General features: G+C 35.3%; 7 protein-coding genes across 9 annotated transcripts in view; 3 read left to right on the plus strand and 4 right to left on the minus strand.

The window, feature by feature from the left end:
- Positions 1-6,685, plus strand: part of LOC123533924 (NACHT and WD repeat domain-containing protein 2-like) — a 15,796-nt gene extending 9,111 nt beyond the window's left edge. The window contains exons 7-8 of the mRNA XM_045315903.2: positions 1-2,793; positions 3,074-6,685. The exon at positions 1-2,793 is cut by the window's left edge and continues 631 nt beyond it. Of these exons, the coding sequence (XP_045171838.2) occupies positions 1-2,793; positions 3,074-4,229 (3,949 nt within the window). The 3' untranslated portion in view covers positions 4,230-6,685. The remainder of the gene's footprint in view (positions 2,794-3,073) is intronic.
- Positions 6,686-11,358: 4,673 nt separating this feature from the next.
- On the plus strand, positions 11,359-58,779 carry LOC123534017 (nucleoredoxin-like). The gene is made up of 7 exons (XM_045316048.2): positions 11,359-11,743; positions 19,289-19,540; positions 32,119-32,323; positions 34,397-34,485; positions 54,973-55,063; positions 56,080-56,189; positions 56,476-58,779. Exons 1-7 carry the CDS (start codon positions 11,441-11,443, stop codon positions 56,671-56,673), a joined length of 1,248 nt encoding a protein of 415 aa, XP_045171983.1. The 5' UTR covers positions 11,359-11,440; the 3' UTR covers positions 56,674-58,779.
- A 999-nt stretch (positions 58,780-59,778) lies between these two features.
- On the minus strand, positions 59,779-88,288 carry LOC123533766 (tectonic-2-like). 2 transcript variants are annotated; one of them, XM_053520273.1, is made up of 9 exons: positions 88,127-88,288; positions 80,934-81,076; positions 76,430-76,680; positions 74,890-75,803; positions 74,510-74,627; positions 69,472-69,576; positions 68,071-68,250; positions 66,266-66,406; positions 59,779-64,789 (listed from the first exon to the last, which is right to left on the minus strand). In XM_053520273.1, the coding sequence occupies exons 1-9, from the start codon at positions 88,188-88,190 to the stop codon at positions 64,606-64,608; spliced, it is 2,100 nt and encodes a 699-aa protein (XP_053376248.1). In that variant the 5' UTR covers positions 88,191-88,288; the 3' UTR covers positions 59,779-64,605. The 2 variants fall into 2 exon arrangements, with proteins under 2 accessions (XP_053376248.1, XP_045171552.1); XM_045315617.2 differs by having other exon boundaries at positions 80,934-81,037; positions 88,127-88,286.
- A 242-nt stretch (positions 88,289-88,530) lies between these two features.
- On the plus strand, positions 88,531-149,236 carry LOC123534228 (poly(A)-specific ribonuclease PNLDC1-like). Of its 2 annotated transcripts, none has more exons than XM_045316374.2 (20): positions 88,531-88,695; positions 92,718-92,769; positions 94,933-95,006; positions 97,380-97,416; positions 99,185-99,260; positions 115,073-115,120; positions 119,193-119,287; positions 120,078-120,175; positions 123,095-123,186; positions 128,037-128,180; positions 128,574-128,729; positions 130,808-130,872; positions 133,289-133,356; positions 133,908-133,961; positions 135,138-135,180; positions 136,231-136,330; positions 137,909-138,004; positions 138,554-138,642; positions 146,149-146,247; positions 148,606-149,236. In XM_045316374.2, exons 1-20 carry the CDS (start codon positions 88,617-88,619, stop codon positions 148,670-148,672), a joined length of 1,632 nt encoding a protein of 543 aa, XP_045172309.2. In that variant the 5' UTR covers positions 88,531-88,616; the 3' UTR covers positions 148,673-149,236. The 2 variants fall into 2 exon arrangements, with proteins under 2 accessions (XP_045172309.2, XP_045172310.2); XM_045316375.2 differs by having other exon boundaries at positions 137,909-137,998.
- Positions 100,825-103,638, minus strand: LOC123534229 (carbohydrate sulfotransferase 1-like). Its single transcript, XM_045316376.2, has 2 exons — positions 102,826-103,638; positions 100,825-101,764 (listed from the first exon to the last, which is right to left on the minus strand). Exons 1-2 carry the CDS (start codon positions 103,029-103,031, stop codon positions 101,041-101,043), a joined length of 930 nt encoding a protein of 309 aa, XP_045172311.2. The 5' UTR covers positions 103,032-103,638; the 3' UTR covers positions 100,825-101,040.
- Positions 149,237-153,290: 4,054 nt separating the features above from the next.
- Positions 153,291-155,760, minus strand: LOC123533841 (uncharacterized). Its single transcript, XM_045315756.2, has 3 exons — positions 155,545-155,760; positions 153,750-153,925; positions 153,291-153,425 (listed from the first exon to the last, which is right to left on the minus strand). The coding sequence occupies exons 1-3, from the start codon at positions 155,650-155,652 to the stop codon at positions 153,371-153,373; spliced, it is 339 nt and encodes a 112-aa protein (XP_045171691.2). The 5' UTR covers positions 155,653-155,760; the 3' UTR covers positions 153,291-153,370.
- Positions 155,761-175,945: 20,185 nt separating this feature from the next.
- Positions 175,946-182,135, minus strand: LOC128547433 (LHFPL tetraspan subfamily member 7 protein-like). Its single transcript, XM_053520276.1, has 3 exons — positions 182,065-182,135; positions 180,397-181,334; positions 175,946-176,693 (listed from the first exon to the last, which is right to left on the minus strand). Exons 2-3 carry the CDS (start codon positions 180,755-180,757, stop codon positions 176,464-176,466), a joined length of 591 nt encoding a protein of 196 aa, XP_053376251.1. The 5' UTR covers positions 180,758-181,334; positions 182,065-182,135; the 3' UTR covers positions 175,946-176,463.
- Between the last annotated feature and the right edge of the window lie 80,908 nt (positions 182,136-263,043).

Genomic DNA, 263,043 nt, shown 5'->3' on the forward strand with positions numbered 1-263,043 from the left:
CGAGACGGGTCATTGTGAAGACGTGCAGCCATTATTGTACCACCTGTGTCACCAGCTTGCATTCATTACGGGGAGATACAGACAGGACATTCCATCGGATTATCTTGCACTGAAAAATTATTTCATTGACTTAATACAGAGAGGAGAGTATGGAGGAATGATCGTGATTTTGATAGACGCATTAAACAAACTATCAACCACTGATAATGGACATAAACTGGACTGGTTGCCTTCCAGAATTGCTAGTAATGTCAAAATCATTGTCACAGTTGATTCAGATGACGAAGAAATTATGAAAAGGCTTGAAAATAAAGTAGACGAAGGTATTATTGCAATGCCTGAATTCTCACCAAATGAATGTGAAAATACTTTAAAAGCTTTGATGAGTGGCAATAAACAATCAGTGAATTACAATCAATGGAAACGGATACAATTGTCGTTCAGTTCGTGTTCAACACCTCTCTTCTCTAGACTAGTCTATGCTGAAATTTCTCAGTGGAGCTCATTTGACGACATTTCAACAAACATGATTGAACATTCTACTGACGATTTCATCAAGAGAATATTCGTATCCCTAGAACAAAAACATGGGAGCAACCTTGTTCGCAGAATACTTGGATACCTGACAGCGGCTAAGAATGGACTCAGTGAACTTGAGATGGAAGACATATTGTCACTTGATGATAAACTTTTAAACAGCATTTTTGTCAACAACAATGAATATCCGCATATTCGTAGAATACCACATATACACTGGTCATGTTTGAGACAAGAACTACAGCCGTATTTGTGTTGTAACCAGAGCGACGGAATTGCCACATTTAGATGGAGGTATCGAAGATTTGCGCAACTAGCAGAAGAACGCTACTGTCAGGAGAGTATCTCGACCTTGTATTCCAATATGGCGGACTACTACATAGGCACGTGGAGTGGTACAATACGGAAACCATTCAAGCATCCGACTGTTCTTATGGCAAAATACAAGCTTGTTGAGCGAGACGGCGAGTGCTGCCGGTTTGTGCCAACTCAGCCACTGTCTTTCGGTGAGAACATGGTATGTAATTCGCGGAAGTTGTCACAGCTTCCTTATCTTCTAGTCCAAAGTGAGCGTTTTGATGATCTGAAATCAGATGTTTTGTGTAACTACGAATGGATAGCCTCAAAACTACGCATTACATCCATACAACAAGTTATCGCCGACTTTGAGATGTACGAAGACCGAGAAATAAAACTCGTAGGGGACGCACTACGCATGTCAAAATCAGCCATTTCCGTCGATCGGAATGCTTTGGGCATGGAACTTACAGGCAGACTTCTTCCGCATATTTACAAGTATCCGAGTATTAAGGAGCTGATACGCCAATGCGATCTCGATGCACAACGTTGCTGCCCATTGGTAGCAAACTGTCAGATTTACAGCGCCCCTGGTGGCCCTCTCCAGTATGAATGTGACATAGGAGCTAACGTTAATTGCTCAGTAGATATTGATGTGTTCACCAGTCCTGATGGGATACTCCTAACTGCCAAACCTTTCTATAGCACCCGGCTTCGTGTCTGGGAACTTGCAAACGGTGATGAAAGACCAGATATAATGTTACCGCTTGGTGACGTCAAACCTACCAAAGATGGCCGCTACATCAACATTTTTGTTGATGATAGATCAATTAAAACTTATAGGTCTAACTGTGGTGTTCTTCACGGAGAAGTTGAATTCGGTCACGGTAAAATCTCACAGGTTAAAGTGTCAAATAAATACATAGCCTTTACTCAGTATAAAGGTGCCGGGCCGTGCGTTGTCGACATAGAAAGAAGTGAGATTTTACACAAGTTCAAATACCACACGCACGCCGTTGCAATAACTGAAGACGAAAAGTATGTTGCATTTAATGCTGAAAGAAACATTTTATTGTATGAATTGCCAGTTATGCAAAGAAAATGTGTCGCTACGGCATCTGATGTTGCTCATGAGATCCTGTTTGTAAATGACATACCAAAATGTTTCGTTCTGACGAAAACAAAGATAGTTGAGTCGATATCTTTCGATGTTATCAACAGAAAATTTAAGTGCAAAGGAATTTTAACTGACATGAATGCAAAGAAATGTGTTTTGTCAAATTTGCGGCAACTTCTGATTGTACAGTGCGATAAAATCTTGCATGTAATTGACACTGTCACTGACAAAGTTAGGACTAGATTCCAGAAACTACCTGCAGGAGTGTTCGTTGATAGTAATTCAACATTCAGTGGTGCGGGTTTCACACCAGACGATAGTATGATTGTGGCAACGCGTTACACATACCTTATCGTCTGGGACGCTGAAACATGTGCGCCAATACGTGTTCTACAAACCGCAGTTTCTCCAATGGTACAACTGTTTACATCGGACTCTGTTAACAAAGTTGTGACCCTTCTGAAGAACAACAGTTTCCAAGTGTGGGATTTAGAGAATCTTGATCGCGACACGGAACATTCCGCTGAAGTCCACCAGGGGGCAGTGCAAACGTTAGCTGTGTCGTCTGCTGCGGACTATATAATGTCAACTGATGACAAAACACCAGATGCGAAACTCGTCTGTCTATCGACCGGTGATGTCATGGACACACTCCAACACAGTGAAAACTCTGGCGATCGCCTCACGGAGGTTCTCATGTCACCAGACGGTCTTTATGCAGCAACAAGAGCCAAACTTGAACATACAAATTCTTTGTCGTACATGACATTTGAACCATTGACAGATGACGTCATGTGGGAGCTGGAAACCGCATCCAAAGTGTTCCATGCAATTTCAAACAGGCAAGCTTTATATTACGCTAGTTTTGTCTTATTCTCTTGATATATATATTTCTTAACTTCTCTTTATATATATGTTTTCTTAACTTCATTTGTTTTCTATAATACATAGTAAGTAACCTAAGCGTGTCAAGTAGACACCGTCGTTTATATGACTGAAAAATTGTTAAAAAAGACGTTAAACCCGAACACACACACACTTACATTTATTAAACAATCTTCAAAAATACATTGTACGTTTGTACATAAATTTTCGTTTATAAATAATATTTTAATTTTGTAGGTATATTGTATTTAGCCCACAATCAGGAACAGCAGCTTTTGTCACGTGTGCGTTCTATAACAGCTGCGACTGGAGCGAGAATATCTACAACGTGTTTATTGTCTACCCAGAAACCTCCACCAATTACACAATAGACTTCCCGTACCACACTGAGTTTGTCGCTCCACCGAAGATCGTCTACAAGGGTGGTAACAACTACTTTGCGGCTATCGTACAAACCTGTAAGAAAACCTTTGATAACAACACCAAAAAGGAGCAGTCGAGGTGGACAGAAGTGCGGCTGCTTGTTCAGAAGATCACACCAAACCAGAATCCATCTGATCAGGTTCTTCTACGTGTGCAAAATTTGGTTGACGATGTTGATGATACTGATGAATTTCTGGACTTGATCCCAGTATTTGATGGTAACGTTATCGCTGTGTACGCGAAAGATATTGATATGTACGAGTTTGTCACAGACAAAGGTATCATACCACCAAAATGTACAAGAAAGGGTGCCATATTGTTCGACGTTGAAGGACAGACTGCTCTAAGGCACATTCCTCTTTTCCTGGAAACGAAATCTAAACTTGAGGGCTTGCAGATATCTAGTCAGAACTGCTTCATCCTTGACAGTGATTTGCGGGTGTTTAAATATGACAATTTTAGTTTCTACCAACACATTCAGTGCTGCAAATTTGCTCCAAATTGCACTAAATTTGCACTAAATGGTCGATACATTATAGGCATATCGGAAAACCAACGGGACATTTTAGTTGTAAGAACCTCAGATGATAAGAAAGTTGGCTCGATGTTTGTGCATGGTAAAGCTACATGTCTGAGGGTTGCCGATGACGACAGGACTGTTATCGTCGGATGTGAAGACGGGAGGATCATGATTCTAAGCTTAATTCTTGAAATGGCAGATCCTTTACGGGAACACATTGAGAAATTGCCAAGTCGAAGCGAAGAACCAGTCCAAAATAATTTGATTATAAATGATGTCCATCGGCTGTCGTTGTCAACGCCAGATCAACAGCGTCTTTCCGCTCGGCTAAGAAAAGCATCGATTGCAGAAGAAAGAAGGCCTCCATCTTACACGACATTGCATCGCGCTGTCACAATATCCAGAATGTCGAGTAGAGAACGCAGCCCTAACGCATGCGCACAACAGTAGTAAACGCTCGTACATTCCAAGAAATTGGTAAAATAGAAATAAATGTATATTTTGACTAATAGTATAGTTCAGGACGCAATGCGACATCAAGTGCCAAAGTAGGCCTATATCCACAGTTTGTTAAACGTATCAGACATATGCCTTAATTGTATGCAGATATCTTGGCCATTCATTTATGGTGCATCGAAGTGGATCCATTATTTAGCTACTGACATTTACAGACGTAGAACATAGATTTTATGCAAAGACCATTTCTTTACAAAGTTTTATTGTTTCAAAAATCTCCGCACCTAATCAAAAATATAATAATGTCTGTTGTAAGACTGTATACAGTAGAATAATCCGTAGTTCGGCTTAAAGGTCCAATACTAAGGAAAGTGAACATTTTAATTTCTTTTAAAAAGCACAGAAACTATTTCATTTTATTGGAAAATGAAAGTTGGTATGTAGAAATTCGAAATAAATCGCAGTATATGTACAATTATTTTTCTATGAAGTATGAAGAAAGTTAAAAAGACCTGGGGGGGTCATTCTGTCGATTCATTGAAATTTCAACATAATACACATACATTTCTTTGAGTTCCAAAGACCTTCTGTAAATTTTGACCTGCCAATCTTCATTATTTAGTGTCTTGCAGAAGTCTATGCACTGGCTATGAAAAAAATTGCCAACTCACTTTCCCTTAGTAATGGACCTTTAATGTCGTATGTCGTGTTCAAAATTACGTATAAAATTTACTTTATATTATGCTACCTGCTTTCCGTTTTTGACATCAAAAACTTAGCACAACATTTGTCTTAATTAATAGATCTTGGCTTGTTTCTTCAAAGCCTCTTTTCGAAATATTCTTCCCATATGTTTTGTCACTTATGTAATTTTAAAATTGTCATTTTATACGGCTGGAATAAGACTGTGTTAACCGGCAATGTTTTCTCTAAACAATGTTTTCCCTATTTGGATGTCTTTCGTTTATGAAATCAAATCTTTCTACTGTAACAGTCTACAGAATTCATTTTGTAATTTGCAGCATATGCAGCATTTATAACTATTTTGTTCATATATTGTTCATTAAATATGACACTGCTAAGTGATATGTTTCATATTTTACATTGTATGTGACTATAAGGTACGTTTAAGTTTAGTGACCAGTGGACCAGTCATTTATTATATAATCTGAAACATATTTTTCAATAAGTGGTTGCAAATTTGGTTACAAATATCCTTCAGTAACTTCGCCAGTTAGAAAGACATGAAACCGACTGAAACATGTACACTAAACATGCACTGCATGTATTCGTAGAATCTTCCTGTTCCTCAAGAGAAGGAACACTTATGGTGAACATGTCACACTTGACTGAGCAGGTAATGGATACAAGGGTATCATCAAAGGCATCCGAATTCCAGTAGGGCGCCGCCATCTTGGACTCATGCATATTCATTATAAATAGCCTCTTTGCCAATGTGTGTTCACGCATCTTTAAGTCAATCTTTAGACTGAAGTTTAGTGAAATACAACTACTTAATAACAGACCTTCAAGAAACAAAAACATAGTTTAAATCATATAACTCCTAAATCTAACTTGTCATAATGAAGAATCGAGATTATTTAAATGAATATGCAACATCTTAAAATAGACTCTCGCCCAAAATTATCGTCTGCTATTATTCTGCTTGGTTTCATTCTCTTGTAGCTTAACTTTTACGGACCCAGGCGGTCATATTTCGTTTTAGAGCTTGAAGTATCAATCATGCGATGCAGTTAAGGGCGTTTGACAGCACTTTTCTGTCCATGTATTGCTATGTGAAACTTTCAATTTACAAAGAGGCTAACATATGGCCGAATTCCGATCTGTGCCACAAGGGAAGGTTCCGACAGAGGATTCCCGAAATTTTGATAGAATGATGGTCTTTATTATTTATTATCCGCTGACAGAGCTATAATATTTAGGTAGAAGGTGTTTGATTATTATTATAAGTTAAATAAATGTTTGTGTGAAATAACTTAAATGTTTTTAAATAGATAAGATCCTTTAAAAAGAATATCTAATATAATAATGCACTAGAAGGAACCTTTTGGTAAGTTAAATCTTGTACAACAAAGAACAGCTGGTGAGGTTTTTTAATCCAATGTCCGCCATTTTGTCAGATTTATAACCATTTCGCCCACTTGAACTAAGTTTGCAACTATTCATGTTCTGTGTTTTGTTTTTATATTATATGTGTTATTTAGAATAATCAAAGCATATATTTAGTTTTGAGCTGCCAAGCAATTCTGTGATATTGTACAGTATTTATTCAAACTTATTGTTTGATTTTTAATGATTTTTATGTACATGTATATAAAGAATAATCTATATTTGAAGATCATATATCTTATGAAGCTGTTTTTGTCTTCAGATTCTAATTGTTACTGACTGAATAGATAAAGACTGAATAAAAAAAATTGATAAAGAGAGTATGTCTTAATAATATATGTACTAGAAAGTTGTCAAATCACTTATAGCAGTGATGTTATTTTTTCTGGTATGATAGAATTTCTGCGGTGTTTGTCCGGAAATTGGATACAATGCGGACAAAACACTCGCCCGTGGGAAATTTTACCTCCGTACACACGTACTAGTGGTCAGAGCGAGCAGCCCATTCAGTGGTAAATACGGTCTATTCATGTAGTAAATTTGTAAAGTCACTGACGGTTACAAGCGCTCCATCACATTTAATTAAGCAACATTTTACGATTTTCCGTATATTCTTTAAGAGATTTATTGAAGGAACAAAATGGCCCATTGCATAGTGCATGATCCCTCTTACGATGTATGTCTAAATGATTTCCATAAAACTTTAAAATGAAATTATTTAAAATGTAATTTAGGTATACTTCCCAGTTTCACATTTGTCTTTGATAGATAGAGCGGGATATTTCAGCATGTTGAACCAAAAGGCAACTTTTAAAGCTGTATTTATTTATTTTCAACTTGTACCATGATAGTTAAGGTGAGGTAATGCCGATTAATTTTTCAAATTTGCATTTCTAACGAATTTCAGTTAAATGTATAATTGTTTATGCTCATTTTTAACACTGAATGAAATACAAAAGATCGTATACTCATAATTATCATTCTATTATGCAGTAAATTTCCCAGTTTTAAAATCCATATTAAGATGCAAATATGACAAATAAAATGCCATCTAGCTATATGTTTGATCCCTTTCTTAAGACATCACAACTGAACATAATTTCCCAGCTTTAAAAACTGCCTATATACACACAAAAATTCTGTATAATAGTTCCTTAGGCAAAGTATGCTTACCGAATTTGACTTACGTTAAGATAACTCTATCTTGGTTGGGCAACCAGAATTCAAAGAGTTTTACTTGTATTAAGCATGAAGTGAACACAAATAAGTGTAACTGATCAGATTAAATCCTTTTAGGTCAAGTATTACTTGACCAAAAACTCAATAGCCATCTTTAAGCCGGTTCTATGGGAAGGAGAGGTGATGCACATATACATTTTATTTCCCCATATTACAGGCCATATGTTTATAGTTTCATTGAAATATACATTGTAGAAAATCAGGATTGTGATTTTCCCATAGACTCCCATTATGAAAACTTGCGTGAGGTCATTTCAGTCTAGAAAAATTCGAGCACATGACCTATCTTTTATTGCCGAATTTTCTAAGTATATTCTGAAGTTTTGAGTAATCATGGTTTAATCAAATTCTACATTGTAGATTTTTTTTTTGTTACTGGGACTTGCAGAATTACTTAACTACTTTAATCACGCACAACTTATTCAAACAGTGTAGAATCTAAGACGTACGCAATGTGAAATAGAGCACATACCAAATACTTTACGGATCGCCGTAGCTCAATTTCGACTCGGATAAAAACATTACACGACATATAAATTCAAGGGTCGTTAACTCTAGTGGGACAAAACAGTAATCTTAACCAAGAAATGCCTTGACGCGATGATACATGTAATATATTAATATTGCATTCATGAGAGAGTGATATGAAAAAATGTTCACCTCGAGATATATGATAATCAACCGAGGTGTCAGCCGACGTGTATATTTATAGTTCGAGGGGTGAACATTTTTCATATCATCCTCTCAAAAAAGCAATATTCATTTTATTATGCCGATAATATATAAAGACCAAAACAAATACTGGAAAATGAACATAATGAGTTAAATGATTTATTGAAATAATCACTAAAAGTATATCATTACTGCCCAATAAAATAAAGACTCGGTAGAAGTTTTTACTAGACAGCACTCCGAAATTGTGGCGAATTAGCTGTGTAAAACAGGACCTTTTTTCAAGCAATATGATAGGTTTAGCCGAGACATTCACATATCGTTGACCCCAGTATTTATGCGTTGTGTCAATGCCGAAACCGATAACAGTAACATTCGAAGAAACGGCGACAACTTTTTTTTTTAAACGAAACTTGTAAGTGTTAGCACTAATTTTCTTTGTTAAATCATTTCCTATGAAGGACTGTGCGCCATGCTAATTGCCAAATGCCAAACAGTTTGTGCAAAATGCTATTTGCCAAATGCTTAATGTCATATATTGACCGTCAAATAATTGCCACACGATAAATGCAAATTGTTAATTGCGAAATGCGAAACAATTATTACCAAATGCGTATTGCAAAGTGCTTATTAGAATTAAGAGCTCAAAATATCAGTGTATGAATGCATCCTTTAGTCATTGGCCTTTGTTACATAACTGTGTTTCTAAAATAAACTGTTTTGAAAAATATTTCAGAGTAAACAGATTCGGTCCCATGTTCCAGATACCGGTAGAACATGGTATTGCTTCAAATCAGACTGGTACAACTAGAATCTACCATTTGGCAATAAGCATTATAGCTATTTGACATTTAGCATTCGGCATGTAGCATAAAGTATATGGCATATATGCATACAACATTGGTATATAGCATTTAGCATCAGGTATTTAACATTTAGCATTAAGTAATTGGCATTTAGCATTAAATATTTTTCATTTAGCAATTAGCATGGTGCACAGACCTTCCATAATATCCTGTTTCCATTCGAAATTTGATAAAAGTTTTGTTCGAAAGTTTTGGAACAGAGAGCAAGTCATTAAAAAATCGGCAGGGTGCACACATGCATGGATACTAGTAAAAAATAATCCTAGAGTAGTTAATAATAAATATAAGCGTCTCGTCAGCATTGACTGTTGCAGTCTTTTGATCAATGCGAAAGTATCACTCACCCAACGGGAGATAAATAAAACATGTATCATATGCGCAGAAATAAAAAAAAATATGTTGCGCAAGTGATATTAAATTACGGATCATATCACATTTGCAGAAAAGAAAATAAAGATTTTGAGTATGAGATATCAAATCACTTAGGATTACGATATACCATTCAAATTAAACTAACGGGAAATTTGCATTGGGCATTGTGAGATGTAATAATGCGAAATATACCATTTTACCAGTTTAATACAAGGGCGCGCGCGTGTGTGTGTGGTGCATATCCGTGTTTTATGGTGTAGAGAGACTGCATTTCTGGAGCGTGGCTTTCCCTGTTGGATATTCATTCTTGCTGTTTCACTTCCCTAAACACATACCTCTTTCTCTACCCCTTACCCATTTTTTTGCATTTTGCATATAATTAAACGTACTTGTTGTTGGATGTTTGAAACAACACGTCTGCTATATCATTCTACTACAGTTTCTTCTTATTCCGGACCTATTTTGTGATGCATGGCTCTCTGATTGTATTTGGAATACTCTGTGGAAATCTACCTTTACCTTTATCTTTTGTTGTGACATTAATTACCTCTCAGTCCCCTTCCGATTGATTTCTAGATGTATGTAAGTTTAAACAAGAAAACGATCCGACCATTTTTTGAATGAGAGGTTTATTACACATAGTTGGATATGATTAAAACGTCCCATGCCAACTAAAGGCTCTTAAATTAGCACATAATTTACCTTATCAACTGTTTCATCTTTTTTAAAACATTTAAATGACTAGAGCTCACATTGCTACTAGATGGGCTAATGTATAAATAACACTAACAGCCTTTCATTGCCTTCAAGTTGCAATTAAACCAGAAGCACTCTTTAAACTAAAATAATTGAAAAGTGTAGAAGCTGCATAGTTTATACTAATTAAAGCTTCAGAAAATTTACTACAACATGATTTCTTCAGAAACGTAACAAGTAACCAGTTCATATTCCTTAATCTGGATTTCATTTAGAATATATCTAAAGAACTTACATTCTGTTACAACATTTAATTCAATATGCCTATTGTAAATGTCAGGATCATATATATAACGTTGCACTTCAATAGATTGTCATAAACACTGTCACAACTGATGTAAAATACAGAGAAATGCCTCACTTTATCGTCAGAAATATTATCATTCAAAGAGGTTGTCAATGATGATACAATTGAAACTGTTCCACGTGGAAATGCCAGTACTGTCGGCTGCTCAACCCGGGGGTCGCGAGGTCACGACCACGTCTACTCATACCGGTACGACACCTGCAATGATTTTTCAAGGATACACACATGGTATTGGAACAAGTAAGCTTGAAGCTTTCCTTATCACAATCGGCGAGCTAAATATATTTATATGTGCATGTATTGGGCGACCTGTGGCTTTCCACTTTTTTATATTAAGTGCCTATGACTCTGGTAAGGGGTTAGACAGTAAAGGAAGAGAGATACAAAATGTAGATAGATAGATATTAGCAAAAACTAAATGTTAGTACTATGATAAACATCTAATGTATACTTCTCACTAAATATATCGGTATAATGTTGTCATGAGAAACGTCTATTTATTAATAAATTTCACACGAAATATTAGTACTATGGGAGATAGTATCCGTTAATGTATTTTCACTAAGATATCAGTATTTTGAGAAACATTTCATCTCCTAAATTAAGACAAGATAATAATGGGAAATCTCATAGTTGTATGTATTGAAAATATGTTAGAGATACTGCATGCCCATTCCGGGACATATTAAAGGTTTATTTCGTGAAATAAAGTTCATTTCGCATCATAGCTCCTACTTTACTCAGGATGACGTCATTATTTCTAAAATTAAATTCGGCGGAATTCCCATACTGCAGGTGTTGCTGTCTGTGTCGTGTTGCGCGGATATTATTTGCAAAATTATCCAACAAGGATTAGGTTGAACATGGCAAGAACGCTGGAAAATTTACTTGGTGATCATGTTATTCGAACAAATTGTGAGAAAGTGGCTGTTAATACTTTATGCGGGAAAGATCGAGTGATAGGAATTTATTTTTCTGCCGAGTGGTGTCCCCCTTGCAAAGGATTTACACCAAAATTAGTGGAGTTTTACAAAAAAGTGCATCAAAAGGAAGAGGGATCTAAATTTGAAATCGTGTTTGTTAGCTGGGATAAAGATGACACTACATTTACAGAATATTTTAAAACAATGCCATGGTTGGCTTTGCCTTTTGGAAATGAAAAAAAGGTAATTTTAAGCAGTTAAATTAACTTTGTCCTACAATAGGCTAAACAGCAAGCTTTTATACTATTAATTGGGAAAAAAATTGGTATAATTGTACACTCCAGTTTAACACGTATTTATGTTATAGCTGTCTGTACTAAAGTAAACCTGGATAATGAAGAAAACAACACCAAATTCCCTACCTGGAATCCAACCCTGGACCTTGTGATCTGTAGGGTATTACAAAGTCACTATTATAGAAGATGGACAAACTGACACAAGAATTTGTTCTTTTTACAAATTGTTAGCCTTACTCATTTGGCTTATCGGGATGACTTTTTTTATGATCTGATATTTTATAGTTGTCATCCTGCTGTGACAGTCTGTCAAAAGTTATCACGCTGTCCTGAAACGGCCTATTATTTGGACTAACAAATTGTTAATTGCTTAATTTGAGTCTTATTGCCATCATACCTTGATCACCCCATAGGTGTTATGCATCCTGATCAAGATTGCTTCAACCAGGGCCTCTGCTACCACAGTCCCAAGATAGGCTAGATGACTTCTGGCAGGCCCTGCACTACAAGTACAACAGTCCCTAGGTGGCTGCAGGCAGGTCCTGCCCTAGATAACTGAACTAGTGTTTTAACTATATCTGTATGATGTGGTGTTGTCTAAACTTCAACTCTTGACAATTATTAGCTCATCTGATTTTTTGAAAAAAAATGATGAGTTATTGTCATCACTTGAGCGGTTGTCGGCGTCGGCGTCTGCGTCGGCGTTGCCTGGTTAAGTTTTATGTTTAGGTCAGCTTTTCTCCTAAACTATCAAAGCTATTGCTTTGAAACTTGGAATACTTGTTCACCATCATAAGCTGACCCTGTATAGCAAGAAACATAACTCCATCTTGCTTTTTGCAAGATTTATGGCCCCTTTTGTACTTAGAAAATATCAGATTTCTTGGTTAAGTTTTATGTTTAGGTCAACTTTTATCCTAAACTATCAAAGCTTTTGCTTTGAAACTTGGAATACTTGTTCACCATCATAAGCTGACCCTGTACAGCAAGCAACATAACTCCATCCTGCTTTTTGCAATAATTATTGCCCCTTTTGGACTTTGGTTGAATATTATGTTTAAGTCAACTTTTCTCATAAACTATCAAAGCTATTGCTTTAAAACTTGCAACAGTTTTTCACCATCATAAGTGGACACTGTACATCAAGAAACATAACTCTATCCTGCTTTTGCAAGAGTGATGGCCCTTTTTAGACTTAGAAAATCATGGGTAGGACAATATTTCTATTATACAAAAAAAATCAGATGAGCGTCAGCACCCGCAAGGCGGTACTCTTGTTTTTACTTTTTCTGTCACTGATGCACATTTGGATGAAAGTTATGCAGGATCTGTTGATAGATAAATAAAGATTAATATGAAGGTAGATATACATAAACATTGTTGCTGGATTTATGCTAGCTCTGTCCTGGACTCGCTAAGTGAGTTGTATATTTAGTGTTATTGTCAACAAAACAAATAGCTGAATGCTTATGGTGAAAAGTAGTAAAAATAAAGTAAAAAATCTGGATCAGGTACGGTTTAGTTTCCAGAAGTTACCTTTCCCCAAATTAAATTAAATATAAGTTTGTTCCGAAAACCTTTTTCACCACAGATAGCCTACATTTTTATCTACATGGTAAGGTAATTCTGTCATTCGTGACAATTTCATCATATTAAAGTGCGAAAAAATGCATAATATGGAAGTGAAAGGAAATATGAAAGTTAGACATTTTTAATGCTGCAAATTATTCATAATTTATATATAAAGTTGAAAACTGCTTTGCAGGTAATTTTATGACCTGTACCCATAGAGTGATGCAAATCTGTTAGTGTTAACCTATTTTGAAGCTTTACAAGAAGAAATTTAGTACCCAACCAGTCATTTTTTTGTTTGATTTTTCAAAACAACCTGTGGCTTTCTGAAGGAGAAAATAGAGCGTGATAAACCCCAAAAAGGGGAAATCCAAATTATTTGATTTTCATGATAACAGGCACAAAACCTATTTGCAAGAACTGATGCCGATTTTGTCCTTATGAATTTTGGCACCTGATGAGAAGTAAACATTGTTAGTGTGACATAATTATCAGTCCATAACAGCTGGAGGAGTTGTAACTTCGAAGCAACATGGAAGTAATTAGGGTTGAAAAATTTATAAATGCCGACTTTTTTGTAAAAGTATTCACTATGCATATTACGGAACATTTTCTTTTATTTCCAAGGGGAAAATATGACCTTCATTTTGGAAAATATAATAATTTTAGGGGAAAATATGGCTAATTTTGGCTAGGGGAAACAGCCTGTATTCGGCTGTAAAAAATAGCCAAAAAAATCACTGCCACCAAGAAATAATGCTTCATTTAAACAATATTTTATTCAACAAATAGCATGTGATTATCCTTGTTTACCAGTCAGTTGAAATGCCCTGTAACAAGATCAGAAGATAAATGCGGAATGTTAACTAAGCATGTAGTTATGTCTTCAGCAAAACTGCATTTACATATTATTCAAGTGCAGGTACCTCCATTCAGCCAGTAGGTGCATTTCATATTGCCACACTAACAATAAAAAAGACTGTCTAACATTATGCAATAATGTTCTTTTTAAAGAGAAGTAGGTAGCAGTTATTGCAATGTTAAAATGATCCTGCCCTGTTCTTCATGTAAATGTTTCAAAGTTTTTAGTTATAACATACATGTAACATGAAGAAAAGAGAATGTAAGATTTCAGCATTATCTTCCATTGAACACAGAATAATTTAGAGGGAAAAAGACCAAAAACATAACATTAAGACAGTAGAGAAACCTATCTTGATATATATTTATCTCTAGACATTTACTATCACTGTAGAACATTAATCAGATAGCGTACATACAAATAGAACTTTCCCCAAAGGAACATATCAGTTTCTTCTATCAGGAAAAGTTTATTAATACATACATTATACTTTATCTGGAGAGATTTCAATTATTAAATTCGTAATTTGTATTGAAATGAAAGATATGGAGTTTACCTCCCTCCAGTGGTGGATTCAGGGATAGCAGGACCATTAAGACATGTCAGGCATACATTTCGTCTATGCAGTGAAAAGCTAAAGACCAGAAAAAATCTTTGTTATTAACACCATGGAGCTCCTTCATTTAGTATTATTTGTATACAGCAGTGAACAGAGTTGACACCTCTTTTTAGATCACATGAAAATAAACTTTAAAAGTATACATAGTTTACCCTTAAATCTATTTAGAAAAAGCTAAATATCTACACCAGGGTTCAAATTTAGACAAGCATACAAACTAAATGGTAGTGGAATTTGAGAATAGCTAGTGGGCTTGGAATGTATTAGCTAATTTCAGCTAGTCAATAATATACCAAGCAAATGTCTTCAAAGGTTTTAATAAAATTTGTTCCGCAGGTATACATTTTTCTGCATGTTTATAAATGATATTTCATTGTTCAACAAAACTCTGATATATTAAATGCATGATTGCAGCTTGCATCAAGTTATTAAACATGGAAGGCTTTGACTTTAGCTTGTAAGTGGGTAAAAATGGCACTAGCTATTTTAAGCTAATAGATCTTTTTTTTTTTGTGACTGGCTACTTACAGAGATTATTCAGTAGGTTTTGGCCAGTAAAATATTAATAGAGTTATTAAATATTATTAACATTAGCCGGTATCTTTTCATTTTAGCTAGTGAACAAAAAGGGCACTAGCTACTTTTAGCTAGTAGAAAATGTTGCTAAATTTGACCCCTGTACACCGAGTTTGGTATAAAATGTATGTTGGTGACATTTAAAAATCAAATGGGAATTGAAAACAGGAATCAAATTTTGAATGAATGAAGTGATTCCTTCTGAAAATTCAACTTTTACAGATTTTATTGTTCCATCTCTTGAGATGGAACACTTAGAATGAGTAAGTCACACTTGACTGAGTATTGACCTTGAAAGCTGTTGTCATTACAAGCTGGCCAATCATACTCCGTGACCTTAGAAATAACCTCTGACGTTTGAATTATTCTTTCCTAATTGAGGCGACTGTCTGGCTGAACGCGCTCTGCAGATTACACATTACTAAACCCGGGGATGGAAAAGTGGAGTTGTTGAAACAGGCCAAACATCTCATTTGTCACAAAGGTTAACATACGTTGTTACCTTCGAATGCATGTTTAATAATGTGAAAACAAACCCCATTGTGACCCTCTCATTGTGCACAATAAATTCATGAATCGAATGCCCGGATGTTTAGGACAGATACTACTAAATTACAGCCATGAATTACTTGATTAATGACCGCTAAATTTGTTGTGTGTGAGGTTGAAGACTGTTAGCTCATCAAATCACTGCGGCCCAAATCACTAGTAAATTAGGATCCTATCACCAGCTATTGAAGGGATGAACATTTTTCAAAAAGTAACTGATTAAAACCAAACACTTGCATATAAAATCCATTTTACATGTTAGAAAAAAAACAGCAAGTTCCGTAAAATATTCACTATTCACTTTTAATTATCCGCTATATCATCTCTATAAACTTCTCAAAAAATCTACACGCGTGTACGGTTTTCCAATAACACGTGGACATTACAAGTTTAAATCGGGCCAACGTGTACAGCCAGTGTTTCTTAATTGCCATTTTACTCAACTAAAAGTGGTAACGGATTTAGTTTGTTGTTGGATTTAACAACTTATTTTAGCGTAATTACTGTGGAAATAGCGGACTTGACATTTTTTCAGGCAGTAGAAAACAACATAGACCTTTTTTTCAAAATTTTAGTTTTTTTTTTTTTGTATTTTGGTGCAGATATAAACACCCCCTTGGTGCAAATGTAACGCCCCTGGGGTGCTTAAACGGGGGTTATGGAATGCTAATAAGGTAGAATGGTCTTGTCATTGCGTCCAGTCCTAGTGTTCCACACACTGATGACCAATATTTAAAGAAGAAATTGCAACCAAAATTTACAAAATGATCATTATATATTTATATAGATGTGACCTAGAAGGAACTTTTGCTATGCTTTAAAGGTGGTCAGTCACATTTAATCAACATTTAATGACATTTTTTACACTTTGTATATTCTGGTAGAGAATTATTTAAGGAACAAAAAGACCGATTACATAGAGTTAGATTCCTATTTGAAATGTATATTTTATTATTTTTATAAAATTTTGTAATTACTCCCCTTTAATATGAAAGTATATAAAAAGCTGGGTATTTCTTTTTATTTCGATACAGTGTCTAGTTTTACATTTGCATTTGATAGACATATCAACTATTGAACAATCTGAACCAAAATACAAGTTTTAAAGCTGAGTGTAGCTTCTGAATTCATTTATTTCCAATCTATCTTGGTTGCGCAACCAAGATAGGCAAAGGGAGGTAATAATAATTTTTCAAACTTGCGTTTCTAATGAATTCCATCTAAATACATAATTTTTAATGCAAATATTTTACAAATATATTACAGTATGTCTAATATTTATACATTTCCTTAGGCAAAGTATGTTTATCAAATTTATACTTATGATAAAATAACTCTATCTTGGTTGGGCAACCAGGATAGGAAAATGAAATTTTAAAAATACCTCCAGTGAAAATCTAATTTGTATTAAGTGTTAAGTGAACATAAATGAGTATAAATGATCAGATGCTAAAGTTTCGAACAAATCCGTTACATGGCCAAAATCTGATTATCCACCTTTAACTTGTTCCTATGTAATAAAGTTACTTTTTCCCCCCAAAGTTAAAATTAAAAATCCCAGTTTTACCCTGCAAAATGTTGTGGTCAAACCTGCAAAAGGTACAGCAAAATTTGATAAGGAAGATGATCAAAAATGCAAATAATTGTAAAGACACAGACTTCTGTTGAACAACCTTATCCAGCTTTTATTTGTGTTCGGTGAATAACAAAAAAAAATTTAATTCTCAAGGGTGTGGTTATGGGTCATCTTTCCAAATTACTGAAAAACAAACCTTTTTTTGTAGGTTCCTGTTCTTGAATGGAGACAGTCTGTATGATCTTTCTTGTCAGATTTACATTAATTTCACAGCAGTTGAATGGAACTGTCATGTTGGATTGACAAATGTATAGATGAATCGCAGATTAATCAGTGAAGAAACAAGAGAATGGAATTGTTGTCTATCTGTTTTACAAGTTAAACTATTTAAGTGATGAATGGTTAGGATTCAAGAAAAAAAGTTTAAATGCCTGCAGTTCAAGAAATATATATGATTATATCTTTTAAATGAAATTACATTTTTTTCTTTAAAATTTAACAGAGTGTGAAAGATAAGGCTACTACTTTTTGCCAAATTTCAATTTTATTTCTTCACATGTCTGTATCAGATCTCTGAGATGAGAGAACATTTTGTGTTGCAAATCACAAATTAAGCCAGACAGCACTTCATGGCAGTAAAACACTTTTATTGGAGTAGATGAAATTACTTGATGTATGAGGAAGGCAGTTGATAGATATTCAATATGTCCTAACAATTAATTCTCAAATTATCTACTTAATATAACTTGTTGCCATGGCAATGCATATATGATTCTGAAGATATGTCAGCTGGAGTGTAATTTTTTTTCAATCCTTAAGTGATACTTCTCCCCACACCAGCACTCATCTCTGCAGCTTTATAGTGATTGCCGTGCTGAGAAAATTAAGTTTTTTTTAAAGATTTATTATTTGCTGTAATAGAAATAGTGGCAATAATTTGGTGACGTTCATCCTGGAGAAGAAGAAACAACGCTTATTTATTTGATACTCCCAGTATAATTGTGATGTCAGAGATAAACAGAAGTGAAAAAGTAGAAATTGTTTCTTATTGAGCTGTGAGGTCCTAACATATAAAAGCGCCTGCCCTGCAAATCTAGGTTAAAGGTTTGAGTCATGTGAGAGGCAGTTGTTGTTACTGTTCAAGAGAGACCGGTTGGTGGGTTCCCAGCTAGTTACATAATAGTTGCCGATTGCCTACATGTATCTGCTGATGCCTGGCATTAAGAAAAAGTAATCTGGAATTAATGCTGTTCATTGTCTGAACTTTTGCCATGTGAGGATTTTGGAAGGTTGGTGGTTCTACCCAGGTGCCCAAATCTAAAAAAATGTCTGGAGAGGCATCTTGAACTGTTTAGGTAGATGACCTGTAATATATTCTGTAATTTTCTTATGATTTCTTATTCTTGTAAGGCAATTTGGCATTCTTTGGATGTAAATATAGCTCATCGCACGTATGATTGTCTGTGTAAGTCAGAAAATGCCAAAATTGCTAATGGAGAATACATAATTTGCCGTTAACCATTACAGGTCCACTACCTTGTCACCAGGAATCTGCTGTATGACCTGAAATATGTCAACAGCTCTAATAATAAATTGTAGATCTATTGTATGAAAAAAAGAGTATAATATACAGCTTGTTTTGTGTTGTAAAATGCTTCTACATTGCTTACAGAACCAGAAAATGCAAAATTACTCAACGATACATAGAATTAGAGTACTGTTAATGTTGTTGTTCCAGGGCAAGCTGTGTAAGAAATTCCGAGTACAAGGCATACCCAAATTAGTTCTCATAGACGGAGAGACAGGGCAGACCATAACACGCGATGGATACTGTCACTTAATGGAGGATGAAAATGGTGCCGAGTTTCCATGGCGACGGAAGAAGTTTGGTGACATCATCAAAGGCAAACTATTAAAAGAGGGAACAGAAGTTGATGCTTTAGAAGAACTGAAGGGAAAGATTGTTGGTCTTTATTTCTCTGCTCATTGGGTAAGTTGAAGGTATGACTAATAGTTAAGAAAAAGTTAAAGATTTGTCTCGAAACTTTAAGAATATGCATTCTCTTGCTGCGTCCTTTTACAATAAACATGTTAAGGAGATACCATTTTTAGCTTGAAAGGTTCAGGGTGAGCTATTAGTTATGGTGGATGGTCCTGATTGGTCCTTCATCTATCATCCATTATTCCTCATTACAGTAACGGATTTATATGATACCTAGCCAGAATGTCTTTATGAAATCTTATTTTGTACCTGACAGACATCAGAACCAAGACCGCCTAGTGGTAGAGCACTCGCTTCAAGTGCGGGCGGTTGTGGGTTCGATCCCTTGCCGCGCCATACCAAAGACGTAAAAAATGGTACTAATAGCTTCCTTGCTCAAGGCACTCAGCATTAAGAGGATAGTGCTAGGACTGGTCAGCTCGGTTTCAGTATAATGTGACTTGGTGGGGTATCATGTCATGTGTCTACGGCGTGATATTCCAGTGAAGCAGCACTATAAGCAGTCAGCAAACACACTTTCAATTTCACCTGCCGAGACAGTGGGTGGAGACCAGAAAACACGGGTTTGTGTGGTCTATCTGGGTTTTCATGAAGGGACATGAAGTACTAGGTCATTAATCATTAGACTGGATGTTTTTCTTGTCTGCAGATACAGAAACATAGCTTAAAATTGTTCATTGTTGATCAAAATGACGTTTTTGCGGGAAAATCTTCTATTTGGATACAGAAGAGAAAAAGGAATGATTCTTACTCAGTTCTGGTCGTCCCATACGCACATTCATCCTCAAAAGTTTTGTAACGCAACAACTGACGCTTCTAGGCCAATATTAGTGCGGCACTCCTTATTTTTACAAGATTCCTGTGATATCACAGCCTTGGCAGAACCCTGGGCCCTTTTGTTTCAGTGCCAAGTATCCATCTTTGTCTTCTTAGCTTTGAAATTCTTTGATAATTTCACAAATATTAACATCATCTTTTTTTCCTGCAAATAACATTATGTTTGAAATATAACCCAGATACTTTACTCCATGAACAGTAATTAAAAGATACTAGGCAGGCATGGAACAACCAAATTTTTGTGAGCATTCCAGGGTATGTGGATAGCTTTCAAATCATTGAAACTAATGTTGAACAGAAATAAAGTATAAACATAACAGTTGCAGTCTCCACCTCTAGCATCAGGTTGGATTAATAGGTAATAATTCTGACAATAAATTGGGAAAAAATAAGTTAGTTATTGCTGGTTAATGATCTTTACACTGTCACAGTGCCATAATTGCCTCAAATCAAGAGTAAAAATGTACTACTAGTAATTTCCCCCCACCCCACTCTCTACTCTGCATCTATCTCTGTTTATCCCTCAGAGGTGAGCTATTGTGATTTTGGTGTATCCCTGTTGTCTGTATGAAGTCTTTACTATTTTACTTTTAAAAATAAGTTCTTCTAATGAACCACATGATGGATGTTTACCAAGTTGGGTTAGAAGCTCTATTGCATTTAGGAGCATTCGGAGCGAAAAACAGTAAAAATTGTCTTAATCCGCTCGATAGATCTTCACCAAACTTTTTCTGTAACATCCTTGACCCTTTTTTGAGTCTTTCAAATGGTTCTGCTTGACCGCACTTGGAGGCTGAGAGTTAAAGACCTGCTCCAGTCCTACCTTTTCACCTTAAATTGTCACTGAAAAAGTATGAAAATCCAGACTATGAACTATGTAATAAAGTGTGATGCATGGCCGTTAACTGTTACCTATTGTAATCATGGGTTGCATACACACAATAGAATTTGAATAGCCGCGGAGCAGGGCTTTAAGAATAGAAAAGAAAACCTTAAAGTCACTTCTTCTAATGAATCACTGGATTGAACATGTTCATCAAAATTGGTCAGCAGTGTCCTTGGATGGACCTTTCCAGGGATGTAAATTTCTTTTACTTAGAACTAGTAGCAAGTATAATCAACTCGCCGGTAGTGAACTTTGACTCACCCAATAATTTTTTTTCAACAGTTCACCTGCTGGGTCTCTATAGATATCATTTGTGACAAAGTATGAGATATAAAAACGATGAATATAATAACATCAATGCTGGTAAAATATCTTCATGGCCATACTGGCTTAAGTGTATGAGGGTTGTCCCAGAAAATCATGAACTTTTTTTATTATTTCGAAAATAAGTGATGCATCAAATAATTATTTTAACTGATGTTATTTCAATGTATACTTGACAGGACTATAGAGTTTAAAATTAAACATCTGCCATATTATTTGAGGATTTTTTAAATAATGGACGGCAGTCATTGCTGGTCGGCGCATGCTCAGTTTTCCTCCTACAAAAGAAGCGGCTTCCTTTTAAATTCATGTTACTTACCTAGTATACATCTTACAGGATTAAAATTTATTTCGGCGTTAACGGCAACATGTGGAGCGTTATTATATTGTGTTTCAAGTCTTTGAAGTCACTTACATTAAAATAGTGACATAATTTTGAAAGTAACAGTCGCACGCACTTTCAGAAATGGCGACGTCAGATAAGTTTGCGGCACAGAAAGTATAATTAAAATATTGTGTAGATCGCGGTATGACTCCTTCCAAAACAAAATGAGAAATGGAAAATTCTGGAAGTCAGGTAAATGTTAGCAGGACACTTGTTTTTACGTGGCACAAATGTTTTAAGGAAGGTTTGGTGAATGATTCAAAGAGAGGGCAACATGATACTTTAATACTTTCTGCACTGCAAACTTATCTGACAGCCAGAGATAAAACTATGATGAACCTTAAAACATCTTCTTATGAAACTTCCAATGGCTGTTCACCAAACTTTGGTCAGAAGCAGTATGGAAATGTTAAAGTCCTGCACAGGTGAGGCATTAATCTCATTAAGGCCTCTTGTTCATGATAAGGTATTTGCTTCTACTGCACTTAAAGTTAAAATTTACTTTTTTATGTTTGAATGAACTCATGCCACTTTCAGTTGTCTGCATTCTGAGATGTTGAGAAATTTGTTTTATCATCTTCACCACTCTCTGTTGTTTTTATAAGTTACTGTTGTTCAGTTGTGTTCAACTTCTCTTATTTTTCAATTTATATTATCATAAATATTTATCAACATGTTCAAAGCCTTGCTGCGTTCTGACAGTATCGTCTATATTGAGATTGCAGAAAAAATGGCTTCAGGCAATCAGAAGTGATCAGGCGGCAATATTAGAGTGTAAGTGCTTCAGAATGAGCCGTATTATTTTATTATAGTCGGCAATTGCTTCTTGATCCAATATATTACATGAATTATATGTTGTAAGTGCCTGGAATGTACAGCTGCTTATTGCAATTGTATCTTGGGAAAACTCAAATTTTGGATCCCAGGCAAAGCAAAATGTTCTGTCTTAGGATTTGACAGAAAGTTACATTCATCTTTAGGGACTAAACTAGATTTTTACATTTTTAGCTCGACTATTCGAAGAATAAGTAGAGCTTTCCTACTCACCACGGCGTTGGCATCACACCTTGGTTAAGTTTTTCGTACCAGTCCACATTTTGACAAAGTCTTTTGAGATAAAGCTTTGAAACTTTCAACACTTGTTTACCATCATCATGGCCAGTTATAGGCAAGAGCACATAACTCCATCAAGGATTTTGGCTGAATTATGGCCCCTTTTGACTTAGAAATCATGGTTAAGTTTTTCGTACCAGTTCATATTTTGACAAAGTCTTTTAAGATAAAGCTTTGAAACTTTCACTTGTTTACCATCACCATGGCCAGTTATAGGCAAGAATACATAACTCCATCAGGGATTTTGGCTGAATTATGGCCCTTTTCGACTTAGAAATCTTGGTCAAGTTTTTCGTACCAGTTCATATTTAGACAAAGTCTTTTGAGATAAAGCTCTGAAACTTTTAACACTTGTTTACCATTACCATGGCCAGTTATAGGCAAGAGCACATCACTCCATCAAGGATTTTGGCTGAATTATGGCCCTTTTTGACTTAGAAATCTGGGTTAATATTTCGTACCAGTTCATATTTTGACAAAGTCTTTTGAGATAAAGCTTTGAAACTTTCAACACCTGTTTACCATCACCATGTCCAGTTATAGGCAAGAGTACATAACTGAATCAAGGATTTTGGTTAAATTATGGCCCCTTTTGACTTAGAAATCTTGGTTAAGTTTTTCATACCATTTCATATTTTTTGTAAGGTGTTTGACATATGGCTTTGAAACTTTTATCACTTGTTTAGTATAATAGTCTCTAACTGTAGGAAAGAGAACATAACTCTGTCATCTATTTTGGCTGAATTATGGCCCTTTTTGGACTTTGAAATTGGTTCTGTTTTCGTACAAGTCCATGTTTTGTCAAAACTATTTGACAAATGGCTTTTAAACTTTGAACACATGTTTATCATTATGATTTCCATCTGTAGGCAAGAGTACATAACTATTTTGACTGAATTATGGCCCTTGAAAACCTGAGTTATTAGATTGGGGTAGATGTCGGTTGGCGGGCAGGCGGCGGCGGTGGTGTCAAACTGGTGTTTCCGGTCAATAACTTTTGTTTCGGTAAAGATATTTGAATAAAACTTGGTATGTATGTAGCTTATATCAAGACAAAGGCTGGGATTGATTTTGGGGTTTCTGGGGTCAAGGTCACTATTACTTTAAATAGAAAAAGGGTTTCCGGTCAATAACTTTTGTTTCAGTAAAGGTATTTGAATAAAACTTGGTATGTATGTAGCTTATATCAAGACAAAGGCTGGGATCGATTTTGGGGTTTCTGGGATCAAGGTCAAGGTCACTGTTACTTAAAATAGAAAAAGGGTTTCCGGTCAATAACTTAACTTAGGAATGAGCTATCATGATGAAACTTGGTGTATAGAAAACTTATATAAAGTTGTAGCTTGGGATTGATTTTGGGGTTTCTGGGATCAAGGTCAAGGGCATTGTTACTAAAAATAGGGTTGGGGTTAGGTTAGGGTTGGGGTTAGCATATCTTCTACATGCATGGAGGGATTTTGATGAAAGTTGGCACAATTGTTCACCATCATGAGACGGATGTCATGCGCAAGAACCAGGTCCCTAGGTCTAAGGTCAAGGCCACACTTAGAGGTCAAAGGAAACAAGAATGAAAACTTTGTCCAGAGCATATCCTCTTCATGCATAGAGGGATTTTGATGTAACTTGGCACAATTATACACTATCATGAGATGAAGTGTCTTGCGCAGTTCCCTTCTTTAGAATTACTTCCCTTTGTTGTTACTATAAATAGCTTATATTGTAACTTTTTCATTACTAGACGTAGGGAAAAATCGAGACCACTTTTCTGTAGTACAACATGCATGTTACATCCAATTTTGAGGTGTATTTTGACCAATCTCTACCTGGTAAGGATTTCGGTGTGGACTTAAAAAAATTTTTTTTTTTTTTTTTTTTTTTTTTTCAAGATTAACTTCCCTTAGTTGTTACTATAAATAACTTATATTGTAACTTTTTTATAATTGACCGTAGGGAAAAACCAAGACCACTTTTCTGTGGTACAACATAGTTGTTACTTTCTAATTTTAGGTGTATTTTAAGGTATCTCTACCTGGTAAGGAGTTTTTTTGTGGACTTTGAAAAACAAAAGAATTACAATGATTATATAACAACCACAAAATTAAAATTACATCTGCAAATACAGGTGCTAGAGTAAAGAAATTTGCTGTGACGGGCGTATATTGTGACATTCTGACACTCTTGTTTATTCTTATGAAAAGTGTTGAAAACCTGGTTTCGTGGCATTGCCGCGTTTCTTGTTGGACTTTGAAATTGGCTCATATATTGCCATTTAGTGCAAGACTTATTGAAATCAAAGTAATACAGGAACATTGTTTGTCTTATCTATTTATTTCTTTTGTCTGAATATCTGTGGAAATAATTTGACCCCATTCTTCAATCAATTCTTCGAATAGTCGAGCGCGCTGTCATCAGACAGCTCTTGTTATGATTGAATGTAGTGAACTAAGCCATTCTGTATCATAATGTCCAATATCATAGTCTGATAATTTTAACATCATTCCTCAGTGAAAATCTCTAAAATAGACTAGCTTTTGTCTCTATGAAATGGAATAAGACAGAAAAGGGGAAAAATGTAGAAATATATTTATTATCAGTCTAGTGGTTAGTCTGATTAGGGACATGAAGAGAACTGGGTGATCATTGGGAAATGAATAGAAAATAATGTCAAAAATGATGTCAAATTTGCAAAATCTATCAAGCAAGGAACAAAATATAAAAACTTCCAGCATATTTATCAAATTGATCATTAACAAACTTTTAAGTCAGCTGAGTTTTAAAATTAAAAATAAAGTTGAACTTTAGGTCACATGAAATAAATATTAAGCTTTTTCTGCCTACATTTGAAGGAATGAGTGTATGTAGACCTTGTGTATCCGTTCAACAACTGGAAAATGCTTAGGCCTTTGGATGCTTGCTTATGGTCAATAGATGATCCCTATCATTTTGAGAGTCAGTATGTCAAAGGTCAAGGTCACAGTGCCATTTAGGCTGAAAACAGTTTCTTATCAGTGTTTGGAAAATGCCTGCGACCACAGACATGAACTTTGTTGGATATTAGCTTATGATTACTAGAACACCTATATTACTTCAGGGGTCAGTATACCAAAGGTCAGGGTCATTGCGCCCATGAAAATATAACATGATTTTGATCTGTTATTGGAGAAGCTGTCAATTTTCATAGGAAAGTTGCCTGTCAACAGAGATGCCATTTATTGTTATGCCTCCCTTTGAAGAAGGAGGAGTATATTGTTTTGCAGATGTTGGTCGGTCGGTAAGTCAGTCAGTCTGTTTGTCCGTAGACCAATCGGTTTCCGGATCATAACTGACAAGAATGCTTGGGCCTAGGATCATGAAAGTTGATAGGGAGATAGGTCATGACCAGCAGATGACCCCTTTTGATTTTGAGATTAGTTGGACAAAGGCCAAGGTCAGAGTGACCTGGAACAGTTAAACAGTTTCCAGACGATAACTTGAAAACGCTTAGGCCTAGGATTACGAAAGTTCATAGAGAGGTTAGTCATGACCAGCAGATGACCCCTATTGATTTTGAGATTAGTAGGTCAAAGGTCAAGGTCACAGTGACCTGGAACTTTTAAACGGTTTCCAGACGGTAACTTGAGAACACTTGGGCCTAGGATAACGAAAGTTGATAAAGGTTGATCATGACCAGCTGATGACCCCTTTACATTTTGAGATCAATAGGTCAAAGGTCAAGGTCACAGTGACCAGGAACAGTTGATCACGAAACTTGAAAGGGAAGTTGATTCCGGACGATACCTTGAGAACGCTTGGGCCTAGGATCATGAAAGTTTATACAGGGAGGTTAGTCATGACTAGCAGATGACCCCTATTGATTTTGAGATTAGTAGGTCAAAGGTCAAAGTTACAGTGACCCGGAACAGTTAAACGGTTTCCAGAGGATAACTTGAGACCGCTTGGGCCTAGGATCACGAAAGTTGTTAGAAAGGCAGATGACCCCTATACATTTTGAGATCAGTAGGCCAAAGGTCAAGGTCACAGTGACCCGGAACAGTAATACAGTTTCCAGACAATAACTTGAGAACGCTTGGGCCTAAGATCACGGAACTTAATAGGAAGGCTGATCATGACCAGTAGATGACCGGTATTGATTTTTTTGGTCATTTGGTCAACGGTCAAGGTTACAAGGTGCTAATTTGTTAAATCCATTTCTGGTTATTATTTTGAGAACTAATCGACCATTGAACATTCATACTTTATTGAATATTTAGTCTCCTTATAATTTCCAGGTCATGAGGTCAAAGGTCAAGGTCAGTTGGGGTCAAATCCATTTTAAAGCAGTATCTTAAGATCAGTTTGGCCGACATACTGTAAATTTCCTAGGTTGATTGACCTGTAGCAGATGACCTTTTTTTAATTTAGGGTCACTGGATCAAAGCTCAGTCCTTTATAGATCAATATCAGCAAAACTGATTTACCCATTCTCCTTAAGAAGATGACCCATAATAATTTCCAGGTCACAGGGTCAAAGGTCAAGGTCACTATGGTGAAATCCATTTTAATTCAATACCTTAAGGTCTGTTTGACCTACATACTTCAAATTTTATAGGATGGTTGGTCTCTTTTAGTAGATGACCCTTATCACTCTTAAACCTGGGTCATAGGTCAAGGTCATTAAATATCTAAGGCTATCAGGGGGCATATGTGGGGTATTATGTCCAAGGGCATGGTCAAAGCAAACATGAGACTTAAAATTTAACTGTTACTTCCCAAATTGCATTCAGGAGCAGGCATATGTGTTTTTCAAATAGGTGTTTTTACTACTTTGAGAATTATGAACATTTATTATTCACCAGTTTTTAAAGACAAGTTCTCCTCTCCAAGATCTTATCAAGTTATTTATGTTCTAATAGAGAAAGCGTTTTATCTAGGTTGTTATCTTGATGGACCAAAGATTCATAAATTTCCATCACTGTGTACAGAACTGTCACTTGGTTGTAGAGAAAATGGATTGATTTTTTCAGAGTGAATATCATTAACAGCAAGAGGCCATTACATGCAGTAAAACACTTATGAAAATTTCAAGTCCTTGCAGGATGGTTTGTGTATTTTTTGTTCTGTCTAGGCAATTTACATATTCCATTAATTTTGTTGTATGGTAAGTAGTTTAGTCAGACTATTTTGCGTAGTAGCACTCATTGCATTTTGACATTTAAAAATGATAGTTTTGGGACTCAAACTTTGGACATGTCATTGGGTACATTGCTGATTTATTCATCATGTTAATTCAGTGTTAATGTTTTATTCTTTAGAGCATGCTAATCACATGCTAATTACATAGCCTAATGCCATGATGACACTTTTTCATGAACTGTGTTTAGTTGAATTAAGTGTGCAAGGTTGATGACCCATGAACTGGGTTTGTTTGAATTAAGTGTGCAAGGTTGAAGACCCTTGAACTGGGTTTGTTTGAATTAAATGTGAGGTTGACGACCCATGTACTGGGTTTGGTTGAATTAAGTGTGCGAGGTTGACGACGCATGAACTGGGTTTGTTTGAATTAAGTGTGCAAGGTTGAAGACCCTTGAACTGGGTTTGTTTGAATTAAATGTGAGGTTGACGACCCATGTACTGGGTTTGTTTGAATCAAGTTTGTGAGGTTGACGACCCATGATATGGGTTGTGAATGAAGTGTGTGAGATTGACGACCCATGAACTGGGTTTGGTTGAATTAAGTGTGTGAGGTTGACAACCAATGAACTGGGTTAGATTTAATTAAGTGTGCAGTTGACTAGCTGTGAAAAGGTTTAAGTTGAATTTTAAAAGTGTTTAGGTTTGATGAGCCATAAACTGTGTTAAGTTGTATTTAAGTGCATTAGGATGACTAGCCAGGGACTTGTTTAGACTGAATTGTGTGTGGTTGACTAGCAAGGGACTTGTTTAGACTGAATTGTGTGTGGTTGACTAGCCAGGGACTTGTTTAGACTGAATTGTGTGTGGTTGACTAGCAAGGGACTGGTTTAGACTGAATTTTGTGTGGTTGACTAGCAAGGGACTGGTTTAGATTGAATTCAGTGTCTGTTTGACAAGGCTAGCCACCATTTTTCCAAAACTGAAAAAAGCCCGCTGGTGTGGAAATTGACTGCAGTCTCCATAGTCTAGTTCTGGTCCACTATTTAAAGGAGCATAGCGAACTGCCAAAATGTATGGATTTTCTATTTTCTGCAAGAAATACATAGAAACAGTTTCAGACTGAATACTTGATTAATCTTGCACAATTCAGGCTGCTTGCCAGGATTCCTGGATATATCGCATTTAAACGGAGTGTAATTAGTACAGTAAAATTAATCCATTGGTACCTATTTCATTAGCATCTTGGGTAGCAGAAATAATTGATTCTTCTGATTAATATATTGATTTCAAATTAGAGTAATACAGATGGGAATATGGGATATGAATATATGCTGTAATTGATTGATTCTTCAGGTAGTTGTTTTAAAACAACTTCTTAAGTTGTCTTGTAGTCATCTCAGAATTTGTTGTGATCACTCTGTGTCCGTCATTATACATCTTGCAATGTGTTTTATCAACAGTTTTACTGTTAACACCCCCAGGCTCAAAGCTAAAAATTTAAACCCAGTCTAAATTAAACTTGATCAGAATGTTTTCCTCTATGAAATTTTGAACAAGTTTGTTACTGGGTCATTTGCATTAGAAAAACCTAGGTGACATTGCCATTATATGCTAGAGATGTCTTGTTGAACTCTGGGTCAAGTTTAAAACTGGTCAACCTGAATATAAAAATACCGGTAGGCCATGAGGCCAAACCATGGAAGAAACTTGCAAACACTCTAAAGCCATATTTTCTGCTTGATCTTCATTAAATTTTGTCATAAAATATGTCTGTATAACAGCTAGGTTAAGTTTTTACCTATGTCGCTAGGTCAAAGCAATGAACAGCTTTATCAATGGTCCTGAGGCCACAGTTTCTGCATGATCTTCATGAAACCTGGTCAAAATGTTTGCCTTGGAAGCTATGTATGATACTTGGCCATTTAAGGTAAAAAAACTAAGCAGTTTTACAACATGCTGTTTTTAGAGGGCACCCATACACATTTCTACATTTCACAAGTGATTCTGCAGCTCAGTCCTCTTCTGGTAACATGCGAGACAGATGTAATAAAAACAATTATTCTTACATGTTTTCTAACTAGAGAGCGCTGTTTTGTCCTTTTATTGTGCATGCAATTTGTTTCTGTCCTCATAAATTTCATTCAGAGAGCTGATATTGAATTAATTATCAAGTTATTGGTCTGGTTCCTAGATTTACAGAAATTAAACCAGCCTTTTTTTTCAGTTCAAGAGAAAAAAAAATGCCTATTCAAAATTTGTGACCTAGTATCAGATTTATATTTTGTCGGAAGGCATAACAACAGTAAAATCAGAAGTTGGCCAGTCCTCTGAGTGTGTGCAGTGGTAGGCTGTTCTACAGTCTAAGAATTGTTCCTGCTGAATGGAACCAAGACCTCTTTTAACTGCTGGACATGATTGATTCTGCCTATGCGACCAGTGTAGATTATGATCAGCCTTCACATCTGTGCAGTCTGATCATTATCTACACTGTTCAGTATTCAGTCAGTATCTTTTTGGTAAGCACACATGGTGCTGTCCAAATTGAAAGATGGACAAGTTCATTATAGAAATTTAACAGGGTAAGGGTTAATTTAACAGGGTAAGGGTTAACTTGAGGTTTGTAAGACAGGCGAAATGTGGAAGAGTCCATGTGTTGTCATGGTAAACTATCATCAGCTTGGCAATGATGTGGCGCTGTTGCAGTGGGAATTTTTTTCAGCCAGGAATCTGAATTGTACTGATATTTGTTTTGTAGTTGTCTTTGATGAATCTGTTGTTCTGTTCTTTGGTTGTTGTTGGTGGTGGCATAAGGATACCAACCTGTACTAACTCATTTGTAGCTCTGTATCGTAATGTCCTGGGTACAGCTGGACAAAGTCTTAATCTGAGAGATGCCAGTGATTTGTTGGCTTATTTTGCTGTCACTGTTACAAGGGTGTTCCTATAGGTTGGCATTGACCATTTAATTGTTAATTGACCTCTGTGTTTCTCTTCCTTGTGACTCTGATCACCTTGCACATGCTAGGGTTGAATGATGTTATTTCCATGTAGGGATTTTATGTAGAGTGACAAGAAACTGTTATTGTGATTTTTCTAAAAACATGGCTGCAAGGGGCTGGGCTAATTTTCTAATAAGTAGCTATATGGAAATGGCTGATTTCAGAGTAATCTCGTGGCAATGTTCCATGGGTGACCCTCTGCTAAAAATGCCAAGTCTTACTCTTAAACTCTGCTGAGCAGTCCAGGGCCATCATGGCCGTCTTGTTTATTCTTTGTTGCAAACTTATTTACTGTGATGGCACATTCATGTATGCTTGATAACTTGAGAGGATCAATTTTAAAATGATCTTACCTTCCGCAGTATTTCATTGAAATGCAGTTGATTACTAAAAACCATACTGAGTCATTATTTGTTCCTGAATAGCTGATCAAACATGGTTAAAATCAGTCAATAATCTCTTTGATGTGAACTGTCATTGTGTCCTTTAATTTGTTGTCTAATGTTTGATTAAATATTGATGTTACGTTAACCAGAATCAGAAAATTAAACAAATACTAAAATTACAATCATTTCTCTCCTGTTTTGTTTGTTAGAAACTATAATTTTTTGGATCAACCATATTAAATTTCATTTTTAGCACCAGTTCGAGCATCATTAATGTTTTTAATAACACTAACATTAGTTTTTTCCTTACCAGTTAGTTTACTATTGATCCGCATAAGATCTTGTGCTTTGTGTAGGTTTGAGGTTGTTGTAACTAAAGCAGCAGCAGAGCATGTTCAGTTTTCAGCTGATTTGAAAAACTAAAATCTTCCATCCAGTTTCCGATTTCTTGGTTTCTTTACAGAAGAGAAAGACATGAATCTGTATATAATATATTAGTAACAATAGCATCTCATCTTTTACAGTGTCCGCCATGTAGAGTGTTCACACCTGAGTTGGTTCGTACTTACGAGAAGTTGAAAGCAGACGGGAAGAAATTTGAAGTGATATTTGTGTCATCTGACAGATCTGAAGACTCCTTTACAAGCTTTGCAAACTCTATGCCCTGGCTGGCCTTGCCGTTTGGAGATCCAAGATCCCAGATGCTGAAAAATCTATACGAGGTTGAAGGTAAATACAATAGTACTTTATTGTATCAATGTACTCCTGGCATGGAAAGTCAATGATGTACTGGCTCAGTATCATTGGTCAGTTTGTAAATATGGCATTGCAGTGCTGGGAACAGCCGTCATTATAAAATGACCTATGTAATAAATTATTATAACTGAGTTAAATCTAACATATATAACTGAAGTAAAATTGATATGTCTGTGAAATATATAGTATGACCATTTGCTATGGAAGAGCAAACGGCATTTACAAAAGTTGTTGTCCGCTCTCTTACTTGAACAGTTTTTGTAAATATTAACTAAACTTGGTTAGAATCTTTATAAGGATAATATTGTAACTAAGTTTGGTAACTAGCACTAGCCATGTTGCTGTTTGAGTTATAGCCCTTTATTTACTCAAAATATCAGTAATTGACAGTGTCCACTCAGTAACTGACAGTGTCCACTCAGTAACTGACAGTGTCCACTCAGTAACTTGAGCATTTCTTATTATATGTTTACCAAACTAGGTCAGAATGTTTATGGGCAGAATATCTTGGTTAAGTGTTGTAGCTATCTGTATAATCCCAGTAACTCTGGAGTTATGTCCCGTGAATTACTTAGAATTGCAAAAGCTGACAGTGTCTGCTCAATTGCTAGAGTAGTTTTTCTTAAAACGAACTAACCCAGATGTAATAAATACAGAATGTATATTATCAATAAAATCAGGTAAAGTTTGATAACCAGTCAGATCTGATTAGTGTCTCCAGAGTTATGGCTGTTGAATTTATCAAAATTTCAAAAATTGACGTATTCCCTCTATCTCTAGAGTATTGTACATGTAATTATACAGAATGTATATCTGTATAAAATCAAGGTCAAGCTTGATAGCTAGCGAGTTTGGATAAGTATTTCCAGAATTATGGCCCTTGAATAAGTCAAATTGTGAAAATTTTATAGTGTCCATGTAGTAGGTAGAGTACTTTAAAATTCAAAATTAATTTGTTGTGATGGGCATATTGGATGTTTAATACTGGAATATTACAGATGCCACAAGATTAATAAGGTGGTATATATTTACCTTTATGTCAAGTTTATCTTGATTGAGTAGTGTCTTTTGGATTAAACTAATGGTAAAGATTATTATATAGGGGAGGAATAACTGTAGGGGGTACTTTTATGTTGGATTATAGTGTGATTATCTTTTCATAAAAAAAAAAATAAGATAAGATACCTTGAAGTACATGTATAAACAAATTGTTGGTAAAATAATGTCTAAACCATCCTAAGGGATATCTTGGTTTAAATATAATTTATTGTTGAAGTGCTGAAAAACTAAAGAGATTTTTAATAACATCTGATTCATGTGGGGAAGTTAGCAGTTACTTGCTGAGAACAGGTTTTTACTGTTTCGGAACTCAGGAACACTGGGTAGGTTAACAGCCCACCATTGCATAACTGAAATGCTGTTGAAAAATGGTGTGAATCAAAACAAACAAACAAGCATTGTAAAATACGTGTCCTTAAACATTTTGTTCAAAGGATGTCTCTATTAGAAGTTGATGAAATTTGGCATGGATAGTCATCCTTCAGTGATGTTAAAACTGTTCTGTTCAGCTGCACACGGGCTGCTTAAGCTGAAAATAGTAAGATCTTCAAATGACAACTACTAAACCATATCTGATTTTGAAATAATTAAGAAATAATAAGTTCCCAAACGTGGTTTATCGTAGAATAACCCGAGTTTTGAGTTCTTATGCGTAAGAATATATCATGAAGGCCGTAGGCCTGAGTGATATATTGTTTCGCATAAGAACAAAAAACTCTGGTTATTCTACGATAAATCACACTTGGGAACTTATTATTTTGATTCTAACATGACATACCATTATCAACAGTGTTAGAAATTTTTTTTTATGACCGTGCCACGCACCTGGATCGGATGACGTCATTGCACACGAGTGGTTTATTGCAGAATAACCCGAGATAGATTTTGCTCTACATGTATGTAGGTTATTTGCTGGTCGTGTTAGAATTTCACATAAATGACATCCTGGCACTATTGGTTCATGTGTTAAACTGATATGCTTTACAGGTATACCAATGTTGGTGATGATAGACGAACAAGGAGGAGTGATAACTATGGATGGCCGTCTTGCTCTCAATGAGGATGTTGATGGACAGGTTAGTTGTACCTGTATCTTATATCAGAAAGTACAGGGACACAGTGGTGTTCAGGTAGTGTGAAGGGTCCGAGGTTTATAAACCTGAATGGTTTTTAAGAATTCAACAATATAATTGGTCAATTTCAACTTTGTATTCTGAAGCAACCTGAGATAGGTGCTTGTGATGTCCAAACCTAGTGTGATAACCTTGACCTTTAGGCTACTGATTACAATGTCGGGTAACTTATTTCAGTTAAGAGTAGAATTTGACTTTTATCTCTACAAGTCCAGTACTTAAAAATTCAGTACTCAGCATAATAAGCATTTATGATACATGATGTTTTCACTGGGGAAATTTGAGTATCTAGCCCCGCTGTGCAGCAGTATTCATGCAACAGTACATGAGTACTGAACGCTATTACCATGTTATAGAATATGCCATATATTGTCCTACAGCCAGCTTTTATCAAGTATAAATAGAAGGTTTATAAAATTTAAGTAGGATATGCACAAAAGAAAATGAGACAGAGTGTTCTTTTGTCAGCAGAGAAGACCTGTAAGATTTATTTCCTTCTATGAATGGATTTAGTTATTATTACTGACAAAAATTCAAGCATGCGTAGGGCATAAAACCTAATACATCTTATAAGTGGTATAATTATATATATCGGTAGATTTGCACATGCTGGTCTCTTTTTAGCTCACCTGAGCACAAAGTGCTAAAGGTGAGCTTTTGTGATCGCCCTGTGTCCGGCGTCCGTTGTCGTCCATCCGTTGTCGTCAACAATTTGACTTTTAACACTCTAGAGGTCACAATTTTGGCCCAATCTTAATGAAATAAAATCTAAAATCTTGGACGAGTTCGATATTAGGTCATCTAGGGTCAAAAACTAGGTCACCAGGTCAAATCAGAGGAAAAGTTTGTTAACACTAGAGGTCACAATTTTGGCCCAATCTTCATGAAACTTGGTCAGAATGTTACCCTCCATAAAATCTTGGATGAGTTTGATATTGGGTCATCTGGAGTCAAAAACTAGGTCACCAGTTCAAATCAAAGGAAAAGTTTGTTAACACTCTAGAGGTCTCAATTTTGGCCCAATCTTAATGAAACTTGGTCAGAATATTACCCTCAATAAAATCTTGGACGATATCAATATTGGGTCATCTGGGTTCAAAAACTAGGTCACCAGGTCAGATCAAAGGAAAAGCTTGTTAACACTGTAGATGCCACATTTATGATTGAATCTTCATGAAATTTGGTGATAATTTTAATCTTGATGATCTCAAGGTCCGTTTTGAATCTGGGTCATGTAGGCTCAAAAACTAGGTCACCAGGTCAAATCAAAGGAAAAGCTAGTTAACACTCCAGAGGCCACATTTATGACTGTATCTTAATGAAACTTGGTCAGAATGTTAATCTTGATGATTTATAGGTCAAGTTTTAATCTGGGTCAGATGAAATCAAAAAGTAGGTCACTAGGTCAAATCAAAGGAAAAGCTAGTTAACACTCTAGAGGTCACAATTTTGGCCCAATCTTAATGAAACTTGGTCAGAATGTTACCCTCAATAAAATCTTGGACAAGTTTGATATTGGGTCATCTGGAGTCAAAAACTAGGTCACCAGGTCAAATTGAAGGAAAAGCTTGTTAACACTAGAGGCCACATTTATGACTGTTTCTTCATAAAACTTTCTCAGAATTTTAATCTTGATGGCCTCAAGGTCAAGTTTGAATCTGGGTCATGTAGGATCAAAAACTAGGTCACCAGGTCAATTCAAAGAAAAAGCTAGTTAACACTCTAGAGGCCACATTTATGACCATATCTTAATGAAATTTGGTCAGAATGTTAATCTTGATGATTCCTAGGTCAGGTGAGCGATACAGGGCCTTCATGGCCCTCTTGTTTGGCAAAGAACATGGATTCTTTTCAATATATTGAGAATCCTGCGACTTCATTCCATGCTCTACAAGGTGACTATCTATGGTTAAACCTACCTTGTTTTATTTTAGGGTCTGTAAATCAAAGAATGAAAAACATTTCTGAAGTATGACTGGAGATAGCTTGGTCATTAGTGCAACAAAATTAAGATTTTCCATGGTCAGTAGATGACCGCTATGAATTCTTGAGATGTCACATATTAAGGTCAATTAGAGCCTTTACTTAGAAACTGGGTGCCAGTCAATATCTGGAGAACCCAGGGCATGGGCTCATCACACTTTATAGGAAATTTTACTCTGCAGTGATAGGGTTAAAGTTTACTTAAAATTGAAATGCAAAATCTTCTGCATTTTATTTTGCCATAGGCCGTAACATAATACGATACACATACTATACATTTTTCATGTAGCAACTTTTCAAAACCACATTTTCACAGGAATTCGTGGATTTTTGCAGTGCTGTCTGGTATTTGTTTTGAGAAGTTTATGAGGCTGTTATGAGTGCATATGTTATGCAGTATATATCTGGAATATATCTCTCAGCGCTATCGTGCTTGTGATGTGATGAACATACATCTAATCTTTTACATTGCCGTCACTTCACAGTCTGGGTGATAGTTCAAGTTTATCTGATAGTATTTTAATATCAGGCTAATCTGCAGCACTTACTTCCTTAGATCTGCTTGGAAGTTTTTCACAAGTTGCCTTAATTAACCATCATTTCTTTAAGACATACCTGGTAATAGAGAACTTTCGTAATATACATCTGTGGAGGTCCAGTTTTTAGAATGGTTGAATCTGAATATTGTTGTTCTTATTTGCCCAGATGTTGTCATATATATTATGTTATATACATATATGTTACAAGTTTGATATTGTGTATTTAACATCGTTTTTAAATGTAACATTGATCGGGGTATTATCGGACAAACCAATGAACATCGGTTATTCAAAAGATATAATCATAAAAATGCATTATTACAATGGTCACCTGTTTTTAAAAGTTTTTTGCCGCCTGATTTCAAACTAATACAGAAGCAGCATCGATAAAAGGTAACAAAAAATGCAAACAAAAATATTCACCTATGCTGAATAAATCCACTTCCTGTTACAAATACTTACATTCCGATGTAACATTTGTTGGAATATTTCTTTGAAAACATGTACAATTATGTACTCAAATGGCGATTGGCACCAGTGTGCACAGTCAGTTTGATAAACAAACAAGGCAAGGTACAAATGTACTCTGTATGACAGAAACACCTTGCTCTCATGAAGGTCGGTTAGGATACTTTGGCACATTTTGAAAAAGGGAGATTTACATGTAACACATCTATCAATAATAAATTTTACAAAAGTCAAATATTTCGTGCTTGTTGCTTGCAAATTTTTATATTATATAATGCTGAAGGGCTTGGGAGGACTCAGACCAAAAGAAACCCTTCCTGCACCTACCCCTATTCGTCTGTATTCTACCATTCAGTAAATCCTTGCTACGCTATCATACTATTACAGTGTAAGGCTAAAATGAACAGAGTGTAGTGTAGAATCATATTTCATGCAATATAGGATTTATATTGACCTAGAAAATGCATTACTCAACAAAATATTTCCTATTGATTTGCCAAATCAAATTGATTTTATGGCTAGTGTCATAAACGTGTCCTAATACCCTGTTGACATAATACCATTTGAACACCTCAAATTGATTTTATAGTAACAAGTCATATGATGTATTACCAACCAATAACTTTTTGGAATAGAGAATCAATGTAGCTGTAAAGTAGGGAATTCTGAGTCTGTTATGGTAGTTGTGGACTTATTTAAACAAGTTTTGTTGATAAAAACCACATAAACGTTACCTCCTATATAACATTATAAGAATTTCATTGTCCTGTGTGCATTTCTACCTTAAACTTACTATCAGGATATTCTCACATAGTAAAAGTGAGAATGGATGACTAAAGATTGTCAAATTAATCATGTCCTTGGCCTTGGTACCTCTAGCTTTCTGTTTTTTGACCCACGAACACTGTGAATGGTTCAAGACTTCAAGCAGGCAATCTGATTTGGAAACAGACAAAAGTATGCACGTAAGAATCATTTCCAAAATTGTGTTAAAAAACATCTGTCCTTGGTCAGTTTATTTTCTGGCTCATAAGTTTCTTGATTTTTTTCGCAAAATGATAAAATTTGATATTCCGAAATTAATTAGCACAGTACATCCAGTAAAACTAGAAATGGTCCATGGACACAGATGCCCACTAACCATGCATTAGTCCGGAGGCCAGAAATCCTACATACTGAATGAATCCGGATGCGAAAACCCCAGGTCACAACTACAATGTGCCCAAAATCCTGTAAACTTTGGTGATTCATCAAATACTTTGGGGCTATGTGCGACAAAACAAAAATGACAATTTTTTACTGTCGCCATACTCCTAATTGTCTGATGAATCCCGACCGAAACCCCAGTGCACAACTACACATGCTGACCAACATCCTGTAAAGTTTTGTGACTCTATGGTCATATACTTTGACTATGGCCTGAACAACATCAACAAAATATTCCAATTTTTACAAATTCAGGGGCATGCATTCTACTAACTGCATGAATCCGGACGTGAAACACCCAATGCAATACTAACACAATGCTGACCAACATTCTGTAAACTTTGTGATTCTAGGTCAAATACTTGGAGCTTGCGCGACAAACATTAAAATAGCAATTTTTATTAAGTCGGGCATAACTCCTACATGTCTGATGAATACCGACGGAACCCCAGTTGCACACTACACATGCTGACCATACATGCTTAAAGTTTTGTGTGCATCTAGCATATACTTTTGAGCTAGTCACACACAACATTAAAATGACAATTTTTACAAAGTCAGGGCCTACTTCTACATGACTGAATGAATCGACGCGAAACCCCAGTGACACAACTAACATGCTAGCCTAACATTCCTGTAAAGTTTTGTGACTCTACGTCAATATTCCAGACTACGTGGTACAACAACATTTTCAGAAGGCGGACGGACGACAGACGACTAGCGGAAGGAGACGACAAGATCAAATCTAATATGCCTCCCAAAGTGGCATAAAAATGAACGATATATACAGAAGTCTGTTTCTTCTTAGAGAAATGAATAAAAAGAGGAAATATGTTAAATACAGTATTATATGATTGTATTGCTGTCTTCTCCCTTTTTATTATCTGGAACACTAACCTCTTTAATTGACAATAAATCTCCTAATACACCTCTCTCACCCACCCCCTATTATTATGTTGAGAAATATGATGAGACTGCAGTTCAGAAGACCTGCAATGATGTCTGTAATCAAAAGTGAATTTGGCAAGGTGTGGAAAGTTGTTCATCATATGCTGACTGCCAGGTAACTATCTTGGAATGGAACAGAAAACCACTTTCATGCTTCATTAACAACAGTCCATGAAAGACATAGTATTTAAGGCTGGAAATAATATTGCTGGTATGAGAAAAAATAGGGTTGTTCTTGTATAATGGAACCATTTATCTGTCAGTTATAAAGTTTGGATGAAACCTGCCTTGTTAAGTATCTGTAGATACATAATATAGGTCTGAAGTGTATGCAGTTGCTTAGAGTTTGTAAAAATGTGGATGAAAGCAGAAAGGAGGTATGGTGGTGGCTACTAGGAGCTCAAGCTTAGGACTTAAAGGGTTATGTGTCCAGCACTGTATACTATACTATACTCAGGTGCTAGGTTGTTTATCATGCTGCCATTGCTTGTATGAAACAGTAGACAATTGCCCTAAAAATGTTGATGAAAGCAAGGAAGGAGTAATGTGGGGCTTGCTAGGAGCTCAAGCTTAGACTTAAAGGGTTATTGTCCCGTAATACTATACTATAACACAGGTGCTAGGTTGTTTATCATGCTGCCATTGCTTGTATGAAACAGTAGACAATTGCCCTAAACACACAAGATATTGCCCTGAACACACAAGATACTGCCCTTAACACACTTGATATTACATTGCGGCCATTGCCCTAAACATGCAAGATATTGCCCTGAACACACTTGATATTGCCCTGAACACACAGGATATTGCCCTGAATACACATGACAATGGATATTATCCCAAGCACATAGATGTTGAGGGCTGGGTAGCGCCTTGAAAAAAATACCGCGGTATACCACGGATTTTTTCCTAATTACCGCGGTAATAATACCACGGTAACACCATATTTATCGTAAGAACTTACAGCTATGGTAGTGGCTCATAAAAATATTGAAAAACTCTCAGAAATACTTCATTTATTATGAGCACAACGAAACTAGTATACTTGACTAGAATTAAAGAAAAAAAAATACATTGGAATATTAATCTTGACTAATGACTATTAAATTAATGACCCTTAGTATTTTTTATAGCGTGTATTCGTCGAAGACGCCATAATAGTTCTTAATTTATCATTTTTGTTTGAAAAACGACTGATGAAGACTTCAAAAACGTTATGTTGTTATCAAACGGTGTCACGAATCGAACTTCAAAAACAAGCAGCGACCTATATATATGACCCAGTGCATCCCTTTAAAATCAGTATTCCCGATGGACCGGGTATGTTACACAGAAATATGTACCATGGTACCGGTTATACCGTAATACTGCGACCATCATACGTGATATTACCCTGAACTGCAAATATTGCCTTGAATAGATGAGTATTGCTCTACACATATAATATTGCTCTTACTGTGCAGAATATTGCCCTGAACACACACTGGATACAAATATAGCTCTGTGCACTTGAATATTGCCCTGAACACAGTATATTGCCCTGAACACACTCGATATTGCCCTAAACACACAGGATATTGCCCTGAACACAGATGACACTGATATTATCCAAGCACATATATTGCTCTACACATATAATATTGCTCTTACTGCGCAGGATATTGCCCTAAACATATGCTAGATACAAATATAGCACTGAACACTTGAATATTGCCCTGAAGAAACAGCATGTTGCCCTGATATGTTATTAACTTGAAACAGTCAGTGACATATTTTCTCAAAAAGTGCAGTCATAGCATTAAATTTTTTATATTTTAGCTTAGATAAGGTGTAAAATGGCATTGACATTCATCAGGGCTTTTTTCAAGACATTATTTTGTACTGACATCTCTCATATTGTATTTTGATAAATTCCAGCATTTATAGAGTGGTAGCTTGTAATGTTACCACAGAAAGATAGAGAGATTTTTATCTTTCCCCTAGAATCTGGCAGAAAAAAAAGCAGCTGTGATAGATCAAACAACAGAGTATTGTTGCTCTAACAGTAGACTGGTGTTCACTGGTACCATCTCCTCAGTGTTAAACTATTTTAAATATATGTAAAGTAAAGAGGCACATAACAGACTATGATATACAGGAGCTGGTGCCATCCAAGATGTTAAACAATTCCAGTTTCTATACAATATACTCTTCAATAATGCTGTGTATTATATACAAATTATTCGGGTGATCCATAACACTTTAATCATTGAACTGTGGAATTTCAAACATTTCCATAATGTCTTTAATTGGTTGTTTATCAGGCTTGAATTAGTTTTATGATGTGAATGTGCAGATTTCTATGCAGCTCATTCCCATAACTGCAGTTTCCAAGGCCATAACATTAAAAAATGATTTTATTTTCACTGCTGCTGTGATTCGTATCTTCATTATGATTTGCATCTTTAAATGAGCCGAGCCATGAGAAAACCAACATAGTGGGTTTGCGACCAGCATGGATCCAGACCAGCCTGCGCATCCGCGCAGTCTGGTCAGGATCCATGCTGTTCGCTAACAGTTTCTCCAATTCCAATAGGCTTTAAAAGCGAACAGCATGGATCCTGACCAGACTGCGCGGATGCGCAGGCTGGTCTGGATCCATGCTGGTCGCAAACCCACTATGTTGGTTTTCTCATGGCACGGCTCAAATCCTTTTTACTGCCTATTATCTTTACTGATGGTTTTACCTTGATTGAGGCAACAAATGCTATGTATATTTTTCTTACTTTTCTTAACACATACAGGATTCTTCTCTCCTTTTCCAAAATTCAAATGGGTACATTTTAATATTTATCCACATTTAGTGTAGTAGTGACCTCCTTGACAGAGTGGTTAAGGTCATTGACTTCAAATCGCTTGCCCGTCACCAGTGTTACGTTGAAACATTGCTTTGTGGTGTAGAATTCTTCATTTGAGGAAGCCATCTAGCTGGCTTATGGAAAGTCCGTTCTACCCAGGTGCTTGCCAGTGGATCTTCACCAAACTTGGTTTGTAGTATCCTTGGACAGGCCTTTCATGGTTCTACCTGAGTGCCAGAGGTAAAAATAGAAAAACCTTCAAACAACATCTAATAAATATATTGCCTGATTATGTTCAACGAACTAGGCCTGAGGTAAGTTAGGGTCAAGGTCATAAGGTGAGCAACTTCTTTTTTTTTTCGTAAGTATGTATTAAACATTATGTTGTGTCCAGGTGAGTGATAAAAGACCATGATGGCCCTCTTGATTTATATATAATTTGAATTTCAGTCATTATGTACGAAAATATGTAAACATAATTTGTACAGAAGTTAGATGCATTTCAATCTTTTTTGAAAGTAAAATTCAGACAAATGAAATAGTGCAGGCATAAGAATTGTTGATAAAATGCAGATTCATTTCATCTGTTTATTTGGATGTTGCAAATAATCTATGTATCATCAATGGTTTGCAAACTGCATCAAAATCATACTAGATAATGCTTTTTTGCCTAACAGCTGTTAGAGACATTATATTTTGAATGAAAATGTTTAATGGTGTGTATACTTCACTGCTGTAGAAAACTTTGAGAATATTATTGCGAAAGATTTTGAAGAATTATGATTTTATTATTTAATTTTAAAGACGCTCAAATATGTTTAATGGCCTGTGAAAATTCACTGGTATTTCAAAATGCAGGTATCGGTTTTACTTATTCTTGATGCAGTTATAAAAAGCATCAGGTGTGCTGCATTTATTGTCAGTAACAACTGTACTTTTTGAAATTAGAATTAATTGACTTTTCAACTTTACTGTTTCACATGCAGTCTCAAGCCTGCCAGCTTAGCTCAGTAATAAGAGAGCAGGTTTTCTGATTGCAGGGTCATGAGTTTGATTTCCGGGCAAGGCATATGTTCTTTGTGGCGATTTGATAAACATTTTGTCTGAAATCATTCGTCCTCCAACTCTGATTTATGTGGGGAAGTTGGTAGTTACTGGCGGAGAACAGGTTTGTACAGGTACAGAATGCAGGAACACTGGTTAACTGCCTGCTGTTACATAACTGAAATTCTGTTGAAAAATGGTGTTAAACTCAAAACAAAACAAACAAAACATGCAGTCTTATGGTATTTCCTGAGGTCTTGCTGTTCTTCACATAGTCTGACTGTCCTTAATACCATCTCACAGTGTTTCATACGATCTCATGGCTCTTTGTGCAGTCTTCAGATTCTACGTGCCGTTCTTGCATTTCTTCATTAGTTTAAGTCGTACAATTCTACATAAAGTCTCAGGATTCGTTCAGCAGACTTGCAGTTCAATTATTCATACCATCTCACAACTGTTAGGTAATATTATGTCCCATGGTTCTTCACAAAGTCTCCAAAGTATTTCATGCCGCACTCTCATGGTTCACAGTTCTTTATATAGTGTCATCGTATGTCATGCAATCTCCTTATTCTTCATTCAATCTTATGGTTCTTATTGTAGTCTACACCTCCTCATACAGTCCAGTGTTTGTGTGCATTCAGAGATTTTTAGCTTATCTGATTTTTTGAAAAAAAATGATGAGTTACTGTCATCACTTGATCGGCATCAGCGTCGGCGTTGCCTGGTTAAGTTTTATGTTTAGGTCAGCTTTTCTCCTAAACTATCACAGGTATTGCTTTGAAACTTGCAACACTTGTTCACCATCAATAGCTGACCCTGTACAGCAAGAAACATTACTCCATCCTGCTTTTTGCAAGAATTATGGCCCCTTTTGGACTTAGAAAATATCAGATTTATTGGTTAAGTTTTATGTTCAGGTCAACTTTTCTCCTAAACTGTCAAGCTATTGCTTTGAAACTTGAAACAGTTGTTCACCATCATAAGCTGACCCTGTACATTAAGGAACATAACTCTGTCCTGCTTTTTGCAAGAATTATGGCCCCTTTTGGACTTAGAAAATATCAGATTTATTGGTTAAGTTTTATGTTTAGGTCAACTTTTCTTCTAAACTATCAAAGCTATTGCTTTGAAACTTGCAACTGTTGTTCACCATCATAAGCTGACTCTGTTCATCAAGAAACATAACTCCACCCTGCTTTTTGCAAGAATAATGGCCCTTTTTGGACTTAGAAAATCATGGGTAGGACAATTTTTCTATTATACAAAAAAATCACAGATGAGCGTCAGCACCCGCAAGGCGGTGCTCATGTTATTAAACTTGTGAATAATCTACAATGTCTGCTGTAAAAAAGGCACTACTTTAGATCCTGCTTATAGCCCGATTCTCTTACACATAAAAGATAATCTTCTTTGACAGAAATTTGACATCATTGTCTTTGATGTTATGACATGGTCTTAGGGAATGTATTTTCATCATGAAATAGAAAACAATAACAAGAAGGCAAGTGCTTGCTTTGATAGCCGTGTGATAGGCAGTATGTAGTGACATGCTCTGTTACTGGAGGTACCTTGCTTCTATCACATTATGTCATATTGAAGTAACATCACTGTGATTAATCATAGAAACAGATGCTGTCTACTTACAGTCACATTTAATTATTTATTACACTTTCAAGTGCAGCTTTTATTATGTTTTGTATTTCTGAGACATACAAGCACAGAAGGTTATGTCATTCACATGATTTTTTTCAGACTTAGGAATTTTTTTGGCCTACTTGGTAGCAGAGATAGATAAAATCAGGCTTTGCTATCTGTTTAGTTTAGGTGCCAACATATTACTGGATGACTGCTTTTTGTGCAGATTGTTTTTGAAGAACTTTTTACTTCACTATATTGTCTCTAATTTGGTATTTTAACCCAGATAATGACAAAGTTAAAGGTGATGAGGAAGTCCCAGTATTTGATAATCTGTGTCCTGGCTTAAAAAGATACTGTAAAATCATTTAATTTCGTTGGCATGAAATTTCGTGGTTTTGGTCAAAACAGCAATTTCGTGGGGATATGAATTCGTGGAATTTCAACTTTTGAACATAAAATGAATGGGAATTTTACTTGTTCATTGGGATTAAATTTCGTGGATTGACTCAACCACGAAATCCACGAAAATTAGCCCCCCACGAATATTAATGATTCCACAGTATACTGAAGTTTAAGTAAATAAATATTTGTAAAAAGAAAGTTAGGTTATGTTGTCCTATTAACCAGATTGAATAAAAAAATTAGTTCCATGATTTTATTTTGATTTAATATGCAAGTAAATGGCCCCTTTTGCAAAATTTATCACTGGTATGAACCCACCATTTAATGTTACATCTTTTTTACATGATGTCATTTCTGTTTTACTTCTTTTAAATGTTGAAAAAGGCATAGCCCCGAATCATCAACAAAATAAACACTGAAATTATTGTTAAATTTTCTGTTGTCACTCCAGTGCCAAATCTAGTTGAGGTTTGCGCAAAAGGTTTTTGTCGAGCCTGCTTGCGGTGACCTCGATATATTTGCCACTTTAGGTGTATGTGCTTACTTGCGTCCATCCAATTTTGTCCGAATCATAACTTTGACATGCATGGACCAGTCTTGTTTATATTTGGCATGAATGTTTACCTCAATGAGAAGGCGTGTCATTGCAAACCGCATTTTCCTATCTCAAAGGTCAAGGTCACAGTTGGAGGTCAAAGGTCAAATTGAAGTTTGTCCAGAGCATTTCTTCTTCATACATGGTGGGATTTTGATGTAACTTGGCATGAATGCTCACCATTATGAGACAGAGTGTCATGCACAAGAACCAGGTCCCTAGATCCAAGGTCAAGGTCACACTTGACAGCTGGCAGGCTCAACATTCTGCCCGTGGGCATACTTGTTTTTTAATGAAATGTGAGGAAGCAATCCAGCTGGCTTATGGAGTGTCAGTGGTTCAGCCTCGATGTCTGTCCTTAGGCAATAATGCCTTGAGGGGTACCTGGTGCTTCCTCCACAATTTAAAGCAGGAAAATCACTGTACCACCTATTATTGTCAGTTTGAAAAACTTCATCGAATTTGTTTTTGTTTTTTTCTTCTTTCTTTTCAAGACTGATAAACAGTTGAATTAAGTTTTCTGTTGCAGTGTATTTCAATGCTTTGCAAGTTTGTGAAAACTTGTATTTTTTATTCTTACATGAATTTCTGCTTGAACCTTAAAATCGACTTTTCTTGAAATGCTGTTAATTACAGCATGTCTGAAATTGTAGGAGTTTTTAGCAATTAGTTTTAGTTGGTCACAGGTGCAGGCCATATGATAAAGCTGACTGATTGAAATACAAGATATGAGCACAGAGAATTTTTGCCAAAGATGAAATTTGAAGTTTATACGCTGTTAAAAAATATGTCAAAAATTAAGTTAATGCTTATGTGTTCTTGTACCTCTAGTACTTAATGGTACTTCTTGGAGTGAAGCTGAGCTGGGAACCATTTAAAGGGGAAGCATATAGTCGCCACCTTGTTGGGAGTATTTCTCTGCCACTGATTGGAATTTAGCAAAACGTCATTAAGGAGATGTGCATTAATTGTCTACATGTTCCAGTCAGATGATTTTTCACCAAGTAACTGCCCTTCGATTACCGGTATTCAACATTAGTATACCATAGTACATTGATTATATATGTTAGATGTTCAAACCTGATTCAGTTTTTAATGGATTGTCAATGAACTGAGGCAGTGATATTTTATACCCCCAACACCAGCCCCATTTATAATTGAAATACAGACATACTCCTGTCTGTATGTGTACATGTATGTATATGTTTATGTGTTAAGAAAGTTAAAATTGAGAACTTTGTGGTTTGTTATGGGATTTTGAAATAACATAGCAAAATGGTGGGCATAACAAGACGATGTGTCACATCTAGACCAAGATCACAATCTCATTGGTCAATGTAGTGCAAGGGTCAAAGGTTGAAGGTTCAAGGCAACATGTCATTTGGAACACCTCTAGCTCAAACGTCAAGATCAGACTTCTATGTTCAAAGATTTTACCTTAATTTTTTGTCTGATCGGTTAGTTTTTGATGCTCTAACACCTGCAGAGGCGTAATGTTACCAAACATGCGTGTTTGAGTTATGTGCATATCGTAATATGTCTATTGTGATTTGAAGTCCTATAGGCCCAATTCAGCATACATGATGTTCGTAATTGCTTGCCAGACTTCCTACATGTGTCTTTACATTAATACTTTGTGGGGGTATCTCTTGCCTAAAAATGGACACATCTATAATTCTAAAGCAGGGAACTTTCTGTTATTAAAAAGTAGAAAAATCTAAAATTTTAGGAATAAACAGATGTGTAACAAAATGAAACTTGGAATTTTGTTTACTTTGCTATGGTGTTTCTACAACTCTTTGATTGATACAGCGTTAACCTGGTTTGTTCAGTTGCCAATGTTATTGAAACATTGAGAGAAGAGTTCTCAGGAAAAGTTTACACAAGAATTCCTGTTGTTTTTTTTACCCTTGAGTTTAATATTTAACTGCAGAAGGAAAATTCCAACAAACAGTTGCTATGTGCATTTTCATTATAAACAGAAACATATGCTGCAAATTGTGCAGCTAAGAGTCTGATTATACGAGTCCCTCGGGGGTAAAATACATCGTGCTTCTAAATTATTTTGGTTTTCTTTATAATACTTTCTGCTAAAGCTATGACATCTTTACCTTCACCAGTTTAAACTACTGTGTAATTGATTTTTACCAAACTTGGATCTTTTTCTTCTTGTCAGACTGTTGCTTTACTTTTATGCCCCTAAAATATAAAGTATATGAGGGCTATGCTAGTCACTCATTTTTGCATCCGTTCTTCTGTAATTTGTGTCCACTGCATAATTATCTTCTTAACTGGTGGGAAGATTTTGATAAAACTTGCATCATCAATTAACCTCATCAAGACCTAGGTCTCTTGGTCCAATGTTAAGGTCACACAAGGGGCCAATTGTCAAATAGCTTAACTTCGTACCTGCTCCATATCTTCTTATGTGCTTGGAAGATTTTCGTAAAACTAGCATCAGATATTTACTTCTTTCAGATGATGTGCAAAGCACACAACCCAGACCACTAGGTCTAAGGTCAAAGTTAAAGGTGATGATCTGGGTCACACTAAGAGGGTCAAAGATCAAATAGCTTAAACTTGTGTCCACTTCCTATCTTCTAAACCACAATAATGAATTTTGTAAAATATGCAGAGTGCACAACCCAGGTCACTAGGTTCAAGATCAACATCAGCCTTGAAGTACAAAAAGTCATTGTAACATTTTATTTTCTCTGTATCAAAGTGGCATCTGGGTTATAATCACCTAAGCTCTAGATAAAGTTTTACATACTTCTTTGGTCTAAACTTACACTATTATGTGATTGCAAGATCATAATTACAACCCAAGCTGAAAGGTCAAGGTCACATTTGGAGATCGAATGTCAACAGGGTTTTTTCCTTTTCTGCTCCATAACCCATTTAAGAATGGATTTTTAGCTCGACTATTCAAAGAATAGTCTAGCTATTCTACTCACCCTGGCGTCGTTGTCGGCGTCGGCGTCAGCGTCACACCTTGGTTAAGTTTTTGCATGCAAGTACATACAGCCATCAATTAAAGGCATATAGCTTTGAAACCTATTTTTTTCTTTTTCTAGGTCAATTACCAACCTCTCTGGGTCAAGTCCCATAACTCTGACATGTATTTTGAGCAAATTATGCCCCCTTTTGGACTTAGAAAATTTTGGTTAAAGTTTTACATGCAAGTTACTATCTCCAAAACTAATGCAGATATTGAATTGAAACTTCATATGTGTCTTCGGGGTTATAAAACTAGTTGATAACAGCAAGTCCTATAACTGATATGCATTTTGGTGAAATTATGCCCCCTTTTGAACTTAAAACTCTTTTGATATTTAACCTTTTTGGGTAATATTTTCCTGCTTCTGGGACAATATTTCGAATAGTCGAGCTTGGCTGTCTTATGGACAGCTCTTGGCACAGATATTTTCCATTATACGATGAAATATCATTGCAACTCCTAGACCGCTAGTGCAGAATTGAGTCAAGGTTTCATTTGGAAGTCAAATGTTAACGTGGTATTTACAGGGTCTGTTTCATGACCACTTTATAACTCTCTATGGATCACGGAGTCGCAAGTTTGATCCCCGGGTGGGGCGTATGTTCTCCGTGATGATTTGATGAAAGACATTGTGTCTGAAATCATTTGTCCTCCACCTCTGATTCATGTGGGGAAGTTGGCAGTTACTTGCAGAGAAAAGGTTTGTACTGGTAGAGAATCCAGGAACATGGGTTAGGTTAACTGCCCGCCGTTACATGACTGAAATACTGTTGAAATATGGCGTTAAACCCAAAACAAACAAACTCATCAGTAAACAGATTTGATATTACTTGGCTCAAAAGTTTCCTTATAATAAGTTGGTATATTTTCTTCAGAGTAACTTCCCTTTGAAATGAGGAAGTATTTTTTCACACCTATTCAATGAATTTTTTACTAAAATGTTGTTTTTATGTTGATAGATGTTTAAAAACAGGTAACAATCATGCAAAATTCAGACCCAAACATTTTGCATTATAACATATTACAACATAATTATATAGCATAGTAATTATTATGGTATATATACATCAATAACAAATGTCAGAGCATTAGATGTATTTGTTTAAAAACAATTAACAATCATGAATTTTCAGACATGCAAAACTCAAACCTACACATTTGCATTATAACATATTACATAATTATATAGCATAGAAATTATTACTGCAAATACATCATTAACAAATAATCAGTTGAGATATAATTCTAGTTGACTCCATTACTGTATGGAAATACTGTGTTCACTTGTTACTGCTATTACTGTATTGGGTGTATTTATCATCCCTGCATTCTGTTCCTGTGGAAATGTTAGTGTTTTACTGTCAGTTAATTTATTCAATAATAAAACTCTCATTTACCTGTCTGCTGTCTGTTATATCAATTATTGGTAGAATGGAGGAGCTTTCTGCTGGTGAAATGCTGTAGATGGCCATACTTCTAGCTTAACCCTTATCATGCTGGATACGATTGATTCTGCCTTTGCAGGCTTATCAGGATCTGCACTGTTCGCTATTCAGCCACTATCGTTTTGGTAAGCACCCCTTTAAATAGTTAATGGTACGGTCCAGATTGATTCATGGACAAGTTTATTATAGAAATCTGGCCGGGGTTAATGTAAGCTTTATATAATTACACTGGAAGCATTCCTGCTACTGTGCCAGAAATAAACTACCTCGCCCCATTGCATGTGAGGAAAGGGATATATTATTTGCTAATGACAACCAGTTAGCCATGAAGAATTTGTTTCAGTAGACCTTCTGGTTTTCAATGAACAACAGATTACTTGGACTTCTGGCAGTCAAATAATTGCCAGTGGTCAGTAGGTGACTTCTGATCAGATGATCATTTGACCCAAGTTTCATGAAAACCCTTCAAGGGGTTTAGGAGATACAGAGCTTAGAAAATTAGCAGGGTAAAGGTTAAGGAGAATTTACTAATGGAAGGCACATGAAAGCATGGACAGGACATGCAGATTTATATCTGGATGAAATATGTAAGGTCAGGATGGAAGATGCATATTTATAAAGGCAAAGATAGAGCATGCAGATTTGTTGTGAGTGAAACATTGATATGAAGCTTCAATAAATCTGTACTGACAGATAATAGGTACAGACTATAGTTGGACTTGTGGTTGAGCTTCTGGTAGTTTGTAATTGACTGACATGAATGGGTAAAATGCTTTGAACTGTGTTACAGGGGATAAGGGAAAATATCATCTGGCATTTGGCTAACAAGGCTGGCTTTACAAGTTCTGGCTTTTAATGGGGTAATATAATATATAGTCTGTAATAAATGCCAGTATCATTTGTATACTACACCACAATTATAGGATTAAGTTTACCCTGAAAAAACCTACAAATAACTGACTTCAAAAACAAATTTGGAAAAGATGTTAGGTCTAATAAGAGGTAAAACAACAGTAATTTGTTTTAATTGGGATAATTTGCATAGAAATGTAGTTCAAATATTCTGGAAGTTTTATACACCCAATCAAGCAAATGTAGCGAAGCCTGCATTCTTTCCTCATCCTTTTAGACTTTGTATCAAAAAAGTAAATTTTTCCTTTCATTTTATGAGTACAAATTTCACTGTAATTTAGCTGAAAATTTAATTGATACAAGACTTAGACTAAGTGTACATTTAATTGATACAAGACTTAGTGTACATTGTATTTTCTTTCGGATGTATTTGCTTTTGGAAAGATATATGAGCCGTGCCATGGGAAAACCAACATAGTGGCTTTGCGACCAGCATGGATCCAGACCAGCCTGCGCATCCGCACAGTCTGGTCAGGATCCATGCTGTTCGCTTTCAAAGCCTGTTGGAATTAGAGAAACTGTTAGCGAACAGCATGGATCCTGACCAGACTGCGCGGATGCGCAGGCTGGTCTGGATCCATGTTGGTCGCAAAGCCACTATGTTGGTTTTCCCATGGCACGGCTCATATAATAGAAAAGGTTACTCTTGATTTTAAGTATTTATTTACTTTTTATGTTGAATAAATAAACCACTCTGGAGTGGCTACCTGCTAGATTGGAGCAGTGTTGTAGATACAGAACCTCTGACCCTGAGCATCGGGCTTACAGGTTAGAGTCTTGGTTGGCATAGCAATGACTTGGACCTTCTTGGACCTTCTTGACCCTTGTCAGTCCCATTAAGGCTAAAGTTTAGAGAATTCAGGGAAGTGTTTGTTGTGTTATTGAAATATAATAGTGAGATAATATTTGGGAATTTCTCCATGAAAAATGTCATATTTGTGAAAAATACAAAATTCGGTTAAAACACTGAAATATATGTAATAAAAAGAAAATGTGTTAAACTTTGTTTTGTATGAAAGATCAAATATCTTTTGAACACCAGACCTTGAATATCTGGTGGGTTTGTAAAGGATATTTCGATCTTACACTGAAACAGACAAATGAGCCGTGCCATGAGAAAACCAACATAGTGGGTGTGCGACCAGCATGGATCCAGACCAGCCTGCGCATCCACGCAGTCTGGTCAGGATCCATGCTGTTCGCTTTCAAAGCCTATTGGGATTAGAGAAACTGTTAGCGAACAGCATAGATCCTGACCAGACTGCGCGGATGCGCAGGCTGGTCTGGATCCATGCTGGTCGCACACCCACTATGTTGGTTTTCTCATGGCACGGCTCGAATGTACTTTATTTGTTACATGTTTTTCCATGAACTATTGACATATAACTGTGAAATATATCTGGTAATTTCACAGGGAAAACTGGTACTGAACTGCAAAATGTGTAAAATTGGATTAAAATCAATGAAAAGACATGAAATAGAAAGAAAATCTACAATAAGAGTTACAATATCTTTGACTTATGATCACCAGATCTCAGACTCTGCATCTGGTTATCATTCTGTGATAGATATTTTGATCTTACATTGAAACAAACAAATGTTCTCAATGTATACAAGGCACGGGTTTAGTAAAACAAGGTTTCCTATTCTTCAAACATAAATTACAATCACTTTCATCTCAGAGAAACAGCTAGGTAGTGGAAGGCTGTCTGGTTACTCATACCTACTTTGATTCTTATCATCTCACACAATTGTTTATTTCTCAAGAGTTTATTGACTGCCTCAAGAATTTATTTTGTAATCAGGATCTTATGAAATGCACCTTGATTACTAGTCTTTGTGTTGCAAGAATTGCATGTTTTGATATCGTGTTTTGTAGGGTGTTTCAAAGTGATTTGATACATCTTAATATGTTTTAGTTTGTAATACAGATATTGGCTGATGCTTTTGCGATATGATACGGATCAGTAAACTGTTGTTAGGTATCAGTTGTTGCTGCTGCTGTTGGTTTTTGTGGTCAGACTGTTAACAGTGCCAGCATCAGTGCAAAACTACAAAGCAGCAGCACATCAAACAGTTAAATAACCTTTAGTCTGCTGGCAGCAAGTGATTCTGCCTTTGTGACCAGTGCAGACCAAGATCAGCCTGCACAAACTTGCAGGCTGATCATGGTCTACACTGTTCGCTATTCAGTCAGTAATATTTCAGTGAACACCCCTTTGAGTAATAAGTGGTACTGCTGAAATTGAATGATGGACCAGTCCATTTTAGAAATTTAACAGGGTAAAAGTTGAATTCGTCAGGATCAAAGTGTATAAAATTGAGATTGGAGACCAGTCTCAAAACTTGAGTGTCTGATTGGTTGCTTTTGAGTACAGTGTTGAAATTGACCAACGGCTGAGTTGTATATAATTATGTATATTTTGATTGGTCAGTTTTATACCTTTACTTAGATATCTACATTAAGACATTCACAGCTCATTGAAACAACTGTCTTATTATTGTAATTATTGTTATTATTACTATTATAATTATTATTATTATTATTATTACAACCCCCTTCAAAAAAGAGGGGTATATTGTTTTGCTTATTGTTAGCCAGTCTATCTGTCTGTCTGTGGGTACACCATTTGGCTTTGGATCAGTTACTAGAAAATGTTTATTCTTAGATTGGTCAAATTTCATAGGATGATTGCTTGTGGTAAGTAGATGACCCCTGAAGCTTTGGGGATAAGTAGGTCAAAGGTCAAGATTACAGCGACCTCAAGATTGGAAATTGTTTCTGCTCAGTAACTAATGAAGACTTTGGCCTACAGTTATCAAACTTCATAGGATGATTGTATATGGTTAGTAGATGACCTATTGTTTTGGGTGGTGGTAGGTCCAAGGTCAAGGTCACAGTGACCTTAAGACAGAATATGGTTTCTGCTCAGTAACTATAGAACACTTCTGCTTACAGTTTTCAAACTTCATGGATCATTGCCTTTGGTCAGTAGATGACTCCTATTGTTTTGGGGATCAGCAGGTCAAAGTCATAGTGACCAGGAAACTGAAAACCGTTTCTGCTCAGTAACTAAAAACACTGTTTGGCCTGCAATCAAGTTTCAAGTCTTCAAACATCATAGAATGTCTGCCTGTGATCAGTAGATGACCCTGTTGTATTATTTGTTGGTGGGTCAAAAGTCAAGGTTACGGTAACATCATTCTGTACTGAAAATAGTTTCTGCTCAATAATGGAAGAAAACTTTGGCTAGCAATCTTATAAGATGGTTTGTTGTGGTCATTACATGAATCCTCTTGTTTTTTTAGGTTGTTTGGTCAAAGTTGAAGGCCACAGTTTACAAAATTACCAACCTATTGGCCTATTGGTGTTTAAATACTGATTTGTTATATACTTATGTATTTGTAGGAATTTCCATGGTACCCAAAGCCAATCAATGAGTTGACAGAAGGTGGAGCCATACAGCTAAATGAATCTGCATGTCTTGTACTCTTTGTCGGTAAGTAACATCTCCAAGGTCTGCTGTTAAAGCTATTAAACCATGGTTTCTTAAACGGTTAAGTTAATGAGTAATGAATTTCAATTTGAAATGGCTCATTTACATTTTTGGTGTAAAAATGGAGTGCTTATATAAATAGTTGTGAGATGTATTTTGTAAAAGTGGCCTTTTCTGTTATGTTAATGAATGAAAGTGAATTTTGCTAAATGCTTCAAATTCTGTAAAGAGCTGTGTTTCAAAAGTAAAGCATTTAAAAATAAATTTATTGCTAAGTGTCACTAGTTTTCGCTTCCTTTGTTTTTATATGCCCATTTTGGAAAAACAGATGTATTATGTGAAGACGTGTCTGTCTGTCTGTCTGTTTGAGCAAACATTCAGGGTTAAGGAGCTACTAGTACAAAAAACAATAGAAAACAATTGGTTCATTCCGTGAACAAAAGGTTTAGAGGCTAGTAGCCTGTATTACAAAGCAACAAAAGAAATGGAGCTCAAAGGTCAAAATTGTCCTTAAAATTTCGTGCCTGGAGCAAAACTTAGAACAATTCAAGATATTGACTTCAATCTTGGCATATAGGTAGGTGGTGCATGAACTTGGTCTGTAGGGCAAAGGTCAAGGTCACAAATTCAGTTCAGATCTGTCCTTTGTATTTTGTGTCTGGAGCACAACAGGTATTTACTTTGAACTTGAAATAAAGGTGGATGTCGATGAAGTGATTTGAGGAGTGCAACAATCCACATTACTCAACCCATCGCTTCTCGCACACACGCACAGGACACCCCCGACCCCCCCCAAAAAAATTCATGAAATTCTTGAAATTCTCCTTCCTCCTACTCTGATCTAGAACTTTTGGTGTATATTGCCCCACTCTGGAACTCTTGTTTTTATATCTGGAACCAGATAACAACCACAATTTATTTTGCAAATTAACCTAGAAAGACCAATCTTCCGTCTTATCTTCTATTACCAATATAAATGTCAGTGTCATGTCTGTATATATAGGTTTGTTTGTTTGCAGAACCAGAGGATGAGGAAGTGGATAGAGCCCGAGATCTTCTCCTCCAACCAGCTACTGAAGAGTACAACAAGGGAGAGCATCGGGATCTTTTCTTCTTTATAAGTGCAGATGTAAGTTAAAATGACATAGTATTTGAATATATACAAAATGTTCCTCATTACTGTATATCATTTCAAGCAAATATTGTATCTTTTTTGGTATGCACCCCTTTTAACAATTAATGGTACAAATTGAAAGATGGACCATTCCATTTAAGAAACTTAGATGATTTCTCTGCAGGTAATTTTCGGCTATATCTCTAACTGTGAGGATGCGGTGTTCAGTTTTATAAAAAAAGATTAATTAAGGCCATTTAGTATTTCTTTTACTGTCACAATAATTTTCTGTTATTTTCAGGATGATATTTGCGATTCTGTGCGTCATTTTGCTAACCTTCCAGACCAGACCCCACTGCTGACCATTCTTGATTTCCCCGAACAAAAAGTCTACATTAGCGAGGAGAAAAATATTACAACAGAACTTGTGTGTTCATTTGTTAAAGACTACCTACTAGGGACATTGCCAGCTAAATCATGTAGGCATAATAATCATTGAAAATCAAAGCACTTCGTCAAGAGCTTCAAATGTTAGGTTGAAAAACTTGTCAAGTAGTGCGAGTGTGCACAAAATTTGTGCTAGTTTGTGACACTCCAGATTTGATGAAAAGATGACAAACTGTAAGAAGAAGATAGAGAAGAAATGTAACAGATATATAAGGGTCAATATATTATGCAAGTATTGGTCTGTTGCCATAAACTCTTTACAGTCTTTGATAAATCTATGATTAATTAATGCACATGCATTTATTATCCGCAGATTGTTCAAGTTGCATGACAGCTTCTTAAACAACATCGGTGGTTTTCTATTGCGTAGCAACAAAAGATTGCTTGTAATTTAGGTGTCTAGCAACAAAAGAGAACTTGTAAATCTTGTTTGGCCACATTACATTTTCACAGGTCTTGTGGAAATCACATAATATTTTTTCAAAAAGATACTTAAAACCATTTTATATGTGAATTGTTTATAACGTCAAAGAGATGTTGTGATTTAATATGTGTGCAGATACGTGTACTTTTCAGACTTTCTTCTTTATTTTGAGGTTTCAGAATGAAAAACTTTGTTAGCTGTTAGCAAAATTTGGCTTTACACTTAACATATTCCAAACATGCAGATTTACCTGTTAAAAAGTTACTGGACAATTTTAACAGACACATATATTTTCAGTCTCTATAAATGAAATGAATGACAAAATATGATCGGTAAAGTTACCAAGAATCGCTAGCACAATCCATGGATTTGCCAATTATATTCTTTCCTTCATTTTGCAGAAATTTGTTAAAATATTTATCCACTTCACGTAATATTATAGAGATTTACTACAAATACATGTACACATATACATGTGAAATCACAACCTCTTCGGAGTGTAAAGATGAATTATAAGAATTTCTTTTGAATGTTTATATCAGCTTTGAAAAAATGGACATGTTTAAGGCCAAAATAATGCTTGCATTAAGCAAATAAGTAAACAGCAAAAACAATATTGTGAGGTATTTCTGCAGTAACCCTCATTCATTAGAAATTTTCAGGAAAGTATGCTTTCACAAGACAACAGCTGTGAAATTAGTTGTCTCTTAGCAACAGAACAATTTTGCAAAAAAATTAAATTTCATATATTTTCAAAACAAGCAGCATGAAAAAAAAAATTCACAATTTTGAATCTGTTACTATGTTTTATTGTAAGTTAACACCGTGCTATCATACAAACAAAAATATGGAAATCTACATTTCAATTCTAAATTCTCAATAGGGAGAGTGTAGATCTACGGATCACGGGGGTCACAAGTTTGATCCCCAGGCAGGCCGTATGTTCTCTGTGACGATTTGATAAAAGACATCGTGTCTGAAATCATTTGTCCTCCACCTTCAATTCATGTGGGGAAGTTGGCAGTTACTTGCGGAGAACAGGTTTGTACTGGTACAGAATCCAGGAACACTGGTTAGGTTAACTGCCTTTTGTTACACAACTGAAATGCTGTTGAAAAATGGTGTTAAACCCAAAACAAACAAACAAAAAGCTATTACCAAAAATTGTGCAGTTTTGGTCATTCTTGGTTTTTCAATAAATAAGAGAAGATCCTGTCCACTGACCTAGAGTCTTTGTTACTCCAAATCCATGTGGAGTGCTGATCTATGAAATTTGTTCCTACCAGTTCCATGACTCATTACATTGCAATGTAACACATTATATTAAGATCTTCTTTATAAATTGTTAAAGATATTTAGGCTGTTGCATTATTTATTGAATGACCTTTATACGTATTTTTACATGTAAGGTACTGGCTTATTACAAGGTCATATGTATGACGCATGACAGGATCAGGTCCTCCTCTCATTAATTCAGTTTGAATTTTCTGATGAGTTGCTGATCAAACATAAAGATGTCGGTGCAATTCAGCCAACAAAATTTGGTATTAAGTTGAAAAACAGCAACAACAAAAACATGATCTGATGTTAGGTAAAGTATCTTCAACAAGTGAATGTCTTGAAATAATTGTTGTTTAATGTTGCATATTGAAACTTCTGTTATCAGCAGTTGTATATGTATAAATGGAATGATTTTATGTTGCTTTGAAACATTAAACTACGCAAGAAAATTAACTGTATGAAATTTTTTGTATGTACTTTAATTTCTTTAATTTTCCAGTAAAACCATTTACCCATTTGTATATGTCTCATACACCAATCTAGTGTAGTAAAAGAAAACTGTGTACATTTACTTAGGCAGTGTGTTTGATGATATCGGCTTAGAGGAAAATCCCAAGAACTCATTTTTGTCAGATTGTTTCCACTTGTTACATTTGGCATTGGGTCATTCCATCACAAGGGTTCTTTCCAGTTGTACATACCGGTAGGCTATGACAGACCCCATGTTGAATGTTTTTGGTGTGAAAAATACATGTATAGAGATGTCAGCCTTGCTTGAGAGACCATGTCTATTAAGAGACCACTTGTATTAAGAGACCACTTTTTCAGTTACTTTTTATGTTGTTAAAGAACAAATTTTGTTGTAGTAAGAAAACATTTTTGTTAAGAGACCACTTTTTGATCTTGCCTTTGGTTGTCTCTTTATGCAGTTGTACTATATAAAGTGAATTGTGTTTTCTAAATATTTTGGAGTTTGTGTTTATAACTACAGTAGATTGTGTATTTCTCACATTATGTGATTGACAGTGGCAGAGTTGGGCTGTTTAGAATTCCGTCTATTCAGGCTGGTTGTACTTTTGGCTGTTATGCAGGCTTATATGTACTATATGACTTTTTAGAATTTGCAAATTGTTTTTGCAAATATTGGCGAATAATAAATCTAAGCAAATTTTATCTTCCTGTTTTTAGAAGCATATTTTTCAGACAGAATTATGCAATTATGCAAATCGTGTACAGCCAAGGCATTTTTTGAGGTTCTGGAAGAATTTAAGTTTTGCCGACTAAGTACAATATAATTATATTTCCCAGAATGTATGCAGTGCTAATTTTGGGTATAGTGTTCATCAAAATGCCTTAATAACTATTTATATTTTTTGGTCATTTTAAGAGTATGTATGCAGTGCTTTTTGTACTATGTTGATCTGAATTTTGTTTTCATCATTTATTTCTGAAGTTGCTTTTTTAGCTCTCCGGAACCAAAGTTGCATAAATTGAGTTATTGCAACCACTCACCATCTGGGTTCTGGCCATCCATATTTTCTTCAAACAACATTTTATGTAAAACCATTTAACCAAATTTTCATAGGAACGTTCCTTAGGTGGCCCCCTTTCAGAGGTGCTGAACAATTTTCATTTCATGCAGAACTATGGTTGCTATAACAATGGAAAGGACCCACTAAAAATCTTCTTGCTGAACCATTGGTCACCTTTCCAAATAATTTACAGAAATGTTCCAAAAGTGATGCTCTACCAAGACAGTTCAGATTATTCAGAATTGTCAAGAACATGGCTGCTATGGTCACTTTTCTTTATATATAATATAGTTTGGGCTTTGAAAGATTTCTTGTAAGAAACTGCTGGCCCAATTTTGAGGTGTACCATGGGTGACCCTGTTTTGATTGTTTTGCACCAGTAATATATGAATATAGGGAAACATCTTCGCCTCTGTCTGTTAGAAATGTTTCTTATATGACTCAGCCAGCTGTTGCCTTCACAAATGAAAGGTATCTGTATTATTGAAGAGTGAGAGGCCTCCATCGCCAAATGCCCATTTAGGGACATATGTTCATTTTAGCTACTTAGTGTGTTGTCTGCTGTATTTTAGTGTGTTCACTTTTGTAAGTGTTGTACATTTTTTATGCGTTATGTAATAACATTTTACATATACTGTTTGTCTACACAACGTGCTGGGGCTTCTAAAGTAAAGCAATAATAAAATATTCATGACTCATTCATCTGTTTCTTCTTGTATCTCTACAAATTACTTTTGATTCATTAATCTTTACCCTGCTAAACTTCTAAAACTGACAGGTCCATCAGTCAATTTGGGCAGTACATGATCAGCCTTGGTCTGCTCTGGTCGCAAAGGCAAAATCACTTGCCATCAGCATGCTAAAGGTTAAAACACCACCGTCTGATGTCTTTTGACATACTTATTTTTAAATTGTTGCGCGACTGTGTCACCTTAAATGTATTAATAAATGTTTGAATTTCGCATATCAGGCGCCTGATGCCATTTGAATGCACTGCCGGCTTTGCTATGGAATAAATGGTTATTTTTTGTTAGTGAAATTATGTAACATGAATCAGGGTATAATCAGACTTCAGGTATCCAATCAAATACCGGTAGATAACATTTCAATGCCTGGTGACCCCCATGTTATTTTTTATCATTTTAAAGAGGTGTATTTGCTGAACAAGAATTAGTAAATAAGATGACCATAATAATATGCATGAATCACTACAGCCATGCTTTTAACTGTGAAATGATAAATCTTACACTTTATTAACTGGATTTCTGTTGAAGTATCATTGAAAACTAGAAAGTAAAAAAAATATATGGTTTTTCGCAAGCCAAATGAAATATTGGACATCTGAAGGGTTATTATTAGTCATGTCTTGGTATTATCAGACAATACAAATATTCTTGGTCAAACACCACCAAATTAAGTTGTGCATTATCAGCTAGTTACTTATTTTGTTGGGTTTAACATTGCACCGACACAAGTATAGGTCATATGGCAACTTTCCATCTTTTGATGGTAGAGGAAGACCCCAGGTACCCCTCCATGCATTATTTCATCATGAGCGGGCACCTGGGTAGAACTGTCGACTTTCCATAAGCCAGATGGATGGCCTGCTCACATGAAGAATTCAACACCCTGAGTACCATCTCTCTATGTGTTCAGTTTTAAAGCATTTCAAGAGATTGTTCTTACCTTTCCACACAAAAGTAATAGGCTGCATATTAAATATAAGACTTATTAAAGGACTTGTTCAATAACCATCATTATTAAAAATGTTAGAATATGCTTCCAATATATCCAAAAACTGGAATAATGAAGTCTGTTTACACTAATGACTTTGTCAGTAATTTAGTGTTTGTTATCCTTTAAATGTTCCCAGACGTAGTAAAAGTCAAATCTCTTAGTCTTCATCCAAGATATTGGGTATCGGACCTGTAGAATGATCGTCTGATTATCTAGTTCTATATTTGTAGCTACTTCCCTCGTAGAAATCCTGTCCTTTATACCCCATATTCAGCCAGTCTCCACAATCACATAATGCAACTAGAGCTGCTTTTGAGAAAAGCGCATGTCTCCCTCAACTGCCTAATTATCTATATAGTAAGTCGGTCTTTATATACTGTTTACACTACTAATATACCTTTGAAGTGTAAAATGGCTGATTTGGGGTAATTCAAGGACCATAATTCTGACGTGCCTCAGGCAGTTTGGCTAGTTAATGAACTTGTCCGAGGAGTTATGGTCATAAACAATTTGTTCAAGTTTGGTGAAGATCAGATGAGAAATGTTTGACTTAGAGCGCGGACAAGAGAAAAAAGGCCGATTTTCGGTAATTCAAGGGCCATAATTCCGAAGTGCCTGGGCTGATTTGGCTAGTTATCGCACTTGGCCAGGGACTTATGGGCAAACACATTTTGTTCAAGTTTGGTGAAGATCGGATGAGAAATGTTTGACTTGGAGTGCGGACAAGATTTGTGACGGACACACAGGAGTAAATCAATATGTCTCCCACCACAGTGGTGCGGGAGACATAATTATTCTGAGGTGACTATCATGCTAATTTTTAGGTTTACAAATCAAAATGTTAACACGTGACAACAAACTTCTCAAGCACATCATTGTTTTTGGTTTCATTTCTAAATATTTTTGTGCCCCCACTTTTAGAGTTGCCCTTGTCCGTCAGTCCAAATTTGTCGTTCACATCTCAAGAAAGTATTTTATCCATTCATCAAACCTTGCAGGATTATTATTTAGCACAGGAAGATCTACAGGTACCTTCATTATCATAGATCTACATGTACCTTTTCTATCAAATATTCTACCCATTTGTACTGGCATACATTTAAAATAGTTATAAAATTATCATTGGCAAATGTCATTTTAGGCTTATTTTAAGAAAAACTTGCAAACCTTTACCTGGGGTATAGTAAAGAAATGATTGTTAACTTTGGTTATGGTACAACAGTAAGACATACTATAATAAATAATTTATTTCTTTTGTAAAGTTATACAATAAATAAATCAGTAATATTAAATTTACTAGAGATGCATGATTCAATCAGTATTAAAACATGACACATACTATCACTTCAACTAAGCTTTAAAATGCAATTCTGTTATTAAAACCCTGGACGGAATACTGGTAACAAAATTATACTTAGCAAAATGTACATTCATACTAAACCATCAAGAGTAACTAAACTACATTTCAACTTTATTGGCAAATTATTAAACTTTGCCTCATGAGCAAGGGAAAGGTTTGGTCATTTATCTGGAGAACGAAGAATAAAGTCAGACTCTGTATATGGAAATGAAAATTGTTTTTATGAATTAATGGCAAACTGTGAGTAAATCTATTAAAACGGCAATGTTACTATCTTTCTAAAATAAAATATAATATTAAACTTTTGACACATTATATGAAACATTAAATAACATTATTGTCTTAAAATGTGCATGTAATGTGCTGATCTCTTTAAATATGGATAAATATCTCAAAACAAGCATGGACCTATACATCTTATTTCACCATATTATAGCCCATACATTTTGTTACAACTGTGAGAAATTTCATTAAAATCTACATAGCAGAAAAAATTCTTTTCACAAAAATTGTGATTTTCCCTGAGACTCCATTATGAAAACTTGTGTGAGGTCAAATTTTTTATGACCATATCTTTTTTATTTGCAGAATTTTCTAAATATACTCTGCAGCTTTAGAAAATCAGGGTTTAATCAAATTTTGAATTGTAGAAATAAAATTGTTCCAGATGTGCAGTACTATCTTAAAGCAGTAAGTTAACCAACCTGTCCCTAGAGTATGCACATGCAACTACCTTGTTCTCTATGTGCAACTGACAGCTCTACTCAATATGTATTCAAGCTTACTAGTGAATGACCGTAACAAATTCAAGCCTTTGTAATATCTTCTGTTAGTCTGTATCTCTGACCAAACAAACTGTTCCAGAAGGCAGAGGTATAACTCCGGTATGGTGCAATATTTCCCATACAGTTAAACTCAAGTACACTTAAGCTAAAATAAATACAAATATGTTTACTGCCATCTACACTTTTTACAGAAGCTGCCTTGTGTTACAACACGTAAGTTGATCACTAACTATGTGATATTAAAAATCTACACAAAAACTGGTATCTTACAGATGGACATTTCTCCTTCCACAAGCAACACCCACAGACCATTGGCTTCAATTAATAAATTTGACCAATACTGTGATATTGCATTTAGGGGACTAATCTTCATGTTTTTACCAATCCACAAATAAAAATCCCAACAAACATTTAAATTGTTCATTATCTCCATAAGCTGATATCTAGGAGTAACATGATAATGATTGTACAGTATTTTATGCTCTAAGTATATATAAACACTGCCTTTACTTATCCCGAGAATTTCTGTTTATCATAAAATAAAATAATTTTTCTGTGAGCATATCTTTTCATGGTTTTTGTCAGAATGGCTATTTCGTGGGATCTTAATTTGCTGACCTCACCTTTTGAAGATGTAATCAATGGGAACTTCATTTGATCATTGGGACTTTATTTCAAGAACTGATGCAACTATGAAATACACAGAATTTAGTCCCTCATAAATATTTCACGGTAACACACAGTAGTACCACCTTTGTATTCTCTATACAGTGTATATCCTCTAAGTTTTCACAAATGTAGCACTAAAAAGCATTATTTTCCCATGTTTCTCAACTTTCCATGCATAATATCACAGACGAGTGTATCACCAGAATGGTCTGGATACAAGAAGATAGCCGACAAAGAAGATAATGGATAAGGAGACCATTCCAAACACGTATTCTCGACTGTCTGAATTGTATCTACGTGTGAATGGGTAGAATAAATTGTCCCAGCAAATGTCACCTGGACACAGCTGTTTGTCTTCTTCTCTTGGTGTCTCATAGTATCTGGAAAAAATAAAAAATAAACCATACAATTAAGTCTTATGATAGAAAAAGGTACTTCCATTTATTAAATGTAGAATAAACAGATCTGAAAATAAGTAAAGACAATCGGGCCACAATGGCCCCAAATTGCTCATCCGACCCAACATTACCCCTAATTCTGACCAGCAGTAGAAGGTAAGAAGATGTTTAAGTCAAAACGTTCCTGCAGGACAATAGATGCCAGACAATACTAACAGTTCACCCTGAAAATATTCTGGTGAACAAAAAATCAATAAATCCATTCAAATCATCTTAAGGTAGTTCTGCATGTTTGATAAACCGGAAGATATGGCGTAACATCATTTATCCGGAAAACGTAAAATAAAGCCTGGATTTGGCGTACGGAAATGAAAATCAGTTTATGAATTAAAGGCAACCTGTGAATAAATTTATTAAATTGTAACAGTCTCTATCTTTCTAAAGTTAAAATATGATATTAAAACATCTGACACTTTAAATAATTCAAAATAATGTCTTAAAAGCAGCTTCAAATAGGTGGTTCACTTTAATCACGGCCAAATATCTCAGAAATAAGCACACGGACCTATACATTTTATTTCACTATATTATAGGCCATATGTTTATTTACGACTGTGAGAAGTTTCATTAAAATCTACACTGTGGAAAATTTTCTATTCGCGAAAATGTTATATGAAAGTTGCTATTTTCCCATAGACTCACATTATGAAAACTTGCGCGAGGTCCGAAATTTTCAAATCGGTCTAGCAAAAATTCAAGCACACGACCCTATCCTTTTTATCTGCTGAATTTTCTAGGTATATTCTGAAGTTTTGAAAAATCAGAGTTTAATCAAATTCTACATTGTAGAAAAAATTTCGATCCAAACGTGCAGAACTACCTTAATCACTTAAATTTTGTGGTCATGTAAATGACTATATATATTATATGTATCTATGGGAGATACACTTGGCTTGTAGAAGAGTTTGCTTGTTTTAGTCCGTTTAAAGTCACATCCACAACAGTTTAGGTCAAACAACAAGCTTTAATGGTTGATGACAACTTCAGGTAGGACAATCAAGGCATTACAAACGACCTTCAACAAGCCAACAAGTGCTTACCCACTGGATGACACAAGCCGGGCACAAACCAAGAGGTAAGAGGTAAGTGATTTCAAGTCAACAACCTTAAACCACTTAACCATGGAGGCCCCAAATAAAAGAGGAAGGAAGTGTGGTGGTGAGTAATAAACATTTTTAGAGACTGATTTACTTAGCAGAAAGATTTCAGGACAGTGAGGTAAATCTGTAAAATGAAATTTATCAGGCCCTTTGATTTTTTACGACTGGTCCTGTATTTAATTTTTGATTGTAAAAGTTATCCAGTATAACTCTGTTATAAAAAGATGTTTTCCATACTTAGAAAATAGGATTTGGAGGCCTCTGATTCAAAACTTCATATTCAGAAAAATAATTCTACCTTGAAACCGGCTCTGGGGTCTGAGGTGGTATCTCTATGAATCGTACTGAACTTGTCAAGTAGAATGGTTGCGAGTTAGTTCCCTGACAAACACCACCTGCAGGTCCGCTACATCTTACCTGCCATGTTGTGTTAGAATAACTGAAAAAATATTAGTTTTGTTGTTAATATTACATACATATTTTCAACTGAAATCTTTAAGACCTTTGAGTTTAGTGTAATTATTCTATGGAGCAACACCTGTTTAATCACCTGTAAATTAGCTTGATTACAAACAACTAAGTTGCAATATGTTTCAATGTGTTTTTCACTTTTCTTCTAACAATCAATTTTCAGTGTTTAGTAAGCAAATCAGCAAGTTATTTTCCTTAAGCCATAAACAAAATCAAGATAAATATGGCAAGTACATAGCATAATACAAGAAATTTGAAAAGATACATAGAGGCAAGTACATAGCATAATACAAGAAATTTCAATAGATACATTCTAAACAAAAAGAGGGCATAATTCATAAAATATTGGTGCAGGAGTTATGCACATTGTGTCATATGATGAGGGTGACGATGTGGAACAAGTACTTCAAGTTTGAATCAAATGCATTTCGTAATAACTGAGATATAGTGAAAATACATTAAAATTAACCTTAAATTCTAAGTAAAAGGGGGCATAATTCATGAAACATTGGTGCCAGAGTTATGCACCTTGTGTTATATGATGAGGGTGATGATGTGGAACAAGTACTTCAAGTTTGAATCAAATGCATTTCGTAAGAACTGAGATATAGTGAAAATGCATCAAAATTAATCTTAAATTCTAAGTAAAAGGGGGCATAATTCATGAAACATTGGTCCCAGAGTTATGCATCTTGTGTTATATGATGTGGGTGATGATGTTGAAAACTACTTTAAGTATAAATCAAATCCATTAAGAAATAATAGAGATAGAGTAAAGGTGCATCCAAACTTTAACCTGAAATTCTAGATAAAAAGGGGGAATAATTCATGAAAAATTTGTGCCAGAATTATGCACCTTGTGTCATATGATGTGGGTGATGATGTTGAACAATTCTTTTAAGTATGAATCAAACCCATTCAGCAATAACAGAGATAGAGTGAAAGTGCATCAAAACTTTAACCCGAAATTCTAAGTAAAAAGGGGGAATAATTCATTAAAAATTTGTGCCAGAGTTATGCACCTTGTGTCATATGATGTGGGTGATGATGTTGAACAATTATTTTAAGTTTGAATCAAATCCATTAAGTCAAAGCAGAGATAGAGTGAAAGTGCAATAAAACTTTAACCTGAAAATCTAAGTGAAAAGGGGGGATAAATCATGAAATATTGGTGCAGGAGTTATGGCCCTTATGTCAGATGATGTGGGTGATAATGAGGAATACCTATTTTAAGTCTGAATCAATTCCATCAAGTAATTACAGAGATATGTTGAGGCAAGTACATCATAGCATAATACAAGAAATTTCAATAGATACATAGAGATACTAGTAGACAGCAATGTGAGAAACTGCATATAAAACAGTATTTTCTTAAGAAGCAGTTAACCCGACACAGGTTTCTTTTCCTAGCTTGAAAGCTACGTTTCAATTTTTGCTACATTTAATACTGTTTTCTTGTTTCTAGATGACAAAACAGCAATGTACAAGTCATATGAGTATCGAAATGTGAACTCTAACAAAATACAATGTCTAGTTCTACATGTAATCATTGCAAACCAACAATCAATTAACATCATTATAACTTGGTAGATTAAAATGTTGTTATCGGGCAGAAATGAACAGGAGTCTTACCTGACTTTACTACCAAGAATTTCATAAATGGGAAAACTGTTGGACTTTCCTGTGACACCATAGAAGATCTCCAGGTGGATACCGCTAGTTATATTGTAACATATCCCAGTACGGTTGTCTACTGGGCTCAAGCCAAGGGGGAAATACTCACTTAATATACACTGAGGTGTCAAGTCATCCCTGCAAGGTAAGTGTACACATTTATATTTCACATTGAGATATACATCAATAACAAAACAAATTCAATATATTCAGGATTCACAGGATTAAACAAGAGCTGTCTCCATAGGATGACATATGCCCCCGATGGCACTTTGAATGAGTAGTTATGGCCGATGTTAGAGTTTAGGACCTTTGACCTACGGAGCTGGGTCTTGCGCGCTACACGTCGTCTTACTGTGCCACACATTCATGTGTAGTTATTTTAAAATCCATGTATGAATGACAAAGATATGGACCGGACACGCCCATCAATGCACTATCATGAAAAATTACCTTTAACGTCTAAGTGTGACCTTGACCTTTGAGCTACGGACCTGGGTCTTGCGCGCGACACGTCGTCTTACTGTGGTACACATTCATGCCAAGTTATTTGAAAATCCATCCATGGTTGACAAAGATATGGACCGGACACGCCCATCAATGCACTATCCTTTAATGTCTAAGTGTGACCTTGACCTTTGAGCTACGGACCTGGGTCTTGCGCGCGACACGTCGTCTTACTGTGGTACACATTCATGCCAAGTTATTTGAAAATCCATCCATCGATGACAACGATATGGACCGGACACGCCCATCAATGCACTATCCTTTAATGTCTAAGTGTGACCTTGACCTTTGAGCTACGGACCTGGGTCTTGCGCGCGACACGTCGTCTTACTGTGGTACACATTCATGCCAAGTTATTTGAAAATCCATCCATCGATGACAAAGATATGGACCGGACACGAAAATTGCGGACAGACCGACAGACTGACAGACCGACAGACGGACAGACGGTTCAAAAACTATATGCCTCCCTTCGGGGGCATAAAAATTAACATAATCTAAAACATGCTCTAAGAGAAAAAGCTGAATTTCAACTTATGCACTTACAAGTCCATTCATGAAATCTTTTAAGTTTTGCCACAAAGATATTTTCACATAAACACTGTGAAATATGAAAACAGTCTAAAAAATTTACGATTCAATCTTTGCATATGCTGTTGTTTTTTTATTGTCTATAAAAGAAATAAAAATTCCTCATCTTTTGCTAAGAAAATTTTTCGCACAATAACAAAAACTGCGTAATTAGCAAAAAAAAAAAAAAAAAAAACTCTCATAAGCATGCGTACTTCTGACTTTCCAATTGGGTAAATAGATATTGTGATGAATTGCCCTTTTTTGTGTATGAGACAATACCTGAGAACTGGAAGCCAGTACCCTCTGTTAGCCTGATCATTGTAACCACGGCGACCAATCAGATCTGATGGCATCAGGTTGTTCAGCCGATTTATAATCAACTTCCTGTAAGTAATTTTGAATTTATCTTTTATAACATATATTGTAGGAGCAAATGTAATTAAGGTATGATAACCATCTATTTGTTTTATGAAGTTTTCTTAGGTCAAAGTGTGATAATCATATCATTTAAATACTGAAGGATTAAATAAATCATGCTCCTTAAAGAACTACAGTTTAAACATCTCTTGCAAGATAGCACAATTTTACTACCGTCATTCTACGAATATAAGACGCACATTTTTTTACGAGATTCTCATCTCAAAGGACCGATGCGTCCTATATATGGGGATAGAAAAAGACCAAACATTTCCCCCAACTCAAAAATTAAGAAAATCGATCTTTGTTTACTCGCGTACCTCTATATTGAAGAGAATTCAAGGGGAGTAAATACCAATGACTCGGGCATAGCTAATAGCCGGTATCGGGACCTGGCGTCTTAAATTACTTTTGTTTAAAATGTAAAATTTAGAGCTCGCATAAAAATATAAATAAATGCTGTTTTTCATTTAAATATATTTTACTACGCATTTCTGTAACTGATCATTAAGTTTTTAACAAGACCTGTGTAAAACTTTCCCGGCATGTTTTCACACATTTTGCATTAAAATACTTGAAACTACATATCAGGTAGCCCGGAAATCGATTATCTAATCTTCAAACAGACGGTAATTTTGATAGTTGTCTATAACCCTCTTGTTCATCGAGAAATTCACGCCCGAGGCATTACTTATCTTACACCTACTGTCATAATCTGCAAACAATTAACCATTTAATCATACCCGGAGGCAATTGTAAACATGTGCATGCGAGATTTTAGACTGATCCAATATGATCATAGTCGCTGATCCGTAATGTTTAAAACAATTTGCAAACCAGTCTTAAAATTATGTCATTTTACCGCCACGTGCCAAAGTGTACTTTCGTTTTCACTGGCGTCAATATTCATGGAGTGGTCAGAGGATGCGGCAGTTTAGTGCTTACACAGAGTTTATGCTTTTTCAATTTAAATACTTGCCACAACATCCAAACAAGAGGGCCATGATGGCCCTATATCGCTCACCTGTTATCATTGCACTTGAGGACAAGGTCCTTAGAAAAAATATCTAAGTCCAAAGGACAGTAACAATAAAGGGAAGAAATTTAAGTAAAAAGAAAAAAAAAATTCTTACAAGGTACAGATATGTCAAAATACACCTAAAAACTGGAGGTACCATCCATGCTGTACCACAGAAAAGTGGTCTCGGTTTTTCCCTACAGCCAATAATAAAAAAGTTACTCAAAATAGGCTATTTATAGTGACGTAAAAGGGAAGTAATTCAAAAGAAAATTATTGTAAGTCAACAAAAGAAGGATCTGCCAAATAAATCTGTTAACATAAATGAAATTTCAGATCAGTATCTTCATTAGTTACGGAGATATACCCATTTCAATTTCAAAAATAAAGGGAGGTAATTTTACATAAAATCTGTCCATAGTTATCTACCCTGATTGGCTCGGTCCAACTAATAACAATAATGAAATTTCAAATAAGTCCTGTAAGTACTTACTGATATAAATCCATTTTGACTACGATCAGGGGAGGTAATCAGATATAAAATAACTGTGGAAACTTCGAATGGACCTGATTTGTCATGGAATCCAAGATTTATTGTTGTTGAAGATATCTTGGAAGTTTGTATCAAATAAAACCATAAATGAAGTCTCTATATGGCTGCAAAAGCCAAAATAGCCAATTTTGGACATTTAAGGGGCCATAACTCTGGAACCCATGATGGAATCTGTCCAGTTTAAGAAAGGAACCAAGATCTTGTGGTGATACAAGTTGTGTGCAAGTTTGGTTAAAATCAAATCATAAATGAAGATGCTATTGTGCAGACAAGGTCAAAACAGCTAATTTTGGCCCTTTCAGGGGCCATAACTCTGGAACCCATTAGGGGATCTGGCCAGTTAAAGAAAGGAACTGAGATCTTATGGCAACACAAGTTTTGTGCAAGTTTGATTAAATTCAAATCATAAATGAAGCTGCTATTGTGCAGACAAGGGCAAAATAGCTAATTCTGGTCCTTTCAGGGGCCATAACTCTGGAACCCATAATGGAATCTGGCCAGTTCAAGAAAGGAACCAAGATCTTATGGTGCTACAAGTTGTGTGCCAGTTTGGTAAAAATCAAATCATAAATAAAGCTGCTATTATGCAGACAAGGTCAAAATAGCTGATTTTGGCCCTTTCAGGGGCCATAACTCTGGAACCCATAATGGGATCTGGCCAGTTCAAGAAAGGAACCGAGATCTTATGGTGATACAAGTTGTGTGTAAGTTTGGTTAAAATAAAATCATAAATGAAACCACTATCGTGCAGACAAGAAATTGTTGACGGACGCACAGACGCACACACGACGGACGAAGGGTGATCACAAAAGCTCACCTTGTCACTATGTGACAGGTGAATTAAAAAGTTACTAAATATAAGCTATTTATAGTAACGTAAAAGGAAAGTAATTAAAAAAAAAAAATTATTGTAAGTGAACAAAAGAAGGATCTGCCAAATAAATCTGTTGACATAAATGAAATTTCAGATCAGTATCTTCATTAGTTACGGAGATATACCCATTTTAATTTGAAACAAGAAATGCGGCAATGCCACGAAACCAGGTTTTCAACACTTTTTGTAAGAATAAAAAAGTATACTGAATCACAGTGCACCACTTTAAAGCAAAACCTTAACCCTAACCCTAACCTAACCATAACCCTATTTTTAGTAACAATGACCTTGACCTTGATCCCAGAAACCCCAAAATCAATCCCAAGCTACAACTTTATATAAGTTTTCTATACACAAAGTTTCATCATGATAGCTCATTCCTAAGTTAAGTTATTGACCGGAAAACCTTTTTCTATTTTAAGTAACAGTGACCTTGACCTTGACCCCAGAAACCCCAAAATCAATCCCAGCCTTTGTCTTGATATAAGCTAAATACATACCAAGTTTTATTCAAATATCTTTACCGAAACAAAAGTTATTGACCAGAAACCCTTTTTCTATTTTAAGTAACAGTGACCTTGACCCCAGAAACCCCAAAATCAATCCCATCCTTTGCCTTGATATAAGCTACATACATACCAAGTTTTATTCAAATATCTTTACCGAAACAAAAGTTATTGACTGGAAACACCAGTTTGACGCCGCCATCCGCCCGCCCGCCCGACCAACGACATACCCCAATCTAATAACTCAGGTTTTTTTTTCGTTGAAAACCTTGTTAATAAAGGGAGGTAATTTGACATAAAATCAGTCCATAGTTATCTACCCTGATTGGCTCAGTCCAACTAATGACAATAATGAAATTTCAAATAAGTCCTATAAGTACTTACTGATATAAATCCATTTTGATACAATCAGAGGAGGTAATCAGATATAAAATAACTCTGAACCTACGCTTGGATCTGATTTGTCATGAAATCCAAGAATTATTGTTGTTGAAGTTATTTTGGAAGTTTGTATCAAATAAAACCATAAATGAAGTCTCTATATGGCTGCAAAAGCCAAAATAGCCAATTTTGGACCTTTAACGGGCCATAACTCTGGAACTCATGATGAAATCTGGCCAGTTCAAGAAAGGAACTAAGATCTTGTGGTGATACAAGTTGTGTGCAAGTTTGGTTAAAATCGAATCATAAATGAAGCTGCTATTGTGCAGACAAGGTCAAAATAGCTAATTTTGGCCCTTTCAGGGGCCACAACTCTGGAACCCATTAGGGGATCTGGCCAGTTCAACTAAGGAATCAACATCTTATAGTGACACAAGTTTTGTGCAAGTTTGATTAAATTCAAATCATAAATGAAGCTGCTATTGTGCAGACAAGGTCAAAATAGCTAATTCTGGCCCTTTCAGGGGCCATAACTCTGGAACCCATGATGGAATCTTGCCAGTTCAAGAAAGGAACCAAGATCTTGTGGTGATACAAGTTGTGTGCAAGTTTGCTTAAAATCAAATCATAAATGAAGCTGCTATTGTGCAGACAAGGTCAAAATAGCTAATTCTGGCCCTTTCAGCGGCCATAACTCTGGAACCCATGATGGAATCTCGCCAGTTCAAGAAAAGAACCAAGATCTTGTGGTGATACAAGTTGTGTGCCAGTTTGGTAAAAGTCAAATAATAAATAAAGCTGCTATTGTGCAGACAAGGTCAAAACAGCTAATTTTGGCCCTTTCAGGGGCCGTAACCCTGGAACCCATAATGGGATCTGGCCAGTTCAAGAAAGGAACTGAGATCATATGGTGATACAAGTTGTGTGTAAGTTTGGTTAAAATAAAATCATAAATGAAACCACTATCGTGCAGACAAGAAATTGTTGATGGACGACGGACGAAGGGTGATCACAAAAGCTCACCTTGTCACTATGTGACAGGTGAGCTAAAAACATCGACAATGATTTAGCAAAAACCGGAGAGTTCGTAGAGACTATAGCGAATTTCGGACAAACATAAATTCGGATAAGTGGGTATAAGCATTTTTCCAGATATCTGCTGATATTTTTTCACTGCGTCCTATACACGAGTGCGACCTATATTCGGCCGATTATGGTAAATAGGATTATACAGTAATCAATTTTTTATCTAATACTTCAATTATGTTCAAAAACAAGAATTACTGTGAAATCTTTGACTTGCTAACATGAACATGTATGACTGGCCAACATGAATGTGTAAGACTTGCCAACATGAACATGTATGACTTGCTAATGTGAATGTGTAAGACTTGCCAACATGAACATGTATGACTTGCTAACATGAATGTGTATGACTTGCCAACATGTATGTATATGACTTGCCTAAATTACTGTGTATTGTGCTAACATGAATCTGTATGACCTGCTCAAATGAACTTGTACGACTTACTAACTTTAATGTGTACGACTAGCTAACATGAACCTACCTCAATCCTAAGCAGTCAGAAAACTCTGCATGATTCAACATAAGTTTACACTGTGTGGTAATGTCCTCACGAAACTTTATACTTCTTCTTCCAGCATTCAAACATAACCCATCTGCAACTACAATATGATTAGAGATAGTTTACAATTTAAACACTTAAATATTTCATCTAAGAAGCATTTATCAAATTCATTTTCTAACCAGAATTGAACTGAACACAACTGTCCTCAAATGAAATATTTTATCTTTTTCACATAATATTTTTTCATCGGAAGTACTAAAAGTAAACAAATCAATTATGTCTTTGCTTTGGCTGCATTACACTGAAGCTGCCAAATTATTTGATATTTGATGATATAAATCTTTAATGTAGACACTTACTTGTATCAAATACAGCCATCTGTCGTGTAGTGTTTGTATTAACATACATGAATTCAGGTGGTGATAATGTTGTATTCTTAACCTCAGAACCAGTAAATATTGGATTCCCAGCATCATACCCAACTCTTCCAGATCTCTCATATGGAGAATCAGTGATGTTATTGAAATTGTCGGTGGAGCCGTTACCGACTGAAGTCACATTGTGGACAAATGTAGTTTTATATTTCTGTGAGAGGACATTGTTTGTTCCAGCAGCGTTCTGTATTGGAAAATCTGCTAATATAACAACTGCATCCAGTCTAGCAACTTTATTACCAGTCCATTTAATTGTGTATTCAACATCAATCACAGCATCTGAGCAAATACCATTTGCCAGGGTGGGTGCGGCTGGGGTCTGCGACGGACAGTCTGTTAGTGTTGTAGGCGGAGTTATCGGATCTGGATTTGTTAAGTTGTTCAAATCAATACATTTATCATTAAGAGATCCACATTCATCAACACAATTTGGGTCTGTTGGTAAATTATAATTAAATTTATACACTTGCGTATTATCAATAATGTCACTTATAGTTTGTGTCGACTTAAGATAAGACTGTAAATTAGTGGCACATTTGTAAACAACATTTGTTGATGCAATAACTACACTTGACTCCTCCTCCAGTATGCTATTATTATTTGATGACTGTATATAGGAAAGAGCACTCAGCACTGAAGATGGACTACATAGACTGTCAGATATAGTGTATGAGCAGGAATGCTCCAAGTCTTTCAAGTACCTCACAGGGGCTGTGTACATGCACTGGCCATTCAATGTTGGCTGTGGGAGTGTAAGTATACCCTTACTGGTCTTTACACTAACACCATATCTATAAACATTATCTGTGGAGTCTGACAGAATCCTTGCTTCCTCTTCTCTGAAATAAAATTTAAAAAACTATTTTGAAAAAAAAAAAAAAAACAACAAAAAAAAACCCAACAAAAACCCAGACATTTAAAACACTTCAAATAAGAGATTCACCAACATTACAAAAGGCAAATTGAATGTAATATGTACAATTTTTAAAATTAGTGCTATAATATGATAAAATATCTAACTCGCATCTTTTTTTTGTATGCTACAATTATGTGTTCTCAATATCAATTGATCTTCATATGAGCTTGTAAAGTTTTTAATTGATCTCTTGTTTAGCATCAGCTATAGTTCTTAAATACAGTTACACTAGTATATATATTACTTCTTATGTCCAACAAGTTCACAGATTCATACATATTCAGCATTGATGATCAATAAATGTTATAACTGGTAAAGATATTTTTTTTTTGTCCAAGATGAGATTTACTAAGTCCAGCAGTCCTGAAACTTTGTGCATGAAAACTTTCATTTAAATTTTGATTTTCTCTTTGATAACTGTAAGAAAAACATTCTTGAGCGCTAAATTCTTACTGTCTTGAGTGCAACATTCTTACTGTCTTGAGTGCAACATTTTTAATGTAAAAGCATGAAAAAGCTTGCTGATACATTTCCAAACACGCTACACACCTGTACCAGTAGAAAGTTCTGGTAAAGAGTCGTCTGAGTATGGCTTGAACATTCTCTGCTAGTTTATACTGCCATTCATAGTAGTAACCTAGGAATGCATTGTACTCAAACACCACACATAAGAATGGGAACCAGTCGGCTTTATGATGGTGGTCTGATGCACATTTATACTGCTGAGTCTCAGCATCCTGTCCTCCGGGGAGGAACGGAATGCAGCCATCAAATGTTTTCTTCTCATCACTGCTACAGCTCTGACAAATGGAGAAATGTAACACATGTATGTTATAATTTCTAAATAACTACATGAATGATGAGCAAACAGTAATATTTAAATTTTGAAATAAAATGTTATAACATGTAATTAGATATTGAACAGAAGTTGTTCATATTCCTGCAAGCTCAACTATTCGACAATTTTTGTTTTAAAGCAAAACAAAAGTCATAACTATCATTACAGCCCAGTTTCTTAACAGTGATTTTATTACCTTAAAATGATACTACATACTAAATTTGATGAAGATCAATCAAGCGATTTATGAGAACAAGTCATTTAAAGGTTATTCTACTTTTAGCTCTGATAGCCCCTAGATTGATCCATCTAGCAGTTCATGAGAAGATGTTGTTTAAAGGTTTTTCTATGTTAATCTATAGAGACCCCTAAAAGTGGCCAAATACCACCATTTTAAAAGATTTGAGAGAGGACCTTACAATGAAGCAACAGGCCAAATTTGATGAGATCCATCACATGGTTCATAAGAAGTTTTTATTTAAAGATTTTCTATTTTTAGCTCTAGCGGCCCATAAAAGAGGGCCAAGTGCCCCATTTGTTAATAACTGAGAGAGGACCTTACCAGGATGCTACAGACCAAGTTTCATGTTATTCTGACAAGTAGTTTCAGAGGAGATGTTACGTAAAAATGTTGACAACAAATGCAGGATGCCGGCTCGACTATTTCGATGCTGGATAGTGGAACTGGGCACATTTGAGGAAGCTGGAGCTGTCACTGGAGTGGAGATAAGGATCAAGTGTATCAAAACATTAAATATCAAGTATAATTCTTAACAAAAAGGGGGCATAATTCATGAAATATTGGTGCAACAGTGATAGACCTTGTGCCATTTTGAATCATATCCGTTTTGTAATAACTTCAGATATAGTGAAAATGCATCAAAATTAACCTTCAATTCTAAGTAAAAGGGGCATAATTCATCAAAAATAGGTGCCAGAGTTATGGACCTTGTGTCACATGATGTGGGTGATAAGGTGGAACAACTATTTTAAGATTGAATCAAATCCATTCAGTAATAACTGAGTTAGAGTGAAAGTGCATCAAAACTTTAACCTGAAATTATAAGCAAAAAGGGGAATAATTCATGAAATAATGGTGTAAGAGTGATGGCCCTTGTGTCATATGATGTGAGTGATAATGTCGAAGAACTATTTTAAGTTTGAATCAAATCCATTTAGTAATAACTGAGATAAGAGTGAAAGTGCACCAAAACTTTAACCTGAAAATATAAGTAAAAATTCAAGAAATAATGGTGCAAGAGTTATGGCCCTTGTGTCATATGATATGAGTGATGATGTTGAACCACTGTTTTAAGTCTGAATCAAATTCATTTAGTAATACCTGAGATAGAGTGAAAGTGCACCAAAACATTAACCTGAAATTCTAAGTAAAAAGGGGGGATAATTCATGAAATAATGGTGCAAAAGTTATGGCCCTTGTGTCAAATGATGTGAGTGATGATGTTGAACAACTATTTTAAGTTTGAATCAAATCCAATCAGTAATAATTGAGATAAAGTGAAAGTGCACCAAAACTTTAACCTGAAATTCTTAGTAAAAAGGGGGGATAATTCATGAAATATTGGCGCCAGAGTTATGACCCTTGCGCCATATGATGTGGGTGATGATGCTGAACAACTAATTTAAGTTTGAATCAAATCCATTTCATAATAACTGAGACAGAGTGGAAGTGCACCAAAACTTTAACCTGAAATTCTAAGAAAAAAGGGGGGATAATTCATGAAATATTGGAGTCAGAGTTATGGACCTTGTGCCATACGATGCGGGTGATGATGAGGAACAACTATTTTAAGTTTGAAGTAAACCCATCAAGTAATAACAAAGATAAAGAGAAAGTGCATCAAAACTTTAACCAAAGTGCGGACGCAGAAGGACGCCGACGCTGACGCAAATAGGATAGTTGAGCTAAACAAGAGGGCCATGATGGCCCTATATCGCTCACCTGTTATCATTGCACTTGAGGACAAGAAGGTCCTCAGAAAAAATATCTAAATCCAAAGGACAGGAACAACAAAGGGAAGAAATTTTACCAAAAAGAAGAAAAAAATTCTTACAAGGTATAGATATGTCAAAAAACACCTAAAAATTGGAAGTACCATCCATGTTGTACCACAGAAATGTGGTCTCGGCTTTTCCCTATGGCCAATAATAAAAAAGTTACTAAAAATAAGCTATTTATAGTAACGTAAAAGGGAAGTAATTAAAAAAACAATATTGTAAGTGAACAAAAGAAGGATCTGCCAAATAAATATGTTGGCATAAATGAAATTTCAGATCAGTATCTTCATTAGTTATGGAGATATACCCATTTTAATTTGAAATAAAGGGAGGTAATTTGAAATAAAATCAGTCCATAGTTATCTACCCTGATTGTCTCAGTCCAACTTATAACAATAATGAAATTTCAAATACGTCCTATAAGTACTTACTGATCAATATAAATCCATTTTGATTACAATCAGGGGAGGTAATCAGATATAAAATAACCCTGGAACCTACGACTGGATCTGATTTGTCATGGAATCCAAGATTTATTGTTGTTGAAGATATTTGGGAAGTTTGTATCAAATAAAACCATAAAAGAAGTCTCTATATGGTTGCAAAGGCCAAAATAGCCAATTTTGGACCTTTAAGGGGCCATAACTCTTGAACCCAAGAAGGAATCTGGCCAGTTCAAGAAAAGAACCAAGATCTTGTGGTGATACAAGTTGTGTGCAAGTTTGGTTAAAATCAAATCATAAATGAATCTGCTATTGTACAGACAAGGTCAAAATAGCTAATTTTGGCCCATTCAGGGGCCTAACTCTGGACCCCATTAAGGGATCTGGCCGGTTCAAGAAAGGAACCGAGATCTAATGGTGACACAAGTTTTGTGCAAGTTTGAATAAATTCAAATCATGAAGCTGCTATCGTGCAGACAAGGTCAAAATAGCTAATTCAAGCCCTTTCAGGGGCCATAACTCTGGAACTCATATTGGAATCTTGCCAGTTCAAGAAAGGAACCAAGATCTTATGGTGATACAAGTTGTGTGCAAGTTTGGTTAAAATAAAATCATAAATGAAGCTGCTATTGTGCAGACAAGGTCAAAATAGCTAATTCTGGCCCTTTCAGCGGCCATAACTCTGAAACCCATTAAGGGATGTGGCTAGTTCAAGAAAGTAACTAAGATCATATGGTGACACAAGTTTTGTGCAAGTTTGGTTAAAATCAAATCATAAATGAAGCTGCTTTTGTGCTGACAAGGTCAAAATAGCTATTTTTGGCCCTTTCAGGGGCCATAACTCTGGAACCCATAATGGGATCTGGCCAGTTCAAGAAAGGAACCGACATCATATGGTGATACAAGTTGTATGCAAGTTTGGTTAAAATAAAACCCATAATGAAACCACTATCGTGCAGATAAGAAATTGTTGACAGACGCACAGACGACGGACAAGGGTGATCACAAAAGCTCACCTTGTCACTATGTGACAGGTGAGCTACAAAGGGGCATTATTCATGAACACTGGTGTCAGAGTTATGGACCTTGTGTCTTATGATGTGAGTGATGATGTGGAACAACTATTTTAAGTTTGAATCAAATCCATTTTGTAACAATAGGGGTAGAGCGTAAGTGCATCAAAACTTTAACCCAAAATTCTCAGTAAAAAGTGGGGGATAATGCACGAAATATTGGTGCAGAGTTATTGCCCTTGTGTCATATGATGTGGCAGAGGATGAGGTATAAGTATTTTAAGTTTGGAACAAATCAATCAAGCAATAACAGAGATAAAGTGAAAGTGCATCAAAACTTTAACAAAGGTGTATGGACTCAGAATGGACGCACAAGCAGACACCGATGCCAGGTCAAGTTGGATTGCTCTCCATATACTTTGTATTTATAAAAAATAATTATTTTTCTAGATTGTAAACTTTAATGCAGTTAAAAAATCTAAGACTTAAGTTTGCACTTTTTAGTAACAGTGCCTATAATAAGCCACTTGGTAAGGTTAACCTTTAGCCTGCTGGCGGCAAGTGATTTTGCCCTTGGGACCAGTGCAGCCTGAGTGATCATGATCTGCACTGTTCTCTATTCAGTCAGAAATTTTTCAGTGAACACTCTTTAATAAACTGGGATGCAGGAATTGAATGACAGACCAGTTCAGTTTAGAAATTTAGCAGGTTAAAGGTTAAAGAGCTATGTGCAAACTTACCCCATCACAGCAGCAGTTTATATCACAGGAACCCTGGGTTAGATCACAAGGGCATGGAGCAACATCTTCAAACGCAGCATTAGCTACTACAGTCTGAGCAGTATCTACAATACAATAGTATGCTACAACAGTCTGAGCAGTATCTACAATACAATAGTATGAACATTATCAATACTGTTGCTGCTACTCCCTGTTCTGTCCTTTGTCTTGGAATGAGTAGGTTTCGGTCTTTAGTGAAAATGTGCTACAACACTGTTTATAAAAATGATGCTGAATTTAAATAGTACAAATGATCAGACTAGTAAACATTTTGTTAAATCCTTCACATACCAGTACAAGTCTACTGAAAACAAGTGAATGAAGTATTGCCATGCATACAATTGCAGGGCCGTCTATCAAGAAATTAATGAATCAGCTCTTCTACCACAGTTAAAGGCTGACTTTTCATTTCAAAATGTTTAGATGTTGGAAATAAATCTGAAAAGTCTGTCATTTAATATTCCTTTTAAAAGGTAAAAACTCATTTTTTAGATTTCTTAAAGTATTACTGATCAGAGCAATTTTTAAGCTTTTCTGTACTATTTACAGCATGTAAAGGACACTCGCTGACAAGAGACAAACTTGATTGTATTTCAAAATCAGAGCTCACATAATCCTAAATTTGCTAGTACATTTGCATACAATATGTATTAACAAGAAATCAGCTTACATTTCTGTGATATTTTAATAAATTATCATATTTTTATTATAAAGTGTAAAAAAATATCACACTGACTGACACCAGTTTTTCACTTAATTGGACTGGAAACAAATCAAAATTCAAGAATGCACAGGAAACTTACACTGCATATCTTAATTCAATAGTATCCCTGAACTGTGTGTTTAAAGCTCTTCACATTATGTTTGTAAATATCAATATATCATATACAAGTTAATTAAAGGCACGAATACTAATTGCATGCTGTCGATCAAAAGGGGACATGCTATAAATTGTCAAATAATCGGTAAAATTCTGATAACAGATAAAAGCTTAATTAAGAAACAAGAGGGTCATTGACCCTAAAGCGCTCACCTGTGTATAAGGCTTTGTGTTTGTATAACGTAATGGTACAAGTATTGATAGGTTTCTTCTATGTTAGCCGTCACACACATTCTTTAACCTAGGGCATTAGTTAGACAGTACAACTCTGATATCATACGCCAAAAATCAAGGCTCTAGCTATTACTGATTCAGAGAAGAAGATGCCAAATATCAAAACTCAAGAGAAAAAGATTTTTAAAGTGTGATAGCTGAAAACCTATTTTTAACCAAAAAGACCCATATGTTCAATGAACCGGAACCATTTGAACAAATTTGAAAGAGGGGTACCCAGAGATCGTTTGTGTAATGTTTTATCAAAATCCATTCAGTGGTTTTGGACGAGATGTTGTTTAAAGAAATTGTTGATGAAAAGTGACCACGCCCTCTGGCTGCCATGTTTTTTAACGAATCGGAATAATTTGAACAATATTGGTAGAGGGCCACACAAGGAGTGAAGGACCAATTGTGCAAAATTATTTTAAAATCGGGCCAGCAGTTTCACACAAGAAGATTTTTAAAGTTTCAACTATATACATATGAAAAGTGGCCACGCCCTCTGGCAGCCATATTTTTTGACGAATCAAAATAATTTTAACATTCTTGGTAGAGGGTCACACAAGGACCATTTGCGTGAAATTATTTTAAAATTGGGCTAGCAGTTTCACACAAGAAGATTTTTTTAATTTCCACTATATACGTATAGGGAAAAATGACCACGCCCCCTGGCAGCTGTGTTTTTTGACGAATCAGTATAATTTGAACAATCTTGGTAGAGGGTGACAGAAGGACCATTTGTGTAAGATTATTTCAAAATCGGACCATTGGTTTAGTAGGAGATTCGTTTGAAGATTTTTCTATTTTTAGCTATGGCGGCCCCTATGTGCAACAAAGCAGAACCATTTGAACAACTTTGGAAGAGGACCACTCAAGGAACATCCAGGCCAAGTTTCATCAATATCCATTCAGTGGTTTTGGAGGAGATGTTGTTTAAACATAATTGTTGACGATGGACGATTTGACGGACGACATACACAGCATGATCACAATACCTCACCATGAGCACTTTGTGCTCAGGTGAGCTAAAAATTAATGTAATTTTACATAAATATGTATACAGTACTGTACCGTGTTTAGATTATGGATAACAAAAACAATCGGCACCACTTTCCAGGCATGTTTGTCTTGTGAAAGAAGAAAATAATCAGCAAGACCGTCATGCAAGTAACAAAAATAATTAGTGCGACAGTCTTGCATATAGCTGCAGCCAAACTGATAAATGTATTTTACAGATAAAATTCTTAAAGGAAATGGAACAAAATTTCCTCTATTCCTAGAGGCTGGTTAAATAATGTCAAGTTATGCATGATGTTACTGTAGCCAAATCAGAATTTTTTTTATAACACAACTAAAGAAGTTATCAATTAAGGTATCTTTTAGAAGATTTTCATTATTCCTAAATTTTATGAGTGCGATGCCAGCCAGGAGGATCAACAGACATCACACTTATGATACATATTGGAAAGATCAACTTATGCTGAGAGACAACAAGAGCACCGCCTATGGGTGCCATCGCTTGTCTGCAAGTGCTGGTCAGTATGTAAGAAAAGTGTTATAGCTCAGAATTTCTAAGTGCAAAAAGGGCCATAATTCTGACAAAAATTAATGCATATCAGAGTTATGGTTCTTGGCCTACTAAGTCACATATTGATGACAAACAAGTGTACAAAGTTTCAAAGCTGTAGCTCTTATGGTTTTTGAGAAAAGGTGGATCTAAACAAAAATTATAATCAACGCCGACGTCGATGATCAAGTGACGACAATACCTCGAAGATTTTTTCAAAATTCAGACAAACTGAAAATCACTGTTCACCACAGGGTTTTCAGGTTAAATAGGCAGTGGCTAATTTCATATTATTTTCCACATGAATTGGTCACTTTTACAATAAACAGGTCCAAGAAATGTTACAAATTAGCTATTAAGCTGTATCTAACTATATATTGCTAGAATTATTTCAATTAGCTATAAAACCAATAACAATAATACAAACTATGTCAAAATCAAATGTAAAATAGTCATTATTGCATCGCAATGGTTTATGAGAGACAATTACACTAAACTAAGCAATAAATGCAGTATTTTTTTTTGCTATAAATCATTAAAGAATATGTGAGGATCACTGCACTTACAATTTAGTAATGATTCGCAACATGTATTGAAAATGAGACATACTAGATCTCAGTTCTGTGTGATTGTCTTTTGTCTCAAACTATTTGGATGGGATAAGGACTGTTTTCTATTTCATATTGCTATATTTGTAAATTGGGTTTATATGGGAAACCTGAAGAGTTTTCTGTCTATAGTTAATGTGTATTTGTATATGTCAAAGTAAAACCTATACTGTTGGACTTGTGAATATTTCCTTTTTTGTTGTTGTTGTTGTTTGTGACATTACTACCCACCACTCAAGTCTTGCTTCCATATAACTGATAAACGATGGACGTATTTTACAGATGCATTTTTGAAAAGGTAACAGAATGAAATTACCTTTATTCCCTACCCCTCATCCCCCCGAGGATGGAATCAAATGAAATCATTTGATGTGCATGTGCTGATGTCATTATGTTACATTAAAACCATTGCAAAAACATGAAATAACAAGAGCTGTCCGTAAGACAGCCAAGCTCGACTATTCGAAATATTGTCCCAGAAGCAGGAAAATATTACCCAAAAAGGTTAAATATCAAAAGATTTTTAAGTTCAAAAGGGGGAATAATTTGACCAAAATGCATATCAGTTATGGGACTTGCTGCTATCAACTAGTTTTATAACCCCGAAGGCACATGTGAAGTTTCAATTCAATATCTGCATTAGTTTTGGAGATAGAAACTTGCATGTAAAACTTTAACCAGAATTTTCAAAGTCCAAAAGGGGGCATAATTTGCCCAAAATACATGCCAGAGTTAAGGGACTTGATCCAGTGAGGTTAGTAATTGATCTAGAAAAAGAAAAAATAAGTTTCAAATCTATATGCCTTTTAGTAATAGCTGTATGTACTTGCACGCAAAACTTTAACCAGAATTTGCTAAGTCCAAAAGGGGAAATAATTTGGCCAAAATGAAGGTCAGAGTTATGGGACTTGCTGCTATCAACTAGTTTTATAACCCCGAAGACACATGTGAAGTTTCAAATAAATATCTGCATTAGTTTTGGAGATAATAACTTGCATGTAAAACTTTAACCAAAATTTTCTAAGTCTAAAAGGGGGCATAATTTGCTCAAAAAACTTGTCAGAGTTATGGGACTTGACCCAGTGAGGTTGGTAATTGATCTAAAAAAAGAAAAAATAAGTTTCAAATCTATATGCCTTTTATAAATAGCTGTATGTACTTGCACGCAAAACTTTAACCAGAATTTTCTAAGTCCAAAAGGGGGCATAATTTGGCCAAAATGAAGGTCAGAGTTATGGGACTTGCTGCTATCAACTAGATTTATAACCCCGAAGACACATGTGAAGTTTCAAATCAATATCTGCATTAGTTTTGGAGATAATAACTTGCATGTAAAACTTTAACCAAAATTTTCTAAGTCTAAAAGGGGCCATAATTTGCTCAAAATACATGTCAGAGTTATGGGTCTTGACCCAGTGAGGTTGGTAATTGATCTAGAAAAAGAAAAAATAAGTTTCAAATCTATATGCCTTTTAGAAATAGCTGTATGTACTTGCACGCAAAACTTTAACCAGAATTTTCTAAGTCCAAAAGGGGGCATAATTTGGCCAAAATGAAAGTCAGAGTTATGGGACTTGCTGCTATCAACTAGTTTTATAACCCCGAAGACACATATGAAGTTTCAAAACAATATCTGCATTAGTTTTGGAGATAGTAACTTGCATGTAAAACTTTAACCAAAATTTTCTAAGTTCAAAAGGGGGCATAATTTGCTCAAAATACATGTCAGAGTTATGGGACTTGACCCAGAGAGGTTGGTAATTGACCTAGAAAAAGAAAAAATAAGTTTCAAAGCTATATGCCTTTAATTGATGGCTGTATGTACTTGCATGCAAAAACTTAACCAAGGTGTGACGCCGACGCCGACGCCAGGGTGAGTAGAATCAGCATGCCCACTCATTTTTAAAGTTGAGGGTACATGTACCCCCTGCTTTTGCAAAATAGGGGTACACTTCAAAATTTGGGGGTACACTACATGGCAGATCTGAAAATTTTCTATTTAACTACTGAAATTTGTATATTACATGTTTTTTGGTTTGTTTGTTTTTTGTTTTTTTTTTTTATACAGAACTCTCGTGGGTGGGGTATAACAGATTAGATAATTTTAGAAAATGTAAAATGTTTTTCCAAAGTTAAGATAGGAAATTCTGAATCAAAAGACCCCTCCCTATATTATACTAAATATAAATAAGTTTTCAGCAAGGTTCATATATTCCCAATTTCGTGAACGGAACACGATTCGTCCGAAATAACATACAGTCAACTGAAGACTGGTAAAATTCGTCCATCAATAATAAATGCCCAAACTATTACAGATATGCAATGTGTATCAAAATTGCAGTTAAATATCGAAAAATAAAATACTGTTAACCTTTTGCTGAGTTTATTAAAGCTAAAATGCCTTTCTGCGTTTCGTATCCATTCTTTTTTTGCACACGACCCGTGTGACGTCCGACTAAAACATTTACCAAACCCCTCTATACAGCTGACAATTACGCCGAGAATTCGGTGATGGAAACGAAATTATAACGTTCGTGGACCGGATCTGCGTTTTAGACCATACCAAACAATTGGCAAGTGCGCGATGAAATAAACAGCGATTTTGCAGCTGAACTGAAGTTCCGAATCTCTGCGTGCATGTACCCCCAACAAGTGATTTTTATGCGTGCATTTGATATTTTGTACGTGATTCACGTACTGCAGTGCGTGAATGGGCATGCTGAGAATAGCTAGACTATTCTTCGAATAGTCAAGCTAAAAACACGCAAGATCAAATTATCTTCAATTCCTGCACAAGAGTTTACATAAATCAGGTTTTCCCATTAAATGGGCAGTGACTGATTTCATATTAACTATTCCTAGTCATCATAAATAGCTATTCATAACTTTATCATGACATCACAGTACATTAGGGGTTCTAACCGACCAATCAGACAGCTGCATTTTCGAGTACCTGCCAGTTTCCACTTGGGTATAACGAAGTATATTTACAATGAACATATAGTGACTTTAGAAATATATATCACTCTATTTTAGAAATCAAATTAAGATTTTTTACTGCACATGCCCCATTTCATGCTAAAACAACAAAACTTTAAAGTTTCATTGAAATATTATATTGATTTATTTTAGTTAAAAGTTTTAGATTTTACACAGGGAGTCTATGATGGAGTCTATGATAAAGTCCAACTAAAATGTAATCATTACCCAAGTGAAACTAGTAGGGGATGAAAATCCCTGAGATGGTAACGTTCGTATATAGTTATTCGTCTTTGTTGTCTGCATATACTGAGACAATTTTTTTGATGTTTTCCGGTTCCGGATTATGTACACACTGCAGACTGGTTGTTTGCATGAACATCTGAGCATCCCGAATCAGTCACAGAAATTCATAAACCATGCCAACATGATTCTTTTACTTCTTTTTCGTAATGAAAACTGTATATTCAACCGAAAAGCACTTTTTAAACAGCAAGGAAGTGTAAAGGCCGTCAAGTTTCTGGGTGGAGTGCAAACAAACAAAAAAATCCTAAAGCCAGTGCGAGAAAGCGGAGAATGACATCATCGTCACACCGGCTTCCCATAAATTTTGCAATGTATGATATTCACTGTAACAGGTATGATGACACTAAATGTAAACTTCATTGTTTAGAGCGAAGTTACACTTTCTTTCAAGTGGTGAATTGTTTCTATGTAAGCGGATATATAAAACATAAATCCCCATTCTAGGCGCTGCCTTAATTCATATTATCATTCTGCAATGTCTTGGACATGTTCAAATTATGAATTTTGTGACTTTTCTGGGACCTGATAAAATTTTGAAACAAGGACAGAGAACATAAAAATGACACAAATATTCTTTTACCGCCATACACAGACTTACTTTGGGACAGTATGGGTGTAAATGCAAGCAAGAAGCTAAATAAAGAAAGCCGGTGAAGTGTCATCTTTGAGCAGGCATGCCAATGTTTCGACAATTTAACATCAAACGAACAAGAACCTGCAAATCTTTCCTATTCCCACCATTTGTTTATGCGTCACTACGACATTAGTAACGCGTAATCTGACTGGTTTACAAGTATGTCGTAAAGTCACGGAAAAATCATATTTCGAAAATATTTACTTTTGAAACATATTTTCTGTTCTTATTCGCTTCTGTCTACATTAAGGTCAGTTTTGTCAATATCAAAAAATTCAATTATTGCAATATCGCAATCGCGAATTAATTAAGTCGTAAAAATTAAGCCAATCAAAATTTCCGTTATATTACAAACCAAGAACGGTTACTCGTGTTGGTAAACAAAGTTTGCACATGTGAAGCTGTCAAATGTTTGGTACTATGATATAGCTCAAAATAAGAGATAACAGCCAAAATGGTTGAAGTTGTGAGGTCTTCATTTAAAGAACAATACCCTTTAATTGCTGAAAATATCAGAAAGTGTGATTTTATTGGTAAGGTCACAGTTAGACTCTTTGGGGTCATGTAAACTGAGCTTAGCCTTAGGTCCATTCTCGCATACCAGAGGTCTACCGTGGTTCCCCGGATGAACCTCTGGCACATTTCGCCGATATTTATGGTTTGGTTACATTACAGGTAAATCGTTTCAGCCAATCAGCGTCGTTTCGCGACAAATCGTAGCGAACCAATCAAAATCGTCCGTGAAAGCGTGTCCGCGTCCTTTCCATATTATCGAGGGAATACGATGTCCATTTACGACGAATATTATTATTTCTTGATGTAAATCTCTTAAAGTCGAATTACAGGAATAAATCTTTATTTATCGCAATCATGGAATACAGCCTTTATCCATCGTAAGCAAGTATCTTGTTTACATATTTTTTTGAAGTTTCAATTCGGAGTTCCAAATAATGGCGAACAATGATTGGCTGAAACCACTCCCAATAGTAATTACGAGTGCGCATGCTCACCAAGTAAACGATGGAAATAAATCAGAGGTTTGTCTCGGGATTTTGATGAACCTCTGATGGATGAGAATGCCTTAGGTCAGGCTGGTAACATTGCCCGATCGGGCTTACGACACAAAAAGTAGTATTTCTTGAAAATTAATGAAGATATTTCTTTCAAACTTGGTCCATTTATTAAGCATAACAAATAATACAAATTAGAATAAAAATAACTTGGTTACTTTCAGGTTTGGTAGAATTATTTCCCCTTTTCAGATATTTATGACGCGTAATCTTTGAAGTCCAAAAAAAATATGTTCTAATCTTAAGTTTAAAACAAAAAAGGGTTCAATGGGTTTCTAATGCTCTAAATTATTGCGCTAGTAAATGAATGTATACATTTTACTCTGCTTTCACTTACAACATTATTGAGAAATGTTAGTTCTAAAAACATTGCTCATACATCTGCACTAGGAACAAAGTATTTACTCTAAATACATAGAATAAAGGTATTGGCGCACAAGTTTGGAGCAATAGAAAGCCACTGAACCTTTTCTGTTTTAAACATTGCATTAAAACATATATTGTTTGGACTTCAAAAATTATGCCTCATAAAATACTGAAAAAGGGAAGTAATTCTAACAAAACTGAAGGCAACAAAGTTATTTCTATCTTGTTAAGCATTATATGGTATGCTTAATAAATGGACCAAGTTTGAAAGAAATAGCTTCATTATTTTTCAAGAAATACTACTTTTTGTGTCATAAGCCCGATCGGGCAATGTTACCAGCCTGTTAGGTCTCCCATGTTTACAGGTTTTTGTAAACGTTTACACAATCTTTCAAACACGAAACAATACCATGTAAACAGCAATCAATTATTGTTTTCAGTCATGACCTTGGCTTGCTTTTTCCTTCCCATAACTCCTAAATTTATGGATTTTCTCAGGAAAAAATATCATACATTCACAGTAATTTTTCGTAACAGGCTGTTTTGACGTTTCCGCGCTATTTTTGGCACTGTTTGATGCGATTCAATTGCGAAATGGAACAATTTATTTTAATCGAATCAAATTTAGCTCTGTATACAGCCTTCTTACATGGTATGTTTCCATCCTGATAACGGAATTTATCACTTATCAAAAAAGTAGGCAAAATGGGGGCTTACTGTTTACTGAAAAAGAGACATATAATATTGTTAACAGGCAGAAAACACTTGTTCCGTTCACTTTTATAAACAGAGAAAGACTTTGTTGGTTGGAAGGGTGATAGTTTGGTTTAACCGGGTAGATTTTTTGAAAACGTTTACTAGTCAAATGCAACACGGACTTGTTTAAATGTGGGAGCCTTACTCAGGACACGATGAAAATTTCAACACTTTAACATCTTCCATAAATTTACCATCAATGTTCTTACATAGAATGACCTGCTGTTTTGTTTGGCAGAAAAAAACAACAACAGTCTATGCGGGGTATGATTGGTTGTTCCTCTGACACAGTGGGAATGCTTATAATTTCAGTTGTTTCTGTAAAAAAGGGTCTTTAGTTAACTGAAAATGCCTTGGTCTATGACTGTCAAACTTCATAGGGTGATTGCCTGTGGTCACTAATGCTGATCATTGTTTTTTGTGGAGATTAATAAATCAAAGGAGAAGATAGCGTTTTAATGTATGACCATTATCAGGGTTCGGTACTAATGGGATCCAGGGTGCTCAAGGATCCTCAATATTTGGGAGGAACCTTTCTTTCCGACAGCTAGTGATTCTGTTGGGATCTCCTGTCTCAGCATAAGTCTTCCATCGAAAATTCTATTTTGTTGTTCGTTTAGTGTAAAAGATGTAGTCATTTTTCCTAAAAAACAATTACAACTTATTAAAACTTCATAATTCCACATGGAAGTAGCAGGCTGTCTAGCGTCCCTAAAATTCCTACTTTTTCCTATTTTTTTTCAATTTGGCTAAAATTCCTATTTTTTTTTAAAAATCAAAGGAAATTCCTAAAAAGGCCCTATTTTTTCACAAAAATTCCTAATTTTTTAACTTTTTTGCAATGATCAAAAAGAGAAAATGTTTTAAATGTTGTTTAAAAGTTCTTCTAATTCAGAAAAAAACAGTTTAGCACAGTTCAAAGCAGTTTACCAGTGGTAGACTTCTTTTCTGTAAATAAAGCACTATTTGTGAGTTACTTTTATGTCAGTCACATAAAGGTAAGCACATTACATGGTCTTTAAAGTCCATATTTTAATTTGAAAATTCCTGAATTTAGCCTTAAAATTTCCTTAAAATTGTACCAAATTCCTAATTTTAGCCCTATTTTTTTGTACAAATTGCCCTAAAATTAGCCCTAATTTTTTGTCAGGGTATGCTAGACAGCCTGAAGTAGCAACAATTTACATTGGGTTTATATGGGAAACCTGAAGAGTTTTCCGTCTAAAGTTAATCTGTATTTGTATATGTCAAAGTAAAACCTATTCCACTGGACTTGTGCATCCCTAATCTATTCGACCTATCAGTTTGTACCCACACTTTTAGCGGCCAGTGACCTAGATGCATTATCAGTTTTTATGACATAGAATCGTGATCAGATGTTGTTACTGAATAACACATAAGAGTCATAAGCTGACTGGATAAAAATCATAAACTATGTGTCAAAATCAGGCAATGCAATTCTGTCTGTAAAATTCGGAATATTTTACAAGTGTCTGGCTGAATGCATGACTGTTTAGTTTTCTCTGTAGAATAAAAAGTGTCAGTGGGCATTTTGCTTCTACTTTTCCTACTTAATAAAATAACATGGAAAGCTGCAGAGTTTGTCCTTTATTTGGAGGACTCCCTCAAAATCAGGAGGGCCCCCTTTGGTATCCTTGGAAAAACATGTTAGTGTCGAGCCCTGACTATATGGCCCAATCTGTGTGTCCATTTGTAACCTACTCTATACTTTTGCTTAATTAGATTAGCTTACTATAAGTCTATATTATGTCTCTTGTTACTCAAATTTCCAAATTCAATATCTTTTAACAATTTACTTTTAGCTACAAACAGCTGTGTCCATTTGTTATTCTCTCTATTTGATTTATAGATTACTTACTATCTATGTATGACTGTCAACCTCATAGGATGATTGACTGTGGTCAGAGGATTACCTTCCTTTTCAGATCAAGGTCACAGTGACATGGAGACTAAAAATTGTTTCTGATCTGTTGCTGGAGAATTTTTGGGCCTGATTATCAGAATTCTTATCTGTGGTCAGTAGAAAACCTTTAATATCTATAGTCAAAGGTCATGGTCACAGTTATCTTGAAACTAAAAGATTGCTGGTCTTCTCTTTCTGCCTATAGATGTACAGGGCTTAAGCCTAAGACTATTAAAATTGATACCATATTTATTTATGGTCAGTAGATACATTATACCTCTATTGTTATTGGGATCACTAGGTCATAGGTCAAGTTCATAGCCTACTTAAGACTGATAACTACACCCATTTACCTCAGACATCATGGGTGGCATACATGCTTTACAAATAGCTCTTTTTTACTGCTTATCTGTTAAGGAATTTTTTTTTTGTATTTCAGCTTTGGACACTGAATTTACAGGATTAAAAATAAATGAACAGATCAAGTCAAGGTGAGGTATTCTAAATGAATTACACTTTTCTTGTTGTTTTTTCTAAAGACTCAGGGGTTTTATACAAGTATTACTTAATTACTTAAGAAAGATTTGAAACTTAATTACTGACAGACTATATGTTATAGAAACACATGAGAATTAGTTGTTTTTATATGCCCGTTTGAAAAACGGGACGTATTATGGGAACGCCACTGGCGGGCAGGCGGGCGGCGTCCACAGAGTTTGTCCGGAGCATATCTTCTACATGCATGAGGGGATTTTGATGAAACTTGGCACAGTTGTTCACCATCATGAGACGGAGTGTCATGCGCAAGAACCAGGTCCCTAGGTCTAAGGTCAAGGTCACACTTAGAGGTTAAAGGTCAAATTCAAGAATGACTGTCTGGAGCATATCTTCTACATGCATGGGGGGATTTTGATGAAACTTGGCACAGTTGTTCACCATCATAAGACGGAGTGTCATGTGCAAGAACCAGGTCCTAGGTTTAAGGTCAAGGTCACACTTAGAGGTCAAAGGATACAAGAATGAAAACTTTGTCCGGAGCATTCCTTCTTCATGCATAGAGGGATTTTGATATAACTTGTCACAAATGTTCACCACCATCAGGGGGAGTGTCATGCGCAAGAACCAGGTCCCTAGGTCTAAGGTCAAGGTCACACTTAGAGGTCAAAGGATACAAGAATGAAAACTTTGTCCGGAGCATTCTTTCTTCGTGCATAGAGGGATTTTGATATAACTTGTCACAAATGTTCACCACTATGAGGCGGAGTGTCATGCACAAGAACCAGGTCCCTAGGTCTAAGGTCAAGGTCACACTTAGAGGTCAAAGGATACAAGAATGAAAACCTTGTCTGGAGCATTTCTTCTTCATGCATAGAGGGATTTTGATATTACTTGGCACAAATGTTCACCACCACGAGACGAAGTGTCATGCGCAAGAACAGGTCCCTTGGTCTAAGGTCAAGGTCACATTTAGAGGCCAAAGGTCAGATACAAGAATTACTTTGTCCGAAGCATTTCTTCTTCATGCACGGAGGGATTTTGATGTAACTTGGCACAATTATACACCATCATGAGAGGATGTGTCATGCACAGTTTCTTTCTTTAGAATTACTTCCCTTTGTTGTTACTATAAATAGCTTATATTGTAACTTCTTCATTACTAGTCATAGGGAAAAATCGAGACCACTTTTCTGTAGTACAACATGCGTGCTACATCCAATTTTGAGGTGTATTTTGACCAATCTCTACCTGGTAAAGATTTTTGTGTGGACTTACAATTTTTCTTGGGATCTTTTTTTCTTTTTTTTTTTTTTTAAGATTAACTTCCCTTAGTTGTTACTATAAATAACTTATATTTTAACTTTTTTATAATTGACCGTAGGGAAAAACCAAGACCACTTTTCTGTGGTACAACATAGATGTTACTTTCAAATTTTAGGTGTATTTTAAGGTCTCTCTACCTGGTAAGGAATTTTTTTGTGGACTTAGGAAAACAAAAGACTTACAATGATTACTAAACAACCGCAAAATTAAAATTCATTTGCAATACAGCGGCTAGAGTAAAGAAATTTGCTGTGACGGGCGTATATTGTGACATTCTGGCACTCTTGTTACTTATTTCTACATTGAAAAGTGTTTGTAATGCTTTACTCTAGGTAAACTGCCTTTTTGATAAATATTTATGTTTAACGAAAATTATGCAATCTACAGTAGCTCCATTGGCAAACGTTTTTAGTCTGTGATTAACCAGTTGTAAACAAAAAACCAAGGCGTGATATTTACTGAAACTTCCAGTCCAGCATTATGTGTCCTTGTCTTCAAGGTACAAAATATACACTGCTTTAACCTTTACCCTGCTTCTAAAATGAACTGGTCCATCATTCAGTTTGGGCAGTACCACTTACTATTCAAAGGGGTATTCACTGAAAATTTATGGACTAAATACGGAACAGTGCAGACCATGATCAGCCTACACAGATGTGCAGGCTGGTCTTGGTCTGCACTGGTTGCAAAGGCAAAATTCACTTGCTATAAGCAGGCTAAATGTTAATGATAGTTATTAATGAAATTAGCGGTACATTCTTCAGTCTTTCAAAGTCAGTAGCAAAGTTCAGTACTGCAATGCTTTTAACTGTGTTTTTTTTTAACTGTTACAGTTTGTTTGATGATGGTGCTGAAAGATACAAAAAGTTGAGGAAGACAATAACACAGATAACCATTTGTCAGTTAGGTATGTAAAATGTTTGCAAATATGGTAAGAAAATAGTTGCATGTTATATGTAGTACAGTAAGATACAGAGAACTTGACAGCTATGGCACGCCAATTGTCCAATAATTATGTGAACCCAGGTTCATGGTCGAAAAACTAGGACTAACGATCTATAAACTTGGTTTTTCGAACTTAAAATCAGGCTTTTCAAATACTAACCTATATTTTAGAGCAAAAACATAAGATAATGGGCGTTAACCATAGTTTATGCTCATGAACCCAGGTTTACGTTTGATAAACGGTTTCTCGATTGAACTATGAATTTCGGTCGTTATCTTAATTTCACGAGCGTGAACTTATGTTTATGGGCGTTAACGTAGGTATACGTTTGTAAACCATAAACCATAGTTTACGAACGTGAACCTATGTTAACGCCTGTGAACTTGGGTTTACGACCGTGAACATGGGTTTATGACCGTAAACATAGGTTCACACTCGTGAACATAGGATAAGGACTGTAAATCATAGTTTTGTTCGAGAAACCCAGTTTATGGATAGTTTATTGAACATAAACCTAGGTTCACGTTTGTAAATTATGGTTCATGCTCATAAACCCAAGTTCACGGTAGTAAACATAGGTTCACGTCCATAAACTATGGTTCACGGCAAGTCAATTTTCCAATAATTACATTCTTGGTAAAAAAGCTAGGATTATCGAATACTAATCTATTTTTCTCGATTGAACTTAACGTTTTGGTCGTTATCCTAAGTTTATGAGCGTGAATCTATGTTTACGGGCGTGATCCTTGGTTCACCAGTATGAACCATAGTTTACAAACGTGAACCTATGTGTACGACCAAAAATCATAGTTTTTGTCGAGCCCGCTTGCGGTGAGCCCAATAGAGTCATCACTTTTGGCAGGTCGGTGTATGTGCATGTTCCTATCTAAAAGGTCAAGGTCACAGTTGGAGGTCAAAGGTCAAATTGAACTTTGTCCAGAGCATTTCTTCTTCATGCATAGTGGGATTTTGATGTAGCTTGGCATGAATGTTCACCATTATAGGACGGAGTGTCATGCACAAGAACCAGGTCAAAGGTCAAGGTCACACTTAGAGGCCATAGGTGCTGGTGGCCTTGACATTCTGCCAATGGGCATGCAGAATGTATTTCTAGTTTTTTTAGAAACCTAGTTTATCGAACGTAAACCTAGGTTCACTCTTTGATAATCCTAGTATATCAACCGTAAACCATGGTTTACATTTGATAAAGTAAATGTCTCGATTGAGCTATGAATTTCAGTCTTTATCTTATGTTTATGACTGTGACCGGGGTTCACGAGCGTGAATCATAGTTTACGAACATGAACCTATGTTTTCGACCGTAAACTTGGGGTAACAGACGTGAGCCTACTTCTACAAGCGTGAACTATGATTTACGACATGGTTAACATGCTTTTACATGCAAAAAACCTAGTTTATCGATTGTTAATCCTAGTTTTTTGACAGTGAACCTAGGTTCACATGACTATTGGACAATTGCCATACATGTCACGTCCGTAAACTATGCTTCACGGTCATAAACCTAGGCTCGTAAACATGGGTTCATGTTCGTAAACATAGGTTCATGTTCATAAACATACGGCCATAAACCCGTCCATGCTTGAAATTTATAGTTGATTTTATTGTCATAATATATCGACCATAAACCAAGGTTTACGTTTGATAAACTAGGTTTCTAGATTGAAGTACGAATATGGGTCGTTATCCTATGTTTACGGCCATTATCCTATGTTTATGCTTGTGAACCCTGGTTCACGCTCGTAAACCATAGTTTATGAATGTGAATCTATGTTTACAACCGTGAACTTGGGTTTACAAGCGTGAACCTACGTTTACGAGCGTGAACTATGATTTACGGCGTTATCCTATGTTTTCACTCGAAAATATTGGTTACTATTCGAAAAACCTGGTTTTACATTCGAAAAATCTAGTCTGTGAACCTGGGTTCATGAAATTATTGGACAATTGGCGTGCCATAGACAGCAGGCTGTGTAAGGAATGTTGTCTTTGCTAAATTTCTGTAATTGAGATACAGATCAATTTTTACGTGGCTGAAATTTCACAAAAGTTAATAACATTTAACTTATAAATGGAGGTTTAAGCTTTAGTGAGTTATAATTTTTTCTCAGAAACTTAATTAAGGTCAAAGCAATCTCAAGGACTGAGTTTTGCTAAAAAATTAAGAGTGCAAAGTTTACAAAAACCCTGACAAGTATGTGTGATTTATAGTATATATAGACACACATTTAAATATGAACTGTAATGATATTTGAAGTAAGTTACTCTAAGGTACTCAAATACAGAATTCATATTTTTGATGTATTTTGTTTTCAGGTTTGTCGATTTTTACAAAAGATCAAAAAGAGAACAGGTAAGAAATGAAAAGAGTTTAAATTGATAGTTCTTAATTCAACTGGGTTTTAGGCTATATAGCCTTCACATACAGTTACTTAATTTCACAGTTCAATGAACAAAAGCAATATACTGCTTTACTGTTAGGAATTAGGCTAGACGTTTTTAGCTCCACTATTCGGAGAATAACGGGGCTGTTCTACTCGCCCCGGCGTCGGCATCAGCGTGAGCTTTCTTGGTTGAAATTTTTAGGCAACCTTTGTTTTTCTGTCATATCTTTGTTACTATTGCTTATATCTTACTGTAACTTCACATAAACATTGTCCAGCATACAAAGTATGTGTAGGGGCTGGGCTCATTATACCCAAGGTCAAGGTCACCAAGTTGTTATACTTTGGTTATTTTTAAGGTTAAAGTTTTTCAGCAACCTTTGTTTTTCTGTCATATCTTTGTTACTATTGCTTATGTCTTACTGTAAGTTCACATAAACATTGTCCAGCATACAGACAAAATACATGCAGGGGCTGGGTCCATTATATCCAAGGTCAAGGTCACAAAGTAGTTAAACTTGGAATTATTTTCGTGTTATATTTTTTTGAAAGCTTCATTTATAGACATATCTTTGGTACTTTAAAAGATAATGACTTGAAATTAAAAATATTTCTTTATAATCATCATCTGCATGTGTGGTTACAATCCTCATAACTTGTAATTGTATTTTTGACAGAATTATGCCCCTTTCATACTTGAAGTTTTTTGGCAATCTTCGCTTTCTGGATATAACTTTAGTACAATATAAGATAATGACTTGAAACTTAAAATGTATCTTTATCATCATCATTTGCATGTGTTGTAACAATCCCCTTAACTCTGATTTGTATTTTTGACCAGATTACGCCCCTTTCATAATTAAATTTTTTGAAAACTTTGTTTTCTGGACATAACTTTGGTACTATATAAGATAATGACTTGAAACTCAAAATATATCTTTACCATCATCATCTGCATGTGTGGTAACAATCCCAATAACTCTAATTTGTGTTCATTCTTATTACAACATATATTCATTTTACTGTCAAATTGCCAAATAGTAGAGCGCATTGTCTTACGGACATCTCTTGTTAATTCAGTTGTGGCTCTGATGGCGGGTATGAGAGAAAATAAAACTATAGCACATATTACCTGATCTACAATATATTGTAGTGTAAGTACATGTAAAGATTGAAGCATATTGCAGAACAGTTTATCCTTTTTAAAAAGTGTTTTATGGCAGGGCTCTGTTCAACCTTGCCGGTTTGTCAGTTTTGGACTGATTTTTAACTTTTTAGACCAATTTATGAAATAAAAAAAATGAAAAAAATCGGTCTGGTAAAAATGGAGAAAAAGTGTAAAATTCGGTCTAAAATATCAATACATGACTACCTGCCAAGCAGGAAATTCTTGATCACACTATCAGATAATCAATAAACGTGTCAAAACTGCGGATTGTCACATTGGTAATCAGTTTGTAATTAGCATGTGATGCTTCAGTGCTCATGTGGCACATCTTTTGATGTTTGCAGCCAGCCAACTACAATGTTTTAAACACTTTTGACTGGGTCCAAATGTTTTTGACTTGAACTTGCTTATTTCGATTTAGACCATTAGCCGACTTTTGAAAAAATGAAATGTTTTAATTACTTTGACCTTGCAGCAGCTCTTATAAATATACTTAGACACCAATCATAGAAATGTCAGCATTATTTGGTTGCTACACATATCAGTTAGTTTATGAAATCCTGTTTCAGATATGGAGCTAAGACCTACAACTTCTACCTTTACCCACAGTCTTTTGGACCAGTAGATGAACGCTTCTTTTGCCAGGTAATTGTTATTCTCTCCTCAGTGATTACCTCCCCTTGCTGTGGATTATTCACAGAAGAATAAATTATACATGCATACAGCACCAAAAACTGTATTTTTTAATCTATTAAAAGATGTTGATTCCTTTAATTTCTGCTAAAACGTGGTGGCAGAAGTAGGAAAGACTGCTGCATATGGGATTGTACTGGTATATTGCACTCACTTTTTCTTGTGTAAAACTGCTGTTACTGTTGTTTTGGGAGGATGTTTTAACAGAATAGTAAAAGGGTGTTAACATAGATTCTCTCACATATGCATTGTTTACACACCTTTTTATGTCCCCTTTTGAAGAAGGAGGGGGATATTGTTTTGCAGATGCCGGTCAGTCAGTCCATAGACCAACCGGTTTCCGGATGATAACTCAAGGACACTTGGGCCTACGATCATGAAAGTTGGTGGGGAGGTTGGTCATATTTGAAGGAGCATTGATGGTAGAAATGCATTTTTAAAACACATTGAAATTGTTACAAAATGCGTTTTATAATAGTCACCTATGCTCAATACATGTTAAAATGCTAAAAAATATTCGCTAAACTTATCCAGGGGCGGAGGAGAGTGGGGTGGGTGGGGGTTTCCTGGCCCCAAGTGTCTGTGCTTTAGAGTAAAGTTCTAACAATAATGTATGAATACACTGTATATAATAATATCTATGAAATAAGCAAAAACTTAAACACAGATTATTGTAAGCAAGAAATATCTTTAAATATGGTCAGCGTATTGTAATAAGACAAGATGTTTTTGATGTTTTCATATCATTTGTGTTATTCTATCATCTATCTTACATTTTGCAAATAGCAATACTAAACAAGACACTTCAACAATTTAATTGGTTCTCTTTCAATTATTCAAATCATTTCTGTTGATCTTTCACAAAAATGAATTCTTGTAAACACTTTAAATTCCATTGTTTATATCTTTAAATACTCAATGTTTTAGCGATGCTTATCCTGTGATATATGGCATAAAGTCAAGGTAAAATCCAATCATTCATTCCTTGAATATTTGTTGTAACATAACATTTTTCACTCATAGAATAAAAAAAAACATGTACACAAACCAACTCAAATTTTAATCACACCTCTATTTACATAAAATATTATCTTCGTCTGTATTTCTTGCAAAGCACTAATATTGACTAACAGACTTTCTCAATATATGATTGACATGTGTACTTTTTGTTTATCAGACTGTTCAGCAGCATACATATAGGCACTGTTGACTTATTCTTTTTTCTCTTTGACAGTTCTACATATAATCCACCTGATAAATACAAAATAACATGACTAAAGCATTTATGAAGTTTCCACTTTAAAGCCTTACCCTCATATTCTGTCATATACATTAGCCAAGTAAATGTACATTGCTTTCACTCCAGCTTGATTTTTCTTGACAGAATTGTTTGGTCTCTAAGCATTTGAACAGAATCTAAAGGAAGATAACCTAAAACAGAATTACTTGTTTTGCATGTCTTGTAAATATATCGCGCCATTACTGGGTCAATCTGTGACTGCCATTTACTAAGCCCGCCCGCTTAGCTCAGTAGGTAAGAGCCTTGGTCTACGGATCGCGGGGTCGCGAGTTCGATCCTCGGGCGGGGCGTATGTTCTCCGTGACTATTTGATAAACGACATTGTGTCTGAAATCATTAGTCCTCCACCTCAGATAATTCATGTGGGGAAGTTGGCAGTTACTTGCGGAGAACAGGTTTGTACTGGTACAGAATCCAGGAACACTGGTTAGGTTAACTGCCCGCCGTTACATGACTGAAATACTGTTGAAAAACGGCGTTAAACCCAAAACAAAAAAAAAAAACCAAAAAAAAAGACCGCCATTTACTGGCTGTTTTAGTAGAATTTTTCCTTTTAGTATTAAATGCACCTGCATCATGCGATGCATTTGTCTGTTGCTCGATGTGATTTTGCACAGATTTTACAAACTTGAGACCTACAAATTCAATTAAAGATCGTGCAGTTTCTAATGGACACTCAGCTAGGTCCTCGTAGTGTAAAATCTTCACCTTATCTGGATATGTTTGTTGTATATTTTTCGAAGACTTAACATCTTCCGTTATATTAATGCAGACTAATTGTACACTCGTTTGATAATTGTTTGCAGTTATGGCCTTGCTATTCATTCTAGAGTTGAAAATTCCTCTTGGATCATGAACAAGATGAACTATTTTCATATTTGGATAGAAATGTAACAACTTTGCAATCTCCTTCATTCTCAGTCGTATAAACTTAAGCGCCACAAGAGGTGTTTTATGACAAGATCGTATTGCCATTTGCAGACAGCTTTTACATATGTATTTTTTACTACAATGGTGAAACATACTCTTATACTTCATGAAATGTCTGTTAAGGCCGGTTTTAAGACTTAGTGTACTTATAGATTCAAGCTTGCAGTTTAACCAACCATTAATTTCGTTCGCAATTACTGCCTCTTTCTCCGAAGCTGAGTACTTCCTGCAAAGAAAAAATACAATATGTGTAAATAATATTCTGTTCCTATTCTTTACAAAAACAAAAACAAACATACAATGCAGATTTTAAATATTGTATTTGTCAATGTTATCTTGCTGGATATCACTCGTTGTGTAAACTGATCATGTTGTTATTGCAAAAATTCAACATTTTAAAACTCAAAATATAAATACATTCAACTTTATTTGGAAATAGTCACACATTATAAACAGTTCACATTTGTGTCAAGTAATAGTAAAATCCCATAATTGATGACAGAATTATGGACCAGAAGGAAAAATCCTATTGACTTTTGATCCCTGACAGTGACCTTGACCTTTGAGTTAGAGATAAGGGGTTGCGTAAAACAAGTTTTCTCATTATGGAAAACATTTGTGCTAAGCTATATTAAAATCCCTTTACTGATAACAGAGTTATTGATAGAGGGAAAAAAACAACAATATATCAACATTTGACCTCCAACTGTGACATTGACCTTTGAGCTAGGGGTCTGAAAGTTGTGCATGACACATCATCTTATTATGGGGTACATTTGTGCCAAGTAATATTAAAATCCCTTGATGGATGGCAGAGTTATGGACAGAACAGGAAAAAAGCCCTTTTGACCTTTGACCTCCAATTGTGACCTTGACCTTTGAACTAGGGGTCCAAGTTTTGCATATCATGGGGAATATTTCTGCAGAGTAAATATGAAAATCCCTTGATGAATAACAGAGTTATGGACTGGACACGAAATTGCTGGCAGACAGAATGACAGAAAGAGGGATGGAAAAATGTAATCCTATAGTCCCCGAAACTCCAACCAGTAGGGGACTAAAGAGGTATTTTAAGGTCTACAAATCTGAATAGCTCTATCCCACATTATATATATACAATGAAGTACTAATGTATAAAAAGAGCATAACCATACAAAATTTATTAAGATATGCATAGCTACCACACCATTACAGCAAAATTGACAACTTTGCAAATCTAAAATTTTACCCATGAGGGTCAACATACAAAACCATGTTTCCAAAGTAATAAATCTAAACTATACAAACCTCTTTGTTCCATTTATGTATTTCAGTTCCACGTGTGTCTTAATAGTGTTTAATTCGTCAAAGGCCTTTGGTAGAAATCTGAGTGGCTCGAAAGAATAGAATGTGTCAGGATATGCTTGAAATACAGATCCCGTTAGCGTCGAACCTGATCTCATATAAGCTACAATCTGAACAATTTTTTTGCGGCTTAGAACTGTGTTATGCATTTCGCTTTTATCACGCTTGTTTATTGTTGTATCTTCTTTTTTCAATTTGTCTGTATCAGTTTTGTTCTTATTGATAATGTGTTTACTTGTATCAGTGTTTGAAAGATTTCTGCTAATGTTGTCGTGGAGCGTTGTTGAGACTCTATCACTTGGCTTTGTCTGTGTATCTTCTAAACGAGTGGGGAAAATATATTGAGCTGTAAATGTAAAATAGTTTCTCGTAATAATTTACTGTAATATGTATGTATTTACTTTTAAAAGGAAAATAGAAACAGTTACGTCATAGATATGAAGTTGGTTATAACACTTTATGAAATTTTTATCGATAGAACCTTCATTTACATTAATTTTACTGTATCTAGAAACTATGTACAATTTTGGAAAGGTCTTTGAAATTTCTAAACAGATAAAACAAAATGATATAATTCTTTTGATGACAAGAAGATTAAGCTCACAAAAGGAAACGAAATAACTGTCTTATTGACCAGTGCTTACAGGTAAAAGTTATCCCATGTGCACAAAGCGGTTTTGTACAGTTCCCTCAAGCTTGAAAAGGAGTTAGGGAATTACCCCAAATTGTAAGCTGTGGTAAATATTGTTGACAGGCAGGTCATTTTATGCCCTATATTGTTTTGCAGGCTATGAGGTGTGTTTATCTGATTAAAGGCTTACCAAAAACTGAGGTTTATATATTTTTATAATATCATGAAACGATACCAACCTTTTAAAAGTTTGAAGAAAAAGCTTAAAGCATTATATGACACCTAACTGTAGTTCAAAAATTAAATGAACATAAAGTCATCACTTAATCTTAGGTTTAGGAGTATACCATCAAAACACAGAAATACTTCATAAATGGACAGCATCTGCACTATCACTCTAACTGACCATTACATGTTCTGCCGTACTGTCCCATATGATGGATAGTTAAAATATTCTGAAAAAGTTGCCCCCCTTTAAAAATGAATGCCATTTGTAAACAAATAAAAATGAACATTTGCTGAAAACTAACTTCCACCTAGTTATGTGAAATTTCAGACTGGGACATTATTGCAAACATATCAAAATTAAAGTAAGTAACAGTTCTTTGATAATGGTGTTTTTAAAGTCATTGAATTGTCCGAAAGTGTGGCCCCTTTTTGCAGTCCTTTTCCGGAATTCAATGTTACTATGTAGAATGATATACATCTTTTATATTCTGTTCAGTTTTCATGTGAAACAACCCTTTCTTTCTATGAACTGATTTTGTGTGGAATTTTTTCTCAGAATGTAAGGCTAAGCATTACCTCTTAGGCAGATCCAGATAGTTGCCAGAAGGCAAACTACAAGAATTACACCAGCAGCGCGATATGTCTTTCTGGCGATTATAACACTGACTGTTGAGGCACTGGTGTCTATATTCTTCATGATAAGTTTTCTGTAAAAATTAGATAAAATTCATGTGTAAAATTTCATGGAATATTGCTTTAATATGACAGTTAGAAGCAGCCAAGTGTTCACAATAAACTTACACTAAGTTATACCCACTATGGAAGCTTTTAAAACAAAACAAAAGTCCGTTGACAGTCAGTTGTTGTTTTTTATCAGTAAATATATGAAAAAAAAAGCCTTCAGAACATAATTATGAACTCTGTAGAGAAATCAGTATGTAAGGTATATGTTGTACATCATGTTGTTTAAAGGTGATTATGTATTATGTGCTTTTGTGCGTATAAACTTGCTAAATAGGTAGACTTACATTTTAACTTATAATATATTTTAATAACATAATTCAGTGATACTAATAGTACTTGCATATTATACATACCAAATTTTATGCATATCATTATTCTCTTGTTTTGTTCGTTATTAAAAGAGGGATGAAATGTCTTAATTTATATGTCGCATTTTGTTATTTCACTTTCGGACAAAGAGTGACATTGTGTGGACTTTGTTATGATTGCAATCAATCTGTACTTTATATACTTTTCCTTTTAGGCTCTATAGATCAGATCTTACTATTGCAAATTTTTGGTTCAAGATCAGTACATAAAATGGGGCTTTCTTTTATAACGTCTACAAATAACATTACAAAAGAAAATGAACAGTTTAATTAAGATACAAAATAAAGATCAATCAATTGTTTAAATATTGCATATTTTATTTTATACAGTATTTAAACAATTGATTGATCTTTATTTTGTATAATAGTATATGGAAGTATTATGGTAATCATTGCACATTTTTTGTATTTCATTACTGGTGCGTAAAGAAAAATGGACAAAGTTGTCATTAGTTTTCCTCCATGGACCAACATCACTCAGTTACAAAAATATGGAAAACACTAGGTTATTAACAAATGGATTTAGTAATTAAGGTACTTTCACCATCTTGAATTTAGAATGACCTTCATTTGCAGTGTGAAAATATAGTGAACCAAAACTTTCAAATGCAGCAGCACAATTTGCAAGACCTCAACTAAAAGTAACTGTATAAAAAAGTAAAACTGAAATTTTGAAATAAACAAAGTAGATTTTACCTGTAATTTTCCAAATTTCCAGTAGCATTTATAGGTCCTTTTCAATTACTTTATTAACCAGGTTTTCAACGAAAACCTGAGTTATTAGATTGGGGTAGATGTCGGTCGGGCGGGCGGGCGGCGGCGTCAAACTGGTGTTTCCGGTCAATAACTTTTGTTTCGGTAAAGATTTTTGAATAAAACTTGGTATGTATGTAGCTTATATCAAGAAAAAGGCTGGGATTGATTTTGGGGTTTCTGGGGTCAAGGTCAAGGTCACTGTTACTTAAAATAGAAAAAGGGTTTCCGGTCAATAACTTTTGTTTCGGTAAAGATATTTGAATAAAACTTGGTACGTCTGTAGCTTATATCAAGACAAAGGCTGGGATTGATTTTGGGGTTTCTGGGGTCAAGGTCAAGGTCACTGTTACTTAAAATAGAAAAAGGGTTTCCGGTCAATAACTTTTGTTTCGGTAAAGATATTTGAATAAAACTTGGTATGTATGTAGCTTATATCAAGACAAAGGCTGGGATTGATTTTGGGGTTTCTGGGGTCAAGGTCAAGGTCACTGTTACTTAAAATAGAAAAAGGGTTTCCGGTCAATAACTTTTGTTTCGGTAAAGATATTTGAATAAAACTTGGTATGTATGTAGCTTATATCAAGACAAAGGCTGGGATTGATTTTGGGGTTTCTGGGGTCAAGGTCAAGGTCACTGTTACTTAAAATAGAAAAAAGGTTTCCGGTCAATAACTTAACTTAGGAATGAGCTATCATGATGAAACTTGGTGTATAGAAAACTTATATAAAGTTGTAGCTTGGGATTGATTTTGGGGTTTCTGGGATCAAGGTCAAGGTCATTGTTACTAAAAATAGGGTTAGGGTTAGGTTAGGGTTAGGGTTAGCATATCTTCTACATGCATGGAGGGATTTTGATGAAAGTTGGCACAATTGTTCACCATCATGAGACGGAGTGTCATGCGCAAGAACCAGGTCCCTAGGTCTAAGGTCAAGGTCACACTTAGAGGTCAAAGGATACAAGAATGAAAAGTTTGTCCGGAGCATATCTTCTTCATGCATAGAGGGATTTTGATGTAACTTGGCACAATTATACACCATCATGAGACGAAGTGTCTTGCGCAGTTCCATTCTTTAGAATTACTTCCCTTTGTTGTTACTATAAATAGCTTATATTGTAACTTTTTCATTACTAGACGTAGGGAAAAATCGAGACCACTTTTCTGTAGTACAACATGCATGTTACATCCAATTTTGAGGTGTATTTTGACCAATCTCTACCTGGTAAGGATTTCTGTGTGGACTTACAATTTTTTTTTTTGTATTTTTTTTTTTTTTTTTTTTTTTTTTTAAGATTAACTTCCCTTAGTTTTTACTATAAATAACTTATATTGTAACTTTTTTTATAATTGACCGTAGGGAAAAACCAAGACCACTTTTCTGTGGTACAACATAGTTGTTACTTTCTAATTTTAGGTGTATTTTAAGGTATCTCTACCTGGTAAGGAGTTTTTTTGTGGACTTAGAAAAACAAAAGAATTACAATGATTACTAAACAACCACAAAATTAAAATTACATCTGCAAATACAGGTGCTAGAGTAAAGAAATTTGCTGTGACGGGCATATATTGTGACATTCTGGCACTCTTGTTTATTCTTATGAAAAGTGTTGAAAACCTGGTTTCGTGGCATTGCCGCGTTTCTTGTTAAAAATTCATGAATGGCAAAAGTTAGTTCAATGTTTCAATCAATGAATAGGAGAATTATCTTACTGAATAGAACAAAACTTATTTCAAGATCTGTTTTCAGATCTGACCACTCTGCATTTATTATGCCCCCCTTCCAAGAAGGAGGGGTATATTGTTTTGCAGATGTTGGTCGGTATGTCGGTTGGTGATTAGACCAATCGATTTCCAGATGATAACTCAAGAACGCTTGGGCCTAAAATCGTGAAAGTTAATAGGAAGGTTGGTAATGACCAGCAGATGACCCCTTATGATTTTGAGATAAGTAGATTAAAGGTCGACCCCTTATGATTTTGAGATTAGTAGGTCAAAGGTCAAGGTCACACTGACCCGAAACGTTAAACGGTTTCCGGATGATAACTTAAGAATGCTTAAGCCTAGGACCATGAAAGTTAGTAGGGAGGTTTGCAGTGACTAGCAAATGACCCCAATTGATTTTGAGGTCAATAGGTCAAAGGTCAAGGTCACAGTGACCCAGAGCAGTTAAACCGTTTCCAGACGATAACTTAAGAACGCTTGGACCTAGGATTTGAAACTTAATAAGTAGGTTAATCATGACCAGCATATGACCTCTATTGATTTTGAGGTCAGTAGGTCAAAGGTCAAGGTCACAATGACCCGGAACAGTTCAACTGTTTCTGGAGGATGAGAACGATTGGGTCTAGGATCACAAAACTAAATGGTTAGGTTGATTATGACAAGCAGATGACCCATATTGAGATCAGTAGGTCAAAGGTCAAGGTCACATTGACCCAGAACAGGTATACGGATTCAGGTTGATAACTCAAGAATGCTTGGGCCTAGGATCATGGAAGTTTATAGGGAAGTTGGTCATGACCAGCAGATGAATCCTATTGATTTTGACATCAGTAGGTCAAAGGTCAAGGACAGGTAAACATGTCTGAATGAAAACTTGAGAACGCTTGGGCCTAAAATCATAAAATTTAATAAGGAGGATAATCATGACCAGCTGATGATTCCTGTTGATTTTGAGATCAGTAGGTCAAAGGTCAAGGTCATATTGACCCAGAACAGTTAAACCATTTCTGAATGATAACTTGAGAACGCCTGGGACTAGGATCACAAAACTTTAATGAGGATGTTGATCATGACCAGCAGATGACTCCTATTGATTTTGAGGTCATTAAGTCAGGGTCAAGGTCATTGTGACCCGGAACAGTTAAAAATGTCCAGATGATAACTTGAGAATGCTTGGGCCTAGGATCATGAAATTTAATAAGGAGGATAATCATGACCACACTTGATACAGAGGTCACTTATGACCGGTAAAAGACCCATAATTATTGATTTGAGGTCAGTAGGTCAAACGTTCAGTGCACAGTGACCAAATAATTTCTGTTTCTTGTGCAGTTACTGATTGCATCAAGGGGGGCATTTCATGTTCTACGAGCTCTTGTTCCATATACATGATGGCAAAGTGTAAATGTATTAAGGCTGTAATAGATAATTAAAAAGGAAATGATGTCATTGTGGTCAAGGCTGACAGGAGAGAGATTTACAAAAGTCTTTTGACTAACTTCTTTCAGGTGGAACTGGAGTATATAAGCCACAAGATGGAGCTGAGGCAGACTTTTCTATAATTTGTTGCATGCTTAACATCATTAAAAATGTATAAAAACAGCAGAAGGAAATTTTCTGAAAATTAGCAAATTTGTGCATTGTGACCTTTTACAACAGTTAATCCAAAAATTTGATTCTATAATTTTTTTGCAATTTTTTTTGACACCTGTCAGGAGAAATTTTGAATTTGAATTTCACTGGGAGTTGTGGCCAGCCAATACTGTCACTGTTTGTAAACCAAGCCATATGAATGGGATTATAAATGTAGTAATGTGCTACCTATGACCAGACCACTAAGTTATTGAACAGTATGTAGAATACAGTATATATACAGTTGAAACTCTATATCTAAAATACGTATATTTTAATTTTTATGCTCAGCCCCCACCCCACCCCATGAGTGGCGGGGCCATATAGATTTGGTCTTGTCTGTGTGTGCCTCCATCTGTCCGTCCTAAGTTCGTGACGCGCCTAGCTCAAAAAGTACTTGATATACATTGACAGGGTTGCCAGCAGTCTTGAAAAGTCAGGGAAATTGGTTTCTTTTTCATAGTCAGGGAATTGTCAGGGAATTTTAAAATTTGGTCAAGAAAAATGAAAATCCTGGAAAGTCAGGGAAAAGTCAGGGAAAAATGATTTCAAAGCTCGAAGAAGTTAATCATTTTAAACTTTTGTGGCTATGGCAGTCTTAAACATTAAACTTAAGTAATTAAAAACAAAGTTTAATGATTAATACTGTAACATGCATTTAATTTGTTTAAATCCCCCATTTTTCTTTAAACACTGATTTTGTTTGAAGACTGAAAGGCTTTGCAACCCTTGCCTCCAGAGCTAACTAACATTTTTTTGTTATTTTGTAGGAAAGTGACACATGAAGAGAGCCTACAACTAACATTATTCTAATACACATTTTTTGTTGTAGGTACTGCAGGTGTTTTCTGGACACTGTATATTAAGAGATCTGGGATTTTGAGAGTGATGCTTTGTCAATATGATTCCAATGGTCGTGCTATTAGTCATGGTGTTTTATTGTTTTTGCCTCTAGGAAACTGTATAATAACAGATCTTGGATTTTTTAGAATGATATTTTGCTAATACTAGCAGGGTTCCAATGGTCTTGTTATTAACCATACTTTATTGTTTTTACCATGAGGAAAGTGTACCTTAAAAGATGTTAGATTTTTGATAGTTACATGTCTTGCAAAGATGCTTTTGATATGTATCTCTTAATAATTAGGTTTCATTGACCAATAGTCACAATTATGTTTCATTGACTTGACCACCAAACAGTCATACAAGAAAGAAAACCATGTTTATTATCATTGTGTTTGATGTTTATGTTTAATATATTGGAAAATAAATACAAAACATTTGGAAAAAAAATAATGGGAGGATTAGACGGCTATAGGGAAGGTCAGGAGGCCGTTTAAATGTTTGGCAGTTTTGGTCAGTGAAAAACATGAATTGGTCAGGGAAAAGTCAGGGAATTTTATTCACCCAGAGTGCTGGCAACCCTGATTGATGAAACCTTGCACGAGTCTTTATCATGATATGAATTTGTGTACCTCCTATTTTTTGTCTGGCTCCACCGCCTATTTCCAGAGTTAAGGCCCCTGAAATAGTCAAAATACACAATTTTACCTTGTGATGCGCTTAGCTCAAAAAGTATTTTATATGAATTGATTAAACCTTGCATGAGTCTTTATCATGATATAAACTTGCGCACCTCCTATTTGTCATCTGAGTGCACCCCCTATTTCCAGAGTTATGGCCCCTGAAATAGTCAAAAATGCACATTTACATCTTGTGACATGCCTAACTCAAAAAGTATTTCATATAAAAAGATTAAACCATGCATGAGTCTTTATCATGATATGAACTTGCGCAACTCCAATTATTTGTCTGCCTGCGCCCCCTATTTCCAGAGTTATTGCCCCTGAAATAGTCAAAAATGCACATTTTCACCTTGTGATCACGCACCTAGCTCAAAAAGTATATGATATAAATAGATGAAAACTTGCATGAATCTCATAATATAAACTTGCGCACCTCTTATTTTTTGGCTGGCTCCACCCCCCTATTTTAAAGTTATGGCCCTTGAAATAGTCAAAAATGCACATTTTCACCTAATACTGTGCATAGCTCAGAAAGTAGTTGATGTAAATTCATGAAGCCTTGTTTGAGTCTTTATCATGATGTGACCTTGCACACTTGGCATTTTTCTTGAGAATCTTAGCGCTTATTACAGAATTATAACCCTTGAAATAGCCAAAATAGTGCATTTTTTGTTTGTGATGCCCATAGCTCAAAAAGTATATAGCCTAGAATAATGAATTCTTTTCATAAAATGTTTGTTGAGGCCATACCCCCTTATGACTGCAAACATTTGAATTATTGCCACTTATTTGTGACAAATGTACCAGTGGGGGCACACCCTGTGTCCTACAGACACATTCTAGTTAATTAGCTCGACTATTCGAAGAATAGAGGAGCTATCCTACTCGCCCCGGCGTCGGCGTGAGCATGAGCATCACACAAATGTTAAAGTTTGCGTACCACCCAAAATATAAAGTCCATTGAGATATTGCTTTGATATTTTGCATACTTGTTAACCATCATAACCCCAGTCTGTAAAAAGGAGGAGGCAGCTCTATCAAGCATTTTGACTGAATTATGGCCCCTTTTCGACTTAGAATATGCTTATTGTAAAGTTAAAGTTTGCGTATCACCCCAAATATTTTCAAAGTCCATTGAGATACTGCTTTGATATTTTGCATACTTGTTAACCATCATAACCCCAGTCTGTAAAAAGGAGGAGGCAGCTCTATCAAGCATTTTGACTGAATTATGGCCCCTTTTCGACTTAGAATATGCTTATTGTAAAGTTAAAGTTTGCGTACCACCCCAAATATTTTCAAAGTCCATTGAGATACTGCTTTGATATTTTGCATACTTGTTAACCATCATAACCCCAGTCTGTAAAAGGAGGAGGCAGCTCTATCAAGCATTTTGACTGAATTATGGCCCCTTTTCGACTTAGAATATGCTTATTGTAAAGTTAAAGTTTGCGTACCACCCCAAATATTTTCAAAGTCCATTGAGATACTGCTTTGATATTTTGCATACTTGTTAACCATCATAACCCCAGTCTGTAAAAAGGAGGAGGCAGCTCTATCAAGCATTTTGACTGAATTATGGCCCCTTTTCGACTTAGAATATGCTTATTGTAAAGTTAAAGTTTGCGTACCACCCCAAATATTTTCAAAGTCCATTGAGATACTGCTTTGATATTTTGCATACTTGTTAACCATCATAACCCCAGTCTGTAAAAAGGAGGAGGCAGCTCTATCAAGCATTTTGACTGAATTATGGCCCCTTTTCGACTTAGAATATGCTTATTGTAAAGTTAAAGTTTGCGTACCACCCCAAATATTTTCAAAGTCCATTGAGATACTGCTTTGATATTTTGCATACTTGTTAACCATCATAACCCCAGTCTGTAAAAAGGAGGAGGCAGCTCTATCAAGCATTTTGACTGAATTATGGCCCCTTTTCGACTTAGAATATGCTTATTGTAAAGTTAAAGTTTGCGTACCACCCCAAATATTTTCAAAGTCCATTGAGATACTGCTTTGATATTTTTTATACTTGTTAACCATCATAACCCCAGTCTGTAAAAAGGAGGAGGCAGCTCTATCAAGCATTTTGACTGAATTATGGCCCCTTTTCTACTTAGAATATGCTTATTGTAAAGTTAAAGTTTGCGTACCACCCCAAATATTTTCAAAGTCCATTGAGATACTGCTTTGATATTTTGCATACTTGTTAACCATCATGACCCCAGTCTGTAAAAAGGAGGAGGCAACTCTATCAAGCATTTTGACTGAATTATGGCCCCTTTTCGACTTAGAATATGCTTATTGTAAAGTTAAAGTTTGCGTACCACCCCAAATATTTTCAAAGTCCATTGAGATACTGCTTTGATATTTTGCATACTTGTTAACCATCATAACCCCAGTCTGTAAAAAGGAGGAGGCAGCTCTATCAAGCATTTTGACTGAATTATGGCCCCTTTTCGACTTAGAATATGCTTATTGTAAAGTTAAAGTTTGCGTACCACCCCAAATATTTTCAAAGTCCATTGAGATACTGCTTTGATATTTTGCATACTTGTTAACCATCATGACCCCAGTCTGTAAAAAGGAGGAGGCAGCTCTATCAAGCATTTTGACTGAATTATGGCCCCTTTTCGACTTAGAATATGCTTATTGTAAAGTTAAAGTTTGCGTACCACCCCAAATATTTTCAAAGTCCATTGAGATACTGCTTTGATATTTTGCATACTTGTTAACCATCATGACCCCAGTCTGTAAAAAGGAGGAGGCAACTCTATCAAGCATTTTGACTGAATTATGGCCCCTTTTTGACTTAGAATTAATGTTAAAGTTTGTGTACCATCCCAAATATTTTCAGAGTCCATTGAGATACTGCTTTGATATTTTGCATACTTGTTTACCATCATGACCCCAGTCTGTAAAAAGAAGGAGGCAAATCTATCAAGCATTTTGACTGAATTATGGCCCCTTTTCGACTTAGAATATGCTTATTGTAATGTTATAGTTTTACTCATAGCTTATATTATACTATCAAGCACTGAGAATAGTCAAGCGCGCTGTCCACTGACAGCTCTTGTTTTTATTTTAATTTTAGCTTTTTGCATATATTATTAAAGAAGAGGGTTAATGCCAGAGGGTTAATGCCTGTTTGTTTCCTGTTTTAACATCTGTAGAATTCTTTGGGATATGCTGATACCCTTATCTTAATAGGTTCTAGCATCAACTAGTCCCTACAGAATTCTACAGATGTTATAAACACAAGAAAAACACTGGTTATCCCTACTAGTACAGTAAAATGGTGTAAAAATAGGAACAAATTTAAATGACATTGGCATTCTCTGAATTGCCATCTATTCATGTACCATGTATCATGAAAAATTCTGCTGTAGTTTCAAAGTTATTGCAGTATCCCACTCTGCATGGCTGACGTATTGACATGCATACAGGGGCAACCCATAAGCCCCATCTGTCTAAATACTGGTAAGGGAATAACAACAATGTTTCAATATGCTGCTGTGGAGGGAATTCAAATGAAATAATATAAATTACATATATTAAAACAAAATATTCTTTAAAATATGAAAACTACACAATGATAATATTAAACTAAGTTTTAAAGGTTAGATTTTTGCCGTTACCATGGAAACAGAAAGAAACTAACATCATTTGAATTGTTATTTTTGCATCTTATGCAAATTTAGGATTTATTATATTATATACATTTATATTTAGTGCATTTTGGGGGTGAATGTAAATATAATGACCTTTCATTAGAATCTTCTAAGGTAAATATTGAGTTTTGGCGGCCATTTTGGAAAATGGCCGCCATATCGGCCATCTTGACAGATATCAAATGGGTCCCATGAAAAAAATGTTTTTAATGCTTTAATAAATAGCTGTGCCAATTTTGATGCTTTTCCCATTTTCTGAAGTATTTTGGCATTTTCTGTTACGAATTGATCGCACTATACAGAATCATAACCTGAATTTCAGTTGTAAATTTCCCATGAAAAGCCTCTTATTGGTTGGTATGTGTGCAGCTAACTAAGAATATGGAGACTATTTGAATGGTTGAAACAAAAGTTCAATGAATATTAAAAAAAAAAACTGTCATTGTTAGTTATTTGTGCCACTGTACTTCTCTTGGTTGTAATTAGAGATAAGTTGGGCATGGAAAGTCATTTATTGACATACATTACTAGTGTAAAGTCTGTGTTTGACAAAGTCTGTAAAATGGTTGTGGAACAACTTGTGGATGGAAAGAATTGGAGCTACTATTTTATCCTTGGATGCTTGTTTAATTGGGAATAAACAAGTATTGTTGTTGATGTATCTTAAATTGTGTTTGCATGTTTTTATTTCCATGTAAATGAGATGTGAACCCAAAGATTTTACTCCTGTTTGGCGTTATATAACCTGTAATAAATGACTTACTGTGTATGTGTGCTAAAAACCCAAATCAACAGATCAGATCAGCATGTTTGACAAGAGTTGTAGTATCCATATTATTTTAGTACAATGAAGCATCTAAATTTAAAAGTGAACAAAGCTTTAAACTTCTTTTTTGTTCCTTTTACGTTTTCAGGCTTCAAGTTTGCAGTTTCTATGTAAATATGACTTTGACTTTAACAAGGTAAGTTTTTTTTGATACACTGGTAATTCATTACTTTCCTGTCCATTGGTATAGCTGGTACATGTACATATAGTTACTTAATGATTCAGTATTCTTAACTTCTTACAACTTCATAATGCCCAAATGTTAATGCATAATAAACTTTCATAGACAAATCACATAGTAGATATAGAAAGAATTTTTATTTGAAGTACCTTGATGCAAACAGTTGTTGCTTTCTTCTCAAATAATTATTTTACATTACCTGCTGTCAATGTACATCTTGTAGTTAGTGCTGTCAATGTACATCTTGTAGTTAGTGCTGTCAATGTACATCTTGTAGATAGTGCTGTCAATGTACATTTTGTAGTTAGTGCTGTCACATTGTACATCTGTCATAATAGTCGTTGTAGTTAGTGCTGTCAATGTACATCTTGTAGTTAGTGCTGTCAATGTACATCTTGTAGATAGTGCTGTCAATGTACATCTTGTAGTAAGTGCTGTCACATTTAGTTGTTACATAGAACTGTCATAATAGTCGTTGTAGATAGTGCTGTCAATGTACATTTTGTAGATAGTGCTGTCACAGTAATCTGTTGATAGTACTGTCACATTTAGTTGTTACATTGAACTGTCATAATAGTCCTTGTAGATAGTGCTGTCAATGTACATTTTGTAGATAGTGCTGTCAATGTACATTTTGTAGATGGTGCTGGCTCATTACATCTTGTAGATACTGCTGGCACAGTACATCTTTTATTTAGTGCAGGCACAGTACAACTTGTAGATAGTGCTGACACATAGCATCATGTAAATAGTGCTGGCACAGTACATCTTGTAGATAGTACAGTTCAACACATCATGTAGATAGTGCTGGCACAATACATATTGTAGATAGTGCTGCCACAGTACATGATGTCAATAGTGCTGGCACAGTACATCATATAAACAGTGCAATGTACATTTCGTAGATGGTGCTGGCTCATTACATCTTGTAGATAGTGCTGTCAGTGTACATCTTGTAGATAGCGCTGTCAATGTTCATCTTGTAGACAGTGCTGTTGTTGTACATCTTGCTGATAGTGCTGTTACTGTATATCTTGTAGACAATGCTGCTGCTGTACATCTTGTAGATAGAGCTGTTGTTGTACATCTTGAAGATAGTGCTGGCTCATTACATCTTGTAGACAATGCTGTTGTTGTACATCTTGTAGATAGAGCTGTTGTTGTACATCTTGTAGATAGAGCTGTTGTTGTACATCTTGTAGATAGTGCTGTTGTTGTACATCTTGTAGATAGTGCTGTTGTTGTACATCTTGTAGATAGTGCTGTTGTTGTACGTTGTACATCTTGAAGATAGTGCTGGCTCATTACATCTTGTAGACAATGCTGTTGCTGTACATCTTGTAGATAGTGCTGTTGTTGTACATCTTGTAGATAGTGCTGTTGTTGTACATCTTTTAGATAGTGCAGTTGTTGTACATCTTGTAGATAGAGCTGTTGTTGTACATCTTTTAGATAGTGCTGTTGTTGTACATCTTTTAGATAGTGCAGTTGTTGTACATCTTGTAGATAGAGCTGTTGTTGTACATCTTGTAGATAGTGCTGTTGTTGTACATCTTGAAGATAGTGCTGGCTCATTACATCTTGTAGACAGTGCTGTTGTTGTACATCTTGTAGATAGAGCTGTTGTTGTACATCTTGTAGATAGTGCTGTTACTATTCATTTGCTAATAGTGCTGGCACTCTACATCTTGTAGATAGTGCTGTTGTTGTACATCTTGTAGATAGAGCAGTTGTGGTACATCTTAGTCCTGTTACTGTTCATTTTGCTAATAGTGCTGGCACTCTACATCTTGTAGATAGTGCTGGCACTCTACATCTTGTAGATAGTGCTGGCATAGTACAACTTGTAGATAGTGCTGGCACAGGACATAATGTAGATATCGCTGGCACAGTACATCTTGTAGAAAGTGCTGTTACTGTACATCTTTTAGATAGTGCTGGCATAGTACATTTAGTAGATAGTACTGTAACTGTACATCTTGTAGTGGAAAGTACTGGCACAGTACATCTTGCAGATAGTGTTGGCACAGTATATCATGTTAATAGTGCTGGCACAGTACATCTTGTAGATAATGCTGGCACAATGCATCATGTACATAGTGCTGGCAAAGTACATCTTGTAGATATTGCTGGCACGGTACATGTTATAGGTAGTGCTGGCAAAGTACAACTTGTAGATAGTGTTGACACAGTACATTATATCAATAGTGCTGGTAGACAGTGCTGTTGCTGCACATCTTGTAGATAGTGCTGTTACTGTACATCTTGTAGATTATGCTGTTACTTTACATCTTGTAGATTGTGCTGGCACAGAACATAATGTAGATAGTGCTGGCACAGTTCATCTTGTAGAAAGTGCTGTTACTGTACATCTTTTAGATAGTGCTGGCATAGTACATTTAGTAGATAGTACTGTAACTGTACATCTTGTAGTGATAGTACTGGCAAAGTACATCTTGTAGATAGTGATGGCACAGTATATCATGTTAATAGTGCTGGCACAGTACATCTTGTAGATAATGCTGGCACAACACATCATGTACATACTGCTGGCAAAGTACATCTTGTAGATATTGCTGGCATGGTACATGTTGTAGATAGTGCTATTGCTGTACATTTTGTAGATAATACTGTTACCATTCATCTTGCTGATAGTGCTGGCACAGTACAACTTGTAGATAGTGCTGGCACATTACATCATGTAAATAGTGCTGGCACAGTACATCTTGTAGAAAGTGCTGGTACAACACATCAGGTAGATAGTGCTAGCACAGTACAACTTGTAGATAGTGCTGGCACAGTACATATTGTAGATAGTGCTGGCACAGTACAACTTGTAGATAGTGTTGACACAGTACATCATGTCAATAGTGCTGGCATGGTACATCATGTAAATAGTCCTGGCACAGTACATCTTGTAGATAGTGCTGTTACTCTACGTCTAGTAGATGGTGGTGGCACAGTATGTCATGTAGATAGTGTTGGCACAGTACATCTGTAAAAAGTGCTGGCATAGTACATCTTATAAATAGTGCTGGCACAGTACATATTGTAGATAGTGCTGTTACTATTCATCTTGCTGATAATGCTTTCACTGTACATCTTGTACATAGTGCTGGTACAGTACATCATGTAGATAGTGCTGGCATTGTACATCTTGTAGAAAGTGCTGGCATAGTACCATTTGTAGATAATGCTGTTACTATTCATCTTGCTGATAGTGCTGGCACTGTACATCTTGTAGATGGTGCTGGCATAGTACACATTGTAGATAGTGCTGGCATAGTACATTCTGTAGAAAGTGCTGGCAAGGTACATGTTGTAGATAGTTCTGTCTCAAGGCATCATGTAGATAGTGCTATTGCAAGACATCATGTAGATAGTGCCGTTGCAAGGCATCATGTAGGTAGTTTTGTCACAAGGCATCATGTAGATAGTGCTATTGCAAGCAACATGTAGATAGTGCTGTCGCAAGGCATCATGTAGATAGTGCTATCACAAGGCATCATGTAGGTAGTTCTGTCACAAGGCATTATGTAGATAGTGCTGATGCAATACATGTCTGAATACAACTTGCAGATGGTGCTGGAGCAATGCATGCTGTAGATAGTGATTTCAGTGTGTAAAAGTGATGTAAATGTAGTTACTTCACACTTTGCAAGTTGCTTTTGTCAATGTCTTATTCAAATATTAGCCATAAATGTTAGAATGTTTACATATTCTAACAAAATAATATTTTGTTTCCTTTGCATCAGATGTTGAAAAAATATTACAGAATAAGCCATTTTAATGTTGAAGACCTAGCCATTCACTGTAGTATCAGACCTCAGCTCTGATAACAGTTGACAGTGCAATGCTGATGTGACAAAAAATATGTGCAGTTTTAGCATTTTATTAGAATGGTACAGTTTTATTATGGACAATGTTTAATTTCACTGTGTTTAATGTAAATGGAGGCATAGTTTGCATGACAATAGTTGTCTTTCCAGGTAAGCTAAATTATATTCAGTGTTTGTTTTCTTTACAGTTTATTTATGAGGGAATTCCCCACTTGAATGATCACCAGGAGCAAATGATTAGAGACCATATTGCAAGCAAAGCCATGTTTACTGGCTTAGAAAGGTAAATATAACATACCATTGCTAGCAATGTCATGTTTACTGGATTATTGCAACATAAGTTATGTTTACTGGGCTAGAGAGGTACACATGACACCATATTGTCAGTAAATACATTTTTTACTGGTTTAGGGAGGTATATATCAGAAAAGATTGTCAACAAGGTCATGTTTACTCATTTAAAGAGGTAAATATCTTACCAGATTGCCAGAAAGATAAGTCCTGGCTCGGAGAGTTATGTATGTCATCATTTTTCTAATAAAGCCATATAAAGAACAGGCCAACATAGCCATGTTTACTGGCTTAGAGAGGTAACTATCAGACTCTGTTGCCAGCACTGCCATGTTTACTGGCTTAGAGAGGTAACTATCAGACTCTGTTGCCAGCATAGCCATGTTTACTGGCTTAGAGAGGTAACTATCACTCTGTTGCCAGCACAGCCATGTTTACTGGCTAAGAGAGGTAACTATCAGACTCTGTTGCCAGCACAGCCATAAGTACTGGCGTAATGGAGGTAACTGTCAGACTGTAGCCAACAAAGCCATGTTTACTGGCTTAGAGAGGTAACTGGCTGACTCTCTTGCCAACAAAGCCGTGTTTACTGGCTTAGATGTAATTTGTTTTGTATTGTATTGATTTATGCACTTCCTTTGCAGAACATTTTCAGCAGATCATGCTATTTTGTGTTACTTGTCCAAATTGGCCTAACTGATCAAGATGGAGGCACCCTGCAGACTTTACACTACTTCTTTATGTTATATTTGTTTTCTTTATCTAAATTGTTATTCTTTCAGAGATTTAGATGAGAATGCTATACAAAAGATCTGTTCAAAGGTTGCTGACTGGTTGGTTAATACAGATGAAGATAATAAGATGGTATTGACAAAAAATGGTAAATATGCTTGTAGTTTAGGGCATGGGGAGGGAGCCAGGAGGGGTCAGGAATGGGCAGTAATCAAATTTCTTCTGTAAAACCAGTTGAAATAAAGACACATGTAAGGCTGTAGTGAGTTCTGTATATTTCAGAATGTGTTATTTGATTGTATTGTTTTTAGCTCACCTGAGCACAAAGTGCTCAAAGGTGAGCTTTTGTGATTACCCTGTGTCCATCGTCCTTCGTCCGTCCGTCCGTCTGTCGTCCATCATCAACAATTTGACTGTTAACACTCTAGAGGTCACAATTTTGGCCCAGTCTTAATGAAACTTTGTCAGAATGTTACTCTCAATAAAATCTTGGACGAGTTCGATATTGGATCATCTGGGGTCAAAAACTAGGTCACCAGGTCAAATCAAAGGAAAAGCTTGTTAACACTCTAGAGATCACATTTTTGGCTTAATCTTAATGAAACTTGGTCAGAATGTTACCCTTAATAAAATCTTGGACGAGTTTGATATTGGGTCATCTGGGGTCAAAAACTAGGTCACCAGGTCAAATGAAAGGAAAACCTTGAAAATGTGACCCCAATCTTAATGAAACTTGGTCAGAATGTTACCCTTAATAAAATCTTCGACGAGTTCAATACTGGGTCATCTGGGATAAAAAACTAGGTCACCAGGTCAAATCAAAGGAAAAGCTTGTTAACACTCTAGACGTCACAATTTTGACCCAATCTTAATGAAACTTGGTCAGAGTGTTATCCTCAATAAAGTCTTGGACGAGTTCGATATTGGGTCATCTGGGTTCAAAAACTAGGTCACCAGGTCAAATCAAAGGAAAAGCTTGTTAACACTGTAGAGGCCACATTTATGACTGTATCTTCATGAAACTTGGTCAGAATGTTAATATTGATGATCTTAAGGTCCCAGTTTGAATCTGGGTCATGTAGGCCCAAAAACTAGGTCACCCAGTCAAATCAAAGGAAATGCTGGTTTACACCGTAGAGGCCACATTTATGACCATATTTTAATGAAACTTGGTCGAAATGTTAAACTTGATGATCTATAGGTTAAGGTAAAGTCTGGGTCAGGTGGGGTCAAATCAAAGGAAAAAGTAGTTAACACTTTAGAGGCCACATTTATGACCATATCTTAATGAAACTTGGTCAGAATCTTGATGATCTTTAGGTCAAGTTTAACTCTGGGTCAGGTGGGGTCAAAAACTAGGTCACTAGGTCAAATCAAAGGAAAAGCTTGTTAACACTCTAGAGGCCACATTTATGACTGTATCTTCATGAAACTTAGTCAGAATGTTAAACTTGATGATCTTTAGGTCAAGTTCAAATCTGGGTCATGTCGGGTCAAAAACTAGGTCATGGGGTCAAATCAAAAGAATAGCTAGTTAACACTTTAGAGGCCACATTTATGACCATATCTTAATGAAACTTGGTCAGAATGTAAATCTTGTTGATCTTTAGGTTAATAGGTCAGGTGAGCGATACAGGGCCTTCATGACCCTCTTGTTTTAGGTTACACTTGTTTGTTCCCCTGGTGAGCTTTTGTGACTGCTCAATGTCCGTTGTCAGTCGTGCGTCGTCCGTCTGTCAACATTTTCTTGAAAAATCTTCTTGAAAACCAAGAGGCAGAACTACACCTAACTTCACAGGAATGATCTTTGGGTGGCCCCCTTTCAAAATTTTTCAAAGAATTGAATTCCATGCAGAACGCTGGTTGCCATGGCAACCGAAAGGAAAAACTTAAAAAATCTTCTTGTCCAAAACCGCAAGGCATAGAGCCTTGATATTTGGCATGTGACATCTATAATGGACCTCTATGAAGATTGTTCAAATTGTGCCCCTGGGGTGAAAAGAGGCCTCGCCCTGGGAGTCACAAGTTTTACATAGACTTATATTGGAAAAAACTTTAAAAATCTTCTTGTCTAAAACTACAAGACCTAGGCCTATGATATTTGGTATGTAGCATTGCCTTGTGGTCCTCTACCAAAATTGTTCAAATTTTAACCCTGGGATGAAAAGAGGCCCTGCCCCGGGGTGTCTCAAGTTTTACATATACTTATATAGGAAAAAACCTTCTGGTCTGAAACTGCAAGGCCTAGGCTTTTGATATTTAGTATGTTGCATTGCCTTGTGGTCCTCTACCAAAATTTTTCAAATTATGCCCCTGGGGTGAAAAAAAGGCCCTGCCCAGAGGGGTCTCAAGTTTTACATAGACTTAATATATAGGAAAAAAATTAAAAAATCTTCTTGCCTGAAACTGCAAGGCATAGGCTTTTGATATTTGGTTTGTTGCCTTGCCTAGTGTTCCTCTACCAAAATTGTTTAAATTATGCCCCTGGGGTGAAAAGAGGCCCTGCCCTTGGGGTCCCAGATTTAACATAGACATATCTATAGGGAAAAAAATCTTCTTGTCTGAAAGTTCAAGGCTTAGGCCTTTGATATTTGGAATGTAGCATTGCCTAGTGGATCTCTAACAAGATTGCTCAAATTATGCCCCTGGGGTTAAAAGAGGCCCCGCCCTTGGGGTCACTTGTTATATGAGTTATATAGGAATAAATACTTAAAACATTATCAGGTCATATTTCCTAGACTGCTTAATTAAAATTACCTGATGACCCCAAGTGATTAGGGGTCACTTGACTGTGACCTTTACCTACTGACCTACTTGTTTTTTAAGATACAGCCTTGAAATTTGGATGACATGTACATTTTTACACACCGATTTTAGTACTGACTTTCAGTGACCACGAATGTGACCTACTGACCTACTTTCTAATATTTTAGCATCTGTTTGCCATTTTAAACATGTGGCTCATATTACTCAGGTGAGTGATTCAGGGTCATCATGACCCTCTTGTTTATGAACATTTTCTAACATACCAACTTTAAACTGCATTTGGTCTGTCATATATTTTCAGAAATGGAGAGGATACCTATGTATGTATTGAGCACAGAACTGAGAGGCAGATTCCCTGGTATTTGGACTATAATAAATAAGGAACAGAAATGTGTTAGTTTTCAGCTAGACTATACTAAGTATATGGAGAGCTATCATACTCAACTCGGCATTGAGGTCCCTCTGCATACACACTTTGGTTAAAGTTTTGATGCACTTTCTCTTTATCTCTATAACTACATGATAAATTTGCTATAAACTTAAAATAGGTATACCACATCATCACCCAAATCATATGGCTCAAGGGTGGTCATAACTATTGCACCAGTATCTCATCAATTATCCCCACTTTTTACTAAGAATTTCAAATTAATGTTTTGATGCACAGTTACTCTGTCTCAGTTATTACTTAATGGATTTGATTCAAAATTAAAAAATTTGTTCCACATCATCAGCCACATTATATGACACAAGGTCCATAACTCTGGCACTAATTTTAATGAATTATGTGCCTTTTTCACTAATTTTGATGCATTTTCACTATATCTCTATCATTACAGAAGGGATTTGATTCAAACTTAAAATAATTCTTCCACATCTTCATCCACATCATTTGACAAAAGGGCCAGAATGCTGGCACCAATATTTTATGAATTATCCCCCTTCTCACTTGATATTTCAGGCTAAAGTTTTGATGCACTTTCACACTCTGTTATTACCAAACAATATGTCATGTGCAACACACAAACCCCTAGCTCAGAGGTCAAGGTCACACTTTGAGGTCAAACATCAGTAGTGTTTTATTCCTGTCCTGTCCATAACTCTATCATCCATCAAGGGATTTTAATTTTTTTTGCACAAATGTTTCCCATAACGAGATGATGTGTCATGCACAACACCCTGATCCCTAGCTCAAAGGTCAAGGTGACACTTAGAGGTCAAGGTCCAAACATTTCCCAGATCATCTATACTACATATCATTTACCATTTTCATTCAAACGGTGGGCATTCACTTTTTATACGCCCGTTTGAAAAACGGGACGTATTATGGGAACGCCCCTGGCGGGCGGGCGGGCGGGCGGGCGGCGTCCACAGACCTTGTCCGGAGCATATCTTCTACATGCATGAAGGGATTTTGATGAAACTTGGCACAGTTGTTCACCATCATGAGACGGAGTGTCATGCGCAAGAACCAGGTCCCTAGGTCTAAGGTCAAGGTCACACTTGGAGGTCAAAGGTCAAATTCAAGAATGACTTTGTCCGGAGCATATCTTCTTCATGCATAGAGGGATTTTGATGAAAGTTGGCACAATTGTTCATCATCATGAGAAGGAGTGTCATGCGCAAGAACCAGGTCCCTAGGTCTAAGGTCAAGGTCACACTTAGAGGTCAAAGGATACAAGAATGAAAACTTTGTCCGGAGCATTTCTTCTTCATGCATAGAGGGATTTTGATATAACTTGGCACAAATGTTCACCACCATGAGGCGGAGTGTCATGCGCAAGAAGCAGGTCTCTAGGTCTAAGGTCAAGGTCACACTTAGAGGCCAAAGGTCAGATACAAGAATGACTTTGTCCGAAGCATTTCTTCTTCATGCATGGAGGGATTTTGATGTAACTTGACACAATTATACACCATCATGAGACGAAGTGTCATGCGCAGTTCCCTTCTTTAGAATTACTTCCCTTTGTTGTTACTATAAATAGCTTATATTGTAACTTTTTCATTACTAGTCGTAGGGAAAAATCGAGACCACTTTTCTGTAGTACAACATGCATGCTACATCCAATTTTGAGGTGTATTTTGACCAGTCTCTACCTGGTAAAGATTTTTGTGTGGACTTACAATTTTCTTTTTGATTTTTTTTTTTTTTTTTTTTTTTTTTTTTTTTTTAAGATTAACTTCCCTTAGTTGTTGCTATAAATAACTTATATTGTAACTTTTTTATAATTGACCGTAGGGAAAAACCAAGACCACTTTTCTGTGGTACAACATAGATGTTACTTTCCAATTTTAGGTGTATTTTAAGGTATCTCTACCTGGTAAGGAGTTTTTTTGTTGACTTAGAAAAACAAAACACTTAGTTATTACTAAACAACCACAAAATTAAAATTCCATTTGCAAATACAGGTGCTAGAGTAAAGAAATTTGCTGTGACGGGCGTATATTGTGACATTCTTGCACTCTTGTTCCAAAATAGTCTCTTGTTTTATTTAGTCCCCTACTGGTTGAAAACCAGTTTCGGGGACTATAGGAATGCACTTTTCCGTCATTCCATCTTTCCGTCATTCCGTCATTCCGTCCGTCCGCAATTTCGTGTCCGGTCCATAACTCTGTCATCCATGAAGGGATTTTAATATTACTTGGCACAAATGTTCCCCATGATGAGACGACGTGTCATGCGCAAAACCCGGATCCCTAGCTCAAAGGTCAAGGTCACAATTGGAGGTCAAAGGTCAACAGGGCTTTTTTCCTGTCCGGTCCACAACTCTCCCATCCTTGAAGGGATTTTAGTATTACTTGGCACAAATGTTCCCCATGATGAGATGATTTGTCATGCACAAATCCCGGACCCCTAGCTCAAAGGTCAAGGTCACAATTGGAGGTCAAAGGTCAACAGGGCTTTTTTCCTGTCTGGTCAATAACTCTCCCATCCATGAAGAGATTTTAATATTACTTGGCACAAATGTTCCCCATGAGGAGATGACGTGTCATGCGCAAAACCTGGACCCCTAGCTTAAAGGTGAAGGTCACAATTGGAGGTCAAAGGTCAACAAGGCTTTTTTTCTGTCCGGTCCATAACTGTCCCATCTATGAAGGGATTTTAATATTACTTGGCACAAATTACCTCATAATAAGACGATGTGTCATGCACAACTTTCAGACCCCTAGCTCAAAGGTCAAGGTCACACTTAGCAGTCAAATGTTAACATAGCATGAACAGGGTCTGTTTCGTGTCCGGTCCATAACTCTGACATTCATTAAGGGATTTTAATATCACTTAGCACAAGTGTTCCCCATGATGAGACTATGTGTCATGCGCAAATCCCAGACCCCTAGCTCAAAGGTCAAGGTCACAATGGGGGGTCAAAGGTCAACAGAGTTTTTTTCCTGGCCTGTCCATAACTCTGCCATCCATGAAGGGATTTTAATATTGCTTGGCACAAATGTTTCCCATGATGAGACGACACCCAGTACCCTAGCTTAAAGGTCAAGGTCACACTGAGGTCAAAGGTCAAGAGGATTTTTTTCCTGTCCAGTCTATAACTTTGTCATGCAAAGCAGGATTTAGATATCAGTTGGCACAAATATTCCCCTGGATGAGACAACATGTCATGCGCAAGAACCAGGTCCCTAGGTCTAAGGTCAAGGTCATATTTAGAGGTCAAAGGTCAAATTCAAGAATGACTTTGTACGGAACATTTCTTCTTCATGCATGGAGGGATTTTGATGTAACTTGGACCAAATGTTCACCACCATGAGGCACCCTTGTTTTTAGAATTACGTCCATTTGTTATTACTATAAATAGATTTTATTGTAACTTTTTTATTACTGGCAGTAGAGAAAAATCGAGACCACTTTTATGTGGTACAGCATGCATGTTACATCCAATTTTTAGGAGTTTTTTGACCTATCTCTACCTGGTAAAGAGTTTCTTGTGGACTTATATTATTTATTTTTTTTTTAAAGATTAATTTCCTTTTGTTGTTACTATAAATAACTTACATGATAACATTTTTATTAGCAATTAGGAGTGACCTGTCGTTTTTATTTTTAGATTTGTATTTTCCAGACTGTTCCATTTATTAAATAAGGGATTGAAAGATATTTGACGTTTTTAAAACTATAAATACATTTCAAATAATGTACAAACTAAAACTGCATCGGTAGCTCAGTTGGTACAATTGAGGAATTTTGTTAGTTAGTGATTTAACTTTTGCGATTAAGAGGCTGTGGGTTCGAATCCCACACTGTGCGATTTGTTTTATGATTGAATTTGTTTTATTTACATTTTCATGTTGTTTTTTTTATTACAATTTATTTCATCATTTCAATTTCATTTTTTATTTCATTCGTACAATTTCAATATATTCAATACATTTCAAACACACGCGTCCAATGGAGCATCTTCACACTTGCTGTTGGTGTAACTGTTAGTTTCCTCCGAATCAGTGTCATCAGCTAATTGAGTGACCAAATTGTTAAGAGCTTTGTCAACCATGCTGAATAATTCACAATCAATAAGATATTTGAAAAACCTATATTATATTCGAAAATAGCAAAAGGATACAAGTAATGCGATTCAAATACATGTTTAACATTATCATCATTTTAAAATGTGTGTTAGCAAAATATAAAATGAAAAAAAAAAAAATATAATGAAAAAATAAAATTGATCTCCGTCGGAATTCGAACTCGCATAAATTAGATTCTAAAGCCATCACGCTTACCACTGCACCAATGCGCCTTATTGTCGAAGAAGACAGTCATTTAAATATCTATTAAAAAAGTAAGTTATAAAAAAGTAGGGTACCCCTTTACTGAAGTGGTTTATTCCAGTAACCTTTCAAATCTATTAATAAAAGCGACAGGTCACTCCTAAATGCTAGTATAATCAGCCAAAAAAATTCAATATGAAAACAACTGTGGGTTTTTATATATGCATATTTTAATCCAAGTGTGTTGTTATAACATATTGTATATGTAGTACAATATTGTTTATACATCATTGACAGATATCAGTTCATTATGTTATACTGCAGTAGAGAAAATTAGGTGCCTTCCAGTAGGGGACTTTGTATTGCATGGCAATACTTCATTCACTTGTTTCACTCTTGAATTTATTCTTGAAGTGTTTTTGCATGTTTCCCAAACAGTAAATAAAAACATAATTGAGAAATAATATCAACAGACCAGGGATAAAAGTATCCGCAGACCAGAGAAAAACTTCTGTATATTTCAGATAGAAATTGAGAAAATAGCAGCAGACAAGAGGCAAGAATTGGAAATCTCAGAAAAATCAGATCAAAGACAACAAGAGGAGGCGCTGTTAGAGAAAATGCTAGGATTTACACGTATATTTAGACTAATGAAACAGTTAAAAAAGGTATGGTTTGTCAGGAGGATATCGTTTCATGGAAAATTTTGCCAAAATGTGTTTCATTGGGAAAATTTTTTCATACTGTGGCTAGATATTTACATATAAATATCTACATCCACAAAAAATTATACTTCTTTTAACAAATTTACTAAACTGGTAAACCAGCATCATTAGTAAATGAGTAAGCTCTTTTACCTTGGGTTACAGTATGTTATTAAAAAGTAGAAACCTAGGAATAAATGTTACATTGTGTTGTCATTGCTCATTAGAATACATAGTCTCATTTTGTACCTTTGTATACAATTAACACTGAAATATGAAAATTCATCTAAACCAGAAAATTTATATGCTCGGATTAGAAGTCACTTGGTTTTGTTACAATTTTATATTTCTTTTCAGCCTTTACTAGCACACAACTGTATGATGGACCTAATGTTGATATATGATAAATTCTACAAACCGCTACCTGTATCCTATACAGAATTCAAGACAAACCTTCATATGATGTTTCCTAAAGTGTTTGATACAAAACATATCGCATCTAGTGTGAGACGGGTAAGTTGTTTTGATATTGCATGTACGTTTGCTACATTGTATACAGCTTGATTTACACATCGTGTTCCGAAATATTATCTAGGATTGTTAAAATTTGCCACAAAAAATGATTATGATTTGAGAGGGATCGTGTCATTAGTTATTCTGAAAACCCAATCCATGATGGGGACAACCATAGCCTTGCATATGCTTCTCCATGCCTATGATACTGTCTACCATACAAGACTAGAGATGCTGATACACTGAGTGTTAAGTCTTCTTTCTACAGTATTTGCAAACTGACCGATTTATCTTGCTTTAGATGTAATCTTACTCAGTCTTTTTTTGGCTGATGTCTGTAATTTTAGATTTGTTTGTAGTGTTTGGTATGTGTATGTAAAGCACAAAGCACGTTTGAACATGTGTATGTGTGAAAAGTGTGTTATACAAATGCGGTATAATTATAAATAATACAGAAGCACTTTTTATGCCCGCGGCATCTACTGATGCAGGAGGCATATAGTGATTGTCCTGTTCATTCATCCGTCCGTCCGTACGAGGTTAACCAAATGGGACCGTTTTGTCTGGCATCAATACCCCTTACTAGAATGACTTGATACTAATGCAGATGTAACCTGTGACCATTCCTCATCTTCAGACATCACATGACCTCAGTTTGACCTTGACCTTGAACTTGACCTCGTTTTGACTTAGGTTGCTTTGTATCGACAAGGATGCCACCGGGGGCATCAAGCGTTTATTGAATGCAGCTTCTTGTTAGGGACTGATATAGCCTTTGGATTAATTAAAACAGCAAAAGAAACATTGTAATATCTTCAGGTAATGGGGACAAAACGATTTGGGGTGCATGTCAGTTTGAAAAATAAGCAGTTGGGGCAAATGTCCCATCTACCATTTCATCTAGGGGGCAGTTAAATAATATAAAGAAGTTTGTGTTACTTATGATCTGTAATGATTTAAACATTATCAGAAACCACATTCAGAGGACCAACTGAATCGTGTAGGTCCATTTGGCATTTTGTTAATGATACAAGGAGGTATCTATTCACTTCAGCCCATTTTTGGACAGTTTGAGAAATATCAGTTGATGAAAAAGGTTGTATTTGCCACTTACATGCTTATAAAATGACATTTTATGTTCTGTTGGATAAAAATGTAATAAAGATGGTTATAAGTGGCAGATAAAACTTTTCTGTGTAATCATTTTTACTTCAGCTCAATAAATATATGACAATCAGTACTAACTGTATTTTGAAAGCATTATTTGCAGTTCAAGACTGATGAATATAATAATAAGATAAAAACATATTTGAGCCGTGCCATGAGAAAACCAACATAGTGGCTTTGTGACCAGCATGGATCCAGACCAGCCTGCGCATCCACGCAGTCTGGTCAGGATCCATGCTGTTTGCTTTCAAAGCCTATTGCAATTAGAGAAACCGTTAGTGAACAGCATGGATCCTGACCAGACTGCGTGGATGCGCAGGCTGGTCTGGATCCATGCTGGTCGCAAAGCCACTATGTTGGTTTTCTCATGGCATGGCTCATTTGAATTAAACTTAGAGTAGTTATAAAGTTCAGTATTATACTATAGATAAATAAAAGTTATCATTATGTATATACCACAATACATGTTTGAAATACTGGAAAAAATGAAATGGTAGTCAAGTTCTGGAGTAAATCTGTTATTTGAGACACACACCTTGGCAGATGCATACACCTTCTTTATACCAGCAATATGGATTCTTCATCTTAAAATTCAACAGGCTGGGCTCAAATCAAAACTTGCAATTTTTTTATTTCAGTGGGTTTGAATATTCATTGAAAAGATTACATTTATTAACCCTTACCATGCTGGACACAATTGATTATGCCTTTGCAACCAGAGTAGACCAAGATCAGCCTGCACATCCGCGCAGTCTGATCATGGTCTACACTGTTCGCTATTCAGTCAGTAAATTTTCAGTAAACACCCCTTCAAATGATAAATGGTACTGCCAAAATTGGAAGATGGACCAGTCCATTATAGAAATTTAGCATGATAAGGGTTAAAACATTTTGTGATTTATAATTTTCAGGAGATGGAGGAGACGGGTTTGGTGCAATACACAAATTTAGGTGATCTCTATAAAGATTTAGAAAGGTGAAAATATTACTTTGTCTGTGTAACTTAAGTCACTATTAAAATACTGCTTATTCCTTTATAAATGACTCCGGCGATGTTACATTTTGCAAAAGTGGGTTGGGAGGGGCATCATTTATTAAGGCCCTAATTTTTTTCACAGATATAAATTATAAATCCAACTTTACTACATAGTGCTGGTATTCATTTGTAACCTGCTTGTAAGTTAACTTGATTTTCTTTTTGTGGAAAATATGGGTGAGGGGAGGAGCATTTTTGATTTATATGTCAAGAATATATTCGGGGAGCAAACATCAGTTTACTGTTGTTTTAGTTCAGACTGTTAAAGGTGTTCACACTGAATGAAGTCAGTACAATTGTTGTAATATGATAACTGTAGAGAGCAAATTTAGGAGCATTCCTTTAGGTTAAATAATATCTAAAAAGATCCTTTGGAAGCAAAGAATGCAACCAAGAAGAATAATAGCGACTCTGTTTGATTGAGTCTGTTCATGAGAGGTAATGAAATGTGCAACACCTCTCACACCCCCTAGCACCGGTTTAAGGGGAACTCTATTACACATATGTTGAATGGACTCCATGTTCCCAAAGGACCAGAAAATATAACAACACTGAATCCAAGTACGGGGAGACTTTTTACAGCCGCCACTCGGCATGTCAAGTTTTTGTCGGAACACTTACATATTCCCTTGTCAGTATGTTTGTCCAGCCACCTTGATGTCTTTCCAGATATTTGTTTGTCCCTCCGAAATTATGTTATAGATATGTCAAAAATTATTTGACCTATAGTCATCAAACCTCATAAGATTGTTAATCAGAATGAGACCTTGTGCACATGTGGTTTTGTTTAGAAGTCACTTAAACTAGACTACATCTGTGGCCCTTGACATAGTAGAAAATATGCTTAAAGATTTTAAAAGTCTGTGTCACACTTGTCTCAAGAAGTATTTGCCTATAGTCATTATACCACATAGGATTATTATTCAGCTTGTGAAGTTGTTTGGGAAATCACTCAGTTACACAAGAGTTATTGCCCTTGACTTAGACAAAAATATGCACAAGAGCTTAAAAGTTTATGTTGCATGTGTCTGAAAAAGTATCTATTCTGGGGTCCTGAAACTTTATTGTCGTATAACATGTGAAGTCGTGCAGCTGATGTTCTGTTTGGAATTTCATAGTACCATGGTTTCTGGTCCTTGACTTAGTAAAAGAAATATGCATATAAAGATCTTAAAAGTTTGTGTAGCATATATCTCAAAAAAGTATTTGTCATAGTGTCATTAAACCATACAGGATTCAGTGTGTTTGATTGTACATCTGGTTTTGTTTTATGGTTTCATTCAACAAGACTACAAGGATGACACAAGTGTTTCAGAAAGTATTTGACCTGCAGTCATGATACTTTATAGGAATGTTGTTCAGCATTTGATGTTTTGCACCAGAGGTTTTATTTTGGAAATAGAAAGATATACAAGGTGATTCTCTGAGCTTTACACAATATTTTTTATAAAATATAGTAGTAAAAAACATTGGTTGTGAAGTAACAGTGAAACAATATATCACCAGAAGCACAAAGTGACAAGGAGATGAGCAAAATACTCATGATATCCAAGGTTTAGAGTGATCCAAGTTTCTGAGTAATCCAAGGTTTTGAGTGATCCAAGGTTTTGCAGGGCCGTAGGAACAGTGGGGTAGGGGGGGGGGAGCAGGGTGTCCGCCTCCCCCAGTAATTTGACCAAGTAAGGTAATTGTTAGCAATTGTTTGACAGCGAGTCAATTTTAGCTGTGCCCTGCAGTTTTGTTTAGATGGTCACTCACAACTAAAAAAAAACTAAAAACGTTTAACGTTTCTTTGATCTGAGTCTGTTATAGGTCGGCTGATTTTCAAAATGTGTGCCCCCCCAATCTGAAAATGCTACCTACGTGCCTGTTTTGAGTGATCCAATGTTCTGAGTAATTCAATATTGTTAGTGTTCCAGGATTTTGAGAGATCCAATGTTCTGAGTTATCCAAGTTTTTGAGTAATTCAAGGTTTTGAGTGATCCAATGTTCTGAGTAATTTGAGGTTTTGAGTAATTCAAGGTTTTGAGTGATCCAAAGTTTTGAGTGTTGCAATGGTTTGAGTGATCAAAGGTTTTGAGTGATCCAAGGTTCTGAGTAATCCAAGGTTTTGAGTAATTCAAGGTTTAGAGTGATCCATAGGTTTTGAGTAATCCAAGGATTTGAGTAATTCAAGGTTTTGAGTGATCCAATGTTTTGAGTGTTTCAATGTTTTGACTGATCCAAAGTTTTGATTAACCCAAAGATTTGAGTGATCCAAGGTTTTTAGCAATACAAGGTTTTGAGTAATCCAAGGTTTTGAGTAATTCAAGGTTTTGAGTGATTTAATGTTTTGAGTAATCCTTTATATTTGTAGTGAGAAGGGACAAGAACTTGTGTTACATCCTCCTGCCATAGTACATGCCGAAGGGTTTGAAAGATATAGTGAGTATTTGTATAAGAGTAGCTTGCAAGTTATATTTTCAATTTTAGCAGAGAAATATAAATTTCATTTACAAATACTATTATTTATTATGGATAAGGCACTTGCCCCGCAATCAGGAGGTCGAAGGTTCGAGCTCTGTCAGAGATGGGTCTTGTTACTGAAGAGAGACTGGTTGGTGAGCCGCCAGCTAGTTAAATAATGGTTACCGATTGCCTACCTGCCTGCAGGGCGAGTGCTCTAACAACTGAGCTCCAGCTGCCTGACAAATATTCTGCCCAAAAGTGACCAAGTCCATACCATGACAATACAAATAAAATCTTTCACTTGAGACAGGGTCATTGTATTTCATATCCAAATCAAAACTATTAGACCCTGAATAACTTGTTAATAGTTTTAACATTTCCTCTTTCTAAAGTACAGTCAGATAAATTACTGAGATATCTTTGTCATTTACTTATGTATTGTTCTGATGGTTATATTATCTCAAACTGCCAGATTACTTTTCCTGTGAACATCGGAAAATTGTAATTGACACATTTTTTTTCTTCAGTATCTGATGTTCTACCTCATGAAGCTGGTTTTGATGCCTACATGTGTGGCTTTGGTAAGTTAAACGCTACTTGCATTTAACAGCTTTATTAGTCTGTGGCCAATTTGTATGGTCTCTCACTGCTCTTAGGTGGAGTTGCAATTTGTAGCCAAGTTTTATAGTCACTCTCTGCTGTTAGTTCAAGTTGCAGTTTGTAGCCAAGTTTTATGGTCACTCTCTGCTGTTAGTTCAAGTTGCAGTTTATAGCCAAGTTTTGTAGCCACTCCCTGCTGTTAGTTCAAGTTGCAGTTTGTAGCCAAGTTTTATAGTCACTCACTGCTGTTAGTTCAAGTTGCAGTTTGTAGCCAAGTTTTATAGTTACTCACTGCTGTTAGTTCAAGTTGCAGTTTGTAGCCAAGTTTTATAGTCACTCTCTGCTGTTAGTTCAAGTTGCAGTTTGAAGCCAAGTTTTATAGTTACTCACTGCTTTTAGTTCAAGATGCAGTTTGTAGCCCAGTTTTATAGTCAGTCACTGCTGTTAGTTCAAGTTGCAGTTTGTAGCCAAGTTTTATAGTCTCTCTCTGCTGTTAGTTCAAGTAGCAGTTTATAGCCAAGTTTTGTAGCCACTCCCTAGGGCCTGCTGTTAGTTCGTTGCCAAGTTTTATTGTCACTCACTGCTGTTAGTTTCAGTTGCAGTTTGTTGCCAAGTTCTATTGTAACTCACTGCTGTTAGTTCAAGTTGCAGTTTGTAGCCAAGTTTTATAGTCACTCTCCGCTGTTAGTTCAAGTTGCAGTTTTTGGCAAAGTTTAATAGTCACTCACTGCTGTAAGTTCGAGTTGCAGTTTGTGGCAAAGTTTTGTGGTCACTCATTGCTGTTAGTTTGAGTTGCGGTTTGTGGCAAAGTTTTGTGGTCACTCATTGCTGTTAGTTTGAGTTGCGGTTTGTGGCAAAGTTTTATGGTCACTCGTTGTTGTTTGTTCAAGCTCCAGTTTGTGGCCAAGTTTTCTGACATGACCTGTGTTGGTGCAACTTAAAACCCAGTATAACAAAAAGTATTTTGTGTTTGAAAAAGAAATTAACTTTCTTACCAGATATGTGGATCAAACATAAGTAAAACTAAGCTGTAATTCATTACTCATTGTCTGTAGTGAATGTGACTGTTATAGGGAATTACCAATAGAGAATATCTCATTTTATAAAATGCTTTATCAGTTTGACATTTAAAAATATATTCTATTCCTATATTTCAGTGTTTCTTAGATATGGCCATATACTGACTTTCAAGAATACAAAGTAAGTAAGTTCAAATATTGTAACCCCTTGATGCACAACCTTGATGTTAAATGGGCATATAGTTCTAATATTTAGACAAGCATTTAAGGTCACTGTTTTCAAATTACCAGTACTTTCCCAACTGCTGTGCATTAGACAACCCACAAGGGATGTAGAATTACTTAATGCAAAGATATCAGCTGGCTTACGGAAGGTGGATGGTTTCTCACAGGTTCACGACCTTGCCTGAAATATAGAAAGTAACCATATAGCCTAAATTGTGTCAGTGTGATTAAAACAAAATAGATGTTTCCTTTGGGAAGATGAGACAAATGTCTATCTGAATATGCCTGTAAATCCTTGTGTATCTGGCTCATTAATTAGTTAAGATTGCTAAATGCTTTGATGTTTGGTATCACATATACATGTAATTGTAAATTTGGGTTTGAGCGACAGAATCAATTTTTGACACAAGAGCTTTTTGATTATTTTCCAACTAAATCATATTCAAAATATAGGACTGCTACTGTTTTGGTCTTCATTGACACAAACAGTTGTTTACGTTATTTATTGAGTTTTAAAGTAACACCATGAAAAATAGTGTGTTTTAATTTGACTACCGTAATTCCCTTGATTCATGTAACATATATAGTAGAAAGTTGTAAAAATTAATATCTCGAGAAAAATTCTGATGAGAGGCAATTGTCTGCTTCTCATCATTAGAAACCCTTAAACTGATTTGTACAGTTACCTCCCATTTGGTACCTGTGGTAAGCACCTATATATTGTTTTATTTGTGTCTAGTACAGCCATTTTACTGGATACATCAAGACTTGTGAAGATTTTTTTGAACCAGTCATGAAGCTTACTCTTTTAGCCCTTTGGAATACTTGTCAAAATGGCAGTGTCTATAGCGGAATCATATTATTTGACCTGATGCAGTGAAACATAAGTAGTCAGTTGTGCATATCAAATATTGATTTGTTCTTTGTAGCTACAGGCCCCTAGATACTTCTTAAATAGATCTATTGCTGGTATATATATGATTATGTATAAATTTCTGATCTGCAGGTCATCAGAAGTTATACCATGTATGTTTAGGAGATATTTACAGACATTAGAAAACTATACCAACAGGATCAACATAATCAGGGCTACAGTTAATCATATTGTAAGTGTTTTCATTTTATTTTTTTTGCTAACATAAGATAAGATTTATTTTGAGTCGGCAAGACTACAACAAGTAATTGTGAACTCTAACAAGCTTCAACAACTGACTGAAGTCAGTTATTTAAGAAATAATTATAAAGGGGAGCTGTGGTCTAGTGGATAAGGTGTCAGCCACTCAATCCAGGGGTCGTGGGTTCGAGCCCAACTGGGATCATGACCATGACTTCTCATATGACACCAATACTGGTTTTTCCAGGAAGTGGACTCTAGAGTGGTTCCAATAAGCTTGAAGCTTTCATCACAATCAAGCTAAAAACAAATTAGTGTAAAGTAAGAAATATTTTATAGCAAAACCATGTTTTAACACTATTTATACACCATGGGTAGTTATATGATCTGAACCATCAGTCCATAGTCATGTCTCCAAAACTGTTCACACTATAACACATAGCTATATACAGATAAACATAATTGAACTTGTTTCAGGATTGAATTTGTACTTTAAGGTAAAAGGTCAAATAGCTTTATTTTTGTGGTATATATCTTCTAAACTGCTAAAACCCGCCCGCTTAGCTCAGTAGGTAGAGTGTCGGTCTATGGATCGCGAGTTCGATCCTCGGGCAGGGCGTGTGTTCTCCGTGACTATTTGATAAACGACATTGTGTCTGAAATCATTAGTCCTCCACCTCTGATTCATGTGGGGAAGTTGGCAGTTACTTGCGGAGAACAGGTTTGTACCGGTACAGAATCCAGGAACACTGGTTAGGTTAACTGCCCGCCGTTACATAACTGAAATAGTGTTAAAAAACGGCGTTAAACCCAAAACAAACAAACAAATCTAAACTGCTAAAAGGTTTTTCATAAAACTGGCATCGTTCGTTAACCTCATCAACATGAAACATTAGAGCACAATACCAAGGTTAAATTCCAAGGTCACACTTGGAAGCTAAAGGTCAGATGGCTTTATTTCATATTTGCCCCATATGGATTTTCATAACATTGGTGTCAAATGTGTAACCTCGTTTAGATGACTTGCAGAGGGTATGACCCAGGTCTACAGCTCCAAGGTTAAACTTGAAGGCCAAAGGAAAAAATAACTTTGTTTCATGTCTGCTCCATATCTTCAAAACTGCTTAAAGGATGTTTATAAAATGCATCCAGTGTTTACCACATAAAGATGAAGTGCAGAATACTAGACCAGGTCTCTTCGTGAAAGTCACACTTGAGGTGTAGTAGCTTTATTTTACATCATCTTACAGCTTGAAAGTTTTTCTTAAATGTACCATCAGTTATTTGCCTCATCAACACAACATGCAAAGTGCATGATCCAGGTCATTAGGTTACCCATCTTGGGGTATTGGTCACATTCAGTGATAGCTGTAGTTATTGTTGGTTGATGTATTAACTGTACATTTATATTATTAGCTCTTGTCTGATTTTTGCAATACTGAAATACCGGTACTGCTAAAATAGTATAAATGTCAGAATTGCTGGTTTGATGCATTATTTGGAAGAAAATGACCGTTTTTATATTTCTTTTTGTCCCGTTCACATCAGCCTTAATTTTGCTTTTCAACAGAATTTAGAGGGACCAGATCAGGAATCTAGAAGACCTGAACTGCTGTATGTACGAAGTAGAATGTTTAAACAAAAGTTAAACATTGACCAGGTAAAGGTTAGATATTATTCCTGTTACCTATAGATAGCTTCAGATATGTGCATTATCACTTCTACGCAAATTTAACCAGTCTACCCAGTATTTTGTGACATTGGACATGTAGATGGAAGTCTGTTTTTAGAAAAGGCAAGGTCTCATAGAAAAACAAAAATAGATTCTGATATAGACTGGGTACTGTTCATAGCAGTTTCATTATTTGTATTCTCATACAGATCAACTTGCAATTTCAAACCAGTCCCAGATATTCAACATTATATTCAGCAGCAAAGCATTCTTAACAATGCAAAATATAATTACATAAAGTTAACCAGTCTGCAGTGTATGATAAAGAAAGCAGAACCAGTCACAGTTCAGATGGGAAAATTTAACTAAAGTTTTAATCAGTAGTAGCCTAAGTCTCCAGGAAAGAGAGAAAAAACACTGTGACTGTCACAGTCCGTCCACTTCTTATTTGCAAAGTTGTTGAAAAACAGAAGAAGTAATGAAGATTATGGTGTAATAACTATCACTGATTTTATTGTGCACAATTATAATTGTTCTTTGCAGTTGGCCAAGTGGTTTTCTCCATATGGGTCTGTAGATGTGAAAGCCTATGGTCAGTCTAGAGCACTTGTGGCTACCTCAAACTACAGTTGGTATGGTCTTTCTTTTTAGTCAATAAATATTTTATCATACAAGTTCACCCGCTATAAATGACTGTACTCCCCCTCTTCCTGTTGCCACAGATCAAAACAATAAGCTGACTGCTGAAAGTCTCATAAAACTATTTTAAAGTGATTAATGTGCTTTGTTGGTTTGTATATTTATAGTTTATTGGAAGCTGAACATGATTTTTTCTTTATGTAATATGTAAGTCTGATTACAGATAAAATTGTAGCAAAAAACTCGATTGATCACTGATTTTGTCCAGAAATTGCACATTGTTGGTGTCAAAAGTACATATTTTCTTGCTTGAAGAAAGATCTACACATAAATCCCACTTTTTCCTGGATAAAGAAACAATACTAGTATGGTAAAATTAAATAAAATCATTGCTGAAACCTCCAATTTTTTTATAACCGTCAGTGAAAGAGGAGTGGTGTGATGTCCTGACTGTATGCATGTTTGCTTGCAATACTGTACAAATGTTTGAGACTTTCGTAAAAAAGACTGTATGCCTGTTAGCAAATGACTTATTTATTAAATATCAGCTTTTCCCTTGCTCCGGTAGTATTTCTTCATAATTATAACCCGCAAACGAAGTTTGAAGGATAGGGGTATATAGGAGTCAAAATGCGGTCTGTCTGTCCGGTCTGTTTATATGTGTTCTCATAAATTTGGTCCTGCAATTACTTGTCGAATGAATACTATCACACCTACCTCTTTCAAACTTCACACACACATAGGCAATATGTAGTTAATGCCTTTCCTCTTTTTTTCTTTTCTCTTTAAATTCAATGTCACACAAGAGGTCGAAGGTAAAAAAGGGTCATTTTTTCGTGTCTGTGTCATAATTTTTTTATGCATTAAGGGATTCTGAAATAACTTGGCACAAATGTTCACCATCATGAGACAATGTGTCGTGCACAAGACACAATTCCCTAGCTCCAAAGTCAAGGTCACACTTATATGTCAGATGTCAAAAATAGGGTCGGTTCATTTTTCTTGTCCGGACCTTAACGTCTTCTGAAATAACTTGTTACAAATATTCACTATCATGAGTTGATGTGTAGGGCATAAGACACAGGGGCCCATCTTATCAAACATAGTACAAGTAAAATTGATCGTAGGTAAAAACTGTGATATCTGTTTTCTTGGAATATGGACACATTATACAGACAACATGCTACCTGCCTGTAGGCCTACACATAAAATCTGGAACACATGAAATTGGAAACGTGTTTTGTTACTGGTATCAGCAAGAGTGTTCAGACAATATTTTGGTCATACGATATGATAAGATGTTTGATAAGACTGGCCCAAGCTGGTCCCTTGCTCCAAGGTCAAGATCACAAAATATCATATCGCATTAATTACATATTGCCCTCTATGTGTGTGTGAAGTTTCAAGGTAGGTGCAATAGTTTTTAAGAAATCGGAGGAACAATTTTTGGCGGATGGACAGACAGACAGACACATGGATAGACGAATGGGGGTAAACCTATAGTCCCCTCCTGTCTCATCTCATTGACTTTTTGAAGTCATCAGGAAACATTTCTTTGCGAGACTTCCTTAGGGAATCGGCAAAATGGAATACAGTATCAGTCACAAATAAGAGTTCAGATCAAATATCAAAATTGGCAAGTCAGCATACAGTGAATAATTTTTACCATCTAGATAAAAAGTAATTTCTTTCAAAAACACAACAGCTATGCAACATCTTATTTACATATATTTATTGAGTTAGGCATGCTAATTTCAGAAAACAATATGGATTATTGGATTGCAAATCAATTTGACATGTTATTCACCAGTTTCTTGACTTGGTCACATAAATTTCCATGCATTGAGTGTGATGAGTCAACATTTGTCAGCATTTTGTAAAGATTACCTGTCTGTTTCATCTGTTATATCACCACATACATATATTTATGTTAAACTTATTGTAAAACTTGAATACACACATGGTGTAAAGCAAAATAATCAATTTGAAGACGATTTCTTACCTTCAGCCTGCCAGTTGTTTGTTTTGATCGGTGGCAACAGGAAGAGGGGAGTACAGTCTTTTATAGGGGGTGAAGGTGTTAAAAGCATGACTTCAGTGACTGTCTGTAGTATTCAGTTAACTAGAACACCATTACCCTACACTGGTATAAATAATTTATCTAGCTCATCTATGAAAAGTTTATTCCCCTTAGCATTATACACATGTAGATGTGAGCTTGTCGGTCGGTCTGTTGGTCTGTTGGTTTTCATGGTTTCCGGACAATAACTCATGAAAGGCTTGACAGATTTGAATAAATTTTGGTACACAGGTGTAAGATCATAAAATACAGGTCAAGTTCAACTTTGCCTTTAAACGACCATTTTTAGCTCGACTATTCAAAGAATAGTCTAGCTGTTTTACTCACCCTGGCGTCGGCGTCACACCTTGGTTAAGTTTTTGCATGCAAGTACATTCAGCTATCATTTAAAGGCATATAGGTTTGAAACTTATTTTTTCTTTTTCTAGGTCAATTACCAACCTCATTGGGTCAAGTTCCATAACTCTGACATGTATTTTGAGCAAATTATGCCCCCTTTTGGACTTAGAAAATTCTGGTTAAAGTTTTACATGCAAGTTACTATCTCCAAAACTAATGCAGATATTGAATTGAAACTTCAAATGTATCTTTGGGGTTATAAAACTAGTTGAAAGCACCAAGTCCCATAACTCTGACCTTCATTTTGGCCAAATTATGCCCCCTTTTGGACTTAGAAAATTCTGGTTAAAGTTTTGCGTGCAAGTACATACAGCTATTACTAAAAGGCATATAGATTTGAAACTTATTTAATTTTTCTTTTTCTAGATAAATTACCAACCTCACTGGGTCAAGTTCCATAACTCTGAGATGTATTTTGGGCAAATTATGCCCCCTTGTAAATCCTGGTTAAAGTTTTACATGCAAGTTACTATCTCCAAAACTAATGCAGATATTGAATTGAAACTTAATATCTGTCTTCGGGGTTATAAAACTAGTTGAAAGCATCAAGTCCCATAACTCCGACCTGCATTTTAGCCAAATTATGCCCCCTTTTGGACTTAGAAAATCCTGGTTAAAGTTTTGCATGCAAGTACATACAGCTATTACCAAAAGGCATATAGATTTGTTTTAACTTAATTTTTCTTTTTCTAGATCAATTACCAACCTCACTGGGTCAAGTCCCATAACTCTGACATGTATTAAGGGCATATTATGCCCCCTTTTGGACTAAGAAAATCCAGGTTAAAGTTTTACATGCAAGTTACTAACTCCAAAGCTAATGCAGATATTGAATTGAAATTTCACATGTGTCTTTGGGGTTATAAAACTAGTTGAAAGCACCAAGTCCCATAACTCTGACCTTCATTTTAGCCAAATTATGCCCCCTTTGGACTTAGAAAATCCTGGTTAAAGTTTTGCGTGCAAGTACATACAGCTATTACTTAAAGGCATATAGATTTTAAACTTATTTTTTTCATTTTCTAGATCAATTACCAACCTCACTGGGTCAAGTCCACTAACTCTGACATGTATTTTGGCAAATTATGCCCCTTTTTGGACTTAAAAAAATTCTGGTTAAAGTTTTACATGCAAGTTACTATCTCCAAAACTAATGCAGATATTGAATTGAAACTTCACATGTGCCTTTGGGGTTATAAAACTAGTTGATAGCATCAAGTCCCATAACTCTGATATGCATTTTGGTCAAATTATGTCCCCTTTTGAACTTAAAACTCTTTTGATATTTAACATTTTGGGTAATATTTTCCTGCTTCTGGGACAATATTTCGAATAGTCGAGCTTAGCTGCTCTTGTTTGACGTAGTTATGGCCCCTTTCCAACTTATAATTTGCCAGACTCATGGTTTCCGGACACTAACTCAGGATAAGAAAGACTTGACAGATTTAAATAATTTTCGGTACACATCATAAAATATGGGTCAAGTTCAACTTTGACTACAAACCACCAATTTTATAACGTAGTTATGCCCCTTTCCAAATTAAAATTTGCCAAACTCATGGTTTCCAGACATAAACACATGGAAGGCTTGACAGATTTGAATAAATTTTGGTACACAGGTGTAACATCATAAAATACAGGTCAGATTTGACTTTGCCTACAGACCATGATTTTTTTGACGTAGTTATGGCCCATTTCCAACTTAAAATTTGCCAAACTCATGGTTTCCAGACTCATGAAAGGGTTGACAGACTTAAATAAATTTTGATATACATTTTGATACTTTCTTATGGTTGCCATACTTCATTGACAAGGCCGTATTGTGGGGGTATTATTCGTCACTCCTGTGACAGTTCTAGTTTCTACCTGATCTATATGAAACTGGATCAGAATATTTATCTTATCTGTACAAAATCTAGTTATGCTTCCCTTCAAAGAAGGAAGGGTATATTGTTTTGCAGATGTCTGTCGGTTGGTCAGTATGTAGACCAATCCGTTTCCGGATGATAACACAAGAACGCTTGGGCCTAGGATCATGAAAGTTGATAGGATGGTTGGTCATAACCAGCAGATGACCCCTATTGATTTTGAGATCAGAAGGTCAAGGTCACAGTGAACCAAACGGTTTCCAGATGATAACTCAAGAACGCATGGGCCTAGGATCATGTAAGTTAATAGGGAGGTTGGTCATGACAGCAGATGACACCTATAGATTTTGAAGTCAGTAGGTCAAAGGTCAAGGTCACTTTGACCAAGAACAGTTGAACTTTTGTGCACAGTGACCAAATAATTTCTGTTCTTTTTGCAATTACTGAATGCATCTGGGGGGGGGGGGGGGGGGGCATATTTCGTGTCCTACGAGCTCTTGTTCAAGTTTGAACCTGGATCATTACAAGGGTCCAGAAATAGGTTACTAGGTCAAATAGTAGTAAAACTGTACAAACTGCAAAGTGCTCAAGGTGAGCTTTCGTGATCGCCGTGTCCGTCATCGTCCGTCGTCAACAATTTGACTGTTAACACTCTAGAGGTCACAATTTTGGCCTAATCCTAATGAAATTTGGTCAGAATGTTACCCTCAATAAAATCTTGGACAATTTCGATATGGGTCATCTGGGGTCAAAAACTAGGTCACCAGGTCAAATCAAAGGAAAAGCTTGTTAACACTCTAGAGGTCACAATTTGGGCCCAATCTTAATGAAACTTGGTCAGAATGTTACCCTCAATAAAATCTTGGACGAGTTCGATATTGTGTCTTCTGGGATCAAAAACTAGGTCACCAGATCAAATCAAATTAAAAGCTTGTTAACACTCTAGAGGTCACAGTTTTGGCCCAGTCTTAATGAAACTTGGTCAGAATGTTGCCCTCTTTAAAATCTTGGACGAGTTTGATATTTGGTCATCTAGGATCCAAAACTAGGTCACCAGGTCAAATCAAAGAAAAAGCTTGTTAACTCTATAGAGGTCACAATTTTGGCCCAGTCTTAATTAAACATGGTCAGAATGTGACCCTCAGTAAAATCTTGGACGAGGTCGATACCGGGTCATCTGGGATAAAAAAAACTAGGTCACCATGTCAAATCAAAGGAAAAGCTTGTTAACACTGAAGAGGCCACATTTATGATTGTATCTTCTTGAAACTTGGTCAGAATGTTAATTTAGATGATTTGAAGGTTCGATCTGAATCTGGGTCATTTAGGATCAAAAACTAGGTCACCAGGTCAAATCAAAGGAAAAGCTAGTTAACATTGTAGAGGCCACATTTATGACCATATCCTAATGAAACTTGATCAGAATGTTAATCTTGATGATCTATAGGTCATGTTCAAATCTGGGTCAAGTGGGGTCAAAAACTAGGTCACTAGATCAAATCAAAGGAAAAGCTTGTTAACACTCTAGAGGCCACATTTATGACTGTATCTTTATGAAACTTAGTCAGAATGTTAATCTTGATGATCTTTAGGTCAATTTCGAATCTGGGGTCAAAAACTAGGTCACTGGGTCAAATCAAAGGAAAAGCTTGTCAACACTCTTGAGGTCACAATTTTGGCCCAATCTTAATGAAACTTGGTCAGAATGTTGCCCTCTGTAAAATCTTGGACGAGTTCAGTATTGGGTCATCTAGGATTAAAAACTAGGTTACCAGGTCAAATCAAAGAAAAAGGTTTGTTAACTCTATAGAGGTCACAATTTTGGCCCAATCTTAATGAAACTTGGTCAGAATGTTACCCTCAATAAAATCTTGGACGAGTTTGATATTGGGTCATCTGGAATCAAAAACTAGGTCACTAGGTCAAAACAAAGGAAAAGCTTGTTAACACTGTAGAGGCCACATTTATGACTATATCTTCATGAAACTTGGTCAGAATGTTAATTTAGATGATCTGAAGGTCCAGTTTGAATCTGGGTCATGTAGGATCAAAAACTAGGTCACCAGGTCAAATCAAAGGAAAAGCTAGTTAACACTGTAGAGGCCACATTTATGACCATATCTTAATGAAACTTTGTCAGAATGTTAATCTTGATGATCTATAGGTCACTTCAAATCTGGGTCAGGTGGGGTCAAAAACTAGGTCATTAGGTCAAATCAAAGGAAAAGCTTGTTAACACTCTATAGACCACATTTATGACTGTATCTTCATGAAACTTGGTCAGAATAATTATCTTGATGATCTTTAGGTCAATAGGTCAGGTGAGTGATACAGGGCCTTCATGGCCCTCTTGTTATGATCTTTATGCTAAGGTTGAATCTGGGTCATGTGGGGTCAAAAACTAGGACACTAGGTCAAATCAAAGGAAAAGCTAGTTATCAGGGGTTAGAATTAGGTCAGGTGAGCGATACAGGGCCTTTAGGGCCCTTTTGTTTTAGGAACTGTCAGAATATTTGTCTTTATGAAATCTAGGATGAATGGGACACTGGATCATCTGAGGTCAAAATAGAAACAATTTGTTGATATTTTTAAGTAACATCATGCTTCATATTTTGGATGAGACTTTGTTGGGAGGTGTTTCTTTACAATATCTAGGTGAAAAAATAGGTCATAAAAACCTATATCACACTAGAGGTCATATTGTGTACCTGGTTTTCCTGAAATCTGGTTGTAATATTTTAAATCAATGGCCATTGCAAAACTGGGTCACCATGGTAAATCTTAGTCACTAGGTCAAATAGTAGAAAAACATTACATTTTGAAGTCACATATTTAAATGGATCTTCATAAAAATTCCCCTGTTCATCTAGTTTCATGGTGAATGCAACTGTTACCTTGCATGACATGGCTTGTCATGACATAGATTTAAGGTCAAACAGTGAAGGTCAGGTGAGTGTCTCAAGGCCATCATGGCCTTCGTGTTTGAAAGTTAGGCTTAGATAAAATTCCTGAAATGAAAAAAAAAACAATTTATCCATCCTATACTACTTCAGTTTGTGGCATAATAACACTGATACATGCATTTTATGATTACTGTTTTGTGATAAAGATCAAAAGATTGTTATAGATACATTTTGTGACTACTTTTGCAGTGCAAGAGATATCTTACGAGCTTTCAAGAAGCACAACACAATTTATGTGACCAAATACAGCGTGTGGAAACACTCCCCTGTTGTTAGAGGGCTCCTATGGTAAGTTTAACCTAATTAAAGCAATAATTACAAATGCTAAACCTGCGCCATTGTATGGTTATTAGGTATAAAGGTTGGAATTTAAGTATATAGACTTTTACACATTCCTTTTTACATTAAAATAAGTGTCTGCACAAAAGTGTCTAATACTAGGAAATTATTTATATTTGTGGGGAACTTACTATACCCCAACAGGTAGCTATATTGGAATCTCTTAGTTCTGTCTGTCTGTCCGTTCTGAAGCATTTAAGACTACATCTTTGACATCACAGGAGGGAATTTTATTTAACTACATACAATGATCGATTGCAATGAGAGGAAGTGTTGAGCTGGAAAATGTAACTGGGTCTTGAATAGCTTTTAAGTTTAACACCCTTTATGTATGGAAATTTTACATGTTTTATCATGTCAGACATTAACTTTGAATCCTGTGAAGGGAATTCAATGTAACTTGTAAAAAAGATAGAAGCATACTGTAAAATCATTTAATTTTGTTGGCATGAAATTTCATGGTTTTGGTCAAAAGGGCAATTTCATGGGGATATGAATTTGTGGATTTCAACTTTTGAACATTAAATGAATGGGAATTTTACTTGTTCTTTGGGATAAAATTTTGTGGATTGACCCAACCTTGAAATCCACAAAAATTAGTCCCCCACAAATATTAATGATTTTACGGTACTGCTCAGAAAACATAACTCTTAAAATAAACTATTATAGAATTATTTCCCTTTTTGTACCCCCGACAACAAAGTTGTAAGAGGGGGTATACTGGTTTCAGGTTGTCCGTCCGTCTGTCTGTCCATGCCCGCAAAATGATGGTTAAGTGACTGCATAACGGTACTTTCTCTTTGATGTCATTCATTCCGTTCTGTTTATGTGACTATTTTTCTTTTTATGTGACTGTTAGAACAATAGAGAGAACAATGGGGGTGTCACATAAAGACCGTTTCGTTAGAACGTCCGTCCGTCCGTCCGTAGACACAATCTAGTGCGCACCATCTCTCCTCATCCCTTTGACATAATTTAATGAAACTTCACACAAGTGATCAGTAACAACAGTAGTTGTGCATGGGGCATGTTAGGTTCTTTCAGAAAAAAAATTGCAGAGTTACGGGACTTTGTTTTTTTGTTACTATACTATATACATAGACACAATCTTGTGCGCACCATCTCTCCTCATCCCCGTGACACAATTTAATGAAACTTCACACAAGTGATCTGTAACAACAGTAGTTGTGCATGGGGCATGTTAGGTTCTTTCAGAAAAAAATTTTGCAGAGTTATGGGACTTTGTTTTTTGTTACTTTACTATATACATAGACACAATCTTGTGCGCATCATCTCTCCTCATCCCCTCAACACAATTTAATGAAACTTCACGCAAGTGATCAGTAACAACAGTAGTTGTGTATGGGGCATGTTAGGTTCTTTCAACAACAAAATTTGCAGAGTTATGGGACTTTGTTTCTTGTTAACATACTATGTACATACAGTTTGCATATGCAATCTTGTGCGCGCCTGATCTTCCGGACCCTTGCACACAATTTAATGAAACTTCACACAAGTGATCAGTACCAACCCTAGTTGTGCATGGTGCATGTTACGTTCTTTTAGATAAATATTTTGCATAGTTATGGGACTTTGTTTTTTGTTACTATACTGTATACATACAGTCTATATACATACAGTCCACATAATTATGCAATCTTGTGTGCGTCAAATTGCAATGTACTGTGTCAGTGCATGTGGGGGGTACATTCATCACCTTTAGTGATAGCTCTAGTTTACTTTGATTATAACATTATAGCATTTTTACAATGAAGAGTACCTTAACGCAGTGACATTATGTCTAGTGCTGGAATCTGATAGATCTTGATACATGATAGATGGAAATTACAGGCAGTAGATACCAAACACTATAAATGTATGCACGATGGACTGTTATATGTCGGGCATAATAATTGCACAAGGGCGCAGCCCGAGTGATATTATTTGTATGACATATTACCGCCTAAATGTGTAAATAGTGTTAAAGCACTGTTATTTTGATTCTAATATGCCCTTAACCTAAAACAGATAAAATATAGAAGTGCTCTTTCTTGGTCGCAACAAAAACTTTGATGTCACCGCACAAGTGTTTTAACAGAGACAAGCATATTAGAATTATATATAACATTTAGCTCACTCATTTAGAAAAATACAAATTTATTTGAATTAGTCCCAAATCTGTTTCATTCAAAAATATTGTAATATTGTTTAAAGAGATGTAATGACAGAAACAATGGGGTGTAAACTGTCCGGATTGAATTGTCACTATCCTTACAAGATAAAAAGGTGGTTCTTTTCTCATTTTAGGTCAGGAGTTTTGCTGACAGGAAGTGTTTGTGTGCTGGCTTTGCTGTCAGGAGATAAGAATTCTTGAATATCCCCAAGACTGGACTGTTAAACTGTTACATGGTGCTGAGTAGGCTGAGCAGGCCCTGTTGATTGACAGAGTAGTGCTGGAAAAATATTTCTTGTTATATATTGAACATCCAGAACAGTAAAAAACGAAGCAACAATAGCTCTACAAATAAACAGATAAAACAGAAGAGCAGGCTCGTTGTAAACACAGCAGCTAGCAAGATGTTTATTTGAATTTGAATTTAATGTGAATCTGAGTGTGAATTTTTGAATTAATTGTGAGTTTTAACTCCCAGAGCGGAAGTATCTTTGGGCAGGCCTAGTTTTAAGTTTGTTTTTATCATAGCGGTTTTGTCTGGGACCAATACCTGGATTACCTAAATAAACAAGAAAATGCAAAATGTCAGGGTTTGTATTTTGAAAACCTACCATTGTTCATTGCTTTTTAATATTTACATTTGTAAATCATTATACTTTAGATACAATTTTACTTTCAAATTGGTTGAAAATTTGAAGAAAACACATGTATTTTACTTTGTCAGATAAAAGGGAAGTAATTACCAACAATAAAAAAGAATATTTATTTATTTTGTTGGGTTTAATGTTGCACCAACACAATTATAGGTCATATGGCGACTTTCCAGCTTTAATGGTGGTGGAAGACCCCAGGTGCCCCTCTATGCATTATTGTATAGCGAGCGGGCACCTGGGTAGAACCACTGACCTTCCTCACATGAAGAATTCAACGTCCCGAGTGAGGCTCAAACCCACATTGATAAGTGGCATGTGATTTGAAGTCAGTGACCTTAACCACTTGGCCAAAGAGGCCCCCCAATAAAAAAGAAAGTTAACATTGGTTTCTGTAATCTTGACTGTTGAGCTATGGATGTTTTGTATAGAACTATATATGGAAACTCATAGAAGTGTGTAAGGATAACATCAAGAATATTTTTCCTAGAAGTTTTAAGGCTCAGAAGTGAGAAGCTCTGACTGTAGACTGAAAATGTAACTCTGACTAAGAAGAAAATTTTTCAAAAATAAGTAATGCTAGGATAAGTATTAGTCAAAAACTGACAAGTGCCCTCATTTGAACAAAAATGGGACAACATCTTAAAGTTATGTTACAGACCATGCTTGATGAAGATCCATCCAGCGGCTCATGAGAAAAGTCTCCTAAGATTTTTTTCTATTTTCTGGTGGTCCTTAATAGGGGCCAAGCATCTGATTTTTAACAGTTTGAGCTAAAAGTAGAAAAAACTTTATACAACTTCTTCTCATGAACTGCTTTATGGATCTTCATCAAACTTGGTCTGTAGCATCGTTATAAAGTCTACTCACAATTTTGTTCAAAAGTGGGTGCTTGGCCCCTTGTAGGGAAATGATTTCCACTTGTGAACCGCTTGACGGATCTTCATCAAACTTGGTCTGTAACAACTTTTAAGTTTTTTTTCCCAGTTTTATTCAAAGGGGGTTGCTTGGCCTCTTGTAGGGGCCACAAGAGCTAAAAACAGAAATACCTTTAAACAATGTCTTCTCATGAAACGCTTTCATCTATATCTACATTGTTACATCCTACTGTCAGACTTCTATGTGGGTGATGATGGCTTTATGGGTCTTCATTAAACTTAGTTTGTAGCATCATTTTGAGGTCTTTTATATATTATAAATGTAATTAAAAGGATGCAATTTGCTCCTTAAAGTGGCTGCTACAGTTTAAGATAGAAAAAACTTTTAAACAACTGCTCGAGAACCGCTTGATGAATCTTAATTGTAGCATCACTGTAACCTCGCCCAGTTTTATTTAATTAGGGACACCTGTCCTTTTCTAAGGGTCTATGTGTTAACTGCTTGATGGACAATCATTAACCTTGGTCTGTAGCTTCATTATAAGGTCCTCTATCAAGTTTGTTCAAATGGTCATGCATTGCCCCTTTTAGGGGACACAGTGCTAAAAAACTTTTATCATGACCCGCTTGGTGGATCTTCATCAAACTTTGTCTGTTGCATCATTAGAAGGTCTGCAAAATTTATTCAAATGGGGGCAATTGGACTTTCTCAGGGGCCGCTAGAGCTTAAATCTTTATATGACTTCTCATGAACCACTTTATGGATCTTCATCAAACATTGTCTGAAGCATCATTATAAGGTTGTTGCCTCATGCAGGGACCACTAGAGCTAAAAATAGAAGAAAAAACTTTATACAACTCTTTTTAATCCCCTGCCGTGGCGGAGGGATTATAGGAATGGTCTGCGTCCGTCCGTCTTTCCGTCCTTCCGTCCGTAACAAACTCGTGTCCGGTCCATATCTCCTAATCCCCTTGAAGGATTTTCATGAAACTTGGGTCAAATGACCACCTCATCAAGACGATGTGCAGAACCCATGAGTCAGCCTTGTCTGTTCAAGGTCAAGGTCACAACTCGAGGTCAAAGGTTTGAGCCTGCCATTTTGTGTCCGCTCTATATCTCCTAAACCCCTGGAAGGAATTTTATAAAACTTGGGTCAAATGATCACCTCATCAAGACAATGTGCAGAACCCATGAGTCAGCCATGCCGGCTCAAGGTCAAGGTCACAACACAAGGTCAAAGGTTTGAGCCTTCCATTTTGTGTCCGCTCTATATGTCTTAAACCCCTGGAAGGAATTTTATAAAACTTGGGTCAAATGATCACCTCATCAAGACGATGTGCAGAACCTATGAGTCAGTCATGCCGGCTCAAGGTCAAGGTCACAACTTAGGGTCAAAGGTTTGAGCCTTCCATTTCGTGTCTGCTCTATATCTCCTAAACCCCTGGAAGGAATTTTATAAAACTTTGGTCAGATGATTACCTCATCAGAACGATGTGCAGAAATTATGAGTCAACCATGCCAGCTCGAGGTCAAGGTCACAACTAAGGGTCGAAGGTTTGAGCCTTCCATTTGGTGTCCACTCTGTATCTCCTTAACCCCTTGAAGGATTTTCATCAAACTCTGGTCAAATGATCACCTCATCAAGAACTCATGAGTCAGCCATGTCAACTCAAGGTCAAGGTCACAACTGAAGGTCAAAGGTTTCAGCTCTGTATCTCCTAAACTCCTTGAAGGATTTTCATGAAACTTTGGTCAAATGATCACCTCATCAAGACGTTGTGCAGCCATGTCAGTTCAAGGTCAAGGTCACAGCTATAATCAAAGGTTTACCCTTTCACTATCCATAGCAGTGGCGGGGGATTTAGCTGTCTTTCAGACTGCCTTGTTCATAAGCTGGTGATGGATCGTCCTCAGTTTTGATTTGCAGCATCTTTGTAAGGTCCTCTCCCAAACTTGTTCAAAAAAAAGCATATGACCTTTTAAATGCCATTAGAGCCAAAAATAGAAAAAAAGTTTCCCATGAATGGCTTGATGGATCTTCATCAAACTTGGTCTATGGCATCATGTTAAAATCTTCTCCCAAATTTGTTAAAATGAGGGCAATTGGCCATTCATCAAATATGGTTTTTAGCATTTCCTGTTTGGCACCAAATAACTTGTACTGTGTTGGCACATCGTAAAGTGCAAATGGAAATGATAATGCAGTATCCTATAGGGTATTTACAAGGTAATGGAAATACAATGCATGCTTGTCACATGTACCTTGTGTTTCCCTGCTTTCAGCAATACTATTGTCCCTATTCACTATTACTCTCTGCATTTCTCCAGACATTGTTTCACTGGAATATTCTGCAGATCTTTCAATATTCTGCACTTCGATCCTGTCAAAACACGTGCTTGCAACTCTGGACAACATGCTTAAAAACAGAATGTTATGAACGGAGAAGTCGCGATTTCCATCCCTGGTGTGGAAACTGTTTTCTCTGATGATTTTGCATGAAACTATGTGTCTGAAATCATTCATCCTTTTTGGGGTAGTTGTCAATATTGCGAGGAACAGACAGTATCTGTATACTGGTTATGTTAACTGACCACGGTAAAATAACTTGAATGCCGTTGAAAAACGTTAAACCCATGAAATAAACACTTCATACTTCAGACCGATTTTGTTCTTAACTGAACTGATTTACCGACTATCAGATTGTTGAACCAAACATTAGTAGAGACTTCAAAATCTCTTGGCGACCTTTTACGAAAAATGTTCAAGTTATTCTGATTCGCCATAAAACATAGCCGTCAGAACAAAAAATAAAACAGTGTACGCACATCTTAATCGCTAATCAGCAGATTTTATAATAATTTCACAAAGCTGTTTTTGGGGATGATCATATACAAAGATTTTTCTAATTGAACAGATTTGGAAAACGAGCATTTGCTACAACCGTTTTAGTTGTGAAACTTTGGTGTGCGATATAGGACCATGACGGCTCTCTTAATATATTTCTCAAAAACCTGTCGGCCACCTGCCATTCAGAACCGATGTAATGTCCTTGGTCCGATGTGTTGTTCCTCTTACTTCTTTAACAGTAGGACGGACGGACAGATGAAAGGGACAAATGATTCTAATGTACCCCGCTCACCTCTGCGTAAAACGGTTTTGTTTGAGGTTGTGAGAATGGAGGGGAGGGAGGTAAAAGTTAAAGCATTAAAGAAAAATAATGGATTTGTATCCTATTGCAGACGTGATACAGGTCTATTCCTGTGCAGAAAAATCGAGCCAGATACATACACAAAGATACATCAGTTTAATTTTTAGCGTTACATGTACTCATAGATGTAGACAAACATATTAAATCGACCAAAATACATGTTAGTTTCCAAGTTGCGCCAATGCAACTGGGACATCAAACAGCTCTACAACTATCCTATATAGAAAAGAAAAATGTATTTTGATACTTTTATTAGTTTTGATGTTTTAATTCTTATACCTTTAAAGCTGAAACGACGGCGATAGCATTTAGATTCAGTTACATAAACAAACCTGTATGAGGATTCTCAACCTGGGACTAAAGGGTGCGCATTTCCACTAGGTAATGTCTATATATACACCGTTCCATTTCCACTACCGTCCGTGAACAGGCTACTGCACATATTTTCATTTTTTGTCGCGTTAGACGCCCTGTGGGTTTACACTTCTATTTTATTTTAGAATTATTTACTAAATATAAATGTTTTGGAAGTCAGGTTACCTGTTTCCGGGCAGTTTTGTCGTTTCTTTCAATGTTTCGAAGAACTTTTTGTAGTATTCTTGAAGATTAGCTGTATCCTGAAAAATCTTCTTGCAATGAATTTGACACCACATCGCAGGGTCCCGGGAACCAGCACAAAATGTCGGCGATTCGGGATGAATAGTAACGTAAATATACTGAAATTAAAGTTGTAAAGTGTTATATCCACTTTATAACGATCAACTAAACAATGATATTACAGTCACCGAATGTTTGCAGATGATACCATAATATACCTTACCATCAAATCCATTGCAGATAGAATAGCTCTCCAACAAGATCTCGTTAGCTTAGAAACCTGGGAGAAGATATGGTCCATGGAGTTCAATCCTGACAAATGTGAAATCCTTAGAATCTTTAGAACTTATAATCTTTAGAAAAAAATCCTGTAGTTTACCCCAAGCAACTTCATAACATAGAGCTAAAAACATGTGAGGCAGCTAAATACCTAGGCATAACCATCTCCAAGGTTTAAACTGGTCTAAACACATTGACAATATTACTTCCAAAGCAACTTCCGCTCTTCGCTTCATACAAAGAATTGTCAAAACTGACAATAAAAAGGTCAAAATTGCTGCCTACAACACCTATGTTAGTCCACAATTGGAGTACTGTTCAAACCCTGGCATCCATGGCTAAAAACTTTCACAAGTAAAGTCGAAAAAGTGTTCAACGGTCAGCTGCCAGGTACGTCATGTACGACTACTACATCAGTAGTGTTACCCAAATGTTGAACACGTTAGAATGGAATACACTCCAATACAGAAGGTCATTCAACTCATTAATAATGTTTTACAAAGGGCTCAGACAGTTGCAGTCGACCAATCCCATCTTATCCCAACTAGAAACCTAAATTACTTAATCCCCATGTCTCACACTCACTACTTTTCTAACTCCTACTTCCCAAGGAACATCCCACTCTGGAACTCCTTACCAACCTATGTTAAATCTAGCCCCAGTCTCAGTATCTTTAGAGAGTGGCTGGCGGTGGTCAGTATGTAATTGCATCGCTTTTGTCCTATTTTAACTGGATCCATACAGTCTTTTTAGCTTTTATTCCCTTAACATTTGTAACACATCATTTCTTTAACAACTGTTTCTCTAACAGCGCCACCCAGTGATAGTCGGAAATAGGATGTAAATGAGATGTAGATGCCTGATATGTTAGATTTTCACCGGAAGAATTAGCATAAGTGTAATTTTAACAAATATTCTTTGTCTAAGGAATGATACGAATATCAATATTATCTCCCTTCTCCTATCTTGGTTTTGCAACCAACCAAGACCGAAAGTTTAAGCCTTATTAAAATTTGCCTTTTAGTTCGTATTGTTGAAGTATCCTAATAGCTATCAACTAGAAACTATATTGTTTTTGTTTATTTTTAATCACATTAATTCGAGATAATTTTATCACAGATATAACTCTCTGTAATAGGTCTTTTTGCTCCTTAAGTAAATCTCAATTACTGAAAAAACCCATATTTTTTAATGTTTCTAAAGTGTGATTCACCACCTTTTAAACGACGTCAGCATCAAAATTTAGAGTAATACCAAAATTATGAAGCGGCTCTGTTTATTCGATCTTATATTGTCCTGATTCCACAATTAAATAAGTGAAGAAATGCATCTTTAAGAAACTTATGTATCCCAGTTAGAAGTTATGATTTCATAGGCATTGAGGTAGTCCAAATATGTGCCTGTAGTTACATCCCCTTACAGTTCTAATATAAGACAGACTAATGAAATAGTGGCTTACCTCTAAAGGAAGCTGAGTAACTTCCGCAATGCATTTTGCCATGCGTTCCTCAAACTTCTCGTCTAAATCCGTTCGCTTCATGTTTGTATACACTAAACAAAGAGGCATTTTTACTTTATTTTTAATTTAAGTTGTTTTAACCTACTTTTTGAAACTGATCTACAGTGTATAATATTATGAATATATATTAATTTTTCATTGATAAATAACCGCCCTGGTGTGGTAAGTGTATACCCGATAGGTATTATCTAAGATAACGTAAATTTAGGTTACATGCAATCATCACTTTTATGTGGGTTAGTCTGAAAATCCTACTCATGTTTAAATGTTTTACTTCAAATATCCTCGTAATGTCAGTCCATCAAGCTTAAATGTTAAGCGCCAGCGAATCTGTATCAGACAGTATTCAAAAATTATGATAAAACCGTATATTAAAGCTCTGGTCTCGTGCTGTCTAAGATACAAAATAAAGTGGTTAGTGTCTGTTTGTTGCACGTTGTCTTAGAAAAAAGGCATACTTGAGAAAAAGGGCAACATAAAACCCCTTTTCCACAATTCTTCTGAGTCAAATTAAGTTCGCGCCGCCGGGTGTTGAGAGTAATATAAGTAGCAGAAGAATGTGTTGGTCTGACATGAAAGTTCTCGTAGGATATACAATAGAAGACAATGTTACCTTCTGCCATTGGTTTAAGCATCTCTTTACTGGCATCTCAATATAGGTTTCTATGTCAAATTAGAATGTAAATAAGAAAATATTAGCTGTATACTTACGTATTCTGTTTTGAAAACGCTATGTTTAGAATTTTATGTACTGAGGAGACAAACTAACTTACGTACTTTGTGCCACATTACTGGAAATTAAAGTAATTTGTCTTGGGGAATTCAAGAGCAAACATGCAACATAACAATCTACTGCGTCTCCGGAATGACATTTTTAGTAGTAAATTAGAATTATTTTTTGCAGATTTGAAATCGTGACTGTTATACCGTATGACCCATGAAATATTTACCAGGAAATAACAAATTTAAATATTGAAATATGAAGATCAATATTCAATGGCAATTTGATAGATTTTAGACGCAGCTATTAGAATGTAAATTATCCGAATACACACCTTAACTATGAAATATAGAAACCACTTCCAATATGGTTGAAATGTGTTGGTTATCAAGATAACTTAAAGGGCGCCAGGACGGAATTTTCATATCCGCCAACACAAAAAGTTGACATAAAAATATATGGAGTTCAGGATCATCATTTGTTGTAATTTTGTGCGAAGTCTGCCTCTTTGTCATGCATTCGCGCTTTTGTCCTCTACCACAACTCGACACGGCAAAAGTCAGTCACCATGGGTTAGAGACATTTCTATCAATGTTACATAGAATGTTAATAAACTTACATAAATTTTTACAACAAAATCGAGCATTTAAAACGATGATGTACAAGTCAGTTTCTTTGGAACAACATCAATTGTATTGATCATGGAATATTTTCAATAAAAGATAAAGAAGAATAAAGCCTTGAATTCCAAGATAGACCGGTCATGATTCAAGTTAATGTCTTGCATGCGCATTTCAGCCGATATTTCATCTCTACATCTGTTATCAAGGCAGAGCATGTTTTTATAACAAAGTAAATTTCAAACGACGCGAATGGATTTTTTGGCTTATTTGTAGTATTCAGAAACCTTAAGCTATATACTACATTGTAAAAATCTTAAGCGCCATGTATTACGAAACCATCCATTTTGGTGCATTTAAAAAGTATACCAAGTTTGAAATATTTGACAATGCTTAGGACAATCAATCTAGTTCCAGGCTCGCAATAAAATCATTTCCACAAAGGGCAGATATTGGGAGCTAAAAGTTTTGCCTTTAAAATTCAATTTTATCGTACATTCGGTGACTATAAACAACATAAACTGAAGTCTACGTTTTAATTAAAACAACCAAGTGTATTCATGAACACAAATACGTGTGGATGTAAAATTATGATCCCGTAAACGGGACAAGAGAACTTGTCACCTCGGCTGGAGCGATGATATTCTGTTTTCCATTTGTAGCTAGCGATTCATGCTGTTTATTTATTTATTTTATTTTGTTGGGTTTAACGTCGCACCGACACAATTATATAGGTCATATGGCGACTTTCCAGCTTTGAAGGTGGTGCCGCACCGTGCATTATTTTATCACGAGCGGGCACTTGGGCAGAACCAAGTCAGCTGGATGGCTCCACCTGTATAAGATTCCTATGCAAGATAATTTGAATCAGACTGCATAACAAACAAACTCTTCGGCAAAAGTATAACGATACATACAGCGTATATATAAGTCGTTTTGTATCTTTTGTAAATCATATTTTATTAATCGGTTGTAATACTCTGACAATTTTAAGCTGCTTCCTTATATTTGTTTCAAGTGAATATTTTTTTCTCGTTTTTATATTAATGGGAACAGTATCTAAAGAATACTTATTTCGGAAAATATTGGACTGAACACATTCAAAAGACCATAAAAAGCCACTTTGTTCTATATTTTACAAAAAAAATCGTAGCAAGATATGTAATTTTTATTGTCCATTGTAACTGGACAATTTTGAACATTATTCACGGTTTTGGATATTGGAAGCAAGGTTTTTATGGAAATTCAGTTTCAGCTATTTCTGTTTTGTTTAATGAAACAAATATACAATGTGTCTAAAAATATGATTTAGGCTATGTTCCTACTAATTAATGGCAGAATTCCTGTACCTTTCTTAAACCGACACCGGAATGGAATACAAGACAAGTGTATGTCATTTTAAGTGCTTGTTAAGGTGATATATTTGTTTCATGTAGTTTGTTATCTATAACCAATATTGACTGAAACGTAAATCTACTGGTACGAAAATGATTAAATAAATCTAGCAAGACTCGGATCTTTCCGACCGATTACTAACAGATACTGATAATGCCGAGCAATTGTTCTTTCAGCACCTTTTAAGACAGCATAAATTAAGCAGTTTATTTCTAAACGTTTTTCACCGTACCTTGTATCGAATTTCAAATGTTATACAAAGATAATTGAATTAATCCTTGAAAGTAAATCAATGTGATTCGAAGTTTTCATACAGAATAAGAAAACCATGACCCGACTGAGTGCTGATTAACGTTCAACTTTTGCAAATTAAGCTTAATGATGAACGAATAGCCAGTAAAGAGGAAAAATCGCTAAATCAGCGTCTGAATTTCAACCTTACCCGATAATCACTGTATAAAAGGTGTTTTCTAGGATTCAGAATACTCTATTGCTTGATGATATTTAGGTCGGAAGAACTAAAGAAATACTATTTTTAAAATTACAAACTAAGTATGTAAAGCTATTTTATATCAGGTAAAATAAAGTGGAGTACATGTATATTGTCAACAGAACTCTGGAAATAGTGAAAATTATGTTCCATGCAATGTGAGTACATTTAATTGCTATTGAAGAATCAGAAACTGAAGCTCTGTTGACATTAAGCTAATTGTTAGTTACTCGAGCAACAAGAAACGACAACAAGTCAAGCATGGCACCAAGGCAATTTACGAACTGGTGTCCCCGGAGTGACATTAGATTTAGTTTTCGTTGATTTGACATGGCAATTCTGATAACTTGATCATCGATCATAAAATATTGTCCGCAAAATGTTATAATGGAAGACAAAGTAAAGACGAATATAAGCGTGCCCTTTGTGATATATTCGGTCATTATTCATATCACATATCTGATCGATGGTCTCTGGCCGCTTAATCATGTCTAGCAATCTTGAAAGAGAATTTTATCTGTGGGAAGAAGAAAGTTCTCAGGAGCCTCAATGCACAAGAGCAGTTGCAACTAAATAAAATCTGAAGACTGTAACAAAATGCGTATGCATCTTTGGCGATTTCCTGAATTGCAGAAGGCACTTTGTGGATGTCCGTTATAGGCTTTAAATTGGTTCATTCAAATGTTAGTGTTAAAACATTGAACAACACAGATTGTTTTGCAATTTGCAATTTATTATGTTGTCTTCTATCTATACATTTACAGGCACTAATCCATGAACTGGACCATAGTAGTAATTTTGGTACTTTAATTTTGCCCTTTTAGTCAGCAAGAAATTTATTTGTATTTGAATTCAAATATGTTTTATTGTTTATTAAAGTCTCATTAAAGTACACAAATTAATATTAAAGACATGATAAAGTTCTATATATACATGTACTTTGCCACTTTTTAGTAGAGTTATAAGAGATTACTAAAACATAATATAATACTATCACAGTTTTCAATAATTACTACACATTTAAAATAATAATAATTCAAATTAAAAGTCACTTTACATATATATACATATATGTATACATGCATGCATACATACTTATGTATTTATACATTTAAACCCTGAATTAGAATAAAAAGAGGGATTTAGTATGTAATAAATATTACACAAAATGTACTACATGTTACTGATAGTGAGGCCAAAGCTACATTATTTAGTAAGATATAATATCATGCGTTTACTAAAAGCAGAAAAAGTCACAACAAAAGTACCGAGTTTAGTCATTCATTTGCCAAATTGAATTTATTTAGAAAGGATATCTTACTCAACTACCACTAAATACTGGTCATTCACATTTTAAAACAAGAGCGCTGTCTTGCGAGTGCAGACGTCTCTATATAATAGATATTATGATTATCTTATACATGATTATCAAAAGTCCAAAAGGGGCCATAATTCTAGCAAAGAGCAATGTAGAATTACAGTACTTGCTGTGCAGAGTCAGCTTTTAATAGCGAATAACCGCTCCAAGTTTAAAATAATAGCATTGGCCGAAATGGAGAAAAGTTTACCTAGAGGCAAAACTTGACCAAGAAATTTGAAATAATCTAGGTCAAAAAGGGGCCCAAAATAAATTAACCACGAAATCTGATCTTATCAAAGTCCAAATGGGCCACAATTGTTACAAAAAGCAGGATGAGTTATGTGTCTTGCTGTAGAGAGTTAGCTATTAATGGTTAACAAGTGTTGCAAGTTTTCAAACAGTAGCTTAAATAGTTTAGGAGAAAACTTAAAACATAAAACTTAAGTCCCATGAATAAAACTTAGTTTTGAGTATAAAAAAAGAGATGTTTAAAAGTCTATATCCTGGGTTTCTTAATCAATAAACCTGGGACCTAGTTTAATATATGTATACATGTACATCAACTACAAGGATAAAATATTCCAGTTTTCTACAATATTAAAAAGACTTAATTCTACAATATAAAACAGCTTATCAGTGGTGAGATAACATTATTTATACAAATGTAAGTTTCTTAATTGCAATATATCATAGTAGGCTTTGGCACAGCATCTAATTAACATATTGTTGGAGAACAAAGTAACCATTTTTTCAGCATCAGACTGCAAGTTAAAATTTGTTACCTTTTGGCACTTAGCAAACAGTATGTTTCTAATATTTGAATACATAGGGCATTGTAAGATAACATGGCTCTCATCTTCTACACATCCGATACAAAAAGGGCAAATATGGTTCTCAAGAGACAAATTCATGTATCTACCAGTTTCTAACATAAGTGGGGCTACCCCACATCTAAACTTGGCAAATGCTGCTCTATGAGTACGAGGTAAAACAGCATTACAGTATTCTTCAGTACAATACTCTGTTTTAAAAAGACAATAAGTTCTCAGTTTGTTTCTACCATTGCCTCTTACAGCATTTGTTCTGGTTACAGTATTTTTCCAGTCATTTTTGTATTTTTCAAACATAGTACTAGAAACCTTATCACAAAGTTTTCTTTTTGATACAGTCAAATGACCATTACAAAACATATCTAAATCTAACTCTATAAAAGTTTGTTTTACACTAAAACCCAATTCTTACAATTAGGCTTTGCATTATCTCTGGTCCAGAGAAAAATCTTCTATTGATACGACTGTTATCCATTGTATTTAGTCTATACCACAAATTACACACTGTTTTATATTGTTTAAATAAAAGGTGGTAGCCATCCCATATCACCAGCCACAGCAGCGGTCGGTGTGTATTTTCCAACGCCAAGAAAGAAACGTAATGCTCTATTCTCTACTGCATTAATACATGAGTAAGACCGAGTACCCCAAATGACAGATGCATACGAGATGATAGGCCACACAGTTGAATTATACAATTTACTAAAAACTGAAAACGACATATCACCTAGACTCTTTCATGCTGCAAATATGGCCAGATAAGTAGCTTGAAACTGGTAGTAGGTGGTCTATGAATGTGCACATCAACTTCTGCATATCAAAATGTTCGTCAAAATCTGTAGTTTTCAGAACTGCCTGATGCCAGTTTCTAGTCACTGGGCAATGTCCTCAAATTCAAGATGGCCGCCAAGATGGCCGCTGATACATGAAAATGACATCCAATATATAGAATTGCAAAATAAAAGCATTTAAATGCTGTAAATTCATTTAGAATTATTAAAACATTTTTAAAGTTATAAATCTACAATATAATATGCATAAATCGATATGAAATAAAACTTTCTGAAACATTTTATACCAATTTTATATGCACTAAAATGTGATGAATACTATTTTCTTGAACTTACGGTCAATATACTTTGTTTGTGTGCTTCCATTTGCTGTTTCATACCTTACACTATGCAATCCCGAGTTGATCAAGTGATAATGAATTGTAATAGCATTGTTATTTTGTTAAAGGGTATATCTAAATTATTGATAACATATATATTTTAGTGGGTGGGGTAAGTCAATATAAAATATATTTAATGATAGGTGAAATCAGAAACAAATTAATAATCATCTTTTGTAATGTATACATCCTACTATACATCATCATTATCAACACAATGTAAAGTACGAAATATGTATTTAGACGAAAATGTAAAACTATCAAGTTTATTTAAAAATATGGCAGCTAAGATGGCTGCCACAATGTTTTGTAACTGACTAATATTATATACTGGCAACAATTTTGAAGAATATGCTTCAGCTTGTTGATTTCCTTACGTTATACCAGTCGTACATAAGTTAATTATTCAAATGTATTCTGATTTACAGAAAAAAATGTCATATTTTTTGACATTTATAAAACAAATGAAACAGCATAATTGTGTATACATGCATACCAGATATAGGTTGTAAATGTAAATATTTATATACATATCTAATGAATAGTTAATTATTAACAGTAGCATGTTATCATATTAGTTCATCCGAGCAAAAAGTGCTCAGGTTGAGCTATTGTGATCGTTCACAGGCCGGCGTCTGTTCGTTCACACTTTCCTATAAACAACATCTCCTCCTAAACTACCGAGCCAATTTTGATGAAACTTCATAGGGATGTTCCTTGGATAGTATTCTTTAAAATTATTTAACGAAGTGAATTTCATACAGAAGTCTTCTTGCCATGACAACCGAAAGGAAAAACTTTAAAAATCTTCTCGCCAAAACCACAGGTCTTAGGGCTTTGATATCTAATATGTAGCATTATCTAGTGGTCTTCTACCAAGATTGTTCAAATTATCCCCCTAGGGTCACATATGGTCCCGCCCTTGGGATCACATGGTTTATATAGACTTATATAGAGAAAACTATGTAAATCTTCGTGTACAAAACCACAGGGCCTTGGGCTTTGATATTTTGTATGAAGCATCATCTAGTGGTCTTCTAACAATATTGTTCAAATCAACTCCAGGGGTCAAATATGGCCTGTCCTGGGTGTCACATGGTTCATATAGACTTGTTAAGGGAAAACTTTGAAAATCTTTTGGTACAAAATCACATGACATAGGGCTTTGGTATTTGGTATGTAGCATTATCTAGCGGTTCTCTACCAAAATTGTTCAAATTATATCCATAGGATCAAATATGGCCCCACCCTTGGGGTCACATGTTTTATATAGACTTATATAGAGGACAAACTTTGAAAATCGTATTGCCCTAAACCACATGGTATAAGGCTTTAATATTTGGTATGTAGTATCATATAGTGGGCCTCTACCAAGATTGTTCAATTATATTACTAGGGTCAAATATGTCCCCGGGGGTCACATGGTTCATACATACTTATATAGGGAAAATTATATAAATCTTCATGTACAAAACCACAGGGCCTTGGACTTTGATATTTTGTATGAAGCATCTATGGTATGGCGGAATGCACTTCCACGAGCAAGAGACTTCGGTTATGATTACAATGGGAAGAATAAATACTTAAAACATACGTTGATGATATTATACAGCCAGTAGCTGCTCCAGGGCTCTTGCTATGGCAATACAGGAGCACAGACCATGGTATTCGTACTGATGACTGAACTGATATTATGCCTGATTGTTACAGTTCAAATTCATTCAGGTGTATGTTACTTCTTTGAAAGAATCAACTTTGCTCATTTTTGATATATTTGAATATGCAGAAATGTTTGTTACTTAAACATTTTATGTGTGTTCTTGGCATGCATTTTGTACAAATTCTCCATCAAAAGATTTTCAGCATCGCTCCATATATATGTTTTCAGGCAATATCTTATGAAATTTCCACATATTTTATCAAATACATTTTTCAATCATAAGAAATAAGGACTGATGTAGCATTTGCGCTGGCAGTGCAGAAGATACAGACAAAGACATGACATTGTGTAAAAATATGCTTAATTTTTTAGCCTGCATCCTGTGTGGCAGTAATTCAGATGACTCAAAACATATTATGTCAGATTGTATCAGTCAACATTTGTTCAAAGATATGATTTTATTTTTGTAAAATAACTTACAAGAAGTGTTCTGATTTAACTAATTTATTTTTCAATCGTGAATGTAAAACATACGGATAAAACAAGACAAACATACATACATATTTAAAAGTGTTTAAATTACCTAAGGACAAACTACTATTCTACGCTGTTTTATGAAAAGAAAAATAATGTATTGGTCAGTTAACGAAATGTTGTACAAAGAAGTAGGTGTTTAGCAAGCTTTTGAAAGCAGCTAGCGTGTGAGCTTCCCTGATTATGACGGGATTGGAGTTCCAAAGCTTTGGAGCAGCGAATGAAAAGGTGCGATTGCCATATATCATGGTTTTAGTTTTTGGCATAACCAGTGACAGCGTGTCTTGTGATCTTAAGTTTCTGACCGGTTTGTACACTTCTATCATATCTGAGGACTGATTGTGTAAAGCCTTAAAAGTGTGGGTCAGAACCTTGAACTGCACCCTGTATTTCACTGGCAACGAATGGAACTCCTTCGGAATCCGTGTTATATGATTGCAACGGGGCGTCTTAGTGATGCCGCGAGCTGCCGTGTTCTGCACATGTTGCAACTTGTTAATATAGATATGTTACAGCAGAGCAGTACATGTATTTTATTTCTACAGAAACAATTTATGTTTTACAAGTATACTGTAAATTGCAAATACATATTATGCATGGTTGTGTGTATTTGACGTATACAAAGATATCCCTTTAAAAAGTTTTTAGATAGCTTCCTACATATGTTCTCAATGGTCCTTTTCAACATTTTGTACTGCTATAATTACCTCATACTTTTGTAGTATGAGGTAGTTATAGCAGTATAATATGTATAGAAACATGTTTCCTTAAATAACAAATAAATAAGATTAAATTTTTTTTTTCCGATGTACAGGAGTTAAGACACTGAAATGTGTAAAATGTACACAAAATACACATCGTGTATGCTAGTGACTTAGATTACTTAAATCATATTATGCCAGTTTGTATCAATCAACATTTGTTCAAAGTATGTTGTTTTGTAATTTAGAATTTACATTCTAAAGGTTATTTATTTATATTTTAAAAAGATGTAATTGCAAAGCAGTATTCCATCTTTCAGTGATGTTATAATATCTCACAAGCTTACAAGTAAACTTAAAATGTCGAAGACATTATTACATATGTTGTATTTAAATAATTTTTACCTTCTCTTTTTACAAGAAAATGACCTGAGTAATTAAACACCATCATATGTGATTGCTACAAAATTTTCTATAAAATGTGGTTTCAATTTACGAATTAACATTTCAGTCTGTTTTAATTACTTTATAGAAAGAGTTAAGAAACATATGTTTACTTAAACATCGAACCTTGTCATAATGTAAAAATAATATGTTTTCATCATTTGCATATTAACCACGCCCATTATTTAACTTAGATTTACTAATGTCGATATATACCAAATTTAAATCATGTAATAATTCTTTATTATCGTGTTTGTTCTGTCCAAAAGAAACAGTTTGGACATTAAAAAAACTACACCTTTACTTAACATGGATTTTAAAGTATTACACTACAATCTTATGTAAATGTACGTATATTTACCCCACCCACTTAGCTGTTTACTTAGCCCTTGCTTGTTGGATTAATAGATAATACATTAATTAAAAGCTGTCATGTAAAATACTGATGATATAGTTTATGAAATTTCTGAACATAATAAAGCACAAAATTTGTAAAATATAAATCAAGCAAACAAAAGTCATAGAATTATTAAAGGAATGTGTCTAAAACAGTAAATTTTTCTTATAATTTTGTAAGAATATATTTCAATTTGCTTGAAGATAAAATATACTATGTTTTAATCTATTCTGCAACAGAAACTTGTATAGAATTAGGACCATGCCTATAAAATTGAAATATATTGTCAAGTCAGTTTGTATAGTATGATTTTTAATTTTCGGCGGTCATATTGGCGGCCATCTTGAATTTGAGCACTTTGCCCACCACTTGGATTCTGGCATCAACTGGTTTTGGAAACGTAAGACTGTCACAAACATTTTGATATATAGTTTGCGATGTGCACATTCGTAGACCACCTACCCCCCATAAAAGTGAACTCGTTTGCGACAGTACTTATATCTGCTATAAATAGACCAAGAGCTCTACTGGCGATTTGAGCCACCGATTTGACAGTTAGATTATAGTCTAAATGCCCAGTGTGTAGCATTCCTAAGTATGTATAATCAGTAGTATATTCTAATATATAATCTCCAAACACAAAATCTGACCTTGACAAAGATTGTGGTCTGAAATGAACAATGTTACTCTTATTGACAACCATACTATTCAATTTACACCAACTGTTAAGAACATTTAACATGGACTGTAGGTCCTCCTCATTCTCAGCAATCAATACTAAATCATCAGCATAACACAAAATGCAAACCTGCTCATTATCAATGATAATACCTTTACCTACAGCCTTGATCTGCAACACTAAGTCATTTAATTAAGAACAGGTTGAAAAGCAACGGCGATATCGAGCATCTCTAACGTAAGCCGGAACTTACCGAGAACCAGCCTGTATAAAAGCCATTTATCCGGACACATGCAGATACTGAACTGAATAAAGACTTTGCTGCCGACAACATTTTAGAAGATACACCAATGCTGTTCAACCTCTTCCACAATAACGCTCTATCAATACCATCATATGCTCGCCTAAGGTCAATGAAGGAACAGAATGTTGATTTACACAACTTTTTACGAACCTCAATGACATCTGTAAGTGTGGAAATGTGATCTATTGTACTACGTCGCTTTCGAAAGCAATTCTGTTCATCCACAATTTTAGCATTTAACTCTGACCAGCGGGATAATCTATTATTAAGAACAATTGCATAAAGTTTATGCATACTAGAGGCCAGGCTAATGTCCCGATATTAGAGAAGGTCTCTTGTATCAATGGTGCTGGACTTTAGGATTGGGTTAATAATGTTCTTTCCCCAAAGAGACGGTACCATTCCGGTCTCAATACATACACGAAATAATGAATATGAAGCTTGGACTTGTAAAACGTATTGTTTTGTTTTATTTTCACTGGTTTTAAGCAAGATAAAAGTGACCTGAAATGTCTTTTAGTAAATTACCAAGATTTCTTTTTTACATGTTGTTTGAATTAAAAATACTGGATACATCTTTCTTCGAATATATGCCTCTTATATATTTCAACAGCCAACCTACCAATTAGTACGATTTTTTGGAAGTCCTTCTTTCACTTTACATCCTTACACGAGTTCACTTACTGAAGACGTATGACACAGTAAATATTTACGTCGCCCAAAGACTTTGTGATTTTAGTCGAGTTCTTTCGTTATTAAGTGGAACATGGTATATATGTTCTTTACTCTGAATAATACTTGCAATATTCGTTTGTTTGAGTTGACATGTAATTTACCAATGATAGGGCTTTATAGAAAATTATACAAATGATTATTAAGCTACGTTCTACAAAACTGATATTGTCAAGCCGTAGAAATATTCTCGTTACACGCGAACAATAACCAAAATGGCATGGAGAACGTTGATTGATAACCACATGATACGGAAATAAAACATGGTAAAGGAAATTAATTCTCCTTCAGGTTTATGAGGATAATCTTATTTTTCAATGAATACTGTTGTTTTCGAACTTCCTGTTTATGATAACTATAATGAGTGTTTGTATTTATCAAATTGTCATGTTAATTTTGTAACGTTCGGAGAAAATTGATGGCGTTTTAAAAATCAGTTAAGAGCAAGTGAGAATTTGTCTGAAGGTAGTTTGCAAGGGTTCACAGTACTGTTATAGAAAAAGTTATGCTGAATTATAGTTGTATTTTTAAAACACAACAGAACAGAACAGATTGTGAAATACTGGTTTAAACTTATTAATAACTTTAATAACAATTGTATTTTATATGCTGTATATAATAATATGCTTCATAGGTGTGAAAACAATAAAACTTCTTGATTGACTACTACAAGAGACTGATTTTAATGGCATTTGGACATAACATAACGTAACGTAACGTAACATAGCATAACATAGCATAGCATAGCATAGCATAGCATAGCATAGCATAGCATAGCATAACATAACATAACATAACATAACATAACATAACATTATTAATAAATCGTATGCAAACAGCACATTGATTAAACAGTTAGATATGAATTACATATATGTGCATGCATAATAAGTATGCGAGCATATACAACAAACCACGCAATAAAAGTAATAAAAGTAAGGGCACATCATAATTAAAGTAATAGTCACCATGATCGTGTAGCCCTTGTACGTTATGTATATACAATATGTTGAGACAATGTGAGAATAATAATATATGCAACAACATGAAATTGTATTAAGTATTAATTTCAATCATTAACAATGACTTCAATTTGCGTTGAGGAGTGATTTTCTTTTCTCAAACGCTTTCAACAAATATTTGGCAAGTCTGTATAGTAGTTCTATATTACACGATGATAGTAATTCTATGAATTTAATCAAGTTTGCCCTAGTTCTATATCTTTGAAGTATGAACTGGGTTCTAATGTATACAGAACATTCTAACGTAAAATGATACTCATCTTCTACTGTTCACAACTGACATAGTACACATAATCGTTCATTTCGCGGAATCCCTCTGTGCCTACCATATCCTGTTTCCAGACAATGTGATGATAGCCTTAGTTTAGTGACAAAATGTAGATTTTGTCTATATATCATGACTCTGTCATAGATGTTGAAATGTTTTGCCATTATTTAAGGAACTTCTAAAAGACATTTATATCTCACAATGGAGAGAAAGTGTTCCAGCTTCCAGTTCGTTGTCACTGTTTCGTGAGATCCAACAAAACTTTGACCTGTAGGATTACTCATGTGTTATAGACAATTGCAAACACAGACACGCCTTAGCAAAACAATGTTTGTCGTCGCATAGACTAAATATTGAACTGGGAAGGCACCGAAATATACCACGTGAACAACGGAAATGTGATCTTTGTCAAAAGAACGACCTAGAAGACGAGTTCCACTATGTTCTTATATGTGAGCTTATTGACGTTTCTTTGTTTATATATTAGGGTATAAAGACTACCCTCTCAAATATAATCTATTATTCATATGCAATTCCAATATTCTAAATCTGTCATATACATGCTTGTGTAATATTGTAATCTGTATGTATTACTGATGATAAGTTGTATATGCTTAAGTCAAAATAAAACTCTGTTCTGTTCTGTTCTGTTCTGTTCTGATAAAATAATGAATGGGAACAATCCGTATATTAAGCACTCTTAATTACACCTAATGCTGCTAAAATAATAACTACTATAGTGCTTTCGTCACCTCCAAACAAAAGTGACACAGCAAGCTTTTGAAATGGACACTTCAGCGAGTGAAATGAAATAGAGACGCATTGCACGCAAAGTGCGAGGAAACGGCGTATTGAATGATGAAACAGCTACTCCATTAAACCTTTCAGTCAATTTCTTCAGGATACAAAATGTTTCCTATACAGCATGACGGAAGTAAAACAGAGATTGACATGACAGGTAAACGATACTGAGAGTCTAAATACATTTTTTTTTTGTCAAAGTTGGATTTAATTAAATTATGACAATTATTATTATTTTTTTATTTGACATGATGATAAGTTGCAAACATCATTTGAATTTTAAAGACATTTCTACAGAATAAACCAAAATGTCATAGCAAGACTTAAGAAATAAGCTGAGGTCTTCAAACATTCAGGAGATTATATTGTATATTATTACGAAATCAATAGTGGAAAACAAATCATATGCAGTCGCTCGCACCTTCGCTTTGTTTATACTTATTTTGTTCTGCTTTTTGTTTCATTAAATCTGTTTTCTGTAAAAATATACCTGACTGAATCAATGACTTTTTGAGATGGTCTAAGATGAATATATCATGTATGTAAACGTATACTCTGAAAACAAATAAAAATGTAAAGAACAGAATAAATCTTGAAAATTTCTTTAAAATAGCACACGACTCCAGCACATCTTCTTTGGATCTGTCATAAATAAAAGGTTAATGTTTCACCGTGAACTGTGTCAAAACACGTTTAAAGATGCATAATTGTTCAAAGCATAGATTTCCCTATACCCATTGCAAACTCGTTGATTTAAAAAAAACCCCAGGCAACTTGCCATATTTCTTTTGATTTGCTGAATTTCAGTTAGAATTTATTAACTAAATTATACGTAATATAATTAAAATTTTGTCAAATGTACACCAAAGCAGGTGGATGAAGAACTAATACTAGACCTTAGTATATCAGATTAAGAATAAACTTATGCACGTGTACCTTAAAACTGGTAGAATTTTAATTCAATTGGTGTCGGTAGAATTTTAATTCAATAGGTGTGTTAACCTTAAAACTAGTAGAATTTTAATTCAAAAAGTATGTTTTACATGTTTTTGTTTTTTTGTCTGTCTGTCTTTCTTTCAGTTCTGCCGAACCCTTTACAGGGAAGTAGACACTTTCGTGCGCATCACCAAGCCATAAATATTTTTAGATACGAGTCAAATATAAAGGAAAGGAAAAATGTGTTAGTGAATAAAAGATTAAAACAGGGATAAAAGGCCAGTTTGCTAAATGGAAGGGAAGATCATTCCACAGGACTACACTCCTTGAGAACCACGAGTATTTATGAGTCAGTGGTTGAAGAGAGTGACCTGTAAGACAGTGGATGTTAATGGTATAATTACCTTGTTAGAGGGATGAGAAGATCTTCAAGGGGTTTTGCAACCAAGACATAGCCCAATACGCTGACCGTCGTTGAACCGCTTCCATCTGGTCTATTTGGTTCTGTATCGTCGGAGTTATATTACAGCTGTGGTCCGACAAGGGTCTGGGATGTCATGGACTTTTTGTGTTGAGCTTAATACTCCTGCGAAGTAAACCTAGACGGAGGGTTTTTAGTTGACCTATTTATGTGGGCGTCCCATGAGAGATCGTTTGAAATATCCGCGCAAAGGTTTTTCTGCTGGGGTAAATAATTCTATCCCAGTTCAACTCAGACTTTAAAATATCATAAGGTCATTTTAGCTGGTCTTTGTTTGGTGGAAGAAAGGGAAAGTGACATGTATACTGCAGTGTTATCTGCAAATAGACGAACCCTAGGCTAGATATTTCGTTGGAGGTCATTATTTCTCTGTATGTCAGAAAGAGCAGGAACCCAAGCACGGACGCCGGCGGAACTCCAGTATGGGCTCTGTGTTTACATCGTTTAGGAGAACGGATTGGAGTCAGTTATCAAAGAAGCTCTTGATCCATTTTAGGGGTTTTCCACATATACCGTCGTTGTACATTTTAAACACAGGATCAGGTCAACTTGTAGTTTGTTGTACACTGACTTGACAAGGTCATTTACAAGCATAATTAGTTTGATCACAAAGGATTTTTTCTCGAAAAACACTTGGGAGATGGTACAGAATGCCAAAGTTTGTAAGGTGTTTTGTAACTGAGGAGGACATTATGTGCTGAAGGGATTTTTCAAAGTACAAATGTAAAGGATATCGGCTTTTAGTTTTCTGGGTCTGATTTGTCGTATTCTTGTAGATTTTGATAGCATTTGCATTTCTTTTCACTGAAATGTGTAGACTACCTCATAAATGGATTTCTGAAAGATAGTTTCAAATTTGTGAATGTTCCTTTGAAAGTATTTTGGGTACGATGGTCTTGATCTTGTCTTGTCGGCATGCCTTATGAGTAGGAGCTTTTCATTGGCATTGGCATTTATATGGATATTTGGCATTCTTGGGTAGTTTTGACTGTTTCAGGTGGTGAGTTTTGTTTTTATTAGATATGTCATGGAGTTTCATCTTGCAGTACGATTCTAATGTAAAGGGCATTTTCGGCTAAATACAGACTGAAATTACTTATGGAGTGCTGTTACTTTTGAAGTTTCACCGAAAAGGAGTTTGTTGTGATATTTTCAGGGAGGTAGGGATGCTGAATCTTGTTTAGAATGCTTGAGGAGAGAATAGAATATTTTCTTGTTTGGTTTTGATTTAGGAGAGACATCAGACTGGTTTAAATTCATTTTTATAAGCCTCTTTTTTTTCTTTCAGCCTTTGTGTTTGAGGTCTAATAAATATTTAAGATCTCTTGTGAGCGAACGCGATGAAACTGGTCCTCCTTTTTATTTGTTCCCTCCCTTGCTTCCAACTGCAGTCTTTTATTTCCATGTGGCAGCCGTAAATGTTCCCAATTCTCGGATTAGGTGTTGTTATTATTTCTTGGCTTTTATGAGCTTGACGACCATTCACACTGTATACTGTATAGTTTCGCTTATATCGGGGCTATGGGTGAAGGGTCTTGTGCATTTTATTACTTGTATCAAACCCAATCTGATATTATTTTGTTTGGTTGCATTCTATACTTCCAAGTAATCTTTAAGATTGCATTTATAACAAAATTTGTAGGAAAGATACATTTGTGTGTTTAAAGGGAAATACCTTCAGCTATTTATCACAATAGTTTTGTTGTAAAGCTGACAGAACGTAAATGCACTAGTAAATATCAAACACCTTTGGTAAATAAATTATACTCAGAATTTGTAGTAATACACAGATTTTCAATATCAACAGTGGAAGGTTTTTTTCGATGCGAGTCTTTAAGGAAGCAAATATACATCTTATCAGTCACGGTGCAGTTGCTGCTTTGAAACTTATTCAGCGAAGTATAGATGGACGAAATTTATGTTAAATGGATCATATCATAAAGAATAGGATTATATCAAACATATAGACATAAGTCTAACTGAATTTGATAGAATACAAGGGATAGCACATATTTGTTTCCATGAATATTTTACATACATATTACTCTAACAGCTCAAAGTATAGCATTTGCATTTAATCATAACGTTGATTGTTTTGTCTGCGAAGGAATGGAAATTCCTATTCACGTGGCGCTTTTCGCGTAAGAAGAGCGCGAACACGCCACAACGACAAATAACACGCCAATACGACAAATACTGTTAGCGTATATTTATCGTACTGACGCGATAATTGTCGTTATTTCGTCTTGGCGTGTTGGTACCCTTTAAACGCGCCTACACACCAGAAAGAAAAAAAAAACAAGAAAAAACTATTGTCTCGTTCTATCGTGTTGGAGCGTTTAAAGGACGCCAAGACGCCAACATTTCAGAACGACAATTAGCATGCCAATATGACGGAATTTATTGCACTGGCGCGCTAATTTTCGTTTTCGTGTGGTTGTGTGTTTGCGGTCTTCAAATGCACCAACACGCCAAAATGATATGGCAGCAATCAGTCACAATACTCAAGACTTCGTTAATTCCAAGCGATATTCTGTGATTATTTGTTGTTATGGCATGTAGTTGTGATTTCAGCACCTTACAAAAGCGCGCAAATCAAGTATCTCATTTCCAAACGACTTCCACTATACAGAAATTCAATTATTTGAAAGGGAATTAAAAAGACGCTCGGCAGTTAATGTGATTGAAAACTACAATTTTGAAAGCATGATAGACGTTTATATCTTGCAAATTCTGCAAAATGGTTAGGAAAAGTAGGATAAAGAGAAATGAATGTTTTTCAGCTTCTGAAACTCAGCCAAGCCTGGTTTTCTTTTTCCTCATGACAGACATTTCTATGGATTGAGAATGCTTTATTGCTTAAACATGTTTAGCCTACAAAAATAAGGCAGGACATGAAAAAAGCCTAGTTTTAAGATTACATTAAGAACTGTCAGTCACATCAGCCTTGATATACAATTATATCATTTATAATGTAGAGCCCGTTTGGGTGAACTATTTGATATCAGGTACAATATTTATAAATGTGCCTTATAAAGTGTATAAAGAACTCTAGAAATAGTACAAATTATACTTTATAAAATCCTACTACAGACGCATCATATACTGAAGCTTGTTACAATTTACTAAATATGTCCCTTGAATAAAATTTGATTTATCTCTTGTTGTTATAACTTGCTCATTGATCATAAAATACTTCTCAGAATATAGTATAACTGAGACAGAATAAAAGAAGAATATAAGAGAGCTCTTCATGATATAATCGGTCATTATTCACGTTTCACATTCTTGATCGATATTTGCCGGACGCATAATCACATGTAGCAATCAAGAAAGAGAATTGTTATTTGCAAACAGACGAAAAGCATAAGAATGTAACAAAACGTTCATATGCGATTTCACAAACTGCAGATTGTACTTGATGAATGTATGTTATAGGCTTCAAATATCAGCATTTGCAGGAATTTTAATCATCGCTTTAATAACTAACGAATTATAAAATACATTCAAGCACATAATTATGTTTGTTTGTTTGGTCTAGGTATCTCCTATAATGTATGACTACATTTCATACGTGGAAAATTAAAAGATGTATGATTTCTTTTTAAATGACACTGGCCAGATCTATCTAATTCAAGCATTTGCAATAGAATTCATGTCAGTGTCAACCTGCAATATTGTTTGACTGTTAACATTGTATCAATCAATCGATCCATCGAACGATCGATCGATCCATCCATCCATTCATCCATCCATCCATCCGTCCATCGGATCGATCCATCGATCAATCAAGCAAGCAAGCAAAGCAAAGCAAAGCAAATCAAAATAAAGCAAGCAAAGCAAAGCAAAGCGAAGCGAAGCGAAGCAAGCAAGCAAGCAAGCAATCTATCAATAAAATCAGCAAGCAATCTATCAATCAATCAATCAATCAATCAATCAGCAAAGCAAATTCAAATCAAAGTAAAGCAAACAAGCAATGCAAGCAAGGCAAAGCAAATCAAATCAAATCAAATCAAATCAAATCAAGGCAAATCAAATCAAATCAAATCAAATCAAATCAAATCAAAGCAAAGCAAATCAAATCAAAACGAAGCGAAGCAAAGCGAAGCAAAGAAAGCAAGCAAGCAAGCAATATGTCAATAAAATCAATCAAATCCATCCATCCATCAATCAGCAAAGCAAATAAAATCAAAGCAAAGCAAGTAAAGCAAACAAGCAATGCAAGCAAGGCAAATCAAATCAAATCAAATCAAGGCAAATCAAATCAAATCAAATCAAAGCAAAGCAAAGCAAAGCAAGCAATATATCAACCAAATCAATCAATCAAATCCATCCATCCATCCATCCATCCATCCATCATCAATCAATCAATAAATCAGCCAATCAGTCAATCAATCCATCTATCCATCCATTCATCCATCCATCTATCCATCCATCAAAATAAACGCAAACATCAAAGCAATTTAATTTAGGCCCTAAGTCTATTTTGTGAGTGTCTTTATGACGACCGGCTAATATTATTCAGATGGCATCTATAATAAATATTTTTCACTGCAAGAAAATGCAGATGTTGAATTGAAATGCTGAATATCGACCGACAATTTGGGCTGAACATTATTTTCTGTATAAATAGTTTGTTCTTAATGGGAATGACACAGACAATATTAGTAAGATGTGTGTATAAATAATGACATGGTGACATATTACTGATACAAAACTGCTTTGTTTTATACTACATTATTCAAATTTTATTTTTGATATATTTCGGCGTAGAAAATATATGACGTTATCATAATTCTAACTATTTGACAGACGCGAAATAAAGCTATGTATAATATAAAGCCAGCTTATATGGAGAACAAAACTGCTTATTTTCTCAATTTACATCTCTGTGCTGTACAATCTGTAGGTGGCCTACCCGCTATGAATTTAAGTGAAAATGACACATTAAGCGACTTTGCAAGAATAAAGACCAGCATTCGTCCATGTTCCTGCATTTGTCAACAGTATAAAACTCCACACCATGATTTCGGCATATAACGTGGACTTTTCTATTTTTCTCTCGTTTCTAAATTTTGACTACACAGCGCTGTTAAACCTTCTACACCACAACCTTTGTATGTTAATTCGTCTGTGTTGAATAATGATGAACTGTGTTTAGTTTTAGGAACAACAAGAAAATGTTTTGTAATTAAATGCAATAATTTATATACATAATATATATCACTAACATGAAAACTTCTCAAAGATTATAGCATCCGGCTGAATAGTCAAACGAACTTAAACAAATTTGGTGAACTGATTCTCTTTCTGTTACATTTTGCAGTCCTGTCCATTATTGGCTGAGTTTTCGTCTGCACTGAAATAAGACAGGATAGGACAGAAGATTGAAATTGCTGCTCCAACTATGGCCAAAACGTATGTCCAACCTACATGGCAGATGCCCGAGTTGTAAACATCAGCGCCTGCACCGCAATACAACCGGAAGTAACTCGAGTCAAATCCAAGTGGGTACACAAGTAGTCCAGAAGTCATCAAGAATACTAAAATTAAAAAGAATACTTCTATTAGTGAATCAATTAAAATAATCTACACCGAAACTATAAGTTTATTTATATCACTCCATAAAACATTTGCTATAACACTCGAACATGAATTGATGTAAGCAGCTCAGTTTGTACAAGTATGAACAGCTAATAACATAATTAAAACGTATTTCCATTGGCAGATTATTACTTCAAATGAATTCTAATGATTAAATTACAACGAACAAATATTACTTTGTAAAATACATTTTGTTTTAAAAGCTTGGATTTCAGACAGTAATTACTTTAGGAAAATATTTAGTGTTCGACTTATTCCCAAGGAATTCATCTCTAAAATGATATATACTTAGTTACAGCTCAGAAAAGTGATGCCCTTTTATAATTGGCATGGAGTTTACTTATCCATACCTTATCCAAATTGATAGGATTTTCTTTGAATATTTGTTTGTTTCAATTGTATCGTAACAGCATTATATGGAAAGCACCTGCATTTCTTTCAAATTCTTCTGAAACTCACAAATCGTTCAATAGAGGTGTACAATGAGCAAATGAAGATGTTTTATCATTAGTAAGACTATTAAGCTCGTCCACTGTCCAGAATTGTGACTTTGTGATTGTTAATCGTATGCTTCCCCTCTTGCACTATATTGACAAGCGTTTTGCGTGAAACATTTTCATATGCCTTTCGCTCTTACACTTTAAAACTTCGGTTATATGTCATTGACCTCATGTTATTTGCCAAGACAAATGTTTGTCCATAGATTTTTTAACTATCACAAGAGCAGAATTTAAGTGCCATGTTAAAATGACTCCCCGTACTTGAACTCAGCATTATTATATTTTCTGATGTAGTCATAGATTTCATTCAATACCTGTATCAGCAGGTGCTCGGCGTGTGGGGTGTTGCACTTATCGTTACATCATATGAACAGACTCAATCAAACTGAGTCTGTAGTTTTTTCCGCAGAAAACAGGTGCTCGGCGTGTGGGGTGTTGCACTTATCGTTACATCATATGAACAGACTCGATCAAACTGAGTCTGTAGTTATTTCCTCAGAAAGCAGGTGCGAGGCGTGTGGGGTGTTGCACTTATCGTTACATCATATGAACAGACTCGATCAAACTGAGTTTGAAGTTATTTCCTCAGAAAGCAGGTGCTAGGCGTGTGGGGTGTTGCACTTATCGTTACATCATATGAACAGACTCGATCAAACTGAGTTTGAAGTTATTTCCACAGAAAGCAGGTGCTAGGCGTGTGGGGTGTTGCACTTATCGTTACATCATATGAACAGACTCGATCAAACTGAGTTTGAAGTTATTTCCTCAGAAAGCAGGTGCTAGGCGTGTGGGGTGTTGCACTTATCGTTACATCATATGAACAGACTCGATCAAACTGAGTTTGAAGTTATTTCCTCAGAAAGCAGGTGCTAGGCGTGTGGGGTGTTGCACTTATCGTTACATCATATGAACAGACTCGATCAAACTGAGTTTGAAGTTATTTCCTCAGAAAGCAGGTGCTAGGCGTGTGGGGTGTTGAACTTATCGTTACATCATATGAACAGACTCGATCAAACTGAGTTTGAAGTTATTTCCTCAGAAAGCAGGTGCTAGGCGTGTGGGGTGTTGCACTTATCGTTACATCATATGAACAGACTCGATCAAACTGAGTTTGAAGTTATTTCCTCAGAAAGCAGGTGCTAGGCGTGTGGGGTGTTGCACTTATCGTTACATCATATGAACAGACTCGATCAAACTGAGTTTGAAGTTATTTCCTCAGAAAGCAGGTGCTAGGCGTGTGGGGTGTTGCACTTATCGTTACATCATATGAACAGACTCGATCAAACTGAGTTTGAAGTTATTTCCTCAGAAAGCAGGTGCTAGGCGTGTGGGGTGTTGCACTTATCGTTACATCATATGAACAGACTCGATCAAACTGAGTTTGAAGTTATTTCCTCAGAAAGCAGGTGCTAGGCGTGTGGGGTGTTGCACTTATCGTTACATCATATGAACAGACTCGATCAAACTGAGTTTGAAGTTATTTCCTCAGAAAGCAGGTGCTAGGCGTGTGGGGTGTTGCACTTATCGTTACATCATATGAACAGACTCGATCAAACTGAGTTTGAAGTTATTTCCTCAGAAAGCAGGTGCTAGGCGTGTGGGGTGTTGCACTTATCGTTACATCATATGAACAGACTCGATCAAACTGAGTCTGAAGTTATTTCCTCAGAAAGCAGGTGCTAGGCGTGTGGGGTGTTGCACTTATCGTTACATCATATGAACAGACTCGATCAAACTGAGTCTGTAGTTATTTCCTCAGAAAGCAGGTGCTAGGCGTGTGGGGTGTTGCACTTATCGTTACATCATATGAACAGACTCGATCAAACTGAGTCTGAAGATATTCATCAGAAAGCAGGTGCTAGGCGTGTGGGGTGTTGCACTTATCGTTACATCATATGAACAGACTCGATCAAACTGAGTTTGAAGTTATTTCCTCAGAAAGCAGGTGCTAGGCGTGTGGGGTGTTGCACTTATCGTTACATCATATGAACAGACTCGATCAAACTGAGTTTGAAGTTATTTCCTCAGAAAGCAGGTGCTAGGCGTGTGGGGTGTTGCACTTATTGTTACATCATATGAACAGACTCGATCAAACTGAGTTTGAAGTTATTTCCTAGGATACATTCTATGCTTCCAAATGATCTTCTTATAAATTTTATTTATAAAAAAAAATGATTCCAACGATGAACAAGATATTTTCTACAACTTAATCTTGGTAAACCGTTAAAGTACAAGACTGAACGTCCCGAATAATGCTTTTTAGACGTGCTTTCATTTTCATTAAAAACAGATAAGTTTGATTGATATCGGTATAATATTGACAAGACGCGGACATTAAATATATGAAGGGAAGAGTTCTGCTTAGATATATGCAAACGCAGCATAATTAGTTGATTTTTTAATGTTGGTAATGTGACACTAATGTATAATCGGGATCGAATGGTCGCGATTTCAAATCTGTTGAATATAAAAAAGTCAGGGTCTATTTTTGCTAAGTTTCAGTAATACATTCAAGGATCTGAATATGATAGACACATATTTCAACTAATAATTACTAAGTTGGGTTGACAAGCTATATTTGTATACGGATTTCTGTGTAACGATCAAGGAGTTGTTGTTCTTTACTCCTGGTTGGTTATATTTGTATTCTTTTGAAGTACGTTCGAAACTGCATCAGTCAACATGTTTGGAAGGGGATAGAGACTTTTCCTTTTTTATACACGTTTGAAAACGATTATGGCAAAGTTTTAGGCTAAAGTTTGATACTTTATCGCTGTAATGTTAACTCCTGATTTAGAGGATATTAAAAAAAATATCATTGCTATAATGGTAGGAAAAGTTACTAAAACATAGAATACATCTAAAGACAGACATAAAGACACAATCCCCATGTACAATAGTGTAAGCGTCAAATATTGAGTAAATATAATCCATCAAAACAAAATAATATCAGTATGTATCAAATTCTGTTTTGTGGTTAATCGCCAAAGTTTAGAACTCGATTATGTGATTGGTTCTGGAAGCAGTAATAATAGCTCGTATAATATTTAATACTTTTACATTTTATTTTCATTCAACTGATTGATTTTCTTTAGTTTTCCAAGATTTTTTCCCCTCTTACAGTAAGTTTTCAATGACATACCTGAAGATGTCTGTAGATATCTGGTCGCCAGTGACAACGTTTTATCCCATCCCGTCCGCACACACATCGTCGCCAAGGAACATAAAGCCCCAAAACATGTAAACAATGATCCGCCGCCGTACAACAAACACGCTGCTTGCCAGATAGTACAAGGGATGTTACCAAAGCCAAAGCGGCCTCCGTAAAATCCACACGTACGTGCCAGTTCCTCTGATCCGGAGTGACCGACACAGAAAGCATATATCCCATATGCATTGATGGTGTTAGGGTGAATTATCCACTCCGGCTGGAGGAAACAAAACGAGCATGTGACAGACACGAGAATGGACAAAAGAATCCAGATGTAGTGCACATAGTTCATGCTTTCTGATGACACATTTGGAACATTTTCAGTAACAACCACATGTATTCCATATTTACTGACCACGTAACTGATATAATTATGTCACAGCGATCACATCTTTTATGGTTTCGAAATACTGTGAAAAACAATCTCAATCAAACTTACAGGTAATTTCTCTAATTCTTAAATTTAATTTCCTTATAATCACCGAATTGTAGTTTAACGCCTACATAACATAGCAAGCAACAAATCTACAAATGTTTTATCACTTCATTCTGATGTACCTTGATATATATATAGTTACATTTTGATTTCATCTAAACATAGCTTTTATCCGGTTGTTATCTTTATGCTACGCGAAGCACTGCTCACAATACAAAAGTCTGATGATTTATCTAATTTATCAATCTGTTTCTATCCTCACGATGCGCGAGTGCTTGCAAAGAAACAATATTTTATAGCTTATTGAATAATACTTGTACAATCACTGTATGAATGCATGTTATTTTCCAATATTTCAATCATGCAGAATTTGAATACACTTCAAAATTTCTTAGAAAGGTCTTCTGGAGGCATTCCACGAGTTTGCCATAACCTGTAATAGACCTTTGAATTTAACGTATTTTGTGAGAAAACAAGTTAAATTCTATACTCTATACTGTCCGCCTAATGTCTTTTTTGATCGACGTTTATAACGGTATATTAAAGGTGGTCAATCACATTTAAACAACATTTAATGACATTTTTTACTTTTTGTATATTCTGATAGAGAATTATTTAAGGAACAAAAAGACCGATTACATAGAGTTAGATTCCTATTTGAAATGTATATTTTATTATTTTTATAAAATTTTGTAATTACTCCCCTTTAATATGAAAGTATATAAAAAGCTGGGTATTTCTTTTTATTTCGATACAATGTCTAATGTCAGGATAGGAAAATGAAATTTTAAAAATACCTCCAGTGAAAATCTAATTTGTATTAAGTGTTAAGTGAACATAAATGAGTGTAAATGATCAGATGCTAAAGTTTCGAACAAATCCGTTACATTGCCAAAATCTGATTATCCACCTTTAAAGAAAACAAAATGTAAGTATAAAACACTTTTGACCAAATTTAACTTCATGACAAAACTTAATGACTTAAGTAAGGTCGAAGACATGAAGTTTCATAAACTAATCAGAATTGTTATTCTCGGCCAGAGCATGTTTTATTACGTATTACATATTCACAAATTTAAAAGCATAATCCAGCGTTAACATTTTATCTCCAGTTCTGATTTTCATTACAACCAAATAAATTCCAAAACAATCAAACAAACAACTTTCAATAGCTTGTTGGCATCAAATTGAAAACGCCAGACAATCGCTATGTCTAACAAGAAATGGCAAAATGACTGCTAGTGAATCGTTCAAAGCAATACAATATTTCCGATAGGAGACCCGTTTGAGAGATTGTCTGGATATTTGGTCACACTGACGTTAATATGAGGTTGTCAGCGAACCAGTCTGGTACCTGGTGAAGAATAGGTCTAATATATGACACCGTGTGATCGAACTGCCCAAAATCATTTCAAACTAGTAGAAACCATAAAGCATTCATTTTACCAAACAGTTTCATTGAGAAAACTTTTTCTTAATATAAGCGACATTTATTGACATAAACGGAATATCTAGAAGTGAAATAAATTTAAATTTTCTAAAAAAGATCCAAAGTTGAGCTTAAAACTTGCTAGTTGCTTTTAACTACACTCAACAAAATTCCTAATTGGTCAGTTTATATTGTATTACTATTTTGTTAATAATGCATGTATTCACATGAAATTTCACATACCGACATTTGAATAGGTACTGCAGCTAATTATTGATTTATTTTTGGCAACTCATAGTTAAAGTTACCGCATTAGGCGTTTTGACTAACATTACATATTTTGCACGTGCAGGGCATGTGCACCAAAATGCACGTGGTCGTTTACACTTTTGGCATTACCGACGACAGTCCTACAAGAAAAACACATATCTTGGTGAAATTGACACAAGAGCAACGCGATCGAGCTGTCGGAATGTTGCTAGCCGGGATACATTTACGACACGTGTGTAATTATTTTTGCAATTTCAAAAGAATTTTGATATAATATGTTTGTAGCTGTTACTTTGATTGTTATTTCCATTTTTAACCTTATTTTCGTTTACAAGAACCTTCAATAGTTGGTTATCTACCATCCGCGCTCTTTTGGCAAAATGTAACCCAAGGACAATTCTTTGAAGTGACCGATTTTGAGTTTTGTTGTAAAATTCCGACAGCCCGGGCGCGTTGCTCTTGTGTCAATTTCACCATGAAATGTGTTTTTCTAGTAGGACTTTCGTCAGTAATGCCAAAAGTGTCCACTTACAAGTGCATATTGGTGCACATGCCCTGCACGTGCAAAATATGCAATATTGGTCAAAACGCCTAATGCATTACGCTGGCCGTGTGTCGGCCAAAAAGAAATCAACAATTAGCTGAAGTGCCTATTCAAATGTCGGTATGTGAAATTTCGTGTGAGTACATGTATTATTAACAAAAAAGTAATACAATATAAACTGACCAGTTAGGAATTTTGTTGAGTGTATATCATTCAAAGAGATCAAGTTATTGTCTTGATGCATGTTTTATCATCGTGTTGTGGAATGAGTACCTGTGCAAAGTAACGAATGACCATACAAAGCCACACCTACTTCAGACGAGTATCCGTCGACTACTCTATATAGATTATATTTGCTAAAGGCACATACCTTTAAGGTTAGTATACACTTGTTTAGTCTTGAAAAAAAAAACACTTGCATTCAAGCTAATTTGGCAAGCGGTAAACTTAAGATATAAAACACATTTCATACAATGTAGATATAACTCCAGAAGTGAGATTTCGAGCACTCTTGGAGTTTTTCCCGTTTTATTCGTAAAAAAGTAGAATTTCACGCGTCCCGTCGTAAATACATATAGCAAGCTGTGTTCAAGCTATGTTCAGAGTATGTTCGAAAATCATTCCACTAGTGAATACCTGACCTAAACATTAAGAAATGGTGTCTACAAGTAAAATAGATAAAACACTGAAAATCTTTTTACAGGACCATCAAACAATTAAGATCTCATTGCCCATAATATATCGTTAGACATCACTTATACTTTCTTTGATATCTATGTAAACTTTCATATCATATCACATTTTCTCTTGGATATTTAACCATTATGAGGTTGTGTTTCTGTTTATATACATTGTGTCTAAACGGCACTTTTGCATTTTAATACGACATGTTTTGCCGAATTCATTTAATGAACTTTCTTTAGTGGCGGAAATATAGCATGAATGAAAACAGTCCCTGTAATAAGCTCATTCTTAATATAACAGCATCTGTTATTGCACCTATTGCTATGAAGACGTGAACTACTAGTACTTCCATCATTTGAAAAGGAAATTCCATACAGGCCTACTAATTAATCAAAACATAAGTGACATGCCAAAGGAAATTCGATACGGGAATTGAAATTTATCATGGGGAGCTATTGCATGTCAGGAACAGAAAAAAATACGAATTAAATGCTTTCGAATGATGGAAAGCTGCTGAATTATACCTATCAGTGTCATGTGACTGTCCATTGCACAAGGACAATATGTTTGTTCCATGAACAACAATCCTATTCAGCATGATTGAAGAAATAGCAGGATGAAATCGATGTGACACGTATACAATACTGGCAGTCTTAATAACCTATTTGTTTATAGAATAAAATGAATTAGATTATTGCATTATTACTTGGTATTTGTGTGCTAATATTTTGCATTTAAATGATCCGTAATCATTTACAAAATAAGAAATTGTTTTCGTAAGGCGACATTTATACAGCGATTTGTTAATATAATGGTTATAAAATATTTTCATGTCTATGTTGGCGAATATTTTGTTCTGTTTCACCCCAAAGTAACCCAGTATTTAGATTCTAAATAAACGTCGTTACCCATTTTGTCTAATATACAATACGTATGTTGTCGTCATAATATTATATCTTTTAGATATCGAAATGCAATACTTTCAAAACGAAATGCGCATTGCATTTTTACATAAGTAAACATTGCTAATATATAAAAGAATCTTTGACCACACGGACGTTTTTCTCGGAAGCAGACTCGAGAGCGAAACTAACCAGGTTGACGCTTTCATCAAAATCTAATAAAATTAATGGTGGATATCTTTTATAATTACGAAGTTAAACAATATAATTTTTTATGCAATAAAATGAAAAGTAATTCCCTTTTATAACATAACATTTCAAACTGAGTACTCAATCCCAGTATATGAAATAAATACAAACAGGGAAATGATTGACACTTAGTCTTTTTGTCTTGAAGACTCGATGTTTAGACCGATTGTCATGCATACTGTGGTCAATGTTTCTAGTGGTTTTATTTTTACCACTTATATTTGTCTTTGTTTGCTTTTTTTCCAATATCTATTTTTACCATAACGTAAATTTGTTTCATTGTCTGTGCGAATTCATATGCAATATATTCAATTGTTTTTCTCCCAAAACTTTTGCACTGTGTTACATTAGAGCTGAAATATTCACTTTATATGCATCTGTATGACATTCTTTGAGTTAATGTGACTGATAAAATATCATTTATTACTCTTCATAAAATGTTGCTGAATTAAAAAAAAATCAAAATTAATGGCAAAGCATTGACAGATTGAAACACATTGACCAGTCCAAAAGCAACACCGCTTACACTGTTAGCCACGAGCTGAAAATGGTTATGGCTGCAATTACAAGTACAAGCCAGACAGTACTTTATATACCCATCAATGATTTATACATATCTAACAGAGTGTGTTAGCTTGTCTTGCCTTCTTTTCATTTCCACAATTGCTGTCATTGCAAATGTCTAACACATTGAACTCAAAGTAAATCAATTTCTTTAAGTGTTCTGTTTTAGCTCTTAGAGGGAAAATTCTTCGTCCAGACTTTTAGTCACATTACTTGACAGGATCCATGTTTAAACAACATCAATTAGATCGTGGTACATTAACCATAACACATGTAGACAGATTGATGAAACAGTAGAGCATGCTGTCTCATTACGAGTGTGCGTGCTTGTTAATCCGGAAGTCATGAAAGTAACCCATTCAAGAACATCAAAGATCTTCTAGGTACCGTCAGGTTAAGAGAATGCTGCGGCACCAAAACAAAACTCTACTTCAATGTATATATGGATGTGGAAATAATTAACATTTACACAAAGATAACACAAATTAAAATAATCAGAAAACAATGACAAAACAATGATAAACGAAGGAAGGACATTCATACTGGTGTTTGATGCAAAAAGTATGTCTGATCTTCCAACGAAAATGATGAGGAACGCCTATTTCTTTGTTATTCATAGTTACTAAAGCGATTCACACGTTTTAGTCCTTTTAAAACCTTTCTTTGAATACTTTGCGAAAAATTAATCAAATGCTACTTTTATGGCGTGTAATGTGTTTCATTACTATAAGGCTTTTAAAGGATTATGTCATAATCTGTATTTCTGTCATATAATATTACATTTAAATTCAGTGCAAATGTATTTATACGCAATAAATTCCATGTATATTCAATTATTTGCTATTCATAAGCCATGATTCTTTTTATCTGAAAAAACAATTTATTAATATGCGATAAAAAAATTTGTCTCTTCAATAACTTTTTATTCATATTCAATAATGTGTTATTCATATTCACAAAAATTGTATTTATATTCAATAAAAGGTATATTTATCCAACAGGTTTTATTTGCACCCAATGTAAATTGTAATTCTTACCTCACGGGGTCAAATGTACAGTAGTTATTAAGATAGGATGGTTATCATTGCAAATGGTTGCGCCAATTGGGCAGTCGAGTAAAGGGCTTGTTAAATGAAATAGTTAGAATGTTGAAAGTTTCTTTATATTATTTTCAGCACTTATGGCAGGAAAGCCACTTAACAGTATCATGCAAAAAAAAAAGAAAAAAAAAAGAAATATGCAATAAAACACCTTGTTACAGATTGGATTACCCAGAATGTGATCATTGGATATAAAGAATTATTTTATTGAACAAAAAGAAAAAATGTTTGAATATAGATAAAATTTCATTGAATTTGTATAAAAATATTATAGAATAAAAGTATGGCATATAAACATTTGTTTTTCGGATTTAGATACAGTTGTATTGTATATAGGTAATGATTGTAGCATATTAAGAAGAAATGGCTTCATAATCCGGGACACGGAAACGAAAATGGCAATGGATAAGTGCAGTCCGTGATATACTCACGATCTGCTAGTTGTCTGATAGATTGTCTGGCGCATTCAATTTGAAGCCAATAAATTATTGTTATTTGTATTCCGATCGTCTTTGGCTTTATTTGTGCGGCTGTATAGAATATAAATAGGAAATTAAATCATCTACGTTTGAGCATTATTTTATTATAATTTATCACATAAACAGGAATAATATACATGAACTGGTATCATATAAGAATTTTTTTACTGCTTACAGATGCAGATCAAAAGAGCTATATGGCTCGAAATAAACAATTTAGTCGGTTAAAGGGTTCAGATATCCGATAACCGAATCTTCCCACCCGCTAGCTAGTAACTGGTTCTTTTACATGAAAGTTTTACATGAAAATCATTATTCTATAAAGTATTGTAGAAAACTAAGAGATTTTTTAAGCGATTGTTTTAATATAATACCGAACGAAGTAACTAATAAATTACGCATTTATATATGACGACGCCGAAAAGGGCGTAATAAATAGAGGATATTTGTTTGTCTTGAGTGAATATGGAATATATCTCCCTGAGAAGTGAGAAAATTTCAAATATTTTCACGAGCGCGTAGCGCGAGTGAAAATGTGAAAATTTTCTCACTTCGAGGTGAGATATATTCCATATTCAGGAAAAACAAACAAATTTTCTTTTTATTTTATGCTCAATTACGTTAAGATATGCATTTTGCTATTATTTTAATCTCAGCGCGGGAAACAGACGCGCGTAAACAGACATGACGTCAGACGTGCTGTGACGTTATAAAGACGCATGCAACATAAAGTTCCATTTTGTTTTATTTTTTGCTGCATAACGGTATGAAATTCTCTTTAAGTAAAATAATTTGAATCGAGAAATATACTATAAAGAACAAAGTGCGACTACAATTTTCATGCTGTTTTAAGAAAATAATTTAAAATTCATACACAATGTAATTAGAGGGCGGAGTTATATCTCTCACAGTGTGAAAATATAGATTTCATATTTTCACAGTGTGAGTGATGAGATATGAAAATATTTAACTGATAAAATACGGTATTTCATTAGTTAGCATAAAATAAATGACGTCATTTACAACACAAGAGTCAGCTTACACCCTGGGAAGTATGACGAGTTGTCTAGCGACGGTGGAAACACCTGCCAGTCAGGACCGAGGACTGTCTGGTTTGCAAGAAAACGTTCAGGTCGTATTCAGTATGTTATCCAAATGAAGAAGGGTTACGAAAGGTCGGAAACAGTACTATAGATAATTTTGAACTGATTCTGAATTCGATACGTTTATGGATTATAAATAGATTTTTTTAGTGAATTCAAGTTTATAGCGTGCATACAATGAATAGGATAACGTATCAACAAGATAAGATTAATGAATTATTGAGAATATGTATGTAGCATCTCTTTGCAGAATATTCATATTTACTTTTTTTGCCAAAGTGTGTTGTCAAAGTGTGAAAACACGAGTTCAGAAATTAATACAAATGTGTAGTGAGACAATCGTTAAAAATGCCAACCAGTATATAAGTTCTTAATAAATTTTAATCACAGCTGACTTGTCATCTGTCAATTGTACGTATGTATGAAATATTATATGAAGTCGTGTCAAAGAAACAGAATATAATGATAGAAAACTAAAACCTCCTTCACGGCCTTATTTTTGTTTCAGTTTTCAGAAAGCGTTTTGTATAACTTTAGTATCAGTGCTTAGGCCGTTACGAAAGATATCTGCTGTGACGGTCTAAATATGCCAATGCCAATAACCACGAAGGCCTTTAACAGTTACAATTTTAATCAGAATTCCTTAAATTGCCACAGATGGACTTAATACCTTAATTCTATTTGTAAATGTACGTGTGTCGTTGTTTCCATCTCTTATATTTTCACTCGTGGCGTAAATATTACTCATGGAGTTCCCAAGTGAAAGATATTTCAATCTTACACTGAAAAAAATCCTTTATTAATTAATTCATTTATCCATGCTCGTGTTTATCATGTGTTCAGTTTGCTTCCTCCTTTAATCCTAATCTTCTGATTTAGTTTGGAATACATGCCTTCTGTACACGGGGACAAGGGAAGTGCTGTGGACCTGGGGATTTTATGGAGGCCGCTTTGACTTTGGAGACATGCCTTCTGTACACGCGGGGACAAGGGAAATGCTGTGGACCTGGGGATTTTATGGAGGCCGCTTTGACTTTGGAGACATGCCTTCTGTACACGCGGGGACAAGGGAAATGCTGTGGACCTGGGGATTTTATGGAGGCCGCTTTGACTTTGGAGACATGCCTTCTGTACACGGGGACAAGGGAAATGCTGTGGACCTGGGGATTTTATGGAGGCCGCTTTGACTTTGGAGACATGCCTTCTGTACACGGGGACAAGGGAAATGCTGTGGACCTGGGGATTTTATGGAGGCCGCTTTGACTTTGGAGACATGCCTTCGGTACACGGAGACAAGGGAAATGCTGTGGACCTGGGGATTTTATGGAGGCCGCTTTGACTTTGGAGACATGCCTTGCATTATGTTGAAAGCAGCATTTTTTATTCGGCGGTGTGACGTTATTCACGAGTTCTGGAGATGTGTGTTCTTTGACGACGTTGTGTGTGCGTATTATTATTATTATACCAGATTTAGCGTACTGGTTGGGATAAAACTATCGAATCCCAAAACTGTCGAATAGATATCTACAGACTTCAATACTTTAATTATAATTATTAGTAAGTGGAAGCGTTATATTCTTTCTGGCATTTTGTAAACACCATGCCAACAACTGAGACAGCCACAGGCAGCTTATAGATGGTGCTGTTTTCAAGGCATAGAATCATATTCAGACCAGTTCTTTTCAAGACATAGAATCAAAATACTCCAGTCATTTCAAAAGCTCTTACTAGGCTTAATGGTCTACAGGGTCAAACAAATATTGTTTTTGCCAAAACTTACTTAAGAATAGAACAGAACAGAACAGAACATCACTTTATTAACTCTAGTTACATATTACAGTAACACAAGAGTATACAACGCATAATACAATTAAACAAAGCATGCTTTTACACGTGACATAGTATAAAGAAGAACATTTTTTTTTCTTTTTTGAATTATTTTTTAAATAAACAAACGAGATGACATATATGGTGTTGCACATTTCATTACGTCTCAAGAACATTCTCGATCAAACCGAGGCTGCTAGTATCTGGCTTGGCTGCGTTCATTGCTTCCGAAGGATCTTCTTATAGATTTTATTATCTTGCAAACATTACAAAATAATATAAATGATAGTCCTTCAGCACAAAATATCTACAACCACTCGATGAACTATAACAAACATGATTTTCAGGTTTGATTTTCATTGAATAAACTAGTACATGTCTCTAACAAATAATTGGTTTGAAGATTTTTCCCCCTTCTGAGTATTGTTTCCGTGTCCCACCTTCTGAGTATTGTTTCCGTGTTCCCCCTTCTGAGTATTGTTTCCGTGTCCCACCTTCTGAGTATTGTTTCTGTGATCCACCTTCTGAGTATTGTTTCCGTGATCCCCCTTCTGAGTATTGTTTCCGTGTCCCACCTTCTGAGTATTGTTTCCGTGTCCCACCTTCTGAGTATTGTTTCCGTGTCATATTAATGAAGATTCCCCCTTCTGAGTATTGTTTCCGTGCCATATTAATACCTATCACAATCAAAGCTCTCGCTCTCTGTTTACAATGACGCTCTAAAAATTGTTACTGCCTTGAATCTTCTGCTTTGTTCGGGAAATTTGAGATTCCGGTATAGTTGTACAAATACCTCTTGAAAAAATACCCTCAGTTTTAGATTAATTTTGATATAAAGACTCGCGTGGAACAATCGTTCTTGCACTGAAACACATTAGAATAAAACGCGGTAAACTACAAAATGACTTCAGTGTTGTTATATTTTCTGGTCCTTTGTGATCATGGAGTGCACTCATTTTTATTGTAATAAAAATTCCGCTTTAAGCCGGTTTGCCAGGGGCCCTGTGGGATTTGTTGCACTTACATACCTATCTGAAAAATACAGACTCAATTCAAACCGACTCTGATATTATTTTACTTGGTTGATGCTATGCTTTCCCAATGATCTCTTTACAGTTCTTTGTCGTCAGTTGCTTAATTTATATTTGGGGAAATCTATTCGGTTTAATTGCTCGGTGAAACATTCGACTTGAAATTAATGGGGTAAATCGGATGTTGTATAAACATGGTGGCGCAGCCCATACATTACGATTTTTAGTCCCATTACATATCGACATTGTTAATATTGTTTCCCTCCCGACAATCAATTTCTCCAACAATTTATGTACACTGGAAATTTAGAATATAATTACAACGAGACTTGCTATCCGCTTGCATAGCTGTTGTTTAAATAAACATGACAAATTTTTAAAATAATATTTCATATTCTTTAAAAAACATCAATATTGCATGTCAGTTGTGTTCGTTGTGACTTTGCGGTCGGTATTCTTCATCGTTGTTGTCTGAATGTTTGACCTTGGCATGGCTAAAATCACTTTTGTTCATTTGCGTTTTGTGTACGGAATGTATTGATTTTGGATTCTGGGGTATCATAGCCAGTATACGAGATATTCTGTTAATATCTGTTGGGCGTTCTGGCTGAGAGGATTTTCCATTTTATGTGGTGTAGAGTTTTTAAAAAATTTCTTACTTTAATCGTTGATGAATTATGATTGTCCTGGGTCTGATTCATCAACGTTTCAAAGTATGAAATATAAAATAAGACTGTAAGATGCCAACTACTCAGTTTGCTTTGTCAATATTGAATGTAATGAAACTTAGCGCATTCTGAACACACAAACAGCTCTGCCAAATTTCATCAGTGTAAAGTTGCTATGAACAAAGTAAGGACAAGTTCTAGATTTGTCATTTTTAAATTTCAGACTGTAAAAGTTGATGAATACGGGCTCTGGCTGTTAGAGTACGCACTTGGATTTGACTTCAACAATTTCAGGTTGTATTGATGTGTGCAAGACCTGGCCACTGGGTACTTGTTCTGCCTATAGTTACAGTCACACTCTCGATCTCCTATTTTGTACAGTCGAATTTTAGTGTGGATGAAAGACGACATAGTGAGGAAACTTGGAGGTAATTTTCGATCTGGACTGAAATGTTTCTGCCGTGATAAGGGACGTTTCACGCTCGAAATTATTTTTCTGATTTTTATTGTAAAAATCAGCAGTTGTAATAACATCGAAAGAGTTAACTAAACGTTTGTATTCAGGCTCATGAGCATAACGCTATTGATCATAATTACAAGGCTTTCTAAGTAATTTTATCTAAATATCCGTGTATACAGGAAGTTAACTCAACAATATTTTATTCTTAGCTCAGTGTACTGGTAAAAGATGCTGCACATGTGTTGAATGTGTAAGAGTACAGAAATACTAAGTTTTTAAGTTGTGTTAACAGTTTAAGGTTTTTACAAAATATTATCAATGAGCAGTGCCATGGGGGGAAAACCAACCATCTAGGGGCTTCTTTGCGACCAGCATGGATCCAGGACCAGCTGCGCATCCGCGCTGTTCTGCTGGACAGGATCCATGCTGTTCGCTTACAGTTTCTCTAATAGTAATAGGCTTTGGAAAGCGAAACAGCACTGGGAATCCTGACAGGACTGCGCGATTTGCGCAGGATGGTCTGGATCCATGCTGGTCGCAAAAGCCACTATGTTGGTTTTTCCCATTGGCACGGTCAAAATAGCGCTTGCTCATTAAACTCTCTGTCCATCAGTCAGTCAAACTGCATTGACGTATACGGTAATAGAAGCGCCGTTGAACAGATTGAATTTACCTTGTAACTTTAGTACCCCTACTGAATTGGACGGTAAGGTTCGTTATTAGAAACTTAAATTAATCACAGGAAAGTAGTCAGTAAAAAAAGATTTATTACATTGCCTTTCATTTCCTGTCTTAGAGACATTCCTTTTCCTAAAAATCTGGAACTATCTGACTGCAGTGCCGACGAGTAAATATTGTACTTCCGAGAAATGTGTTAAGTTCTTCACATGCAAGTTTTGACTCTATGTTTTATTACAGAATATTAGGTTGATCGTGGCATGGAAGTCTGGGTTAATATTATACAATAATGTAGTCTGCTTGTGAAGGGAATGTCATATGTGAAATATTTTCTTAAGATAGTTCTGCACGTTTGATAAATCGGAAGTAGTGGCGTAACGTCATTAATCCGAATACTGCAAAATAAAGTCTGTATTCGGCGTATGGAAATAAAAATCATTTTAAGAATTAATGGCAACCCTTAAGTAAATTTCGTACAATGTAACGTTACTATCTTCCTAAAGTTGAAATATGATTAAGAAACATCTGACACGTTGAATAAGTTCAAATCATGAATGTCTTAAAATCAGCTAGAAATTAGCGGAGCTCTTTGATGATGCGCAAATATCTCAAAACCAAGCACACGGACCTACGCATTTTATTTCACCAAACTGTAGACAATAAATGCATTTACAATTGTGAGAAGTTTCATTAAAATCTACATTGTAGAGAAAAATCTTTTCAAGAAAATATTATCAAAATGGTGATTTTCCCATAGATTCCCAATATGAAAATTCGTATGAGGTCCAAGTTTTTCAAATCGTTCTAGCAAAATCTCAAGCACACGACCCTATTTTTATTTGCCAAATTGTTGAGTATATCCTGAAGTTCTTAAAAATCAGGGTTTAAACAAATTCTACCTTATAGAAAAAAATATATATACACATTAGTAAGTAGCGGTCAGAAGCTCGCTGCTAAACTACAAATCTATTATTTTGTCATACTGTACAGAAAAATGCTATTGCTGACATTTATGTTTAGTGGACAATCATCGTTCTTAAAGTTTGTCCCAGCAAAGCTTTATTGAAAATTACTAGTCATGATTTATTACAGTCTGGATATTTCTTACACTGCATAATGAAGTCATAACTTTGTTAATATTTCTTTCGCATTGAAATTTCAATTCCCCCGAGAACTTTATGAGCCGATGAGTTACACCAACCGTCATTTCAAATCAGTAAATGTCGAAGCAAATTTGATAATGATTTGGCACATTGGGGACACCGACTAGTAAATGACCATGTCACATGCTTGATATTACTGACTTTTCTAGGTATTTTCAACATAATTTATTTGTTTCCGAAGTTGTTGCACAGCGTTATTCATTCAAGTCACTGTATTTCTAGGCATAGAGGTTTCCAAATAGATGGGGTAATATATATAAATCTTAGCATTCCGTCTGTATGGAAGCCGTGGAGGGCCACTTTTGAGTTTCGACTTATGTTGTTTTTTTTTTAACTTTTGAGTTATGACTTTCGACTTTTGGAATTTTGACTAGGACTTTTTATTTTTGACTTATGAGTCGCGTATTTGTATCCACGTGCATGCCTCATGATGGTGGACAAGAGATATCAGGATAAGTAATGTTTCATTTTGTCTTAGTTTTTTGCCTGTATTATTAGCGAAAATATTGAAGTGATTTTTTGAATGTTAGAACAAGTTAAAACGTTGAATTAGAAAGGAGAGAAAGAGGGAGAAATGGAAATGTCTCGGGTTTGCTAAAAGAATTCTCTTACATATTTGGATATTATTGTCTGAACATGATGGTGAACTTAACATTGTACTCTGTGCAGAAAGGGGCTGGGTTTCCAAAAATAGAACGAGTGTCCAAGTCAATTACGAAATTTCGCAAATTATTTAGAAAGATCGTTTCGACAACGGTTAAAGATCTGCATTCAAAAAAGAAGGGGAAATTAGTTTTCAGCGGTCCCATTGGTACAATGGTGGTGAGATAAATATATCTTTTAGGTAAAGATGTTGATTCATGTTCACTGCATTTTGATTCGTAGTCGTTGTTTGGAGCACCGGAATTTCCTGTTCTTTTTGGGTGTCGGAGACATGGAGCACATTTCATTTTGAATTTTGCGAGTTGTCATTACAATACTTGGAGTGACAACTTGCCTACGCTACGTCTGCGTATATAGAGTATTTGTTTATGATGGAGAAATTATATGGTTTTCAAGGAACGACGGTCAATGACGAATTTTCAATTTACGCATTATGTTACCTCTTCTTTTCTACAATTGAAGTTGATATGTGAATTGACAAATTATCATTTGACAGGAATACGCCAGATGTTTATGTTCAAAGACCTCTGGAACAATCTGGTTAAAATTCAAAGAGGTGAATGAAAGTTGATAATTTTGTTGCTTGAAATTTCACGGGTTTTGATTTGGAGGATTGAATGTGTAACAAGCCATTTGTCTGTCATGGATGAGATGGTTTTTGGAGCGATTTGACCGCAAATACTCCGGTTGCTGAACTATGATTATATAGTCTTGTATCATCAGCAAACGGCTGATGGCATGATCTAATTGTCATTGATAAGTTAAGGAAAAGTAGAGGTCGAGAATTGAACCCTGTGGAAAAAACTCAGCTGTTGAGAAATGCAGTTAGGATTTGACTCTGGCAGAACAAACGCGTTTACGGCTATGTAAGGAGAATCTTGGAACCACATGTGTAGAGAACTGTGATTCCTGGCGAATTTAGTTTACATAGTAAACCTTTGTGCCAGACTTTGTCAAAGGCCTGCGATATCGAAAAAGGACAGCACGAATTCTATACCGTTATCGAGCGCTTCACAGAGAGTATCGTATATGAAACAAGTTGTTTAAGTGTAAAGGAGTAAAAAGCCAAGAAAGAAACATGAAGATGGTTATAACATGCTTGAAATTGAGGTGTTCAAGAACGTTTTCAATAGTGTTTAAGAGATATTGTTGGACGATATAGTTATTTAGAAAAGTGGCATCATCTTCCTGAAGATTGCACTAACATGGGCTTCCTTTCACGTGGCTGGCACAGTAGAAAGTGAAATGAAAGCATCGAAAAAGGTCACAAAGAGAAAAAGATGGTTCATGAGAAAATTAAGTTGAAATTTGTTCGCTTATTCCATCATGATGTAGGCCTGTGAACTGTTTAGGGACTCAAGACATCTTCAGTTTCTACTGAAGAAAGATTAATTTCATTTAAAATAGTGGTTTAGAATTGGTAAGACGAGATTGGGTAACTCTACATTTTCAGTCATCAATTGTTATTCTTTCAAAAATCCCATGTTAGACGCTTGTGTCCTCGTGCTGGAAGACCAGGAAGACCCACATATTAATTTCCAGATAGTATATCTCATTCGGTTTACCGGTATATCGCCATGTACCGCGAAGGGATCCCGATGTTCGTCGCTTCGCGAAATCGATTCCCTAATAATGGAAAACAAATGGCAAAATGCAAACGGAGAAGTTTCTGTTAGGAAACACATTTAAGCAATAAAAATGTAGGAACATGTAGACTCAAGTCATTACAGCGAGAACTTATTTCTCTGTTACAAGATTTGCGTGCAAACTGGCTTCCACGAATCCTCTCTGCCACACTTAAAAGGTTCCTATATAATTGTACGTTTTCTGTCATTTATATCTGAGCGGAATTAGTTATCAGGAGTCTCACGCATTCTTTTAAACACTGAATACATTTTTTTTTTTTCAAAATACTTTTTTAGAGGTTTATATAATTTAAATCAATTGTGAATGTATTTCTAGATGTCTAATGTATAAATACAGCATTCAAACCGATTTCTAAACAATTAAAATAAAAACAGTCGCACCGATGCAGATTTTATTTCTGAATTTTTAAAAGTAAAAAGCATTTTAATTCAAAATGGAAATTCCCATTTGAGGTTCTGCTAACTTTTAAATGTATCCATTGAGTTGTTTTTCTTCCATTTCAGGACAAAAATATTTGATACCTTGTGGCTCGTGTTTAGTGAAATGTTACTATACGGATAAAAAGGAAGGCACAAACTCGAAAAAGTTCGTAGCTCCGAATTAACTTAAAAATCTAAAAATTAATTTCCTTATTTACCCCTTTCGCTGCCTTCGGATGATTCAAAAAGATGGCATAAGTGGGTTATGACGTTCGGAAAGCCATTACAAAATCTGACGTCAGTAATTATGTTCATGGCTTGTGGCACCATGAAATTCTCGACACTACTAAATGTCGCAAACCACTGTTACAAGTCGCATTCCCGTTTGCACTACGACTTATTATATAAAAAACAATTCCTTGTGTATATTTTTTTTATTAAAACGTCTTTCTGGAAAGAACAGTAAACGGCTCTTACGTTTAGGTGGGAGACACTCAAGAGATTCTCCCCCCCCCCCCCCCCCAGAAATTTCATGCCTGCGACCGGGGATTCAAACCCGGCCTCCGGATTGCAGTCAGTGTGGTTGGCCCCAAGACCCACTGGCCTAGTAGAAAACTAAAGCCAAAAAAAAATAAGAAAAGAAAAAAAGAAATGAAAAATACCCTCTCGTACCTAAATTAAGGAAAATCTTCGATTTTTCTGCTGCTTACACTGTTACAAAAACAGTAACATGTTTAGGTTAACTGGTGTGGGTATATAATAAGTGACCGCGAGCAGATTAGAGGTCTCTATTGTTACATCCCTTTACATAAACTGGCTTAACAAGATCGGTGCAGTTCACATTATTCGTATGTGCATCGAATTGCGATTTAATGTCTTTCAACCTGTCGTGTTCGGTTCTTTGGTGGCAAGCATATTTATCTTTCATTTTTCCCAATAACAATAATATAACTTTGCAGCAGCCGCAGCTTTTACTGAAATGAAATAGATTGTCTGAGGATGGGCTTGTTTAGCCTTTATGAATTTGATAGAAAGTCACACGCTTTTTATACGCCCGAAGGAAGTATTCATATTTGGACACCGGTGTCCGTCTGTCGTCCTAGACAGTTTTGTGTTATCCGCTCAAAAATCTGGGTCCCCTTGAAGGATTTCCGAAGATACTTGACACAAAAGTTCACCACTCAAGAAGACGTGCAGTTATGCATGTTTCGGATGGCTCGCTTCAATGTCAATTCACACTTAGGGGTCAAATGTCATATGACTTTGTTTCGAATCCACTCTGTAAACTCTTGAATGGATTTTTAATGAAAATCTTGGCTCATGTCCGCCACATCAAGACTGACCGGGCATCTGCGCATGTTTTGGATGGATCGCTGTAATGCAAGGTCACACTTAGGGTTAAATGGTCATATCTTTGGGAGTATTATTGCTCCGCATTGCGGTTGCTCTTGTTATCTATTGCTATCGTGAAGGAAAGTTCACGGTCTGCACTGTCTAAGTAAAATCTTACTATTTTAGTTTCGGTGGTATGTTTGAATAGGGACGAACCACTTATGTTGTGATGTTGTTGTTTTTTTCACTTTATCACCAGCAACCACAATTAGATGTCTTGCGACTGAACCAGAGATTTTCAGCTTACCTCGACGCGTAAAGCGGGTTTATTATAGCGGGGGTTTGTTTCATAATAATATAAGAAATTTTCTATGCTTCTTTTTAATCGTGGGCATATTTAACATCGGTTCTTATGCCGTAATTCTGTTTCTATTCAAATATCCTTCTTAGAAGACAACGATGATTCAATTTATGAAAATTTATAAATATCCGTTTTTTTGTAATGTATATGAATTACCAAAATAATAGACGTTGAGCGCCATTTTTGTTAATTTTTGCCCTTTTCCCTTTACTTTTCATCGCTTTTTGTATTCTTATTAAATCTTTTGACTACCTATTTATGAACAAGAAGCTGGAGGTCGCAACTTTTTCTGCTTTTATTTGAAGTGCTGCAGTTTATTTATACGCTTGCTGTGAAAATTTTAGCTAGTTTTCGCTAGCAGTAAAAACGGCTGTTGATTCAACGGATCAAAAATACCCTCTTATCACGATTTGAACCAATAATTCTCCTGGTGAGGGAGATACGGACACTCCGATGCAAGATCGTTCACGTATTTTAAATCTGGCGATCCCCTATGCGTAGGGGATCACGTCAACATATGTTACAAGTTATTTCTTGATCACAAGAATGTATGTAGTTTATATGGAAACATGGAGTCACTGTAGGTTCGTTTTAATGCACTCGCGACACTAAATTGTACTGTCCGAACGCAAAGTTTATATGCAACTCGCTATGATACGATACGATGCATAACATTTTCTATGCACCGCGCTAAAAACTAACGCACGTGGTATTCTAATATTATTAAACCATTTCAATCCATACAAATTCAGTTTTTAATTTCTATGCTGTAATTCATTCACTTTTCCGAACAGTATGAATTTTCAAAGCAAATTAGACCTTGTGTTTTAACGAGTTATTATCTTTATCAAGTCCCCTAAAGAGAGTATCTTCACATACCATAATTGCATGTGTTTCGAAAGATTTTGACTAAAAAAGCTGTCTCAAAGAAGTATAAATTACAGCACTTTGTGGCTGGATGTGACAGATTGACAAAACGAAGATTTGCCCAAATGATATCATTGGAGAATGACCAACGTCAAAAATATAATTAGTTGACATTTCTATGCTTGAACTGCCCATATAACTGGCTTATTATCGAAAATTTTGCATCTGGAAACTTGGGTTTGTGATGGAAATGTTGAGAGTAGAGTTATACAGAACTATGATGTTTAATTTAAATCAAGGGACTGACCATCCATACTGGATAGTCACTTAAAACAGTCATTGAATTAGGAATTTAAATTTTAACATGCAATTTTGATATAAGTCGTGACATATAAAGTTTCATATCGAACTCACCTGAGATCAAACTGTTTTTGAGTGTTCAATCTTGGCGTGAACCCCATCCGAAAAAACGCGCTGATCTTGCATTCATTTTCAAACTCTGATAAGAACGAAGCGTCTAACCTTTTTATTTACAATACATGTAAACTAACTGAGGATGATAATTTCGTAAACTTGGTAATGTTATCGGAGCTCGTTCCGCGGGGGGAGGATTGAAAAGATATTGTATGAGAAGACCTTATGTATGTTTAGAGAAAGTGTTGTTGTTGACTAGATCATTCAAAAGTTTTATTAATAATGCATTCGACTTGACTTTTTCGAAGGTCTCTCCGAATGTTCTAAGGTCTCTCAGATATGATTTACCTTGAGCTTTTTCGAATGCTATTCCGAATGTCTAATGTCTATCAGATAGGCATTTCGACTTGCGTTTTTCGAATGCTAATATCTATCAGATAGGCATTAGACTTGTGTTTTTCGAATGTCTATCGAATGGTCTAATGTCTTTCAGATAAGGCATTCCTCTAATTTTTGACGAATGTCTCTCGACTGTCTAATGGCCTCTCAGATAGGCATTCACCTATTATTTTCGATGTCTCTTCCGAATGTTCTAATGCTCTCAGATAGGCATTCACCTTTTCTTTTCGAATGTATCTCCGAAAGTCTAATGCTCAGATAGGCACTCGACTATTTTTTTGAAGTTCTCTCGAATGTCTTATGCCTCTCAGATAGGCATTCGTCTATTTTTTGAATATCTCTCCGAATGTCTAATGCCTCTCAGATAGGCTTCACCTACTTTCGGAATGTCTCTCGAATGGTCTTAATGGTCTCGCAGTGAAGGCATTAACCTATTCTTTTCGAATGACTCTCCGAATGGTCTAATGCCTCTCAGTTTAGGCTTAGTCTATTCTTTTTCCGAATGGTCTCTCCGAATGTCTATGCCTCTCAGATAGGCACTCGAATATTTTTTTTGAATGCTCTCCGATGTCTAAAGCTCTCAGATTGGCTTTCGTCTATTTTTTCGAATGTCTATCCGAATGTCTAATGCCTCTCCAGATAGGCATTCACCTATTCTTTTCGAACGTCTCTCCGATTTAATATCTCTCTGATAGGCATTCACCTTTTTCTTTTCGAATGTCTCTCCGAAAAGTCTAATGCCTCTCAGATAGGCTTCCTCCTATGTTTTTTTTGAATGTCACTCCGAATGTGTTATGCATCTCGGACAGGCATTCACTATTCTTTCGATTGTCTACTCGTATGTCTAATGCCTCTCAGATAGGCATTAGTTCTATTCTTTTCGAATGTCTCTCGAATGCTTCTAAGCCTCTCAGATAGGCATTCGCCTATTCTTTTCACATTTTGTCTTCAGTACGTCTTCCAATGTTTATGTCTCTCAGATTGAATTAGCCTTTTTTTTTCGAATTTATCTCCGAATGTCTAATGCCTCTCAGATAGGCTTCGTCTCTATTCTTTTCGAATGTCTCTCGAATGTATAAAGCCTCTCAGACAGGGCATTCCCTAATCTTTTAAAATGTCTCTCGGAATAATGTCTATCCTCTCAGATAGGCTTTCACTATTTTTTTTCGTAATGTATTCCGAATGGTCTAATGCCTCTCAGATAGGGGCATTCTTCTATTCTTTTCGAATGTTCTTCCGAATGTCTAAATGTCTCTCAGATTGGCATTCACCTAAATTTGTCTTTTTTGAATGTCTCTCCGAATGTTCTAATGACACTCTAAGATAGGCCATTCGTCTATTTTTCGAATGTCTCTCAGAATGTCTAAATGCTTATCAGATATGCATTCGTCTTTTCTTTTCGATTGTCTCTCTGAATGTCTAATGCCTCTCAGATAGGAATTTCCTTTCTTTTCGATTGTCTCTCGAATGTTAAATGCCTCTCAGATAGGCATTCGTCTATTTTTTTTTTTTCGAATGGCTTCCGAATTTGTCTAATGTCTGTCAGATAGGCATTCGTTATGCTTTACGAATGTCTCTCCGAATGTCTAATGCCTATTAGATAGGCATTCACCTATTCTTTTCGAATGTCTCTCCGAATGGCGATGGCCTCTCGGAGAGGCATTCGTTTCGAATGTCTATCTGATGTTAATGCCTAACCCACTGCCATCTCACGGACCTAAAAATCGTTATTTCTTTATCGTTATTTAACAAAATTTTATAACCTCGTGAAGTAATCTTCATTTTTTGCCGTTTATGTTCCAGTATATTTTTTTTTGTGAAAGTTGGTCCCCGCGATTAAATGGTGCTTTATGTTCTTAAAATACTGAACTAAGGTTAAAGTTTCCAGTTAGTAACCTATCATATAATTCTTCCGTGTAAAGATTAAACGTTGATGTGACGCGACAGAAAAACCATTGTAAAAGTGCTCGTTTACAGTGCGTTTGAAAAAAAAATTTTGATTATTTTCTTTATATGTTGATGAAATATAGGGTTTCAGGGATCAATCGCAGCCCAAAATCCACTGCATATTATACACCACACTGATAGGGCCAAAACCATCATCCCATGAGATGTTTTATCTTATTTTTAACGCCGGGACGATTGAGTTATGGCCAAATCTGAGTAGTGACCTAAATGTATTTCTAAAGTTGAGTCTACGCAAGCCATCAAAATTTTAATTCTTTAATTCGCTACCAGGTGTTAACCTTTTTTGACGAAAGAATGCACTGAAGGTGTAACATTAAATTATTATTTTCCTTTCAAATGCGCTCATTGGACTGGTCAAAATGGGTGCACGCGCGTGGTCCGCAAAAATGTTATTGACCCGCAGATGTGTAATAATTGTGATATCAAGTATACTTATGTGTTTATGAACTGTGGGCAAGTGAAAATGGCGTGTACATGTATTTGATTGAAGATTATAATATAACTAACATTATAGACGTATGGTTTGGGTCAATATAATTTTTACAGGCTCACCAACTCTTATTACATTTACTCGTTTTATTCCCGTTTAAGTTACACTGGTACCGGAAACGATCACATTATTTTTCCATATACTGACGCCTGAATTTTCATTTCGGGTGCGTGACGTAATTCAGTGTGTGTTTTGTTGCACTATTTGTTTTTTCTATTTAGTCCAGTGTTGTCAATCTATTCTGGCTATTGAACATATTTTTGCTATTTTCATGATATTTATTCGTGTAGATGTGTATGTAATAAAAAGGTTATAATCTTTTGCATCGGGAATATGCGCTTGTTCTTCAGAGGAATGAATATGGCGAGTCTAAAGCGCGCAGATTTCCGTGAAGAAACTCGTGCATTTTTTCCCGATATAATTATTGACCAGTTGAAAAAAGACCCATCACGTCATTTTTCAAAGTTGAGATACCCCTTTCTGCACTTCAAATTACAATTTGATCAAAAAAGTCCTTCTTCAACATTTGGAAATTGACTCCTGCCAACATTTCAAAAACAGTAAATTTTTATCAGAAACAGAACAGACAGAAGTTTATTGTACAGAAAGACTTGAACATTAGATGGTCATCGTCTTATATATATATATATACAGTACTAACCATGCATAATTATAGCGGGAAGGGTTTAAAATCTATATGTTATGGAAATAATTGAAACATATATACACATACAATATTTATGGAATACTTAATATGTTTTATGTAATTTATTCAAATTTTTTTATGATTATTTTGTTAATTTAATTCTATTAATTAAGTCCGGTTTTTGCATAATTTGTGTCACAGTTCATTCTTAAAAAATTACTTATAAATTTAACTCGACTTATAATAGGATCGGTTATAAACAAGAGCCTGTCTGATGACGCGCGCTCGACTATTCGAAGTATTGTTTGAAAAAAGGGGGTCAAAAAATATTTCCATTAGATTTTTCAGACAAAAGAAAAAAAATGGATTTTTTAAACAAAAAAAATGTTCCTGTATTTGTGGATTTCGATTAGTCTTGACTTTAATGGCAATGTGTGAACCTGATAGAAATATGTTAATTTATATGTTAGGCCGAATTATGGACATGTATAAAAATTAAACTAATTTCTAAGTCCAAAAAGGCCAGAATTCATGTAAAAAAAATAGTTGAAAGAGTCATTTACTCTTGCCTGTACAGATGAGAAATCATGTTGATAAAACTAGTGTTAAAAGTTTCAAAGCCACCAGTTCGAATAGTTTTGACAAAACGCTGACTTGTAAAGAAAACTGAACAAATTTCAAAGTCCAAAAAGGGCCATTTTTCAGCCAAAATAGTTTGTCTGAGTTATGTACTCTTGCTACAAATTGGAAATCATAATGATAAATGTTTAAGTTTAAAAGCCATAATATGACAAATAGTCTTGACAAAACATGGACATATCACAAAACACAGAACCATTCCAAGATCAAAAAGGCCATTAATTTCAGCCAGAGAAGATGACAGTGCCTATGTACTCTTGCCTATTGATAGTGTCTATTATACTGAAACAAGTTATAAAAGTTCCCAAAGTATATGTCAAACACTTTACAAAATATAAAATGGTATGAAAAACTTAACAAGATTTCCTAAGTTCAAAAGGGGTCATAATTCAGACAAAATGCGTTTGGGTTATGTACTCTTGCCTTAAACGGGGACATGCGTGATGGTAACACAAGTGTTGAAAGGTTTTCAAAGCTGTATATTCAAAAAGACTGTCAAAATGTAGATGGTACGTAAAAAACTTAACCATGATTTCTAAGTCAATAAAGGGGACCATAATTCAACCAAAAAATGCTTGATGGAGTTATGTATCTTGCCTACAACTGGACATGGTGATGGTAATAAGTGTTGAAAGTTTCAATGCTTATCTCAAATGAACTTGATTCAAAAATTGAACTGGGTACGAAGAACTTAACCAAGATTTCTAAGTCAAAAAGGGCCATAATTCAGTCCCAAAATGCTTGACAGAGTTATGATTACTCTATGCCTATAACTGGACATGGTGATGATGGTAAACAAGTGTTGAAAGTTTCAAAGCCTTTATCGCAAAAGACTGGTCAAAAGGTAGACTGGTACGAAAAACTTAACCTATATTTCTAAGTCATAAAGGGGCCATAATTCAACCAAAATACTTGATGAAGTTATGTACTCTTTGCGACCTACGGACTAGACTGGTTGATGGTAACAATGTTGAAAGTTTCAAAGCTTTATCTCAAATGACTTTGTCAAAAAAATGAAACTGGTACGAAAAACTTAACCAAGATTTCTAAGTCAAAAGGGCCATAATTCAGTCAAATGCTTGACAGGTTTATGTACTCTTGCCTATAAATGGAGACTGGTGATGGTAACAAGTGTTGAAAGTTCAAAGCTTTATCTAAAAGACTTTGTCAAAATTGTGGATGGCTACGAAAAACCTTAACCAGGGTTGTGACGCGACGCCGTACGTCGTGGTGAGTAGGATAGCTCTACTTATTCTTCGAATAGTCGAGCAAAAAACATGAGAAGTTGAAAAATCATTCTTAAATCCTGATGATGAGATTTGGATACATTGTGACTTCAATTATATATTATTCTTTGACAAAGCAATCACTGGTGCTATCATATATTCACAACGTATTTTTCCTTAATACCATTTATTATAGGTCGATATCTTTCATTACTTGCGCACCCGTGATCCTGAATATTCATTTGATTAGTTCAGTCCTATCGATGGTATTTTTTCAACGGTAATTTTTATGCAACGTGGCTTTTCGGGAAATTAAGTAGCATTAAAATGAAGGAGATTTTCAGCATAATTATACTTTAATACGTTTTAGTATGAAGAAATTGTGATAAAACGCGTTTTTTTTTTTTCCCAAAATTGACATGTATAAACACACCTTTTTCACTTAGATAATGTGAGACTTTTTTATTTTCGTTTTTAAACGAAATCATTTTGTTTAAACGTAAAAACCATTTCGTTTTAACGAAATTAACTATTTCGTTTAACGAAATCAGTTCACTTTAAAACGAAATCATTTCGGTAAAACGAAATAACTATAATTTCGTTTGTCGAAATGTTATTTCGTTTAAACGAAAGCAATTTCGTTTTAACGAAATTCATTTCGTAAAAACGAATCTAAACACCGTATACATAATAGACTGTAATCATAATTTGAATGTTCAACATATTAAAATTCCCTTTATCAAACATAGGGACGGTCCGTATTAATTCATGTCAACGGGGTGAAAGTGACTAGTTGAAAAAGTAACTGCCCCATACAGGTGTATTAAACTAACTACACACAAAAACAACCTCCTGTTTGCACGTGGGGCAAGACTTGCTATATTTATTGGACGAAAGGCTGGCGCATTATAATATGTTCAAGTACGGTAAACAAATTGTAGATAACATAATAGATCTAAGTAGTTTAAAATAATTCTGAAAAGCGTTTACTGTTTTAATGTATATACTATCAAATAAGTTCAAACGTGCACATAAATAAGCTTAGATCTAAAAGTTTCGAATTCGGACTCGCGTTATTTAGGATCAAGGACGGGACGTGCATCCACTTATAAAGGCATTTATAGGACTGCGAAATACAGATATAAACATGATTAAGGGCGGCTTTCAAGAATGATAAAAAAGGTAGATGCGAATCTTATAGCTTTTAATGCTACTTTTAGAGAACGGTATAAGACTATAAGAAAATACAAGGAATATTTTATTGCAATAAAATAAAATTGTGTACAGGCTTGATTGATCATCGAACTTTTTAACTTGATTAATGGACGCCATCGTCAAATCAAAACAGGTTAAAGGTCGGTTGTACACGTAGCCACGATACGCTGTGTCGTGCTTATCGTGGTTTAGCGGAAGATCCCAGCCCAAAAGCGCCCTATTGGTGCTAGAACGTGACATGGCTACATGCTTTGTTGTATTCGGCTTAGAGACATGGAAGTGCAAACTTAGGGGTTATATAGTGGTCAAAACCGTTCAATTGCTCGAAAGAGCATCTTTTCACGAGAAATGTGTATAACTGAAAACGAGAAGAATAACACAACTTATAAAGGTTCTAATCTTTAGATAGAAAAAATCGCAATACGTTAGCGCATTCGCCAAAGAGTTAAACTGTTTCATCCATACTTTGCAGGAACCAGTTTATTTCTTATCGTTGCGAATATACAACATAACAAAATTGCATGCATTAATGCACGATGTAAGTTTACAACCTGCCCAATGCATCGAATGTTGCATGTCACACTGACAGTATGTCCAAAAACAAGATAATATTGCGGACTATGCAGAAGGTCACATGTAATTTTACTAATAAACTATGATATAGGATATGGGATATAAGAATGCAAAATTACATTTTCAAATGTCAAAATGTTGATGCCACTGTGTAAAAATAATGTATTACATATGTACGAAAGCAACTATGCAATTTTTGACTTAATATTGTTCCATAAACGTGACACTTGACATTGGAACTATTTAACAATATTAATTTAAACAAATCATATCAGTGGTTGTGATATGGTTAAATCGTTTTTGAAACTACAAGTTGGCACGATTTGTGTGGACATTTGGTTTACAAGATGACCTGAAACAGGTTGCATAAAGGAAGGTTACATATATTATGCTACATGCTATATATTGGGACTATTTGAGATGGTAAATTTGACATGAGCCAATACTGTCAGATTCGATTTGAATAAATTATACCAACGCTCAACGGATCAAACAAACTACTGGGAATTTCTTACATGTTTCTGTCAAAACTGTTCTATGGGCCTATATAAGTTACTCATTTCCAGCTAAAACTTTTGTCAAAGTCCTTAAGAACTTCAAATATCTGTGTTAGCATGAAGCAACAAATTCTTGTTAAACCTTTCGAAGTTTTGAGATTGTTTCCTATTTTTTGTTTGTTTCACAGGGTCAAAAGTGTTTCAACGAAAATTACAAAATTATGAGCTGTAAAAGTATATTCGTAAAACACTACATCAAGATATTTATTACATGAACTCTTCATTTAAAATCACGCGTCTATAGTTTGTAATATTGTCATCAATAGCTCTTACACTGGTGTGCTGTTTAATGTCAAAATTTGAAGACATGAAAACCGGCGAAAATGTATTTATGACGTCATGTATAAAATACAAAGTGAGTGGCTTGTCGATAAATTGTCATAACAATAAAACACTGACATGAAATTAGATTGTTTCAAGCAGTGAACCTTAATTTTGGGAAGGGGAGATCATAGTCCTCCCGTGCTGTAGTACTGGGAGACAGATACAAAAAATTATAACCCGTTGGACGCCAGAGGCGTCCTATGGGGACAAGAAACAGAAAGAACTTGAAAATCTCAATACCTGGTTACTTTTTTTTATATGTGTGTGATGAGAATCGTAGCCAGGTTTTTTGGTCAGGCGTAAAGGAACGAGTCGCGCGTATATTTAAGGCGCTATGCAGCTTTTTAAAAAGCCGTTACCTACGTTTTCAATGCGTTATGTTATGCTACGAAAAGTCGCAAAGTACGCTTTTAAAACTTTTTTAAGTCTTTCGTAAACCGAGGCCGATGCAATATTTTTTTTCTCAGACAGCAGTCTGAAAAGGTACGTCCAATGTTACTAAATGCATATATATCAACAAAACGTTGAAGAAGTGGCGGAAGATGTGATGTAAGCGCATGTGTGCGATTGCGCTCCAAGGACAAAATCAGTTTCTTTTAATTTTCGAAACCCTCAGGCTACGGCCCGTGGCATAAGAGCATGAGGGTCATCCGGAGGTTGAAAATCTGTTTGAAAAGGAAATCAACTTGGTAAATGAGGAAGGCATAAATTGTAACACAGCTCAGCGTGCGGTGCAACAACCGGTTAAAGCTGATGACTCGTACAAAACATGTTTGGACACAAGTTTACACAATTCACTCATCCTTTATAAATCAATCAACACGTTTTTCCCGCGGCAATGCCTATGTTCAGTTCACATAGCACGTGATTTTTATGACTACATTATTGTTTATTGTTGGCCGCGCATCGCGGATATTACTTAAGTGACAGTCTAAATAGGTATGTTACATTTTTTTCTTCCTCTATTTTTTCTCTATTTTCTTTCTGTTTCTGTCGTTCTTCTTTTTCTCTTTTCTTCCGATACATATATTACTTATTTAATTTTGGTTTACCACATGTTTTTCCTGTGATATAAAAATCGTGCAATTTCGGATGTAGTGTAAAACAATGGAAAACTATTTACAGAGTAATTAGCTTATGCAACTGCTTTTTATCAGTTCTGCAGGATGATTTAAAAGAATACAACATCAGAATTTTCATAGTTTTAATTGATTAACGCGGATTGAAAAAGGCATCAGGAGAGAAACCATGATTATGCTCAAACTGGCCGTAGTATGATGGGAATTTCCGCGTGTACATGCTTCCTATTGTCTGAAATGAACTATAACTATGGAAATAGCTTAATTATGTTATTGTGCAAATGTATTTTTATTGGGTACATTGTTGATCGCCGCAAACAACCTCGCACCCATGAAAAAAGTTGTTTTTGGGGGCGCATGGGATAGCGTCCTGCCCCAGGGCCCAACCCATATCTATCATCAAAAAAAAACAAAAATGTATTGTACAAAATTCGAAGAAAATTTTATTTTAAACTTCCTTTATTACTTACTGAATGAAACTTTTACAGCCGTTTATTGACCAATATCAAAATTATTTTGGACAAATATTCGAAGGGTTTTCTTATCCTAGAAGTTGAATACAGTCAGTCTAGATATCTTTTTTTGTTAGTTTGGTCGTGAGTTTTTCTTACCGATTGCCAAGCCTTTTGTGTAAGTGTTTGTTCCAATGAAAAACAAGTGTTTTTAAAATAACTTTGATAGTTTTAATTGCAAGTGAGACATTGATGTTTTAAACAAAGTCTTATTTCTTTTTTAGGTTGTGTCTTGTGGCAGAGATAAAGTGGTGTATATAAGTATCATAGATGGGTCCACGTGGTTTCAGATTTCTACTGTAGGGTAAAAGGTGAGGTATGTTGTCTACTTTCTGTGTTTGAAATTATATAGGAAACACTACGATAAATATTCTGTTTTTACACACCCCCTTTCTGTAATTCGTATCCTTATGCTGCGTTTACACTTAGCCACGTATATGTCCACGATGCACACGATTTAAATAAGCTGGAAGCTCCACGATTTATTGCACGATTTTTTTTATTTCTTCGTGTGTTACTACCTGCAGCGTTTTATTACGAAACCATACGATTCTGATTGAGATCTACACGATTTTTTTTTATTTTCTACGCTTGGTTACTACCTGCAAGCGTTTTATTACGATACCATCACGATTCTGATTGAGATCTGCACGATTTTTTTATTTCTTACGCGCTTTGTTATACCTGCAGGGGGGGGGGAAGGCGTATTTATTACAAAAACCATCAGATTCTGATTGAGATCTGCTCCGATTTTGTTTTTTTCTACGCTTTGTTACTACATGCAGCCGTTTTTATACGTAACCTTCTCGATTTGATTGTGATTCTGCACGATATTTTTATTTTACGCTTTGTTACTACCTGCAGCGTTTTATTACGAAACCATCCACGATTCTGATTGAGATTCTGCCACGTTTTTTAGCTCATCTGATTTTTTGAAAAAAAGATGCAGGTATTGTCATCACTTGAGCGGTTGACGGCGTCGGCGTCGGCCAGTCTGCGGCGGCGTTGCCTGGTTAAGTTTTATGTTTAGGTCAGCTTTTCTCCTAAACTGTCAAAGCTATTGCTTTGAAACTTGGAATACTTGTTCACCATCATAAGTTGACCCTGTATAGCAAGAACTAACTCACATCTTGTTTTATGCAAGATTTATGGCCCCTTTGTACTTAGAAAATATCAGATTTCTTGGTTAAGTTTTTATGTTTAGGTCAGCCTTTTCTCCTAAAACTATCAAAGCTATTGCTTTGAAACTTGGAATACTTGTTCACCATCATAAGCAGACCCTGTACATCAAGACACATACTCCATCTTTGCTTTTTGCAAGAATTATTGCCCCTTTTGGACTTAGAAAATCCAGTTTTCTTGGTTATGTTTTTATGTTTAGGTCAGCTTTTATCCTAAACTATCAAAGCTATTGCTTTAAACTTGCAACATTGTTCACCATCATAAGCTGACCCTGTACAGCAAGAAAACATAACTCCATCCAGCTTTTTGCAAGATTTATGGCCCCTTTTGACTTAGAAAATTTTCAGATTTCTTGGTTTAAAGTTTTATGTTTTTAGGTCAACTTTTTCTCTTAAAAATATCAAAGCTATTGCTTTAAAAAAACTTGCTACTCTTGTTCACCATCATAAGCTGACCCGTGTACAGCAAGCAACATAACTCCATCCTGCTTTTTGCAATAATTATTGCCCCTTTTGGACTTAGAAAAATATTTTCTTGTTGAATATTATGTTTAAGTCAACTTTTCTCAAATAAAAACTATCAAAGGCTATTGCTTTAAAAAACCTTGCAACAGTTTTTCACATATAAGTGGACCACTGTACAGCAAGTAAAATAACTTATCTGCTTTTTGCAGAATGATGGCCCTTTTTAGATGAGAAAATCATGGGTGGACATTTTTCTATTATACAAAAAAAATCAGAATAGGCCGTCAGCACCGCAAGGCGGTGCTCTTGTTTTTATTTCTACGCTTTGTTACTCTGCAGCGTTTTATTAAGAAACAACACGATCTGATTGAGATCTGCCACGATTTCCTCACGTTCTCTCAAGTTCTCTTACGATTACCACAATATGGTATCACGCTTTGTCACGTTCTGTTTAGATTCCCTCACGTTATTCATGTTTTGTTAAGCTCTCCTACGATTTATGGCCACTATTGGTCCAAGATTGACAAGTTTGAGCCACGATTGGAGTATTAAAGAGGAGCCATGGATCATCCTCACATTCTTTCAGAGATTCCAAAGAGGAAACGAGATATGCATCAAAGAGTTGAGCAAAGATGCTTAATTTTGCAATTTTTCATGGTATGCCTATAATAGATACTCGTCGGCCAGCAGCAACAAGGGACGGAAGTGTTACACGTGATTTGTAAGGGTAAACGAAAATTAGATAATGATTAAAATGACCCAATGATCGACGTTCAACAAATTAATATTTGACCAATATTTGATTTTTAGCTCATCTGATATTTGGGGGGAAAAAATGATGAGTTTTCATCAATTGATCGGCGTCGGCAAATCAGATTCTTGGTTAAGTTTTATGTTAGGTCAACTTTTCTTCTAAACCACCAAAGCTATTGCTTTGAATTTGTAACAGTTGTTTTCACCATCATCAGCTGACCTGTTCATTAATAAACATAACTCTGCCTGCTTTGCAAAGCATTATGACCCTTTAGGACTTAGAAAATCATGGGTAGGACAATTTTTTATTATACAAGCAAAAAATCACAAACCATGTTGGTTGTACGAGGACTTTGCAATGGAAGTAAATAATTTAGAATAGTTTTAAAGCCCTGCTCCGTCCTACTTTTAACCTTGAATTGTCACTAAAAGCATGAAAACCCTGACTTGAACAGTGGTCCCTGTCAAATGAGTCTTTTTATATAAAATTTATATGAAATCCCTTTTGGTTACGTGAAAAACTGGGGCACGTGGCGGTTAATTGTTTCCTTTGTAATATGGGTTGCATCCAAAAAGTTTGAATAAGGTTTGCAGGGCTTTAGGTTTTGGGAAACCCTTAAAGAGTATCCTTTTTAAAGAGTATTAAATTTCCTACCATAAAATTTCTTTGACTGCTTTTTTTCAGGGGGGCGTATTCAAACCCCACTGGGACCGTTTTTTTCCCCATGTTTTCCTTTTTTTTTTCTAGTAAGTTTTTACTTTTTTCAAGACTAATTGGAAGAATTGTACAAAAGGGGAAAAATTTTCATTTTTAAGCGATTTTTGCTTTTCAATTTAAAATTTTCCCTTAAATCGGAGGGGTGGGTTTTAGACATTTTAAAATACTGATTATGTGGTAAAAGTTTCTTTTTACTTCTTCTTTAATTTTTTAAAATTTTGGAAGAAATGAGGGAGGTTTTACTATTGCCCCAAAGTTTTTTTTGAATGGTGGCAAAATTTAAAAAAACCCCCAGGGGTTTGACTTAATTTTTCATGTTGGAGTTAGAATTCGTCTCAAAATTGTTTATCTTGAGGGGGACCCCAGACAAAAAGTTTTTTTTAAATTTTATTTTTGTTTTATAATTGTTTAACAAAGCTGATGTTTCTTGTATAAAAATTTAAATTCTGTAAAAATTCTCTCCCAAACGTTTCAGATATTTGGCCATCACTTTAAATTTTTTTCTCTTTTTGACGTGGGGGGAAATACCATAAAAAAATTAAAAAATTTAAAAAAAAGGGGGCCCCGGAAAAAAAGTTTTTTAAAATTTGCAACACAGTTTTGAAACAGGGTCAATTTTTAAAAATATCCCAAAAACAAATGCCATTTTTTAAACTTTACTAATGGGGGTTCCTTTCCTTTAAAATTTAAAAAATGAAATCAGCCGGCGCCTTAGCTCGATAGGGAGGGGCGTAGGTTTAGGGAATCCCCGGAAATCGAAGGGGGGTATTTTTCTCCGTGACGTTTTTCAAATTTTTTTTTGAAAGCCCATTGTGCCCTAAAATCTTCCCGTCCCCCAACAAGGGGGTTCCCCCATGTAGGAAAGTTGGCTTTTATTTGCGAAAAAACAGGTTTGCACTGTTTATAATCCAGGAACACGGGTTTTTTAGGTTAACTGAAATACGTTGAAAAATGGTTTAAAAAACTATAAAAAAAAAATGAAGAGAGAGTTTTAAAGCAGAGCAAAAATTTTGTTTTCTGTTTTCTTGCTATGTGGGTTTGTTTTTCAAGTGAAAAAAAATTTTCAAGATCAAAAAAAACAGTTCAAAAAACGACCCACGGGGGGATGTTTTTTTTCAAATAGGGAAATAAAAATGTAGGGTTTTTTCCCATTTTTTTATCTGGTTTTTTTTTTAAGGCAAAATTTGTTTTTAATTTATATTTGCTTAAAATTCTTACACATGTCTTTCGGTATTTTTACAATCAACAGTGTTACAAGGGAAAAGAAACACTACATTTGATATAGGTGCTTTAAATGAATGATGATTCTGTAATTTTGTTTAGGGATTGCCTTCTTGTTTTTGCCCTTTTCGCCCGCCCGGGAAACCCCAAAAATCAAGGAAATATTTGGGAATTTTTAATATAAAACTCCATATACATTTTCACCATTTTATTTTTTGGGGCCCCGCCAAGGTGTCAGCCCAGCTTTAAAATTAAAAATTTTAAAAACAGCCCTTTGGGAACAAAATGTGGTTGTGTACACACGATTTCTTTCATTTTTCTTTTGTAAACTAAGAGTTATTCCCCTTAAAAATTTATTTAAAAACCCCACATATTTGAACAAAAACAAACTTACCTTTTGGGTTAGAATTTTTCTGGTCACCCCTTCCCTTTGAAAAAACCCCCCCTCTCCCCCCCCCCCCCCCCGAAAAAAAAAATTTCCTTATTTTAGTTTTTTTTACAAACGCCCATAACGTCAAACATGTTCCCACTATGAGATTTTTGGGGGGCCCATCAAATTTTTCCAGTGATTGCCCAAGTAACACCAGAGTTATGGCCCTTAGAAGCCCCAAATTTGCTAACTTTTTTGGGGTACTTGCAATTTCCCCCATCATAATTTTTGATTTTTTTGCCAATTTTGTGAAACTTAAAAAAAATTTTAAAAGCACCCCATAACAATTTCAAACGGTTTTTTTTTTTTGAAAAACAAGAGTTTTTGGGCCCTTTTAATTTTATCAAAAAATTCTACATATTTGTACATAAAAAAACCAACTATTTGGCGAATTTAAATTAAAATTTTTCCTTTTCATTTTTTTTTCCCGAAAAATTTATTTTTAAAAGTTTTAAGTTGTTCCCCCCAAACCTGGTCCCCCAATTCCCTTTGGCACCCCCCTCCCCGCCCCAACACCCCTTCCCCTACACCCCCCAAAAAACTTTTTTTTACCCAACTTTTCGGGGAAATAGGGGGGGGCTTTTCTACTCCCCCCGGAGTGGCGTCGGCGTGACCCTTTTTTTTTAAAGTCTTTCGGAAACCCTTTGTTTTTCTGAAAAATCTTTTTTACTTTTGCTTAAAACTTCCCGAAAATTCAATAAAAAATTTTTCCAGTATAAAAAACCAATTTATGAATGGGGGTGACCATTATACCCCGGGTCAAGGTCCCCAAAGGTCTTATACTGGGTTTTTTTTAAGGTTAAAGTTTTTTGGGGAACCTTTTTTTTTTTCTGTCCAAAAATTTTGGTTACTTTTTGTTATACTTACTGTAAGTTCTCATAAAAAATTACCGGAAAATACGAAATAAATATGCTGGGGGGGGTCCATTTTCCCCAAAAGGTCAAGGCCCAAAAAAAGTTATACTTCGAAAAATTTTTTTCATGTTATTTTTTTTCAAAAGCTTTTTAAAAGATAAATCTTTGGTACCTAAAAGATAATGACCCTTTAAATTTAAAAAAATTTGTTTATAATTAAAAAAACATCTTCATTGTGGTTTTCATACCCATAATTCTGAAATTTTTTTTAACCAAATTATGCCTTTTTTTATACTTAAATTCTTTTAACAAACTTCGATTTCTGGAAATCTTTGGTACTACTTTAAAATTAAAGACTTTAAAATCAAAAAATTCTTTATCAAACATCATTGCATATGTTGTAACAAAACCAAAAGACTCAAAATTTTTTGATTTTTATGGAAATTTTGCCCCCTTTGGGAAAAATTTTCCCTTTTTTAAAAAGAGGTCTCTTAAAACAGAAAAAAAATTTATTTTACTGTCAAATTCCCCCAAATGGGGGAGCGCGCCCGTCCCTTTCGGGGCAGCTTTTTGTTTTTTTTATTTCCTTACTTTTTGATTTTTTTTTTTTAAAACCTTTCCCTAATATTTAAACAACATGCAAGTTTTTACCCCTCCCCCCCCTCGCATTTTTAAAATTTAATGCAATTTTAAATTTTTAAAAACTTTAAACTTATTAAAATAACATCCCCTTTAAAATTTAAAATTTTTTAGTCGGGTCAAAGGGATCATACATTTATTATGTAAATTGATTTTGACTAATGAAATTATTTTTAACATCCTGAATTTCTTGCCCGATAATTTTTTTTCCCTTCCCACCAAACCCTTTCGGCGGGGAATTCCCAATTCTTGAATTTGCTTGTTTTTCTTGCATTTTAAGTTGTGTTTTATTTGGGAAAGATCAAGCCCCAACATACAGAACATGGAAAAGGGTGTTGTTAGATCTGGAGCACAAACGGTAAACATATTTTCCTATTTTCTTTGGGCTAGAATTTCTGAAAGCAAACTAAATTTTGTATTTTTTTCTGTTTTTAAGCAAAGCCATTTTGTGCCGCCATGCGTTGGGGGGGGCGCTATAGTTTTTTCTTGCCCCTCCCCGGGGTCCCCCCGTCCGTCCCGTCCCAAGTTTGTGACGCGCATAGTTAAAAAATATTTGTATAAATTGATGAAAAATTGCATGAATCTTTAAACTTGGGTTTTGAAATTGCGCACCTCCTTTTTTTTATGCCCCAGCATCTACTGATGCGGGGGGATTTTAGTGGGTTGTCCTTTTTTGTCCGTTCCTTTTGTTTGTTTCCCTTTGTTCGTCCTTCGTCCGTACGAGGTTTTAAACCCAAAAGGGGCCGTTTTAAACTAGCATCAAAAACCCTTACTAGAATGACTTGATACTAATTTCCCAAATTTAAACCCGGCCATTCCTCAAACTTTAAACAACACCTGACCTGAGGTTTAACCTTTACCCTTTAACTTGACCTCGTGTTTGATTAAGTTGCTTTGTTTCGACAAGGATGCCATCGGCGTTTATTGAGCGCAGCTTCTTGTTCGTCTGGGTTTCCCCCCCCCTGTTTTTAAGGGTTTTGGGCCCCTGAAAAAGTTTTTTTAAAAAAGCACATTTTACCTTGTGACACTCCTAGCTCCAAAAATAAATTTTATAAACATTTATGAAAACCCTTTCATGATTTATAATCATGATATGAAATTGTGCCCCTCCTATTTTTAAAACCCCCCACAAATGGTGGGGGTTTTAAAAAGGGAAAGGTCTCCCCCTTTCCTCCGGGCCTTCCGCCCTTTTCCCTTCCTTTCCCTTCCGCCTGTCCGTAACACTTTCGTGTCCGCTCCATATTTCCTAAAGGATTTTCATAAAACTTGGGTCAATGATCACCTCATCAAGACGATGTGCAGAACCCATGAGCCAGCCTTGTTGGCTCAATGTCAAGGCTACAACTCAAGGTCAAAGGATTGAGCCTTCCACTTTGTGTCCGCTTTATATCTCATTAACCCATTGAAAGAATTTTATAAAACTTGGGTGAAATGACCACCTCATCAAGACGAACTGCAAAACCCATGAGTCAGCCATGCCGGCTCTAGGTCAAGGTCACAACTTAGGGTGAAACGTTTGAGCCTTCTATTTTGTATCCGCCCTATATCTCCTAAACCCCTTGAAAGATTTTCATCAAACCTGGGTCAAATGATTACTTCATCAAAGCAATGTGCAGAACTTATGAGTCAGCCATGCCGGCTCAAGATCAAGGTCACATCTGAAAGTCAAAGGTTTGAGTTTTCCATTTTGTGTCTGCTCTGTATCTCCTAAACCCTTTGAAGGATTCATATGAAACTAGGGTCAAATGATCACCTCATTAAAACCATGTGCAGAACTTATGAGGCAGCCATATCGGCTTAAGGTCAAGGTCACAACTTAAGGTGAAAGGTTTGAGCCTTCCATTTTGTGTCCACTCTGTATCTCCTAAACCCCTTGAAGGATTTTCATCAAACTTGGGTCAAATGATCACCTCATCAAGAAATGAGTCAGCCATGTCAGCTCAAGGTCAAGGTCACAACTCAATGTCAAAGGTTTGAGCTGTGTATCTCCTAAACCCCTTAAAGGATTTTCATGAAACTTGGGTCAAATGATCACTTCATCAAGACGTTGCGCAGAATTCATGAGTCAGCTGTGTCAGTTCAAGGTCCAGGTCACAGCTAAAGGTCAAGAGTTTACCCTTTCACTATCCGTAGCACTGGCGGGGGATTTAGCTGTCTTCCAACTGCCTTGTTTATTTTGGTCTGCCCCCAATTTTTAGAGTTATGGCCCCTGAAATAGGCAAAAATGCCCATTTTCACCTTGTGACGTGCCTAGCTCAAAAAGTATTTCATATAAATTGATTAAATCTTATATGAGTCTTTATCATGATATGAACTTGTGCACATCTTATTTTTATGCCCCCGAAGGGAGGCATATTAGTTTTCAACTGTCCATCCGTTCGTTCGTTCGTTCGTTCGTTAGTCACAACGTTAACTTTTTGCATGAAGGCATTTTACTCGCGAACCACTGAACCCAGGACCTTCAAACTTCACATGCTGATAATACTTATTGAGTACACCACTCCTACTGACATTGGGGTCACCAGGTCAAAGGTCAAGGTCACAGGGGCCAACGTTAATTTTTTGCATGAAGGCACTTTTCTTGCGAACCACTTCACCCAGGACCTTCAAACTTTACGTGCTGATAGTACTTATTGAGTACACAACCCTTACTGACTTAGGGGGTCACCAGGTCAAAGGTCAAGGTCACAGGGGCCAATGTTAACTTTTTGCATGAAGGCACTTTACTCGCGAACCACTGCACCCAGGACCTTCAAACTTCACTTGCTGATAGTACTTATTGAGTACACCACCCCTACTGACTTTGAGGTCACCAGATCAAAGGTCAAGGTCACAGGGGCCAACGTAACCTTTTTGCATGAAGGCACTTTACTCGCGAACCACTGCACCCAGGACCTTCAAACTTCACATGCTGATAGTACTTTATGAGTACACCAACCCTTCTGACTTTGGGGTTATCAGGTCAAAGGTCAATGTCACAGGGGCCAACGTAACCTTTTTGCATGAAGGCACTTTACATGCAAACCACTTCATTCAGGACCTTCAAACTTCACATGCTGATAGTACTTATTAAGTACACCATCCCTACTGACGTTGGGGTCACAAGGTCAAAGGTCAAGGTGCTGCGGGGGCATTTGTCACCATTAGTGACAGCTCTTGTTTGTCTAGCTCCACCCCCTAGTTTTTAGAGTTATGGCCACTGAAATAGTCAAAAATGTACATTTTCACCTTGTGACCTACCTAGCTCAAAAAGTATTTTATATGAATTGATTAAACCTTGTATTAGTCTTTGTCATGATATGAACCTACGCACCTTCTTGTTTTTGTCTGTGTTTAGTAAGTTATATAATATTTCAGTGGTCAGACCCAGTATTGGTGTTTTATAAGTTATATAATATTTCATAATATTTCAGTGGTCAGACCCAGTATTGTTGTTTTATAAGTTATATAATAGTTCAGTGGTCAGACCCAGTATTGTTGTTTTGTAAGTTATATAATATTTCAGTGGTCAGACCCAGTATTGGTGTTTAGAAAGTTATATAATATTTCAGTGGTCAGACCCAGTATTGGTGTTTAGTAAGTTGTATAATATTTCAGTGGTCAGACCCAGTATTGGTGTTTAGTAAGTTATATAATATTTCAGTGGTCAGACCCAGTATTGGTGTTTAGTAAGTTATATAATATTTCAGTGGTCAGACCCAGTATTGTTGTTTAGTAAGTTATATAATATTTCAGTGGTCAGACCCAGTATTGGTGTTTTATAAGTTATATAATATTTCAGTGGTCAGACCCAGTATTGGTGTTTAGTAAGTTATATAATATTTTAGTGGTCAGACCCAGTATTAGTGTTATATAATATTTTCAGTGGTCAGACCCAGTATTGTTGTTTTATAAGTTATATAATATTTCAGTGGTCAGACCCAGTATTGGTGTTTTATAAGTTATATAATATTTCAGTGGTCAGACCCAGTATTGGTGTTTTATCAGTTATATAATATTTCAGTGGTCAGACCCAGTATTGGTGTTTAGTAAGTTATATAATATTTCAGTGGTCAGACCCAATATTGTTGTTTAGTAAGTTATATCATATTTCAGTGGTCAGACCTAGTATTGGTGTTTTATATAATATTTAAGTGGTCAGACCCAGTATTGTTGTTTAGTAAGTTATATAATATTTCAGTGGTCAGACCCAGTATTGGTGTTTAGTAAGTTATATAATATTTCAGTGGTCAGACCCAGTATTGGTGTTTAGTAAGTTATATAATATTTCAGTGGTCAGACCCAGTATTGTTGTTTAGTAAGTTATATAATATTTCAGTGGTCAGACCCAGTATTGGTGTTTTATAAGTTATATAATATTTCATTGTTCAGACCCAGTATTGTTGTTTTATAAGTTCTGTAATATTTCAGTTGTTGTTTAGTAAGTTATATTATATTTCAGTGATCAGACCCAGTATTGTTGTTTAGTAAGTTATATAATATTTCATTGGTCAGACCCAGTATTGTTGTTTAGTAAGTTATATAATATTTCAGTGGTCAGACCCAATATTGTTGTTTTATAAGTTATATAATATTTCAGTGGTCAGACCCAGTATTGTTGTTTAGTATGTTATATAATATTTCAGTGGTAAGACCCAGTATTGGTGTTTTAGAAGTTATATAATATTTCAGTGGTCAGACCCAGTATTGGTGTTTTATAAGTTATATAATATTTCATAATATTTCAGTGGTCAGACCCAGTATTGTTGTTTTATAAGTTATATAATATTTCAGTGATCAGACCCAGTATTGTTGTTTAGTAAGTTATATAATATTTCAGTGGTCAGACCCAGTATTGTTGTTTAGTATGTTATATAATATTTCAGTGGTAAGACCCAGTATTGGTGTTTTAGAAGTTATATAATATTTCAGTGGTCAGACCCAGTATTGTTGTTTAGTAAGTTATATAATGTTTCAGTGGTTAGACCCAGTATTGTTGTTTAGTAAGTTATATAATATTTCAGTGGTCAGACCCAGTATTGTTGTTTTATAAGTTATATAATATTTCATTGTTCAGACCCAGTATTGTTGTTTTATAAGTTCTGTAATATTTCAGTTGTTGTTTAGTAAGTTATATTATATTTCAGTGATCAGACCCAGTATTGTTGTTTAGTAAGTTATATAATATTTCATTGGTCAGACCCAGTATTGTTGTTTAGTAAGTTATATAATATTTCAGTGGTCAGACCCAATATTGTTGTTTTATAAGTTATATAATATTTCAGTGATCAGACCCAGTATTGGTGTTTTATAAGTTATATAATATTTCAGTGTTCAGACCCAGTATTGTTGTTTAGTAAGTTATATAATGTTTCAGTGGTTAGACCCAGTATTGTTGTTTAGTAAGTTATATAATATTTCAGTGGTCAGACCCAGTATTGTTGTTTAGTAAGTTATATAATGTTTCAGTGGTCAGATCCAGTATTGTTGTTTAGTAAGTTATGTAATATTTCAAGCCCGCCCGCTTAGCTCAGTAGGTAAGAGCGTTGGTCTACGGATCGCGGGGTCGCGAGTTCGATCCTCGGGCGGGGCGTATGTTCTCCGTGACTATTTGATAAACGACATTGTGTCTGAAATCATTAGTCATCCACCTCTGATAATTCATGTCGGGAAGTTGGCAGTTACTTGCGGAGAACAGGTTTTTACTGGTACAGAACCCAGGAACACTGGTTAGGTTAACTGCCCGCCGTTACATGACTGAAATACTGTTGAAAAACGGCGTTAAACCCAAAACAAAAAAACAAATGTAATATTTCAGTGGTCAAACCCAGTATTGGTGTTCTATAAATTATATAATTTTTCAGTGGTCAGACCCAGTATTGGTGTTTAGTAAGTGATATAATATTTCAGTGGTCAGACCCTGTATTAGTGTTTAGTAAGTTATATAATGTTTCAGTGGTTAGATTCAGTATTGGTGTTTAGTAAGTTATATAATATTTCAGTGGTCAGACCCAGTATTGTTGTTTAGTAAGTTATATAATATTTCAGTGGTCAGACCCAGTATTGGTGTTTAGTAAGTTATATAATATTTCATTGTTCAGACCCAGTATTGTTGTTTTATAAGTTCTGTAATATTTCAGTTGTTGTTTAGTAAGTTATATTATATTTCAGTGATCAGACCCAGTATTGTTGTTTAGTAAGTTATATAATATTTCATTGGTCAGACCCAGTATTGTTGTTTAACAAGTTATATAATTTTTCAGTGGTCAGACCCAATAATGTTATTTTATAAGTTATATAATATTTCAGTGGTCAGACCCAGTATTGTTGTTTAGTATGTTATATAATATTTCAGTGGTAAGACCCAGTATTGGTGTTTTAGAAGTTATATAATATTTCAGTGGTCAGACCCAGTATTGGTGTTTTATAAGTTATATAATATTTCATAATATTTCAGTGGTCAGACCCAGTATTGTTGTTTTATAAGTTATATAATATTTCAGTGATCAGACCCAGTATTGTTGTTTTATGCGGTAAATTATGCAGTTATTTTTTTAAATATCGTTCTTTTATAAAGTTTGCAGTTTTAAAATATTTTTTGTATCAAAAACATTTTAGACCTGTAGGCTATAACTATATCCTTGGTAAAATTCATATCTTTAGTAAAATCTTTATGATGACTTTTATGGTGATTCTTATCTTTTATGAGCGGAAACCCTTTAAGCACCTTTTTATCGTTGAGCCTGCAGCAGAACGTCGAGTTTAAAAGCGTGTCTTTTCCTCGGTAAAGTCACTCTTCTTGTAGACTTTACTTGTGTTGTTTTACTTTATTATTATCATTTGTGGATTTGTAATAAAAAAGGGAAAAGACACTTTAAATCTTTGGTATTTTAGGTAAGAATTTACTATTAGTTATTATGATTTTGTTCTGCAAAATAATATTTCTATAAGACAATATTTCAATAATTAGCATTGGGTCAGATGTGAACTGTTATGTTTATTTGTAAATTATCTTTCATGGTTTTGTCATTCATGTATTTTTATTTGTAATTCAGTACTTAAAGCATTTATGGTTTTTAATGTTTTTTTTTTTTCCTCTCGCAGAATAATGTTTCTGTAAGATAAGGTTTTTTATTATTAAGTATTCGGGCAGATATGAATAAAGCATTTTATAGTATTAATGTTTTTTCCGCAGAATAATATTTCTGTAAGATAAAATTTACTTAATTAAGTATTCGGGCAGATATGAACTTTCTGTTTATCTGTTAACTAACTTGAATGTTTATGTTCATTCATATATATTTTTGATTTTAATTCGAGCTAAATGTATATTTGATATTTTTAAGTAAGAACTAATATCATTTATTGATGTTTTTCCCTTAGGGCAAATGTAAAATATCTGTGTTTATTTTTTTAATTCATTTCATGTTTTTATTCATTCATGAATATATTGTTAATAATAATTCAGTACTTTTTACAAATATTTTAAACGCTATCTGCTAGGTAAAATGTCTCTTCGGCAAGCAACTACAGTTGCTTTTTTTCGTAAAGATGAACACTTTAGCTCGTCTAGAAGTTCTAGTTAAAATTTGCATTCAAAATAATAAAAATGGAATTATCTCATTGGTCGTTATATTTTTATGTGTTTCGGAATGAATGAAATCATACACTAACAGTTATATTTATTTTGTTTTAGTATTTGTTGGAAAATCTGTATGACTTGTTAGTGATTTCGCGACAATTTAAACATTGCAGTCATTCTTATATGCCTTTTATGAATGTTTAATATAAAATTAAGTATTAATTATTTGATTATTAGGACTTTCTGGTAGACTTTACTTGTGTTGTTTTACTTTATATTATCATTTGTGGAATTTGTATAAAGAAAGGAAAAGGGACAATAAACTCTTCTTGGTATTTTAGATATCTCGGAAGGAGTCACGATAGAGTACCCCATTACGGCCTCACGGCACAAAACGTGGTGGGTAGGGATCGACCCCAGCCTTTCAACTTAGGAGCGAGTAAAGGATGGTTCTGACGATAGACCTTCGGCAGTTAATATAATCGAAAAGCCAGGGCAAATAACACACAACAAGAAACGAACAGTTCATCCCCGTAACAGTCACAGAAACAGTAAATAATTTGGACAATTCTGCGAGTGTAAGCTGGCAGACCCACTAAGGTTGGGGATTCATTCAAGGGTGAATGTGGGGAAGATATAGAAAAATTCCTTAAGAGATTCGACCAGTACTGTGCGTGTATGAACTTAAAGATGGCCAGGCAGCTGCGCAATTGGCTTGGCATCTGGACGGTATTGCCAGGCTTTACTACGAAACCCAGTCGCCTGTTCCGACACAGTGGTGGTTTAAAGGCCCTATTTTGAAGAAGTTTAAAGAGGAAAAGCCTGTAAGTTTGGATATATTTTCTATGAAGCAGGATATTACGGAAAATGCGGAACAATTTCTGACAAGACTGGAGGCAGAAACTTTCAAAATGAAAATCAACGATGATCTCCAGGTTCAAGTTGCGCTGAATGGACTTCTCCAATTTGTCAGTTCAGCAATATCTACCTGGACCAAAAAGTTGACACAGGTACGCCACTTTGCTAGGCTTTTAACAAACATTAGGCAGACAGCACCCGTAGGAGCTATCGAGGCAAATAGCTCGAAATTTATTAACACTATGGATGTCCTTTTCCCAACTGCAGTGGCACAGTTATCATCAGTGCTTAAGCCAACAACAAAAAACAACAACGCAACATCAAACATCAATCAACATAATCAGCAGCAGCATCCGCAACCCCACAACAAAACCTTGGTCAAAGATCCAGATCCCAGCAAGGTGGGGGGGCAGTCTGAAATTGCACTAGATGTGGAGGTAGGTGTAAATCTTTTAAATCATGTAGGGCAATAGGCAAAACATGTAACTTGTGTGGTTTAAAAAACCATTTTGCAAATAAGTGCAGGACAGGTCGCAACAAAAACCAAGAAAATTCCAGTTAGGGACTCGAGCCTATCTGCAGGTGTGGCTCAGTCAAACCAGTAGATGGGCACAACGATAAAAAATCAGTTTTAAGCAATCAAAAATGTGCTTAAAAAACAATTTCAAATTCAAACAAAATTCAAAATTATCTAATCTGTTAAAGTTCAACAGAAAATATCAACGCAATAACGGCGCTTTCTGAACTGAATAATCAAACAATTAGTAGGTGTTTCAATAAACTAAATGTGTAAAAATAAAACGAAAAAACTTGAAAAAGAAGCAAATAAATGCGAATTTTTCTGTTGGGCTAATCAAAAATACTGTAAGTGTAACTGTGAATCAAGAGAAAACAAAGGGCATTATGTGACACGGGAGCTAATGTTTTTGTATCAGCAAATCATTTCTTAAGGGGCATTTCAGAACAAAACCAAATTATGTTACTAATACTTTTGGTGCGTTAGGGGTGTTGGTGGTACTATTCATAAAGTTTGGGGTATGTTGAAATTGATGTGCTTTTGGTTTTGTACACTTTGTACATAAATTTTTAGTTGTTGATGTTTTTACATCACTCCTTGATTCTTGGACATGATTTTTTAGACAAATACCAATGTGTTGTAGACATTCCTTCAAAGCTTTTACGTATATCAGATATTCAAGTTTGTACTTTAGGACTGACCAGGGTATGCTCGAACCATAAAACAAACATATATCAAAGCTTATTCAGAAGTTATACTTCCTGTTAAGGTGGCACGCGTTAGCTCCGGAACTGAGGTTTTGTTTGGGAACCTCTAATTTGCCTATCAAATATTAACATTTTAGGTGCTAGAAGTCTTGTAACTGTAGAAACGGAAGAGCTGTAATTAGGTTAAAAATACAAACTAAAAAGAATATTCATCAAAAGGGGAATAAAGCCTTAGCTTTGGTTTCTCCATTTAAACAGATTATGTATTCAATTTAGATAATGAAGAATCAGATTTAGAATCAAACAGACTTTAAATAGTACCGACTTGTCACAAAACTGTCAGTCAAATAATTCAAAGGATTTTACATTTGATTTATCAAATTCAAACTTAAGTGAGGATCAAAAAACCCCGTCTTTTGGAAGTGTTACATAAAAATAGTGATGTTTTTCCCTAAAGACTCTTATGATTTAGGCAAAACGCATTTACAATCACATGAAATTGATACTGGAGATGCTAAACCAGTCCGTACCCCATTTTACAAAAAATCACCCGAAATTTTGCGTAGGAAGGAAGATAAAATGAAAACCCAAAAATGTTGGATCAAGGTGTGCTCAAGGAAAAGTAATTCCGACTGGTATTCACTGTTGTCTTAGTTAAGAAATCGATACTACAGGGGACCGGTGAATACCCGCTGGCGGTTCGATTTTAAAAGACGATTGAATAGAAATCTAAATGCTTGCTTTCCCAATTTTCCTAGACTTCTAGACATGCTTGATGCAATTGGCGAGGCTATCCTCAATACTTCACTTCACTAGACTTAGGTAAAGCCTTTTGGCAAGTCCCTTTAAGTGAGGAAAGTAAAAAAAGGCTGCAATATTACTCAAAATGGAATATTCGAGTTTCAAACCATCCCTTTTGGTCTTCGGGGAGCACCTGCCACATTTCAGTCATTGATGATGAAAGTTTTAAAGGAGTTGCTTGGAAATTTGCACTTTGTTATGTCGATGACGTCTAATCTTTTCAAAACTTTTGATAAACATTTAGAAATATCAGTGAAATTCTTAGGCTTAAAAGCAGCAGGTCTTAAACTTTCACCACATAAATGTAAATTTGCTCAGGAAAAACTTAATTATTTAGGGCATGTAATTAGTAAATCTGGTTTGGGGCCCGACCCCAAAAAGATGAAAAAGTACAAAAATTAGTTCCACCAAAAGACCAAAAGGGTGTTTTAAAAGTTATTGGTCTTACAAATTATTTTAAAAAATTTATACTGGGATACAGTAAAATATGTGCCCCTCTTTTTGAATTGTTGAAAAAAGATAAGCCTTTTATCTGGTCTAAACAATGCCAAAAAGCTTTAGATACTTTGAAAACTGCTCTCACAACTGCTCAATTTTGGCCTTTCCTGATATGGATAAACCCTTTCATTTAAACATGTGATGCTTCAATTTATGGTTTAGGATATATACTTGGCAACTTGATGAGCAGGGACGTGAGAGGGTAATAGAATATAATGGTAGAAGCCTTGAACCAATCTGAGAAAAATTATTCAGCTACAGAATTAGAGTGCCTTGAAATCGTTGAAGGGATAAAATCTTTTAAGTCTATCTATCTACTGGTAGAAAGTTCACTATTGTTACAGACCTTTAAAGCTTTGAAAACATTAATACGTGAATTTCATCAACAATGGCAGAATAGCTAGATGGCACATGCTTTTGTTAGGTTATCAGTATGAGGTAGTTTATCGCAAAGGTGAAAATAACAATGTTTGATCCGCTATCACGATACACTCAGGAAGTGCTAGGGAAGCTAATAAAACTGACCTGTGTGAACTGTGTGGCATTGAATACTGAATGTCAATCTCACAGGGTTTAACGCGAGGCAGCAAGGATTCCCTAGAACCAGTTCATATTTTGACGGAATGTGACTCAAGTGAAACAGAGGATAGTTCTAGGCTGTGTGATAAATACTTACAGTCTAGTCCTGATCTTGCTGTCACAGAGAAAGTGTTTGGATTAAGTGAAACAGAGGATAGTTTGTGGCGGTGTATTGAAAACCCACGGCTACATTCATATTCTGCTGTCATAGGAAGTGAGAGTAATGCTTGTGATTTAGAGTGGGACAGTTTCGGGATGTGTAGTGAACTACAACCATTCATTTGGTCCTGCCGTCACAGCATGTGAAGGTAAAGTGTGTATGACAAGGATGAAATGGAACAATATGTGAAACACCTCTGCTGAAAATGCTGATATGAATGGGGTTATTTGGGGTGGAGCTTGCCCCATCATCTTCCCCCGGGTTCAGGTGGAAATAGGGAATGGCTTGAAACTTCCATTGAATATGACGCCAGACTGCTGCCCTGTTCGATGGAGTCAGAGTCCCCAAACCAGGATATTAGCACAAAACAAGAAGATCTTACAGATTTGTACAGCTCCAAAAAGATTGTCCAGATCTAAAGCACATCTATAAATATTTGGCTGAGGGAAAAATCCTGAAGATAATAAATTAAGAAAATTTAGAAATCCAAAAGGAATACTATCATTTGCTTGACGGAATTTGATACACCATTTTCAAAATAGGGCTAAGAAAAAACCAACAGATGAACGTTTTATCAGCAAGTGGGCATTAAAAGAAGTTAAGATTAAATATTTTAGAACAAGCCCATGATAACAATGGGCTTTTGGCCTAAAGAAACATTTGCAGCAATTCAGGCCAAATATTTTGGCAACACATGTATCAAGATACAGCTGATTACATCAGATCTTGTGATAAGTTTTCAAAGAGTGAAAAGGGGCCCAAATGCTTCTACCACACCATTAAACCCCCTTCCTGTAGTAGGAGCTTTTGAAAGATTCTTTTTGGACATAATTGGTCCACTTAAAAATTTTCAGAAGGTCATTTATACATTCTTGGTCTGTGTTTGCAGTTTTACAAGATGGGTAGAAGGCTTTCCCTTCAAACTCAATCAGCAGCTGAAATTGCCAAAATCTTACATGATAAAATTTTCTGTCGGTATGGTGCTAGTAAAATATTGAAAACTGATAGGGGTAGGAACTTTTTGTCAAAACTTGTAAATGCCATTTGTGAAATGTATCAGGTCTCTAGGCATAAAACTGCTAGTTACAACCGCAAGCAAATTTGGTTGTGTTGAACGACAGAATGCAACTATAAGTAAAACTATTGCTAAATATGTAGCCAAGGTTTAAAAGAATTGGCATCGTGTACTTCCCGTAGTATTATGGGAATGAGGTCTCAGCCAAATACTGAAACTTCGGGCTTCAGTCCATACAAAATGTTATTTGGTGGTGAAATGAGGTTACCATTTGAAAACTGAATTAGTTCCAAAAGATATACTCAAACCAGAGGACAAAGTCATTGTTAGGGAACTCATAGATACTTTAAAAATGGTTCATGGCATGCCAAAACAAATACGGAGACAACCAAAATGATAGCAAGGAAAGGCATGATGCTAAAGCAAAAGAATCAGATTTTATGTTGATGGAACTAGTCATGAAAAAGAATCACAAGCATACTCCAAGGATTGTCAAGTAAATTAGAAGAAAAATGGAGCGGTCCTTACTATATAGTAGCTAAAGGCCCTAATGATACCTACAAACTGGCAGACTGTGAGACCAACAAAGTTTTAAGATCCTTTGATACATCTCGCCCAAACTGAAGAAATATATAATCCAGAGGTTTATCGACACAGTCTGAAGATGTTGAAGATGATACAGAAAACAGTGGCCCCAGAGGACCGACAGAAAGTGACAATGAGGAACCTGTTTCAACTGAAAGCCAAGTGGATAAACCTAACCAAACTACTGAGGAAAAGCCAAAAAACCAAAAGGGCAAAATGTTCCTTGCCAAATTAACCCTAGGGCAAATCTGGTAAACCAACTGCTTGGTTATCTAAAACCCTCACAGGAAGATGGAAGTAAGTCAGATACCATTCCAAATTCCCCAAACCCAAACTGAATTACCGAAATCCCAGTCACAGGATAGATGGTTCACAGTCAATAAAATTCTGAGACAAAGATTCAGAAATGGAAAAGACAGTATCTGTTAGAATGGCAGAACAAAAGGTATAAACCATCATGGCAGGATGAGGAAGATGTTTTCCTCCTGACTTAAAAAGGCTGTACTACGTGACCCCTACCAAAACTGGGAAAAGACGGGAAAACGACAAGGATATCGCTATTTAGAAAAAACCAAGTCGTAATTGTAATTGTTTAAATTAAACATACATGTATCGGTAATATCCAATATTAACAAAATTTTATGGGAACATGTATTTTTAAAACAGTTAGTATGTACAAAAGTACAGAAAATTTTTAAATAAATATTTACAAGTATGTAGTACTACTTGAATGTCAAAATGACAAACAAGGGCTCAAACAACCCTTAATTCTAGCTGTTAAAACTCCCCAGGTACTTCTATTCAATACAGGTCCTTATTAAAGATTTCTTCTTTAAATTTTGGGCTTCTTATTAATGTATTGTTCATATTTGGAGCATAGGATTAATATCATTACGATAACTAAAGAGATTTAACTTCATCGAGTTTTTTTTTGCCACATAAATTTTTTTTAGCTACTGTAGCTTTAATATAAGTCCTTTGTTATCCCTATATCAGTAAAGGTCTGTTGTGTGTGAAACAGTGTGTGTTAGTGTGTAATTTGTGGTGTGTCATTCTGTCATCTTTTTCCTTTCTTCTCAACAACCTTCCCTGATAGGATGTAATATTCTGCGCAGGTATTCTTCCACGGTAGATAACAGTCAAATTTCTTATATATTTTTCTAGTGGACTGGATGAGACCGATGTGTTGTTCATTCTCATTGTCCTGTGCTGCCATCCGGGATCTGGGAAACTTCAAAATGAGTTGCAGCGGAATGAAACTATGGTGTAGTTTTCGAGCCTTTATCTAAAATGCAATTAGCTAGTGAAAGCTGGATGCATACGTTTGCTCTGGAATGCCAGATAATTTAAATATTGGAGCATAACGGGTTGCAGTCAAAACCAAAGACTTGTAAACTTGTGAATGAAGTTTATTGAAATTAATCAGATCAGGCGAGAAATGAAGTAATGATGAACATACAGTAACACAATATCTGATTTAATCCCGGAAAAAAATACGGTCGCAAAGCGGTCCAGATCACGCAGATCATTGTTACCATTTATAGGGGAAACTGTCCAAAAGTATTTTTTGGGACAGCAAAACTGAGGATGTTGAAATGTTAGCTAAACATTAAATTCACTAAACAAATTATCAAGAACTATGGTTCCAGAGTATTGAACTCAGGAAATAATTTAGCATCTTATATGCATACGGTTGATGAAAGAATTTCAAATATTGTAAATGGCATGAAAAAAAATGAACTGGCTATTGAGCATATTCAGACACGTTATATGAATCTTTTAAAAATTGGAACAATCCTTTTCAACTATGAATGTTTTACTGGCAAACAAATTGAAAAGTCAAGATACTTGAACACCGATTCGATGAGTTGTTAATGGGAATTTACCAATGGTTGAGGGCAAATTTCCCCACATCTAATTCCAGTTACAGTAATGCACAAAACCCTATTGGATATACAACATTATTGCACAGTAATTCCGTGGGGGATTATTTGATTTTTAATAGACCCGAGGAAATATATAGAAACGTTGTTTTTTTTTTTGCTAGACAAGGCTTAAAAATTGTATATATTTAGTTAAAGTTTCCCGTTTCGGGGATTTCATCAGCCTTTGTCAGTTTTTTTAAAGGGTTTTTATCGTTTCCAGTACAGTTAACAGTACATCAAAAACCCTGCAACTCAATTGCTTGGGCTTGCCTGAAGTTTTTGCGATTACCCATGCTTGCAATTTCTATACAACTTTCAAACTGTCTGACTTAAATTTAGTGTAAATCAAGACAAACGACTTCAAATTGTGTAATTTTGGTAAGACACTAACTCCAATAACACACCATATTGTATTTCTTCATTATTCAAAGGTGACAAAATGCAAATCAAAGAGAACTGTAACTTTAGATTCTTGGGTCAATCAGTTGTCATCAAGTATTACTCAGCTGTCTAAAACTTCAGTTTTTTAAATTTTCAATATAGATTCAATGCAATATGATTGTAAAAATGGTAAAAGAATGGAAAAGGGGTGTTTAATTTTGTATAATAGTATTCATGTGAATGTGCTGTCTCTACATCCATTCTCTTTACCTCCTAGATGACAGCTTGCCATCAAAATACAACCAGTATTTTTGCACCCAGTCAATTTAGCACTGTTTTCAAAAAATTTTTAATGATACCGACTTACAAAAAAATTGAAAGTAATTCGTTGTTTGAAAATCCTTTGTCAGTAAATGTACCCCAATTCCAAATATATAATCATTCAATGCAAAACATTATTGCAGTGATAGAAAGGCACATTTAAGTTCTTAAGAAAATGGCTTCAGGGCTGGGGAAAAAGATGCAATTTGGGATTCAGTCTTTGACTGGGCCCATTACTATCTGGCGACATAATATTGCAAGATGACGGCCTACTTGTGATGACATACTTTTATACTGTACACTGCTGTAGCAGCATTTTTTTCATTGTAGTAATAGTACTGTCTGTTAAGTTAAGAAAATTACTGCTTTTTGTATCAGTTTTACAGAAAACATCTGTTAAACCAGCGCATGCAGCTACATTGCCTTCATTTATTTATAAGAAACCAAAGCACAATACCTACACCAACAAATGATTTTTGGATAAAATTTAGATATTACTTTAGTCATTACATACTAACTTTATGTGTTTTCACACTTAATTTTTGTTTCTATTTTGTTGATAAAAAGTTGTTTCATTCAGAAGCTGTCCTACCCAAATTGTGGTGGAAATAACTAATGGTGTGTCATGTGTTTCAATTTCCTCTGCACAACCTATCATTGTGTCCAGCTCGGCAAGTTAGCGTTCCTCAAGATATTTCCTTTATACAGGTACAGGGCTTCCAAAAGCTGCTGTTTCATTTACATGGGACCAGTTCCAAATTGAGAACAAACTTAAAGGCAAAAATTCATATGTTGAATCCCACATCAGAATAAATTTTTCTAAAATCTAGGAGGTTGCGAAAATGTCATGAAAAATGCATATTCGGTAATTTTCTATATCAAACACAAGAATTTCTTATGCCAATCATAACATTATAAAAACAGTGCCTATTGCCTTGCAAAATTAAAAGATTACACCCAAAGGGAAAGGACATTTATTGACATTGTGTATACAATATGTGTTTAACTTGTCTTATGTTTTCATTTCTTTACTTTTTATTTGTAATATACAAAAGAAATTATGTAAATGTTTAGTTCTATGGTGGTTATAAAAGAACGGTTTATTTAGCCACTTATATTGATGTCAGAACATTCATTCTACATAAAATGTTAATCCTACTTTTATAACTGTTTCCAGTACTAATATATAATATACATCAAGTGGTGATATGAAGTAAATGTTATAGTTGTATTATATACAAGTTTATGGTCACTTATTGTATCTTAGAATTTTGTTGTATATTGTATTGTATTGTTTTGTACTGTTTTCTTAAGACAACCACCTGCATATAGAGGACCCAAAAGGGTAGAAAAACTTATATACCTACTTTCTAGGAAACCCTTTTTAGGAATAAAGTAAAATAAAGGAGGGGAAACTTTTGCGGTAAATTATGCAGTTATTTTTTTAAATATCGTTCTTTTATAAAGTTTGCAGTTTTAAAATATTTTTTGTATCAAAAACATTTTAGACCTGTAGGCTATAACTATATCCTTGGTAAAATTCATATCTTAGTATAAATCTTTATGATGACTTTTATGGTGATTCTTATCTTTTATGAGCGGAAACCTTTAAGACCTTTTTATCGTTGAGCCTGCAGCAGAACGTCGAGTTTAAAAGGTGTCTTTTCCTCGGTAAAGCACTTTCTTGTAGACTTTACTTGTGTTGTTTTACTTTATTATTATCATTTGTGGATTTGTTTAAAAAAGAAAGGAAAAGACACATAAATCTTCTTGGGATTTTAGGTAAGAATTTACTATTAGTTATTATGATTTTGTTCTGCAAAATAATATTTCTATAAGGGCAATATTTCAATAATTACGCATTGGGTCAGATGTGAACTGTTATGTTTATTTGTAAATTATCTTTCATGGTTTTGCTCATTCATGTATTTTTAATTGTAATTCAGTACTTAAAGCATTTTATGGTATTAATGTTGTTTTTTTTCTCTCGCAGAATAATGTTTCTGTAAGATAAGGTTTTTTTAATTAAGTATTCGGGCAGATATGAATAAAGCATTTTATAGTATTAATGTTTTTTCCGCAGAATAATATTTCTGTAAGATAAAATTTCTATAATTAAGTATTCGGGCAGTATGAACTTTCATGTTTATCTGTTAACTAACTTGAAAGTTTATGTTCATTCATAAAATATTTTTGATATAATTCGATGCTAAATGTATATTTGATATTTTAAGTAAGAAACTAATATCATTTATTGATGATTGTTCTTAGGGCAAATGTAAAATATCTGTGTTTATTTGTTAATTCACTTTCATGTTTTTATTCATTCATGAATTTATTGTTAATAATAATTCAGTACTTTTTTACAAATATTTTAAACGCTATTCTGCTAGGTAGAATGTCTCTATCGGCAAGCAACTACAGTTGCATTTTTCAGTAAAGATGAACACTTTAGTCAGTCTAGAAGTTTAGTTAAAATTTGCATTCAAAATAATGAATATGGAATTATTCATTGGTCGTTATATTTTTATGTTTTTTCGGAATGAATGAAATCATACACTAACGTTATATTTATTTTGTTTTGTATTTGGGTTTGGGAATCTGTATGACTTGTTAGTGATTTCGCGACAACTTAAATTGCAGTCATTCTTATATGCCTTTTATGAATGTTTAATTTTAAATTAAGTATTAATTATTTGATTATTAGGACTCTTCTGGTAGACTTTACTTGTGTTGTTTTTACTTAAATTTTATCATTTGTGGATTTGTAATAAAGAAGGAAAAGACACATAAACTCTTCTTGGTATTTTAGATATCTCGGAAGGAGTCACGATAGAGTACACATTACGGCCTCACGGCACAAAAGTTGTTTAGTAAGTAATATAATATTTCAGTGGTCAGACCCAGTATAATTGTTTTGTATGTTATATTATATTTCAGTGGTTAGACCCAGTATTGTTGTTTTTAGTAAGTTTATAATATTTCAGGGGGCAGACCCAGTATTGTTTTTTTTTAAGTTACATCATATTAATTTTTTCAGACCCAGTATTGTTGTTTTATAAGTTCTGTAATATTTCAGTTGTTGTTTAGTAAGTTATATTATATTTCAGTGATCAGACCCAGTATTGTTGTTTAGTAAGTTATATAATATTTCATTGGTCAGACCCAGTATTGTTGTTTAGTAAGTTATATAATATTTCAGTGGTCAGACCCAATATTGTTGTTTTATAAGTTATATAATATTTCAGTGATCAGACCCAGTATTGGTGTTTTATAAGTTATATAATATTTCAATGTTCAGACCCAGTATTGTTTTTTAGTAAGTTATATAATATTTCAGTGGTCAGACCCAGTGTTGTTGTTTAGTAAGTTATATAATGTTTCAGTGTTCAGATCCAGTATTGTTGTTTAGTAAGTTATGTAATATTTCAAGCCCGCCCGCTTAGCTCAGTAGGTAAGAGCGTTGGTTTACGGATCGCGGGGTCGCGAGTTCGATCCTCGGGTGGGGCGTATGTTCTCCGTGACTATTTGATAAAGGGACATTGTGTCTGAAATCATTAGTCATTCACCTCTGATAATTCTTTGTCGGGAAGTTGGCAGTTACTTGCGGAGAACAGGTTTTTACTGTACAAAACCCCAGGAACAGGTTGGGGTAACTGCCCGCCGTTACATGACTGAAATATGTTGAAAAACGGCGTTTAAACCCAAAACAAAAAAACAAATGTAATATTTCAGTGGTCAAACCCAGTATTGGTGTTCTATTAATTATATAATTTTTCAGTGGTCGACCCGTATTGGTGTTTAGTAAGTGATATAATATTTCAGTGGTCAGACCCTGTATTAGTGTTTAGTAAGTTATATAATGTTTAGTGGTTAGATTCAGTATTGGTTTTAGTAAGTTAATAATATTTCATTTGTCAGACCAGTATTGTTGTTTAGTAAGTTGTATAATATTTCAGTGGTCAGACCCAGTATTTGTTGTTTTATAAGTTATATAATATTTCATTGTTCAGACCCAGTATTGTTGTTTTATAAGTTCTGTAATATTTCAGTTGTTGTTTAGTAAGTTATATTATATTTCAGTGATCAGACCCAGTATTGTTGTTTAGTAAGTTATATAATATTTCATTGGTCAGACCCAGTATTGTGTTTAATAAGTTATATAATATTTCGGGTGATCAGACCAGTATTGGTGTTTTATAAGTTATATAATATTTCAGTGATAGCCCCAGTATTGGTGTTTTATAAGGTTATTTTAATATTTCAATGTTCAGACCCAGTTTTGTTTTTTAGTAAGTTATATAATGTTCAGTGGTTAGACCCGTATTGTTGTTTAGTAAGTTATATAATATTTCAGTGGTCAGCCCCAGTGTTGTTGTTTATTTAAGTTATATAATGTTTCAGTGTTCAGATCCAGTATTGTTGTTTAGTAAGTTTTTGTAATTTTTTCAAGCCCCCCCGCTTAGATCATAGGTAAGAGCTTTGGGGTCTACGGATCGCGGGGTCGCGATTTCGATCCGGGCGGGGGTATGTTCTCCGTGACTATTTGATAAACGCATTGGTCTGAAATATTAGTCATCCACCTCTGATAATTCATGTCGGGAAGTTGGCAGTTACTTGCGGAGAACAGGTTTTACTGGTACAGAACCCAGGAACACTGGAGGTTAACTGCCCGCCGTTCATGACTGAAATTTACTGTTGAAAAACGGCGTAAACCAAAACAAAAAAACAAATGTAATATTTCAGTGGTCAAACCCAGTATTGGTGTTCTATAAATTATATAATTTTTCAGGGCCCAACCCAGTATTGGTGTTAGTAAGTGATTTTAATATTTCGTGGTCAGACCCTGTATTAGTGTTTAGTAAGTTATATAATGTTTCAGTGGTTAGATTCAGTATTGGTGTTTAGTAAGTTAAATAATATTTCAGTGGTCAGACCAAGTATTGTTGTTTAGTAAGTTATATAATATTTCAGTGGTCAGACCCAGTATTGTTGTTTAGTAAGTTATATAATATTTCATTGTTCAGACCCAGTATTGTTGTTTTATAAGTTCTGTAATATTTCAGTTGTTGTTTAGTAAGTTATATTATATTTCAGTGATCAGACCCAGTATTGTTGTTTAGTAAGTTATATAATATTTCATTGGTCAGACCAGTTTGTTGTTTAACAAGTTATATAATTTTTCAGAGGTCAGCCCCAAATAATGTTATTTTATAAGTTATATAATATGTCAGTGGGCAGGTCCAGTATTGGTGGTTAGTATGTTTTATAATTAGTTTCAGTGTCAGACCCAGTATTGGTGTTTTTGTTTGTTATATTATATTTCAGTGGTCAGACCATATTGGTGTTTTATATGTTATATAATATTTCATTTTCAGACCCAAATTGTTGTTTTATAAGTTCTGTAATATTTCATTTGTTGTGTAGTAAGTATTTATTTCATGTGATCAGTCCAGGTTTGTGTTTAGTATGTTATATAATTATTTCATTGGTCAGACCCGGTAGTCTTGGTTTATAAGTTTATATAATATTTCAGTGGTGAGACCCATATTGTTAGTTTATAGTTATATAATATTTCAGTGTGTCAGACCCAGTATTGTTGTTTAGTATGTTATATTTATTTCAGTGGTAAGACCCAGTTTGTGTCAGGAAGTTATATAATATTTCTGTGGTCAGACCCAGTATTGTGTTTTAGAAGTTATATATTATTTCTTAATATTTCAGTGTCATGACCCAGTATTGGTTGTTTTTGTTAGTTATAAATATTTCTGGTGGTCAGACCATATTTGTTGTTTTTTTATAAGTAATAATGAATATTTCAGTGGTCAGACCAGTATGTTGTTTAGTATGTATATTATTTTGCAGTGGTAAGACCAGTTTTGGTGTTTTTCTAGATGGTTATAGAATATTTCAGTGAGTCAGACCCATTATTGGTGTTTTATAAGTTTTTTTAATATATTTATAATATGTCAGTTGTCAGACCCAGTATTGTTGTTCAGTATGTTTTATAATATTTCAGTGTTCAGACATTTCAGTGGTCAGACACAGTATCTGTTGTTAGTTAGTTATATAATATTTCTGTTGTAGACCCAGTATTGGTGTTTTAGATCTTTATTAATATTTCAGTGGGTCAGGGACCCTGTATTGTTGTGTAGTAAGTTTTATCATTATTTCAGTGGTCTGACCCCAGTATTGTGTTTATTACGTTATATAATGTTTTCATTGGTCAGACCCAGTGTTTTTGTTTTGTACGTTATATATATTTCAGTGGTCAAACTCAGTATTGATGTTTTTTAAGTTATATAATATTTAAGAGGTCAACTCATTATTGGTGTTTAGTATGTTATATCATATCGTCCGTGGTCAGACTAGTATTGGTGTTTTATATAATTTTAAGTGTAGACGTTTTGTTGTTTAGTATGTTATTTAATTATATCAGGGGTCAGACCAGCTATTGTTGTTTTATAAGTTATATAATATTTCATAATATTTCAGTGGTCCCATAGGGGGGGGGGGGGCCCAGTATTATGTTTAGTAAGTTATATAAGATTTCAGTGGTCTGAACCTGTATTGTTGTTTTATAATTATTTGATATTTCAGTGTCAGGACCAGTATGTTGTTTAGTAAGTATATAATATTTCAGTGGGTCAGAAGCAGTATTGTGTTTAGTTAAGTTATATAAAATTTCAGCGCCCTCCCGCTTAGCTGAGTAGGTAAGAGCGTTGGTCTACGGTACAGAATCCAGCAACACTGGTTAGGTTAACTGCCCGCATTTACACGACTGAAATACTGTTGAAAAACGGCGTTAAACCCCCCAAACAAATAAAATCCAATATATATAAGTTTTACAGTGGTCAGTCCCTGTATGGGGTTGTAGAAAGTGTATATAATATTTCAGTGGTCAGACCCCAGTATGTTGTTTATAAGTTATATATATTTCAGTGGTCAGACCCAGTAGTGGTGTTTTATATGTTATATTATTATTTCCAGTGGTCAGACCTATATTGTTATTTAGTAATGTTATATAATATTTCATTTGGTTAATCCTGTATTGGCGTTTTATTATTATTTCGTGGTCAGACCCAGTATTGGTGTTTAGGAAGTTATTATTAATATTTCAGTGGTTAGACAGAATTATGTTTAGTTAGTTATATTAATATTTCAGTGTCAGGACCAGTATTGTTGTTTTTATTAGTTAGATAAATTTTCAGTGGTCAGACCAGTATTGTTGTTTAGTATGTTTTTTAATATTTCTGTGGTCAGACACAGGATTGGAGTTATTGTTAGTTATATAATATTTCAGTGGTCAGACCAGTATTGTTGTTAGTAAGTTTTATAATATTTCTGTGTCAGGACCAGTATTGTTGTTTTATTATTTATATAATATTTCAGTGGTCAGACCCTGATGGTGTTTTATTTGTTATTAATTATTTACAGTTGTCCAGACCCAGTATTGTTGTTTTATAAAAGTTATATAATATTTCAGTGGTCAGACCAGTATTGTTGTTTAGTAATTTTATATAACATTTCAGTGAAGTGTCAGAACCAGTATTGTTGTTTTATAAGTTATTAATAATTTCAGTGGTTCAGACCCAGTTTTGTTGTTTAGTAAGTATATAATATTTCAGTGGTTCAGACCAGTATTGGTGTTTTATAGTTTTATAATATTTCTGTGGTCTGACAGTATTGTTGTTTAGTAAGTTTTATTAATATTTTCAAGTGTCCTCACCTAGTATTGGTGTTTTATAAGTTATATAATATTTCAGTGGTCAGACCCTGTTTTGTTGTTAGTTAGTTATATAATTTTTCTGTGGTCAGACCCTGGTTTTGTTGTTTATAAGTTATATTAATATTCTTAATATTTCAGTGGTCAGGGCCAGTATTATTGTTAGTAAGTTATATAGATTTCTGTGGTCTGATCCGTGGTATTGTTGTTTTTATAAGTTATTTAATTTTTCAGTGGTCAGAACCAGTATTGTTGGTTTAGTAAGTTTATAATATTCTGTGGTCAGACCCAGTATTGTTGTTTAGTAAGTTATATAATATTTCAGCGCCCTCCCGCTTAGCTGAGTAGGTAAGAGCGTTGGTCTACGGTACAGAATCCAGCAACACTGGTTAGGTTAACTGCCCGCATTTACACGACTGAAATACTGTTGAAAAACGGCGTTAAACCCCCCAAAAAAATAAAAACAAATATATATAAGATTACAGTGGTCGTCACAGTAATGGTGTTTTATTTGTTATATAAAATTTCCAGTGGTCAGACCTGTAATGGTGTTTTATAAGGTATATTAGTTTTACTGTGGTCAGACCCAGTATTGTTGTTTTATTAGTTATTTATTATTCAGTGGTCAGACCCAGTATTGGTGTTTTATATGTTATATAATATTTCAGTGGTCAGACCCAATATTGTTATTTAGTAAGTTATATAATATTTCAGTGGTTAATCCCAGTATTGGCGTTTTATATAATATTTCAGTGGTCAGACCAGTAGTGGTGTTTATTAATGTACCTATGTATAATATTTCAGTGGTTAGACAAGTATTAAATGTTAGTAAGTTATATAATATTTCAGTGGTCAGTCACCCTGTATTGGTGTTTTAATTTAGTTATTAATTTTCAGTGGTCAGACCCAGTATTGTTGTGTAGTTCGTTATATTATAATTTCAGTGGGCAGACCCAGGTTTGGTGTTTTGTAAGTGATTTAATATTTCAGTGGTCAGACCCCTGTATTGTTGTTTTGTATGTTATATATTATTTCAGTGTCAGACCCAGTATTGTTGATTTTATTTATTATATAATATTTCAGTGTTTGTTTTAGTCAGACCCAGTATTGGTGTTTTATTCGTTATATAATATTTCAGTTGTCAAGACCACAGTATTGGTTGTTTTTTAAGTTATTTTATATTTCAGTGGTCAGACCCAGTTTGTTGTTTAGTAATTTATATTACATTTCAGTGGTCAGAACCAGTTATTGTTGTTTAGTTAAGTTATATAATATTTCTGTGGTCGGTACCAGTATTGGTGTTTTGTTAATTATATTTATTTCAGTGGTCAGACCCAGTATTGGTGTTGTAAAGTTAATTTTATTTTGTGGTCGACCTAGTATGTTTTTTTTAGTAAGTTATTATAAAATTTCAGTGGTCAGACCCAGTATTGTTGTTTTATTAGTTATTATTATATTTCTAGTTAATCAGACCAGTATGTTGTTTAGTATGTTTTATATTATTTTCAGTGGTCAGACCCCGTATGGTGTGTTATATATTATTTTAGATTTCCACTGGTCAGACCCTGATTGCTGTTTAGTTAGTTATAATAAATTTCAGTGGTCTGGAGCAGTATGCTGTTTGTAAGTTTTTATATATTTCTGTAATAATATTTAGTGGTCAGACCTGTTTGCTGTTTAGTAAGTTATATATATTTCAGTGGTCAGACGAAGTATTGTTGTTTTATATGTTATTTAATATTTCAGTGTGTCAGACCCAGTAATTGGTGTTTAGTATTTTATTTAATATTCAGTGGTCAGACCAAGTATTGTCGTTTAGTAAGTTTTATTATTATTTCAGTGGTCCGACCCAGTATTGGTGTTTTGTAAGTTATATTATATTTTCAGTGGTCAGACCCATTATTGTTTTTATTTAGTAAGGTTATAATATATTTCAGTGGTCAGACCAAGTATTGTTGTTTTTTAGTTCTATAATATTTCATTGGTCAGACCGTCCCCTATTGGTGTTTAGAATGTATACTTTTTTATTCTGTGGTCAGGACCAGTGTATTGGTGTTGTATTAGTTATATATATTTCAGTGGTCAGACCCAGTATTGCGTAAGTTTGGTATATAATTTTTTCAGTGGTCTGACCCAGTTTTGTCATTTCTTAATTGGGTATGCTGTATGTAAGAGCAGTGCTGTTGCTAAGTGTTAAACACTGTACAGTGTATACTATGAAATCAGGGGCGTGCATTTGAGCCCGTTCTCCAACTGAGGTCCAATGTATGGGTGCTTTACTCTGGCACGCTTAATAACCAAAGAAGCTTTTGGAATTGGGCATCTTTTCATATCCTGCATTATCGGTTCAATTAATATTACAAACAATCACCTGGTGGAGTTGCCCACATTTTTTTCCGGTGTTAAAATAACTTACAGTGGCAGGTGTGAATTAGTCATGTCAATTTTACTGTATGCCATCATTTTAAAATTACGATGTTACTGATGGTAATTTGAAAGCTTAACAGCCCACTATTACAGCTCTAATTTTTCGGGCACAACGAATTCCTTCTTTACAAAGATTGTGTGTTCCCCCCGGCCCCCCTCTTGGAATTAAGAAGGTATGACTTCGAGGGCAAAAGAGTAATTAACATTTTGTACACCTACGATTATCAAGAACCATGTTGCCAATAAATTCTGGCATCAAACAACCTGCACATCGTTCTGATTTTATCAGCCTACGGTTAACTAAACACTGGAGTTTACATACTATTCGTAAATAATTTACAATCTTTATTCATTTTGGGTGTTATTGTATTCTAATTTATTTTGACTGGATATTATATTTCGATCTTCTCAGATCGTTTAGATCGAAATTTATGTGCGTTATTGGTTACTGTTTAGTTTCTCAACTTGATCATTTCCGCCGGGGTGGTTCCAATTCCCCGCTTTCTAGCCTTGGGTAGTGTATAAGCACCCCTTGGTTTGGTGCCTGCTTTTTAATTTTGTCTTTTGACAGTTCCTGTGATACGCAGGATCCATATCCTCAGTCCCCTATCCTTATTTCCAGTTTGTTTAGTTCTGCCCATTGTTTTTTTCGTTTGGGCAAAACCCATTATTTTATCTGGGGACCAAACGCCGCTTTTACATGTATTACACTCCTAACACGTGGTATCAGGATGGTTCATTGGTTCACTGCAGTTGGAATCAATCTGCGGATGTCTCTTATTGCTTTTTTGTAACTTTTAGCATGTGTAAATGTTGAGTTCTGCTCAACCCAGGGGCTAGAGGGCGTGGGCTTGTAGCTATGCATTTCCACTACCGTCCCTAAACAGGCCATTCAAACGAGCCTGCAAATTTTTGCGTTTTTGTCGTGCTTCAGCGACCTGAGAAGTTTTCCATTTTTTTCTATTCTATTATTCCAGACCCAGATCCTGGAATTATTTGATTTAGGGATGGGACAAGTTCAGATTACAAAGGGTCAACGTCGTGGTGCTTAGCGCCGAGAGCAGTTAGGTTGGGAGGGGAACTCTGTCCGTACTTGGGGGAGAGTGGGGTCTCTCATGAAAGTTTTTATATATGGATAGATATGTTTTTCCTGTGGTGCATTTTTTGGTCTAAATTTTAGGTACTGGAGGTTGTCCCCCCTGCGTAATTTTGAATTACAGGCATGGTATTGTGGCCTCTGGTGCACTTTTTTTGGGGGGGTCCTAACTTTGGAGATACTGGGCGATAGTCCCGTATTTATGTGGGGGAGGGGGTCAGGGTTCTCCTCATGATAAATTTTGAAAATATAAGGTATGAAATGGGGGTTCTGGTGCGTTTTCGGTCTATTATGAGGATAATATGTTTTGTTTTTTTGCAAATTGTTATACCAGACAACTGTGGGTGTGGGGGTGGGGAGGGAGGGTACACACACCTTCCTCGTCAGGGTCTGTATCTATGATATTTTGAGATTTTGACAACTGTATTTCAACTTAAAAAGTTCAAAGATAGTTCGTCTTTGCTCTCTGCACATTTTTTCTTTCTCTTTTCATGTTGGAACTGTTTCGTTACAGCGTGATTGAAGTCTGAGGCTTCCTTTGACACAATATATGTTTATATGTTTGTGTTTCATGCATTTTGCGAGAGTGATGCACATTGATTTTGGTTAACGTTAAAAGGTTCTAGTTTTAAAGAATTTAGCAACCGTTATTACTTTTGAAAGTATGTGTACAAAACTTTTCATCATTTATTTATTTTGTGGGTTCAACGGACGCACCGACACAGTTATTGGTAATATGGCGGACCTTCTGATTTGATGGATGAGGAAGGAACCCAGGTTGCCCCTCCGTGCATAGTTTTCATCACAGAGGGCACCTGGTAGAGAACCATTGACCTTCCGTAAGCAGTGGAGGCTTAGTCTCAGGACGAATTCAACACCCGAGTGAGGACTCGAACCCACATCAATGGAGATGGCAAGGTATTAAGTCAGCGGACCTTAATCATCGGCTACAGAGACCCCTAAATTTATCATCTTGCCGCCACAGAGCGTATCGTATCTATCTATCATATATTGCTTTTCCCGTATGAAGATAACCTTACACGTGGCAGTGGTTTAGACATACGCCCCACTCAGGAATGGTACGGGTCGAGCGTCGAGTCCCAATGGGAACGTTCCATTGTGAGTCGAGTTGGTAGTCACTTACTAGTCAAAGAATGGTAATGTTGCATTCGGTGCCTCCATAACAGAGTGGTTAAGGTCGTGACTGTCAAATATTGCCACTAACTGATGTGAGTCCGCGGCTCAAGTGGGGTGAAGAATTCATCACGCCACCAGCAATCTTCTGCAGGTCCTCTCCCTTGCGAGAGTCTATATTGCTCTGATATAACTGACGGGCTAGTCACACACTGATATCCCTCAGCCTCGATGCTAAATCTAATCTAAGACCACTGCTAAGCGGACATTCCTGCCACGACGTCATCTCTCCTTCACTCACATGTTTAATCGCCGAATAATTTACTTTTGTTCTCGTTAACCGACAAAAAGAACTGTTGACTTCACTCTTCACTTTTGATATTGATCCCGGTTTCTGTACACCATGTATTTCAACCATTTTAAGATTTTATTTTAGGCGTCTTTTTTGTGGTCTTTGGCATAATGCGTTCAGGTTACGGTGGATCGAAATCTCTCTTCGATACGTAATGTGGGGACTTTTTACTTCAAGCTGCTTTGTGGTGGAGTTGCCACTTGTGACGTATATCCGTTTATTCTGCCGAATTAGCTGCCCGATGGTTCAATATGAGATGGAAAATATGAGGACCTCTCTTCACTATGGGGTCATCATTTAAAGTTGTTAAAAATCATTTGACATTGATAATAGGTAAAATAAGCGACCGTAATTTCGGGGACATTGGTTGAGTATGTCCCCCACAAAAATTTATGTCCCCGCAGTGTTGGTCTGTGGCTGTTAAACGGAAAATGTCCACACCTATTCTCGGAATTACAAGTCCTCCCTAGTGAGAGAGGAGAGAGAGCTCGAGAGAGAGAGATGAGGAGAGGAGAGTGAGGAGGAGAGAGAGAGAGAGAGAGCAGTTTTAACTTTTGAGGGCAAAAGTTCTGGGAAGTGTTTTGTTAGTATTACCCGCCTTAACAAAGATAAAAAGTTAGACATGTAAGGGCGTCAGCAGTTTTTGATAGGTGGGTTGCACAAACGGTTACCTATGTTTTTTTGTCATAATTATAATCAGTTGCAGGGGGATCGTTTGCACACAACCTGCACTCCAGTTCATATAAAAGCACCAGAAGTGCTTTGTCAGCCTCAAAAGCTACTGATGTATGGAGTTTATCTGCTACTGTGGTGTATCTTTTTCTGACGAAGTGATCTGGAAGGAATCAAATGACGCAAAAAAACGGTATGTTCGTGGGGAAAAATACATTCTATGAGTCGATGCAAACTAAGAAACAGCCAGAGCATTTAAAAGACTTGAAAGTAAAGATACTTCTGTTGAACGAAGGAAGTGTTTCAAATGGTTTGAACTACAAACAACTGCAAAAACACATCTGCAACAAATATCTGTCGATTTCTGAGATGTTTAGAAGACTTGGAGGATTCTTTGCAGAACTGCTTTTTCAAAGCTAAAGAATGGTTTAACGAGCGATCCGACTTTTCTCTTTCGACAAATATCGTTCCGAGGAGGACTAGCATTATTAAGCTTTTAGAGCATGTCCAAACTGTAGTGAATGTGGTCTTTTCAATTCTTATTATTGACATTGTAATGTTTTTTTTGACATTGTTGGCATTGGAAGTGACCTTTACCACACCTGTTTTCTGGCTTTATGGTTGGATCACTGGCCCACCTGATCAGAAAGATATAATGCTCCTATACTGTTATAACCTACCCTTAGGTATTCTATAAGAACAATGGTCATGAACGGGGAAAATATTATAACCCGTTTCATTCGCGCATTTAATACCTAAAACACGCAGTGCGGTAAATGTGTACTATGGATTATCAAATCAAGTGGTAATGTATCTTCCTTTGAGTATCGGGCACATTTTTCAATACATTTTATCTTAGTATATACATCGCGTAGTTTATGGTAATTTCAATCGTTACACAAAAAATCTTGCTTGAACCTTTTCCCTGGTGTTGTTTCCGTTCTAGATTTCAAAAACCATCTGTTTGGCTGTTGTGTACACGTATGCCAATCGGTCTCATTTTACTTACACGTGTTCGCTAAAAATAGTGGAAAATGCAGCCTATATGTGCAAAAATGAATTTAAAATAACAGAACAGAATGAAGGACCAATGTACGGTTTCAATATTAAAGAGCATATTCAAGATGTATTTCATTCATAATTTCGAGTTTTAGTGTCAAATTATGATGTTTTTTAAATTCTGTTTTTTGTTTGTTACGTTTCGCAAACTTGTGCACAATGCCGTGACTCTAGACCGGTTTGTTCATTAGGGAAGGTCAAGCAAGTTTTTTCTGTAACGTTGGACGAAAGCATTAATTTGTTGATATCTCAGCAAATATGGATTATTGAGACAATGGTGACTGGTGCACGATGAAAGAGTTTTTTATCGGCTTGTTCATATTCTAGGAGCCATTCACCGATACTGCGCGTTTTGTTTAGAAATATACGATTGATTTAGGTTGTGCACTTTCCGTTCCATGTCCATGTGGTTCTTATAGAATAATCGGGTGGGTTATAGCTCGTACGGAGGCATTTTCTTTCTGGATCTGGTTGCCAGTGGGTTGATCACTAAATGATGCTATATGTTGCACACTATGTTATGAGAACGCAACTTATTTTCGTGATTTGTTATGTTTCGTGATGTATTGAAATAATTTACTTATTTTAGTATAATATGAGGCTCCAAGTACAGCTTTGTAGTTTGCCTGTCGTTGTTGTGTGTTATTAAACGCATTATATTTGTTGTTTCTTGGTATAAGTTTTATATTTTAGTAACCAATATAGCTTATTTGCAGCTTTTTAACTGCCCATGGTTACTGTTATAAAACGCAAATGATGTTTTTCTTGATAAAAGTTATATGTTTTAATTAAACCAATATGAAGCTCTATTGCCAGCTTTTTTTTGGGTCTGTAGATGGTGTCTGGTTATAAAATGCAACTTATTTGTAGGTTTCTTGTTAAAAGTTACTTATGTGCCTAATCAAGCGGATAAAGGAGATCTTAGAGTATTTTCTGGATTTCAAAAAATATGTATTTGTTTAATAGATCGACATCTTGTGAATATAGCCTGAAAATTTTATGTTGGTATCTCTCATGTTTAAAAAAAAATACCAGTTAATGTTTGGTTTACAAGAGGAGCCACTTTGGCCTTGCGTTTTGATGTTTCTTTGTGGGTTATTTAAACAATCAAAGTCATTATAAGTTGTTATGGTATCACTATGTTCCTCAATAATATCATATTCCCATATTGAATTTTTTCTTCAATGGAATTTGGTTTTCCAATTCTATGGTAGAGAATCTCACCATTTTTTTAATTTTCTGTAGGATTGCAAAAACTGGTTACCATGACACAAAAATTATTTTTTACACTAAAGTTATCTTTATTATGCTGTTGTTATTTTACACCTACACGAATTTGTACAGATACACTGTTACTGTTATTTGTTTGTAATTTAAAAATATTTTTTTTCTGTGGGGCCCCCTTTTTTAGTTTTCCTTATTTGCCATTATTCAATATGTAACGCTGATTTCTTTAGGCTTGAGGGCGGCTCGTATCTTAGTTAACCAAAATAAAGCTCAGTTGCCAGCTTTTTAAATGTTCTGTCGTTTGATGCCTGTTTTAGAATGCAACTTTTTGGATTGTTTCTTGATAAGAACTGAACGTGAAATGCAGGTTTATTCCATTTCTCTCAGGTAAATAACAATTCACAAGTGGAAAAGTAATAAAGTGACAAGTCATAAGTCAAAAGTAAAAAGTATAAATGTAATGTCATTAGGCATAAGTCAAAAGTCATAAGTAAACGTTATAAGTGAAATGTCATTGGTAAAGTCATATGTCTAAAATTCATAAGTAAATGTTATAAGTGGAAAAGTCAGAAGACACAAGTCATAAGCTAAACGTCGTAAATTAAAAGACATTAAGCGGCAAAAGTCAGAAAACGGTAACAGAAGGTTGGTTTCAAGAACGTAACATGTCTCCTCCAAGTGACTGAACGGGAATAGAATCTCGAAGTTGCAGAATTCCAATCTTTTATAAAGCTGCATTTATATTAGAAACAGGCAATATTCATTGTTGTGTCGCTCGCACGCCGCACCTTAGTAATAGATCAAATTATTAATTCTAGAGTGTTCACAGTAAAAAGCAATTAATTTGATTTAGTGACCTACTTTTAGAGTCACGTGATCCCAGTTTCTAATTGGGTCTAGATATTTTTGAGTTATTTATTCTGACCAATTTGATGAGATCATCGAACCACATATTACAACGCTGGGTGTTCTTAAGTTGTTTTTTTTTCACAAAACTGATCCTTGTGATATAGTTTTGTGTTCACGTGTCAGGGTTCGAATTGACCATCACCAAGATAAAACCTTATTGACCAAGTCTGATTGAAGACTAGACCAAAATTTTCGACCTCGAAAGTGGTAACTAGGTTTTATATGTTTTTGACCTCTCAATGCCTAGTTTTTGTATTTAAATTCATTTTCCATATTGCACATAGATATTCTTAAGATAATCATTGTGTCCCAATTAATGATCATCAAAACCAAAATGTGCATCTTGACAAAGAAAAATGGTTTTTTTGTCCATATTTCACCTCTTGTACCTTGTTTTTTTATTCAATCTTAACCCCAATTTCAAAGTTGTCATAGATATATCAAGATTAAATTGTCCAAGCTTGATGAAGATACGACCCAAAAATATTAACATTTAGCGTGGGTAACAAGGTTTTATCATTAATTTGATCTTGATAACTAGGTTTGACCCAACTTGAACCCAGTTTAGCCCCGAACTAGACCTATGATATCACCAAAACGATTTATTGTGATGAAGAGTCAGATCAAATATGTTACTAATAGAGTGGTAACAAGGCAATATGTTGACGCACACACGGACAGACGGATGCTCAAACGACGACGGAAGAAAGGAGATCACAAACACTGACCTTGTCACTCTGTTATCAGTTGAGCTTAAAAGCTCGTCTTGAACATGTCCACTACGGCCGGTCATCATACGCGCGGATTAAAAAAAAAAGAAAGGTTAGGGGGGGATGACATCAGTGAGACTAGTATTGCGTTCACCCACGTGGCTGTGGCTAAGATGACACATCATTTACTCGGCAATAATACTTCAGCGTTGCATGGGCCTAAATCGAGAGCCATCGGTGCTTTTGTTTGTGATTGGCAAAAAACTCATGTGAGTAAGTTTTCATTCATTGTTCAAGGATCGGCATTATACACTTAAATATCCACCAGAAGAATTATTAAAAAAACGACTATCATCGAGGGATTCTATGAAGATTTTAGAAATCAACTATTAAACTACCTTTATGGACGTACTGTTTGACTTCAAACTCCTTGTCATAATATTTTTATATGGTTGAAGCGTTGTTTTTTCTGCTGTGTCTACTCATTGGGTTGGCTGTTAAATTGTTATGACCTTCTCTGACTATGTTTGATTTCATACCAACCAAAAATGCCTCCGGTTGTCCTTAAGGTAGTATCGTTAAGTTTGTTTTACCAGCGGATGAAACTTAAAAACAAATGTTTATATCTTTATAACTTCTTTCAATAAGTGTATATGAGTAGACATTTTTCTGTAAGGGTCTTGAAATGCCCTTTTACATGGTTGTGATTTAGAATATAACTAAGTTTTTGGAACGAAAAATGTTGGTCTACCAGTTATTTTGTAACGGGCTTGTAATTTCATCATACCCTATAATTGAATTCTTTTTGCATCAATTTGTAGCAATTAATTGTTGAGGGAATCTTGTTACATTTTTTGCTTCTGCAATGTATCAAAAATGTACAGGCTTTTGAGTTCCGTAATCTTGGAAGTACTCTACTCTGTAACAAAATGTGTTATAATTGAATGTATCATTTTATCAATTAACTGTGTATCGAGTCCCTAAGCTAATCTTTATTTGCAATATTTTGTAAAAGATTTTTTTTAAATATGTATAAGATGGACTTGCAAGCTATAAAGGAAAAAACCGTAACTGATATTTTGCAAATAGTTATTGGCTCAATATTAATTTACCACTGCCTTAAATTAAACGATATTAGTTGTTCATAATGATTGAACTTTCAATGACCTTTCCATCTATTTATACTTCGTATTACTTGTTTAAAATACTTTTAAAAGATTGAGAACAATTTTCTGAATTTCAGTTGCACTTTCAAAACTAATATGTAGTTACACTTTTCAGTAGTTTTTATTACAAAAGAGTACGCACATGAAGTAGACATTAGTACAAAGACAGTTTTTGGTCTATTTTTGGTTAATCAATTCTCGAAAGTAAATTGTTCAACTCAGTATATGTGTAGTCGTAGTGCTGATTCATCGTCCAATGGCATCTGTAGGTTGTTCCCCCCCCCCAAAAAGATGTTGCTATTCTTTGGATTTCCTCACATGCCTATTTGGATTTAATCAAACTTTGCGACTTTTACGTCACTCAAGTCTGTTGCAGTGCCGTTGTCGTTAATTTCAAAACAGATCTGGTATAAGAACAGCTGTATCAGTTTTCATCACCATATCCTGAGAACTGGTTGTGACCTTATCTCGTTGTACGTTCCATTACTTGTGCAATCCGGGTCTATCTCGGTTTGTATGAGATCCCATAAAACAAATTTTAGTTCTCACTTTGTATTGCGTCCAGTTCATTGAATGTCCCTGTATCGGTAGTCTTTCCAGATTTAATTTGGAAAAGGTTAAGCCACCAATGGGACTCCATTTTGTTCATAATGTACCACCACTTCACTAGGCGCGGGTAGATGTTGCTTTTTCAAACTACAACGCAAAAACGGATCAGCAGCAGCATATCGACGTATTGCTGGCAAAAATGTTAAAGCAATGGAGTTTATCGGTTTGCACCATCAGAAAAAACTTAGTAGTCGAGGGACTTTTTATGCTCATTCAATGCAGCGAAAATATTTTGCAAACAATGTGTGGGTAATTATTTAAGTCCAAATCTCTAATACATATTATTTTTCTACTAACCATCCACCGCCACCATGAATTCAAACGCCATAGGTTTAGGTTTGTCGTAACCGTCTATATGCCATATATAATTGGGGCCTTTGGCACAGTTGACGCTCGAGTTGAAGGCGAGTGCTTTCTGCTAGCCTCAAACCACCACTGGATCCAGCGCTGTCATATTTCATTGACGTCGTCCTTTTGCGCACATGATTTAAAGCCTTTCGTAAAGTAATCTACAATGAACATAGTTTGTCGGTTATAGATGTTGATGGGAGGTTCCTGGGCTCAGTAGCTTGATAATACGAGCAGTTCTTATGTAAGCAGACACATATCAACATCCCATGTTTTCTATCTTATGTTTTTCAGTCTAGTAGATGAGTCTGAATATACTTGTTGATCTATGATTATTAATTCGCGCATGGTACTTTATTAGGTTTCAGTTATTAGTCCAAGGTATTCCAGATCACTGGACACTTGGGGTTCGGACCCCCACGTACCCTATTCCACCTCCGTTCGGTTAAATGTAGCCATATTTTTTAGCATTGTTTACCTTGTATTGATCAAGGTGACGATCTAAAACGCATTTTGTAACAAATTCAGCGTGTATTTTTTTTTTAAATTTATTATTACCATAAATGCTTCAATTAGGACAAAACTTTGATAACATCGCATCGAACAATGGTACTTGCTTGCGCTGGCCCTCGCTTTGTGTAGGCGCATGTCATAAACCGGATAACAAAATTGATTCGCGTACGGCTTGTGTTAAACCGATCATCACTTTTTTATGTAATCAAACCTCGTGTTTCCACGTCATGAAGCGATAATCCGTATAATGTACAGTGTAGTCGAAACGGTATCATTTTTAGTATCGGCATCCTTATGCGCAGTTCTAAGCTGGTGTAGGGGTGGATCAATTCGTATGGAAGTGTTCCATAGAATTTTGATTGTTAATATAATTTTATTTATTGATTTCATGTCGGATTACTATTGACAGTTGTCGGAACGGTGTCATTTGAAAAGAATGGTATCAGACCCAGACGATTGATACAGGTTCATTCTGTGGCATTGGTAGGGGTTCATATTTAATGTTTTACTAGCTATTGTTTGCCTAGTGTCTGTGCATTGTTTCTAAAGCTTGTTTCAAATATGAGTGCATTGATGGTAAAATACATTTTTTTAAAAAACACGCTATAATGTTATCAAATTGCGTTTTAGATCGTCACTGTACATGGTTAAATTGATAATAAATTTGGCCTTATATTTAACCAGTGGGGAGGAGAATGGGGTTTATGGAGAATATCTAAGCCATCAACTAGTATGTAAGGCTTAGCTTGGGATAAGGATCGTGGAAATAACTGATATTATATGTTCACACTTTTTACAGTTTTAGGTAGTTTTGGTCAACTTTGTTCATTCAAGTCAAATTACATTGAAGCAAATGCCTTCCCACATTTTTCCTCTCCTCCGTCACAAACACTTAAAATATGCGCGATATGAGTATTTGATGCCTAGAATAATGGAAATCATTTTTAATTTCACAGCGTTATGTGTTGAGAAAAAGTTTAAAATATGGATTACTTACTGATTCAACGATGTGCCTTCAGATTCTAGAACAGTGTGTAATGCTTAGCCTAAGCCAAAAGTCTTAGTCAAAAGTTCATAGGTCAAAAGTCGAATGTCATAACTCAAAAGTAAAAACTCCCGGAAGTCAAAACTCAAAATTGGCCTCATCACGGAGTCATTAATTTCGATTGACAACACGACATATCATTCTGTTTCCCACGTCAAGTGCATGGAATGTTGTTTTTGAAATTAATCAGCGATAAAATAAGCTATTTTTTTCTCCTGATACTTTAATTTTTCTTTATTGTACGTAACAGCCTCGCTAAAAAAAAAAAAAAAAAAAAAAAAAAAAAAGATCTGCAATCGTACAAAATGAAGGTGGAGGTGTCCGTGTATGTGAATACCAATATCAGTGCGATAAGGTTTTTTCTCCTCTCGACCATTATTACCTCGACCGACGTCAAAGAAGACGGGGCAAGCCACCTTAATTCATTCTATTATTCGAATTGCGGTGGCATAACAAACGCATCTTAAAAACCAGCTTTACCGGTTGAAGCGAATTACACATCTCTTTTTTAAATGACTTACCACTTGTGTGAGGACTCGGTTTGGAGGCGCGCTTGCTTATTAATGCGGATAGGTCTCCCAAAGGGGATAATTTTTGCCGTATCCATCCGTTTGCAATAGAATCAGTTGACATTATGGAAGGGGTGGTTCAGAAAGGATCCCTTTTGCAACTTGGAACCACTGCAACTTTCAGGTACACGGTAGTAGATAAACATACTTAAAACATAGATCACGAAACTCCTGCTTTAAAAAAGGTGCTTGTCTTTTTGTTTAGAACCTGTTTTAGATCTAATCTTTTGTTTACTATAAAAGTTTCATGCATGAATATTTCAATAGGCTTAAGTTTTATTTTGCCAGATTTTTCATGATTCTTTAACAGTGAGGGTCTTTGTTTTTCGTACCTTTATGCCTCGTAACTTTGTGACATCGCCATTATATGCAAGGTATAAGTATAATTATGTTACGCATACATGTGAATAATTATTAATTTACCTTCTGTACAATGTAGTGTAAGCCGTCTGGAACTTATAATAATGGTGATTGGCCCGAAAATTTAGAGGAAACATCATTTTTGTTATTGCATTCCTACTTGTTGGCACTTATTTCGTAATAGCTTGGCTCGCGGGGCTCAATACGAAAATTGCTGTTGACGGTAAAATAGTTCATTTTCTAAGTGCAAGATTGAAAAGGCAATTTATTACGTGTAAAGCAATGATTTATGAAACCCCTGAAGGTGATGGCAACACACTATAACCTTCATTTTGTCACCTTTATATCACACTCTTATATACCTAAAGGAAATAGGCGAAACTGGTTTGAGGTAAGCCCAGTGGTTTTTTACTATGACGTTCCTCGTCGCTAGAAAATTATTCAACTTTCGATATTGTTGAAGAGAATCCGTCTTTGATTTTGGTATTTTTGTTATTTTCAGGCGTTTTAAGTAAGAAAAAAGTCAACAATTATATCCATATAAGGCATATAATATATGCAAATCGGTTGTTGGGAAAAACCCACGTTTTATGACCTGTGTCGGACCATGACAATAAGATGGTTGTTCATTTTTCAGTATAATATGAATACAGTCATTCCCCTGGGATGTTTGGGTGATTTTTTTTTCACTTTACTAAGAGCTTTTATGCTAAACACGTATGGAGCAATATTTTACCCGTTATAACAGTCAAAGTCATTGAAACAATATGTAACTCCCCCACAAGTTTCTGTTTAGAACCCACCCCCCCCGTCGCGATTTTTATATAAAGTTGTATGTGTTTTAAAGAAACCAGAGAAGCAGGCCACTTCTTAGAAAAAAAACCAGGGTGCAGTTGAATGACTGCTATATCTCCCGCGATGCCATTGAAAAAAGGGCCACTAATCCAGAACGGTTTGAGCAAATCCAAGATTATTATACCCCTTATATATAAAACAGTCAAAGCCATTGCTCAATATGTTAACTTAAGTTTCTGTTACGACACCCGTCGCGATTTTAATTATAAAGTTGTAATGTGTTTTTAAGAAACGGAAGCCAGGACCAACTTCTATAGAAAAAAAAAACAGGGCTGCAGTTGATTGACAGCTATATCTCCCGCCGATGCCATTTGAAAAAATGGGCACAGCTCAGAAACGGTGTGAGCCAAATCCAGTTTTGTTTCTTTCTTGACAACTATGCCATTAATAGTAGTAATCCCTGAAAGTTTGAATCGATTCGATCTATAATGAATGAATATGAATGTAGAGTTGCGGTCACAAAAAATTTGCTCTGTATTATATATATATCGAAAGAAAAAGTAACAAAGGCCATAACTCCGAACAAGTGGAGCTAATCCAAAATTTTTTCTTCCTACACAAACTAAGCATCAAGAGTGTAATACCTGAAAGTTTGAATCAATTCCGTCCATTATTGAAATGAGTGATGCGGTCACAAAAAATGTGCCGGACGCATGCACGAAGGGTTGCACTATTCATATTCTCCTCCGATGCCTATCGGTGGGGGGTAATTATGTTGTAAGTGTACTTAGATGGGTTAGGGTTATAGGGTTAGGGTTTGGTTAGGGGGTACGTTAGTTCTATTGGGTCACAATTTTATGTCGTGGGTCATTTTTCTACGTGTGGGGGAGTCTTAATATTATGACCCCCCTCCACCCCCCCTACCCCACGGTCATATTATGACCGGGGAGTCACAATTCTATATAAAATAATGACCTGGGGTCATTATTTTATATAGGATAATGACCGGGGTCATTATTCTATGGGGGTCAGTTTACAACGTTACACCGGCATATTGAAAACACTTCGGCAATAAAATATGCATTCTTTATGGAACGAACACATATCTACATAGAATATCCTCAAACCCTCCCGAACGAATGACAGCAGTAACAGAGATTCGAGTCCAATTTCTGACACAGGGAAAATGACCAAAATTACGATTGTAACAATTTAGACCGTTCAGATGCTTGGATATTTGATCTGTCGACCTAACGGTCTCGTGATTCAATTCCTACCCATCTGAACTCTGAACAATGATTAATTTGATCACAAACCATCCGAAGAACTTGATTTCTTATAAATATGCACACATTGCATGAATTTAAACTAGATTGATTAGCAAGAGTTGCTATAGCGGACAGATTATAAAAACAAAAGCAAACTTTTCAGTTTATTGTATGGAATTTCACTTTACAGCGATTTCCCCATGTGAATAATTTGCCATTTTCGATATGGCTCAAAACTGAGTAATTCACAAATAATGCGAGAATCGCCATTCAGTCTTAATTATCGGCGACAATGAATCATATCAATGGCAGTTTTGTCTCACACCATCCACAAAGGTTAGAAAAGCCTTACTTTCAAGCGACTGGTGGATTTTGGTGCATGATTTTGGAATGCAATTTAGCATATCGTGTATCTGGTAATGAAACATATTGTGTATCTGGTAATGAAACTTGTCGTCTGCTTAAAATGAGTAAGTTTTACAATTAGAAAGAGATATCATGATCGAAATTATATGTATTGAATATATTAAAAAAAAACAAAAACACACACACACACACACACACACACACACACACACACACACACAAATGGTAATACACAATATTTCATATGTGTAATCTAATTATGATATGTCAAATTCATAATTTCTGGGACCACAGAGTACAATTCAGTGCTACTAGATTTCCGCTTTAGTCAGTATTATGGGACGTTAGGTGTGTTGCTCATTTCATTACCTTAATGAACAAATGCAATCAAGTGAGTGTACTTTATATCTTGCTTGGCTGCGTTTTGCTTCAAAGCATCTTCCTATGGGATTTAATCATTGTAACAATAACGATTATTTGAGCCGCGCCATGAGAAAACAAATTGTGGCTTTGCGACCTGCATGGATCCAGACCAGCGCAGCGGATCCATGCTGTCCGCTTTCAAAACTTATGCATTAAAGAACCGTTAGCGAAACAGCATGGGCATCCTGACCAGACTGCGCGGATGCAAAGGTGGTATGGATCCATGTGGTCGCAAAGCCACTATGCTGTTTTCTCATGGCGCGGCTCATTTTGTAACAGCTCACTCCCAGATATAATATTTAGCTGACCGAGTTAGTTCCTTCGAATTGGATCAAAGGCATGTAGATTGGATGTATTGCTTTTCGCAAAAAACGTAGCAATTATAAAAGCAAAAATACATTATTTTCTTGATTGTATATACATTGATGTAGACATATCAAATTGGAAGCTCATAAAAAATGTGCATTAACGAAATTCCATTCCATTTCATGCTTGGCCGCCGCGTCTTAACCCCAGTTGTCATTATGAAACTGTTGCAGGCTGTGTGGTAAGCAAAGTTTGTACCATGTACCATGCAAACATTCTGTATGTTCCTTTGTATTACTGTATGATTTAAATGTGTGCACGTGTTTAAAAGCTTATAGAAAAATCAATGGTTAAACCACGGCTTATTTCTGTTTCTTCGTATACATTCAATTCAACTTTTAAGAATAAGAAGGCAAAAGTGGCCCTCCACGGCTTCCATAGAAATTTCATAAAATGTCACTATGATGGGCGTTAAATGTTCTAAAAAATAATCGATTCTTTTGATCTTAGAGTAGCACCATACGAGTTTCGGTGACGATTTGTCGACGGTACGGGAACTAATTAAATATTTACTTAACGACTTACGGCAGTCTTTTTGTTATGAAAATTCCGAACTAATTTATGAAATAATAAAGGGGCTCATTTCCGATTAAAATATTTCACAAAATGCTGGTAGAAGCATATTTTTGCATCGTCGTGCATCACTGATGTGCCTTTACGTCATCCCACACAAGTTTCAAACGTTACCAAATCTTAATCTGTAATTGCTAGTTTTGTGGGTAAACATTAACGGTAAGACCTATTTCTATTTTATAAATTTGATCATTTCCATATTATTCATATTCAGTTTAACGCCCTCTTTTTGTATAGCAGAATAATATATGGTAGTTTTCAGGCGGCGAGGATGCCTGGGTTTCAATCCAGTAACGCTGGGTTGCTTACCAGAAATAATTTCAATGTTTAATAATTTCCAGCTTCCGGGAATCGAACCCGGGCCGCTGGACTAGGAGTCAACGACCGTAACCACTGGGCAACTCCATGCAAATTACTTAAAAGAAAATCACTGTAAGTGGCTAATTGGTTTGAATCATTTCTGTAGGCAAATCTCTCACCGAAGTTTGTATGGTGAGGATTTTGCTTTATTTCTAAAAGGATGATCTCAACTGCTATCAAGAATACATGACCAGAATCATTTCAGATGTCTAATAAAAGATGATTAATAATACACTGTTTGTAAACAAAACCTAATTATCCTCTGCCTAATTTTCGGTTCTCTCTATTTTCTATATTAACCTTTAAAACGACTAAGGTAATTATTATTGTAATACTTAACTTTATGTACAACAATGATAATTCATCAAAAAACCCTTTTAAATTTCATTTTTCATTAGATGTACGTTTATTTCTTAGCGAGGCTCTAAGTTTACTGCTGTTGTTGTTCAGCTGTAGACAATCAGCAGCAGTGCAGCAGAAAACAACAACATAAATATAAGCAATAGAAATACGGCAGTGGCTTGTAATTGATAAAGTGTATGTTAGTAATAGTGTTTAGGTGGGGGAGTCAATATTTTATAGATAAATTGGGGGGGGGGGGGGGGGTTCATTATTTTTATATGGGGGTGTCAGTATTTATAGAAAGGGGTAATTATTCTTTATAAAATAATGAAGGGGGTCATTATTCTATGGGGGTCAGTTTACAACGTTTACCCGGCAGCAAAAAGTCCAAAGAAGGCCTCACAACGAAAACTGAACATGTTTGAATGCTCAGTTACAGACTGTTCTTTTATGAACCAGAACGGACAATTCGAGCTAAGATTTTGGCCCAAAAATGTCATCATCGGGGACTATTTGAGATACAATGTTTCAGCAACTCATGCATAAGGTGCCATTGTTGTCATTAGATCTGTGATAATCAGTTGAAAGCTGCATATTCTTTTTCAATTATAGATGTGAATAGACACATTACTTGAAATGAAAAACAAAAGATTCTTTTCACACAGAAAATATGTAAGTTGAAAACTTTTCAGAGAGCAAGTCGTATGATGACATAGTTTGTTTTCGTTGCAGCTACTGTGCTAACCTAAAAAGAAACGTTTCTTCTTAATTAAATTATATCCCTACGCCGTTTGTGGACAATAACTATTTTTATATGTAAAATCTACCTCTCGACTGACTGATTGCTTTTTTTTCCTATTGGTACATTTCAATAAACATTGATTAAACTGCCAAGGTCTACTTAATTCACTCTATATATAATTTATTTTCGAGGCACTGCATGCACTGTTCGGAAATGAAATGCTTCGTTTATGAACCTTATTGTTAGCTGCCGAATGGCACAATATTTACACATTATGTAGTGGTGGCCAGAAACTCGCTAAATACAAATTTTTTTTTTGTCTACTGACAGTATAATGCTATTGATGAACATTTAAAGTTAAGTGGACAGTCATCGTTCTTACAGTTTGTTTCAGCAAAGCTTTATTGAAAATTACTAGTCATGATTTATTACCGTCTGGATATTTTTTTACACTGCATAATGAAGTTATAGCTCTGTCATTTTTTTCTTTCACATTTCTATTGAATTCCTCCGAGAACTTTATGACCAGATGTGTTACAAGAACTGACATTTCAAATCAGCAAAATAATGTCGAAGCAAATTTAATACTGATGTGGTTACACTGGGGGCATCGAATAATAACAGTAATAATAAATACCATGTCCCATGTTTGATATTACTGACTTTTATAAGTATTTTCAATATAATTTATTTGTTTCCGAAGTTGTTGCACAGCGTTATTCATTCATGTCACTGTATTTCTAATGTTTCCAAATAGACGGGGCAATATATACAAATCTTAGCATTCCTTCTGCTCACTTGTTTTTACTAGTTGAATTGAATATATATGAAGGAACAAAAAAAAAGCTGTGGTTTAACCATTGTTTCTTTTCCATAAGCTTGTCAACACGTGCACATGTTTAAATCACACAGTAATACAAAGGAACATACAGAATGGTTACATGGTACATGTACCAGACAGCCTGCAACATTTTCATATGATAACTGGGGTATTTCCAACATAAAAGACGCGGCGGCTAAGCACGAAATGGAATGGAATTTCATTATTGTAAATTTTTATTGAGCTTCAATTTGATATGTATGGTGGCTGATTTCTGCCATTTCGTGTGTTCGTGACGGCGAGCGAAAAGTCGAAGGTACGGAAACACGAAAGGTTCAAAATAATGCATATTTGTTGTGTCGGCGGGACGAAATGTCGAAGGACATGAAAACAGAAAGGTCGAAAAACTGCTGACTTGTCGTGTGTTCGCCTTTCGTCATTCATGGCGAATACACTAAAGTAAACGAAACATTGAAGTGCGAAATAACAAAAATTTCAGAGGCGAACACACGAAATTTTGTTATTAATCACTTTTCGTGTTGGCGTGATCAAACTTCGTGTTGTCGCCCTTCTTTTGTCGTGTTCGACGTGTATTCGTCTCGGAAAAGTCGAAAAAGCGAAACACACGAGAAATTAAACAGTTTTCGACTTTCGACATTTCGTTAACTTCGACCCGCCGACACGGAACACACGAAAATGTGCAATTTCAGTCCAGTCGTGTTTGCCTGCGTTAGTATGCGCATAACAATTACACATATGCTGCAGATATGATTATGCTTGCTATCTAAATAATGTGTTTTACATTTATAAAATATTATTTGTCCTAAAACGAAAGATAATGATTTTTATTCCATAAAAGATGTCATTGTGTAGTTGTTTTTATCACTTGTATTTAAATTATGTAAATATATTAAGGCTTCTGTAAGTCTTACGGGGCATTTCATTACGCCAGACTGATCTTTGAATGCGATATAGATACATGTAATGTGTTTTACCATTTATACATTTTTTCTAAATTTATGAGAGAGAATGTTTTCATATGCAATAAAAATTTCACTCCTCAAGTATTTCAGTTCTGGTTGTAAAATTATATATACATTACGCCCAAGTTTGCGCCCTTATTATTGCGTATTATAAGGCAGACATAATGGATACATTGTCGTGTGTTCGTGTCGGCGGTTTCGAATAACGAAAGGTCGATAAACAGCCTCAATTTTCATGTGATACTCAGTGATTCGCCTTTCGCCTTCGAGGCGAATACACGTAGTAACGTAACATTGAAGGCGACGAAAATACGCGGGCAGCTATATATTATTTCTGAGAGTGAGGTCGTTTTAAATATCGTTATTGTTTCAATGATAAAATCTAGGAAGATGTTTTGGGAAGAACAGAAATAATAGTAAACCCGGTTTGATGTCTTGTTCATTAGAGGTAGTGGAAACAAACAACTCCTAACGTTCCGTTTACCGAATAAAGCGGGAATCTGTAATTATATGTTTTTAGCTTTGTATCGAGGAAATATGCACGAGTTCTTCTGCGGAATTATTGCGCGTCTTTTGGAGCGCTATATTCTTCCGTTGAAGAACGATGTGCCTTATTTCCGATGCAAAGATTATAACTTTTTATTACTTACGCAATCTACACATTTAAAATATAATAGAAATATCATAAATTTGTTCAATAGCTTGAACAGGATTGACAATACTGTATAAATAGAAAATATAGTGTTGTAAACCCACAACACTGAATTACGTCATGCACCCGATATGAATTAGATAGGGCGTCAGTGTATGGAATATTATTGACGTTTACGGTACCATTAACTTATAGGGAAATAGGAAACGAAGTATGTAATAATCACTATTTTACTATAAGGACAGAAAATGTGTTTTGATGGATACTTCATATGTATTGTTTTTATTGTTTTTATCCTTGTATATATTTATTTAAGACTTATCATAGGTTAAATTACTAGTCATTATGAACTATGTTTATTTCCAGTGTTTTTCATCTATTTTAAATTATTTAATACATATATTCCGTAAGAGATTATGATATGTCTTTCTATTTGAAAATATTTACTCATTCTGTGCCAGCACGACAAATTTCATTACCAGATTACACGATGCGCCACATTTGCATCCAAAATCATACACCAAAATCCCTTGGGAATATAGACTTTTCTATCCTTTGGATGCGCGTGTTGTGAAACAAAATTTCCATTTTTTGTTTAGTATTCTATGATATGATTCATTGATCGCCAATAATTAAAGACTGAATGGCGAATTCATCGCATTATTTGTCCGCTCAAAATTAAACGAATGAAAGCCCCCTATCAAATTTGCCAAAGAGTATAATTATTTATGAATTACTCGGACTTGGTGCCATATCGCAATATGTCATTATGATTTCACTTAGCGGACATTGCTGCTAAAATGAAATCCTCCTCACAATAGATAACGTTTAACTCTGAAATGTTTGCCCCTTTTGTTTTATTGTCTGTCCGCTGTAACAATTGTTGCCCTTATCTTTCTTTTCTAAATCTATACAATGCTGTGTATATTCGTAAAATAATCAAGAGTCTTCGAGTTGTTTGTCGGCTTTTTTATCGTGTTTCAGAGATTCGATGCCGCCAGCTGATAACTACGAGGGCCGTTAAATTTGACGATAAAAAACGAGAAGGCCTTGATGTGTAAAATCATGCTTACATACCCATTGAAATAACCATTGAGAATATTTGATTAAACCATGCCTGCGATTTCTTTGATGCGAGTAGAAATGAACCGTCTAGAAGTATACAGAGCGTGACTTCATTCTTTGTTTAACTGGCAATCTTAATTGAGCCATGTTAGTTTATTTTATATATTCAGATGAGTTATAAACGCCTGACTTAGATATGACACACATATTGGGTAACATTAAACCTGATGACTAGTTGATCAAATGAGAGATGAACTTCACAAGAAACAAAGATCGAAACATCCACAAGAATGGCGGCTAGATCTCGTTGTTTCATTATGTTAACCCACGCCCTGCAGCTGTCGTTTTCAACTGAGACGTGTGATACTGGGCGAAGGACACTATCGAACCTTTCTGTGCCATTTAGAAGAGTTCTGTATATTAATGTAGGTGTTTTTCCCATATGATCTTGGATGATTGTATAATACTTGATTAATACCAATTGTTTATCACATTTTTCCTCGACATGGACCCTGTTTTTTTTACATATTTTGATTGTCGTTCGGGAATGAACAAACTTAACTATTGGACCACATCTTAATATTGAAAATCCAATCGCCCTCTGCCATTAAGTTTCTGCCAATATTTGACCATGTTCTTTAATACTGTCATGAGCAATATGCTTTTAAAATGACATTCAATTCCTTATAATTGTTTTCATTCTCTAAATAAACCCGCTATATATGCCGAACATGGCCTACTGGAAACTCATAACGATTGGTCTGTGCAGAAATCTCATTTTTTAAAAAGTCGCCCTTATATTAAGTGTATTAAT

Source organism: Mercenaria mercenaria, chromosome 12 (assembly GCF_021730395.1).
Source record: "Mercenaria mercenaria strain notata chromosome 12, MADL_Memer_1, whole genome shotgun sequence".
Lineage (NCBI taxonomy): Eukaryota > Metazoa > Mollusca > Bivalvia > Venerida > Veneridae > Mercenaria > Mercenaria mercenaria.

Bases quoted from the DNA above. Each gene is read 5' to 3' on its own strand.
- LOC123534017 (XM_045316048.2), top strand. From the start codon at position 11,441: ATGGCAAGAACGCTGGAAAATTTACTTGGTGATCATGTTATTCGAACA. The intron at 19,541-32,118 runs GTAAGTTGAAGG...CATCTTTTACAG, and splicing joins TTTATTTCTCTGCTCATTGG to TGTCCGCCATGTAGAGTGTT. The intron at 55,064-56,079 runs GTAAGTAACATC...GTTTGTTTGCAG, and splicing joins ATGTCTTGTACTCTTTGTCG to AACCAGAGGATGAGGAAGTG.
- LOC123533766 (XM_053520273.1), bottom strand. From the start codon at position 88,190: ATGACACTTCACCGGCTTTCTTTATTTAGCTTCTTGCTTGCATTTACA. The intron at 76,681-80,933 runs GTAAGTTTGCAC...TCCATTTGTCAG, and splicing joins TAAACTGCTGCTGTGATGGG to AGCTGTAGCAGTGATGAGAA. The intron at 74,628-74,889 runs GTAAGTGTCTAC...ATCATATTGTAG, and splicing joins GATGGCTGTATTTGATACAA to TTGCAGATGGGTTATGTTTG.
- LOC123534228 (XM_045316374.2), top strand. From the start codon at position 88,617: ATGGTTGAAGTTGTGAGGTCTTCATTTAAAGAACAATACCCTTTAATT. The intron at 97,417-99,184 runs GTAAGAAATGAA...ATCCTGTTTCAG, and splicing joins AAAGATCAAAAAGAGAACAG to ATATGGAGCTAAGACCTACA. The intron at 138,005-138,553 runs GTTAGATATTAT...TGTTCTTTGCAG, and splicing joins TAAACATTGACCAGGTAAAG to TTGGCCAAGTGGTTTTCTCC.
- LOC123534229 (XM_045316376.2), bottom strand. From the start codon at position 103,031: ATGCATAACACAGTTCTAAGCCGCAAAAAAATTGTTCAGATTGTAGCT. The intron at 101,765-102,825 runs GTTTGTATAGTT...TTTTCTTTGCAG, and splicing joins TACATAAATGGAACAAAGAG to GAAGTACTCAGCTTCGGAGA.
- LOC123533841 (XM_045315756.2), bottom strand. From the start codon at position 155,652: ATGCCTCTTTGTTTAGTGTATACAAACATGAAGCGAACGGATTTAGAC. The intron at 153,926-155,544 runs GTAAGCCACTAT...CTTTAATTTCAG, and splicing joins TTACTCAGCTTCCTTTAGAG to TATATTTACGTTACTATTCA. The intron at 153,426-153,749 runs GTAACCTGACTT...TTTTCTATATAG, and splicing joins ACAAAACTGCCCGGAAACAG to GATAGTTGTAGAGCTGTTTG.
- LOC128547433 (XM_053520276.1), bottom strand. From the start codon at position 180,757: ATGAACTATGTGCACTACATCTGGATTCTTTTGTCCATTCTCGTGTCT. The intron at 176,694-180,396 runs GTATGTCATTGA...TTTTAATTTTAG, and splicing joins ATATCTACAGACATCTTCAG to TATTCTTGATGACTTCTGGA.